This window comes from Malaclemys terrapin, chromosome 4 (genome assembly GCF_027887155.1).
Source record: "Malaclemys terrapin pileata isolate rMalTer1 chromosome 4, rMalTer1.hap1, whole genome shotgun sequence".
In the NCBI taxonomy this organism is placed as follows: Eukaryota; Metazoa; Chordata; order Testudines; family Emydidae; genus Malaclemys; species Malaclemys terrapin.
In genome coordinates this window covers 61,556,391-61,844,748 of record NC_071508.1, presented here as the reverse complement: position 1 = coordinate 61,844,748, position 288,358 = coordinate 61,556,391, and the positions used below count along the sequence as shown (strand labels likewise).

Sequence of the window (288,358 nt, the reverse complement as noted above, 5' to 3'; positions counted from 1 at the left end):
GTCTCTAGAGAATCTGGTTTGATTTAATATATGTGAGCCTCCCCAGGAGGTGATACCTCTCTGAGGTGGTTACAAACTGGCTGATTTGCCTTAATCACCACCCACTGTTTTTAGTTCCTGGATGAGCTTTGGTAGCCCTCCCACAATCATACATAAACCATTCATTTTAAACAATGGATCCCAAAGATACTGCATGATGTTACAATCTCTGTCACACTTCCCCCATAAAGAAATTACATACAATCCCGGTACACAATAATACATAAACTTAATACTACAACGTATTTTAAGGACATTGCAGGATATTGCCATATCCGTCACACAAATGGCTGGATATCAGCATTTCTAGGTTCTTTTTCCAATTCTGCCAACTGAATATGTTGGACAAATCCCTTGACTGCTCTTTAGTTGGGTAAAGTGAGGATATCTACCTTTTCATAATGCATTTTGAGATTTAATGAAAGATACTATAAATGTTAAATTATTCACTTTTTTATGGGCATAATGAAGGAGCAAAACCTTAAGAACAGTGTGAAAAGTGAGTCAGAGAAATACCCCCTGACTCATGAGGGGCTTGAGAGGGTTAGATCCAGTTCCCATTTAAGTCAATGGCAAATTTCTCATTGACTTCAAGGAGAGTAGTATTGAATGCAAAATGAAATGACTTATCAAAATTTACTAGATACTTTAAATATGCCTACAACCATGCTGCTGTCAAAATTGCTTAGGGAAGATTGCATGTTTTAATAACTAACTATGCATGTAAAATTAATGAGAGTTTATTTTAATGGGATAGCTCTTTCCTGAAACAAAAAGCCCAGCCCTAGCTAGTGCAGCATAGAAGAATTTTACCTTTGGTTAGATTAGTACCACCAGTCTTGGTGGGAAAAGAGGGAACACTTGTAAGCAAGTAATGAAACCACTATATTATTGTGATCAGTAGTTCTTTCAAAACCATGATTATCAACGTTTTTCATATTGTGACCCCATATTACAACAGAAAAGTTTTGGGGCCCCTCCATCTAGCCATAAAAAAGGGATGGGTGAGTTGTGAACCTGATGTTGAGAACCTATGCTTTAAAACAGTCTGCCTCATTTGAAGTTATTTCTGTATTCATGTCTGTAACAGATTTATCAGCTATAAAATTTTCATAGCAAGAAAATCCATTTATTAACCTTTCTTCGGAACCTGCAACATTCCCCAAATGTTCTGGCTGTTCTATCTGTAATTTTAACTGTAACTCCTGACTGCTTTGTAATATGTATAATAAATCTGTTTCCAAAACAGTGTTACTCTAGTATGTTTTTATTGCCTAATCTTACTAGAGCATTTCACTCTGCCCTCAAACCCTCTGCCATAATAGGAAACTGTACAGCATATTTGACACTGAGTGCTTGCTTTTTTCCCCCCTCATGTAATGCTGAAGATGTGCCAGTCTCCATATTAACATGAAAAGTAATCTCTCAAAGTAAATGCTTCCAAACCCAACCACAACAGAAAGGAGAAATACTTATTCACCCTGCAACAGAAACTTTAAGCACAACTGAAAATAAATACACATAAAAGTTCTAAGGGCCAAAAATTGCTGTTAATTATAAAGAGTGTTCTGGTGTGTTAACTACCTAATCTCTTCACTCAAGGGATTATTCTGTGACTGCCTAACACAACAGCTCTCGCTTGGGGGTGATCTGCAGAAAGGTAGGTCACAGGTCGCAAGTTCCATTTCCTTAGTCAAGAAGTTTATATAGCCCTGGTCTACACTGGCGGGGATGATCAATCTAAGTTACGCAACTTCACCTACTTGAATAACGTAGCTGAAGTCGACGTACTTAGATCAACTTACCGTGTTGTCTTCACCGCTGTGAGTCGACTGCTGCCGCTCCCGTCGACTCTGCCTGCGCTTCTCGCAGCGCTGGAGGACAGGAGTCGATGGGAGAGCACTTGGGGGTCGATTTATCGCGTCTAGGCTAGTCGATCCTTGCTGCCTCCAGTAGGGGTCAGTTATTGCACCAACGAAGGGAACACAGGGAACAGCAAGACAGAGGCTGCTAGCCAACACCAAGAGCTATCAGAGATGGGAGCCAGAAGCAGCAGAGAAAAGTCTACAGATGAGAACTAGGTAGCCCATTTGAGAAAAATGAACAAAGCAGTTGAGGTAACATGTAGAGGAAAAAGAAAAGGATGTCCAGGAGCAAAAGGGAGTAGAAGCTAAGACAGGACACTGCTATCATTTGGGAAGTAGGGGGTATAGCCAGGCTGAGAAACAGAGCAGACCAGGAGGAAATTTAACAAAGATGACGAGAAAAATGTTTTTCCTTCCTGACTCAAGCATACCATGAGAAAAGCTTCAACACATGAAAATATATTTTCTTTATATTAATTTCTATGTAGGTATTTGCTGTATTTGTGACTTCCCTGATATAGTTATGAATAGGATGGAAAAGTGGGAGGGAACAAGGTCCATGCTATGAAAAGCTCAGCACCACTGTCACTCAGGCCTCCTCTTAGCAATGTATTTTTCACCACTCTAAGGGGGACTAAATTAATAAAAAAAATACTATTTTCTATGCCTATTCCAGGTAACATGTTTAATTCAGCTTTGCTTCAGCTATTCATAGCCCTGCTTTCTAACCTGAGGGTTATCATTCAAACCATGCAAAATCCACTTTACATGTAATTTGTCAATTCTTTGCATTTTGGTCCCCATGCAACCTTTAATATTCAGAGTTTCAAGTTCAAACAAATCAGAAAACTCAAAGTGAAACCCTGCAGAATCTGACATATTTTGCTTGGTTTTGGGTTACAACTATAAGAAACCTTAGTGTTCTGCATGGTTTTGAACAAAACCATAAATTCCTTCCTAGAATAAACCCACTCCCTGCTCATCTTCTGAAGGACTGTGAACATGTGGGCATCAATTTGGCTTTATAACTAGAAAAGTTTAATCTGCTTTATCCCAAAGGTTTTGCCCAGCTGTTGTTTTTAAAGTCCTAGATCTGTTGGAGACATTACACAGTAATATACCGACCTGTCCTCTGCACATGATGATGAACAAAGGAATTAAAACAATAATATAATCTGTTTATGATACTCAAATTTGATACTGGCATAAACAGGTTCAAATTAATTTCAAATAAATGAAGATATCAATATATGATAAAGATTCTACAAACAAATTCTGACCTCAGAGCTATAAAACCAAGTGCAGAATTTGTGGAAAATGAGATACCATTAATGTAACTAATAGCAAAATTCGGCTTGCAGAAAGAACCCAGTTTAATTTTGAAATCTCAGGCATTGTGTTCAGGGCCAGTGTGGAAAAAAATATTAATAGTAAAGGGAGTGGATATGATTTTGAATCGCGGAGACATTAAACATGGAACCCTACAGCCCTATTTGCAGTCTATTTGACACAGAAAGTAACATAAGTAACAAAGCCTTCACTATTGTCTATGTTTAACAACAAAATCCTATCCTAGCTTGGACACTACTACAATTTAGAACACCCCCTAATCGGCATGGAGTAAAAGCCTAAAAGGAAAAGTTAGCCAGAACTCAAATTAACATCTTCCATGCAATTCATAACTTTTGTGCTAGTTCATTACAAATCCAATTTATTTTAGTTCAAACTGTAAATACATTTTTATAGCCTTCACTATCTTCAATAGAATTGGCCTGAACAATTTGACAAAAACTGAAAAGTCAACATGAAACTAACTTCCATCCTGGGAATGGCAGTTCTTATAATGTATCAACAGTAGACCCAATCCTGTTCCCATTGAAGTGAGCTGGAGTTTGACTATTAATCTCAGATAAAGTAGGCCCAAGAAATTTAGATCAAAACATAGCATAGGCATTCTGAAACATTTTTAGTGTGTGGACACTTTTATAGAGAGGATGTCTTTATGTACCACCTACCCACTCCCTCTTTTCCCTACAGTTCTGCACATGCTCTCTGTTACTTTGCTCCCTTTTCTTCCTCTCTCCTTCCTTGCTGCTTGGTCAGAATCACCTATTACACATGCTTCCCTCTTGCTAAATTTCATTATTTCCTAAACATGCAGCCCAGCCACCGGGTCTCCTCCCACTGCACCATTGGACACATCTTTTCCGATAGAGGACCCAGTGCTACTGATGACTTTGGTCCCTGAAAGCAGCTTGACCTAGAAAAGGCAGCTAAAGTAACTCTTTTTTCCTTATTTTTAGCTACTTTTATAGGCTTCCAGGCTCTTCTTTATGGGGCACCTTGATTACTGTAGAAGCAGCTGAAATAAGGAGGAGGAGCCAGCACCATGTGACCAGCCAGCTGTTTGCAGTCCACAACTTGGAAATCTCTAGAAAACAAATCCTAATTTTAGAGATAACAAAGGCTTGGTCTACACTAGTCTGTTATTTCGGAATTAGCCGACTTAATTCGAAAAAAAAAAAAAGATTCCATCCACATGACCAAACCGTTTTTTCAATTTAAAGGGCTCTTTAATCCGATTTCTGTACTCTACGTCAGCAAGTGGAGTAGCGCTTAAATCGAGATTGCAATCCCGGGTTAAAGGTATTGTGGACACAATTCGACGTTATTGGCCTCCGGGAGCTATCCCAGAATGCTCCCTTGTGACCGCTCTGCACAACACTCTCAACTCCGATGCACTAGCCAGGTGGGCAGGAAAAGCCCCGGGAACTTTTAAATTTAATTTCCTGTTTGGTTACCATCAGCACAGATGACCATCAGCACAGTCCGCCATCACAGACGACCATACAGAGTCCACCATCACAAGAGATCACGCAGTCCCGGATTCGCAGACGAGCTCCAGCATGGTCTGAATGGGAGGTACTGGATCTCATCGCATGTTGGGGAGACGAATCTGTTATGGCAGAACTACGTTCCAAAAAAAGGAATTCAAATATGTACGCTAAAGTCTCCAGGGACACAGAGCAGTGTCGTACAAAAATCAAGGAGCTCAGGCAAGTGTACCAAAAAACCAGGGAGGCGAACGGGCGCTCTGGGTCACAGCCCCATACATTCCGCTTCTACCGTGAGCTGCATGCAATTATGGGATGTGACACCACCACTACCCCACCACTGTCCGTGGACACCTGCAAGAGGGGAGTTGCACGGAGCGAGAAGGATGAATTATTGGAGGACAAAGAGGAGGAGGAGGTCAGTGTACAGGCGGCAAGTGGGGAATCCATTTTCCCCCCTAGCCAGGAACTATTCTTAATGCTGGAGCCAATAGCCTCCTCCCACTCCCAAGGCGGGCTCCCGGACCATGATCCTGGAGAAGGTACTTCTGGTTGTGAGAGCCTGATTGGAGCCATGTGGTGGAGGGTGGGGAGGAAACCCAGCTGCACTGTGCTGTTCGTATTTAGTTTAAAGGGCTCATTCCTGCTCAGAGCCTCATCGGAGCCACGCTGCGGGTGCGGGGTATGTGTGTTGTGTGAAGCGATCATCGCAGAGAGCCCACAGGCCCTCCTTTTATATGGCAAACTCACCAGGCATTGCTTGCTATGGGAAAGGGGGCCCAGCAGTTTGAAAGCATTGAAATTAATGTGGAAGAAGCAGAAACCCGCATGCCCCTAAGCTGCCTGCAAGCTGAATTCTGTTGCCCGTATGTGATGGCTTACTCACACCAAAGTGGCAGGCACTTCAGTATAAAAGGGAAAATTCTAACTTGTACAGAAAGAACATGTGCTGTGTACTATGAATTGCCTGTTTCACTGAGAAAGAGTGTTCCCTTTGTTCTCTGAAATGTATCTTTTAAAATACTACCCTCCCTTTTTCTCCTCCCGCAGGTGCAAATGTTTCAATGTGGTCCTTATCTACTCCGTCCCAGAGGCTAGTCCAGATTAGAAGGCAGAAAAAACAAACTCGGGACGACATGTTCACCGAGCTCACACAGTCCTCCCACATTGATAGGGCCCAGCTGAATATGTGGAGGCAAACAATTGCGGAGTCCCGTAAAGCATTACAGGAACACGAAGAGAGGAGGGACGTGTGCGATGAGAACAGGCAGGATGCTATGGTCAAGCTCAGGGGTCTCAAGCACACGGCCTGCGGGGCTCTTGCGTGTGGCCCGCCAAGCTCCCCGCGCCCCCCCCCCCCGCCTACCTGAGGGATTGCCCCCTGTGGCGTTGCGAGCCCCGCGCTGCTTTCTGAAGCAACTGGCAGCACGACCCTTTGGGCCGGGGGGAGGGGGAAGGAGGCAGAGGGCTCTTGCATTGCCTCCTTCCAGGCACTGCCCCCCGCAGTTCCCTGTTCCTGGCCAATGGGAGCTTCGTGGGAGGTACCTAGAGGAGCGGCAAGAGCAGCACACGCATGGCACCCTGAGCCCCTCCCCCAGGGGCTGCAGGGACACGGTTCCATCTGCTTCCTGGAGCAGAGCGGCGTGAGGCCGGGGACCAGGGAGCCTGCCCTGGCCCCTGGTGCGCGCCGCTGCTACCCCAGAACCACTCTAGGTAAGCAGCACCGGGCTGGAGCTCGCACCCTGAGCCCCTCCTGCACCCTAAGTCCCTGCCCTGAGCCCCCTGCCACATCCCACACCCCTCCTGCACCCCAACCCCTTGCCCTGAGCCCCCCGCCACAACCCACACCCCAACTCCCTGCGCTGAGCCCCTGCCACATCCCGTACCCCTCCTGCACTCCCTGCCCTGAGGCACCTGCTGCACCCTGTACCCCGACCCCCTGCCACACCCCTCAGCCTCTTGTACCCCACACACCAACTCCCTGCCCTGAGCCCCCTGCTGCACCCTGCACACCTCCTGCACCTCAACTCCCTGCCCTGAGCCCCTGCCACACCCTGCACCCTTTCTGCACCCCTTGGGGGCAATGTTAGGGTGGGGACTTCGGGGAAGGGGTTGGAATGGGGAGGGAAGGGAGGGAAGAGGTGGGGCAGGGGTGGGGCCTAGTGGAAGGGGTGGAGTGGGGGCGGGGCCAGAGGCAGCGAGTGGGGGGTGTCAGTGATGCGGCCCTCGGGTCAATGCACTAGTCCTCATGTGGCCCTCGTGGTCATTTGAGTTTGAGAGCCGTGGTCAAGCTCATGGGGGAGCAAACTGACATACTCCGCTGTATGGTGGATCTAATGCGGGAAAGGCAGCAAGACCACAGACTGCCGCTGCAGCCCCTGTATAACCACTCTCCTTCCTCCCCAAGTTTCATAGCCTCCTCACCCAGATGCCCAAGAATATGAGGGGGGAGGCTACGGGGACCCACACACTCAACCCCAGAGGATTGCCCAAGCAGCAGAAAGTTGGCATATGCGAACTTTTGATTTGGTTTCTGGGCTTGTCCTTCCCTCCTCCTCCACTCCCCTAACCCAATACCCCTCCCCCCCGGTCTACCTTCTGATTTCTCTCAATGTGTTGTGCAACAAATAATAAAGAACGATTTTTAAACAATTGTGACTTTATTTCCTCTCATATATATGTATATATAGGGTGGGTAGCTTCAAGAGAAACAAACTGTCACACCGTACCCTGGCCAGTCATGAAACTGGCTTTCAAAGCTTCCCCGGTGCGCAGCGCGCCTTGCTGCACTCTTCTAATCGTCTGTTGTCTGGTTGTGTGAAATTGGCTGCCAGGCGAGTTGCCTCAACCTCCTACCCCACCATAAACATCTCCCCCTTACTCTCACAGATACTGTGGAGCACACAACAAGCTGCAATTACAATTGGAATACTGACAGGTTGCAGAGTAGCAGCCGTGTTAGTCTGTATCTGCAAAAAGAACAGGAGTACTTGTGGCACCTTAGAGACTAACAAATTTATAGAGCATAAGCTTTTGTGGACTACACCTCACTTCTTCGGATGCATATAGAGTGGAATAAATATTGAGGAGATATATATACACACATACAGAGAGCATAAACAGGTGGGAGTTGTCTTACCAACTCTGAGAGGCCAATTAAGTAAGAGAAAAAAAACTTTTGAAGTGATAATCAAGATAGCCCAGTACAGACAGTTTGATAAGAAGTGTGAGAATACTTACAAGGGGAGATAGATTCAATGTTTGTAATGGCTCAGCCATTCCCAGTCCTTATTCAATCCTGAGTTGATTGTGTCTAGTTTGCATATCAATTCCAGCTCAGCAGTCTCTCGTTGGAGTCTGTTTTTGAAGTTTTTCTGTTGTAAGATAGCCACCCGCAGGTCTGACATTGAATGGCCAGACAGGTTAAAGTGTTCTCCCACTGGTTTTTGAGTATTATGATTCCTGATGTCAGATTTGTGTCCATTAATTCTTTTGCGTAGAGACTGTCCGGTTTGGCCAATGTACATGGCAGAGGGGCATTGCTGGCACATGATGGCATATATCACATTGGTAGATGTGCAGGTGAACGAGCCCCTGATGGTATGGCTGATGTGATTAGGTCCTACGATGATGTCACTTGAATAGATATGTGGACAGAGTTGGCATCGGGCTTTGTTACAAGGATAGGTTCCTGGGTCAGTGGCTTTGTCCAGCAACCACACATCACTGAACAAAACTTTTAAATGGAAATTTATTATTACGTATCTAGTATTTGGATATTATACAAAGTATAACAGCTGATCAGTTTTAAAAAAATATTTTCCTTGTTAAACAATGAGCTAACTGCTTTTGGAGAAATTACATATTTCAGCAACTGTGCATAACCTTTTGCTGTGAGGGCTACCATTGCTAACCTGGGAGGATTCACAAAGATCTACCTAATTTGTTTAATCAGCTAAATGTGTGTAAGTGCACATTTTACAAAATACACAGAAAGACAAAATCTGCTCCTTGGAAGAAAGACTCCAGGTGTCAGGTTCTTATTAATGGATTGCTAAGCAAAGGTAGACGCCTCTGTGCAGCCCAGATAAGGCGCTTAAATCCAAGAGGAGCAGAGTTTAGCTCATACCCCTCTCATCCACATTTCCCATTGGCTATTTTAGGAGGCACCACACCTAGAGTGCAGGCTTTTGAGGATCACGTTCTTAGGCACCCCTCTCTCCCTATTTATTCATTGTGCCAAGAGCTGAGACTTTTTGGATTGCAGTTTTGTTCCTGTGATTTTTCTAGGCACCCAAAAATTAGGTGCTGTGATGCTCAGCATTACAATACCTAAGTGTCACATTGTTTACTTGAACTGGGACCATTGGATCATTGTTGCAGCCAGGGTCCTGTGGTGTCACTGAGTCTTGTATAGAGGGGGTCAAATGTAGTGTCTAAGACAAGGTTATGGTTTGCTGGTTATGATTATGCTGTCTGTATGTGTGTGTCAGTTTTGTGGTTGAAGTTGTGAATGTTGGCTCAGTACTGTTTGTATTTCAAACTTGTGCTGTGCTTCTGGGAGACATCCCAGACGGGTTGTGTTAGAGCTGTCTGGCCTGCTTGATGGCCCATTGGGGACCATCAGCTATGCAATTGACCTATTTGGAGAGGGCAGGTGCACCTTGTAGCTCAGCGGGGTGTGCGGGAACTTGCCCATGTGACTCCAGACTCCGTTTTTCTGTGGTTTTTCACAGTGAGAGCAGGGAGGTGTTCTTGCACCTGGAGGGGACGATGAGAGGCTGATGCCTCATCTCCATCTGGTCTTCAATCCTGCTTCTTACCTCTGGAGGGACTTTGCTACAAATGGAAGCTCTACACAAAGGACTGAATGACCCATCCCAGCTGGGGAGGTACTCCAGAGTCTTGATTGGAACTTGCAGTTTATTCTATCACTGCTACAAGCCTGAACCAAGAACTTTGCCATTACTGTATGTAATTGATTCCATTTAACCAATTCTAGCTCTCATCTCTATCTTTTTCCTTTTATGAATAAACCTTTAGATTTTAGATTCTAAAGGATTGGCAACAGCATGATTTATGGGTAAGATCTGATTTGTATATTGACCTGGGTCTGGGGCTTGGTCCTTTGGGATCAAGAGAACCTTTTTTCTTTTACTGGGGTATTGGTTTTCATAACCATTTGTCCCATAACAAGTGGCACTGGTGATGATATTGGGAAACTGGAGTGTCTAAGGGAATTGCTTATGTGACTTGTGGTTAGCCAGTGGGGTGAGACCAAAGTCCTCTTTGTCTTGCTGGTTTGGTTTGCCTTAGAGGTGGGAAAACCCCAGTCTTGGGCTGTAACTGCCCTGTTTTAAGCAATTTGTCCTGAATTGGCACTCTCAGTTGGGTCCCGCCAGAACCAGCATTGTTACATAAGTCCCTTCATTAATCTCACTCTAAGCCTCTACTCTGAGAGGATATCATACTCTGGCATTTATACACTTAAAGGAAGCCTGCACAAATAGCAGCCCTCAGATAAGTGGATATCTGCCAATCACTGGGCATTAGTAAAGCTGCAATAAGTTTCTTTCACTAAACTTGGATCAGAACATTATAAGACAAACAGTCCTAGCTCAGCTTTGACCTCAGTTTTTTGGAGGTTCAACTGAACATAGGTCTGTAAATAATTTGAATATTTTTATCATCTTGAAAGTCTCTGAATTATTCCAAGGGGAGCACAAAACCTAACTGACTTCAAGACTGAGTTTGATAAGTTTATGGAGGGGATGGTATGATGAGACTGCCTATAATGGCATGTAGCCAATCTGCAACTGTTAGCAGAATCAGAATATTGTTTTCAGTATATCCCCAACATTTTCCAAGTGTTTGGTTTTGTTTCTCTACCATTATTCAGAGCTACAGTTTCAAGCTCTCTCTCTGTAGGCTCAGAAAGACAGCATTGCAGAGTTTCATATTTGTAAGGGCTAGAAACTTTGGGCTGGATAGTCACCTCCACTTTCAAAAGCAGAGGGGACCCATTTCCAGGGTATCTTCCTTATGGGGCCATGGAAGGGAAGGGAGCTTTCTTGCATGTGTGGAATGGATGAAGCATCTGTGGCACAATATCCTCAAACCTGATGGGGCATTACTGAGAAAGACAATGTTGAGCCAATAATACAACCTCAGGTAGCGTGGACCCTAGACAGTGACCCACTGTCATCAGTGTCTAGGGGCAGCATTCCTGGGCAGCCCCAGTAGAGTGCAGAAGGACAAAGGGCCTCCATATTGATGTAATTGCCTCCACTAGTACTCTCACGATCCGCAGGTTTAGAGAACTGAACCCAACTAATTCCAGGGGAAAGTAAATTCTATCTTCCCCTGCCCAATAGGACAATTCTTAGGAAAATCAGAGTCAGAACTCCATTTCCTCTCCCCACACAGGGTTTTTCCCCTGGAAAAGACATTCTGAACAGTATTTTTTTTTTTTTTTAAATAAGAAATTAAATTCTATAGAAACTAAATAGCAACCAATGAGCTACAAAAAAAGATCTCAGCAGGCCAAGCTATGGGTTAAGCCTGCTAAACCACAAGTACTATATTACAGTATTTAAATTTCAGCTATTAAATCTCTTAACTCCATCTAGTTTTCTAATGTATAAAAGAAAGATTTTGTAACTTATCTCCATAGATTCAAAAATTTCTTTGGCACATATCTCAGAAAAGTATCTTTTGTAACATTAAATACTTGGAGTTGCTTTCAGAGACAATAGCACCTGCAGCTCCTACTGTCTTCAGTTTGGGTTGCAAGTGCTCAGCATCTCTGAAAATCAGGTCCCTCTTATATAAAGCCAACTAAAGCTCAGCTCATGTAAGGAAGATAATTGCTGTATTTGAAACTAAAGTTTTACTTGTTAACACAACAAGAAGCAAAATAATCTAAATACTTTACACTAGTGTTTAAGGTTTTAACTTTATATACACTAGCTTAAATCCCAACACATACTCCTCGTCTTTATATGTACATTTCACTATATACATTTAAATAAACTTAAGTACTGAACATAAAAGAGAGATTAGGACAATCAAAGAATCATTAGAGAGATCACTGAAAGGCCTTTCAGTGAAACCCTGAGAGATAAAATATCAAGATCAGGCACTATAAAGAGCTGATTCTTTTTAAGTGGGATCCTTTCTGAGCCCATTTGTGTTCAAAGACTGAAAAAATGATATCCTTCAAATCAAACAATAATCAAGCACAAAAATGTAAAACACTAAGACAAACACACTTCAATATGGATTTCCCAGATATAGAACAGCAGCAAGCAACTCAAGTCAGTGTGCTAAAAAGCTGCAAAGGTCTCAGGGTTTGGCATTAGAGCAAGTGGATTTATACTGTGTGCATAAACTGCAAACCATTAGATAAATTGACTTTATTCTGCACTTGTGGACCTCAGCGATGCAAATTACACCCTGTTCATTCATCAATCTCAGCTGCAATTACTTCAAAGAAATGAAACAAATCAGCAGATGTCACTCAGTTTCCCTTATAAAGGATACCTGACCTACCTCAGCAATATTTTGGGAAATATTGTGTTTGTAGCAGCCTGATATTTAATTAATGTGGTACACTAGTATGTGTGGTGGACTGTTTTTCTTAACTGTAAAGTCATGTGGTCTTATTTACCATGACTTTACATGGAGAGTCACATGCCATAATATTAATATGTACATTTTCTCTTTAATACCTGTTTCTAATCAATATAGTATAAACAAAATATACAGTGGGATAGGATACTATAGTTTCTGCTGTTCATTTATTTGAGATGACCTCCATAATTCACTTGTAGCTGTCATTTATTAGTATGTTGCTGATCTATACTTATGGCAATAAAATTTGTATGGGAGCCCTGCATTAGCATAGTTTCTTGACAGCAAACACTGAAGGTTGGCAAGGCATTGTGTGTGGTATGGGTGTCTGCAATTCCTTCACCTCACCCCCCCCCCCCCACTCCCACTTTTGAAGGAAACAATGTATTGTAATTGTAATATTGTAATGGAGATTACTTGAGATCCTGCAGGGAAATCAAGACAATATGTAAATCCTTTCCTGCTGGAAATGCTGCTTTCAATAGCCTCTACTGTATATTTACTTGGGCATTAGCATAAAACTGACAGTTAGTTTTTGTCATCACATTTAATTCATATGTAAATAGCAACCTATATCTTCTCCAGTGGGTGACCCATCTCACCCACCCTCTTCTGGGTGGCTCCAGCAGTACAGGTGCTGTCATATGGAAGGACAAGGAAAACTCAAAAAGAAGAACAGGAGTACTTGTGGCACCTTAGAGACTAACAAATTTATTAGAGCATAAGCTTTCGTGGACTACAGCCCACTTCTTCGGATGCACGAAAGCTTATGCTCTAATAAATTTGTTAGTCTCTAAGGTGCCACAAGTACTCCTGTTCTTCTTTTTGCGGATACAGACTAACACGGCTGCTACTCTGAAAAAGGAAAACTCACTGTCTTTGGTCCCCTCTCTTTTCCTCTCTACCCTTGCCCCTGTGTGACTTTATGAACTCTCATGGTTTCTCATGACCTCTGTACTGATCACTCTCACATCTACCTCTCCCATTACGTCCAGGACCTCATTTCTTCCTGTCTCCTCATGGGTGACTCGCTGCTTCCTTAAACTAAACATGGCAAAAACTGAACTCCTAGCCTATGATCCTAACTCTCTAGCCTTCTCCCTTTCTTCATTAATACTGACCACTCTACTGTTTTTGTTTTGGAATTGGTCCTTCACAGACTTGGTTAATCTTTCACTCCTCCCTTCCTTTATCTGCTCATATACAGACTCTTGCCCAATCTTGTTGCTTCTGCCTTTAAAACATTTATAAAATCTGCACCTTTATGTTTCTCTCCACTATCAAAACTGGTTCAAGCCATAGTTCTATCCTGCCTGGACTATTATAAGCAAATTCTTGACTCTCCCTTAACCTCTGCCCAAAAATAAGATTATTTAATCTATTTCTGCTGTTTTGACCATTCATCTCCCTCAAATTCATTTCCTCTAAAGTTTAAATTCCTTATCTTCATTTTTAAGTCTCTACTCCTCATTTCATGGCCTGCGCTCTTCTCACCTTGTTTTTCATACTCTCCTCCTTCTCTTGCCTTTTACATGCTATTCCCTACATGTGAAACACCACTCTTATCAGTTCACCGTCCATCCTCAAACTGCACCATCAAATCTCTCCTGAGAACCCCTCTTCTTTTGCCTTACTATACACAGTTGAATCCTGCATCTCTTCTTTCACTAACACCTTTCTCTGTCTATATTCCTGTTCTAGGTTTGTAGGCCCCAATCGTGCAATGACATCCATGGGTGGATCTCTGTGGCTGAATGGACCTCCCAGTGAGGCTCTCCACTAGCTCAGATATCCTAGATTTTACAATCTTTGTAGCAGGAACCTTGTTTTTATTTAATCTCCATAAAACTCCATGCAAAGTAATGGCATTTTATGTTTATTAAGAGATAACAACATGATGTGGTGACAAAAAATACTTGTGGGTGAGGGAACAGGATAGGGGCAAAAATATATTAATTTTATCTTGAGAGGAAAGGGATCAGATATTTTAATAGAATAAATATTATGATAAAAGAACAGAGGAGAAAAATGTGAGAATCAAGAATAACTTATCTAATTGTACTTAAGTTAAATGTATTTTGATTATTATTGTAATAGGTTTAGTTAGAAGTTGTCAACACCTTTAAAGCCAATGTAGTACAAAATATGTCAAGGTGTTTGATTTTGTTTCAATGGCTCCTCTCCTTCTCTGAATATTTTATATCTATGCTGTCTACTGGTATGTGAGGAACTGGTTCTTTTTATTATTCCTGCTGTTGAAGGAACAATACAAACAACTTCCAGGAAACAGAACTGTCTGCAACAGAGCTGTTCTCAAACTGGGATAGCAGGGAGTGAGGGAAATTTTACAAAGCCTGAGTGAGATTGTCAGCAGCAATACACTCACAACAAAGCCTTTCCTCAACAATGGGAGAAAACTGTGTATAACTGCTTTTAAATTAATTCCCAAAAGATAATCTCACTACCGAGGGATGAGAATTAGGAAAAGTCTGTGGTGGTGGTAATAGCTGTGTGGGGGAAAAGGAAGTTCAGAGTCCTATCATTGCAACAAATCTTTGCTGCTTGGCACCTGCTTTTGAATGTAAACTTCGGAGTGGGACATCTCTCACCTGGTTTGAAGAATATAAGGTACAAATCAGCACATTCCCCCGGAGGGAAAATTTGTCAAGGTGTGTGTGTGTGGGGGGGAAGCATCACGTATGGAACTGTAGGCTTCACGGGGACATGCAAGTAGGGAGTTGGGGGAATCATCCCTCCTTCTCCAGGACAGCGATCACTACCCGCATATGGGGGAGAATAACAACTACCTCACCCGCGAATTTGACAAGCTGTAGGCAAACGATCCGCTGGGACTGGAGAAGGCGCCTCTCTCCCCGCCGCCGCCGCCGCCGCCCCCCAGTGCGAACGGCAAAGGAGAACATTCCTCCTCCTGTATAACATGAGTGGCCACAGCAAGCTGGCTGGAGGGCACGGGGTGGGCGTGGCAAAGCGCAGGCACTTTACCTGCCACAGTTCCGGACCGAGAAGGAAAATTATGTTTCAGCCCTTAATGAAGCTCAATCTTCCCCCAACTGGGCCCCGCCACCGAGGGACACCCACCTCCGCACACTATTCTGCCTGGGACTCGGGAATCCCCGGGATTAAGCACTCCTCTCCCTCTCCCACACAAAGGGACTCCGGATTATAGCCCCCCAAACACCCGATTAAATACCTCCCTCGCATTCATAGTCTGGATTAAAGCCCCTCTCTGGGGCTGGTTACCACTCCCCCAATCCGGATTACATCTCACCATATTTTCGACTCACCCCTATAGGTAGGCTACGGCCCCCTTTCAACCGGGATTAAAGCCGCCCCGTTTCTCCGAGGCTAGATTACAGACACGCCCTGCCCCGACCCATCCTGCGCTGCCCTGTGCTGTCTGCCCCGCCAGGCAATCCCCACCCCCCGGCCTCCCTTGCCCCCTGGCCGCGGGAGCCGAAGCCCATCAGCCCCAGTGAGCTGTGGAGGGGGAGGTGCATCCTGGGAAGGAGCAGCCCGACATGGGTCTCCGCCTGGGCGACTCGCAGCCCCTGCCACCGCCTCCTCCGTGCGCTGCTCCCCTGAGCCGCCCGCCGGCCGCCGCCCGGAGCTGAGCCGGGTGGGGGGGAGGAGGCACTCGGCGGCCTGGCCCGGAGCGGCGGGGGGACGCGGCGCTGCCCGCCCCGCATGAGGGAAGGGGGGGCCGTTCCCACCCGCTCTGCTCGGTGCCCGTTGCCGCCGCCCCGTACACAGCGCCCGAGCGCAGCCCCCGCGCCCCGCTCGCTGCCCCGATGATGGACAGGAACTACCCGCCGACTCCCAGCTTCGCCGACCCGCTGGCTCCAGCCGCCGCCGCGCAGCCAGCCGCCACCGCCGCCTGGGCCTACGAGCGAGGCGCGGGCAGCCTCAAGCCCAGGTAAGGAGGGTCCGCCGGGGGGCTGCGCCAGGAAAGGCCGGGGACTGAGACGGGGCCTTCCCCGCATGGGGGCGTGGGGGTCACCGGCGCCCTCTCTGGGGGGCTCCTCCGCGCGGTGCGAGCCAAGCGGGGCGGAGAAGAACTTCTCGCGGGTGGGGAGGGCCTGAGGGGCGTCCCCCGGGGCTGGGCCCTCCAGGGAGCCGGGGCTGCAGGAGGGAGCCGCGGGGCACGGAGCCGGGCTCTGGGGCGCAGCTGGGGCCCGGCGGTAAGGAGCAAGGCCGCGGGGCAGTAACTGGGCCACGGCGCGCTGCTGGCGGGGGCGAGCTGGCGAGAGCTGGAATCCGGGCTGGCGTCCCAGCGGCCCGGCACACGCACGTTCGCAATGGCCAGGGCAGCTTTTCTTTCTCTCCCCCAGCAGCAGTGGGCCCCCGGGGGTGGATGCAGGCTGGCAGGAGGCGCCTTTCCTCTAATCTGCGGTCCCAGGGCTGGAGTTTGTACCAGGTTCTGAACAGTCAATGAGGGAGGCTAATCTGAGCAGGGAAAGTTGCTGGTTTCCCCATTCTCCAAAGGTCTGTGTTAAATCTGCAACTAGGGTTCAAGAGTTCATGTTTTCCTCCAGCGATTCCTAGGGAAGCCCAATATAGCGAACGTGTATCTCGATCTGTACAAAAGAGTAACATTCTCCCAGTGCATTAAACTGCGAAACGGTAACATTAAAAGCGGCCCAGTGAAAGGCGTGGTCCAATTTGTTAATGGCATGGACTAATAAGAGATGCGGTGTCAAGAACAATACTGTGTCTTGTAGGTGCAGCCCCTGAATTGCGAGGCTACAAATGCTGGGACATTGAGAGCTTCTAGTGACCTCATCCTAAACCACCATGGGGAAGCTCCCGTGTTTATGATCTCACCCCAAACCTCTTCGCTATACTCCCAGCTTTGTTTCACCCTTTATTTTGGATTATAGCATCTTATTATTACTCTCCTGTTGTTCAGGGTTGCCTTTTCCTTATAAATCTCTATTTTCAGAAGTGCAGTGCTCCCTCTGTGCAGAAACTTGTCCAAGTGGATTCAGCCCCTTTTTAGAAAAGCTTGGAGAAAAAAATTAAAAGTAAAAATATTATTTACAAAAGATTTTATTGGGTCAGGTTTGCTTATATATTGTATAACTCAGGTTAATTTTGTTAACTTAAAAAAATACAAATCCTAAAATTTTCCAAGTGATCAGTCTCTGTTTTGGCTTCTTTTTATTATTATTTAATAATTATATTGTCTGTCTATCTTAGGTATATGTGCAGCTCCAAATTACTGTAGTATATAAGGCAAAATACAGTGTTAGTGTAAGCATAACATGAAAATGGAATCTCTTGTTGCTATGCTAATATTTGGTCACTTAAACTTGAAATCTTCTTTTTCCTCTCCTCTTCCCCCTGCTGTAATGGGATGGGTTTTCCTGTATTGAGGAGTTTAGGGTTCCCCTCACCCTTGTTAAGTGGTTTAAAATATAGCTTGCTCTGTCTACATCCCTTCTCCCTGCAAGAGTCTCATATTTAATGCATTCCATGTTTATATTAGCAACTGTTCAATTATTCAGATTACATACAGTGACAATGAATATTGGAACCCACCAAAATGGAGGTTTAGCACTTTGCTGTTGGCATATGCAGTAGGTTTGAAAACAACAAATAATCTATAAGGATTTTTAATCTACACATTTTTTCTCATATAAAGACTGACACCATATTGTAACAACTCAGCGTAGCTGCAGGTCACAGTCTACACTCATTGGTTTGCAAATACAATTTTGTATTATAGATTATACAAACTCTAGATAAATAATACATATGTTAAATTAAGCATAAATATAAAAATATATATTTAACCAAGTTAAATTATTGTGAAAGGTATAAACAAATGAGGTATTTGTCAGTTGTTAATTATTATTTTTGTTTTAAGTGTTGTCCATAGTGTAATGATATTTTAGAGGCCTGAAACTAAAGCCTTTTTCTTTACTGAATATTTTAAACACTTACCGTTAAGAGAAAAACACAAACAAATGATTAAATAAACTTTGTAAGCACATTACAAATAGGTCATATTGGCCAAACTTATTGACAGCACTTAAAACTAAAGTCTAACACTTATTCATGTTGCAAGTTCAACATAGGTAGAGACAGTGTAAGAATCCCCACAGTGCCTTGCTGGTGTGTGTCCACCATTTTTGAAGGCCTGCTTCTAGGGGTGAGCAAGAAGGTCAAAGATTGAAGTAGCAAGGAGACTGAACTGCTCTCTCACCCCATAGCCCTCAATTATCCACAGATCCCGATGTTTGATGGGCTTGCTAGAAATTCAAAATGAACTAAAAAGGAATCTTGATATTACATTGGATTCATCTAGCCAAAGCTTTCAATACCAATTCTCTTATGAATCAACATTTAATGTCAATTTTCAGTGGCAAACACTGAAATAAAGCTATTTAAAGGACAGGTTTAAAGTAAGCCTAAGGCTACGTCTACATTGCACACCGCTTTTGGCAGCGTGTATGGTATGTGTAGTGAAAAGCACTGGCAGTGGGAGGCAGCAGTGAAAGGTTTCAGCAACTCACTGCTGCCAGAGACTTTCATTGCCATGAGGAAAGGCTCTGGTGGAAGAAGGTAGAGGGGAAAGGCTGATCCCCACTGCTGGAGCCTTTCCCTGCAACAGAGTGGCCAGAACCTCCCCCGCTGCCAGTCTTTACCTGCAGCGGGGAAGGGATCCAGCAGCCGGGAGCCTTTGCTCACTGCTGAAGTCTTTTTCTGTGAAGTGGAAAAACTCCAGCAGCTGGGAAGTAGTGGGATACTACACAGTTAAAAACAGCAGTGTAGACAGGAAGGCATGGCTTGGGCAAGCAAAGAGCTGTGTAGGATATATACTCGGGTACATACCCACAGCCTTCAGGAGTGTTTGTACTCCACTTACTAAGCTGTTCTACACTGCTACTTAAACCCATGTGAGGGCGGCTAACAAATACCTACTCTACACGCTACTGAAAGAAAAATGCAGTGTAGATGTAAAAGGGGAGTCATATACCTTGTTGTGCCCCACCAAGTCCTGAATTGCAGGGAGAACTTCTAAATGTGAGACAGTAATTCAGGTTATGTCTATATCAGGGGTAGACAACCTATGGCACATATGCCAAAGGTGGCATGTGAGCTGATTTTCAGTGGCACTCACATTGCCCAGGTCCTGGCCACCGTTCCAGGGGCTCTGCATTTTAATTTAATTTTAAATGAAGCTTCTTAAACATTTTTAAAACCTTATTTACTTTACATACAACAATAGTTTAGTTATATATTATAGACTTATAGAAAGAGACCTTCTAAAAACATTAAAATGTATTACTGGCATGCAGAACCTTAAATTAGAGTGAATAAATGAAGGTTCGGTACACCATTTCTGAAAGGTTGCCAACCCCTGGTCTATACTGTGCACCTTCCAGCCACACAGCTGTGCTGCTATAGCAGTGCTGTTGTAAGGTTTGCAGTGTAGCTGCTCTTTCTGAGCTCTCTCCTCCCGACAAAATAAAACCACCCCCAACGAGAGCATCTCCCACTGACAAAGCGCTGTCTACACCGGTGCTTTTTGTGAGTAAAACTTTTGTTGGTCAGGGGGATGTTTTTTTTCACAGCCGTGACCGACAAAAATTTTACTGTCAAAAGTGCAATGTAGACATAGCCTCAGTCTCCATGCTAGTTCAGTCCTTGACCTCTCTTTAGAGTACCTACAAAGATGCCAGTTTTAATAGTTTTTATTTCTGGTGTGGGCCTTTGTCCATAAGAATATGAACACTTCAGATAGGCCACTGAACAGGTTCCTGAAACAAATGCTTCTAGAGGAGACAGGCTACATATCCTTTTACCAGTGCAAAAAGACATTCAATTTCTAAATGTTTTTGAGTCTTTTTTTCTTCTTCCTTCCTGCTTCTTTGAAAAATTAATCCCTTTCTGTATTACAGGCCAGAGCAGCAGCCCTTTCGTTTTCTTTGTTTGTTTTTTCTGCCTTTTTTGCCTATCCCTTGTTTGTATTGGAGCATTCTGGTGAAACTGGCAGGATGGGCTATTAGGAAGGAGGGTGGATTTAGAAAGATCACTGCTCTCATTAGGTAAAGACACCTACAACTATTGAATTTTAAATGATGTCAAAGTTTGTACAAAGAATGTACAATTTCTCATCTACGTTCCTTACTTTAGACTCTTCTCCTCTTCACATCTCCACATCTTCCATGGAATCTTCTGACTCCAGGTTTATTTGCTGTTTCAGTAGTCAGTGAGTGGAAAAGAATATCATTTCTTGTGTAACTTGTTACAGATACAATGCTGAGAAATTCAAAATAGCTGTGGGGTTTCCTTAGCTATCCTGAAAGGTTTCAAAGATCTGGGACAGGCCATGAAAATCAGGTGTGTCCTCTGAACTTCAGGATCATGTGGCACCCTTGGCCCCTTCTCAGGCATTTGAGATTGTATTGCCTAAAGTTTAATACTAGTTGTGGTTGAGAGTGTTCTTCCATTATAAACCATGTCCAGGTCTTCATGAACTTTCTAGTGGGGGGGGGGGGGGGGCAGGGAGAGATTAACTTTTATGGCTGAGTTTATGTTTGCGTGTGTGAATGTAGTGTTGACTTGACAATTCTGGAGATTGAGGGCTTCTGTTTATCTAGAGAACAGATACAGCATAGCTCACAGCAATGCAAGCTTCTCTATGCAGATTCACTAGTGTGGCTCATTCCTGATCTGAAAAGACCACTGCTAGGAATTGGAAGATAATTTGTTTTCTATATCCATCCAGTTATTGGACTCTCTGTTGAGACTGCCATGGGTACCATTTAGAAGTGGGGCTCTTTAGGTTTGTGGTCACTTGTCTACTGGCAACAGGAATAAAGATACTACCAAATTGACTTCTCATCAGGAGCAGTAGAACCATGAGGTTTTGGGGGGCAAGCACCCCCGTAAAGGAAATATTGTGGAGGCTGATCTATATTTCTGCCTCTGTGCTTGTTGTTCATTGTAAGCTGTGCGCAAGGGGCAGGGGTAGTGAGAGCAGGACTCAGAAGTGGTGGAATGGCCACCTCAGTGCTTTAGATTGGTCTCAGGAGCAGGTAGGAACCACTCCCCATCCTATCCCTGACGTCTTGACATTGCCCCACTGCCCCTGACTCTCCCTGCTCAATGCACCCCTCTTCCTCCCAGTCAAAGTGAGCTTCTCAGGCTTCCTGCTTCTCATAGGCTTTCAGATAGCCATTATTTGTCAACCACTTTTAGTCCTTACTGAAACTAGTAACCTGGAAGTTACCAATCATCTGAGCCAGCCAGTCCCCCCCAGAATGCTAGGGTTTTCCTCTGATCTTTTTTCATAAAACTCCCACTGTGATTTTTTTTAAGAGATTCAAAATTTTATACAAGTTAAGACAATTTTTTAAATTTTATTTTTGTACTCTTACAATGTTAATTGTTTTTGTTTTAGACATCAGGTTTAAGACCTATTAAATCCTAAATGAAGACTAGTGCTTCTGGCATATTTAAGGAATTTGTTTTAAATAGTAAAGTTATTTCTTTCTTAAAATGGGGTGCCATCATTTTTCTGTAGCTTTTGAGCAGTGCACAGCTTCCTGATAGAGCTATAGTGAAACAAACACAACTGATTTTATTTAAATGATTATATACCCAACTAAATGCTACATAGTCTTATATGAATGCCCTGGGATGTTTTTTCTTTTAAGGACCAGGAATTGCAAAAATCAAATGAACTCATCCTGTTAATGCCACATTAAGTTTTAGGTCTAAGGAAAATTTAAAAAAAAAAAAAAAAATTGAGGGCGAGATCCTTCAACTGGATATGTGGGAGCAGACCCTTAAGAACATAACATAAGAACGGCCGTACCGGGTCAGACTAAAGGTCCATCTAGCCCAGTATCCTGTCTACTGACAGTGGCCAATGCCAGGTGCCCCAAAGGGAGTGGACCTAACAGGTAATGATCAAGTGATCTCTCTCCTGCCATCCATCTCCACCCTCTGACAAACAGAGGCTAGGGACACCATTCCTTACCCACCCAGGCTAATAGCCATTAATGGACTTAATCTCCATGAATTTATCCAGTTCTCTTTTAAACGCTGTTATAGTCCTAGCCTTCGCAATCTCCTCAGGTAAGGAGTTCCACAAGTTGACTGTGCGCTGCGTGAAGAAGAACTTCCTTGTATTTGTTTTAAACCTGCTGCCTATTAATTTCATTTGGTGACCCCTAGTTCTTGTGCCATCCTGGGGCTTCCCATTGACTTCCACACCAGTCATTACTCAGCCCTGTTGCATGTACATATGTAGGCAATAGCAGGTTTATTATATACATTTACTATAGGGAACAAGAATCGCCTTGTGGTCAGAAATGAGGAATTTAAGTACTGGTTCTGCTCCTGGCTTTGCTCCTGATGTGTAGTAGGGTGTTGGCTGTCACTAAGGGCCAGGTTTTCAAAAAAGCTCAGCATGTTACGTTCTGAGCTCTTTTGAAAATGTAGCCACGAGTATCACAATGGAAGCTGCTGCATTAAATGTGACCCTTATTTAGGTGCCTATATAGGATCCAAGCCCTTGAAAATCTGATCCCGATTGTGGGTGCTGACCTCTTCTGAAAATCTAGCTTTTTGTGACTGTCTTGGTTTCCCCATGTAATACTTCACAGGGTGTTATGAGGGTTAAGTAACTGTTTGTAAAATGCTTTGAGATTCTGCTTTATGATTAAAGGAATTATTAAATGCAAAGTGTTGTTTATGCTCAAAGTGACTTAGTTACAGTTGATCCAGGAAACATAAATGTGAACATCCCGACTCTTCTGTGGTTAATATCTCTACTTCCAAGTTGCATTAACACAGTATTTCCATATAATTCGAATATAAAGTGTACATTAAGGAATAAAATGAAAAACTTTCCTATGGATTGGTATTTTGACATTAGTGTTCAGTTGCATCTGCTCAAGACAAGTTATGGCACCATGATACTATTTTTTTTTTTTTTTTTTTTTTTTTTTGAAGTATCTCATGCTGTCATGCTCTCTGGAGTGGCTCATGACTGAGTGCCTACCTCGGGGCAGACTGTCAGAAAACAAGGGCAGATATCCCACACTGGTGGTATGTTCTATAATTAGATTTCATCAAGCCAGTGACAAATGTGAACTTCTGAATCACTATACCAGTCTTGTCATGGAGTCACAGACAGTCGTCCCCTTAGACTCTCCAGTCTATCTTGCCACCCAGGCAAACTGAACTTTGTGATAAAAAGGTCACTTAAAAATCACACTACATCAGGTTTCACTGAGTCCCAAGAGACTAATCATTTACCAGATCAATTAGTACTTCAGATCTTTCACCAAAGACAACACTAACAGCCAATTGTATAGTAAACTAACTATAGGTTTATTAGCTAAGGGAAAAAAATGAGCGTTATTAAAAGGCTATGACAGGTAAAATACACGTACAAGTGAATCACAGTTTGTAACGCCAAATGGTGGCAGTTATGTAATAAACTGCCTGTTTCTCAAAAGTCTTTTCATGGTACCCAGATGGTCTCTGTGAAATCTCGACTTTGCATCTGGCACATGTCTCTGTAAGAGTCCAGATGCATCAGATAGAGAGAATCTTTTCTTGAATCCATATTTATAGTATTTCACTCAGTAAGCAAGCTTACAGTGTCTCTACCCACCTGGGCTTGTCCTTTGATGATGGTGTGTGAGGAATGTATTTTGACCTCCGACCATTATACATAATGGCCATTTGCTTTGAAATTAGCATTTTCTGTTAAAAGTCTTTAGATCCTTCATAAGCATTTCACAAGATTTCTTTGATGGGTTATTTAGTTACAGGGTAATGCTTGCTGTTACATTATGACAGGAACAGATAAGTGAAAACAATACAAGTATCATTCCACTAGTTTTCATAAAGTTTAAACATCTGAACGCACTTTGATCTATACTAACACACAAGCGAATTGGCCTGGGGTTGTGACCTGAGCTGGCACCTGGTTTGCCAGCGTCACAATCTCAATTGCTGAAATTCATTTTATTTTTAATAAAATGCTAATGGGATTAATCCAATTCATGAGCTAATGGTATGCTTTTAAAATATAATTTTAAATAAAATTTTACTGATATATTTCACTAATATAATTTTATGCAAGCATATGCACGCCAGCCATAGTAAAATAGGTCTCAACCATTATGCTATATTTCATAGAGCACAATTCCAAATATCGCAAAGTATACTTTTAACAATGAACATATTAGTAATAAATTTGGGGAAACTGGTCTTTTTACCCTCCCTTGTGCAGCACTTGGAGATATGAGTAAAAAGTTCTGTATAAGGGCTAAGTATTTATTAATGACATCATAGTTGTTATCCTTGGGGGGGGGGAAGAAGAGCTAATTGATGGAGAAAGGGCAGAAGATAATAAAATGACATGGTAATAAAATAGGGCTGTCAATTAATCGCAGGTAACTCATGCAATTAACTACAAAAAATTAATCGCAATTAAAAAAATTAATTGCGATTAATTGCACTTATAAAAATAGAATACCAACTGAAATTTATTAAATATTTTTGGATGTTTTTCTACATTTTCAATATTGATTTCAGTTACAACACAATACAAAGTGCACAGTGCTCACTTTATATTATTTTTGATTACAGATATATACACTGTAAAAATGATAAAAGAAATAGTATTTTTCAATTCACCTCATACAAGTACTGAAGTACAATCTCTTTATCATGAAAGTGTAACTTACAAATGCAGATTTTTTTTTTCTTTTGGTTACATAACTGCACTGAAAACCAAAACAGTGTAAAACTTTAGAGCCTACGAGTCCACTCAGTCCAACGTCTTATTCTGCCAATTGCTAAGACAAACAGGTTTGCTTACATTGACGGGAGATACTGTTGCCTGCTTCTTATTTACAATGTCACCTAAAAGTGAGAACAGGTGTTCGCATGGCACTTTTGTAACCAGTATTCAAGGTATTTACGTGCCAGATATGTAAACATTTGTATGCCCCGTACATGCTTCGGCCACCATTCCAGAGGACATGCTTCAATGCTGATGATGCTTGTTAAAAAAGTTTGTCAATTAAATTTGTGACTGTACTTCTTGAGGGGAGAATTGTATGTTTCCTGCTCTGTTTTACCCGCATTCTGCATATATTTCATGTTATAGCAGTCTCGGATGATGACCCAGCACTTGTTTGTTTTAAGAACACGTTAGCAGATTTGACAAAACGCAAAGAAAGTGCTGATGTGAGATTTCTAAAGATAGCTACAGCACTTGACCCAAGGTTTAAGAATCTGAAGTACCGTCAAAAATCTGAGAGGGCTGAGGTGTGGCGCAAGCTTTCAGAAGTCTTAAAAGAGCAACACTCCTATGTGGAAACTGCAGAACCCAAACCACCAAAAAAGAAACTGAACCTTCTGCTGGTGGCATTTGACTCAGATGATGAAAATAAACATGCATCGGTCCTCGCTGATTTGGATAGTTGTCAAGCAGAACTCCTCATCAGCATGGAAGCATGAAGGGACATATGAATCTTTAGTGCATCTGGCATGTAAATATCTTGCAACGCCAGATACAACAGTGCCATCTGGATGCCTGTTCTCACTTTGCAGGAGATAATGCTGCCTGCTTCTTGTTTACAATGTCACCTGAAATTGTAACCAACCTTGTTTGTTTGAGTGATTGGCTCACCAAGAAGTAGGACTGAGCGGACTTGTAGGGTCTAAAATTTTACATTGTTTTATTTTTGAATGCAGTTTTTTTTAACATAATTCTACATTTATAAGTTCAACTTTCTTGACAAAGAGATTGTATTACGGTACTTGTATGAGGTGAATTGAAAAATAAATTTTTTTTGTTTTTTACAGTGCAAATATTTGTAATAAAAAATAAATATAAAGTGATCACTGTACACTTTGTATTCTGTGTTGTAACTGAAATTAATATTTTAAAAAATATAGTAAATATCCAAAAATATTTTAAAATAAATGGTATTGTTTAACAGCGCGATTAATCGCGATTATTTTTTTTAAACGCTTGACAGCCCTATAATAAAATAAAAAAGTTGACCCATCATGAGGAAAGAGCCCCAGAAAATCAAAACAATACAAGAAAAGTGGGAATTCTTTATGTGGAGTAAACCACACTAATATAATTTATCCATGGCTTTCCCCAAGATTTTAGGGAAGGGCAGGAGGCCAGTCATCAAGAGAACTGTGTGAGCCCCAAACATGAAATTTGAAAATGAAATTGCTTAAATTGTTCTTTTGTGTTATTTTAATCTAAATTGAAGTTTATAAGAGCATGTATTTGGAGGAGGGATGTGTGATTTTATTACAACACATCTATATCAGAATCCAGACCCTCGTGTTAGGTGCTGCACAAACCTAGAAATGGTCCCTGCCACAAGAAACATACACTCTAATAAAATAGTAAACTATGTACTTATTAACCATCTTCCTCTGGTGGTGTACCTAATACCAATGACAATCAACTGATTTGTTTTTTTCCTATATTACGAACAGTACAAATAGTGACATCTGTGCCACTGCAGAATCGAGTGCTAGTGTTCTTGATGGTTATTAATTGTTTAGAAGTATTGCTAAATACCCTTACTTTAAGAATAATTTGGGGGAAACAGGTCAGAGCCGGTCTTTTTCCTTCTGAGAGAGTGTGTTGTCCTTGTGAATGCAGACAGTTCAGTGTGGATCTGCCTGATTTTATTTGGAAAGTAATACAGAATTTCCTTACAATTGAAGACACTTGAATCAGCCACTGAGTAAATGCAATGTAGATGAACCAAACTATTTTCCACTCAAAACAGATCCACTGATTGAAACTTTGCAGATATTATCATGGAGGCAAAACCCCTCTATTTTGACTTCTGTACAGCCACACCATTGGACTTAAAAAATCTTTGCAGTTGGTCAGTCAGATTCAAATTGCAGCTTCTGCTACTGGTGCTCAAGCTTTCTTTCCTCCTGCCTGAGTTTGCATAGTTCATTCATAAACCAGAGTGATTTGGAAAGACAGACTTTGGGAGGAAGGTGCCTTGGGGCTATTCTATGGATATTTGAGGCCAAAAAATCATCATAAACTCTTACCAAACAATGGAATGTTCTGTCACAAGGACAATATTCTTCCTCAAACTTCCCTAGAAATGCTCTGGTACCATCAACCTTAGAGGGCCTGGTCAGATGATCAAAACAAATCCCTGACCCTGACAGGAGAGGTGTGCCACAACCTTAAATTACATGAGTGAATAGCTTGATGATGACTTGGGGGAAACTTCCAAATATTAAACCTCCAATCCTATCCCAAACATAAGATCCCGAGCATGGCCAGCTGTATGACCTGAACCAACATATTGGGCTCTGGTTTCATAAATTTTCTTGGGAGATTTCTCAAGCTTAAGTGCTTCAGGAAGTGATGTCTGTGATTCATTATATGACATTTTTCTCCTTTGAGAACTAATGCCCCAATGTGGATCAGATTGAATATGCAACTTTCTAAACTAAATTAGCAGTAAACAGGAATTGCCGTGATCTCATCAATTTCACAGCCACCCAATGGGGTTTTGAACAGCAGCAATTAACTGGCTGGAGTCTTATTTCACTGTGTGGCAATACTAGAATACTAGTTTTTGGGGGAGGGGGAAGGAAGAGAGCAGTCATTCTCCCCCAACAGTAATTGTCAATGGGGCTCTCAAGGTTCCAGATGGCCGCAGAGTAAGATATGTGATACTCTGGTCAGTGTCACAACTAATATTCAGAATGGCTATTGGTAGCTGTGAAACTAGTCAGATCTTGCCATCACCTGCCACCTAGGAAAGCTGTGAATGGTAGCAGAGGTACCAATATGATCTGAGGGGGAAGTTGCAAAAATGGGAAGAGGTGAAAGGAAGTTACTTTGAAGCTTTCTGTTCTTTTTCAGCAGTGAGGATGGGAAGGGAAAGAGACTGGAAGTTCTCCCTTTGCAGTGGTTGGTGATGGTGTGGAAGAGGGAGATACACTGTAACTTAACTATTTTTTAAATAAACTGTGACCTTTAAAGGAGAACTACAAAATAAAAGCAAACTAGATTTGTGCCCTTGTTTGTTCATTAATGATGTATAAAAAGAGCCTGACAACCACCACCTTCCCAACATCCCAGCCAAATAAAATAATGCTTATTTTTTAACTTGAAAATATCAGGAGTGTAAAGTCTTCTTTTGCTTGTTTTTGTTTGTTTACCTTGAAGATTGTAACTTTGGGAGATTTTTCAGCCCTAAGTGAAGGGGACTGGGTGTTTGTTAAATAGGATTTAATGAAATCAGAATTTTAATTTTGGATAAAAATGACTACTGCTCTTTCAATTAATACATTTTCAGTGTTTCTCTGATGTTATAATCCCACCACTTTTCCAGTTGCTTCCTGGGTAGATAGTCCTGAATTTTAGAGCTGATTGAAAAACAGCTACAAAAATTGTGGAAAATGTGTCCCGTTTTTTCTATTGAAATTTGGAAAATGTTGACCGTCTTTACTGAATTTTGAATGTGTGTGTTTAACAACAACAAAAAATAATTCAGACTGTTTTTATACACCAAAAAGAAGCCAATAAGGTCAAAAGTTCAAACTCACCTTTCGCAGTCACTAATATTGAAGTTTAAAATTAGTCATATAGATATAAATTATTTTTAAATATATAGTTTAAAATGTATTTGAACTAATTTCACAAAAATGGCATTGTAATTGTCTTTGCTATTAAGAACTCTGTAGGTGGTTTTTTATCTTAAGCAGACAAGCCAGCACTTGCATTCAAGTATTAAAATACTTAGTAGCTGTAAGAATACCTTGGCCTTCAGTTACCATGCACTTTTTTTTTAAAGTCAAAGAATTCAGCCATAAGAAAAATAAAATAAAAGGAAGACTGTTTCCTTTTAGCTTTGAAAGTGTTGTTTTGCTTTTTAAAATACAAAATATTTTCACTATAAAACAAAACAAACCCACACAAATTATAGAATTTGGCTCTGTATTCAGCCAATCCATGCATACATAGATAAGCTCTAGCACTAAACCTCTTTTTATTGGAGGTTCACATCTGAGTGATTGAGAGCTAGGAAATGGTGAAGATTTCACAAAAATGTCTTAAGTAGTGTTCCATTCAGCTCACAGGCATCTCAAACATACTCTCCACAGTCGTGCAGGATAATTGAAAGTGGGGACTATTTGAGGTTATAACATTGCCTGGGCTAATAAATTCTAAAGTTGAAAGCAGAGGTGTATGAGCCTAGGAGACAATGATTATAAGTTATGCTTTAATAGATCATTGAATGCATATCTAGCCAAATATTTTAATTAATTATAACAGCAAGAAGACCAAAAAATGCCACATGGCTCAGATAGTAAAGGAGATGGTGAGACACACAAAGACATCCTTTAAAAATCAGAAGTCAGATCCTACTGAGGAAAATAGAAAGGATCATAAACTCTGGCAAGTCAAGTGCAAATGTATAATTAGGCCTAAAAAGGCTATAAAGATCAACTAGTAAGAGTCACAAAAACCAATAACAATTAAAAAAAATAAAGTAAAATTTAGAAGCAGAAAGCCTGCCAAACAATCAGTGGGGACACTAAACAATCAAACTGCTAAAGGAGCATTCAGACAAGGCCACTGTGGAGAAGCTAAATTAGTGATACTCAGAACTCAGTGGCTCAGGAGCCAAATTAGCATAGCAATCAAGGTTACCCGAAAGAACCACAGTAGTGTGAATTCATTATTTAATTTACTATACCTATCTATCTCTATATAGAAATATATATATAAATTTTGCAGTCATTTTACTGTGAGAATAATATATATAATTCTCACAACAAAATGACTGCAAAATGTTATATATATTTCTATATAGAGATAGATATAGTAAATTAAATAATGAATTCACACTACTGTGGTCATTTTGCTCACATCAGAATGACGCCCCAAGTATTCTACATTTGGTTAATAAGATAGCCAAAGCATCCTGATCGGTTAATAATTAAATCACACAGTGTTTTAATATCATGTGCTGCAAAGAGCCACAGGAGACACATTAAACAGCAACTTATGGCTCCCAAGCCTCAATCTGAGTATCACTGAGCTAAATGAATTCTTTGCAATGGTTGTCACTGCAGAGAATATGGAGGAGATCCCTACGCTCAAATCATTCTTTTTAGGTGACAAATCGAAACAACTGTCCTGGATTGCAGAATCAATAGAGGAGGTTTTGGCACATTGATAAATTAAACAGTAATAAGTCATCAGGACCAGATGGTGTTCACCCAAGTTTTCTGAAGGAACTCAAATATGAAATTGCGGAACTACCATTGGTGGTATGTAATCCATTGCTTAAATCAGCCTCTATACCAGTTAGCTGGAGGGTAGCAAATGTAATGCCGATTTTTAAAAAAGGTTCTAGAGGCAATCCTGGCAATTACAAGCTGGTAAGCCTAACTTCAGTACCAGGCAAATTGGTTGAAACTATAGTAAAGAACAAAATTATGGGACACATTGATGGACATGATATGTTGGGGAAGAGTCAACATGGCTTTTATAAAGGGAAATCATGCCTCATCAATCTATTAGACTTATTTGAGGGTGTCAGCAAGCACACAGATAAGAGTGATCCAGTGGATATAATGTACTTGGACTTTTGACAGGGTCCCTCATCAAAGGCTCTTAAGCAAAGTAAGCAGCCATGGGATAAGAGGGAAGGTCCTCTCATTGATCAGTAACTGGCTAAAAGATAGGAAACAAAGGCTAGGACTAAATGGTCAGTTTTCACAGTGGAGAGAGGTAAATAGTGGGACCGCCAAGGATCTGTACTGGGACCAGTGCTGTTCAAAATATTCATAAATGCTCTGGAAAAAGTTTGTAGAAGACACAAAATTACACAAGATAGTTGAAGTCCAAAACTGACTGTAAAGAGTTACAAAGGGAACTCAATAAAGGCAGTGACTGGCAACAAAATGGCAGATGAAATTCAGGGTTGAAAAGTGCAAAGAAATACACCTTGGAAAACATCCCAACTATACATACAAAATGATGGGGTTTAAATTAGCTGTTACCATTCAAGAAAAAGATCTTGGAATCTTTGTGAATAGTTCTCCGAAAACATCTGCTCAATGTGCAGTAGCAGTCAAAAAAACAAAACAAAACCCCAAACCCAACAGAATGTTAGGGACCATTAGCAAAGGGCTAGATAAAACAGAAAATATCATAATGCCACTATATAAATCCATGGTAAACCCACACTTGAATACTGTGTGCAGTTGTGGTCACTCCATCTTAAGGAAAAGGGGCAGAGAAGGGCAACAGAAATGATTAGGGTTATGGAACAGCTTCCATATGAGGAGAGATTAAGACGACTGGGACTGTTCAATTCAGAAGAGAGACAACTAAGTGAGGGATTTGATACAGGTCTATAGAATCTTGAATGGAGTGGAGAAAGTGAATAAGGAAGTGTTATTTATAGTTCACATAATACAAGAACCAGGAGTCACCCAATTAAATTAATAGGCAATATATTTAAAACAAGCAATAGGAAGTAAGTCTTCAATCAACACATAGTCAACCTGTGGAACTTCTTGTCGGGGGATGATGTAAAGGCCAAAAATATAACTGGGTTTAAAAAAAGAATTGTGTTCACAGAGGATGGGTCCATTGATGCCTAGTAGCCAAGATGTTCAGGGATGCAACCCCATGCTCTGAGGGTCCCTAAACCTGTGACTGCCTGAATCTGGGACTGGACTGCAGAGGATGAATCACTCGCTAATTGCCATGTTTTGTTCATTCCCTCTGGAGCATCTGGCACTGGCCACTGTTAGCAGGCAGGATTCTGAGCTAGATGGACCATTGCCTTGACCCAGATAAATTAAAATTCAGTAACACTAAAATTACAGAGTACAGCAAATGATGCTGAATTGCGTTATTGTTACAGTAAGCAGTTCAAGTTCATACTGGTTAAATAGTCATATGATCTTCCTTCTGTCCTAAGCGTCAACTATATTATGTTTGAGTAATGTCCTCAAGTAATATTCTCAGGGACACTGAATAAACACAGGTTATAGATAAGGACAGATATCATTATTAACATATTTTTCATTCTGGGCATTAAATATGAATAGTTAATACAAACAAGCTGAATTTATGTGCATAGAGATTAATATAAAGGCAGATATATTGGCTAAAGAAAAATGAGTTGTAAAGTATACCTCAATTTACAAATAACTTACTTACTTATCTGCTATAATTTAGAGAGAACAGTATTTCTAATTAGATTAGTCAGAATCAAGTTTCTCAATATTTTTCCTAGAGATTGAGAGTCTTTAGTAAATTTTGTTAGCGGTCTCGCATCTAATTGTTGCCCAGAAGAGATTCTATTCTAGAATGCCTTCGTTTTTCAGGGAAGAGGATAGAGGCTTCTAGAATACAGGGACCCCCTGGTGCCAACTGGCAAAGGGCCCAACGGTACATAAAGTTTTATAGGAATCCCCAGGTCAGATATATGCATAATATGTCACTGAAGGGTGACGTGAGATCTCAACGGAGAGCCAGTAGCCCACTAGTCGTCATAATCTTGTAAAATGTAGCTATTTTAAAAATTATGTTCTTAAGGTTTTGAAGTTTAGGCAGGTTACCAGGCGGTGATACACCTCAAAAACAGGAGGTAACAAGCACCTGTCTCCCTGTCTGGACATTTGTGTATTGTTTATTGTATGCCTAGCTGCATACTGAGCCAGGTGCAAACTAAGAAATTTTGAAATTTACAAGAAAGGAAATCTGCAGAATGAAATAAACAACACGGTGGTGTCCTGTTTATGAATAAAAACTAAGGATTGTCATGATATATCTTGGCATGCAAAGGAACACACTGAGTCCTTCACCTTGGAGGCAAGCTGACAGTGTGCTTGTGTCAGTGGTTTTCAAACTGCATGTCCAGCCAAGGGGAGCTGGGGGGTAGGGGGGAGGGGAAGTGTCTGTGCCTGCCGGCGAGAGCCACACCGAGCTGCTTGCACACCTCTGCCTAGGAGCTGGACCTGCTGCTGGCCACTTCTGGGGTGCAGCGCAGTCCGCAGTGCCGGGACAGGCAGGAAGCCTGCCTTAGCACCTGTGCTGCGCTGCTGACCGGGAGCTGCCTGAGGTAAGCCTGTGCCCCAAGCCTGCACCTCAATCCCTTGCCCCAGCCCCCCCAAACCCAGAGCCCCTTCCTGCACCCCAAACCCCTCATCCCTGGCCCCAGCCCAGAGCCCTGCCCCCTCGTACTCCAACCCCCTGCCCCAGCCCAGACCCCCCCACACACCCCAACCACTCATTCCCAGCCCCACCCCACAGCTCTCACCCCCGCACCCCAACCCTTTGCCCCATCCCTGAGCCCCTCTCACACCCCAAACCCTTCATCCCCAGCTCTGTTGGGTCATGGGCATTAACAATTTTCTTCACCTGGGTCGCCAGAAAAAAAGTTTGAAAACCACTGCTCTAAAACACATGAGAGTATCTTATTAATTAGGTCTCAACTCTAGAATGGGTGCTTTGATTTTATGTTATATGTATCCATTTGTCCCCAATACTTCTGTTTGCTACTATTTGAATCTCTGTGCTTTGTTAAATAAACTTATATTTGATTTCACAATAAACATATCTGCGTTCTGTGTTACCTGGAGCAGTGATCTGAGGTGGAACTGGTAAGCTGGGTGTACTGTTTCATTGGAAGCAGTGAATCTATGAATACTGCGAGCATTGAGTGGACCAGGGGCTGGACACTCCAGAGGAAGGCTTAGAGGACTTGGAGGTTGGAGTGTGCCAATCATTATACTGTAGAGTCACTGCGGGGTCTGGGAGGCCCAAAGGAGAGTACTTGTTTTGCCTGGGATGGATGCAGTTGGGGAGCTGACCCCTGGAGGCCCAGACAAAGCTTCCTCATGCTAAGGGCAAGTGGTAGCGAGGTGCCTCACAGCCTGGGGAAGAATCACAGCATCAGTGTACCCCTTCTATCCCCCCATTGAAATCCTTTTTTGAGAGTAATAATGATAATTTTTGCTTTCCTGCCCTCCGTGTACCACCAGTCTGGTAAAGAACAAAATACCAAGTGACTTTTTTAAGAGCACTTCCTCTGCCTGTCTAGCTGCTGATATGATTGTTTATCTCTGTTTCAGTGACTTAAAATTAATGGCTTTTGTGTGCATTTATTCATGGTACTTGAATAGCGATCTTCTTGCAATGCATCAGGCCTGTTCAATGAACTGTTCCTGCTTTCAGTAGGTCAGGAATCAGCTGCTCAAGAAATGAGGTCAAATCACCTCCTTCATCTCCCCCTGGGAGTCAAACCATTTCTTTTCTCTTTGATTTGGAGTTTGATTCTGGAGTTCAAGCTTATTAGTCAGAGAGCTTTGTTACCTTTTGTAGACATGCATGGAGCCTGAGAAAAAAATAAAATCAATTTTCTGCTTGTGTGTCTGAGTAGAGGCATCAGCATTAGAAGTTTTAGTTTTAGTGGAGTCTACAAGAGTTTCCAGTGTTGTTACCTAGGCTGATAGTATACAATTTCCCATCTCCAGCAGCTTGTGCAATATTAGGACTTAGAAAATGTCCATTGATTTTAAAGTATCTAATTTTTCCATCAACAGAAGCAAGAACTGTTGCTGCTTCAGAGCAAGGCGGCAGGTTCATTTGACCCAAAAAAGGCTCTTTTGCTTTCTAAAAGTTCTGAAAGCTTCTTTTTTAATCTTAGCTTGCCTAAAGTTTGATCTGTAGTTCAATCACTTAACTTTTTGATGAGGTTTGCTGAAGAACTGCTAAATTCCCTGGATGTTGAAAGAACAATAGGTAGCTAATCAAAACTATCCTCTTTCCATATGCTAGCTCTCTCTTTAACACCCTTTAAAGGTAATCTCTAAAAACTTGTCGAAAATAAAATATTAAAATATTTTTGCTTGTGAATTCTTTGCTGTATGAATTGTAAAAAAGTAGCATTTATTGGGAGAAAATGCTATAGTCTGAAAAGCAGTACTGAAAAAAGCTCCATGTCTAGACAGTGTTTATTGCAACAAAATCTTGTTGTTTTGTAAGTATAAAGTCCCCTGTACTTGTTCCTGAAATTAGGAGACCTACAAAATCTGCCACAAAGAGACTGCAGGGAAACTCTGGAGTGCGGCTAATGTGATTCAATTTGCTAGCTTTTACCTCTGGAGACTAACTTCATTCAAGACATAGAGATAATAGATTGATGAGTGCTAGGAGTACTTGATGAGTACTATAGAATTGCCTTTAAATAAATCAAAAACACTAGTCTTTAAAAAATTTTCTTGTAAATTAGGCTAATCCTTTCAATTTGGGATAGTTAGCATTCTTGATGCAAAAGAGGCTCAGTACCACAACAGCATGATGGGTTGTACATCAGGATTGAGGTATTTTAATAGAGGTAAAAGTAAATACATGAATTTCACTTTCATTAGTGCTGAAGAATTTTTGTTGTTAGCATTGTTATGGCAATAAAAAGTTAATAATAGTACTTGATATGAAGTCTCTGGAAAGGGACTAATTTAAAATAGTTTCTCTTTTCTTTTTTCTTTTCTTTTGATTCTGTATAGATTATTTTTTTTTAAAATCCATCAGAATTGTTACCCTACCATTCATTGTCTAGAGATGTTGCTATCCACTTTAAAAACAAACAAACAAACAAACAAACCAAAACCCTCCAGCAGCCCCTTCTAACATGGTAACCACTTCTCTGTGTGGTATTAAATTCCTTATAATAGAAATGAGAAAGTCGGCATGGCTTACTTAAGCTGAGTGTTAAATATTTTTGGAACATTAAATAGCAGTACAAATCATGAGATATTATTAGAGGTGTTTATAACCACTAATATCTAGTAAAATTAGCTAATATAGAAGCTGGCATATGAAGGATTATTCAACAAAAGTGAGAACTTTCATGAAATTGTTTAAAATAAGCGATCAAACTGAGTATACAATGGACTAGATGTCCATGGTATTATCATTCAAACTTGATGTTTATAATTTTGCTTTGTACATTAAATATATTATGCATTCATGTGCTTAAAAACCGTATTTCATAAAAAGAAGAACAGGAGTACTTGTGGCACCTTAGAGACTAACAAATTTATTAGAGCATAAGCTTTCGTGGACTACAGCATCCGAAGAAGTGGGCTGTAGTCCACGAAAGCTTATGCTCTAATAAATTTGTTAGTCTCTAAGGTGCCACAAGTACTCCTGTTCTTCTTTTTGCGGATACAGACTAACACGGCTGCTACTCTGAAACTTGTCAGTATTTCATAAAGAGACCCAAGACCATAATCTTATTTCAGATTGTTGGTGCTTGTGTTCAGGCACAGTACATGCGTTACATGATCTGCAGGGATATGTGTGGTTTTCTGAGATAAGAATCTACACTGTTAACAATTTATTGCACAATAATTGCTAGCTAATTGTTTTTATTAAATACGATATTTGTGTTGAAAGACAAATTCATTTTTGAGATTGAGGCTGCATTAACTACTGACATGGGTGGTTGAGAAAGCATAACAGAAATGTTGGGTTCTTCAAATATCTTCCATGACATACATAAATATGAAACTTTTATTATTCATTATTGTTGGAATATAGTTGACATTCCGATAATAAAGCATTTTAGATAGTGGATATACTTGAGATAATGGTATAATTTCTGTTGTGCTCTTTGTTATGAAATGTGCCATTTTGGGATAGCTCGTCATTATACCTCCTGTTCAAGTAGTTTTTGTCATTCAGAGACTTCCACCTCACCAAACTAACATAAGAGGTTGTCTTTCTGTGTTTGGATGTAATGTTACATTTCCATTATAAAAAAGGAAGGGTGGATAAGAGAAGTAGTTACTTCTTCTAAAAACAGTCTGCGCCCAGGACCAGAATAACCAAATATTGTTTAACACTTCAAAATATTCCAACAGACCACTTTGAACAGAAAGTCACCCATTATGCCAGTGTGGCTTTTTCACAGTATGGAAGGAATTGTCTGTTGTGTAGGGAAAATATTTGAGGCAGTATGCCCCACAACTTTTCCAGGTCTTGCAGCGCTTCTAATGCGCCGGGTCAAAACACATTGTGGACGCAGGACATAAAATTTGAGGTTTTTTACCCACGAAAGCTTATGCCCAAATAAATCTGTTAGTTTTTAAGGTACCACCGGACTCCTTGTTGTTTTTATAAAATTTCTAAAAAGCAAACCTTATGGGAAACCGCCTTTGATTGGCTGGCTCTTTCCTCATTTACCCGCATTTTGGGGAAAAGCAGCTAATAATGGATTCAGCAAGAACGAGGCAGAGCTCTCCTCTCTCTCCACTCCGCAATGTGACATTATTCTCCCAAGAGGCAAGGGGGAAAAAAAGCAGCAGAAAGACCCCAGCAGTTCAAGGAGGCTCCTCTACCTCCTTCCCTTTCTCTTTGAGCAACAGGTCAGTCTGCTTTCTGCTCCTCCTCCTTCCCTTCTCCCTGGCCTGAGACGAGGGCAGAGGTGAAGTTGGGGGCGGGCAGAATTGATGGGGGTTAGGTGGGGTGGAACAGTGGTTGGGACAGAATTCATGGAGGGCTGGAGGGAGCAGGATTGATTTGGGGATGGAATTAATTGCTGGCAGGGAGATGGGCAAATGTGGGGGTCGATCTTAGAAACTCCCACTTTTTTCAGACCACATTAAACATTGTGCCTGAGGCTTCTCTTAGACGGTTGTCTGCCATGCAGTGAGGGTCCTTTTGCCCCAGAGAATTTCTGCAAAATCAAGCATACTCCTGCTTCTTGTAAATGCTTATAGAAGGAAAAACAAGATATTCTGCTTTAGAAGTAATTTAGTGAGAATTTCTAGCTCGGCTTTCAAAAACAGGAAAAGAATCAATTATGTGTGTTTATGGATGTTACTGAAAATTGTACTTATTGTAACCAAAGTTGAAAATTCCTTCTTTTAGATCAGAAGATCTCACAAGGTTAGAATTTGTATCACTGAATATAATTCTTGCTAACAATACTTGTATAATTTGAATTGATGATCAGTTTAGAATTGTACTTTCCATTACAATCCAGTCTTGATATATAAATTTAAAAGTTAAACATATGTTTACACTGACTGTGTGTGTATTATAAAATTATCTATTGGGCTGGAAATATAACAGTTTTTAGAATGAGAGAACAGAAAATAACTTCACCCATAATGAAATAGTTATATCTGCCAACTATTCTTAACAAGGATACAAATCAATAAACATTTCTTGTGTCACTGCACAAGAGCCAAACTCAAGTGATTTGTTAGTATTGTCACAACTAAAGGTGGAGCTATAAAAAAAGTAGTCTCAAATATTTTTTTCAACTTTAATACTTTTTCCTTCATAATTTATAATAAGGTGCCAGGGTGGAATCCTATATATCTCCGAAAGAAATATTGCCAAAGTGGTAGGGTAGAGCACTTAATGTATGCTTCCCACTGAGCAATATGAAGAAATTTGCACAGTGCTCAGCAGTGTGAAGAACTCTCTAGACTGGTGCCAAATTGAGCATTGATGATTAGGGGAAAATAATTATCACCTGCACATAGGTGATGATGTGCTATGTAGTGAGACCAAATGATGTGCACAGTAGCCAGTTTTAGGATTTTAATTTAATCTTTTGTATGCAGTGTTGTTGTAGCTGTGTTGGTCCAAGGATATTACTGAAACAGTTTGGGCGAGGTAAAATCTGTTATTGGACCAGCTTCTGTTGGTGAGAGAGACAAACTTTTGAGCTTACACAACACAGAGCTCTTCTTCACGTCTGGGAAATGTATTTAGAGTGTCACAGCTAAATACAAGGTGAAACAGATTGTTTAGTATAAGTAATTAACACACATTTCACCTTGAATAGTTCCTTGAAATATGTGTTAACTATTTATGCTAAACAATCTGTTACACCTTGTATTTAAAGGTGACCCTCTGAATACATTTCCCAGACATGAAGAAGAGCTCTGTGTTGTGTAAGCTCAAAAGTTTGTCTCTCTCACCAACAGAAGCTGGTCAAAATAAAAGATATTACCTCACACACCGTGACTCCCTAGTTACTCTTTTTGGCAGCCTGGACTAGTGGCTACAGGAGAGTGCTTAAGCACTGCATTTGGAAGAAAAACCTGAGGACTGACACCATCACAAGGGCCAGCTATGACAGAAATGTGCCTGGAAATTCTAATAAAGCAATATCCCTCACAGGAAGGTGCTCAGTGCCTCATGTTGTGTAGTGGGCATAGTGTTCTTGCTGGCCTACCAAATCTATACACTGTTTGCTCTTGTCATCTTTAGTGAAAACAAAGGAACAAAGCTCACAGAGTTGCCAATTCTTGCAATATTTGGTGACTTTTTGAAAGTTTCCCATGATATCATGATTGCTGGCATCAAACACTCAGTTTTTCCCTTATACAAACAGGGCCGGCTCTAGCTTTTTTGCTGCCCCAAGCCAAAAAATTTTTGGCTATCCCCCCTCCCCCCCCCCGTGCTTTTTTTTGGCTTTTAGACATGTTTGCACTTTGCAGTTTTGTTTTGACTGTTTAAAATTTAAAAAAATGAAAACAGAGAATTTGTAGTTAGTGAAATAAAACAATTTCCTACTAGTGTAATTTTAACATTTAATTTTAACAAAAACACAATAACAAACAATTTGAGTTCAACTATACACTGTAATGAAAAACGTTAGTGTCTTCCAGTTTCTCATAAATTAAAAGAATTTATATGAACTGAATTTTTCTGGTTTTTATACTTGCGTAGTCTTTTAATAAGTCAGTGAAATCTAAATTTTTTGCAATAGTACTTTCAATTGAAATTAATGCCAGTCCTGACATACGATTTTGAGACATGGTGGACCTCAAATAATTTTTTAGTAATTTCAGTTTTGAGAAACTGCGCTCACCAGAAGCCACTGATACTGGTGATGTTAAAAGAATGCGTAATGCTATAGCAGTGTTTGGAGTGAAAAAATAATTTCTTGCTATAAATTCTAATACTTTTAGAGGAGAAGTTTTAGGACTTATGAGCTCAGATAAAGCTATTAATTCATCATACAATTCTACTGCATTAATGTCAGCAGTGTTATCAGTACTGAGCGCTAAATGTAGGTCTTGTATCAGGGGGTAGCCGTGTTAGTCTGTATCTACAAAAACAACAAAGAGTCTGGTGGCACCTTAAAGACTAACAGATTTATTTGGGCATAAGCTTTCGTGAGTAAAAACCTCACTTCTTCGGATGCATCATCAAATGTAGGTCTTGGCACTGCTTCATGAGGTCTTCTTTGGAAAACTGATTTTTAATATTTCCAATATCGTATAAAAATTCGAAAGTTTCACAATGACCATGCAACTGACAAAATCTTTCTTCAATGGAAGTTATAGCTACATCCAAAATACAATAGAAACATTCAACTTTAAACCTTTCGTTTGGCTCGAGAATAGGATCATCATGAGCCTCATAACAAAACTGTCTTGTTTTTTTCCGAGGACGAATGAATTTTTGAGGTGCAAACGTTGGTTCAAAATCAAGATCCTCTGCTATTGTTGCTTCTTTGACAGTTTTTTCAAATCCTTCATCTGAACGGTATTTTTTTAAATATTCCAGCGTTTTATTCAAAATCATCTTTGCCTAGGATATGTCTATGGTTATGTTCTGCATAACTTTGCTGGTCAAATTAATTTGATTTAGAATATTGTGCCAAATAACCGTGCAACATGAAAATTGAAACTGCATCATTTTCTGAGCCAATGTTTCAGCTTCATGTTGAAATGAAGGATCATACGACAAGTCCTGGCTTATTTCTAATAGTGCATCGTAAATCTCGCCTGATGAATATCGGAATGCTCTAATAGCTTCTATCCTGCTTTCCCATCTAGTTTGACTCAGAGGTTTAAGTGTGAGTTTTTGTTCAAGATGCTTCTTCAAGACTGCCCAATGGTGTGTGGAAGCACTAAAAAAGTTGTAAATTGCTTGCACTGTGGTAAAATATGAAACGGCATCTTTAGATGATTTGGCGGCATCACTGACAACCAGATTGAGTGAATGCGCATGGCAAGGAATGAAAAAACCTCGATTGTTTAAATTCAATATTCTTTGCTGTACACCTGCATGTCGTCCTCGCATGTTTGAGCCGTTATCGTACCCTTGGCCGCGCATATTTTCTAAAGGTATTCCACAGTGTTCCAATCTCTGTAGAATTACATCTGTGAGGGCTTTCCCAGTAGTTTCATTCACTGGTATAAATTCTAGAAAGTGTTCACAAATTTTCACTTCTGCATTTTCATCAATTTTCAGAAATCGTAAAACTATTGACATTTGCTCGGTTTTGCTCAGATCTTGAGTACAATCAACTATAAGTGAGTAATATTTGGCATGTTTCAAATTGGATAAAATTTCATTACGCACTCCATTAGAAATTAATTCTATTATCTCATTTTGTGTATTTTTACCCAAATAATGGGTGTGAATCTCTCCATCTTTCACTCTTCGTACATGCTCAGCCATAACATTATCAAATTTTGCCAATAACTCAACCAATTTTAAGAAATTTCCATTGTTATTCTCATATAAAATATCCGAGGCTCCACGGAATGCGAGGCTAGGAAATTAATGATTGTCAGTAAACGTTCCAACACTGCTTGCCAACGTAGAATTTCTGAATTTAGTTGACGTTGCTGTACTGCATCGATTGTTGTACCGGTACGTAATCTGTTTGACCGCTCAATCCAATTTGTCAATGAGCGTAAATGATTTTTTGATGTTTCATGTTCTTTCAAATGCTGATGCAAATTTCGCCAGTCATTAAAACCTGCAGTGGCCATAAAAATGTCCGAGTTACAGAACAGTTTGCAGCAAAAACAAAAAACTACATCTTTGTTCTGTGAATACACTAACCACGATCTATTAATTTGTTCCCCATTTTTCATTTTTTTCTTCATACTGGATGGCATAAATCGACGATTTGATTCATTAAATGGATATTCAAATGTAGGATCTAGTTTAGAAGGACCTTTTTCACAATAATAATTCGCATTGTATCAGTAAATATTGTTGGCCATGTACTTGGATCTGATCCTATGTCAGTCTCTCCACCGTCCAATAATTGTTCTTCAGTTTTAGATTTGGATAACAGTTCTTCATTTCTGGACTCTTCAGCTGAAGTAGTAAATCTTTGGATGGATTGTGATTGTTCATCTTTATCAGTTAGTGAAGATAATCTTTGGTCAGATTGTTGTTCATCTTTATCAGTTGATAAAGGTAATCTTTGGTTGGATTGGTCTTCATCAGTTGATGAATAATCACCTTCAGTGCATTGCTTAGAGCTTTCTCCTTGATTGTCGACTTTTTTAAAATACTTTTTTGAAGTACGAGATAGTTTTTCTAATTCTTTTTGCCGTTTCTCTCTTTGTTGCCGGTAAGCAGCACCAGAAAGTCGTTTTCGTTTTTGTCCCGACATTTTAGCCCTATAACCACTGGCACCGACGCGAAACAGAAATTAGCGCAAATGGCGCCGATAGGGCAGCACAGTACACACAGGTAATCGTGATTTGAGTGACCATGTCACATGACATGATATTTTTCACGTCACACTCCTATTGCACTACTGTACTTGCCATAGATAAGGCGCTAGTCATTGGGGCGAGAGAGCTCCCCACGAGCTTGGATACACACTGGACCCAGCCCTGCTGGCGTTTTCCCAGCGCTGAGGCCGCCCAGCTGGGAGTCCGAGGGGCATGCAGTGGAGAGAGCTCTGTGGCTGGAGGAGCCAAGGAAGAGGTGCTGGGCTTGCTGGACAGATGCTGCCCCTCTCTGCCAGGTTGCTCGCCCCCTGCAGGGGGGGAGGCAGAAGGAGACTCCAGGCACTGGCACCCTGAGGCCACCCTGCTGGGAGCCCGAGGAGCATGCAATGGAGAGAGCTCTGGGGCTGGAGGAACCAAGGAAGAGGTGCTGGGCTTGCTGGGCAGATGCTGCTCCTCTCTGCCAGGTCGCTCGCCCCCTGCAGGAGGGGAGGCAGAAGGAGACTCCAGGCACTGGAGTGCTGTGAGGGGCTGGGGAGGGAGGCAGCAGCCTCTGGGGCTCCAGCAGGCAGAAGCTCCCCAGGGGTCCTGGGGACCCTTCCACCTGGCCCGACTCTTACCTTGCTGCAGATCTGGCCTGAGGTGGAGTCATCTCTGGTCACCGCCGCTCCCAGGGCAAGGGGTTGGGGCTGCTGCTGGATCCTAGCCCTGTTCATCCTTGGGCTTCGCCTTGGCTCTGGCACGAGCTGGGCTCAGCCCGGGCTGCCGCTCCGCTCCCCTCTCCCCTCCCCTGGCAGGAGGTGGCGCAGGGAGGAGGAGGAGGAGGAGGCAGAGGCGGGGACAAGCCGAGGAGGAGCGGACCGCCCGGGCGCCATGTTCCCTCATCCTCTGCAGCTGGAGCAGGGCTGCGCTACCGGCTCCCGCCTGGGTGTGGGGGGTGGCTGCTGCCCGCGGGAGAGCGGCGTGAACAAGCCGAGGAGCAGTCCGTCCTCTGAAGCCAGGGCAGGGCCGTGCTACCGGCTCCCGCCGCTTTCCCGCTGTCAGCGCCCACCCCCCAGGCAGAGCTGGTAGCGCGGCCCTGCCCCGGCTGCAGAGGACGGGCCGCTCCTCGGCTTGTTCACGCTTCTCTCCCACGGGCAGTGGGAAGCGGGAAGCGGCCACCCCCCACCCCTCAGGCAGGCGCCGGTAGCACGGTCCTGCCCCGGCTTCAGAGGACGGGCCGCTCCTCGGCTTGTTCACGCCGCTCTCCTGCGGGCAGCGGCTACTTACCCCCCAGGCGGGAGCCGGTAACTCAGCATTTTGCCGCCCCATACATTTTGCCGCCCTAGGCACCAGCTTGTTTAGCTGGTGCTTAGAGCTGCCCCTGTATACAAACTGACTGCCTTCACATTGCAGGGGATAGCAGAGGGTTAGTGGAGTCCCTTTCTCAGCAGCCTCCAGGGAGGCCTGCCTTTATTTTTTTTTATTTTTTATGGGGATGGGAGGCATGAGTTTAAGATTGAATTTTATGCTTGAAATAATCAGACACACACAGGTTCAGGCAGTTGTCCCCTAAAAGCTCAAAATCTAGAAGGCAAATGAAAAAGCTATAATTTATTGGCTTAAAAATCATGATATATTTTAAAATAATCTCATGGGTTTTTTGGTTTTGACTCATGACTTTTGAATGCTTGGACCTGGTCATATTGCATCATGGTCAGAAGTCCATTGATGACTCAGTGTTCCTGTTGCTCCTGCAGAACTGAGCCTCTAGAAGATTGAAAGTAATTTCCAACCTCCACCAATTATCTGCTTTTCTAATTGGGAAACATTAGTGTTTCTAATGGAGCTTGATATTGATGTTGCTTTTCTTAGTTTACTTTATGCATTGGCATTATTGATATTGGCAAAGATCTAGACATAGTGTATTTTAACTGTTTGTATCACTTACGCACTTTTGCTAGCAGTAAAAATGATAAAACTGCTTGATAATTCAAATGACTACTTATAAAAGTTAAACATGATCTACAATTTTTATTTAATTATTTACTAGTGGAGGTCCAAAAGGATGGGGTTTTTTGGGGGCCATATTGCCACTTGCTATTGCTATCAGTTTTGTCTTTTTCTGTTTTATTCTTGTAATAAACAAAACCTTTTAAATATTCTTTTATTCTTGCTATTGTTTAGCGATTTTAACATATTTATATTCAAAATAATATTCAGCTTGCACAAATGAGTTTAAATTGAGCAAGAAATTGACGTATTATTAGGGTGTAATGACTCACATATAGGTAGTGGCCCACTAATGCAGATAGTGAAGCAGTAAATTTCAAAAAGTGTATACTCGCTCCTTGCCATCGCAAAACTAAGCAAATAGCACTTTTTTCTTAAGTTAATGCAATATAGAATTTTTGTTATTGTGAATCCAAGCTTTCATCTGGCCAGCTGGTTCATGTAGTACCAATCTTTTAATTACCCTACTCTTTTTGTCAAGTCCTTGCTCAACCAAGCCTTGGTGTTTTTCCTTTATACAACTTTTTGGCTACTTGTCAGAGTTTCATCTACTTGTTTCTTTGGTTGTGTGTGTTGTTTCCCACATTTAATTTCTTCCTTTAGCTTAAGCTATGGAGGAGGACATCCATCACACTCGGAAACGGATCTTCTTCACAGACAGACATATGCAGCTTCTCATCAGCTTCCAGGATATGCTACCACCCACCATCCTACTGGTAAATGTCTATTGTATGAAAATCAATTTAAATAACTGCTCGGTTAAATACTACATCTTTAAACTGATTAATTATATGGTCCTAAGGAGCCTGTAATGCAAGGTGTGGCAAAGGCTATTTCAAGAGTGAATTTACTATTTCAGCAGCCTTCAACCATGAGTTTGTCATGAGTGCACAATGGGGAAGGTAACTAGAAAGTTCAGTGCTTCATAATCTGGTTTACTAGTTCTATGAGCTTTAAATTAAAAACAAAAAAGTCCTGATAAGTCCAAAGAAGTTTTTCTTTCAGATATTGAGCATCAAATTTTCAATGACTGTAAGTCCAATAAGTATCTAACTGTTAACCTATTCTACACGTAAGAGTCAAATATTCAGTTGGTCTCCAAAGCCAGCTGCTGAAATTGTGCCAACAGTTTTTGTGCAAATCAGATACTTAGAAGCCTAATTCATGCAAGTTTGGACACACAATTGTTCTTACTAATTTGTGGAACCTTATGGTGTAATTTTAAAGGCTAGCTAAAAATGTAGCTTTAAAATGTGGTAATAGTGAATGACTTATAAGTTAATGATGAAACCTAATTAGTCATCACTTCATAAAAATGTGAGCCTATCTTCTACAATCTCAACTTGTGTTGCATATGAAAGAAGAAAACGTCACAAAAAGAACAGTGGAACAAACCTGGAGGAGAGGGAAATGCATATCAAACTTAAAACTGATTAACTTTGCTTCCTATTAACATAGATTGAGTTATAGTATAGGATTTTAATATATGCCTGACCACTAGTAAATTAAAATTTTGAACAAATTTATTGTAGTTTTTTAACAGCAAGTGTTAACATTTCATACCTTTTTAAGCAAGGTGAAAGGCTTTGTAGTCTTTGGGTAGCAGTGTTATCTCTGACTTTGGATTGCTCTTAAATTTGTAATAGGAATTCATTGTGATTTGTATATTTGTTTTTTTCCAAGGTCTTTCTGGAATATTTGATACCAGTATGCACAGTGCTGGAAGTAACACTAAAGAAACTTCAGTTATGAACTTTCTCTCTGCAATTGAATCTCGCACTGCTCAGGCTGCTTCTTCAGGAGCTACCCTTTTACCACAATTCAGGGCTCCGTCATGGCAGACAGGTGATATTTTCTTAATTTTCAGCACACTTGTAAATTATTATATATGTGTTTATGTATTTAAAAGAGAGTTGTGGTGATGTAATAAATAAGACTGAGATGAGAATTCTTTCTTAAACTCCTCTCTTCATTATTCTTAACTTTGTGAAAAAATTTCCTCTTGAAACAATTTTTTTCATATTGGTGTTAGCCCAGTAGTGAATATTTCTTGAGTTTAAAAAAAAAAAAAAGCTTTTCAGCCACTTTTGAATTTTGCAGTTATGAAAAAATGCACGTCTTCCACATCCATTTTATTTTGCAGTGTTATAACCCAACCCAAGCTTTTCATTCAAATTTTCAAAATTGGCAAAACAAATATGGTCAGACCAATGGTCCACCTAATCCAGTATCCTGTCTTCTGATCGTGGCCAACCCCAGATGCTTCAGAAGGAATGAACAGAACAGGGCAGATTTGAGTGATGTTGTCTATTTCCAGATTCTAGCAGTTGGAGATTGAGGGATACCCGAAGCATGGGATTGCATCTGTGACCATCTTGGCTAATAGCCATCGATGGCCCTATTCTCCTTGAATTTATCTAATTCTTTTTTAAACCCAGTTTATACTATTGGCCTTCACAACATCCCCTGGCAACAAGTTCCACAGGTTGACTGTGCATTGTGTGAAGCAGTTGTTCTTTTTGTTTGTTTGATACCTGCTGCCTATTAATTTCAGTGGGTGACCCACTAGTTCTTGTGCTGTGTTATGTGAAGGGGCAAATAACAGTTCCCAGTTCCTTATTTACTTTCTCCATACCACTCATATCCCCATCTCTTTTCTAAACTGAACTGTCCCAGCCTTTTTAATTTTTTCTCATATGGAACAGCTTCTAGACCCCTAATAATTTTTGTTGCTTTTCTCTGTACCTTTTCCAGTTCTAATATATCTCTTTTCAGGTGGGGTGCCTCAGAATTTCATGCAGTATTAAAGACATTGGCATACCGTGAATTTATATAGTGACATGAAGATGATATTTTCTGTCTTATTATCTATCCCCTTCCTAATGGTTGCTGACATTTTGTTAGCTCATTTGACTGCCGCTGCACGCTGAGTGGATGTTTTCAGAGAACTCTCCGTGATGACCCCCAGGTCTCTTTCTTGAGTGGTAACAACTAATTTAGACCCCATCATTAGACATATTTGGGATTATGTTTTCCAAGGTGCATTATTTTGCACTTTTCAACCCTGAATTTCATCTGCCATTTTGTTGCCAGTTATTGCCTTTAGTGAGTTCCCTTTGTAACTCTTTGCAGTCAGCTTTGGACTATCTTGTGTAATTTTGTATCCTCTGCAAACTTTGCCTCCTCACCATTTACCCCTTTTTCCAGATTGTTGATGAATATGTTGAACAGCAGTGATTTAGTACAGATCCTTGGGGGACCCATTATTTACCTCTCTCCACTGTGAAAACTGACCATTTCTTCCTAGCCCTTGTTTCCTATATTTTAACCAGCTACTGATCCATGAGAGGATCTTCCCTCTTATTTCATGACTGCTTATTTTGCCAAAGAGTCTTTGGTAAGGGACCTTGTTCAACTGTATTCACTGAATCACCCTTGTCCACGTGCTTGTTGACCCCCTCAAACAATTCTAATAGGTTGCTGAGGCATAATTTCCCTTTACAAAAACCACATAGATGCTTCCCCACCATATTGTGTCCACCTGTGTGTCTGATAATTCTGTTCTCTACTATAATTTCAACCAGCTTTCCTGGTACTGAAGTTAGGCTTACCGGCTTATAATTCCTAGGATCGCCTCTGGAACCTTTTTTAAAAATTGGCATTACATTAGCTATTCTCCAGTCATCTGATAAAGAGGCTGATTTAAGCAATAGGTTACATACCACAGTTAGTAGTTCTGCAATTTCATATTTGAGTTCCTTCAGAAATCTTGGTGAATACCATCTGGTCCTGGTGACTTACTATTGTTAAATTTATCAATTTGTGCCAAAAGCTCCTCTACTGACACCTCAATCTGGGACAGTTCCTCAGATTTATCACCTAAAAAGTATGGTTTGACTGTTCCTCACTAGCTCCTTCTTGTACTTAACCAACTTCTTTCCTATCCTCTTGACTACAGTATAGAGTTCCTCCTTTAATAGTTTCATCCCTTAGGGATGTCTCTGCCTGTGTGCTCCTCCGCAGCTTTTGGCTTTGCCCCAGCCCTTAGTTTAAAAAAATCCTCTCCAACCTTTTTAGTTGTACATGGTAATCCTCATTAGGGATTATGAGCAGAATAAATTTGAAAGTACTTAGCTTTGCAAAAATTTATGAACATTTGAAAATGGTTTAGTGGGAATGCTAGGATGTCCTTTTCTCTAGTGAATTAAATATACACTTCCAGTATCTATTTGGACCTACTCAAATTAACAAAAAATATAAATCAATTAGGATTAATCATACTTCCTCAACTAGACCATCCATACAAGTCATATATTCTCAACCCTCTCTCCCCATACCAATTATTTTCCATAATGTTTCTCCTTAACATTCATTGATAACCATGACTGCTTCTTCAAGTGATGGTCCCTATGTGTATTCCACATATGTGTACGCGTGCACGCCATGCGCCTGAGTCAGGAAATTCTTCAGAGCAGTGTCTGTTGGCCTGCCCATGCTCAGTAGCTCTCCTTGTGCTCCTGACTGAGGGTATAAGAGGCAGTCTGGGTCAATGCCTTGCTAGTTACTTGTTACCATTCCATGGTCACTCCTTCCCACCCAGAACTCAAGAAGCCGGGAGCTTTGCTTACTGAATCATCTGATGGAGAAGGCTATGAGGATCCTTTCCAATCTGGGACAGGGAGACTGCCCTGTACACGAGCCTTAACTTCCTGGCAGTGCCCCTGCAAGCATGTGCCTTTGAGCTGAGCCATCAATATCTAAGCCCAAGGACTCTTCTTCCAGGTCTCCACATGAGCGTTGAGGGCATTCTCATGGGTGCAAGAACAGATCCCCGTTGAGGACTGTCCATAAGAAAAACACTTCCTCCCTGAGCTGGTGTATTGTGATTGGAACCTAAGGAACCAGTTCCGATGGAAAACCCCCCAAGGTGCATAAAAAGAAAGATTCGCCAGTTTTGTCCATCACCTCGGTGCCAAAACATAAGGATAGACTCTCGCTGGTTCTGTCTACAAGTACAGGTCCAGACTCATTGTCGGTATTGCCTCATTCACCTCGTCCGGTCACTGTAGATTCACCAGATCCATCAGGCTTAACTGCAGGAACCTCTTGGATATTAGAACGTATCGAGATTTATGTAACACCAGAGATTATATTACTCCCTTATCCAGTCTCGACTTCTTTCCAGCCTGGCCCTCTGGAGGAGGAGCCTGCATTACTGTCTCAGGAGCCATCTCACCTCCAACTATACGGCAGGAGTGCCCTGGTACCAAGAGCGCCTCTGCTACTGGTGGAGCAGTTCTTGGACTTGGATGAATCTGAGGATATGGCCGCACTGGTATCTCCGAAGAGGCAGTTGAATCCTGATAGACAGTCGAGTGGTTACGCTCACCATTCCCTGGTTATGACCCCACCTCCTTTCAGGGACCGCTGGTACCAATTTCTTTGGGGTTCCCCCGCAATCCATTGATCCCTCTTTCTGGCCATATTGGGGTCTGTAGGATCCTTGTGACAAGCATCCAGGCCCCTCTCAAGAATTGTGCTGTTCCTTTCCCTCTCAACAGCCGGTTCTGTCGGTGTAAAAGCAGGAAGAGGTGTAACCAGATACACAGGTACCAACGGGTCTGACGGGTGTCTCTTCATCATCCCCAGACAAAGTGATCACTCCTTCACCTTCTCTGTTGGATGATCATTGCCAGGACCACTCTTATGGACCAGGATGTAGTCAATCTGGCCTAGTCGTCAGCACAGGAGTCAGCTCTAGAGGACAGAGCAGGCATCCAGGTTGGGGAATGAAGTCCAGGGTCAGCACTACCAGAGCCAGGGGTCAAGCCAGAGTCAGAACCAAGAATTGAAATTGAGGGTCAGAGCCAAGGTCTGATACAAAATGCGAGAGCCAACGATCAAGCCAGAATCAGGGTCATAAGACTGAGGCTGGGGTTGGAGCCAGGACTGGTAACTTATGATTGGAGGTGAGGTGAAAGAGCAGGAACTGGAGGAAAGGCAAGGATCAAGCACGGAGCACCAGCATGGTGGGAACAGGGGCGAAGGCAGGGGTGAGGCAGGAGCAGAGCAGGAATCGGGAACAGGTTTGGGTGCAGTCCTGGCTCCAACCTGGGCTCAGACTTCTGACCCTGATTCTGGCTTGATCCTTGGCTCTGGCATTTTGTATCAGACCTTGGCTCTGACCCTCAGTTTCAATTCCTGGTTCTGGCTTAAATAGTGTGGTTGGACCGATCAGTGGAACCAGATGAATCTCCAATCAGTGCTCCCATGGGTGATGCCTTGGCTGAGGCTATAGTCCTACTAGCTTTTTAGCCTACTAGGTTTCAGCAGACACCGGATGGAGGCCAGGATGCAGCAGCAGTCTGGGGACACCCAGGTCTGGATTCAAGACCTGGGACATCACATCCAGGAGCTATTACAAAGAGTGACCAGTGATCTACAAATCCCGTTAGAGGAGATCCAGGACCCTCAACACCAATTCCTGGACATCTTGCAGCCTCAGGGACTGAGTTGGCTCTATCCATCAGTGAGGCCATACTAAAACTGGCTAGAGGAGTATGGCACACTCTAGCATCCTGTGTCCCTACGTCAGAAAGGGTTAAGAGGCGGGTTTTTGTTTCTGCTAAATCCTTATTCTCCCATCCTGCCCCCAACTTGCTGGTAGTACAGGCAACTGCTGAAAGGGCTAGGTCACGCTATCAAAGGGCCATCCCGGCAGATAAAGTGTGTAAGAGACTGGACCTCCTGGGGAGGAAGGTCTTCTCCTCTGCAAGCCTGCAATTTCATGTCACTAACTACCAAGCATTGTTTGTGGAAATAAGATTTTAATTTCTGTTCCAGGCTTGTGGACTTCACAGACAGGCTTTTCACAGAAGACAGGGCCCAATTTCAGTCTCCTTTAGATAACGGGAAGTTAGTGGCAAAGACAGACCTCCGGCTGCAGTGGATACGGTGGACATGGCTTCCAGAAATTTGGCCACTGGTCTAGTCATAAGGGGGGGGATTCCTGGCTGCAATTGTCAGGGTTTCCTAGGGAGGCCCAAAACACCATCCAGGACCTTTGCATCCCAAACAACAGAAAGCTACCCTTATATTGCTCCAGACGAGACATGGGTTGTGTCTTCCAACGTGATGCTCTGCTTATGTCTTGGACAAATGGCCTCAGAAACTCCTTTCCTCCCATTCTCCTGCTTCCACAGGTCATAGGGAAGATATATCATAACAGAGCCACCATTATTCTCTTAGCACCCCACTGCAACAGACATTTCTGGTTCATGGAACTTTTAAGAGTGTCTTCCCATCAACTGATCAGGATTCGCCCTTTAGACCCATAGACTTTAAGGCCAGAAGGGACCATCATGATCATCTAGTCTGACCTCCTGCACATTGCAGGCCACAAAACCTCACCCACCCACTCCTGTAATAGACCCATAACCACTGGCCAAGTTACTGAAGTCCTCAAACGCATGATTTAAAGACTTTAAGTTACAGAGAATCCACCATTTACAGTAGTTTAAAGCCGCAAGTGACCCATGAGCTCCTAACCCTAGATTGGGGAAAGAGCAAATATCCCAATCCAGGCTCATTCCTCCACAGCCTGGTTTTTGGATGGGGTTGGAAATAGAACACTCATGTACAGCCCCTGTTCAGGTGATCCTTAACCAGAATAGAAAAGAGTCTACTTAAATCTGTTATTGGGCCAAATTGAGATGCTTTTCATCCTGGGCACAGCTGTGCCAACATTACCCAGAAACTGTAAGTATTTCAGTTGTTCTTAGACTATCTCCTATTCTTGAAGACTATTAGTTCACTACGAGTACACCTTGCAGCAATTAGTACCTTACTCCTCTGGTGGGAGGATCCTCAGTCTTTACTCACCCAGCTGCGGTATGATTCATGAAAGGCCTGATCAGGACCTTCCCACCAGTGCTTAAACCTCCCCCTCAAAAGGACCTTAACTTTGTCCTGTCCAAGTTCATTAGTTCACCTTTTGAACCTATGGTAACTTGTACCATGGCCCACTTGTCCATGAAAGTGGCATTCTTAGTAGCTATCACCTCAGCTAGGAGGGTCAGTGAGTTTGGAGCCATCATGGCAGACCCTCCTTATACAGTGCTTCTCAAAGAAAAGGTTTCTCTTCGACTACACCCCAAGTTTCTCCCCAAGATTGTTTGAGTTCCATATCAATCAAATGATACTTACCTGTATTCTTCCTAAAACGCCATGCTTCCCTTGAAGACAAGAGACTTCGCTCCCTTGATGTCTGACATGCCTGAGTGTTCTACCTGCAAAGAACCAAACCCATTAGGAAATCTCAGAGAATCTTTATTGCCATAGCAGAGAGGTCGCATGGGCAAGTCATATCCTCCCAGAGGATTTCTAAGTGGGTCTCTAGATGCATCTTAAAGTGCTACAAGTTAGCAAACATTCCTCCCACTGAGGTATCACAGCTCACTCCACACAAGGCCAGGCTTCTTCCACCACGTCTATCAGATGTTCTGCTGCAGCACATTTGTGTAGTGGCCACCTGGAGATCAGTTCACATGTTAGCGACGAACTGTGCTCTAGTTTATGCCTTGGCTGTGGATGCAGCGCTGGTATTGGCAGTATTGTAAGCATCTTTGCTACCAGCTTCCTCACAGCCGCCTCCAGTCTGAATACTGCTTGCCAATCATCCACACATGGAATTCACATAGGGATCATCACGCAAAGAGGAAGCGGAGATCACTTACTGTAACTGGAGGTTCTTTAAGATATATGAACCCTATATGCATTCCCCTACTCGCCCTCCATCTTCTCTGCTTCGGATCCTGTTGAATTTGTGGTAAGAAGAGGAACTGGAGAAGGATTGACCCAAACTGCATCTTATACCCTTGGTTGGGAGTGTGAGGAAAGCTATTGAGCATGTGCGGGTGAACAGACGCTGCTTTGAAGAATTTCCAGACTCTGGCATGGCATGTGTGCATATCCAAGCATGGAATATGGATAAGGGCCACCTATCTCGAAGAACCTCCAGTTACAGTAAGTAGCCTCCACTTCCACAACAACAAAATTGTGGGTTTGTTTTTTTTTTTTTTAAGTGTCTCCCCTAAATTTGAGTCCTAAGTCCATGTTTCGGCAACTAAGTGGTTTGATTTTCTAAAGTGCTGAGCATGTGACAGCTGTGTCTGAAGGCATTCTGACCTTTTTCTTGCTTTCAGAGGTCAAAACTGCATAGCTATTCAGGCGAGTTCACATATCATGAGTAGGGTATAGAGCCAGCCACATCAACAAAGGCAACCTGAAAAAATAAAGTTGCTGCTCCTGCCTCCTGCTTTTAAGAAACAGCAGCTATGCTGAGATGGTGCTGGTGTGGCTGGCTTAACATGTCTCCAGTGATGTAGGAAAGGCTTGAATCTATCAAAAGTAAGGAGTAAAAACAGATCCATTAGGGACCTACAATCTACATCTACAATTAAAACAGAAATAAATGAGTTCCTTTCTTAAATTCTTGTTATTGGCCATTTTTGTGCCCTTATCCTCATTTTATAGAAGGTGAGGACCAGTTTAAAAAGAAAAAAAAAAAAAGGACCAGTTTAAAAAAAAAAAAAAAAAAAAAGGCCAGCTGCAGTTAATGTTGTTTTAAATGCTAGTGTTTATGCATTAAAATCCTATTTATTTATACTACTTCGGACAGGAAGAACTCATAGTTACCGCCCTGTCTTACATGTGAAAAAATCTTGGCATATTCAAGTAATTTAGCTTCTTGAGGGCTTGCTCATGTCAATTCCAAGTTGGTGTGTGCGGTGTCCAAGTAGGTGTCGATTCCAAGTAGGTGTCATCAGAAGGCTTTTCCCCAGCAGTACCAGTCAGGTCGGCTGTGGAGCCCCCTGGAGTCGCACCTTTATGGCAGCGTATATAGGTCCCTACCGACCCACCGCTTCCTCAGTTCCTTCTTACTGCCAGTGACGGTCGTTGGAGCTGCGTGTCTCTCTTGCTTTGGCAAGCGTTTCCCCTAGTGATCAGACTTTTGATTATCCTGTAAATAGTTTATTAGTTATTGTTAGTCTTTAATAGTTAATTAATTAGATGGAAGCTGGGGGTTCCCCCATCCTCCCCCTAACCAAATTCCCTCACCTCTTGGGGTTTGGGGCCTGCCTCAATCCCAAGGGTTTAAGCCATGCTGGACTTGCCACAAGCCCATGCCAATGGGTGACCCCCACGATTCCTGCCTAAAGTGTCTGGGGGAGGCACATCAAACAGATCGCTGCAAGATCTGCAAAGGGTTCCACCCGAGAACAAAGAAAGAAAGGGACTTCAGGCTCAAACAACTCCTTATGGAGGCAGCCTTCCATCCCCAGCCAGCTCCGGGGCAGCCAAACCTAGCACCGAGCTTCTCCGTGCAGAGTGCTCCAGGCTCCGTTAGAGAAACGACAAAGGAAGGACTCTAAGCATAGAGATCCTCGACACAGTCACTCCCCAGAGCCGAAGCCCATGATGGCAATGCAGCACCGCTAACACTCACCAGTGCTGCATAAATGGCACAAGAAGACAGAGAGCACTCGCCCACAGTGAGAGCAGCCAGGTCTGCCAGCGGTGTGCGTCCCGCGCAGGGGCACCCGGCGCTGGTCTTGGAGGAACTCAAGGCGCTGCACCGTCTAGTGGCAAGCCTACAATGATGAGGCACCGCTCACCTTCCCATGGCACTGTTCTCTGGCACCATCCCGCTCGGCACTGCTGTGGTGTCCTCGCTTGGGGGTCCCTGGCACAGACCTCTTTACAGGCCTCACTTGACGCAGCAGCCTCTGCCACACGAACCATGTCCTCTGCCATAGCCATGAGGAAGAGCTTATGGCTCCAGGTGTCGGGCCTTCCCCCAGAGATCCAACAAACAATTCAAGAGTTGCCCTTCGATGGCATGAGGCTGTTTTCTGAGCAGACAGATTCCAAGCTCCATAGCCAGGGCCGGCTCTGGGTTTTTTGCCGCCCCAGGCATAAACGCCTCCCGCCGGCTCCCCCCACCCCCTGGTTCCCGCTCTTCCCGGCCGGCCGGAGCGCCAGGAGGAGGGCGGAGAGCCCGGCCGCGGCCCCGCTCTCCCCGGCCGGCTGGAGCGCCGGGAGGAGGGCCGCCCCCCTCCAGGTGCCGCCCCAAGCACATGCTTGGGGGGGCTGGTGCTTGGAGCCGGCCCTGTCCATAGCCTAAAGGATTCATGGGAAACATTGAAATTGCTGGGTCTGCATACCCCCGCCACCCAGCAGAAACACTTTAAGCCCCAACCCCCTCCGCACTTCTACCTACCCCAGCCTAGGCAGGACTTTTCCAGGAAGTGGGGCAGGCATGGTAGGCATAAGCCTCATCACCATCCACTGCCCAGTCAAGGCCAGGGCTCAGCGAGGCAGTCATAAGGCTCTAAGCAAGCCTTGTGATGGCACGCTCGGGGGTAACGCACCAGTCCACTCACTGGACCCTTCACTCTGTTTTGTGAATTGTTTGTCCCACTTCTGTCGTGCTTGAACCCAGATAACCTCAAATTGCTGGGTCCTTCGCACCATAGAAGTAGGATATTCTCTTCAATTCTGCTCCTCCCATACCCCTTCCCCGTCCCTCTTCAAGGACTCTTCTCACGAGCAGCTCCTCATGCAGGAGGTTCAAATGTTCCTCACCGCGGGAGCAGTGGAGGAGGTTCCACAGGAACTAAGGGGCAACGGATTCTACTCCCGATATTTCCTAATCCCCAAAGCCAAAGGGGGTCTCAGACCTGTCGTTGACCTGCAACGCCTCAACAGGTTCATGAATAAGTTGAGGTGCCGCATGGTCTCTTTGACTGCCATCATCCTGTCCCTGGATCCCGGATACTGGTGTGCTGTCCTCAACCTAAAGGACTCGTACTTCCACATATCAATAGTTCCAGCCCACAAATGCTTTCTCAGGTTCGTAGTGCACCATAACCATAACCATTACCAGTTTACAGTCCTCCCCTTTGTCCTGTCAGCAGCCACTCGAGTTTTTATCAAGTGTGTGGCAGTCATAGCTGCCTTCCTGAGAAGAAGGCAGGTGCAGGTCTTCCCATACCTCAACGACTGGCTGGTCAACTTGATGAGATCCACCTTCAACAAGCTGGGTCTCCTCCTGAACGTACACAAATCAACTCTATCCCCTACTCAGAGAATAGAATTCATTGGGGGCAGTGTTGGACTTGGGTCAGGCCAGAGCCTTCCTGACAGAGACTCGTTTTCGGACAATGCAAGACATCATAGAAGGCTTCAAGCAGTACCCCACCACCACAGCAAGGAATTGCTTGAAGCTCCTCGGACATATGGCAGCTTGTACATACATGGCACAATAAGCAAGGCTGAGGCTCAGACCTCTCCAGGCCTTGCTGGCGTCAACTTATCGGCCAGGGTCCAACAGCCTGGATAAGGTGGTCACACTCCCACTGCCAGTTCTCGGGTCTCTCCAGTGGTGGCTCAACCCACATGCGGTATGCACAGGGATCCCCTTTACCAAACCGCAGCCCTTTCTGTCCCTGGTCACAGACACATCAGCATTGGGGTGGGGAGCTCATCTGGAAGAACTCAGGATCCAGGGCCTTTGGTCGCAAGTCGAGCTCTTGCTTCTCGTCAACATCAGGGAGCTGAGAGTGGTCCGCCTGGCATGCCAGACCTTCCATGTCCACTTGCGAAGGCATAGTGTGGAGTTGATGATGGACAACACAACCACAGTGTTTTATATAAACAAGCATGGTGGAACTCGCTCCTTTCCCCTATATTAGGAAGCTGTTACACTGTGGGACTTCTGCATAGCCCACTCAATTCACCTGGAAACATCCTACGTCCTGGTTCTCCTAACAAGCTGGCAGACTATCTCAGCAGATCATTCCACAACCACAAGTGATCCATTCGCCCAGACATGGTGACTAGCATTTTCCAAAGGTGGGGAGTTCCCCAGATAGACCTGTTCACTACAAAAAGCAACAGGCAGTGTCTACAGTTCTGTTTCTTCCAGAATCACAACCTGGGCTCCCTCGTGGACGCTTTCCTCCTTCCTTGGACGGACCACCTGCTGTACGTGTTCCTGCCTTTCCCGCTCATCCACAAGATTCTGCTCAAGATCCGCAGGGAGAGGGCCACAGCCATACTGATAGCGCCAGCTGGGCCTTGCCAGGACTGGTATACCACGCTCCTGGAGCTGTCGGTGGATACCCCAATCTCATTGCCCTTGCTTCCGGACCTGATCCCTCAAGATCATGACCATCTCCAGTGTTCCAGCCTTGAGTCTGTCCACGTTACAGCTTGGAAGCTTCCTGGTTAAACCAAGTAGAACTAATGTGCTCCAATCCCATTAGGGAGCTTCTCCTTGGCAGTAGGAAACCCTGTACCTGGGCCACCTACTTGGCCAAGTGGAAGAGATTCTCAATCTGGTGTTTGCAGGCCTGTACCCTTCCACTGCAGACACTGATACCTCTCACCTTGGATTATCTGCTGTATTTAAAGAAGCAGGGCCTGTCAGCCTCATCAGTAAGGGTTGACCTAGCCGCCATTTCGGCATTCTACCCATGAGTGTCTGGCCAATCAGTCTTCTCCAACCTGATGGTCGGTCGGTTTTTTAAAGGTCTTGACAGATTATACCCACAAGTTAGGCAGCCGATCCCGGTTTGGGACTTCAATCTGGTTCTTTCAAGACTAATAGGGCCCCCCTTCAAGTCCCTAGTGACTTGCTCATTATTCTTTCTGTCATGGAAAGTGGCAATTCTGGTCGCAATAACATTAACTAGGAGAGTGTCCGAGCTTAAGGCCTTAACTTCTGACCCTCCTTGCACCATTTTTTATAAGGACAAGGTCAGCTTAGTCCTTACCCAGCTTTTCTCCCAAAGGTCGTCTCTGTTTCATGCCAATCAAGACATTTTTCTCCCAGTCTTTTACCCTAAGCCACACGCTGCTAACAGTTGGGAGCAAAGACTCCACTCCTTGGACATACAGCGAGCATTGGCCTTTTATATCGAGCGCCCAAAGCCGTTTCACAAGTCAATTCAGTTGTTTGTGGCAGTAGTTGATAGGATTAAGAGCCTCACAGTGTCTTCTCAAAGAATTTCATCATGGATCTCGTCCTGTATCCGGGCATGTTACGATTTGGCAAAGATACCTGCCCCAGCACTAATGGCACATTCTACAAGGGCGCAGGTGTCTTCGGTGGCATTCCTGGCCCAGGAGATCTGCAGGGCAGCGACGTGGTAATTGATCCACATTTTTACCTCTCATTACCCAGCATGCCAGGGACGATGCAGCATTCGGCAGAGTGGTGCTTCAGTCAGCAATTCCATGAACTCGGACCCCTCCTAGGAAATGCTTGGGAGTCACCTACTTGGAATCGACATGAGCAAGCACTTGAAGAAGAAAAAACAGTTACTTACCTTCTTGTAACTATTGTTTTTCGAGATGTGCTGTTCATGTCCATTCCAAGACCCACCCGCCTCCCCTCTGTCACAGAATCCGGCAAGAAGGAACTGAAGAGGCAGCGGGTCGGCAGGGACCTATATACACCGCTGTGAAGGCACCACTCCAGGGGGGCTCCACAGCTGACCCGACAGGTACCACTAGGGGAAAAACCTTCTGACAACTGTGCACGCGGAACGTGCACACCTACTTGGAATGGATGTGAGCAACACAACCCGAAGAACAACTGTTACAAGAAGGTAGGTAACCGTGTATTTTTTTTTTTTTTTATACAATAGTCCTTCTGCCTCTATGGCAATAAGTATTTTTATGCTTGGGAGAATCTGATTGGTGTTTGAATGCTACTTAAAATTTCTGTTTACTGCATCCATATAGATATATTTACAAATAGTATATAGGATATTTATTTGTACAGCATGAAATTTTAAACTGGTGCTAAAATGCTTCTCTTTTTATTATAAGGGTTTAATTTCTGTTGAACTGAAAGGCCATCCAAATGCCCTCCTGAGCTGCCTCAGCTGATGCTGTTTAAGCAATTTTGAGATTAAGCTGTAATGGTGCCCTGCTGCAACTATAAAACTTGAAACAAATGAAATATTTTAAATTATTTTAAATGGAATTTATTTGCTGAGGTAATTATTGTGTCAAAACTGAAATCCTTCTTAGTGAGGATTTTACTTATTCTCAAATAGTAGTTCAAAGCTAAAAAGCTGTCTTTTTCCCTTAGCCACTGAAATGAAAGTTGAACTATATGAATCACTGCCCTATGCCCAGTCTGGTTCCCATGAAAGTCAGTAAGAGCACTGCATTTAACTTTCAATAGCAGCAGGGTAGGGCTCCAGGGATTAATTGACTAATTGCCTGTATTTTTAAATGTAAGATTATATAAATCTATTTGAGGGCTTTCATTATTTGTTAATGGAAGGATAGTTATGTGGATATGGACTGGAAGTGAGGAATAGAACCAAGGTTCTCTAGCTTTTCCATAGATTCCTGTAAGACTTCGGGCAAATCACTTAACTATTCAATGCTTCTGTTCACCATCTCTGAATAAGAAACTATTATGATCCCTATTTTAGTGACGTTGTGAATCTTAATATCCACTGTTGGTAAAGCTCTTTGAACTCCTTAGATGGGAAGTGCTATAGAAGTGCAAGAAGTCATTAAATAATATGATTTAGGCTTAAATTTAATTATATAATTCTTGTATTATAATTCAAGTAATACAGAATTTATATTCCATTGATCAATATTTTTTTTATTGTCTAAGGATGGTGCAGCAAAGCAAGGCTGCAAGTAGTGAATGTCAGACCTTTTGATCGGATACTCATATTGTGGATGTCATGGATGCTTTTATTCCATTTTATACATACAAATGTAATATAAATGCATTTTTTTTCCACCTCTCAGAGCTAAGCCTCCTTTTATAAGTATACATGCAGCAAAATAAATACAGTTTCTCAGAAAATAAGTTGTAAAAACTATTGACAAAACTCCCATTCAATGAATGTTTTGATATAGATTTATAAAATTGCATCTTTTAGGAGTGCAATGTAAATTTTATTCACAGTAACAGGCATTTTGTTCCTTTTAGCCCAGGCATTCCTGAATGACCATCACTTAATGAGAGCTGTACATTACTGAAAGAAGTTTTTCTATAGCTTTCTTAAGCAGTTGTGTTCTGTTGTCTGATGATTATATGAGGTATGTTAGGGTGGAGAGTAAAGGAGTAAGAAAAGTGCTACTGCTTTGATTTATGTTTTTTAACTCCTATGGTGTATTTAAATGTATATTAAGAGTTGTGTAGTTTCATATAGATTAAAATCAAAACAACTAAATAGATAAAAATAAATATTAAGGTGCCTGAGATTTCAAACAGGGCTCTCTTTTTTTTTTTTTTTTTTGGCACATTTTGCACCAACAATACATAATTTCAGTTTGTGCTTATTCTTGGCAATTAACTGTAGTGTGGAGTTCATTATACCTACAAAAATGGAGACCCAATTTGAAAAATAGACCCAGAAAATGTGTCCTTGTATATTCATAGGTGTGGAAGTAAACATTTTGTGATTTATTTTTGCTTAAATCTAAGAATAACACTACTTCATTCCCTCACAGTGAAAGGGTGTTGAGTCTGAAGTTACACTTGTAAAGGACTTTGAGATTGTACAATAAAATGAGCTATGGAAATACAAAATATTATTACTTATAAAGTTTCTTTACACTTTTTTTTTTTTCCACCCCCCCAGGTATGCATTCCTCAGCAGCAACAGAACTGTTTGTTACTGGAGCATTGCCAACCTCTGGAACATTTCCACCAACATCTGCTTTATCAGCTTATCAGCATCCTAACTCTTTCAGCAGTAGAAACTTTGCTACTACTCCATCTCTCACACTTCAAGATACAACATTCAGTGCTACATCAAATGGTCTTTTAACTGCTCATGACCCTTTATTGCAAATCAAGACATCACAAGGCACAGTTCCAACTGCTCTGACATTTGAGCGCTTAGGCAGCTCTGTTTTAAGTACCAGCATACCACCTCAGTCATCAACGTACCGTTCTGCTCAAGAGTCCGCACCCCATCTCTTGCAACCTCAATTTAGTTTGTTGCCTTCAACACTTGGAGGAGCTCAGCAGGCTTCTCAGGCATATAGCACATCTGTCTTTTCTGGTTCCACTGCCTCCATTGATAGAGCACTTCAGCGAGAATGTAGTGTTATTAAACACCATCAGCGGCCTTCAAGTACACAGTCTGTTCAGGCACAACTGACTGGTTCACAGCATTCCTTACACAGTTATTTATCAAGTACAAGTGGAGTTAATTTTCAGGATACATCCAGGCAGTCAGCACTGTCCTGCAGTCCAGTTGGAGATGCTACTCAGGTGAGCAATGGAGGATCACAACAGAAGACCTCTCAAGTCTCAGTGGAACTTGCTCAGTCTTATACATCTGCAATTCCATCACCTGGTTTCCCATCTACTTCTACAGCAAAAGCAAAAAACTGTTCTACAAAGCAGCTATCAAGGTCAACAAAGACCCCCAAACCTCAAAATGTAGCCTCTCCTGTGCAGACACAAAGCTATTCCAAAACTGCACAAAACCAGAGTTCTGTAATAGCAGGCCAAGCACAAATCTATTCTACAGCACAGCTACCAAGTCTGTTATCAGTCAGCCAATCCCAAAATTATGTTTCCACACAGTCACAGAATATGCCATCAGTCAGTCATTCACAAGTTTTCTCATCTAGCAAGGTTGAGAAGCTGCCCTCATTATATAAAACACTGACTTTTTCTGGGCAATCGCAAACTATAACTTCTGATAGTCAGACAACACTAAGTTACTCTGCAGATCAACAGGTATTAACTTCAGTTCCAAATGAGAACTACTCTGGTCAAACAAGGGATCTTTCTTCAGTTAGCCAATCTCAGAGTTATTCTTCTAATCACTCTCAGGGTTTATCTCCCGTTAACCAATCACAGGTTAGTTATTCATCTCAATCACAGGTTTTGTCAGCTGTTAGTCCTTCAGAAAGTTATACTTCAGGGCAATCTTTAACATTAACTTCACCTTCTCTTCCATTTTCTTCCTCCCCTCGTGTTCAAAATTTGTCAGCCTCAAGCCCAAACCAGAACTATATTTCTTTACATTCTTCTCAGAATGCTCAGACACAAGAATCATCTTCTCCACAGTCTCAAAAGTTTTTGACAGCTGTTCAGTCTCCTACTTTTGCATCCCCAGCTCATTCACAGACACTGCAGAACAATAGATCTTCCTCAGATACAAAAACATATGTTAAAAGGAAATCTGACTCTAACTTGTATGCTTCATCAAAACAGGAAGATGAATTGTCAATGCAAGATTTACAGGCATTGCAACAGCAAGCTTCTCTTGAATCCTCTACCCAAAGGCTAACTGATAGTGAAATTAATGCTCAGGACACTGCCTATAGGGTCTCAAAGGCAGATGACAGATATTCTCAAAGTGTAATCAGAAGTAATTCTCGTCTTGAAGACCAAGTTGTTGGGCTTACTCTTCAAGGGTCAAAAAAAGATGAGAGGATGGTTGGTTCTGTGGCACAGCTTACTCAACAGATCGGCCATATCACTAATGTAATAAGCCATGATATTAAAAAGGCAGCTAATTTAATGCAGACAACACAAGTAAGTTTAAATGCGAAAGAACTAAACCAGCAGCATTCTCTTATGCATAAAGTACATGAAACTAAGGCCCAAGAACAGCAGGGCCAAGTCATTAGCACATCATCACAGATTCAAGCTCATGCCTTGAGGCATGGCAATCAGCTATGTTTGCCTAATGCACAGGTACTTCTGGAATCTGCCTGTGACTTACAAATTCTTCAGCAGTCAATACTGCAGTCAGGCTTAGGACAAGCAAAGGCATCGCCACATTTGCGACGAATACAGAGTCCTCAGCAGGTAGCACATCAGTTCCTTCAAATGGATAGTCACATTATTCAAAGTAATGGGGGTCATTCTCAGCAACAGCTTCATCCTCAAAATGCAGAAGTTATTAAAATGGACATTTCTGAGTCCTCAAAACCACTACAGCAACATATGACATCAAAAGACCATTTTACTCAACCAAATCAACATGAATCAAAGAATCAGTTTGTTTCTCTTGGTTCGATATGTTTTCCAGAGTCTATGCTTCTCAGTGATGAGAGGAATATATTGTCTAATGTGGATGACATCTTAGCAGCAACAGCAGCAGCGTGTGGGGTCACACCATCAGAATTTGCCAAATCCACATCTAATGAAGAAGAAATCCAATCTGTTGAAAATGGTGATGATTCCAAATCTCAGTTCCAGTCAATAGATGTACGTCACATATCTCCTAGTTTCAGCTCCTCACCCACTGTAGTTGGAAAACCACATAGCATAAATAATATTTCTCTAAATGGAAGCCAAGTTACTATAAACCTTACAACAGTATCTACAATACAATCAAAACATGTGATCCTTGATCAACATATGGAGACTTCTGATCAAAACGTATCAGCTAGAATGACTTCTCCAGCCCTTGGACCTAGTCAAGAGGAGCAAGAACAAGGTTCTGGCAAAGTTAAGAAACACTCTAGCATTAGTCATGAATCTGAAGAAGACAATGATGTTCCCATTGATGGTACACTGAATGCTAGAGACTCCGAATTTGCTTCAAGTGGTCGGAGTCTAAGTGAAGAGAGCATTACATCAGATAATGATTTTAATATGGGTTGTGATGATGGCATTGTAGTAGGTAACAAGATTAAAGGTCCATTGCAACCAATATCTGTGCTACAACCAGGAGATGGAAGTGGTAGCAAAACTGAAGAAGAGAACCAAGATTTAAGTCAAGGGAACTTTCAAAAGAAAAAAAGTAAAGGAAAAAGCCAAATAAAAAATTCTACAGAAGATGACAGTGCAAGCCAGAAACAACTGAAACGAAGTGGACAGTGCAAACGTCAGACTGTAAGAGGAACTGACATATGTTTACCATATTCTTCTCCTGTTTCTGAAAGTTGTTATGATATTTATCAACACCAAGAAAGAATGAGGCAAAAAATTAAAGAAGTGGAAGAAAAGCAACCAGAAGTCAAAACAGGATTCCTTGCATCTTTTTTAGACTTTCTAAAATCTGGGCCCAGGCAACAGTTTTCAGCACCTGCTGTACGAATGCCTAACAGGACTAGGCGGCCAGTTACCCAGATAGTCCGTGCCCCGGGTCCCCAGCCACCTTCAAAGCCGCAGCCAACAGCAGCTCCTTTGTCTGTTGAGGGTGGCTGTGAAAGTCCAACCAAAAAAGTTGATGATGAACTTAAGAAAAATTTGGAAACATTGCCTTCATTTTCTTCTGATGAAGATGATTCTGTAGGGGGTAACCACGATCTTCAGAAGAGCATTTCTACAGCATTATCAGCTTTGGATGATACTGCTGACAAAAAAAACAAATCAGGTAAAATAGTTTACATTCAAAGACATAATTCTGTTGTTTTTGCATATACTTTACTTTTTAGCTTTAGATATCTTTAGTTTTAGATAAACATATCTTTCAAAAGACCTTGGTTCGGTCACACTAAAATTTAGGAGTAATATTCAAATTATTGAACTGAGATTTAACTGAATTAGTGTTTTCCACAATAGTGGAAGTTATGTGGCTAAATCCTTGTACGTTGTTTTGAAAATATATCCTTAAATATTTCTTTTTCAGTATAAAAGATGATTTTGGCACAGAATGGGGAAACTTGTATTTTAGTAAACTGATATCAACTCTATTATTTTCTAACTCAAAATGGTAGATAAGGTTTTGCCTGTAAAACTCAACAGTCTAGTACCAAATGTTCCATCACATGGACAGTAAAGATTGTAAAAATGCAACAGTGTCTTTAAAGAAATTTCATCATCACGACATAATTGAGTTACTTCCAGAAAAGATTGTTTTTACCTTGGTGGAATTGAGTGTGTTCTTTCAGTGATTATTGAGTTACATAAAGCAGAGTTATTCATAAAAACATTTGTTTTTACACTGGCAAGCTAAGAATGTGTTTTATTGGTACTTTCTAAATAGGAGGAGTTCAGACTTTATACCATTAAGCACAAAGTAGATGACTTTAGAGAAATGGAATTTTTGAAAGGTAAATGTCCTACCTAGTGCAACATTGGTGGTAGTGATGGCACTATTTATATTTTATATATAGTTCCTCTGCTAAATATTAATGTGTCTATTTTATACATTGTAGAATACTTGTCAAAAACCATACATTTTAATTACTGGTGCTTCGTCTGGAAGTATTTTCAGCGAACTGTTTTCTTTTCTTATCTACATTTTAAAATATTTTGATGTTTTCGTGGTAACTGGGATTTGACAAGTGCTGGACCTGCCCTGCAGACTGTTATGCTGCTAATGTTTTGGCAAAGACAGTGACTACAGTCACTATATGCCGGTCCTTGTGACTAAATTTCTCTGACTTTCCAAGAGAAATCTAGATCTGCCCTTTTGAGGGGCCTAATTTGTTCAATGACAAGACAATGCACATCTTAGACTTTATGAGCACTTTCAGATCTCAGGGTCTCTATGCAGCATCTGGAGAGAAACACACTTTCACCTTCAAATGCCAGTCACAGGGTTTCCAGGCAACATTTGGCCAGAAGTTCACAATGAAGAACTCATCAGACTCCAAGAACCAAAAAGGGCAGATTCTACTAACAGGGTCTGCCTCAGCAGGAATGGCTTCATCAGCATTTGCCCAAATGCTTTAAAGGTTAACAACATAAAGAGTACCCAGTTACTTTAGTGGTTCTATCTCCTTTTGATTTCCTGTAAGCAATCTTTTTTGAATGCTTGTCCAGTTTGTGTTACTTCTGCCCTTTAATATTACATGCATATTAAATGAGATTTAATGCTGCCACACACTTTACATTCAGCTACAATTGTGGCTCTCCAGAGTCAAATTTGTAGAACTTTCAGACCCATCCATTAGTTTTGTGGCAACTCTCTATAGCTGGCTCACAGATCCTTGGGAAAAGGAATGCCTCAAGTAATCTTACAGCAGTATCTCTAGCCAAGTCAAGAGTAGAGGCATTTATTATTCACAGAGGAACCTTATCCAGACCTCCTTTCCCAAAAGAATGTCCAGGCCATGAATCTTTGTGGATTAGGGGAAATGGTGGCTCCATTAAGTTTGTAAATTACTGGATACTGCTTAAGAGACCTAGTTATCACTAAAATTGTATGCATCTCAGAAACAATTTTGACACCTAGAGTTCAGTGCCACTTTGTCTCTTATAACAACTTTTTATACATAAAACATGCTTAGGGCATGTTGATCATTGCTTTGTATAGGAAGGTATTGATACTTTAAGTTCACAGAATTAGAATAGGTGTTGTCCTTGAGCTCCATGCTAAATATATATCCGTAAAGATCCCTGTGTTAACAGGGATGCTTCCTAGAAGAATATGGACCAGGGTTTCCATATATATGTTAAGTTCAGTAAATTCTTTGTTGCTGTTCACATAAGCTACCTTCATATCCCAAATACACTGTATTTGGAATGTACCTCTGCCCGCATGTGGCATCTCTGAGGAATCTCTTATAGCTAGTCTTGGGAGTCATAGAATCATAGGTTAGAAGGGGCCGCAAGGGCCATGTGATCTAACCCCCTACCAACATGCAGGATTTGTTGGGCCTAGACCATCCAAGACAGATGACTAGCCAGCCTCCTTTTGAAAATCTCCAGTGAAGGAGCTTCCACAACCTCCCTAGGCAGTCTGTTCCTACTCTTCTTATAGTTAGGAAGTTTTTCCTGAGATTTAATCTAAATCTGCTATGCTGTAGTTTGAACCCATTGCATCCTTTCCTGCCCTCTGAAGCAAGAGAGAACAACTTTTCTCCATCTTTTTTATGGCAGCCTTTCAAGTATTTGAAGACCACTATCCTGTCTCCCCCCGCTTAATCTTCTCTTTTCCAAACTAAACATACCCAGTTCCTTCAGCCTTTGCTTATATGGCTTGCATTCCATCCTTTTGATCATTGTTGCTTGCCTCTGGATCCTTTTCAGTTTCTCTACATCCTTCCTATACATTGATTACTAAAATTGGACACAGTATTCCAGGTGAGGCCTAATCAGCGTCAGGTAGAGTGATACTTTCGCCTCCCTGAACTTATAGGCTATACCTCTGTTAATGCAACCTAAAATTGCATTTTTTTTTTTTTTTTGCATCAGCATTGCATTGCTGAGGCATGTTGAGGTTGTCAGCCACCACAACTCCCAGATCCTTTTCAGCAGTGCTGCTACCAAGCCAGTTATCCCCCAGTCTGTATTTGTGCATTTGTTTTTTTCCCTAAGTGTAACCTTACATTTGTCTTTGTTAAATTTCATTTTGTTGTCTATAGCCCAGTTCTCCAGTAAGATCCCTCTGAATTTCAGCTCTGTACTCCAAAGTGCCAAAGAAACTTTGAGCGGTACTTCTTTCCTTCTCCCTAGTTGTGACATATGTGTCTCTTTTGCTCTTTACTACTATGATAGGGTGTATAAATCCTGCACTGACAGCAAAGGGACTAGGGAGGCAGTGTGTGCAAAGGGAGCCTCAGCCCTGCCAATCATGCATGGTAGGGAGGAGGGCTTTAAAAGGAGGAAACTGTAGTCTGCCAGGGGAAAGCCCTGAGAAGGTAACATCTGGAGTGGTCCTGAAGCAGCAGGAGGAACCCCACATGCGAGAGACCCTGCCAGTTCTGCGAGGAGTCCAGCAAACTCCAGGGGCAAGCCTGCTACGGAGAGACTGACTCAGCTATCTGGCCGTAAGAACTCCAGTAAAGCTGCTACCTAGCCACTCCTGAAGTAAGGTGGTGCTGCTGAACTTTTCATTTTCTGTTGACCCCAGGAGGGGTTTGTTCTTTCCTGAGTTTCTTTAGAGAAATGGAATTTTTGAAAGGTAAATGTCCTACCTAGTGCAACTTTTGCTTTTCCCCACCCATCACAAAGTAAGCAGGTACCTCATACATACTTTACTGCTCTTGGGGAAACTTCTAGATATACTTGGAAAACAATTGTATACCAACTTTTATTAAATAAGTGTACTTGCAGTCATGTGACATGAAATATTTTATTCTGCATGCCCTGTAACTTCTTTTCAAATACATTATTCAAAATTTGGCAATAGTGATTTTTTTAATGACTCCTCCTATTTCCAGATATGCATGTTTGTAATATAGATGCAATAATTTAAATATCCAGTTAACTTGTTTTTTAATTATTTTATAATGATGATTTATATAGAATATTTTTTCCTGTATCTCATTGTTTGAAATTTATCATGTGAAATGATACATTTATTTTTTGTATTTTTAAAGGATACGTCCCAATCTTTGCTGCTAATTCACTAAGTGTGATATTAGCAATACATTTGTGGCTTGCATTGTTCAGTTAGATTAGCAAGACAGAGTTAAAGCAAGTATGTCTTGAGGGCAGATGGTAATACAACATCTAAAAGAAGTCTTCTTTCTTGAGGGGGAAAGGGAATAATAATCATTTGGGGAATTGGGAATTTCCACTTACTAAGTGTGGCATACAGAAGTGGAGTGCTTTTCATTCCTTCACTTTGTACCATTAATTCTCATTGCAAAGCACTACTTTGTGTTAAATTGTATTATAGGATTGTTAAGAGTGTTAAATCTAATCTGAAACCACCAGTTCATTTATTAGAAGTTGCAAAATGAGAGTGCCCCAGAAGTGCCACTAAGACAATACTTTTTCATATTTGGTTTAGGTTTTGTGTTATACATGGCAGCCACTTTCCTTTTTATTTATTTGATGAAAATGATGAAGATGTAGTTGCATATCCGCAAAGGGGAGGCCAACAAAATCCAAAATAGTAATCTGTTAGAGTCTGCCATTTGCTTTGTTCCACAGAGCAAAACAGTGTTTTCCTGTTGGTCCACTGTGTAAAAACAATGTGTTCTAAGGCACGTATCACCATAGTGTCTGTGTGCTACACCTATAACAAAATCAGTTTCCTGCAAACCTACAGACTTAATACTAATTATTTTAATTTTTTAGATATAGGTTTAATTTAGGGTTAGTTAACTTTACTATTCTAACTTATAGAATGGGTGCTTTTTGTATGTATTGTTTGGGAAAGTAAATAAAATAAACATCATTTCCTTCTTATGTTGCTGATCCTTGATAATTTATATAACCGATGCTTGTTTTTTGCTTCAGAAACTGAAAAAATGGCAGTTGCTACTACTGCCAACACCACTGCTCTTGTAAAACAGGAATCTCCAAACACTACTGCTCCTGTGGTAAATGTTCAGGAGAAAACAAGTTCAGCAGAACTCCTAAAGATAGCTGACCAGGATGGTGTGACTTCAGACCAGTTAGCAAAAATACAGGCAGCTGTTGCAATAGAAGGATGTACTGATGAGGAGAATACGGACAGTGGAGGAGAGGGCATGTACAGAGAACGTGATGAATTTGTAGTGAAGATTGAAGATATAGATATGCTAAAGGTAATCCAAATGTTTGTTCTGAGTAATTACCAACACACACCCTGAAGCAGACATCAACAATCAAACTACCAAAGGGCAGAGGCATAATAGTCTACTGCATAGCTAAACATATTTGTGATGCTGCCAAGATGGCATACAGGTGTGGTTCTAGTTTTGGGTAGCATCACTTTAATTATGTGTCAAGCATTCATACTAGTTAAATGATAAAGGTAAATAACTGTAGCAGATAACCTCAATTAGATCTCAAAATTGTCTATAGACATACATACATTAGTTGACAGGAATCTTCCAGATTTGATGCATGTCTTTTAACCTTTTCCAAAAGAGCTAAAGTTTTCAAGGATTCTTGACCTCACCAGAATACATCCTTATTGAAGACTTTGATAAGCTTTCCGGCGTATGGTGTTGAAGAAGTATGTGTCTTAGGCCATGTCTACACTACAGCGTATGTCAGCATAATTTATGTCGCTCAGGAGTGTGAATAAACCACCCTCCCCCCCCTTCCCCCTCCGAGCGACATAAGTTACAATGACATTAAGCGCTCGTGTGCACAATGTTATGTTGGTGGGAGAGCTTCTCCCACTGACATAGCTTCTGCCGCTCACAGAGGTGGTTTTATTGTGCCAACAGGAGAGCTCTCTTCCGTCAGCATAGAGTGTCTTCACCAGACGTGCTGCAGCAGCGTAGCTGCATCGGTACAGCTGCAGCACTGTTCGTGTAGATGTGCCCTTAGCTTTTTGTTTCAGGATTTTCTTTTTTTTATTTTTGTGGAGGCTTTGTTTGCTACTCTAACAAGGAGTGGCTTCCATGTGGATCCACTACAACCCTTCATAAGATCTGCAGCGTTTAAAGAAACCTTATTTGTTTTCTCCATTTCTAATTCTTCTTCTGTTTTGTCTTCCTCATGTCCACTCCTCTGCTACTGTTCTAGCTCACAGATTTGATTATTACTTTTGCATGTCACTTTAAAAATCATTCCTAAATATCTTTATTCTTTGCCTTCCTATGGACCCTTTTGAATTTAAATTTTAAAATAAAAGTTCTGTTAATAATTTGCTAGGTTTGTCAGGTAAGTTAAGGAATAACTAGTTTTAAAATATTCTCACTTTGCAATGTTGGATCCTAATCTTTTAGGGTTTTTCTCATTTTATAACCATTTGAAAATACACTTTTAAAAGTTTTTTCTATACTTAAAATATTCCCTTAAAATATGAGAATCTTTATAGATTAATATTTAAATGATGGATTTCTAGTGGCTGGGCAATGATAATTATTACAGGTATGTTTAAAATATTTTAGACACAAATGTTTTAAGAGGATCTATTTGAGCTAATTGTTGTTGAACTAAAAGTTGAACTGCAAATGTAATCTTTGTCCAGTTCACTAGTTATTATTGAATTTTTTGTTTTCACGTAACTGCAAGTATCATGCTGTAATGTCAGGTACTCTGGGAACTCTACAGTCACAGAGAGCTAGCACTAGGGAACATGGGAAGTCATGTTTCTGGTATTTGGTGGTTTTGTTTTTAAAAATTATTTTCATACTAACAAAGGCATGATGATAAAAAACTTTGAAAAAAGTGACAAATTGCTGAAATGAAATTTGTCAGGTTTTTATGGTTTGATTGCATGGTACAGTAGCTGTGGCATCACGGCATAGATGGAGCTGGCTAGGTCAGCTTCAAAGATCTTGAAGAAATAAATTTTGAGGTTTGGTCTATAGATCTGTGCTGAATATACCTCGTAGTTAATATCCTGGTACCATCAGCACATAATAGTGGTGTAGTTGGAATCTGGAGAATTTATATCCGGTTTATCTCTAAAGAAAAATATTAATACATTTTGGAAGGAAAATAAGCACAATTTTTAGCTAATAATTTTTTGGTTCTTATAGATGGCTTTACAAACAGGAAAAGAGCCTCCAGCAATCTGGAAAGTACAAAAGGCTTTGTTACAAAAGTTTGTTCCTGAAGTTCGAGATGGACAGAGAGAGTTTGCTGCTACTAATAGTGTAAGTATGAAGATTCCTTGTAAAACCGCAGTGACTTCTGGTTGGGCCCCTACTCGCCCAAAAGAAAATATCTGACCCTGGAGCATTAAAGGAACATGACATTTCTGTTTACTTTCTGCAAAGATCTCCCTAACTCTAGGGCTAGAAATGAATGATTAGTGGGTCCCTCTGATACTTTCAGCAGAACGACAATAAGAATTGCTGTCGTATATTCAGGGCCAGTTCTCATTTTCATTCTTGTTTCTTTGTGCCATGCAGGTCATGCAAAGGAACCAGATTCTGGTCTCAACTGCCCAGTTTAGCATTCCCCCAGCGAGGAGGAGTTCTCAGCTGGGATAAAGCTGGTGGAGCTGGGTCCTGTGTTCTTTCCCCATACTTGCATCCTGGCAGTGTTTATGGGACAAAGGGGTGGAGTGGAGCTCAGGTGGAGTGGAGCTCCACTCTGAAGATCAGCTAGTGTAGAACCCCTTATGGACCATACATTGACAGTATAAAGTAGGATATCCCCCCAGTTGCTCTTCCATGCAAGTGTAAGTGCAGACCAGCCAAGTAACCGCTCCCTGGTGGTGCCCCGCACCCTGTGCCTAGCATAGCTCAGATGCAGGAGAAAACCAAGCCCAGTGTCTATATTGTCTTATTTTCTCATTTATATTTTAAGGATATTTAAAATCCAGAGGCAATTCCCTCCCAAATTCCAGCAGTTTTAGAGTAGATCACTTTTGTACCCAAATAGATGGTCTTAGTGTGTAAATGATAAATTGAATAATTTCGCTTAGCAAAATAACTTTAATTGGAAAATCTGTGTATTTATATGTTTTTGTTTTGCTTTTCACAGTATCTTGGGTATTTTGGGGATGCAAAAATGAAATACAAACGGGTGTATGTGAAGTTCATTGAAAATGCAAACAAAAAGGAGTATGTCAGAGTCTGTTCAAAAAAACCACGAAGTAAACCTGTACAATCTGCAAGGTATTTATTTTCAGATCACTTTTTATTTTATTGCATTGGTTTGGCATGAGCCACACACGTGCGCTAATATTTCAGAATATCTTATTCAAAAATGACACTAATGCAGCATTAAGTGGAAACTTTGAATTACTTGCTTTGAGCAATTAGTTAAAGTTTCTACAGCAGCTAGTAACTCTTCCCCTTTGCTTCTATGGATTACAATAGTTTTCCATTACAGCTATGAAGGATTTGGAATGCCACATGACTCAAATGTCTATCTTGCCTTACTTCTTACTCAACATAAATGGAGGCCCCCAGGTGAGATAATTTCTCAACACTTAGTAATATATACATGCTGTTGGTACACAATTACATATCTATTCCCTTGTGGAGTTTGCAAGTTAAGTCTGTGTTTCCAGATAGCTTGGATGACAATGCTGTCTGGATGCCTCAGAAGTAGCATACTTTATTCTCAACTCTCGGAAGACAAAAGTTTGGCTCTTGGGTAGTAGAGATGGTTGTCAGAAAGATGCTCTTCCTTCTATTATATCACTGCTCATAGAGAGGGCTTGTTTGGCAGTAAAAAGCAAACTAAAGAATTTTGTCAACACTTTAAATCATGTTCTTACCAAGGAAAGCCATGTATCAGACTTAGTCTGAAAGTATTTCATTTGTACATTTTCACAGACTGCTCCCGTATATATCACATGCCAACCTTGCAACAGCAATACATCTCCTAATGTCCAGAAGTTCAATTATTGTATTTCTCTCTTAGTAGAGCTACACAGTGTTGCTCATTGGCTCATAACGTGTTATGAATATGACCGTATGTTTACTTACTGATTTGAGTAATCATGGTCACATTATGCCTCCTCTTTACATTATTCTTTACAATGGCTGTCTATAAAATGACCACCCTATTGTGGGTAAAGCCTTTTATCATGTAGGCCCTGGCTATGTTTTAAGGCACAACCAGGGCCGGCTCTAGGCACAAGCATTCCAAGCATGTGCTTGGGGCGGCACTTCGTTGTTTTTTGTGGTTTTTTGCTTCGGCGGTGACACTCCAGTTGGTTTTTTTTTTTGCTTGGGGCGGCAAAAAACCTGGAGCCGGCCCTGGGCACAACAGCAATCCTGATAAAATAGTAAGAGGCCGTTATGGCTCCCATCATGAATACAAAAGAAAGGCTGCAGGACAAAGTGAGTTACACATAGCAAGCGACATAAAAGGAAAGAAGAGGTTCCATAAATACATTAGGAGCAAGAGAAAGATGAAGGAAGGTATAAGTCCACTCCTTAGCAGGGAAGGAGATGATAATGGATGACAACAAGAATGCTGAATTATTTAATGCCTGTTTTGCTTCAGTATTCTCTAAAAAGTATAATTGTTGCTAGATACTTAACACACTTCGTATTAACAAAGGGGAAGGAACACAAGCCAAAATAAGGAAAGAACAGGTTAAAGAATATTTAGATAAGTTAGTTGTACTCAAGTTGGCAGGGCCTGACAAAATTCCCCTTAGGGTACCTAAGGAAACAGCAGAGGTAATCCCAGAATCATTAGTGATTATCTTCAAGATCTCAGAGAGGACGGCCGAGGTCGCAGAGGACTGGAAAAAGGCAAATGTAGTACTTTTTAAAAAAGAGGAAAAAAGAAGACCTGGGGAATTGTAGACCAGTCAGCCTAACTTTGATACCTAGAAAGATATTGGAACAAATTATGAATCAGTTTGTGAGCACCTAGGGGATAATAGGATTATAAGTAATAGCCAACATGGATTTGCCAAGAACAAATCATGCCAAACCAATCTAAGTTCCTTCTTTGATAGGGTTACTAGCCTACTGGATAGGGAGGAAGTGGTGGACATGGCATATCTTGATTTTAGTAAGACTTTTGACATGAGTCCCACATGACATTCTGATAAAAAAAAAAAAACTAGAGAAATGTGATCTAGATGAAATTACTATAAGGTGGGTGCAAAACTGGTTAAAAGGCTGTACTCGGAGAGTTATCGAAGGTTTGCTGTTTATCTAGTGGAGTCCTACAGGAGTCTGTCCTGGATCTAACACTATTCAATATTTTCATTAATGACTTAGATAATGAAGTAGAGAGTATGCTTATACAATTTGTGGATGATACCAATCTTAGAGAGATTACAAGTGCTTTGGAAGACAGAATTTGATTTCAAAGAGGCCTTGACAAATTGGAGAATTAATCTGAAATCAACAAGATGAAATTCAATAAAGACAAGTGCAAAGTACTACACTTAGGAAGGAAAAATCAAATGCACAACTATATAATGGGTAATAACTGACTCGGCTGTAGGGTGACGAGATGCCCCGATTTTATAGGGACAGTCCTGATATTCAGGGCTTTGTCTTATATAGGCTCCTATTACCCCCCAACCCCTGTCATGATTTTTCATACTTGCTATCTGGTCACCCTACTTGGCGGTAGTACCGCTGAAAAAGATCTGGGGGTTATTGAATAGGAGTCAACAATGCAATGCAGTTGTGAAAAAGGCGAATATCATTCTGGAATATATTAACAGGAGTGTCATATGTTAGACACAGGAGGTAATTGTGCCTCTCTACGCTGCACTGGTGAGGCCTCAGCTGGAATACTGTGTCCAAGTCTGCGCACCACACTTTAAGATGTGTACAAATTTGAGAGAGTCCAGAGGACAGCAACAAAAATGATAAAAGGTTTAGATAACCAGACCAATGAGGAAAAAATTAAACTGGGCTTGTTTAGTCTTGAGAAAAGAAGACTGAGGGGGGACCTGATAGCTGTCTTCAAATATGTTAAGGGCTGGTACAAAGAGGATGGTGATCAATTGTCCACGTGTACTGAAGGTAGGTAGGAAAAGAAGTAATGGGCTTTATCTGCAGCAAAAGAAATTTAGGTTAGATATTAGGAAAAACTTTCTAACTATAAGGTTAGTTAAGCTCTGGAACAGACTTCCAAGGGAGGTTGTGGAATAATCATCACTATAGGTTTTTAAGTACAGGTTGGACAGACATCTGTCGGGGATGGTCTAGCTATACTTGGTCCTGCTTCACCACAGAAGGCTGGATTAGATGACCTCCTGAGGTCCTTTTCATCCCTACATTTCTGTGATTCTATATTTGAGATCTCCTTCTTGAACTTCCTTCTGATGGAGTTTTTAACTGTGATTCATCTGCCCCTGAGGGATTACACCATTGCATTTTAGGTCATCGGATGACTGTGCCTTTGTGGAGGGTTCTAGGTCTAAAACTTTCCCTCTCCAATGTTGGAGTGTGATGACTATATTTAAATATTTTCTTCTTTGTATTCAGTTTAATTCCTCTTATTTTTGTTTTATAGTGTTTAGAAATGTGGTTTTATTTTATTTTTTTTATATTTAAATATTTTTAAATATCGCAGTGTATTGTTCTACAGAGCCACTGGGTAGTGATGAGAGGATAAATAAAATTCTCATTCATTACATTAAACCTCACCCAGTATTTATGCAGGAATATAAAATGTCACACATTCATATGTGGTTGTGAAAATTAAAGTACAGGAGAGTCTATTGATAGAGATTCTCTAGGTTTTAGTCTGGAGGAGAGGATGGAAGAGGCTAAAGTAGGGGCCAGATCAGACAAGAAACATTCACATAAAAAAGAATCTGACACATCAGAAAAGGGCAGACAAATAAACAGTGACAAGTTTTTAAAGTGCTTGTACACAAATGCTAGAAGTCTAAATAATAAGATGGGTGAACTAGAGTGTCTCGTGTTAAAGGAGGATATTGATATAATAGGCATCACAGAAACCTGGTGGAGTGAGGACAATCAATGGGACACAATCATTCGGGGGTACAAAATATATCGGAAGGACAGAACAGGTTGTGCAGGGGAGTGGCACTATATGTGAAACAAAATGTAGAATCAAATGAAGTAAAAATCTTAAGTGAATCCACATGTTCCATAGAATCTCCATGGATAGTAATTCCATGCTCTAATAAGAATATAACATTAGGGATCTATTATCGACCACCTGACCAGGACAGTAATAGTAATGATGAAATGCTAAGGAAGATTAGAGAGGCTGTCAAAATAAAGAACTCAATAATAGTGGGGGATTTCAATTATCCCCATATTGACTGGGAACATGTCACCTCAGGATGAAACGCAGAGACAAAATTTCTCAATATTTTAAATGACTGCTTCTTGGAGCAGCTGGTAGAGGAACTCACAAAGGAAGAGGCAATTCTGGATTTCGTCCGGAGCGCAGGATCTGGTCCAAGAGGTAACTATAACAGGACCCTTAGAAATAGTGACCATAATATAATAACTTTTAACATTCCTGTGGTGGGAAGAACACCTCAACAGCCCAACACTGTGGCATTTAACTTCAGAAAGAAGAACTATGCAAAAATGAGGGGGTTAGTTAAACAGAAATTAAAAGGTACAGTGACTAGAGTGAAATCCCTGCAAGCTGCATGGAAGCTTTTCAAAGACACCATAATAGAGGCCCAATTTAAATGTATACCCCAAATTAAAAAACACAATAAAAGAACTAAAAAAAGACCCACAGGCTTAACAACCACGTAAAGGAAGCAATAGGAGATAAAAAGGCATCTTTTAAAAAGTGGAAGTCAAATCCTAGTGAGGTAAATAGAAAGGAGCATAAACACTGCCAAATTAAGTGTAAAAATGTAATAAGAAAAGCCAAAAAGGAGTTTGAAGAACAGCTAGCCAAAAACTCAAAAGGTAATAACAAAATGTTTTTTAAATACCTCAGAAGCAGGAAGCCTGCTAAACAACCAGTGGGGCCCCTGGACGATCGAGATACAAAAGGAGCACTTAAAGACGATAAAGTCATTGCGGAGAAACTAAATGAATTCTTTGCTTCAGTCTTCACAGCTGAGGAAGTTGGGGAGATTCCCAACCTGAGCCGGCTTTTATAGGTGACAAATCTGAGGAATTGTCACAGATGGATGTGTCACTAGATAAGGTTTTGGAATTGATAAACTTAACAGTAACAAGTCACTGGGACCAGATGGCATTCACCCAAGAGTTCTGAAAGAACTCAAATGTGAAATTACGGAACTACTAACTATGGTTTGTAACCTGTCCTTTAAATCGGCTTTTGTACCCAATGACTGGAAGATAGCTAATGTAACGCCAATATTTAAAAAAGGCTCTAGAGGTGATCCTAGAAGTTACAGACTGGGAAGTCTAACGTCAGTACCGGGCAAATTAGTTGAAACAATCATAAAGAATAAAATTGTCAGACACATAGAAGAACATAAATTGTTGGGCAAAAGTCAACATGGTTTCTGTAAAGGGAAATGATGTCTTACTAATCTATTACAGTTCTTTGAAGGGGTCAACAAACGTGGACAACTGGGATCCAGTGGACATAGTGTACTTAGATTTCCAGAAAGCCTTTGACAAGGTCCCTCACCAAAGGGTCTTACATAAATTAAGTTGTCATGGGATGAGAGGGAATATCCTTTCATGGATTGAGAACTGGTTAAAAGACAGGGAACGAAGGGTAGGAATAAATGGTAAATTTTCAGAATGGAGAGGGGTAACTAGTGGTGTTAGTCCTAGGACCAATCCTATTCAACTTATTCATAAATTATCTGGAGAAAGGGGTAAACAGTGAGGTGGCAAAGTTTGCAGATGATACTAAACTACTCAAGATAGTTAAGACCAAAGCAGACTGTGAAGAACTTCAAAAAGATCTCACAAAACTAAGTGATTGGGCAACAAAATGGCAAATGAAATTTAATGTGGATAAATGTAAAGTAATGCACATTTGGAAAAATAACCCCAACTATACATACAATATGAAGGGGCTAATTTAGCTACAACTAATCAGGAAAGAGATCTTGGCGTCATCCTGGATAGTTCTCTGAAGATGTCCACGCAGTGTGCAGCGGCAGTCAAAAAAGCAAACAGGATGTTAGAAATCATTAAAAAGGGGATAGAGAATAAGACGGAGAATATCTTTTTGCCCTTATATAAATCCATGGTACACCCACATCTTGAATACTGCGTACAGATGTGGTCTCCTCATCTCAAAAAAGATATACTGGCATTTGAAAAGGTTCAGAGACGGGCAACTAAAATGATTAGGGGTTTGGAACAGGTCCCATCTGAGGAGAAATTAAAGAGGCTAGGACTATTCAGGGGGGATATGAGGCTAGGAGACTAAGGGGGGATATGATAGAGGTATATAAAATCATAAGTGATGTGGAGAAAGTGAATAAGGAAAAGTTATTTACTTGTTCCCATAATATAAGAACTAGGGGCCACCAAATGAAATTAATGGGCAGCAGGTTTAAAACAAATAAAAGGAAGTTCTTCTTCACACAATGCACAGGCAACCTGTGGAACTCCTTGCCTGATGAGGTTGTGAAGGCTAGGACTATAACAGGGTTTAAAAGAGAACTGGATAAATTCATGGAGGTTAAGTCCATTAATGGCTACTAGCCAGGATGGGTAAGGAATGGTGTCCCTAGCCTTTGTTTGTCAGAGCGTGGTGATGGATGGCAGGAGAGAGATCATTTGATCATTACCTGTTAGGTTCACTCCCTCTGGGGCACCTGGCATTGACCACTGTAGGTAGACAGACAGAATATGGGCTGGATGGACCTTTGGTCTGACCCAGTACGGCCATTCTTATGTTCTTATATTCATCTGTATTATATTTCAACCACAAACTCTTGATTCATAGTCTGCCAAAAGTGTTATAGAATTTCCATCAGATATTCAAGGTTAGTAAGACCACCAATATCTTAGTAAAATAGTGATTGGAATACACCTGTAGCTCCCAAATACTTCCATGACTCGCCGTAACCTTGGACAAGAGAGTTTACCATGTGCAAATTGGGAATACTGCTACTTAATCACTGGCTGTTGCGGATTAATTAATGTGTAACAGCACTTCAAAGATGTAAAACTAAGTGCTAAGTATTAATGAAAATGATCATACTAGAGTGCAATGGAATAAACTTACATGACTCACAAAAAGTACCATGATTCTTTTTATTAAAATTAGATCTTGTATGAATTTATTTAGATATAAAACTGTTCATTATAATATCGCAGGCCCACTCATTACAAACCAAGTAACAGCACCAGCAAAACTCCTGATCCTCCAGCACCAAAAACTACAACAACAAAAGTCTCTTCTGTGAAACCCAAAGCTAAACAGCCAAAGATAAAGGCTGAACCACCACCAAAGAAACGGAAAAAATGGAAAGAAGAGTTTTCATCTTCCCAGTCTGATTCTTCTCCTGAAGCCCAGAGTGATGAGGATGGTGAGTGGTGCTCTGTTGTCAGGCTTTTATATTTGTTTTTAACTGAATTTAAACTGAAATCATAAGTACATTATAACATATATAGTCTATAAATGTTGTGTGATCTGCAAAATTCCCTTAGAAGGCAGGGAATTTGTCATGAAAATTTAACACCCGCCACATAAAGTTTATTCTTCTAGCCCTTTACCATGATGATTAACATTATTAAAAATCTAATATTTTACTCTCCCTTTGGGAGTGGGCAGATTTTGCAAGGTTGCTTCAGAATGTAGTTCTGCTTTAAAGAGCAATAATGTAAGAATGACGCATCTTAATCTTACCAGATTTGTTCTTTGTGTGTATTCAGAGTCATATTTGCTTAGTTGAGTGAGAGGAATACATTTTTAATACTTAGCTGCTTTTAGTCCCACAGAGCCAGGACATCTATTGTAGAAGAAGTTGATTCTATTCTGGATCATGTCTCCTTAACAGAATTGCTTACCAATTTCCTATTATGTCCTCAACCACATCTGTGACACCCACTGTCTGCACTGACGTTGCATGGATGTAAAAGTGGGCAGAATTTGGATGCACAGAACTGGCAGTTAGGAAAAAAAAAATCTTTTGATAGAAAAATCAACCAGATTTGATCTGGAGTCATTCACACAATAATCATGGAACCTTGAGATGCTATTTTTGCAGTAATTTTCTTGGTAGACCAACTCTTTCAAAGGTTGTTTTTGCCATATTTAGATTACTTTGAGAGAGTTTCCATAGCTTTGTTCTTCTCCGTTTGTTGTTTAAACTTCACATGCATATGAAGATAAACTTGGCAGCACCCTGACCCTGTACTATTGGATTTCCAAGGCACATTGGCCACTGGAATTTAGACTACTGTACCTCTTTCAGCAGTCTGATTTGTCTTGCATACCCCCAAGTTACATCTCATTTAAACACTACTTGCTTACAAAATCAGACGTAAAAATACAAAAGTGTCACAGCACACTATTGCTAAAAAATTGCTTATGTTCTCATTTTTACCATATAGTTATAAAATAAATCAACTGGAATATAAATATTGTACTTACGTTTCAGTGTATAGTATCCAGAGCAGTATAAACAACTCGTATGAAATTTTAGTTTGTACTGACTTCGCTAGTGCTTTTTATGTAGCCTGTTGTAAAAGTAGGCAAATATCTAGATGAGTTGATGTACCCCCTGGAAGACTTCTGCATACACCCAGGGGTATACGTACCCCTGCTTGAGAACCACTGGCTTAGACTAAACATGAGTTACTGCAGATAGTCTAGAGCCCCTCTGCTGAAGGTCACAACTAAAAATAATTTTAATTTTTGATCTAACTTATCATGATACCAATCTCTCTAACACATACAGCTGTGAGTTTATTAGATTAAGGACTACTCTGGTGGTGACAGTCACCCATGGCAACTTGGAAACCTGACAGAATGGAGCAATCTCACTACCTAGTTTGTTGCAAATTCTAACATTGCATGCTGGAATCAGTAAAGTGCCTCAAGAAGCTGAGCAAACACTAAGTTTAGAAGTGTTAATGACTTCTGTATAACACATGCGTGATTGAAATGACTGACTACAAAACTTCTGAAACATCTTGGAAAGTGACAGTAGCTATACATATATCTGTTTGCTAATGTAATTGGTTATATGTATTTTCGTGAGCTCATGAAAACATGACATTGACTTTCAGTGGTACTTATGATGATAGTGGCTTTGGTGTTTTTGAACGTTTTACCCCTTGACTCAGCTGAATCAGTTGGTCTCAGAGAATGTCTAAGTTACCACTGGAAATTGGTGTTTAGTCTAGTTTGCTTGATGGGAATATTTCATCCTCCCTTTTCTCCAGCTATTTGTCTGCCTCAGAGTTTTAGAAGGCTCCTATAACCTATAACTATCTAAATGCTGATAATGCAGATAATTCTGCATCTTTCTGAGAAATATTGCCCTGCTTCTCTGATACACTATAAACCTCCCTTGTTTTGATAAATGCAAAGTTTGACGTTATTTCTGTTGAGAAATAACATGTGTTGTAGTCTCTTGGGATACCACTAGGGGTTGCTTGTGTTTAACAATGAAAGCCTTTTATTTCAAAATAGGAACATATGCTAATATACAAATATTTTCAGAATATCAGAAGAAAACATTAATTGTATTCCAATTACTTTTCAGAACTTGTCCCTCCATCTCCTTTTTTCACCCGCTTTTTGAACACAAGAGCTATGAAGGAGACCTTTAAGAGTTATATGGAGCTGCTTGTTAGCATTGCCTTAGATCCAGATACAATGCAAGCCTTGGAAAAGAGCAATGGTACAGTGTGTTTTACATTAATTTCTTTGTGCTCTGCTTTGTTTTGTCCCATGATGATTTTTTTTATTTTAAGATGCACTATGTTCATTTTTTTTTTATGAATAAAGCAAATGTGGAAACTTTTCTTATTTAACAGCTGTACCTTAACCTACATTTTTGATGCAAGTAATGTACTAGGTGTAATTTGTATTGGTTTCAGGTTGCCGCAAATTCCTATTTTCCCAGATTCAGCATACTTTGGTACCACATCAGGCAGTGTTTTGAGTTTGTACTTGCTCTGTATCTAAAAGTTCTAAACAGGGAGATGTTCAGAGCAAATAGTATTTTTGCCACAGTAGAGCAGCCAGAGTAGTAGTATTGCCACGATAGCATCTTTGACCACTTGGCTCCAAATTCCAATTTCATCACATCATGACTTTAATGAGAAGTGGACACCAATATAAATGAGTGGGTGAAATATTAATGTATCTGAATGAATTTACCATACTGCCCTAATATTACTGTATTGTTAAAATCCAGATCGGGATTTAGTGGAAGAATTTTTTAACTTTACATTTTGTTTAAAATATTACTGTATTATTCCGATTGCTTTAAACTACTCCAGAGGGATTTGTCATCTGGTTATATTGAACCCCTCTCCTGTTAGCAAAAAGAACAGGAGTACTTGTGGCACCTTAGAGACTAACAAATTTATTTGAGCATAAGCTTTCGTGGGCTACAGCCCACCATCACTAATGAACCTCACTTTTTTTTTAATCAAGATCACCATTACCAATAATAAACCTACAAATGCTAATTTTATTTAAAAACCATTTCAAATGTGTGCCTAGTTTTTAATGCAGAGACATACTCATTACTTTATGAAGTTCTGATTTCTGAGCTGTTTGGGTTTAAGATTAGTGTTTGAACACACATGTCCAGATTGTCTTCAAGAGAACTGCTGTTTGATGGGCATGTCATTTGAATTTCAACTTGTTAGAACTATGCACTATAGTGGACTGTAGCATACAAATGTCAGTTCTGTGTCTTGGAAATTTAACACAGAAAGCATTAGACTTGAGACACTGATAGAAAGCATGGGTTTCACATAGTATACAGCTGCTACGACATGGGGCTCTGTGCTGCTAATTTCAGTTTATCCATATTTCAAAAGCTATTTCCTGTTTGAGACTCTACCCTCTCTCTCTGTACACAAAGGGTGCAGTCCTGCAGCTGTTATGTCAGCAGTACCAATGAAGGCAATAGACTGCTGATGTGAGTAAAAACTGCAGGATTGAGCTGCAAATTAAAAGCTAATGAACAATCTTCTCAAGCACCAGTGGCCACCTACCTTGCTACCTAGGTTCTAACATCTCTTATGCAATTGTATAACTATATATAATGGTAAGTGTCGGGAAACCTTACTAATAGGCAGTGCTACTACCCCTACCTATAATAAATCCAAGCTAAGAGGGGATAATTTGTAATATATGACAGCCAGTTTGAAACACACACACACACACACACATACACACACTCTTCAGCTGAGAAGAACCTGTCTCTGAACTGAAAATTGTCTTGCATAACAGGGAGAGATTTAGAGAACAATTTAAAGTTGTCTGTAAGGTTCATTCTCTGCACTGCCCTGTCCATCTCCTTTCTGAACTTTCCATCACAGATCACAGAACACAATAATAATTAGATTTACATTTAGCTGTTGGCCTGGATATTATAATTTGCCAAGTTTTCGAGTCAAGTACTGAGTTCTATATCTTAACATGTAGATCTTAATAAGTAATTTCCCTTTCCTATTTAAAGCTAGGGTATATGAGCAAAATGTATTATTTTGGACTTTGATTATTTTATGCTAATAAATAGGGTAAAGTGGCCCATCTGGCATAAGGGTTTTATGTAAATAATTGCCTTACATCTGTACTTAACTATTATGTTTTTTTTCATGTCTTTCAGATGAGCTTCTTTTGCCTCATATGAGAAAAATTGATGGCATGTTGAATGACAACAGGAAAAGACTGCTTTCCAAATTACGTTTGGAGCATACGTTCAAGGTATTTCCTTTTAAAATGTCAGATTATTTAAAACAAAGTCCTAAACAAGTCACTAATTATATACAAATGTACAGTGAGATGACAAAATTTGTACCTGGAATGGAATATGAGATTTGAAAGATACTTTGGATTAAATGTTAGTATATTCCACTTAGCAAACATTTTATGGTAGAGATGTTTCTACTGTAGAGCTTAAAGTTCAGTTTTACTTCCTAAGCTTTAATGTTCATTTTAAAGCATTTTCTCTTCTAAGCTTCTCAAGTTTCTCATCAGAAAATCAAACTACTGTCCCTTTGGAGCTTTTTTTTTTTTTTTTTAAGGATGCCTCTATCTCTGCCCCATGATGCTGCCCCATGGTACATCCCAGCTCTTCAGCTGTGGTGAGGTGCAGAGAGCAGCACCAGGGCTCCCTAGAGCCAGAGGTGAGGGATCAAGGAAGATGAAACAGTCAAGCACCCTTTCATACCCACAGTCCCGAGTTAAGGGCTGGGAGCAGCATAGGTCAGACAACCACAGTGTGTCTCACCCTTTGAAACAGTGGACAATAAATTGTTGTGGGCTGGTCAGGGTCAAGAAACACCAGCACTAACACCCCACAGGCTATAGTGCCACCTACTCTGCTCCCTGTCCCAAACAGCTATGCATAACCCATCCAAAATAGACAGGAGGGATGGGGTAGATTTTAAAGGAGGGGCAAAGAGAAAAGAGGCTAATTTTACTGCTTCTGGAAACTGGCTACCCAGGCTCTGACCTCCTGGTTATTTATAAGCAGGACTGTCCCAATGCTGCTTCACTTTTCTGCCAAAACAGCTCCTTGAAACACTGTGGGTAAAGCATAGGAAGTAGGTTTGTCTCTGGACCCCCCTCTCTCTCCCTTCCCAGCTCAATCACAACAGGGGTTTAAAATGGAGCTGGTAAGACACAGTCCCACTTCCTGTCTTACACTTGGTGCTTCAGCAGAACAGAGCATCACTGAGTGAAATCTGGTGACCTGCATTATGGATTGGCTAAGACTAGATGATCATAATGATCTCTTTTGGCCTCAAAATCTATGAAGAAAGAAGCACTGTAGCAGCCATCTCTGTAGACAGCAGAGAAAGTCAGGGAGATAAAATCCTGAGCAGGCAGTTTCCAGCATCAGTGAAACTGGCTGCAGCTGTCCTGCCCTACCTTCTTGAATCTGCTCCTGCCCACAGGACTGGGGAACTTTTTTGGAGAGTTGTTTGTTCCATCCCTACCACCTGCCTATCTCTGGGGGTGAGTGCATACGTGTCTGTATGAGGAAGAGAGCAAGGGTAAACATCAGTGTTATTTCTGCCCCCTTATGCTAAAAATAATAAGGGGTAGGGCTGTTGATTAATCTCCATTTTAATCTCACTGTTAAACAATAGAATACCAATTGAAATTTAATAAATGTTTTTGGATATTTTTCTACATTTTCAAATATATTTGATTTCAGTTACAACACAGAATACAAAGTGTACAGTGCTCACTGTATATTATTTTTATTACAAATATTTGCACTGTAAAAATGATAAAAGAAATAATATTTTTCAATTCACCTCATACAAGTACTGTAGTGCAATCTCTTTATTGTGAGAAGGCAACTTACAAATATAGATTTTTGTTGTTGTTACATAACTGCACTCAAAAACAAAACAATGTAGAACTTTAGAGCCTATAAGTCCACTCAGTCCTACTTCTTGTTCAGCCAATTGCTAAGACAAACAAATATGTTTACATTTACAGGAGATAATGCTGCCGCTTTTTATTTATGTCACCTGAACGTGAGAACAGACATTCGCATGGCACTTTTGTAGCCAGTATTGCAAGATATTTACGTGCCAGATATGCTAAACATTTGTATGTCCCATCATGCTTTGGCCACCATTCTAGAGGACATGCTTCCATGCTGATGACGCTCGTTAAAAAAATAATGCATTAATTAAACTTGTGACTGAACTCCTTGGGGGAGAATTGTATGTCTCCTGCTCTGTGTTTTACCCACATTCTGCCATATACTTCATGTTATAGCAGTCTCAGATGATCACCCCACCATGTTGTTCGTTTTAAGAACACTTTCACTGCAGATTTGACAAAACGCAAAGAAGGTACCAATGTGAGATTTCTAAAGGTAGCTACAGCACTCAACCCAGGATTTTAAGACTCTGAAGTGCCTTCCAAAATCTGAGAGAGATGAGGTGTGGAGTATGCTTTCAGAAGTCTTCAAAGAGCAACACTCCCATGCGGAAACTACAGAACCCGAACCACCAAAAAAGAAAATCAACTTTCTGCTCGCGGCATCTGACTCAGATGATGAAAATGAACATGAGTTGGTCTGTACTGTTTTGGATCGTTATCTGGCAGAACTCATCATCAGCATGGAAGCACGTTCTCTGGAATTGTGGTTGAAGCATGAAGGGACATATGAATCTTTAGCACATCTGGCACGTAAATATCTTGCAATGCTAGCTACAACAGTGCCATGTGAATGCTTGTTCTCATTTTTAGGTGATGTTGTAAACAAGAAGCGGGCAGTGTTATCTCCTGCAAATGTAAACAAACGTGTTTGTCTGAGTGATTGGCTGAACAAGAAGTAGGACTGAGTGGACTTGTAGGTTCTAAAATTTTAAATTGTTTTATTTTTGAATGCCGTTTTTTTGTACATAATTTTACATTTGTAAGTTCAACTTTCATGATAAAGAGATTGCACTACAGTACTTGTATTAAGTGAATTGAAAAATACTATTTCTTTTATTTTTACAGTGCAGATATTTGTAATCAAAGATAAATATAAAGTGAGCGGTGTACACTTTGTGTTCTGTCTTGTAATTGAAATCAATATATTTGAAAATGTGGAAAACATCCAAAAATATTTATATAAATAAAATTCTATTATTAACAGCACGATTAATCGCGATTAATTTTTTTGAGCGCTTGACAGCGCTAATAAGGATGTTTATTTCCTAACTGATTCCCCTGCCTATTTTGTGGGTGTCGTCATGGCTTTCTGTTCCAGGGATGAAGGCATTGTTGACTAGGGTGGATTGATTTAAATCATCACTTTTAATCTTGTTTTGTATTTGCACTTTCCAGTCAGTTTCCTAAAGAAAGGTTTATTTGCATTGGTAGGTAGCCATTAAAACATGTTGATTTACATCTGTGTATATCTTTTTTGCTAACCAAGAGGATATCTATACACCTTTATTTAAGCTGTTATATAGCTTACCATACATTTATTTAGATTCTTAGTTTTCATTTTTTTATTACGTTAGAATGGCGCATTTCTTATTTACTAGATGATGGGGTGTTTGGGGTTTTTTTTTTACTCTTGGTTTTTGTCTAGTTTTATTTGGAGAAATTGGAATTTTTACAAATGTACAAACACAACATTTAAAATTGTTTTTTATTAGTTAAATAAAATACTTTAACGTAAATGTGCTGGCTGCATAAGAAAAAAGGTTTTGTCAAACTATCCCTATAACATGTAGAAAATTAAAATGGATTCATCAAAAATACTATTATCTGTAATTAGTGAATTGAACTAATTGTTTCTGGTCACATGTCCATCAAGACGTTAGAACTAAGAGATCTCATCCTCTCTCACCCAGTTTTATTCATCAATTGGAAGAGGAAAACAAGCTTTTCAGCCTTTTCATCTCCCAATCTGTTTCTTAAGTTTGAAAGAACAGTCATTAAACTGAACTAGTTAAATAAACTGAAAATAAGTAAATATACACACTCTGCATGTGCAGAAGAGGCTACTGCTGACAAACACTGATTTAGCAGCATGTCATCAAACTCTGGTTCCAGGTGTTTAGCCAGTGACTTCCACCTGTTCAGTGGTTTGACTTTCTTTAAAACTTTCGCAGCAAACATCTGCTGCTTAGTATAGTTTTTTAGTTTAATTTAGATTATTTTAATAGATTCTATTAAATTTAAACCTTAACATGGACTGTCATAATTTTCAGATTTAATTTAAATAGGTTTATATTTAAAAATATGAATTTATTTAATTTAAAGTTAAAAAAAAAAAGATATTTTTTAATTGATTTTTATCCACCCTGTTGTAGGCACCAGTCCTGTTTTCCTCTCTTCGTTATTCTAGGACTTTGGGGCAAGAGGGTTAATTACCTCCCCATCTCATCACTGCTGAAAAGCTGTTCCCTGCGGAAGCGGTAGTTCCTGCTCCTATCTTCCCAGTAGCCCTCTGTGGCTCCCTCATGGCAACAGCAAAGCTCCTGGAGGGTGTCTAAATCTCTCTGATACTTTTCATAATAAATACAAACGGTCTGTTTAACTGACCCTGAGCCTCCATTTTTATTGTTGTTGTTTTTACAGTGAGAGCTAGGGACATAATGACAATTTGATTCCCACTGTGCTAATACTTCTGTAGCTGATCATTACACCCAATGAGAAGAAAAGCATCTTTAGCATGCACAAGATTGTCACAGTTATATAAAATTATATCCACTTACTCACTATATCATGTTACAAATTCCAGCTGTATAAAGAAGCTTTTGCTTTCTGTTCACCCAATAAAAGAAAATAAATTATGTCTCTTAAATCAGATAATGTAGGCCCCATCCTACAGCCTGATCTGTATGGAAGTATATAGCGCTCCAGGCAAGCCCAGGGATCTGCCCATATGGATCAGATTGCAGGATCAGGGCATATGTTTGTAAAATGGCTCATTATGTTAGTATGTCTATATTTCTAGTACAGAAGCACAAACCCGTATCATGTTTGTGTTAGCAATTTTGTAGTAATGAAAGGCTAATTTCCTACCATGAACATCTCTATTGGTTTGATACCAAATAGGTTACATGCTTTTAAAATCCAGTTTAATCCATTATTTAGAATAAGAGAGCCTGTTTCTATAATAATGTTGATAAAAATGAGTAGTTCAGGTGTTAGAGATTCAGACTAGGCAACCAACAAGTAAAAGATGGAAATATGTTGGTTACTAATGAGCACCATTCATTTCAGTATTTTTTTAAATTTTTAATTAATGGAGATATACCTACCTCCTAGAACTGGAAGGGACCTTGAAAGGTCATCGAGTCCAGCCCCCTGCCTTCACTAGCAGGACCAAGTACTGATTTTGCCCCAGATCCCTAAGTGGCCCCCTCAAGGATTGAACTCACAATCCATTCATTTAGCAGGCCAATGCTCAAACCACTGAGCGATCCCTCCCCCCATGGTTATTCTGTACTGATAACCATGTATAGTAATTACATATTAATTAAAACTGAAATGGACAATATGGGATATTTCAGTGTAGAATTGCAAACCAAATCATACAGTAAAATCACCAATCAATAATCAAATCAGCAGCTTTCTCTATACACTTTTCTGCATAGTTCTAACAGCTATAACATCCCACTCTGTCCACTTATAATCTTATTTCAGTGAACAAAATTAAACTAGTCTTTCTATGTTAGTTTCATCTCTGTAAATTAACTCAGTCTTTTAGATGCAACTCACCTATGTACGTATTTGGTAATATATTAGACTTATTACAAATGTTCAGAATAGCATTGTTAGTTAAAATCAATTGTGTTTCATTTCTTGGAAGTTTCATTTTCTTTAAAGTACTCACCATTCAAAGTCGTCTGGCTCTTTCCACTGAGCAAGTCTGATTTATAGTTGTCCTCTTGACCCACCAGAACATGGAAATGACTAGTATTTTCCTCCTCCTCCTTCCAATTCAAAACTAGTCCTGTTTTGGGTCAGTGCTCCTGTTTGAAGTCTGTTCTACTCCATAGGAATAGACAATAGCATTGAGCCAGTGACAGATGAGGCAGGACTTCCTGGCATAAGACAGAAATTCAGAGAATGCAGTGAAACTCTACAGAGAATGCTAAAACAGGTAGAAAATTAAACTCACAGAGGAAAAATAATCTGCTGGAGTCATTTTTCTTAACTGGAAGGCTGCTGCTATGACTAGTCTACATTTTGGTCCCTTGAGGTGATTACTACCAAAATGCATCTGTCTCTTTTGCACATGGATTTTTAGTTTCCTCCTGAGACTGTTACTAAGGCAAAAGTAACTGATCTGTTAAAACACTAATTAAGCACATTTTGTTTTCAGGGACACAGTACCAGGTGCCTGGTAGGAGTCTGGATAGGAGAGTCCTTGAATTCAGTAACTGTTCATTAAAAAGTTCATCTTATCATCTGTAGATTATATAAGGCACCATTAGTTTTAATTTGAACATTTTAACCTCTTAATTTCTTGCAGCAGTAAGTCCAACTGTATGCTGAATTCTTTCCTGTAATTTGTTATAGTCACATTTCCCTGAACAATGTAGTAATTTATGCAAGTAAAGAAATATAATCAGTTAAATGAATATATTCTCTCTGGATGAAAGTAAGATATTACATAATACAATGGAACTTTTAAAAATTATTTGTTAAAATAATTCTACATTTTTTCAACAAGGTGTTATTCATTTAACACATCATGAAAAACTGAAGTTAGTAAAAATAAAATACAGCACCATTTAGTTAGTGTGTGTCTCGGAAATGATCTCATGGTTTGCTGGAGATCTATAGATGTATCTATTGCAGAATGATGACATCTAGTGCCATTTGTTGCAAATGTAGTGACAACACATCTTTTATGTGAAATTCTGTACATCCAAACACTTCTCTGAAGATGAACTGTAAGTACTCTTTCCCCATGAAATTAACTAAGGCTTAGCTATGCTGACAAAGCTTTGTAGAGTAGGCTATGTCAGCTAGGGGTATGAAAAAATTACATACCCTTGCTGACATAGGTATGCTGACAAAACTCCCGGTGTAGATGCAACTGTGCCAGCGGAAAAGTGCTTCTTTTGGCATAGCTAATGTCATTCAGGGAGGTAATGTAGCTATATTCCAGCTGAACTCCTTTTGTTGGTTTGTGCTGTGTCTCCACTGAGGGGTTCTGCAAGGGTCTAGCTATACCAGCAAGTGATATAGAGGAACAAGTACTGGGTTGGGAGCTGGGACCTCTAAATTCTAATCCTGGCTCTTCACTTACTGCATGTCATCGGCCAAGTTACTTAACCTGTCTTAACTTAGTTTCTCTATCTGTAAAATGAGACTATTAATACCTCTCCTTACTGACCTTAAGGCGCTCTTAAACCAAATAAGAATATACTAGGGGGTGCACCAATTTAATTATAAATCAGTTTACTATGAAAATCAGTATAATTTTCTGGTATAGATAAGGCTTAAATGTTAATTTAACATTGCAGTGATTCCATCTTCTAGATGAAGATTCCGTGTTAGGGTAGTTGTTTCAGGAATCCAAAGCATGCCGTACTCATTCCTGTCACATGCTCCAACTAAAGCAGCAGCAACATTTCGGGGAGGGAGTTTGCATTTTTGGAGCCAGCTGCAGTGTCGCCAGCAGTCATGATTTCATCACAAGTCTTGCAACATTTGATGCTTTTCTTAAAGCTCTAGCTCCTGAATTGATGTGATTACATGAGAATCTCAGCTTTCACTTTAAAAAAAATGTTTCTAACCCTTGTGTTTGCAGAGAAAAGTTTGAAAACATGAATCCTAAAATACATCAGAAGGCAACTAAGAATAAATTAAAACGATATTATTTTTTTTAAATTGTGTGGAATTTAATGCCAATTGCATATATTTTGTTGGGCCTCACTCATGGTTTTTGAACATGTGGTATTGGCAGTACTACAAAAACAGGGACCTGAAGGATACTTTCAAAAGCTTTCTTAATTAACGAGAACACATGCAGTTAAGGAGAGTTACTATGCTTCACTTTAGGTTTTGTTCTAGAGCTACTACTATCTAAACTTAAAGGACAGTTGAGTGTCTCTACTCATACAACCCTTTGCATTCGGCTATCAAGGGAATTAATTAATTGTAGGAATTTTGTTTGTTTTAGGAATTGGATGACAGAAACCACCTAAAGCATGTTACAAAAAGGGGAATTGAAAGGCCGATGAGAAAACTGCTACATATAATTGCCATTCACCTCCAAGTCAGTAGTTTGACTAACTCAGATCAAGAGTGCCCAAAAGTCACTACTGTTTTACAGCTTTTTGGTGACCCTGTATAAAATGGGATGGACAGATCCTCATTTTAAAAAGGGAATCAAAATAAAACAGCATGCCACAGCAATACATTATTTCTATACCCTGTAGAGAGTTCAGGGGTTTTTTTATGGTGGATGTAGCTCACTACTTCACCTGGAAATCAAATTTTATGATTAATAAAATCTGTCTGAAGAAAATATGGGAACATATGGAATTAGTTGGGTGTCAGCAATTAGGGCTGCTTCAGATACTGCTAATAGACTTGGGAAGGAGGGGAAAGACGAAGGCACCTCTAAATCTTAATTAGGATTTTCAGGGATTTTTTGTTTTCATTTAAAGAAGTTTAGGTCAAGGAAGGGATGGGGGAGGGGGGCCTGACACTTTAGAGGAAATCTCAGACCCCTTTGGCTATCTAGCTACTACCATTTCCTTCTTTAATCTTAAAATTTTTAAGGCTTGCTCTTTACTGACCTCCCCCTCCCCCCATTCCAATTTTCTAGTAACAGATAGTGCTTTGTGTTTGTCTCCCTCTGTGACTTATTTTTCATTCATGTGCACCCTCTGACTAACCAATGTATTCATTTAAAACTTTCTTAATTGTAAGTTCTCAAAATTGTATTAAATTTTTGAACTGATGTCAAAGTTCAGATTTCTGTGTGCAGATTCGGAGGGGAGTTAAACAAAGACAGCCCTTGATGAGGTTTTCAATTTAAAATAAATAGGGTTCCCACATCTTAAAACATTTGCAGTATTCAAACTGTTCTTTCAGTGAGATTAACTCCTATCAAAAGACTACCTCGAAATGGAGAATTTAACTCTGTTAATTCAAAGTACCTATATTACAAAGCAGTAACTTTAATTACAATGCAAATTTATCCTCTTGTAATGGTGTACGCTGTTGTCTAAAACGGAAAAGTTTATTTTTGAAATATTCCCGACTATTGTTGGATAACAAATTTGTTAATGAGATTGGGTGTGTTTTCCTTTCTGAGCAGTGTAGAGAAAATAGTGAGTAGTCTGATAGCTAAAGTACAGGACTAACAGTCAGAAGTCTGGGTTTTATTCTGGGCTCTTATAGACTGGCTGTGTGACCGAGGTGCGTTGCTGTAAAACTTCTCTGTGACTCAATTTCCCCTTCTGTAAAATTAACATGATAATGCTTCCTTACTTCATAGGTGTATTGAGGCCTAATTATTGATATTTTTAAAGTGCTTACAGATTCTTGGATGGAAGGAGCGATAGAATGCAAAGTAAAATATAGAATTGTAAGCAATCAAAATTGCCCGCTGGATTCCTTGCTAGTTTGTTTTTTTCATGAAGGAACACAAAGATGACAGCTGTGATATGTGAAAGGGCCTGATTCCCTTGAGACATTACTTTTAAAGCCAGTCAAAAAAAGTCTGTATGTGTTTTTATATTGCTATCTTATAGCTGATTCATTAAGTGAGGCTTTTAGACTTGTATGTAAAATATTTTATGATTGGTTGCTTTCAATATTTTAACTTCTCTGAAAATAATGGTCAGTTTTCCAGCGGTCTGATTGATTGAGAAGTTCTCTTTTGGTGGAATTTTTGCATAATTCAAAATCCTTTTTGCTTTTATGCTCTGTTTAAGAGTGCTTTGGAAAACTTTCCTGAACTGACAGTAATCACTCGTGATTCTAAAACAAAAAGTGGAGGAGCTGCTCTTTCTAAAATCAGAATGAATGGTAAAGCTTACAACAAGAAAACACTGAGGACTTCTAAATCAACCACTAAGTTAGCACACGTAAGTGTTTAGAAGATTCATCACTGCTGCCATCTTATTTCTAACATGATAGATGAAAAAAAAATACCTTAAAGGATTGCATTTTGTTGGTAATTAGGTTTTTTGCAAATATATAAAAAAGATAAAATTGTAAACCTATAATTAAGTAATTTTGAAAATAATGATTTGTTTGAAATCTACAGCATATTAAATCACTTGTCTTGGTGGCCTGTTTCCTTTTATTATTAAACCATTACAGATACAGGGTTGCCGGGTGTCCAGTTTTCAACCGGAACAGCTGGTCAAAAAGGGACCCTGGCGGCTCCGGTCAGCACTGCTGACAGGGCCATTAAAGGTCCAGTTGGCATGGGGCTGACAAGCTCCCTACCTGGCTGCGGGTGGCTCCCAGCAAGCGGACAGCATGTCCCTCCAGCTCCTAGGCGTAGGGGCGGCCACAGGGGTTCCGCACACTGCCCCCGCCCCAAGCAATGGCTCCGCAGCTTCCATTGGCTGCGGTTCCTAGCCAATGGTGCCTGCGGGTGGGAGTAGTGTGGAGCCCCCAGGCCGCACCTCCACCTAGGAGTCAGAGGGACGACACCGCTTCCCGGTAGTCGCCTGAGGTAAGCACCGGAGCCTGCACCCCAACCCCCTCCCGCAGCCCTGCCCCAGCCCTGAGCCCCCTCCTGCACTCTGAATCCCTCAGACGCAGCCTGGGCCCCCCTCCTGCACCCCAAATGCTTCACCCCAGAGCCACATCCCCAGCCGGAGCCCTCACCCCCCCCCCTGCACCCAACCCCCCCTGGTGCCCCCACACGCACCCTGAATCCCTCATTTCTGGTTCCACCCTGGAGCCCACAACCTCAGCCCAGAGCCTGTACTCCCTCCCACAGCCCAACCCCCTGCCTCAGCCTGAAGCCCAAACCCCTCATCCCCAGCCTCACCCCAGAGCCAGCACCCCCAGCGGAACCATCACCTCCTCCTGCTCCCCAACCCTCTGCTCCAGCTCAGTGAAAATGAGCGAGTGAGTGAGGGTTGGGGAGAGCGAGTGACGCAGGGAGGGGGGATGCAGGGAGAGGGGGCGGGACCTAGGAGAAGGGGTGGGGCCTCAAAGCAGGGGGCAGGGCAAGGGTGTTCAGTTTTCTGCAATTAGAAACTTGGCAACTCTACATAGTTTATTCCAAATAGGTAAGCAAAATGCATGTATTAAAATAATATTCCACACAATAATTAAAATAATAAATTAATGGAGATATCCTATCTCCTAGAACTGGAAGGGACCTTGAAAGGTCATTGAGTCCAGCCCCCTGCCTTCACTAGCAGGACCAAGTACTGATTTTGCCCTAGATCCCTAAGTGGCCGCCTCACAACGCTGGGTTTAGCAGGCCAATGCTCAAACCACTGAGCTATTCCTTCCCCCCCCCTTGAATGGAATCATGTGTATATGTAAATAATGTATTTAGGGCCACATTGGGTACATTTACACAGGGATAAAAAACCCACAGTTGGCCCAGGTCAGCTGAAACAGGGCTCGGCTTTGGGCCTCAAAAGTTGGCTATGTAGATGTTCCGGGCTTGGGCTGGAGCCCAAGCTCTGGGAGCTTGCAATTTTTAGCCCCACAGCTTGAATCCCGCAAGCCCGAGTCAGCTGACCTGGGCCAGCTACAGCTGTGTCACTGATCTTTTATTCCTGTGCAGACATACCCATCACGGCCTGTCCTGTATGCCAAAGCAAGGAATTAAGGAGGTATAAGGCAATCTCTTACTCCCCTGTGCAATCTGCTCACATCCCAGGTAGCAGGAGGAAACAGTCTCCTTGGAGCTGCTGCTGCTGCTCCCCCTCTTGCACAGGCAGGAGGAGGGAATGGACTCAGCCTTAGGTGGTGGCCCTTCCATCTCCATAGTGTAACAGGCAGCACAGCTGTGCTAGCCGGCAAATGTTGGACCAGGTCTAGGTCTGGTTCAGGGTACGTTGCCCCCTTCCCCCCACATCCCTCTCCCACCAGAGCCAGGGGGGAATATGGGGCAGCTTCTGGCAGAGCACAACAACATGTTGCCCTTACATGCGGCTTGTGGCAGTTTAGCCTTTAATATTAACATTTAATTACATTTCCTACTGTAAACTGTACAACAGCTGCTAGACAGTACATGGAAAAATTAATGTTTCCATTGGAGAAACTTTAATTTGATCGTAAGGCACATCATAGGCCAGGCATATAAATAAATTAATTCTTTGTTGTAGCTTCTCATTTATCTCTAGTGACAGAAGTTGTTTCATATCTTATTGTTAAAAAAAATATTGAAAAGAAATATTAGAGAAATACATATAACTCCTATTTGTGGCTTTTTCAGGACAATCTTAACTAGATTTTACAGGATACTGGAAGACATACCTAAAGTAAGTTTAGCTAACATCAGTAGATGCAGGAGATGCCACCAACCAGTGAATATATTCCACATATTTTTGAAATTTTTGGAAAGAAAAAACTATCGCAGCAATATATGCAAGCTCTTTCCACAGTTCCTAAGACAAAGATTTGCTCTTCTCCAAAAATCTATACAGAATTTGATAGATTAAGTGAACGCCAAGAAATAGCTACATCTTTTGCTATTTTTAGAGATGTCAGTAATACTTGAAAAATGGCAAGCTAACACACCTTCCATATGTTCAGAGTGGTTGAAAGAACTATTAAACCCAGCTTTAAAGAAGACATTAAATTTACATGAGAAACAAAGTGGGTAAAGGTATACTCATTTTGATGTCACATATCTCTTGATGCAGTTTCAGACATGATGATAGTCACCTTTTATTTCTGAATTGCTAAAATTGACATGATCCATTTGGTAATAAGAAGCCTATCTTGGAACAAATATCATTAATTTGCCTAAAAATAACTCTCTTTCTCTGCAGGAGTTTACTGTAGATCCAGAAAAAATACAGTTGTACACTTTGTATCACTCACTCCATCATTACAAATACCACATATATCTGACATGTAAAGAGGAGGTGAGTATTTGTTCTGCTTCTTATATGTGGCATTATTTTTAGATGAATTAAGAAGTAGTGCAGAAAGTTAAATGATCTGTATAGAACAGCATTATCAAAACATCAGTATGAGGCAGCTAAATGTGTTTCTGATTTTTAACCCAACCAAAGTAATGATTCTATTGGAACTGTTGGAAACTTTTTCCAGCCAATACAAGGTAATCAACAGCTGACATTTGAGCCTGTGTTGTCATTAGCATATAACTTGATTAAAATGTTCTCTTTTGTATTTTAGTAATTGAAATTAAACTGTACATTTGGGACAGTAACTCTTCCTAGGACAACTGGATTTTCTATTTTTAGTAGACTATTAACTTTAATAGAAGAAACATTTAAAAACACCAATTTTTAAAAAATATTCTGTTCTTCTCCCAGTTCTTCAGTCCCTCTGACTAAACAGTCACAGTCCCAACAGACTCCAAATTTCTCTCTCTGTCTTGCCAACATACACACTTTGCATCCTCATATACACACATTCTGATAACATTTTGGACGTAAGGCTTTTTTTTTTTTTAATTAAACACATATGCTTATTAACCTAATTGAGTTTCATCAAGATTAACTGACAAAACTGCTCAGACCAGCAGCTGTTTCTGTTTTATGACATGTCTCACCACCTGTGCTTTGCACAAATCCTTGGTGAGGCATGCTAGGTAGCCAGAGGCATGAGGATTGTGCTCTGTGGATGAGAGGCACCTTCAGAGACCCATGAGGTTTGAGTAGGGATGCTGGAGGATAGACTGAATGGGACTTTGGGAGACACAGGGTGTTTTAGCAGACGTGGGGGATCTGGAGGGAAGAGGCTTTGAGGCGGGGGAAGGAGAGCCTGAGATTGGGGTGTTTGTGGCTGTGCAGAGAGTCAGGGATAAGAGGTAGCCCATTGCCTCTGCATAAGGCATTGGCATATGAAGGTTTCCCTATGATATTTCTTCCTCGGTGAACAGAGGCCACAACTACCAATAGAGCCCTTTGGTGCCAGTGCCTGGATGCAAATGCACTAAGTTGCTTACACACATGCATACACTCTCTCACACACTCAGGCCATGTACAGCCTTGGTTCCACCTCCAAACACACTAATAAATCACCACTCAGTTCTGCAGGCCCACTATTCACAGAACAGTGGGCACCTCTGAGAGTAGCAGAAATACTATGAGCATTAGGCTATCTTGTAACAAGGTAAAAGGGAGAGAGGGAGGGAAAAAGCATAGTGTGAAGGGAGCATGGAAGGAAGTCGGGTTTGCCCTAGATTGGGTCTGCAGCAAGAGAAGTGGAGTTCAATTCTGATGGTTCATGAAACCCTGGACAATAAGGTTGCAAGAGTTGGTGAGGACTTAACTATTGATATCCTGCCTCTTTTATAGATGTGTTGTTAACACTAGAGCATTTTTAACTGTTTTTTAACAAAAAAATTTGGGGGGAATATATAATAGTTTAAACTTAATATAAAAAAAATCGTATTTGTGTATTCATAATAATTCATTTGCTTTTAAGTTCATTCTTCCTAATTTTGCTAAAGAAGGCACAACTGTTTTTTATTTTTATATTTCCTCATGCTGTGTTTATGGTTTTTGAATAATATACTTTATTTCTTTCAGACTAAGATCTTTAATTATTTGTATACTTCCTCTTTAAGTATCCTAAAGCCAATTTTGAAAATCAGTTGACAAGTTCTGTCTTTATCCCTGCTGGCATTGCATTGTTACAGTTCTATTGTAAACTATAGACCAGTTATCAAACTCTAGCAAATAAGACAGTATTGCCTTTTAATTGTGCATGGTTTTTAAATATATTTTTAAAATATCTTAGCATTTATTTATATTATTGGATCTTATATTTTAAGAGTGTTAAGTCGACATGGCATTGTTCACATGTATGGCATTTCTTATGACCATTCCTACACATTTCTTAAGATACCAGGAATTGAAGGTGTTTAGCACATTGGAAAATCAGACCCTAGATTGGTATTTTTTTAACTATATCACTTCAGTAATGAATAATAGACCTGGACTTTAGCTAGCCGTGTCTGCAGAAAAGATGGCTCTGGACAAATAAAGCTTGGCTACGAATTTCTACCACTTTGCAGACATTAGCATATGGATCAAGGAAGTTTTTAAGAGCTGCATGCTACATTTTAAATGAGTAACAGAGGCAGGCTAATATGTTTTTTTTCTCTCTTTCTCTCTTTTAAATAGATTTCTTCTGTTCAGAAAAAGAGTGCAGATCTAGGACAGGAGGAGATTGTTCAGCTGTGCATGAAAAATATAAAATGGGTGGAGGATCTTTTTGAAAAGTTTGGTGAACTTTTGAATCATGTACAGCAGAAGTGTTCATAACAAACTTTCTTCAGAATCTCACATTTTTCTACAGCACTAACCTGATGGAAAAGAAAGCTCAGAGAACGGCTCTGATTCTCTTACAATACCAGACTACGTTCTTATTCATAGGCATTTTATTTCTCTTATGGAACTTTGTACTTTGGCTCCTGCTAAGGAAAAGTGATGCTGCCAAGGAAATGAGTCTTCTAGAGATGGAAGTAAACATAAACATCACCACATTTTAACCTGAATAATGATTTTTCTATTTTGTAAACTATTGGGTAACTTAGTTTTATTTTCAGAAATGTTTTTGACAAATGATAAAGCATGCACTAAGTATAATTTTTTCTTTATTGCTACAGAAATAACACTTAAAATACTATGGCTTTTTCTGACTCTGGTGAACACCAAAAAGAGTCAGGGCTGGGGTAAACTAATATTTGCATTTCTGTCTGGCCATGAAATTTAGAGTATTATGCATTTTGTAAACAGAGCTGGTGTGACATCAAATTCTGTATACAAATATTGCCATCATAAAATCCAGAAATGTAATTATGCTTTATGGACTCCTTTTACTATTATCATGTTCAGGAGACTGAACATGGAGTTGGTGCAATCCGATGACTGCTTTTTGTGTCAAATTATATTGTAATGAAAGACAATGACCTTAACTATTTTCCCTGTTTTGAAGAAAAATATTTTCCTTTATACTGTGTTTTTTGTTTTTTTCTTTTGGAAAAAAAATTCAATTGTACATTTTATCTCACTAATAGTTGTATTTTTCACAGAGAAAATATTGTGGTTAAAGTTGTTTCATGTATCTTTGTAATACACTTTACATTGTTTTCAGTAAATCTTATTCATTTATATGTTGATTTCATATTGTAAACTATATATCTTGAGGTAGCCCTTTTTGTTTATACAGGTTTTCTTCAGTGTTAACCAGAATAATGCATAATAGACTAGTTTTGCTTTAAGTGTAGTTGTGTTAGACACTGCAGTTATTTTCTCATACGTGAAAATAAATTTCTTACTAAACTGGCCCCTGATTAACTGAGAGTTTAAATGAAAAGCTACTATACTTTATCTTCTGGTCAACAGAGATTTATGATTGTGAATAGACTATATGCAGTGTTAAACACAGCTTACATAGTTGTTTTTAGAACTGGCAGTGGCAGAGCTATTCTCTTTTTGGTGCCTTTTAGATCTTCAGACATACTTTTGTAGCATCCCTCTCATCCAGTTTCTTAACAGTTAATAGTGCCACTAGTCCCACTCAGACAACGAATGTAATAGGCTCAAAACAGTAGAACATTGTCTTTAAGTTTGCCAACAGAATGCCTTACTTTCAGTCATTCAAACTGTATACATGCTGGGGCCCAAAAGAAAGAGACGTCATTCTTTCATCAGATAACGGTTTTTGGGTTTGGTTTTGTTTTTTTAATTCTTTTATCCTTTAACTGCCACTTAGTGCCTTAATTTCAACCAGGAAAGCAGGGTGCACCATTGATTGGCCAAATAGGACATGCTTGTATACAATGTGGTTTGTTTTCTGTTTTGATCCTATTTAGCTGCTAATATATTCATTAGACCTTAGAATTGTAAAGAATATAATGAAGAGATGTGAAAATGAAATGATACCATCTTGAGTAATCACATTTTGATTTTCGAAACCCTAATTTATGTCATTTTAACTGATAGAGTTAGATCCTTGTTAAGTTGGATGTTTGCCATGTTTCCAAGGGTTTTCACCTTGTTAAAAGCAATAATTCTCCTTTAAAGTTTGTACGCACATTACTATGAACAGACTGACTGAACAATGGAAGTTAGTAAATGTCCCTTGTTTACTTTAAAGCTTCTTCATACTGTACCTGCTTTAAAAAGGCAGTTTATTACCATGATAGGAGGTGCGTTGTGTTACTGCTATGCGTACCATAATCAAGGGGAGCAGTATGGATTTTGACTTAGGAAGTGTAGAATGTTAAGAAGCATCATGCAGGTAATTTGCTCTTTCAGTGAAAAGGAGGGAGTTGAGGTGTGACGGGGTAGGAGATCTGCTATATTTCTCTCATGCAGTACTGAATCTGGAATGAACTGCTTCAACACCCCCCACCCCCCGGTTTTGTAATTAAACTAATGAGGTGGTACCAATTAGCAATGTTACAAACATTAATAGTATTCATTTAAAATCTGTTAATTTAAATATGAACACTAAAGTATATAGACATTTATCTAGAATATACATTAATCTATCATTTAAAAATAAAAGCATGATGACATAGATTGAGCAAACAATATGGTTGGCTCTTTGGTTATACAGCAAAGTACTAGTCAGAACTTGTTAGCCACAGGTGCCTTCCTAATACACCCATGAAAAGAAACAAATGGAAGACGTTTTTACATTTTTAATTTTATATGTTTCCACTTTATGCTTCCAGTAGGAGCCTGAATGGAAGTTTTAAGAAACCAGTCATTTCGCCCCAAGCCCCAGACTAAGCCTTCAGACTATTGGAAACTAAGCAGTGGCTTATGGAGAAGCTGGTCTTTTCATAAAAGCAGGTACATTGAAAAGAAAAAGGGATGGCCATTCATTCGCAGTGCTCTGCACTGCCATGGAGGGAGACCTGGCTTCAATTCCAGCTCTGTTTCATTCCCAAGGCCAGTAGACCGAGCACTCTGCCTATAGAAGATAGGAAGCACCCTGCATTGCTCAAAAGTGACCACTCCAGACTATTAAAGAGCAATATAAAGGAACTCCATGTCATCCTGCCCTTGGCTAGAAAGATGGTGGTTGGGTTACTTAGGCCATCAAACTAGGATGACTTAAAAATATGGGAATCTTAGGAAAGTGAAGGACCATTCAGGCAGAATAAAACTTAGTCAATGGAAAGTTAGAAGTAAGGTCAATGTACAAATTACTTTTTTTGCACAAATATTTTGCTTTGTTTTGTTGTGTTGCAGTTTCAGATATCTGGTGGGTAAGAGTGAATTCTGTACCCACACCCCAATGTCCTTTCCTCCTTGATCCTGCAGTAGGGTCCAAGTCCTTTAACCTCTGTTGCCAATGAAAATTCAAGCATTTACTTGACTGCAGGAACAAATTGGAAGAGAAGATGCACTAGGAAAGAACAAACCCCAGTATAGACATTTCATTAGCAAGTAGAGAAACAAATTAAATCAAATCCATGGTAAATTATTCAGGTTTTAATTGTTCCCATTCCACCCCCAACCAGTATGGCATCCCCTTCTCTCTTGTTTTTGTTTTAATTAAAGCATAGTATTTCAGTAAAGGCAGGGTGCTCTCCAAGCTGCTAATTCCAAAGTTTTGCTAGTAAAAATCAGTGAAACCACTGGGTTGAAAAATTGTCTCTGAAAACCTCTAATGGCTTTAGGGCCTCTAGAGTCTTATCACCTGTGTCATATTTAATATATTGTTTAAATGATATACTTTTAGAAAAGGAAAATCTTCCAGTCTGTCTTCCAGTAAATGCTTTCTGTAGGGAAAATATATTTTAAATATTAAATATTTAAAGCAAATTTAAAACAAAAATATCTAAAAATATCATCCCAAGATGTCAGTGTGCAATCACTTCTGATTTTTGTTGGTAGCACTTGACACTTGGTTTCACACAGTATCACACACCTGTGCATTATTATACAATGCACACCTTAACATATGTTATTGTTTAAGTTAATGTTAACATATCATTGTTAACAAATGCATGTTTCTATATATCTCCTCTACATATAGCAAAAATTAGGTTAGGACTAAAACACCTTATGCATTTTTAGTCCAGATTTTCAGGTGGTCCATAATACAATGTATGGAAATGTGAATAAGGACACAATTTTGTACCATTCATTTGATGTTATTAACTAAATCCATTAAAATGAAAACACTTTTTAAACAAAAAGTCATAATGTTCAGTGATTTATTATTAAAACATAAACACTTGAAAAGCTAGACTGCCAAGAAAATTGGCATGTTTGAGACATAATGCTTTCTGATCTCTCACTTAATATGAAGAAGTCTCTATAACTGATCTAGTGTGTTTCATCATACTCTTTTAGTTCAGACACATGCTATCATGTTTAATTCTGTAATTTTGTTTAACTTGTGTCTGGTTTCCAAATGTTTTAAATCTACTTCCACTGTAGAACTACCTCCAGAACAGATGTAAAATAAGGAGATAAAAGATTTTGGACATTGGTAAAATGGGGAGAATATATCCTCTTTGTACAGAGTGGATAACTGTATAAAGTTTTACAAATACGTCATGCCTACAGAAAGATATTGCTAGGGATGTGCTTGTCTAGTTATGGTAAAACATCATGTTTTAAACCCAAATCATCTCCCATGCATATTATTTCCATACAGGGGACTGGAAGGCCCACAAGTTTTGAGTCTTTGGTCAGGAACATGATCTGCCCTTCTCCCAACTCCCTGTGAGCAGAAATGGGTGGCTCTTGAGAGATCTATCTACTGGAGGCCTGGGACATCTTTGTGAAGGCCATATGCATCTGCACTGCTTCCCAACCCCTCTGCAGCACAAGTACTGCAAGACCCACGCTTCCATGGAGGCCTCAACAGCTGTTGTCCTCCAAACCCCTTGGGGAGCCAGTGGGTGAGGAGGGCTTCATGTTGCAAAGGAGGGATGCAAATATTTTAATTCTGCATTCAAATATAATGAAGCTATATTTTACAAAGGAACTTTTAAGAAAGAAGGTGTACTGAGCCAAATGTGTACAACCCTCTTAAGGGAAAAGAACAACAGGGTTGCAGCTCTCACTATCAATAGTTGTGAAGAATAGGTGAATAATTCAAACTTTCAAAGAACTTATTTTCCACTGGGAATTCCCCCTCACTTGGGTATCATAGCAGATCTTTTATTCCTTTCCGGAGAACAAAAGAGCAGAACAAAATTTCTTAAGGCTTCCTATATAGTTTGATTTCTTGGAACAGCAAAATGGTGAATACAGAGAGCAAGCAACTAAGGCCTGGTCTACACTTGGGGGCGGGCGGGGGGGATCGATCTAAGATATGCAACTTCAGCTACGAGAATAGCGTAGCTGAAGTTGACGTATTTTAGATCGACTTAGAATCACTTACTTCGCATCCTCACGGCGCGGAATCTACGGCCGCTGCTCCTCCGTCGACTCCGCTTCCGCCTCTCGCCGTGGTGGAGTTCCGGAGTCGATGGCAGAGTGATCAGGGATCAATTTATTGCGTCTACACTAGACGCAATAAATAGATCCCCGATAGATCGATCACTACCCGCCAATCCGGCGGGTAGTGTAGACGTACCCTAAGAGAGAAGAAAAATAAAAGGTGAGTCAGGAAGAACAACAAACACAGACTTCTCATAGCCATCAAAAATCTTAAGGAAAAATCTAAACCATAAAACTTTTTAAAAAACAACAAATGATGAGAAGCAGGATTTTTTTATTTTATTTTTTAATATGGATGTTAGGATGTATTGGATCATTACTTTGAATGATGAGGGTGCTTTTCATACTTGTCAACTGAAGATTTATTGGTTTTGAAGTGTGAGTTGCAAAAATTACAGGAGAATGCAATGGATCAGTCTAAGAAAATACAGAATTTAAAAAACAAATTTGTAATAAATTTCAACACATTTGAAAAATACAAAAATTAACTCTTGCATATCAGTCTCATTTTAGAGATTAGTGTGAAATGGAGATTGTATCAATATTCCCCGATCTTCTCCTAGGGTAAGTGTTTGTACTAATTTAATTAGGTATATCAGCAATTTATGACCATAAGGTAGCGTTGACTTACCTGCATGATCTGGTAGTTAATGGACATTCACAATTAAGGACCTTCTCCTCTTTCCCTCCACCCCCCGATTTTATTCCCTCAGTGTTCCGCGAGAGTGCAATGAGGATCAGGATAACATGGAAGAATATTTATTAGATTTACCTTTGTTTGATGTGTTTTGATTTTTTGGATTTGTCTCTTTTCAATCCTGAAAATAACTTGGTTGCCAACATTTCTTCAGAGAGAAGCAAAGGTTTTTCAGTGCTACCCATTGTAGGTAGTTTAAATATGTATATATCATGTTATGTGCTAGAGATTCTGGTCCCTGCTCTGGCTGCCTTGTGGTGTTCCAGGGAGTGCAAAGCCATCAGAAAGCCTGCTTGTCTATTTACCTGGGAATTCCCCTTGCATAAATTGAATCCCTGTCTGTGCATTTTCTACATGGGCGGTGCACTCTGGCTTACATCTATACTACTGCAAGCACTAGAGTAAGATCATTAAAGGCCTTCTGGCTAAGTCTAAAGGCCTGCTTTCCAATCTTTTCCTCAGCCTTTCTCTCACTTGCAATATACTTGATCACATACTGAATGGTCTCTCCTCCTTTTGGCTTCCAGGTATCCATATTCTCCTGGTTTTGCTCTTCACTGATCACTTCTTTACTATCTATCTCTCATCCTTAAAGTCCAACCGCATGCCCAAGCTCAGCTTGCCAAAAACGGGATTTCTCCTTTTCCCACTAAACTCTTCCCTGTTCCTGTCCTTTCCAGGCCTTAAGCTCACGATGACTGTGTCAATCAACTGCTCTACCCTTAATCTCTTACATCTAGGTTTCACTGAATCCCGTCAGTTCTTCTTATTATATATCTCCAAAATCTATCCCTTTCTGTTTCGCCACCTCTTCCCATTCCTTTGTCCATGCCTTCTTCATCTATTGCCTTATGATTGATTGATAGGAGTAAATATTTGGGGTCGTCCCATATTGCTGGGCTTTGTACAGTCATAGATAAGAGGGAATTCCTGTTCCAGAGGCTTATAGTCTAAAAATCTTGATTCCAGCCTCCCTATCTTTCACCTCACTTCCCCCTCCCCAAGTCTAGTTACTGCGTTACTGTGAATCTCCTCTTCCTTTCCTGCTTATATAACCATATCATTACTTTCTAGAGTCTCTCCCCTTTCCTTCTTCCCATCTTCTTGTGCATCCAAGACAAACTTGACCTCACCTTTTCCAGGAAGTTTCTGTAAAACAAGCTCACCTTTTGCACATTTAGACTTTGACCAGCCCAAAAATCAGTGGGGCTCAACATGGATGTCTTAAAATTTCTCAGACTGGTATCTCCTTAGTTAATTAAAAAAAAAAAAATCTGTCCTTTCTAATAATTTCTGTGGACATTTAGATTTTTATCAGTTCAGCATTTACATTTCACCCCAGATTTCTACTTAAAGGGACAGTAAAAACTCACTACATCAGGGGAATGTGTTATAACATAATTTGATTTTTATCTGTGTAGCAAGGACCAAATAGTGTTGTTATTATCCCATGTTACAGAACCATGCTACTGCCCTGTGAAAACTAGGACTATGATACAATTAAGGCAATTTAATTCACAGATGCCCAAGTCATTTTATAAATAATGTTTTAACAATGTACCCAAGTCCATTATGGATGTGAGTATATCTGGCAAACCATGCATTGAAATTGCTATTTTAAAAATTACATTCAGTTAAATGCACATTTCTTAGAATTAGCAGTCCTATAGGAATGTGTGAATACTGCTGGTAATGTTAGATTTCAAATCCATAGATTTGGCAAATTTCCAGCTATTCATGCAATTAAAATCTCCACCATAACATAGTGAAATTAACTGCAAAAAATAAAAACTGGTTTTGTTTTTTAAATAAAAATTCTTGGGGCAGATTCTCTGCTGCTGCTAATTGTCATAGCTCCACTGAAGTCAACAGAGTAAATTGTATTTTCCAAAGCAAAGTGCTTGTTGGGGTTGCATGAGTATAAACGAGGGCAGAATTTGGCCATTTCTCTTTCTTTAGTGCTCTCAAAGTACAAGTATTATGTTTATTAATATTATCTGCTTTTACTCTCATCCAGGCAACAATGAACCCCTTTAATATTAAATTTAATGCCTTACTAGAAAAGAGCTCTTTGTTTTTTGCACCACAAGTTGCCATTGTTCTATACAAAGCATTCCCACTGAAGTCAATGAGAGTTCCGCATGTGTAACGTTGGCAGGCTAAATGAAGAGTCTGGTTTGTTAGTTCATAGCTTAATGGTCTAAGCACCGAGTTTGAAATATCCAGACTCCCTGAAACCATGTGATCATATCCAAGCAGACTAGACTCAGCTCTTCAGCTTTGGAAGCTGAATATGTGTACTAGACCCAGTCCAGTGCCCATTGTAGTCAGTGGGGATCTTTCAATTGTTTTCAGTGGGTGCAAGGTTAGCCTCATTGTATGCAGGTTTTTGGGTGAGACTTTACAAATGGAGACCCAGATTGCTCTGCATGAACATTAAAGATCCCATGGCACTTTTTCATGAGACAAAATATGCCTGTTTGTGCTCGACCAACATTTCTCCTCCTTTGCGTTCTCTATACCACTTGGTTGCAACCCTCCACCCCAGGAATGGCTGCATGTCAGAGATGCTGCAGTTATTTAGGCCCCAATCCTGCAAACTGATCTGCCCATTTAGACCTTAACACCCAGTCCAAAAGTCAGTGGGGCTCTGCAGGGACGCAAAGGTCTGTCTGTATGGATCCAATTGCAGGATTGGGACCATGCTTTGTAAAGTATGTTGAGAGCTTCCACGATGAAAGGTGGTGTATAAATGTAAATTTAGTTTTCATTACGTTTTATTTTGACTTATAATTTGAGTGGCTCTCTGCAGCTCTAGGCACCTTCAGAAATTGCAGAGTACACCAAATTCTGGGGCAGGATTTCCCCTTCCAGTGGTGGCTGCCTACCATTATAAGGTAACAAAGATGTTCATGTGGTAGAAATAAAAAATACTGACCCTATCCTCCATGTAATATATTATTATAGAATGAGAATTTGCCTGGTGTGTTTTATGTATTTAATCAATTTTTCTTGTTTTCTGAACCTGGTAACTGATCAGTGCTTTAATTTTTTTGTGTTCTATTTGTTGATTTAATGACACTTTTGCCCAAGCTGCGCAAAGCTTGTGGAGAGAATACAAAGACTGCTTTCAGAGAACAGTGTACCATATGGATAGTTCTAGAAGGCTTTTCCTGTGTAATCAGTGAAGGGATGGGGACGTTTCATGTGGTGACAATGCAGTGCCCACCAAGGGCTTTACAGTTGTCATTATCCTGCTCATAGGACACTTGAAATTTCACTGTAACAGCAGGCATAAAACCCCAGTCCTTTTGCTCCAAAAACATAGGTTCCTGTCAGCAGCATAGCGCCTGTGAGACACAGGTCTGATTCTACCCAGTACAGAGCAGTAGTCCACATACATACTCCATAGTTCTCTGCAATACCACGTAGAGAGGGCTGGCTCTGAACTGGGAGACTTGCAAAATCCCTGCAGGATATACAGTAATTGAGAGCATGCTTTTAGACAACTCACATGTCACTATTTCACATTCTACCTGACACGATGGGTGTGTCTTCACAAAACAGTTAGCTTGAGTTATAACTCAGGTGTTACCCCCTAACTTGACTCCAGTCCACACACAAAAATCTCTAGATTGAGTTAAGTGGTGCTTTAAACTCAAGATATCTGGCCCATAGTTGCAGGGGAAGAAGAGCAGGGACTGAGGCTGGAGAGCTGTTGATGCTCAAGCTAGCAATTTAGTGGAGATACAGCAACTCTTTGTTGCTGATAAATTTTTGTAACTATCCAGTCACTCTGTGCTGCTAATCCAATCACTCTTACTGCCATGTTGTTTTGAAGTGTGGTTGCTCTCTCTCAAGCTAGAGTGCAGTATGAGGAAGTTATCTACCTTATAGTAACTAGAGGTTCTCAGAGATGTGTGGTTCCTATCTGTATTCCACTGTAGCTGTGCACACGCACTCATATGTGCCCAGAGTCGGAGAATTCTTGCAATTCTGTTAGTCCACACGTGAGGCTTGCCTTCCTTGTGCTGTCAAATGACGGCATAAAGGGCGGAGGGGACCAATCGCCTCTTCAGAGTAGAGAAGAAACTGGATCCAGTAGTGGAATGCAGATTGGGACCACACATCTCGAAGAACCTCCAGTTACTCTAAGCTAAGTAACTATCTCTTTCTTCTTTGAGTGCTAATCCTAATAAGAATTCCATTGTGGATGTTTGGCAAGCAGTACGCAAGTAGGAGGAGGATTCAAGGATGCAGATTGTGCCCTGTAAATAAACCAAGGGGATAAATACTAGGGAGGGAGAGGAATTATTTAAATTAAGCACCAGTGTTGGTACAAGAACAAATGGATATAAACTGGTCATTAGCAGGTTTAGGCGTGAAATTAGATGAAGGTTTCTAACCATCAGAGGAATGATTTTCTGGAACCGCCTTCAAGGGAAGCAGTGGGGGCAAAAAACCTAACTGGTTTCAAGACTGAGCTTGAGGGGTTTATGGAGGGTATGGTATGATGAGATCGCCTACAATGGCATGTGGTTCATCTGTGACTGCTAGTAGCAAATATTCCCCAAAACAGATGAGAGACTAGATGGGGAGGGCTCTAAGGGTACGTCTACACTGGCAGAGTTACAGCGCCGGCAATTACAGCGCTGCTCAGAGAGCGCTGAAAGGAAACCGCTGTTGTGTGTTCACACTGTCAGCTGCCTGCGCAATAGCATGTTCACACCTGTGGCACTTGCAGGAGTATTCAGAGCAGTGCGCTCTGGGCAGCTATCCCACAGAGCATCTCTTCCTCTTCTGCCGCTAAGAGTTGTGGGCAGGCAGAGGGGGTCGCGGGGCATCCTGGGTCCTGTCCCAATGCCCCATGATGCATTGCTTCGCATCCCAAAAATCCCTGTGCTTCTGTCCGCTTTTGGCGCCATCTTTCAATGGTTTATATACTGCACGCTCTGCCTCTTCGGTCTGCAGGAATGGATCCTGAACTGTTGACCAGTATGCTGCTCACTCTGACTAACACGTCATGAGTGGCAATGGAGTTATTCCTTAAACTACAAAGGCAAGAGGAGTGCAACATTGATCTCGCCATGCATACTAGCTATGACACGAGATTGCTTGTGGCATTCGTGGAGGTCCTGATCACAGCGGAATGCCACTTTTGGGCACGGGAAACAAGCACTGAGTGGTGGGATCAAATTGTCATGCACGTCTGGGATGACAAGCAGTGGCTGCAGCACTTTCACATGAGGAAAGCCACATTCATGGGACACTGTGATGAACTCACCCCAGCCTGCGGTGCAAGGACATGTGACAATATAGTTTGAGGGGGATGAGGAAAGGGAAGGTCCCAGGAGGAGATGGGGTCCCGAGACAGTTAAAGATTTGTGTATGTCCAGGGATCATATCCAACCTTCTCTGGAGTACAGTGCAGCGGGTACTGTACTTCAGCAGGGCTAAACTGCAGAGGGATGAGTGCTGAGTGCAGTGAGTACTGGGAGTCTGTAGCGCTGGACTGTGATGGGGGAGGAGCGGAATGCCATAGGTACAGACTGGAGCCAGGAGGTTGATAAGAGTGTGTTGATGGTGTGTGTGGGGCGCATGGGAAAGAGTTTTGCGACAGAGGCTGCAGGGGAGGGCGGGCTGCTTAGTTTGCAGTGCTAGTATCGCCTGGAGCATGTCCACTTGGCATTCCGTAACGTTTAAGAGCAACTCTATGGCTTCATTCTGGTATAATATATGGAGATATACCTATCTCATAGAACTGGAAGGGACCTCGAGTCCAGCTCCCTGCCTTCACTAGCAGGACCAAGTACTGATTTTTGCCCCAGATCCCTAAGTGGCCCCCTCAAAGATTGAACTCACAACCCTGGGTTTAGCAGGCCAATGCTCAAACCACTGAGCTATCCCTCCCCCCAATGTGTTCTCTTTTCGGTCCCTCTTCTCATTGTCCCGCCACTCCTTTGTTTCATGTTTTTTGGCCGCAGAGTGCATCATAACATCACGCAGAAAGTCCTCCTTAGTTCTTCGTGGCTGCTTTCTAATTCTGCTCAGCCGTTCAGCCGGCGATAACGAAGAGGGAGGCTGGGCTCCCAAGGTCATCTCTGTGAAGCCAAAACACAACATTTTTCAGAAGCAGTATTGTTTGCAACACACAGAACACTGATTCAGTGATTTAAAACACAGCCACTATTCACATACCTGTCGCTAACTGGCGGACCCCAGGCAAACACACATGAGCCACAAGACCCCCAAAATGGTGAATAGCCGCAGGGCAGGGTAAATCAAGTGTTCCCACTTGTGCTCTGGGCACATGGCTCTTAGGTTGAGTCAGCACTGTTGGGGGGAGGGGGGTTTGCCTCTGGGTTCCCCTCCACATCCTCATCCAGGATTTCCTCCTTCTGGCTTGGTCCACTCTCGTCTGGCACGTGAGCCACCGAAGTATCCACAGTGGCCTTCATAGTGGAGGTGGGGTTGCCACCGAGTATCACGTCTAGCTCTTCATAGAACCAGCAGCACTGGAGTGGTGGTTTGCCTCCCATGCCTTGTGGCTGGCATTCCGCAGCTCCTTCACTTTGACCCTGTACTGTAGTGTGTGCCAGTCATGGCCTCTTCTGTCATGCATCGTGAAATCTGTCCGTAGCTATCATATTTCCTACGGCTGGAGCGCAGCTGGGACTCTCCCCAAATGCAGATGAGGTCCAGCATTGCTCCAAGGGAGGATTGCTGATGCGTGGAGCAGGCATAGCCAACAGAAAGATGCGCTGATACCACTGCACACGTCACTGAGCAAATAGAAAGGGGACTTTCAAAATTCCAAAGGAATTTATAGGGTACGGATGACGGTCACCAGAGAGCAGGGCAGTAGAGTTCAAACTGATGACCAGAGAGGCAAGAACAGGCATTGTGGGACACTTCCTGAAGGCCAACCAGAGAGCTGTAATCAACCAGGGTGTCTACACTGGCATCGCGGCGCTGTAGCCCCGGCGCAGAAAGCTGTACGCCTCTTGTTGGGCGGGTTTTTTTACAGTGCTGCAACTGCGCAGTTCCTGCGCAGTAAGTGGCTTGGAAATATGTACATCTCAGGAGTTACAACGCAGAAAGCTGCTTTACTGCACAGAAACTTGCCAGTGTAGACAAAGCCTGAGTTACTACAGTGTGTTCTTTCTCACATATCTGGCTGGTGGCTCTTGCTGACATGCTCAGGGTCCAACTGACTGCCATATTTGAGATCGGGAAGGAATTTTCCTCCGGGTCAGATTGGCAGAGCCCCTAGGATTTTTTTCACCTTCCTCTGCACCCTGAGGCATGGATCACTTGCTGGTTTAAATCAGAGTAAATGGTGGATTCTCTGAAACTTGAAGTCTTTTTAAATCATGATTTGAGGACTTTAGTAACTCAGCCAGAGGTTATGGGCCTATTACAGGAAAGGGTGGGTGAGGTTCTGTGGCCTGCAATGTGCAGGAAGTCCAGAATAGATGATCACAATGGTCCCTTCTAGTCTTAGTCTATGAGTCAGTGAGATGGCAGAGTCTTTTTGAGAATCGCTGTCCGAAAAGATGTATCGGCAAGGGAGTTCTGCACTAGAGCATAATGTCTAGAGAATGTGTGGATGGAATTCCACATAGCTACTCTGTAAATGTCAAGTAAGGATATTTCTTGAAGCGATGCCACTGAAGTTGCTTGTGCTTTTGGAGAATGAGTTCTCACCCTATAAGGGAGAGAAAGATGCAGTCATTGGTGACAGAGTAGGATACAACTCAAAATCCAGTTAGAAATCCTCTGGGACGATAGTTTGACCTTGGGCTCATTCTACTATAGAAAGAAACAGTCTAGGTGATTTTCTGATTAGGGTGACCAGATAGCAAGGATGAAAAATCGGGACGGGGTGGGAGGAATAGACATCTATATAAGAAAAAGCCCCAAATATCGGGACTGTCCCTATAAAATCAGGACATCTGGTCACCCTATTTCTGATTGGGTTTGTCCTTTGCAGAGCACATCATACATCAAGGGAGTGACGTCTCCTCTCTTCTTCATATGCATGGGGTTTCAGGAAAAACACAGGTAAGTGAATTGACTGATTTATGTGAAACTCCAAAACTACTTTGGGGGTGAATTTCAGAGATAGTCGTAAGGAGACTTTGTCCTTACACAATATAGGGTATGGAGAATCTGCCATCAGGGCTGCCAGATCACCCACCCTTCTGGCTGAGGTGATGGCCACAAGGAATGCAACTTTCGTTGATCAGTGAGGCATGTAACATGTAGCTAATGGTTCAGAGGGAGGCTTAGTGTCAAAAGTACAAGGTTTAAATCCCAGTGAACATAAGAATGGCCATACCAGGTCAGACCAATGGTCCATCTAGCCCAGTAAACTGTCTTCCGACAGTGGCCAATGCCAGGTGTTTCAGAGTGAATGAACAGAACAAGTTATCAAGTGATCCATCCCCTGTTGCCCGTTCCCAGGCTCTGACAAACAGAGGCTAGGGACACCATCCCTGCCCATCCTGGCTAATAGCTTATCCTCCATGAACTTATCTAGTTCTTTTTTTAACCCTGTTATAGTCTTGGCCTTCACAACATCTTCTGGCAAAGAGTTCCACAGGTTTGCTGTGCTTTGTGTGAAGAAATATTTCCTTTTGTTGTTTTAAACCTGCTGCATATTAATTTCATTTGGTGCCCCCTAGTTTTTGTATTATGAGGAGTAAATAACATTCCCTTATTTACTTTCTCCTCACTAGTAGTGATTTTATAGACCTCTATCATATCCCCCTTAGTCATCTCTTTTCCAAGCTGAAAAGTCCCAGTTTTATTAATCTCTCCTCATACGGAAGCTGTTCCATACTCCTAATCATTTTCATTGTCTTCTCTGTGCCTTTTCCAATTCCAATATATCTTTTTTGAGATGGGGTAATTAGATCTGCACACCATATTCAAGATGTGGGCATACTATGGATTTATATAGAGGCAATATGATATTTTCTGTAATATTATCTATCCTTTTCCTAATGATCCCAACATTGTTAGCTTTTTTGACTGCTGTTGCACATTGAGCAGATGTTTTCATAGAACTATCTACAATGACTCCAAGATCTCTCCTTGAGTGGTAACAGCTAATTTAGACCCCATCATTTTGTATGTATAGTATGTATGAGGAATAACCAATGGTCCTGAGGTAAATGTTGAGGTGGAGATTGGTATCAGAAGGCTCTGGATCGCCAGTCTGGACTAATATTTTTTGGAGGAGGAAGTGATGGCTCCTCTGGATGTTCAGATTCTCCTGAGGAAGAGAAGTAAGGGTCCAGATCCAACAGCGGTACTGACGGCTCTAACGGAGGAAAGGCATAGATGAAATAGGGGACAGGTTTCTGTCAACACCATTCCCGATGGAGTCACAATCTCCCTAGTGAGAGAGGGTCCCAATGAGAGGGTAAACTGAGGCTCAGGAAGAGCAAAGATGTTCTTCGGTGTAGTATAAGTCTCACCTTCCTGGAATGTAAGAGGTCCAATTTATTTGTGCTGATGGAATTGGAGGAAGGAGGCTTCATGTGGCTGGACTGTGGGACAGTGATGGTACCATCAGTTGTAGAAGCTCGGATCATGCCAGAACTGATGGATCCTGACTTTGTGACTTGGATGGTACCAGTGAAGTGGGTGTCACTGATACAGGGTCCGGTACAGGCAGAGCCCTGGGTTTATGGGCTTTATCATCCTGGCCCTGGGACTTAAGACTTACGAAGGGTATGTCTATACTACCCACCAGATCAGCAGGCAGCGATCGATTCTGCAGGGGTCCATTTATCGCATCTAGTCTAGACGCAATAAATCGCCCCCTGAACACTCTCCTGTCGACTCCTGTACTTCGCCGCCACGAGAGGCGCAGGCAGAGTCGACGGGGGAGCAGCAGCAGTCGACTCACTGCGGTGAAGACACCACGGTGAGTAGATCTAAGTACGTCGACTTCAGCTATTCACGTAGCTGAAGTTGCGTAACTTAGATCGATCCCCGCAGTGTAGACCAGGCCTAAGTCTTCAGGGGTTGAACGTGCAGATTTGCTCAATTTATGCAGAGTTGTGTTGAACATCTTCAAAGCAGCCTTAGAGAAAGACCTGCACATGCTTGTGTGAGCATTCTCTGCCTTCCTGACAAGACACCGATGGGGGGGGTCTATAGTTATGGATTTCCCTGAAACAGAGTTGGACTTTGTGTCAATTCAGGCTGATGCATGGGGAAGTCCATCGGCTGGATCCAGCTACAGTCTCATGTCTGCTCCATGAGATGTTTTCTAAACTGGAGTTCCCTTGCCTCATGGCAACAGCTAGGGAAAGAACAGCAGATATTACACCTAGCTGCAGTATGTGTCTCTCTGAGACAGTACAAACAGTGCTGGAGGTTGTCACTGACCAAGTGGGAATGGAGGCAGGATGCACAGTTTTTGAAGTCCAGAGTTCTGGGCATAGTCCAATACCCATAATGGAGTACGGGGACCAGGGAGTCTCTGAGGTGGGGAATCTATCGAACTAGAAAATTCGGCTAAAAGCTATATAACTACTAAAAACTTAGTAACTACAAAGAACTGTATACAAAGGACACTGAGCAAAGTTGGAAATATTTACAGATTGAAGAAATGGAAGGAAAGCTCCAGACACTGGTGGTTCCAACCCAGGCCATGAGGTGGTAAGAAGGAACTGGAGAGGCAGTTGGTCGGCTCTGCCCTTTATGCCTTTGGTTGAAAGTATGATGAAAGCAATCGCACATGTGCAGATCAACGGACACTGCTTGCAAGAATTCTCCAACTCTGGGCACATGGAGTACTTGCACATACCCACAGTGGAATACACCTAGGGACCAGCACTTGAGGAAGAACTTGTTTTGTACTAACTTGAGCTAGTTGTTGCTGTAAAGAAAAGCCCAGAGAATTTGCAATTGTGTTTGAGCCAGAATGTGAATCATATTTGAATCTGATTTTTCTCTAGCACTCTTATTATGTGTACATATTTGATGTTCCTGTATTCAATCCTTATCCTTCCTGCTTATGAGCTCAATTCTGAAGTTTCAGACCAGAAAACTATTAGGTTAATGGATTTTGCCAAGTGAAAGGTAAATCCTTCTATAGTGTAGAATTAGAAGGTATTAAGTGCCATTTTCAACACTAGTCCCTTAATGTGTTTAAAATACAGTTGAGTCTCATGTACGCTGCAAGACTCAAGTATGTTTTAGTTGGGTCAGGGGACTTGCGTATTGTCTGACATATTACATATTGTCATTGATACAGTATTATGTACAGTGTAGATGAGCTCTTAACACTTTTCTACAGTATGCTGTACTTTTGTGACTGCTATGCAGATATTTTGCTAGTGTAGAGCTGTGAGCCTGCATGAGAGTTTTGGGCAAATTGGCAACTAGACGGGAACAAATCCCTATTCAGCTGAGCCAAAATTTGCTGTTTTGGGGTATATCTACGCTGCAATAAAAGACCCATGGTGCTGAGTCTCAGAGCCCAAGTTCCAGCCTAGGGTGACTATATTTTACTCATGTTATCTAAATCTCAGAATGTAAGTAAGTGTGTCACTATCTGATGCTATATGATTTGAATTATTTATAAAAGAGTCTAGGTAGTTGAGGTAATATCTTTGAGGACAAGGACTCAGGTCAAGTACAGATTGACTGTTTTGTGAAAAGTGTTAATTTGAGAGCTTAGTGATTGTCTGGTTTCTCCCACGTAGTTGTTGTTGGGGCATTTTTTGGGCTACGTCATCCAGTGCATCAAATGCCCCAACAACAACTACGTGGGAGAAACCAGACAATCACTATGCTCTTGAAACCTGCATAACAGCTTCCAAAGACAAGCCTGCGAGCTTAAATTCATAACTTTCCTAGATGCTAAAAATCATGGTCTTAATAAAGATGTTGGATTTATGATTTATTACAACAATCTGTAACTCACTAATCCCCACCCCTGTTTGTCCCATGATTTCAGAGGTATTAACAGACCACTTCACCTTGAATAGTCTGTTACAATATGTGTTAACTACTTAAGCTAAACAATCTGTTCGCCCTAGTATTTAGCTGGAACACTGAGTACTTCTCCCAGACCTGAAGAAGAGCTCTGTTCAGCTTGAAATCTTCTCTCTTCCATCAACAGAAATTGGTTCAATAAAAGATATTACCTTACCCACCTTCCCTTTCTCTACAGTTAATTTTAAACAGGTTTTTAAAGACACGCTCTATCTATGCTAATATCTTACAACATAAGGGAATAGTAATTAGTATTAATGTTTAGCATTTGCACGAGCTTTGTCTCTGCCTCCAAAGTGGCATTCAGATGTTAATTAACTAATTTCTTTATGGTTTTAAGACAAAAATTATTGCTTTCCTGTAATCTCTTGTGTGTACATGCACCCGCGTAAGAATGTTAGTTGTGTGTCTCTCCGTCATCCTATGTGATATCCTGAAGATTGATGGTAGAAACTACCCTTGGCACATCTGCCTCAGACTAATCCTCTTCACTTGAAAAATATAAATAAAAGTTCTAAAGCCATTACTTTTTCACAGTGTTTCCTGTTCAAATCATTTTCTGCCCTTGATAGGAACCCCCTTTCTAGTGATGCTTTTAATATTCCATTTAATTTGTTTGCCTTGATGATATTTTAAACACTGTTGAATGAGGTATGCATGCAGTACTCTAAACACCTCAGAAGGTTGTGAGGGGAGGCTTTATAAATAATTTTATTTTATTTTTTATGCTTGGCATCATCCTTTCTTTTCTAAGGTTGGTGTAATTCTGGCATGACTTACCCCTGCACTATTGCTATAGTATGTCTTTACAATGGCAACAAAAAGTAAATGATATAATGAATGAAATCATTTTTTAATGGCAGTGTCTGTATTGTAGACAAGACTAGAAAGGCCAAGTGACTTGCCCAAAGCTGTTTGTTGGCAGAGTCAGGATAAGGAATTATGTATTGCCGGTTCCTTTTCACATGATTTTTCATGCTATCCACTTTCCACTGGTCGCTAGCAATTGCATTTGAATCTACTGTTAACGATGAATAAACCCCCTGTGAGTCTAACTTAAGCAAGGAATCTCAAGTATTGCAATTCTGTAGTTTGACTTTAAACACACATTCTCCAGTGCACATGCTCACTGAAGGTTGCCACCTGCCACCCATCCTCAACTCTGCAGCATCTCAGCAGTTTTACTGAGGTGATCCCACTTTCTATAAGCAGTGCTTCTAAGATCATTTTACCATTCTGAAATATTAGTCAGACCAAACATCATGTGATTATTTGTTTTAATGACATCATCTCATTGCATTGCACAGTGATGTACAAAGGGATAACCCTCATATACATTTAGCAAACAAGACTCTTTATATACAGCAGGACCGATTCTCTGCCCTGTAACAGTAGCTTTACACCAATGTAACTGATGGAATAACAAATTACACTGGTGTATAGCTGGTGTGTCAAAGAGAAGAATCTGGCCAAGTGGGTCAGTTACACCAGGATAATACAGGCATATTTTGTGAGCTTTTTACGCTTTTATCAGCAATAAATGTTAAAGTTTTAATCTGAAGAACTGTTTTGGACCTTTTAAATAAGCCTCCATAGAAATGTAAATGCAGTGGATTTTATTCTCTTCTAGCTCCCCTGAGCCGCTCTCATTTTCTGTTTTTTGAGTATGTTTTTGTAACAATCACTAGCATTAAAGTTGCCTGTGTCTCTGCATGTGAATGCCACTTGCATCCACTAGGTGGCAGGGGCAGCTACAACCCTTCCATCCTATAACAGCATTGTTTGTCGCTGTGTTTCTAAAACTTGTGGCTATGAGAAAAAAATCACATGTAAAATGGGTCTTAATGGAAGTTACTTGCATCAAGTAAAGTTTAGGATGGAATAGTTAATAAGGAATAATAGAGAGCTTGCAGTTTGGAGAAGGAAGGTCTTATTCAACCAATGCGGGCAGTAATTGCTCTGAATGTTTGTCAAGCACTTTGTAATGTATCTTGTGGTAAGAAAGATAATAAGGTTTAATATCCAATTGACCCAGAGATGATTGTGTCCTGATTTGGTGTGGAATTCTTGCCTACTTGGCAGCCAGGGTGAAATTGCTAAAGCTCTTGCTTATGTTGTGGCAAGTTTGAGCTGGAGTTCTCACTAGTGGCATGCTGAAAGTAAGTATAGCCTCAATGAGTAATATGCCTTTTTAGAAATGTGATGTGACCATACTGAGCACCTGCATAGAGTTAGGGATTAGGAGTCTGCAGAGATTAGATATTAAAGGAAAAACTCATCTAAATAATCTTGAGCTACCCTCAAAAGAGTTTGTATATTATATAGTAATCCTCCCTCTACTCATTGACCAGCATCTGCCTTTGGAATAACACAGCCCGTCTTCTCAAACGGGGCCGTAATTCTGAAACCAAAAACATGAGCAAGAAATTGAGTACCTATATGATGAAAACAGTGACCTTTCTCAAATTAAAATGTCTCTAAGACGACGTACCCCAAAAAAGAGAACTAGGTAAAATGAGAATCACATTGCATGTTCCACCTTATGAAACATATTAACCAGCATTGACTATTAAAAACAGTCAGCAGAGAAATAACCTTTAACCACATAGACTGGCAAATAACATAGTTTGCAAAACTCAATATATTCAACAATATACAAAAAATATGCTTAAAGAACATAAATGCGTGGGCTTCACCCAAGCTTAGGAGAAATATCAGGTCTTAGATTTACATCTCCCTTTTCACCAAATATTACAACTATTTATAGAAGGTATCTTCAATCAAAACACAGAAATCAGCTTCTCTTTGAAGATACAATGGTTAATTTATGGGCCAAACCTCATTTTGAGGCAACTGCTTTAGTTGCTGCGAAGGTTCTTCTACACTAATTTCCTTACAAACAAATGATGATGAACTTAATCTTACCATGTTGGGTGAAAATTAGGCTAAGATCCAAGATATGAAAGGTGCATCTTCATCACCTACTTTCTGCTTATTTCTAAAACAATATCTCAAATTCTGTTGAACTCCAGCAAGAATCTGCAAATGCTGAAGAGATCAACACTCCAATGTCTCTAGTCTATTGCACAGACTATGGTACTGTGGCAAAATTACTCCCCTGCCACTAAGTTTGCAAGCTTGCTTCTACATTCTATCCTCCCTCTTCACATCATTAGGCTGGTTCAGTGTGACCTTTTATCTGTCTGGCTTGTATAGTGCCAGACACCATATAATATCTATGGGTGTGATCCACAGAGGGACTGAGGTGCCTAAACACCAGACTTAGGCACCTAAGTCCCAGTTTTGGCTCTATGTGCCTAAACTTACTCAGCACCTAAGTTTTTCAGAGTAAAAGTTCCTTAGGGCCTATGTTTCTGCCTTTGGGGCATGCACACTGCTGCCTTCTAGGTGTCCACACTCCTATATCCTGTTTAGCTTTGCTCAATCCCAAGACTTTCAATGGAAAAACCTCCAGAGACAACTGCAAACAATCAAATCCTCTTGAAGGTAAAAAAGGAACATTACAACTAAACAGGGGTTTGCCCATTTATGAATAGAAATAAAAGTGTTTGTGTGTGACACAGAGGAGGAAGAGGACCTCTGAATCCTTTCTCTGAAGAGACGAGGAGTGAGGTGTTGTCATGAACAATTGCATCCTGGTTCCCGTGAAGCCAAAACAGACTGAACATTGTATGTGTGGTGGGGAGGGAGGAGGGCACCTACTTTATTAGATAGGAAAGGTAACTATTAATACATGTAGACCCAGCTTCATATTGGGGGGAGGGATAGTTCAGTGGTTTGAGCATTGGCCTACTAAACCTAGGGTTGTGAGTTCAATCCTTGAGGGGGCCACTTAGGGATCTGGGGCAAAATCAGTACTTGGTCCTGCTAGTGAAGGTAGGGGGCTGGACTCAAAGACCTTTAAAGGTCCTTTCCAGTTCTAGGAGATAGGATATCTCTATTTATTTATTTATTTATTTATTGTAACCATTTGCTTTCATCACTTTCTCTTGTGTCTAGTTAAATCTTTATTGTTTCTTAAATGAATCAACTTTTGTTTGACTATAAGTGCTCACAAGCGTTGTGTGGTTTACAGAAGTGGTGGTTTAAGGTAAAACTAGTAAACTGGGGCATGCTGCTGCTTTTGGGGCAGAGGATCTGGGATGTGGGAGTAGCCAGTGTCAGGCTGGATATCATAGGGGAATAATTCAAAGGGGACTGGGGTGCACCTATTGTTAACCTGCAAGGCAAAGAGACTGCTGGCATTGCCCAGAGGAGAGTGCTTGAGTGGCTGGTGGTGGCAGGGAACTGATTCCCAGCCAGGAACAAGCAAGACCCTTCACTCTGGAGACAGGGGGTAACAAGGTGACTCTCAGCCCTGGGTACCCTGAGAAGCATCACACCCACCACAAATAACTAGAGTCAAGAGTGTGGTTTGCATTATCATGTCTGCTGAGATAATATCAGTGCCTTTGGCTTGGTGCATCACATTCTTTTCCTTCCAGCATGTTAAGTGAGATTTTGCACCTGTAGTCAATTTCTTAAAGTGAAGGGGTTGGGGGGAAGTGAGAGACATGAAGATGAGGAGAGAAGAGGTTTTTCTTCAAGTGGTTGCTCATGTCATTCCACAGTAAGTGTGTGTGCTCGCCATGTGCACCGGTGCTGGAAGTTTTTCTCCTAGCAGTACCCGTAGGGGAGCGCCCTAGCGACCCCTGGAGTGGCGCCTCCATGGCACGGTATAAGGGGCACTGCACGCTTCCCCCCTCCCCTCCAGTTCCTTCTTGCCGCCAATGAAGGTGCTTCGGAACTGCTCTGCTCCAGCTTTGTTTTAGCTCGTCCCCAAAACTGCTTGTTCGTTCAGTGTATGGTACCTGTAGTTAGTTGTTTAGTTTAGTTTAGCTAGAGCGCCCGGGCCGGGGCATGCCCCTTGCCCTGGGTTTTAAGTCATGCGACACTTGTAGGCAATCGATGCCACTGAGTGATCCGCACACGGACTGTCTGCGCTGTTTGGGGGAAACCCATCTCAGCGATCACTGCAAGATTTGCAAGTCGTTTAAGCCTTGGACGAAGAGAGAAAGGGACATTAGGCTCCGGGCTATTCCGATGGAGTCGGCGCTGACCCCGGCTCCAGCGCCCCACACCAAGTCGGCACTGGGCACCGCGGTTTCAGTGCGCGGCGACCCTTCAGCGCCATTGACTAGTCGGCACCGCTCCCTGTCCACGGGGCACGCCAAGAAGGCTAAAAAGAGGCCTTTTTCACTGCGGCACCGGAGTAAACCCGGGACAGAGGCTAGACCCATGTCAGGCAGTCCTCGATCCCCACCGGCCTCTAGGCCTCTGACTCAAGTCGAGCAGAGTAGTCCGGCCCATTCGGAGCAGGCCTCCCCAGATGTCCGGATGCCCTCCACACTGGAGGCCCTGCAGGCGGCCTGGGATGTTATGTCCATGCTGGTACCAGGAGCACCACCGATGTCAGCCCCGTGCTCCAGAGGCAAGCCGACATTGGGATCTCTGCAGTCACCTGCAGCTCGGTACTGGTCTTGGTCGAGGGAACGTTCCCGACGCTGTTCACCACCCAGCGACCGTTCAGGGCAAAATCCACATGGATTGCCCTCGACGCCCACCAGACTGTCTGGTTGGGTTCTGTCTGACCAAGACTCTCGGCACCGCTCCACCTTGAGGCGCAAACACTGACAGGACCCAGGCAGACGATGCCAAAGGTCCTCATCTCGGAGGGGCTATCGCAGCCGGTCATGGCATGAATGTCAATGTCGTTCCTGTTTGGCGTCCTGCTCCAGGACCACGCCACAGCACCGCCTCCACAGCCCTGAGCATCAATTGCCAGCATCTCGCCATTGCGGGTCCGCCTGCCGGAGCTGATCTTAGAGCAGCTGTTACCGACGGTACCAGTCCTCCACGTCGGGATCACAGTCCCGTGGTCAGCATTGCTCCCAGCACTGCCGCTCCTCCCGGTCCAGGGACAGTGGCAGGTCATATGTCAGCCTGGCCTCCCTTCATAGTCGTCCATCGATGGGCCAGGCCAAACAGCCAGCTCCGCTGGTGCCACAGCAGGTGCAGTGGCACCAGGCCCCCAACACAGCCCCCAGTGGGGGCTCACTTGGTGTCTGGCGCCTCAGAAGGACCATCGGCCTCCCTCTCCAGACCTCCAAGGAAGGAGTCGGTGGGACGTACATCCTCGGTACCGTGCCTGGAGATTGACCAGGTGGTGGACCGTCCGGTGCTGGTGGACACACAAAGTACCGCGCTGGCCTCCTCACCCTCCCCGGATGAGGCGATTATGTGCGGGCGGATCGCTTGAGCAGGGACTTCTCCTCTCAGCACGAGTGGTCTCTCCATCCAGAGGTGGTGCACAGACTTTTCCAAGCGTGGGGAACGCCCCAGGTGGATCTGTTCACGACTCGGCAGAACCGTCGCTGTCCCCGGTTCTACTCCGGGAGGGGGGGAGACTGGGACAGGGCGCTATCTCTGATGCCTTCCTCTTGTCCTGGTCAAGCCAATTTCTCTGTGCCTTTCCCCTGTTCCCACTGATTGGCAAGGTCCTGGAAAAGATAGTCGGCCAAGGCCCGGGTCCTTCTGATTGCCCTGGTATGGCCCAGACAGCATTGGTGGCTCTCCACGTGCTCAACCTACTTGACAAAGTGGTCTCGGTTCTCCAATGGGCAGATGAGTGGGGCGTTTCCCCAGTGGCCACCCCGATCCAGCTTATTCTGGACTACCTCCTTCACCTTAGAGCTCAGGGCCTGGCGCCCTCGTCAGTCAAGCTGCACCTGGCGGCCATATCAGCCTTCCATCCGCCGGTGCAGGGCCACATGGTATTCTCCCATGCTATGACTGGCTGATTCCTTAAGAGGTTGGATTGTCTCTTCCTGTATGTTAGGCTCCCTGTCCTGCAGTGGGACCTAAACCTGGTGTTGGCCCGTCTCATGGGGCCACTATTTGAGCCGCTAGCCACGTGCTCCTGGTCACACTTCTCGTGGAAGGTGGTCTTCCTGGTTGCGATCGCGTCGGCTAGGTGGGTCTCGGAACTTAGGGCCTTGACCTCCGAGCCCCCTGGATAAGGTCCAGCTCCACCCACACCCTTCGTTCCTCCCAGAGGTGGTCTCTGCCTATCACATGGGTCAGGACATTTTTCTGCTGGTCCTCTGCCCCAAGCCCCATGTGTCCAGTGTGGAGCGCCATCTCCATATGCTGGATGTGAGGCAGGCTCTGGCTTTCTACCTGAAGCGGACTAAACCATTCAGAAAGTCCTTGCAACTGTTCATCGTCTCAGCCAAGCGCATGAAAGGTCGGCCGATCTCCATTTTGCGGCTCTCCAACTGGATCACCTCGTGCATCTGTACCTGTTATGGCCTCCCTCCGCCATATGCTATCCCTCCGCCACCAATTGTGAAGGCACACTCGAGTCAGGCACAGGCCTTGTTGGCTGTCTTTTTGGCCCACGTCCCCATCCAGGACATTTGTAGGGCTGCTACGTGGTCTTCAGTTCACACTTTTACCTCACATTATGCGATCGTCTCCCAATCCAGGGAGGATGCCGGGTTTGGCAGGACTGTGCTCCATCCCAAGAATTTGTGATCTCCTACCCACCTCCAACAGATATAGCTTGGAATCACCTATTGTGGCAATCACTCGAAGAAGAAAAGACAGTTACCTTTTCCGTAACTGGTGTTCTTCGAGATGTGTTGCTCATGTCTATTCCATATCCTGCCCTGCTTTCCCTCTGTCGGAGTTGTGTGGCAAGAAGAAACTAAGGGTGAGGGGAGCGCACAGCACCCCTTATACCACGCCATGGAGGCACCACTCCAGGGGTTGCTGGGGTGCTCCCCTACAGGTACTGCTAGGGGAAAAATTTACGGCACTGGTGCACATGGTGAGCACGCACACCTACTGTGAAATAGACATGAGCAACACATCTCGAAGAACACCAGTTACGGAAAAGGTAACTGTCTTTTTTTCACGATGTGATGGGGCATTTTCAGTATACTGGGAGACCATATGGATTGGATTTCATAATGCCATGCAATGAAATAGTGGGGATTTGATAGTTTTATTATCTTTGAAGTTTAAGGGGAATATAATAGTACATTCCTCCAGCTCAAGTTGCTATTTTCCACATATCTTTATGTGAACATATGAACTATATGTTGAAATGTCATTTGTCTCATGTCTGAATATAAATGGTATAAAATCATACAAGAAACTGTTTAAAATGTATTCCTTTCATCTGCTTCAGTACTGCAATGAATGGACACATTGTTGATATTGTTAATTAGGTTAAAGAGAAAAGAATGGCTGTTCTAAATAACTGGAATATTTCTGCATTTTTATGGTAAATATGATTTTCTGTAGTTCTTCAACAGCAACAGAGACATGGATTTGGGCCCAATAGGTCCTTCTGATCATATCAGTGAAACTTACACCAGTATTCAGTGAAATTAAAGCTTTATTTGTGGGCATACACTTTATTTTTAAATAGATTCCCTGTGCTTTAGCAATGTCTAAGCACTGAAGTTAACCCATCAGTGAGGTGAAGTCATGGGTACAGTTGGTGAAATTTTTTGTTTTGTGTGTGTGTGTGTGTGTGTGTGTGTGTGTGTGTGTGTGTGGTTTTTTTGTTTGTTTTGTTTTTATAAAAATAGCTTTTGTGTCAAAATGGAAATCTCTGTTGGAAATGTCTGTTTCTGACTGTTTTTCAGGTTTTCAGGCAAAACCATAGCCCAATTTTTTTTCACTCTTTGGTAATCAAAGCCTGAAAATATTGTGGATTTTGGCCAAAATTTTCTGATTTTAGGCCAAGAAATTTTCAGTTTCTGAATGTTCCATTTTCTAAGAATATCCCAAAAACTGTGAATGAAAACTTAAAAACATATTTAATTTTGCGGGAACAAAAAACATTTCCCTGCAATTTCATTACAGTAACTCCTCACTTCAAGTCATCCCGGTTAACATTGTTTCGTTGTTACATTGCTGATCAATTAGGGACGATGCTCATTTAAAGTTGTGCAATGCTCCCTTCTAAAGTTATTTGGCAGCCGCCTGCTTTGTCCACTGCTTGCAGGAAGAGCAGCCGGTTGCAGCTAGCTGGTGGGGGCTTGTAACCAGGATGGACCGGCAGTCCCCCTCTCAGCGCCCCGCTCCCTTAAGTTCCCTGTGCTGCAGCTACCCAGCAGGCTATCAATCAGCAGTTCAGCTGTCCCTCCCCCCACTGCTATGTACTGCTCCTGCCCTCTGCCTTGGAGCTGCTCCCAGAGACTCCTGCTTGCTGTGCAGGTGGGGGGGGGGGCTAATGTCAAGGTGTCCCCTTCTCCACTGCTCCTGCACCCCGCTAACCCCTTCTCCATATAGAGCAGGAAAGGGACATGGACGGAGAGAGACAGAGAGAGCTTGGGGCAGCAGCTGCTGTCTCAACTTCCTGATCCACTAAAAAGACAATGCACTTAAGAGTGGGTCAGCTTACTTAAAGGGGCAGTGTGCATCTGTCTCGCCCACACACAAGGTGTGTGTCTGTCTCTGTCTGCTATGCTGTCTCCCCTCCCTCGTGTTCATGCTGCCTTGATGAGAGGCTACATTAACAACAATGTGTTAACCCTTGAGAGCTCAGCCAAGTGCTAGTTCATCATTTAGCAGCAAGGCATTCCCTGGGAAATATCCCTCCCTCTTCCACCCTCTAACTTCACCACCTCAACCAAGCTTCACAATCATCATAGCTGTGAACAGTATTAAATTGTTTGTTTAAAACATATACTGTGTGTATATCTATATAATATATAGTTTTTTGTCTGGTGAAAAAAAATTCCCTGGAACCTAACTCCCCCTATTTACATTAATTCTTATGGAGAAATTGGATTCGCTTAACATCATTTCACTTAAAGTCGCATTTTTCAGGAACATAACTACAATGTTAAGTGAGGAGTTACTGTACCTGTTTTGGGTAAGGACAGGCATCTTCACTGTTTCTAATAATACACTTTCATCTGGTTAGGCAGCACTTACGGGAACAAAGTCCTTGGCTACTCTAAAGCTTATCAACTCCTGTATCCATAGGCCTTTCAACATTGCCATCTGTCTGCCAACATGGTATTGAAATATGGTGTCAATCCACATTATCCTGTACCATATATCTCCATCTCCTCCAGTCAATGGCTTTCTTCCCTGGCAGTTAATTCCCACGTCAGGCAACAGAAACATGTCTGTAATTCTAAAAGAATTAAATAGTCTGCTCTTTCTACTCAAACTAAAATTGTACTCTTGTGACTGAGTCGTCCTGAGGTCCTTATTCAGTCTTCACTCAATCCAAATTCTCAGGAACTTCAATGGGAGTTTGAATGAATAAGGTCCTCAGAATTTAGGGTCTGCTGTTGGTCCCATTGAAGGCAATGGCAGTGGCAGTCACTGATTTCAATGGGAGCAGGATCTTGGTCCTTAAACCCTTGGTTTGATTTATTTTTAGGTTTTCTTCACAGAACTTACTTCAGAGTCACATATGGAATTTATCAATCCAAAGATGAGCTATATACAAAACCTTTAACAGTTTAAAAAAAAAAATCAGCTGTAACAACATTCATACAAATTAGGTTTCACTTACATAACTTGTTAAAACTATATTTTACTCATGGTATCTATATCCCAAAATGTAAGTAAGTGTGTTGCTATCTGACCCTATATGATTTGGATGAGTGATTCCAATTATCTATAAAAGAGACTAGGTAGTTGAGATATCTTTTATTGGACCAACTTCTGCTGGTGGAAGAGAAAAGCTTTCAAGTTTCACAGAGCTCTTCCAATGGTCTGAAGAAAGTAAGCAAAGTGTCCAAGCTAAATACAAAGTGGGACAGATTGTTAAGCATAAGGGATCACACATGCTGTAGATCACTTAATTTTAAGTGAACAATTAAGGGTTAGAAGGCAGTAGGATGTGTTACAAATTGTTATAATGAGCCATAAAACCAGTGTCTCTTTTAAGTCCATGGTTTTTAGTGTCCAGTAGACTTATGAATTTAAATTTCCCAGTTCATCTTTTGAAGGTGTTGTGCAGGTTTCCTTTGAAGAGAAGGACTGAGAGGTGTCGATTATGGAGTGATCACTTTGTGTAAAGTGTTCGCTGAGTGGTGGTAGGTTTTTGTCCTTTATCACTTTTCTGTGTGAGTTCTTCTGACAGCAGAGTAGTTGTTTGCTTTCACCCACAAAGTTATTGGGGCATTTGATGCACTGGCTGACGTACCCCACATGTTGCTATAGACATCCTCTGTAGGACCCATGGATCTTGAAAGGTGTGTTGTGGGGAGTATTAATCATCCCTATCAGTGGAGCTATGTCTGCAGGTTTTGCATCTGTTGTTCTGGAAGGGTTTGGTACCTCTCTGAGTTGTTGTGTCTTGGTCTGTCGGGAGCTTTCTTATGATGTTGGGGTTTGAAGGTCAGAAGAGGGGCCTTTGTAACTGGCATTTTCTTATGAGTCTAGATAGGAAGTAATAATAGAGCCTCCAAACTTATATTGACAGGTTCACATTTATGAAGGTTCAGTTGAAAAAAAAACCTGGAACATTAAAGAAATTATGATTTCCACATTCATCTTGGTATAATTCTACTGGGGTCAATGGAGTTACACAAGCAATTAAATCCCAGAGTAATATCAATGGATACTACTATCCTTTAAATTAGGTCTATTAAAATATTCAGTGTAATTTTGGCTCCTCTCCCACATACATACACAACTTTTTAATCTGCATTTTTAATTACATAGTCATTTCTACACTGAAAACAATCTGCCTCATAGCCTTTTCTCAGAGGCAGATTAAGATTTATTGAGACCCTGGGAACAAAGAACATTTTCCCCCTCCACCTCCACACCCCTCGCCACCTCCCCTTCCTCACAAGGCCCTGGCCAGGCCAAAAGCTGGAGCCAGGCTGCTGTGGGGAGACCTGGACCCTCCACCTGCCCTGGGCAGGGGGGGCAGGGATGCAGGCCAGGGGCTACTCTCGGTCACTCTGGCCCCCTGCTCAAGGCAGGTGGAGGATCCGGGGCTCCCCCCACTCAGCCCAAGCTCCCTGGGCAGCTCTTAGCGCAGCCTAGGGTGCCCATATGTCCCATTTTGGCCGAGACAGGCCCCTTTTTAAGCTCTGCTCTGGATGTTCCAACTATTTTGGCAAAACTGGGCATTTGTCCTGTTTGTTCTTGCCAACTGCTTGGTTGACAAGAGCAAATGAGACAAATGCCCAGTTTTGCCAAAAAGGGGGTGGGCATGGTGAGTGGCTTGGGCCACCTCCACACTGGGAAGAGGGAGGGGAATATGGTCACCCTATCACAGCCCGGCTCCAGCTTCCAGCCTGGCCAGGGGATGGGGCTTCTGGGGGAATATGAGGAGCAGGGGGCGGGACCCTGTGAGGGAGAGGAAGAGCAAGGGGTGGGGCCACAGTTCCAGTGGGGACCCCCCACTTCTATATGGATTCTGGCGCTCCTGCAGGGGCCCCCAAATTGGCCACGGCCCCTGGGCCAATGTGTTAATCTGCCACTGTTTTTTTATGTCATTTGGCCAGTGGAAAAGGAAGGAAAATGTCCCTCTTTTCTGTTACCGTTGCTATAGTGAGTATAGAGATACAGTATCTATAGTGAGATAAGAGGTGGCTTATCTATAAATTTTGATGACTTTTTGTCAGACGGTCATCTGGTGAACAGGAAATGTAATGCATTCATAGAAAGCAAAGCAAAATAAATTACTTAAAGCAATCTGAGTGAAATACTACCTTGAAATGAACTTAGCCTCTTCTGCTTTCTTCTTTTACTTGGCAAAATAATAATAATAATAAAAAGCTCACAATCTTCTCAGAGAGACAGTTCACTGTGTGCTAGCACTAGTTCATTATCTTCTGACACAGAGTTTTTACAACTTGTTCTCTGATAAAAGTTGTACTGTACTTTTACTAGGGTGCTATATCTAGTTCCTGAAAATATTTTTGTAGGTCTTAACTCTCTCAAGCTTAAAAGTGAGGGTCCTGAAGATACCGGGCCATTGCAGTATCACCTTATTTCAGCAATGTACTGAAAATAAAGTTACAAAAAGTTCAGTAGGAATTTGGACTATGGCTGCTTTGCAATTAATTTTGGGACTAAACTTCTTGATGATCTTTAGGTCCGATTCCAGATCTTTAAGGGATAGCAGTAACCAAATCTGCTATTATGTTAGTCATAACGCACACTCATTTAAAGTGAGGCTCTTGATCCAAACCATTCATTGCTATGTTATTGTAACCTTTACTGCTGATGACGCCGTCAACTCTGATGCAGAACTATTTTTAGTCTAGAGTAGGGGTGGCCAACCTGAGGCCTGGTCTACACTAGTGGGGGGGATTGATCTAAGATACGCAACTTCAGCTATGAGAATAGCGTAGCTGAAGTCAACGTATCTTAGATCGACTTAGAATCACTTACTTTGCGTCCTCGCGGTGCGGGATCGATGGCCGCCGCTCCCCCGTCTACTTTGCTTCCGCCTCCCGCCGAGCTGGAGTTCAGCAGTCAACGGGAGAGTCAACCCGCCGATCCAGTGGGTAGTGTAGATGTACCCTGAGCCTGAGAAGGAGCCAGAATTTACCAATGTACATTGCCAAAGAGCCATAGTAATACGTCAACAGCCCCCCCACCCCTGCAATCAGCTCCCCGGCTCCCAGTGCCTCCTGCCCACTGGCAACTTCGCCGATCAGTGCCTTCCCCTCCCTCTCCACACCTCCTGATCAGCTGTTTCGTGGCATGCAGGAGGCTCTTGGGGGGGGGGGGGGAGAAGTGAGGGCATAACAGGCTCAGGGGAGGGAGTGAAAGGGGGTGGAGTTGGGGGCAGGGCCTGTGGCAGAGCCAGGGGTTGAGCAGTGAGCATCCCCCAGCACATTGGAAAGTTGGTGCCTGTAGCTCCAGCCCTGGAGTCTGTGCTTATACAAGGAGCCGTATATTAACTTCTGAAGAGCCACCCCTGGTCTAGCTACCAACATCCTCGTATAGGCCTGTCAAGAGTGAGAGGCCTAACCTTTTATCTAATTTAAAAAAAAAATTAATATACTTATTTTTCCCCTTCAAAATTAGAATTGTCACAAAGGAGAATAATTAACAAATTTCCACCTACATTTTATTTTGAAGATAAATGTGGGGCTTTGGTTTGGGTGAGCCCTTCTGTTTTTTATATATGTATTTGAAAGGACATTATCAAGTAATTTAGGCCTCAAAAGTAACTTACATTGTTAAATAGCATCATAAAGATCTTCAAAATGGAATGTGGTTTTTTTTAAATCTATGCACTGTCAATGAGAAATTAATACATAGGTTGCGGTTTTCAAAAAAGCCTAAGGCACCCAACTGCAATTGAAATTTAAAGGGAGTTGGATGTCTAATTTCCTTAGGCCCCTTTGAAATTCCCAGCTTTAAACTATAGCCATTGTTTATACAGGACCTAAACAAATCCATTCTGCTGGCTGTACATCTGCCCTTCACTGACACCCGAGTGTAAATTAAAGGTAGCTGGAGCCTGTATGTGCTAACATCTTGAGGTTTGCCCAAAATCTTCAATGCTCTACAGGGCAGATGAAAATCTCCACTCAAGTGCTGCCAGTCTTGAGCAAATTCCAGGATCCAGATTAAGTAAAGTTTTGCACATGTGTAAACTTATGCAGGATTGGGCCCAATATTTTTAATAATCTAGAATCTGAAGTTTAATAGCTTTTGTTTTTCACTTTTAATCTCTATGTAATTTAGTTTATTTATTTCTAAAATAAACTGATAGATGTAATTAAAAATGCAACTTAAGGCTCTGCAGCTGCTTCTACTTCAAGGGCAGAAGTTCTGTTGAATGCCATACTGACAAAAGATTCAACAACCTCACTAGCCCTACCGTAAGCAAAGCTCAACTCTTCCCACCCACACCCAGGCAAAAGCCTGTGAAAGTAGGCAGCCCTTTCCTTGCAGCCCTGAAGGTCAATAAACTAGGCTTCTTTCACACCAAACAAAAAGACTTTGTAAGATGCACTGAAAATATCAGTGAAATGTGATTGACATACAGTTTTGGATGGATTGGTAAATACCTGGTGTCCCTTAAACAAAAAAAAATGTTCATCTAAAATCACTTGCAAGATTTACTATCAGTTTGCTTTCATGTTGTGGTTGACCAGTTTGGAATTATGTGAGACCTTGGATCTTTGTTTGTCGAGTCTGTGTCCTTTTATTATTTTGTTAATCTAAAACATTCTTACAAAGGTAAATAGAACAACCTGATTATGCTTGTGTTTTGACAGGGTTATATATTCTCCTGTTAGGCGTATAAGGTGAAGATTTTATTGCTGTTGAGATATTATTGCGTTTGAAATATTACAGCTCTCTACTGGTGTTTTATAACGGGTTGTAATTTTTTTCCAGCTAAAAATATAATTAAGTAAACAGCATTTTGTTAAAATAATGAAAACATATAAATAAAGAGCATTTTTTAAATCACGAAAAATAGTTAAGAAGCAGAAATGCTATCCTTTTCATGGACAAAAATAGGCAGTATTTCCCTTTCTTGCTGATGATCCCAGTGCTACTTACAAAAACTGAAACACATACAAGGGCCAATAGTTAAGCATTATATATATTTAAAATACTGACAGAGGCGGGCCCATTGACTTTGGATTTATGCGAACTGCCTTGCCTTGCCATGCAGTAACATGTCCGCACTTTCCCCCCCAAATCCACCATTCCAACCTGAAGAAAAGTCTGTCTCCGGCTTAGGTGCTAAAAGTCCTTACATGGGCAGGGAACCGTTTCCCTGGGTGCCTGCTTTTGATTTTATTATAACTGGCTGTCCCGTTTTAAATTATGTTTCCCCTTATCCTTTTGCTGGGCCCATGGGAACAAGGGAGACTGTAAGTCTGGCATTGGGGACAGAGCAGGGGGACCGGAGGGGGGGGCTCACTCCCCCAGGCACTGGGGTGCAGACAAGGTCCCTGCCCCGCCCCCGCTGCCTGTACCCCGCGTGCGAGCCGGGTCTGGAATGCGGGGCGGACACATTGAGGACGGAGCTAGGTCTAGATGAGCCAATAGGGTGGGCGCTGCTCAGGAAGGCTCCGCCCACTTCCTCGGCTAGATCCCAGCCGGGCCCGGGGTGGCGGGCGCACTCCGCTTGCGGCGCTCGGAGCAGCCAGCCATGGCCGGCGTGCGGGAGAAGGCGGCAGCTTTGAATCTCTGCGCTGTGTACAGCCCGGCTAACAAGCCCCCGGGTACGGGGATGGGCGGGAGGGAGGAAGCGGGAAACACCGCGGGGGAAGCAGGGGAGTGCGGGCTGCCTACCTGCCTGGCCGGGACTGTCCCGGGCGCTGCCCTCGCTCAGTCCTGCCGGTCCCGTCTCCGCACGCACCCGCGTGAAAAGCCGCTCAGAGCGGGGCTGTGTCTGCGCAGAGGGAGCAGGAGAGCAGCGGGGGTGGGGGGACGTGTCCTTGAACCCTTGCAGTTAGGTCTGAGGGCGCTTTCCTTGAGGGGCCCTGCAAGGGTGGGGCTCACGCAGGTGTGTGTCTTTAGTGACCCAAACCCATTCCTTATGGTGGTGTCTCTGCCCTTTGGGGGGGCAAATCTCCCAGTCAGCTCCATTCTGGGGGCAGCAACGGTGTTGTGTACTCGGACCCTGGCACAACATACTGTGGTGTCACTGTTTTTTATCCTGGTATCTGAGATGTTCATGACCCTAGCAGCATTGCTCCTTAGCCGGGTGGGATATGCACCTGGCTGATTATTTGTCCTATCGACACTATTTCAGAGCTTGCCTGGAGTTTCCTGAGTCCCAAACTCATGGAGCAAAGTGTTTCGGCATAGGAGGCAAAGCATCTCTGGGTTATATGCCAACCTTCCAAAGCTGCATATTGAGACTCTCTAGTTTTGTCTCTATTAACTGGTAGAGATTCAGAGGTACTTACAGACTGTAATCAAGTCATCCCTTAACCTGCTCTTTGTTAAGCTAAATTGGTTCAGCTGCTCAAGTCTGTCACTGTAAGACAGGTTTGCTAATCCTTTAATTGTTCGCGGCTCTTCTCTGAACCCTTTCCAATTTATCAACACCCTTCTTGAATTGTGGGCACCAGAACTGGACACAGTATTCCAGCAGCAGTGCCAAATACTCTCTCCTCCTATTCTAGATTCCCCAGTTTACATGTCTAAGAATTGCATTAGCTCTTTTTGGCCATAGCATCACCTTGAGAGTTCCTGTTCAGCGATTATCTACCACAGCCCCTAAATCTTTATCAGTCACTGCTTCTTAGGATAGAATCCTCCATCCCCTGTAAAGGTGGCCTATGTTCTTTGGTCCTAGATGGTTGTTTTCATTTAGCCATATTAAAACACACATTGTTTGCTTGTGCCAGTTTACCAAGCAATTCGTATCCATCCATGTCAGTGACCTGTCTTTATTATTTACTACTCCCCCAATTTTTGTGTCATCTGCAAACATTATCAGTGCTGATTTGTGTTTTCTTGCAGATCATTGATTAAAAATGTTAAATAGCATAGGGCCAAGAACCAGTCTCTGCAGCACCCTATTAGAAACACATCCACTCAGTGATTCCCTGCTCACAATTATGTTTTGAGTCAGCCAGCTTTTAGTCTGTTTAATGTGTGCCATGTTAATTTTATATCGCTCTACTTTTTTTAATTAAAATGTTGTGTGGTACCAAGTCAAACACCTTTACAGAAGTCTAAGTATATTACATCAACACTATTATCTTTATCAACCAAACTTGTAATCTCATTTAAAAAAATCAAGTTAGTTTGATGGGCTCTATTTTCCATAAGCCCATGTTATTGGTATTAATTATAATACTCTTTTAATTCTTTATTAACTGAGTCCTGTATCAGCTGTTCTGTTATCTTGCCCAGGATCAATGTCAGCCTGACAGGCCTATGATCACCAAGATCATCCTGTTTATCCTTTTTTAAATGTTGGCACAGCATTAGAATCCCCTCCCACCCCGGTCTTCTGGAACTTCCCCAGTGTTCCAAGACTTCTTGAAATCCACATTAACATTAACCTAATTTGGTTACAAGGATTATGAATGTGATGCCTCTCTCTGCCCCTATCTCCATGGTATCTGAGTGCCCCAGAACACAAACTGACACCAGCAGGTTTCTACTGAGCAGAGTTTATTTTTTTCTAATGTCAGCTTTATTAGTATTAAACTCCACGTTCAGCTCAAAGTTATCAGTCAATGAATATTGCTGCTACAAGGGTATGTGCTGCTGGATAGCCGTGACTGACCCAGTGGACGTTGACAATACTTTCTTAACTCCTGAATTTTGCTTCCATAAGTGAAACAGGGCCATGTATTTAATAAAAGGGGAGATGTTGTAACTCTGCTATATGATCCGTTTGGCTGCTTGTGGAAGTTAGTATGTGTAAATGCTACAGAGGTTTGGGGGGCATGTGTATACTAGAGAGGATGTGCTTCTTACCTGTATTGGTGGGATTTCTATCAGAAATGTGTATGAAAATTAACAAGGCGCACGTATCTTCTCCTCCTCCCGCCACACTCACTGGGTAGTGTGTAGTAATAGGGAGTTAGCTAATGGTAGCACAACTCCTTTCTAAAAAACAGACTAAAGAAATTGTCCTAGCATTGTTTCACAGCGGGATAATTCTGTGCCATCCCCCTCCCGAGATGAAAACCTGTAAACCGTTTCACTTGATAGGCCTTTTGTGCGAAATGTTACAGCATCTAGATTTAATGAAGTTTACAGCTCAGGTAACTTCGTTTTAAAGAAAAAGAAAGGGAAGGGGGAGCGCACACGTGCTATTTCACTCCTCTTCCCACCGAAATTGGGAGTCAGAGAATTAATTGAAAATAACTTCTCCACTGTAGTCTCTTCTTTAAAAAAGTTTTTTGCACCCAAAAAACCCCCAAAAACCCAACCATGACTAATACAATGAGAAAAGAGTAAGTGAATAGAAACATCTGAAAACAATTATTTGTCATAAGTAGGCCTGTCAGTTACTAGTGTGTAACTTGCAGCAACTTCAAAAGTGGCAAGCTAGTAATATTCTGCAGCTTTTCTTGGGGACTGACTGGCTAAGTCAATTAGTAATAGGAATATGAAGCTTTTGCTTCTAGATTATTGGTCTGAATCCAAGCCAGAGTTGTAATGACTGAAATCTGTTCCAGCTGATAGGTGTTCAGTAGCATTTATGAGATAAATTGATGATCTTGGACCAGTGCTTAGTGGACAAGTGTCCAGAAAACACCTATCCCCCTTTATTTAAATAAAAAAAAAAAAGGCAGGGGGAGGGAGTGGGGGTTTGGCATCCTGTTGGCAGCCATAGCAGAGAAGCCAGGGAGTTCCAAACATGCAACTGCTGGGATTATAGGGTCCATAGTTTTTAACTTGCTGGTGGTTTTAAATTCTGGAGAAGGTAAATGTCAGTGTAAGTGGTCCCCTATATATAACCCATGTTGGTTGTCAGTGGTGTCTTGAACAATGTACTTTGAGTGGAAAATCACAGGACGCTTCCAGTTAAGTGGCAGGAGAACTTTAGCTGTGAATAAGTAACCAGCTGAGGTGCTGGGGGATAGGGCATGCAAATATACACTGGTTTCATGCAGAGACCTTTTTTTTTTCTTGGCTGAGTGGTAGTCTACCCTGAAGAGAGTATATAATTCTGAAAAACTGCACAGCAAGTTATCAGCCTGTCAAAGTAAATGCCATTACTAATGCTTTCCCTGTCCTTCCACCATTAGGTTTCAGCTTAGCACAAAAGCCATTTGGAGCAACATATGTATGGAGCAGCATCATCAATGCACTTCAGACTCAAGTGGAAGTGAAAAAGCGGCGACAGAACCTGAAATGCTATAACAACTGTTTTATTGGCTCTGATGCAGTGGATGTCATCTTTGCTCACCTCCTCCAGAACAGATATTTTGGGGATGTAGATATTTCCCGTGCTAAAGTAGTGCGAGTGTGTCAAGCACTGATGGATTACAAAGTGTTTGAGGCAGTTTCAACTAAAGTCTTTGGAAAAGACAAACGGTCTGTGTTTGAAGATAGTAGCTGCAGCTTCTATAGATTGACAAATGTACCTAGCCCAGAAGACAGTCCATTTGAAAAAGAATACGGGCTTTGTACCCATCAAAGGTTAGTACTCAATGGTATGAGAAGATAAGATGCTTTGCAGTGGGGAAATAATGCTATTTTTTGTGGGTTGTGTATTTAGGTTTTCTTGAAAGGCATCCAGCTGATTCCTTCCATCCACAAAATCAGTAGCGCGTGGGTGGCTGTTACCTGTCGGAACCACATCTTCAAATGGGAAAGTTCAGTCTCCATGTCAGTTCAGTCCTTGCCTTCTCTGTCCAAGCAGTCACAAGGACTGAAATCAAGGAGCTAGTTGTGGGGAGGAGGAGATGGGATGCTTATCCACTAAGAAGTGGATTGAGACCATCAGTCTCATCTAATGGAGGTATCTGATCACTAATCACATGGAATAACATTCAGTCACTGCAATTCTGGTATGGATTTAGGCTAGTAATCCAGAGGTTGTCTCGTTACCAATTGACTGAGCCATGCAGTCCCCAAGAAAAACTGCAAAATTATTATTGTCTTGCCACTTTTGGAAGTCCCTAGCTGTTAAAAGGACTTGTGTAAAATTAGGTCCTAATTCACACATTTTTTTCAAACCCTTAAAACAACTACTTTACGTATATAGAGGTCTGTCTTCTGAGTAGCTGCAGTTGTAGCCCACACTTGTGAAAAGTGTGCACATACAACCAGAAAGCGAGACAAATACGGGTAGTCTTGCTGTCCCTAGTTAGATAAATGCAAAAAAAAATTTACCATCTTAAAACATTATACATATTCCTATGTTGATGAATGTTTGAAAAAAAATTGATATATAAATGTTACTGGGCCAAATTCGTCCCTGGCATATTGCACTGACTTTATTTTTGGGATGAATTTGGCCCATTACCTTTATGCTTCTATCAAGCAGTCCTTTTACTTCCTATTCCTAACTGCTTAAAGTAGAAATGATTGGCCAGTGGGAGTTGCTATGGTATTTCTCCCAGCATATGGTGGATAGCTGAAAAGAAGGAAAGACATTCAGATCCAGGAGGCTATGACTGGAATCAAGTAAAATATGGAAGTGGGTGGAGAGGGAGCAGGGACAGAAGGGCTAACAGCCTACAAGCATTTGTGTTCATGTTAAGTTTGTCTCACAGGCTGTCTCTGTACGGCCTTAACAATGATGTGTTGCCAGTGAGTGGCTACCACCTCTTATTGCTTCACAAACTACATCCTAATTCCAACAAATCCTTCACTGGGGGTGTGTGCTATGTCTGGAACATCCCATTCTCCTGTCTTTCTCCCATTTTTCAGAGGTCTTTTTGGAAGAGAACTCCCTGCTGCTTCAGGGGGACCTGCCAATTCCAGGCCTGAACCGGGGGGCAGGGGGGAACCAGTACACGCACTCATGGCTCTTAGCTGGGTCCTGATAAGTGGCTGCGTCTATATGTGTTGCCTGTGGCTACAGGGAAGGCAGAAAAGCTTTCCAAGCAGTGCACTGCTTTCATGCTCCCTGATATCTGTGTAGTGTAGGATGGAGAGTAGTAGCAGTGAGCTAGGGATATTGGTGACTTGCTTTCTTCCCTCCTCTCTAGCACTCTGTGCAGCTTTGTCACTTGGTGCTGTTCTGTTTTGACTCCATGAACAAGTAGTAAGGAAGTGAAATGAATCTGTTTCCCTTGTATTGTTCAAACTGGAGCAGAGCAATGAGAGCAAAGGGAATTTTAACAAGAAGCTCACCGAGGCATTTTTACTCTACTTTCGTCAGTCTTCAGGAGTTTTGTGCGCTCTCTCTCTCTCCCTGCCCTCCTCTCCCCCTCCCCCACTCCTGTTGTTCTGCAGTGGCATTCATAAGATTTTTAAAAATAAAGCTCTTTATTAATTGGCACCAAGGATAGTCACTGTTTCATGTGTATAGATTTGATTTTTAGTAAGTAAATGGTCCCTTATTTCTGAAGTCCTTATGTTGGATCACCCTTTCTCTTTGTCTCAGACTTGAGAAAATGGCATTTAATCCTCCTCCAGTCAAATCAGAAAGCTTAGAAGATCTCTGGGAAAACTTGAGTCTAAAACCTGCTAACGCTCCCGAAGTAAACCTCTCTGCAAGTTTGTCTCGTCAAGGTAAGCCAAATAAGATGTCACAACTACTTGTGGGGCGAGGAGGAAGGTAATAATACTGGTACTGCAGGCATACACCTTTCCAGTCTTAAACTGGAGGATAGATGTTAAACTAGACTCTCTTCAGTGTGTTTATGAAACTCAAAGTTCAAAACACAAGAAGAACATTGTGCAGTGAAGTTTTGTTTTAACTTAGATTCTAACAGATCCGTTATCTCCAGTTTAAACAATACATCAGTGTAGAAACTTCTGAGGGAGAACACGCCACTGTCATGGGCTGGTATAGATTCAAACTGGAGTCAGAAATCCTCCCTGTTTGTCATTTAACATCTTAAGCTACAGTCACACCTGACTTCAACATGGACATAACTCATTGTTGGCTCAAACCCTCTTCCTAGCCCCCAAAATGTGCATATGCTCTACCCAGTCTCCAACCTTTCCCCTTACTTGCTTTAAATGAGAGGGCTTAAAATGGTGGCTGACAGTTCGTTTTCTCACTCAATTTAAACTGCATGTAAAATTTAGATTATTGCTAGATATTTCCTTCTTTGGCTTGATTAAAATATACTTCCTGGAAACTACAGTAGACTGGTCTTTTTAGTTTTCAGTTATGGAAGCCTAAAATGTGGTAGGGATTTACAGCTAAGAGTTATTGTTTGAGCTTCAGAATCATCAACAAACCTTTCTTTCTTCAGAAGCCCCTGTGAGTATGAATTACCTGACTTGATTCCTTATCTATGACACAGATTGCTTGCATGTTAGAATACAAAGAATGTAAAGCATTTCAGACTTATCCAAAGGTAATTCTCCTACTCTAACAGCTAACAAAACAAATTCTTTTATCTTGCTGTGATAAAGTGCACTTAAAGTTGATAAGGAATCCACTCCTTGTTACTGGAATCCCCTGCTAAGAGAACACTGAAATCTCTTAGAGGAAAGAAAAATATTGTAACTTGTATAATCTTTCTTGACTCTTCACTTCACTAGCAGGATCTCACTGCATGTCTTTATACACTCCAGTTATTAATGAAGTATGGCAAGAACAAACAATTGCTCGTCTGCTGCAGCTTGTGGACCTTCCACTTCTTGACTCTTTACTTGAACATCAAGGGGTTAGGTCCAAGCTTCCCCAACCCAAGAAGGAGGCGGGATACATCATCACAAGCAACTACATAGACAGAGAAATTCTCAAGGCTTTCAGTGACTCTCAGTAAGTAGAAACTTATTTAACTATGAGGGCAGGAAGCATTTTTGGATCATTCTCTTCTTAAGTCACACAAGTCTAGCACAATGGGCCTGTTTTTGATTCATCCATAGGCACGACAGTAAAAAAGTAATAAAATCAGCCTCTCTTATTGCATGAAAGACAACAGGCATGGTATCTATCTATCAGAATTGACTGGGTTGAATAGTGATATAGTTTGCTAAGCTAACATCAGATTCAACAGAGACCATTACTGCTGAACCCTGGAAGGCCTGTGAAAGCACTGATAGTTAAGTAAGGAACAGAAGTGCCCAAATGTCTTAAAATTAACTTTTAAAAATGGCAGCAAAATACTACTGGTTTTTCATTTGACTTAGCAAAGTGGTGAATTCTCCAGTAAGCGCCATCTTATTACATGGAGATGCCAACACTCAAAATAGGGTTTAACTTTCCAACACTTGTGTTGCGTGTTGTTCACAATCTACAAGTCAAGAAGCTATTGGACAGAACTGGAGACCAGACCTGGGACTGTGTTCAATGATTTCTCCAGCACAGAGATAAGCTTGTCCATCAGCCACCTTCAATTATGGTCTTTTTATTCTAAGTAAAGGGGTTTCTACACACGGTGAATTGACTTTCTTTTAGCCAATCATCCTTTTAGTGCGAGGTGGTAGGAACTCTGGTTTGATAGGAAACTTTTGAGTTGAGTCTATAGCAGAGGTCCCCAAACTGTGGGGCGTGCCCCACAAGGAGGGCATGGATGAATGTTCAGGGAGTGCCTGGCGGGTCCTGGGCCAGCCCCCCAAGGAAGCCCAAGATCCCCTGCTGAACCAACTGTGCAGTAATGGAGGGGAATGTGTGTGTGTGTGGACAGATTCCATTACTGGTAAAGGGGGATGCAACAGGAAAAGATTGGGCACCATTGATCTATGGGGAATTAGAATTATAACTCATCCTCTTCTGCTGGAATAAGTATTCCAGATATGTCATTGGAATTACAGCATATAATGGAAAATCATCTGGAAAAGAATTAAGCGCACTCTCCCTTTTTAATTTTAAAGTATTAACAGTGTAATCTTGTAATGTAGTTTATTTTTAACTAAGGGCTTGGTCATAATTGTATTACTGCTGTGTCAACTCCCTGAGGTTCTAAGAGGTTAGCATTGTTCAGCATGGAATTAAACTAGTCTTACAACTGAAGTATGCAAATACAAAAAGCATGCTGAGGTATGCAGTAAGCCAACATCTTCTGCCTTAAAATTATTAAATGTCGTTTTTAAGGGTTCGCACTTCTGATCTGAATAGGTGCTGGTAAGGTCTTTCAGAGTGGGGAGAAATTAATTAGACAAAGAAAAGCTCCTGATTAGAGGAGGTGACAGTAGACAGTGAGGATAGGTAACAACAAAACATTTTACTTAACCATACTGCACAACAACAAGAAAACCCCTAAAACTAAGTATGGCTGTATAATTCCTTCTTTTGGATTCTGGAAACTCTTAATCAACCATGAGTGAACAGACTAAAAATCTCTTCAGTATACTTAAGATATTTCAAATACTTAATCATTAGTTTAAAAAAAGCTTAGCCTGAAATTGCATAGTCTGCTATTAAAAATACAGATTGAAACCCTGTCCTTATCTGTTAAGGTCAGATCAAAGTTCAGGAATCTCTGATTGGGTATGGTAATTACACCACATACACCTAATACATAGAATGCCACTTTGACTTGGCTTGAAATACTTATAATCTCATTTAGCTGGACAAACAGAATCCTAAACTCCAGTTTTGAAAAGCAAATAATGGAGGAACAGACTGTTAAACCCTTAACTTGATCCTAAACTCTCAGTCTAGGTTCTTAGGCTTTGCCCATTACTATGATATCTGAGCACTGAACATATTTTCATTTGCTGGTTTGAACATTTACATGGATGTATTTGCAGAGTCTTTTGCCCTCTGGAGACAAAATTCAGCTGGCTGACTGTTTCATGTCTGTATCTTCATAGAATTATTTCTTGGTCTTTGGATAATGGTCTTTCTTTCTAGGACTGATGAATGGCTCTCTGCAGCAATCGATTGCTTGGAATATCTTCCAGATCAAATGGTGGTGGATATAAGCAGAAATTTGCCTAGTCAACCTGATAAAGCAGACACATGGAAACTACTGCTGTTTGATACCATTGGTAGATACTACAGCCAAAAGAAGGAGCCACTGTTAAGCCATGCGTCTGACATCCACGCAGGAATTGCAGAGCTGTTGGGTAAGTGAAAAGAAATGAAGCTGAGATCCCAGGTTCGTCTGGTGAGTGACAGCAGGACTGGGTACTTAACTGTCAGGCTTCAGGTTTGACTGCCGTGCTACAAAGGTATAAACTTTAGTCCTAAAAACTAAGGCTGTGTCTATACTACAGCCAATCTTGGCAAAACTTAGTCGCTCAGGGGTGTGAATATTCCACTCCCCCCCCCCCCCCCCGCGACATAAGTTACACACTGACATAAGCGTCCATGTGCACAGTGCTGTGTCAGTGGGAGAGCTTCTCCTGCTGTCATAGCTTATGCTGCTTGCGGGGGTGGATATTTTTTTTTTTTTTATGCCAATGGGAGAGCATCGAGCATTTTCTCCACATGCACTGTTGTGGCGCAGCTGTACTTAAATAGCGGTGCAGCTGTGGCCTAAATTTTGAGTAAGAGAACTCTAATTTAGGAGCCTCAGGGCCAGATTGTCTACAGCTTTACACCTGTGCAAAGTGAGTGTGAAACTCTAACATTCGGATGTGACTGTATTTTATACCTACTTTACACTTTATGCAAGATGTAAAGCAGTAGAGAATCGGGCCTAACGTTACCATATCTACTTCCATACAACTTCATTTTGGCGTATCTGTATTGGTCTGTTAGAATTTACTGGGTGTTCTTTTAAGCCTAGTTTGGTTTTCTTTAGGTAGATATGTGTATAGCTTGCTAGTGGCTCCTCCCACACTGTGGAGAATATCTTTCATTTAAAAATACTTCAGAGGTGAATAGCCTAATATGATTCACTTTAAATATGGCTATTTGCCAGGATGGGCAGGGATGGTGTCCCTATCCTCTGTTTGCCAGAAACTGGGAATAAGCGACAGGGATTGGGTCACTTGATCCGTTCTGTTCATTCCCTCTGGGGCACCTGGCGTTGGCAGACAGGATACTGGGCTAGATGGACCTTTGGTCTAACCCAGTATGGCCATTCTTATGATTATCTCTGCCATCTCCTCCTCCAGCTGCTTCCACTATCACTGCCTCAGTCTCTTCTAGGTTTAGCTGTAGCCAGCTCACTCTCATCCATGCCCCAGACTTGCCTAGACTTTACCTGAAGTGCATCATCTGAATCAGACAAGATAGAGGCATACAGCGGGGAGTCATCAGCACACGGAAAACACAGAGCCCCATCTCTCCTTACTAATCCTCTTCTGAAGTGTGCTCGCTATTCAGAGAGTTACTGGAGGAGATTACCTTTAGTCCTGTGTAAATTAACTTTTAAATATTCAGTTCAATTGGTGCCAGTCAGAATTTTAGAAGTAATTCCCTTTGAAGACTCTACAAACTGCATTACATTGTGTATGTCTGGCACAACTGGAGGTCACGCCGATATCTTCGCTATTTTTGTAAAGTTGCCAAAGTTGGTTGAGTTGTAAAGTCAACCTTACAATCTTATTTTGTGGAATGTAAATTGCTAATTGAAGTTGACAAAGTGAGAGCTCTTAAATATGAGCGTAAAGAGTCTGCGTGTAGAGTGTTCTAAAATGGCAAGCCAAACAGTCCCGTCACCAGACTTGTCAAAACTGATGATCGTGGTACAGGTGGAAAACACCTGGAATCTGAGTATCCAGGTGAGGAAGAAGGGGGGGGGGGGGATTGCTAAAGGTTGTTTGAGCATAAATGCAGCCTGATAGTGGCAATGATTATGTGTCATTTAAGAATACTGAAGAACTTAAAGCAAACTGGCCTCTGAAATCATTCAGTGCATAGAATTCTATAGAAACTGCCTGAAGTAATACAAACGCAAAAATGAAATTATTTCAGTTAGGTGGTATGTTTAGTTTTGTGTTTATCTCTGTTAGTATGCGTCCTGTTGCCTTACAGGTTCAAAGCTGGTATATAATTTAAATATTTTTAAATCAACTGATAAATATTTTCCATTATAAACCTCAAATCTGTATAATTCTATGTACGACTGCATAATCAAATGGGGAAAAAATAGTTTGCTTGCATAGAGACAAATTACTCCTAAATTTTAATACAAGCATCAATTACCTTTCTAAAACAGCAGCAGAGTGAAAGAGAAACTTGCTGTTTGCCCTGTGGATATGCTTAGGCCTGGTCTATGCTACAGAGTAAGGTCGACGTATGGCAGCTTACATAGATGTAACTCTAAGTGTCTACACTGAACTGTAGCTCCTGCTGATGTAACTCATCCACTATGCTGACTTAAGTCCACCTCTGTGAGAGGCGTAGCGCTATGGTCAATGTAGTTAAGTCAACGTAGTGTCCGTGTAGACAGTGTGTTGCTTACATCAACTGTTGCTTTTCAGAAGCCATCGCACAATGCTCCACGCTGACAGTTAAATCGGTGCAAGCGCTCCTGGCGGGGACGCACACTGCTGACGCAAGGAGTGTAGTGTGGACATACAAAAGTGATTTAATTACTGCAGTGGCTGTGTCAGTGTAACTTTAGTCAACTTAATTTGGTAGTGTAGTCTCTGCTTAGATATGTCTAGCTTAATGGATAACTTTATCTGTTTGTTTTTTTTGTTTGTGTTTTTTTTTTTTTGGTTGGTTTACTAAAAATTAATGTTTCTGGACTTTGATCTTTCAAAAAAGAAATATAATAGGAGCATGAACCTATTCAACTTTGTATTTTGTCCCAGTGAATGGAAAGACAGAACAGGCTTTAGAAGCAATTCAGCTCTACTTGAAGCTTTTGGATAGTCAAACTAGAGAGGAGTTTAGGAGGCTGTTGTACTTCATGGCTATTGCAGCACATCATTCTGAGTTCAAGTTGCAGAAAGAGGTAAATTTAACATCCAAGATTTCTAGCACTCTTATAACTTCCAGCAGATTTGTAATATCTGGGGGGCATTTACCTGTGTCGTCTTATAATTCAATGTTGAAAGACTGTATACTAAAAAAGTATGCTAAAATGAACAAGGTGATGTTTTTTTGTTAACCATATTTAGTAAATAAGAAAACTATAGCGCTACCCTCTGACTATTCTCTGTCACTATTTTGTAGAGTGACAACAGGATGGTTGTAAAAAGAACATTCTCTAAAGCTATTGTCAACAATAAAACTTTATCCAAAGGAAAAACTGACCTCCTAATTTTGTTCTTGGTGGACCAGCAAAAAGACGTTTTAAAGGTAAGACTGAGAAAGCAGCCACCTTAGACATTTGAACTAAACTACATCTCAGATCTACCTAAAACATTAACCATAGAAAATATTTGTATTTTCTACTCTCTTTTTCAAGATCCCAGCAACATTACATAAAATGGTTAGTGATAAGCTGATGGCTGTACAACAAGGACAAGATCCTAGTAAGGATACAGGTAAGTGTTTTAAAATTGCCTTTTAGACTATAGATAATGTTTTAAGTCATTCTCTTTGTAATCTGGACAAATATGTAATTTCACTAAAAATGGAGTCTGAGACTGCATCAAAGGATCCTTTTTAAAACTGGGTGTGTCATGAAAGGTACAGAACCATCTTAAAGGCAAACATACCTGTAAAATCTACAGCAGGGGTGGGCAACCTTTCAGAAGTGGTGTGCCAAGTGTTCATTTATTCACTCTAATTTAAGGTTTTGCGTGTCAATAATACATTTTAATGTTTTTAGAAGGTCTCTGTCTATAAGTCTATAATATATAACTAAACTATTATATGTAAAGTAAATAAGGTTTTAAAAATGTTTAAGATGCTTCATTTAAAATTAAATTTTAAAATGCAGAGCCCCCTAACTGGTGGCCAGGACCTAGGCAGTGTGAGTGCCACTGAAAATCAGCTTGCCATAGGTTGCCAACCCCTGGTCTACAGGGTGGCTAACTCTGTCCTATTGCTTGTAAATTATCTGACTGTCTTTCACATGTCTTTAGGCTACACCTTCTGCCAGAAACTTGATCAAAGTGAATATCACTACAGTGTACAGAAGACCACAAAAGCTGAGCTGTTATCTTTGCTAAAAACTATTGATGAAGATACAAAAATCTCTGCCAAGGAGAGAAAGAAACTGCTAGGTCAATTTCATAGTAGCAATCCAACTATTTTCATGCAATATTTTGGTGATAGAGTTACTAATATGTGTGTGTAATTTAAAATTAAAGAAATGTAATCTGTACAATAGTTTATATTAATGTCTTTTTAAAAGATTTTGTATTCATCCACATAATAAAATTATTTTGAAGATTAATGGAATTTACAAGTAATTAATCAAACTAAAAAGTATAATCTTGGGTTTCAGTTGCTTTTATAAAGCAACATGTATTTATGGAACAGTTTGAGTGCTCATTTTAAAATTGTTGCCTGTCTGATGGCAGAGAAATCTGAAACCAAGAATCCCAACTTCTGTTTTATTTTTAATATTACTTTCTTCAAACATGGAAGTACAGTCCTGTGACAATGGAAAGCGAGTCACTTAGCAAAAGTATTTGCTTCAGGCTGTCTGGGACTGGTTTTGGGGGTTTTTTGTTTTATTTCTCCTTCTCCAGCAATTTTGAGAATCTTGAATCTTAGTCTAATCTAACTGCCCTTGTAAGACATAGTTCAAGGTAACATATCTTTTTTCCTTTTTTTAATCAATGCAGTACCACAGTAGTCTAGAAAACTATGTAAATGCTTGTTCCACAACCTGTATCAAACTGCTAATTGAACTGTTGTCATGTTAAGATGACTCATTGTGCCAATTTAAGTTTAATGGGGGAAATGACTTGATCATTAAGGGCCTGATCCTGCTGTGTGTACCCTCAACTCCCACTGACTTTAATGGCTTTAGAGTTGCTGTAGAAAAGATTATATTTAGTTGTACCTGGATATCAACTGGCTTAACAGAAAAGCAAGCCTATGAGTGTTTTAATGAATCTTGATTACTGCAAAATAATGGTCAGTGGTGGGGTGCTCTTAGTATGAACAGTCTAGCTACAGTTAGTGATTTGGAACAAACACAAGGATTTTGAGTTCTACAATGTGGGCATGTGATTTGTCCACATAAATCCACAGTGAAACCCTGGAGGCTGCTATGTATCTTCCTATTGTGCTCTTAAAGATTAGAGAGGGAGCGTAGTCATCAGTCTCCTCAATTATTTGGAGCCAATTTTTGCCTTTAGTTGGAGTTGAGAGGGTTTCACCAAGCTATTGGGGCTTGCCAGTAAAAACCACTTCCCTTCATTATGTATGTCCCTTGCTGTACAGTAACTCTAAATTGCTGTCCGCCTTCATTGGTGTGGAACAATGTAACTGAGAAACCATCTATTTAATTTGGCAGAGTAAGGATGGTTAATTAGTGTGCCATAATGCAAATAGCCATTGGTTGCTGAACTACAGAGGCAAAAAAGCTAGATGGCTGCTCCTGCAGCTCCCAATAACTCTCTACTCCTTGGCTCCTAAACATGAATTGTCCTGAAGAAAGATCAATAATAGTTGATGCTACTTAATGGGTCTGAAGTCGGTTAACTTTCGGACACAGTGTTGATTCAGTGTAGCTAAAGCAAGATAGGCTATTGCTATATTTTTCTTATTAGGTTACTTTCAACTACATTAGAGACTGAACTGTGCCTAACAGCTGTGAATCTGAGAATTCATGACATGCCATGTTTAAAATATGGCAGATCATTGAAATGGTCTTTGTACTGACTCAAGATCAGAGTGAGTATTGTGAAATGGATCATTCAGCTGCCTAAATCCAAGCCTGGTTCTGAAGGTGTCCATAAAGTGCCTCATCTTGAAGAGAGGAGTATATATACACTTATTACAAAATGCACATTGCTGTTCTTACTGGTGTACTAGGTAATGATCACATACAACACCTCTATGCAAATATTACATAATTTTTCAATAATATGACCACTCCTCTCCCTTCCATGAAGCCATAGAATTTCATATACCACAGAAGTCAAGATAAGTATTGTGCATAGGCAGTGATCCCCATTAATTCAATATATAAATTTCTGTGCAAGAAATGGCTGTTCAGGCTATGCTTATCTGTATTTTTTCTTCCATTTTGGTGGATTTTTTTTTTTAAGTGAATTGATTGAGTACTGAAACCACCTTATTGCATGCTGGGAAAAACAAACTAGTTTAACGGTTTCTAGGGGCAGAAGAGGCCTTGTTCCTCTCCTGTAGTGACACTCTGGTGAAGCCAAGAGAGACATGGAGCAAGCTCTGGTGATGAGCCCTGATTTCGGACCTAGACTTCTGGGAAGCATTCTCATTGGAATAGGAGAAAACTTAAGAGGGATGAAAAGTCAAGACCTAGGAGGACAGAAGTTAGTGTCAGTTTATATTTTTCAGTTGGGATTTGTTGGAGGATGCTAGGGAGGAGCCTGGCTAGGCCCTGCCAGGAAAGAAGGGTGAGTGTTGAGAGGCTGTGGCACCTCAGAAGAATACAGGTACACAGTGGGCCTAGGAAGGGACTGTAGGAACCCTGCTACCAGCGTGACATAGCAAAAAGTCCAGGGAGGTAGCTGGGGGTAGGTCTGAATTGACAGCCCTTGCCTGCTCACTACAGGGTCCCTGGGTTAGAACCCAGAGGAGGAGGGCTTCTCTGGGTTCCCTTAACAGCCATAAGGGAATGTGGTTTGAAGCCCCCTGATATAAGGGGATAGGGACTCTTGAAAGCTGTAAGAGGGGGCTGTAAGGACCACAGAGCCCAGAGTCAGGGGATGAAGACCCAATTTAAAGATGTCTGATTCTTGTTTGGACTCTGTTATCCCAGATTGGGGGGGAGGAGGACATATGATGAACTGACTGCAGGGCCTTTTCAGGAGACAAGGCAGACCACCTCAGGGCCAGAGCTGGTGGTAATGCTAGATGAGGAGAGCCTGCTATGCCACGCAGCCACAAGGAGATAGTAATAGTTACTCTGCATTCACCCTCCAACAGCTTTATAACTTGAATGCTGTAATAAGTCTAACTTTGTCACTGTTAAAATTCTTTTCTATCCTGATCCTATGGTTGGGGTCAAGTATCAGGGGGTAGCCCTGTTAGTCTGTATCCACAAAAACAAGTCCGGTGGCACCTTAAAGACTAACAGATTTATTTGGGCATAAGCTTTCGTGGGTAAAAAACCTCACTGGGTTTTTTATCCATGAAAGCTTATGCCCAAATAAATGTTAGTCTTTAAGGTGTCACCTGACACTTCATGTAAGTTAAAAAAAGATTGTTATATGGTAGGTTATCTACCCTAAGGGCTTTTAGTCTTCCATTATAAGACCTTTACTGAATCAAATAACTGTAGCTTAGTTGGAAGGAAAATTATGCACTTTAAAGAATTAAGGGATCAATTTTTTTTAACAGAGGAAATACATTTCCTTTTCTATATAAAGTCTTTATTCATAGCATGTTGGACATGTGGGATTTTCTTTCTTTTGTAAAGAAAACTCCCCCTCACCCTCCTCTTCTGTGGCTCTGGTTAGAAAGGTGGAGGAGAAGAGGGTGTCTTGGAAAGGGTTCATGCCAATTTGATGCTGTGAATGGGTTTCACCCTTTTAAAATGAGAGAGGTGTTTTTTACGCTTACAGAAGACACAAGCGTACGAGGAGTACTAGAGCCGCCCCAGTGTGTATCCCAGCGCCACACCCTGTGCGGTAAAGCTGGCTAGGCCCGGCTACTTCGGAGGGGAAATATAGGGAAGTTTTCCCTACTTCTGACCAGAAAGTCAGCACGCGATGTAGCAGCTGAAGACGCCGGGTGGAGCGATCCCCTACTACACTCTGACTGTTTAAGCCAAGCAGCATCTTCTCAAAGGCTGACGGCGAAGCACGGGGCGCAGGGGCCTGGCCGTGGCACAGCGGCTCCCTCTCACCCCAGCCGATTGGCTGAAGCTGTGTGGTACAGGAGCGGGGCCGCCCCCCGCACGCCAGCAGGTGGGGCTACGGGCCGGGCTAGCCACGGACCTGCGCTCCCCTCCTTAGCTGGCTCGCTCCTGCCCGCAGCCCCCTCCAGCGGCTGGTGCAGCCAGCGCCGCCCCCGGGCCCTGGCTGACTGCAGCTCCGCAGCATCCTCCGGCTGTTCCCCGAGAGACTCCGCGCTGCGGATGCTGCGGCTGTGCCGCCGGTTTCCCGGCTCAGAGCCATGACGCCGCCCTGCGCGGGGCTGGCCGCTCCCGGCCTTTTGCAAAGCCTCCGCGCACCGTAGCCCGGGCCCGGCTTGCGGGGGGAGAGCCGCGGGCGCTCGCCCACTCCCTCGGCCTCGCTGCCGGTGCCTGGAGTCACTGGGGCTGCTGGCGGGAGGGGTTCCCCAGCCCGCCGCCCAGGTAAGCGAGGGGCGCCGAGCCTGGCCGATGGGCTGGTAGCTGCGCCAGCATCCGCGTCCCTGTGTCCGCCCCGAGCCGCTCCCTGTCCCCCGCCCCATGGTGGCTGGAGAGACACCCGCCCTCCCCTCCCGGTTAGGGGCTGGGGCCGCCCGCTTGCTGCCGGGGGGAACAGGAGGCCGGCTCCGTCCCGCATCCCTGCTGGGGGAGCAGCCCGTGCGTTGGCGTGTGGCTGGCAGGCTCGGCTCCCTGTCTGCGGAAAGGCCCCCGTGTCCCTGCTGCAGTGCTGAGTCAGGCCCCGCTTTCTGTCTGGTCCCTGTTGTTTTGCTTGGGGTTGAAGTTCTGGCTCTACATGTGGGGTGGGCAGCATGGTGTGTGGGGGTTGATAACTAAGGTACGCAGCAGGCTTGTGGGTAAAGCCTGTTATTCCTGCCATCCTACTGTGCGTGTTTGGCTTGACTCCGTCATGCTTAATATTCTGCACCCCAAAAGGGGTGATAAGGAACCATTAGCAAAATCATGCAGTACTGTAGACAAAACAAATAACTCCAGTACTTGCCTTAATTCAATAGGTCAGCTCCAGCAGAATAGCGTCCCAGGGCATCATTTGTGGGACTGGGTGGAAGGATTAATAAAACAAGAGAAATGTTATCTGTTTCTGCATGCGTATTTTGCCTTGGCAGTCTAGAGCCCATGATTCCCTGGCTTGTTTACTAAGGAGGACAGCAATAGTGCTCACTACTACTATTATGTTGTGAAGTTGTAAATGGGGTTCTCACTAGGTGGATAGGGCCTGATGTAAAGGCCATGGAAATCAATAGACTCCCATTGAAATCAGTGGGTTTTGGACGAGAGACTTATTAAAGGGTGAGGAGTGTCTGTCGAGATGCTCAGCGAGGGCGGTGACTTGATTTGTGATTTTGATACTGATGTCGCAATGAGCTACGCATGAACAAATCTCAGAGCTCATTCCAACATTGGGACCTAAACATCTCTGCGGTTGAGTATCCCCACCTGTAAAGCTGGGAATAATATCTCACAGGGGCCTTGCAACATTTATTTAACATTAATATTTGCAGGACAGTTTGAGATCCTTGGATGAAATGAGCCATGTCCATGAAAATTATTATTTTTAAGTTTAAAAAAAATATTTTAAATTAAAAGTCCAATGAAACAGACTCCTTTCATTTAATTGAATGGACGCCAAACTCTTTACAAAAGATGCAGCTAGCTGATTCAGAAGAGGCATTGTTAAGCTTATTTGACCAGTGCAAATGGGAGTTGTTCTAGATACATTCTAATAGACAATAGTAACAATCTAGTGAAAATAGACCATTGCAAATTAGACACTAACCTAACAAGTACTGCCTCAAATGCATAAAAGGTTTTTGATCAGGTGGCATCTGATTTCAAAGCGACACTGCACAGATGAAATGTGGAGAATAATTTTTATTTTATATGTGAAACTGTGTAGCCTGGAGAGTATAGCTGTTAGTCTTTTTTATTTTGTGGAGACCGCCTAATTAGAGTGCAGCCTGTAGCATAAGAAGGATGTTCTAGTAGGTTGGGAGATAGCCCATGTCTGCCAAATTCTAGTCTGTGTTCCTGGCTCTGCCAGTGATCTGCTGTATAAACTTGAGTAAACCACTTAATCCACTCCACGCCTCAATTTCTCCATCTGTAACATAAGGATAATACTTCCCTACTTCTCAGGGTTGTTGTGAGGTTTAAATCCATTAATGATTGTGACGCACTCAGATGTGGTGGTGGTGTATAAGGAGAGAGAGAGAGATTTTAATACAGCCATGCTTGCACTTCAGATTCAGAATTTCTGGAACCCATTTTTCAAAGGAAGCAGCAGTTTGGGACTGCAGTGGAAACCACATTATGTGGATGGATAGTTAGTAACAATCCAATCTGTTTTATATATTTGGGGAAATTTTGTGTTGGCACTATTTTCCAAGAAAAAGTGAATAGAAATTGTTTTCAATTTTTTCCCTTCCATTTGTTTAACAAGACCTACCTTATACATCTTAGGTTTTTCTACAGCATCCAGCACTGTACTCATCTTCTAGATGCTTTTTTGTCATCAGACCTCTTAATTGCTGCATTGTTCACTGTAGCTGTGACCCTTCATTCTCCAGGCCTGAGATCCTTTGCTCTACCCTTTCTGCCCATTGAACATCCTGGTGTCTCCATCCTTACCTTTCTCATGTGCTGGGGACGGGGTGGCTCTGGAACTTGGTTGGAGCTGCTGCTGTACTATCGGAAAAAGCTCAGGTTATCCCTTGCATGCCATGGGGCAAGGAGGTTGGCTGGCTGATCCATGTGGGCTACAGAACCATGTTCCATGGATGGAGCCTATTTCTTGTCTCAGTTGAGTATTAGATTGACTCCAGGACATCAGGATTGGTGCTCTGCTCATTGGTGCGTTTGCACTAGATGGAGTCCTGTACGTGGAGGTTGGATGGCTCAAGTGATTAGAAATGTGACATAGAGATGGTCAGTGATTCTGGTGCTGGTTCAGAGCTGTAGAGAGAAATGAGTGGCATAGCTTTTCCTCTCTAGGGTGCAATTTACAGATTGGGGCATGGCTGGTCTTGTGGCTAAAACGCTGGACTGGAACACAAGTGATCTGGGTTCAGTTACTGGTTTTGCCATAGGTTTCCTGTGTGACCTTACACAAGTTAACCTCTCTGTGTCTCACTTTCCCATTTGTAAAATGGGAAAAATACTTCCTGCCTCGTACCCTTTATCTGTCTTGGCAATTTAGATTGTAAGTTCTTTGGGGCAGAGTACTGTCTCTTCCTGCATGAATGTGTATAGCACCTCCCACAATCAGGCCCTTTAGGCACTACTGTAATACAAAATAATTCATGATGAGTTTTCCTGTTATCTCCTCTAAGATGAGGGAGGTAGGATGCACCAGGTCCAGTCTTTTAATTATTGTATTAAAAACTGAGAGCAGCTTCTTGTATTTCCTCTGTATTACTTACTGCTACATTATCATCCGTATAGGCCTGTGCTCCAGTTTACCTTTAATAGCCTTGATGTGCTCCTGGGACGGTTTCTCTTGCTGACTGCCTGATTTTCTCATCTTTTGCAGCCTGTGGTCCACGGATATTATTAAGTGAAAAAGTAAGTTTTTGTTTGTTTGTTTTGTTTTTTTCTTTATTTTCATGCAGAGGATATTCTATGAAATGGGAGGTTGGGGAGATGCTGGATATTTGATTTCAGAGCAATGATATATTTTTTCATGTTTTTAGCTTTCCATTTAAGAGCTAGGTATTATTATTATTTATTACTTGAAGCCACAACCAGTGAACGGTAACTTAATGTATAGTAGATAGTCTTTGCAAATTACTTCAACTATTTCGCATTCACTTTTTTCTCTGAAGGATGTAAAGTTATTGAATTGAGCAAAATATTTTACAAATGCCACTTTTGCAGTGTACCAAGGGATTATTCTAAAGTGCATGTGATGTGATATTATGCTATAAAATCCAACATTGTAATCTCCACAACTACTGGTTGTTTATTAAATCAGTGTTTTTTAATAAATCATCCTAACTTCCCTGTGTGGATAAATCATGCTTCTTGTATGGAATTAAAATTTAAGAGCCAGATTCTGCATTGATTTACCTCACTATCTTCAGATGGATCCCATTGTTTTCAGGTGGATTACACTGAGTTCTGATAATAAGTCAGTGCCGAATTTGGCTACAGTTCTGGAACATATGAGCAAAACACTTTATTACACTCCTTAGTAGGTATAATGTCTAAAATGGTAGGTTAAAAATGTAATCTACTTTTCTTCTTCTATCTGATTTCAAAATCCAAGTAATGTATGTGCATAAAATTGCTTCAAGGGTCTCTCTTCTTTTAATATATATTTAAAAAGTCAAGCACTTGTTAGCAATCCTAAAAAAACAAACGAGACAAAATATCTGTATCTTGTACATTATGGGAAGGAAACAGTTTCAGATTTTTGAGGGCTTGTGAACAAAAATATTGAGTAAATGATAACTGCATTGAAAGGATATCCTTATTTTGAACCTTTAAAAAAATCAAGAAGGAGGATCTCTGATTTATCTAAAACTATACAGAGAATTTTGCTGGCTTTTGTTTGTTTGGTTTTTTTTGCAAGGGCAGGAAGAGTGTATATTAATTCAGTTCCATTCTGTTTTTTTCACCTCTTCCCTAAAAAAAAGAAACATTGAAAATGTCTCAGGATCCTGATATTCCACATACAAGTGAAGAAAAATCAAGTGATTCAGAGGATATCCAAGAGGACAGCTTGAACAACCCAGATCAATCTATGAGAGAAAGGATACGACAAAGTACCTCAAGTCCACACAGATGCAACAGAGCTCAATGTAAGCAAATCTGTTAAAATAAAGTACAAAAATGTATTTTTCTTGTTGTGAAGATAAATATTTAGATTCTTTTAAAAGGCTCACTGGGTGCTGCGCAATTAACTATTGTGTAATTAATTAAATATTGTATCGATCATTAATAATTAAAAAGGAGAAGGAAACATTTTTTTCCTTTAATGTCATTGGCTTTTCTGTCCTGTGAAGCAACCCATAGGGAGGCTGGGTAAGACTGCCATAAGTTAATTGACCCCTCAAGCACTCCTGATCAGGCCACAGTACCAGAATAAAAACCAACAAATGTGTTTCTTCTTCCAAAGTAAGCTTGAAATTCATTCCAGTTAGTTATAGGAAGGAAGTGAAAGCTGTCACTAGAAGTAGTCCTGGAATTCCATTGTCATCAACTCATAATTTTACTCTCCTTGGTTATTTAGGGTCTGATCCTAAAAGGTGCACAATGCCTTCTATCCTTATTAAAGTTAACGTGGGTGGAAGGTGCTCAGCAACATTGTGGGCTTGCCACCCCATCTGGCTATCCTTCCATTGTAAAATCACCACCCACATCCTTCTAGAGAAGAGTTGTTCCTTCAGTTCACTTTTTGCAATTACTGGGCCAAATCCTTATGTTATCAAAACTCTTATTTAAATAAATGGAAAATTTTCCATGAATAAGGGCTTCAGAATTTGGCCATTTGTCATTTTCGAAATAATTGTTTTCTGTGCTTTTTGTATCTGATTGATTTTTGAAAAGTACAGGGAGCCAAATTTAGGTCCCAAACTAGCAGGGTCTCAGAGGCACACTATATATAGCCAGCCTCTGTGTGGTGGGGGAAAGAGCTCTGTGTGTCCTCCTCTAGCAGTTCCCATTGCCCACAAGGAGCAGCATTCAGGTTTCTTGCAATCATTCTCCGGGTGCTGTGTTTTGTTGGGGGAGAATACAAGTGCTATTGTAGAAAAACCTGTGGTCATATGGAGGCTCCCATGAACATTTGAAATAGTGTCTTTTACACCCTCCACTACTATGTGAAATTTACATCTACTTTAAACCCTACTGTTGCTGAAAGCCCACAGGCAAATAATAGAGGTCCTATGGTCACAAGGTCCGCTTATGCCTAGAGCTACCCATAAGGGAGGAGGGAAGGAAAGCGCAGGATCAGGGCCGGCTTCAGGCACCAGCCCAGCAAGCAGGTGCTTGGGGCGGCCAAGGGGAAGGGGCGGCATGTCAGGCTCTTCGGCTGCAATTGGGCGGCAGGTCCCTCTTGGAGGGAAGCACCTGCCGCCGAACTCCCGCTGAAGAAGAAAGCAGTGCAGTGGAGCTGCCGCCGGAGTGCCACCGATCGCAATTGCGATCGCGGCTCTTTTTTTTTTTTTTTTCCTGCTGCTTGGGGCGGCAAAAACCCTGGAGCCGGTCCTGCACAGGATATTAATAAACTTCAGCCCTTTGCACCTAACATTACTGTGAACCAGAATCAGTAGAGTGGTGTATTCTACACATGTATCATGTGCATGCCTGTGTCTGTGATCCTAACCAAGGGCCTGCACCTGCAAATACTTATGCATCTGAGTAACTCAGTGCTTCTCAAACTTTTGTATTGGTGACCCCTTTCACATCGTAAGCCTCTGAGTGTGACCCCTTCATGAATTAAAACCACATTTTAAAAAATATTTAACACTATTATAAAAGCTGGAGGCAAAGCGGGGCTTGAGGGTGGTGGCTGACAGCTTATGACCCCATATAATAAGAGATCACGACCCTCAATTTGAGAACCCCTGTGAGTCATCTGACTTCAGTGGGAATATTTGAGTGTCTAAGTATTTACAGGATCTGGCCCAATATAGTATGCTCATTTTCTTGTTACATCATCCAATCCATCCGCTTAGCTTTCTGGAGGGTTGTATCCTTTGGTTTATAGTTTAATAGTTTTCTTAACCTTCAAAGGGACCTTACCCCCCAAAAGAGGTCAAATCGAAGGGTATGTCAGCTTTTGGTTCTGTCAGTCAGTGTAGTATACCTTAAGTCTGAAAATTAATGAGCTTTAATGGGGCTGGAAACATTTTCAGTCCTAATGCTACAAGGCAGTGACAAACATTCTTGCCAGATCATCACGTTGTGTTAAGGTTTATTGCCAGAGTATGGTCTTTCTTGTTTGGTGTATTTGTGTTTAATATAGGAGCTGGTTATGATATTACTATTGACTCTGAAAAGTCTGGTATGACTAGCAAGTCCCTATAGGTAAAACAAATGAAAAAGCAAATGGGAATTTCCCTGGGTATGATTTCTGCTTATGGCTAAAGAAACAGAATTACCCCAGATATTATTTGCAAAAGCCTGGCAACAATTATGTCTTGAGCCATTGAATACAATGCATTTTATTATTTGTGTTTTTGTTTTTAAAAACAGTGCTAATTATTTGTTGAGCATGATGGTGTTTGGAGCTGTATCAAACACAAGAGACATTCCCTTTGGGATTTATGCTCTAAGCCCTGATATTGCAAGATGCCCTTCAGAGAGTCCAGCGTGCTGCCATACATGTGTGAGCAAAAGCAAAAGTCAAGTGGTAGGCATAGTCCTCTGCACTGAGAGGTAGCTAGTCATGAGTGCTGGGTAAAGAAGGGGCTGTGGTCAAGAGATGTGTGTGTCTGAAGAGATGTGCTTAAGTGCATTTTTCAGCATACAAATTAGGTGCTTAGCTATAGTTTCCCTTCTTAGTCTTTACTTCTGCTGTTAGGCAGGAATAATTTAGCAATCAGGCAAGAGCACTTTGATTTAAATGCAGGCTGAGTGCACTGCCTGTCTGCTCATCTCTTCAGACTTCGCAATACTCCCCACAGGCATTGTGCAGGATCAAACCCTAGGCAGTAATATGCAAGCGTATAAAGTGCCGGGTGAATTGAAGAGCTGTTTATGACAAAGTGGCACAAGTAATTCTTAAATAAATGACACTTTGTATAGCAGACAATTGGGGAAAGGCTTCTCAATGAAGGGCCTGTTTCATGTAGAAGGTTGCTACCTGCATAATCCCAATTATATAAACCTGTTAATTGATCTAAAAAAATGTATTCCAAATTAACCTAATGTGTGATTAGTATGGATCAAAGGGTTTTATTTCAGTATGGGGGGTGGGGTGTCTGTAATTATATGTAATGTTTTTGCCAAGATTGGAATTGAAGTGACAGAATTATCACAATCACAGGGTGACAGAGCAACCAATCCTTGCTTTCTGTTCTTTATATTCCTCTTTCTCACTTTTCCTTCTGTGCAGCTGGGGAGAAGTCTGGCCAGCCCTCTATTCATCTGATGGCACTAATGATATGGTCTCTTCTCACAGATGATTGGACCAGAGAAGAGCTCTCTTCCCTTTTCTTCTCAGTTTTTGGAAGGCACATGCTTTATTACTCAGAATAGCTTGTTGCAGGCCTGGTCTGTCTCTGTGCTTAGCACTGAGGTCAGCACTGCTACAAGCACAACTTGGGGGGAGACCTTCTCCTAAGAAGGTCAACGGCAAAGCTCCAGTTGATTTCAGTGGGTGCAGCATTACTCCCTTAATCAGCATCTATTATATCATCACCACCTTTACCACATTTATTTCTACATGCTGCTAATGCATTCTGTATCACAGTAACATCAGCCCTGGGATGTTATATAACCTAAGTCAGGAGAAATTGGAGCACTAGTTCCCACTATGTTCAGACAGCTGGTACCGTTTTCAAGGCTTGGTTTTACCACCCAGTGACCTTCCACCTCCCATTTTTCTATAGCTAGTTACTCCTTCCTTTACTACCTAATGAACGCTGGACCTGGTGTGTGTGGTGTCCTGCTGCCTCCCATTCCTGTGTGCAATTTCTAATTCTCATGCCACTCCAAACCCCAGTCTCAGGCTTCTTGCCGTGCTCTAGGATATGGAGCAACCCGTGTCCCATTGAGCATACAGAGATGAATGGAAGGAGAAGAGCTGTTGCATCAGAGCACAGGTTAGGCCTTGAAATCATTAGCAAGTTAAGAATGGCAAGACCCTGGTTTCAGGAAACGGGGCAAGTAGGTTGCTGGTTCCACCGGAAGTAGAGAAGGGAAAACTAGCTGTTTTCTTGGATAGTGCTGGTGGTGGTGGTGTAAGTGCTTTACAGATACTTTGGAAGACGAGATCCCTCCCTGCCTTGAAAAATGTACAATCCAAATGGCAATGTGCACATAATAAATGCAGCAGAAATCTCCAGGACTGAATGGTGAAGTTGCATATGAAGCTTTTTGGCCCCACAATATTGTCTGCATATTTTGTAGAAATGGTTTGCCCCCTTCACCTGGGAAGGACTTGATTCTATAGCCCTAAAAGAAGATGTGTTTTATGGAGGGAGGCATTTTGGGGCCTAGTTAATGGCTGATTGGAGCACAACAGTGCTGTAGAGGAAGCAGCCTCATCAGATCTATGACATCGAGGGAATCCTCAGCTGGGCTTGTCTACTGGCTCTACATCCCCTTTGTAGTGGCCGACTGGTGGAAAGAGGCCCAGAAAGGTGGAGGAGGATCTTACCTCCAGCTTCTGAATGAATAATTAAATGTCATATATTTGTTAATGTTACAGCTAGTCCCCCTCGGCTTGTGTCGATGAAAGAGCTGATGGAAACAGCAAAAGGAGTTTCCAATATGGCGTTAGCACATGAAATTGTAGTCAATGGAGGCTTCCAGATTAAACCAGCTGAATTACCAGAAGGCAGGTAAGATGGTTACTGATAGAAAGAAAGAAATAGCAGTTTATATCACTCCTTTGGATGTAAAGAGTGGAATATGCAGATACTTTTGGGGAAAAATTCCATGAAAAGAATTGTAATGTGTTTTTTAGCTTTTCACCACTTTTTCATTCTAGCACCACTATTTTACTCTTCTATATTCTTTAACATCCTCTTCCTTTGTAGTAACTATCTAAAGTTGACTCTTGGGCCTGGTCTACACTAGAAAATTTGGTCGGATTAACTATGTCGGTTGGGTGTGTGAAATATCCTCATCCCTGAGCCAACGTAAGTCCCCATTTAGATAGCGGTAGGTTGACGGAAGAATTCCTACCGACTCTCGGGGAGGCGAATTGCCGTTACGCCAATGGGAGAACCCCTCCTGTCGGCATAGGTAATGTCTGGACTGAAGCGCTGCAGCTGTAGCGTTAGACATACCCTTAAGTTGCTCTTGGAACTGTGAGGAAAATTTAGCAGGGTACACTTTAGTCAAGGCCCTGAGTTTGGTCAAGCTTACTTGCAGGCCTTACACGAAGATCCTGCTTGTTTCTGTGTGTCAAGAGGTAGGAGGAGTCACGGTGGAAAAGTCCCCAAGAAATACAATTTGTAATTTTCCAGGCTTATGAAATATATAACTGCAACAGTTGTGTTAGAAAGGTCGCTGACCGCAAAAGAACAGACAGTGAGTAACAGGAGGGGCCTAGAGGGGGAGATGATTGTTTTTGCTTTTGGCCTGTATTGATTTTGCAATGTATTCCAAATAAGGTAATTAAAACGGAAGTATGTGTAATTTGTCTGTGGTTTTAACCTTTAAAAGCTGGTTAAAGATTAAGGAGGGCAGAGCAGCTTGCCACTTTGCATGGGGCTATGCTGACTCTCCTTGCATATATGCTCGCATAAAATTAAAGGAGCCTCAGGCATTTTCTGATTCAAACACAACGAGTGGTTAATTTTCCACAACAGAACAAATGGTTACTGCTTTCAGGATTTGCCTGAACTTCCGTGGTTAATGGAGTAAGAATTCCAAGGTAGCTCCAGGCATCTTCAGAAAAGGATCAAGGCCGCATTCAGATCTGGTGTGAACATTTGCAGCTTCAGTAGAGTTGCACAATTAAATCAAAACATTGAAACTTGTAACTTGTTGTTGAAGTAATGGGATTATTTACACTAACTCTGAATTTGATCGTCCAATTTAGTAAAAATATCTTAATGCCCATGTATTTTGACAAGCGGTGAGTTGTGCTCAGTCATGAAGGAAATACCTCACTGCTATTACATTCTGGTTTCACTTTTCAAATTTTACCCAAAGGACTTGCACCGCTTCTAGGAAATTAATTGGGTTATGTATTGCTAAGAAACACTGATGTTGTTCACGTGAAGATGAAATAAATTGATTTTGTGATTTGTCTTCTCTTTATAGATTACTTTTAGAAGTAGCGTTTTCTGGATGCTTTTAAGGGTCTTGTTTTTGTTTTGTTTTTCACCTGCTCTGTATCTTTTTAGCTGTGATGTCAGCCATTCCAAATCATTCCAGTTTTTATACTCTTGTGCCTGATTAAAATGGCAGTTTTCTCCTCTAAACCTCTCTAATTCATTACATGTAAGATACTAACTTTGATATTGTTGTGTTTACTAACAGCCTGGAGAAAACTGTAAAGGAGATTGTACATAAAGCTTTTTGGGACTGTCTGGAAGCCCAGTTAAGCGAAGATCCACCAACATATGATCAGTCAATTAAACTTGTGGGGGAGATTAAAGAGGTAAGAAGGTGTGACATCAGAAGTAATTTACAGAGATTACATGGCACAGATACGCAAACTGTATACACACAGTTGTTATACAGCGATGGCAAAATGCTCTGTAGAAGTCTAGATGATAGCTTTATCTATAGGCTGTATGGACACATGGGGGAAAAATAATCAAATGCGAAAGCAAGAAATGCCGAGTCATGTTAGATGAAGGGAAGGTTGCAGGTAATGTTACTTTAATAATTCTGAGGTTGCAGTAGCAAAATGTGACATTAATTATTTTTGCTACAGTAGCACTTAGAGGCACCAATCTAGATTTAGCGAAAAAACCCACCACCGAAAAAACCGTCCCTGTCCCAAAGAGCTTGCAATCTGAATAACACCAATGCAGTATAGAATGCAGAAAAACTATGATTAAAAAATATACTGTGTAATTTTTGTGGCCCTATGTTTTGAAAAACTATTAAGACGGCATCTGCCATAGAAATCCAGCATGAAGTTGGTTGTTAATTCAGACCATTATTCAGTTCCTTTGTAAGATGGTGAAACAATAATGTTGTTTGTTGTGAAAAACTAACAAAATGAAAATTTGCTTTCTTTCAGACTCTTCTATCTTTCTTATTGCCTGGTCATACTAGATTAAGAAATCAGATTACTGAAGTTCTGGATCTGGAGTTGATAAAGCAGGAGGCAGTGAACGGGGCCCTGGATATTTCTAAGCTGGCAGAATTCATCATCGGAATGATGGGGACCCTTTGTGCTCCAGTTAGAGATGAGGAAATTAAGAAACTGAAAGACATTCATGAAATAGTCCCACTATTCAGGTACTGGAATGACGATAAGGAATTGCAAGGAATCAGACTGTGGGTCACTTAATTAATTTCAGATTTGCTTGTAGATCCTTGTTAAAGATCCAAATTTTACTTGTGCATGCTGGTGACATATACAGTCCGCTAGCAAAAAATTCTTTCTAGAAAAATATAAAGCAAGCAGAGGGGGAAAACTATAAAGAAGAAAATTCCAGCAGCTATTAGCAAGGACCCTTTTGGTTCTGGTGGACTGAAGGTATTTCTCTGTAGCTTTGTGTAATTGGAAACAATCATTTTCTGAAATGGCATATTTAGGTAAGAGAATCTTTCCCTGGATATTGGGAGACCATCTTAAGAAAAAGCATGAATTCCTTGTTCACTTTTCCTTTCTGCTGATATACATTAAATAATTTAGAAAATAATAAAGTTCACTCAGCTTTAGGGTGGTCTTCTACCAATTCTTCCCTCATTTCTCCCCCTCCACCTCCTTTCTCATACGTAATAAAAGAATATATTACAGGTGTTTAAAAGTGGAAAGCATATAGGGCCTGGATATGTCTGATGCTATTTTCCGTTTTGTTACTATCTCATTTAAATAAATTGTGCAAGTTCTCAACAGTTCTAGGGAATTTTGTTAACTGTCATCAGTTGTGTATTGAGCCATTTGGTTGACACAGGTCAGAGTATACACATGTATAGTGATAAGCCTCATGTTAGACTTTCCTAAATTCAGCATGTGATGACGTGTCCCAAGAGAACTGATCTGTGAAAAGGACTCTAGTACATTCTCAGAAGTTTCTTTACAGGGGAACAAGCCTCATTACCCTGGCGCTCTTTCCCAAGACTTCAAGCTCCATATAAATACTTACCATGCTTTTTTAATGTTCTTAATAGCTCATTTCCTTGGACAGTCTATGCTAAGTAAGTCTTGCAAACTACATTTTAAACATGTGCAGCCCTGCTTGAAAAAATAACCTCTTTTTTTCTTTTCTTTTCTTTCTTTCTCCAGAGCAATTTTCTATGTATTAGACTTAATGAAAATGGACATGGCTAACTTTGCTGTCAGTAGCATTAGGCCGCATTTAATGCAACAATCTGTTGAATACGAAAGAGAGAAGTTTCAGAAGATTTTTGAGAAACAGCCAAGTATGACTTTTTTTTCCTCTTCTAAATGATGTGCCTTTGCATGTTGGCGTCACAAACACAAAACAACCCACCAAATTCAGTATTTTGTTACATTGGTCCATAATTCAAATAGAGATACTCTGGTCCCTAAGCTTCAATTCAAGAAATTTACCGGTACAACAATTCTGCATTTCAAAACAAAAAACAAACCCAGACCCAGGATATCAGTATAATATATGACACTATAAATCAGCATCAACATGCTTGTCTGTAGTACTGCCAGATTAATTTGTGGTTTCCATCCAAGAGGTTCTCTGTGTTCAATCTGTTTTGGTATCTTGCAGAAGTTCTGAATCATAAAGTAAATAAAATGCATCTCAGTAACTAGCACCATGGGTAGTAGGAAAGACTAGTAGTGGTATTATTTGAAAACTATTCATGGGGGGGAAAAAGATAACTCCTGAAAATAAGATTTTTACCAAAATGCTTTCTTTCAGATTCTCTAGACTTTGTCACCGACTGGCTGCAAGAAGCATCAGATGATCTTGCCAATTTGAAGTGTAAAAATCCACCTTCCCCTGGTGTTGGTGCTGCTGCTAGTGGAGTTCCTGTATTGTGTCCTGCTGCTGTGCAGAATTGGGCATATCTAAAGCTGCTTAAGTGGGATCATGTGCACAGGCCTTTCCCAGAAGTAGGTATTTAAGAGAAGACGTAGCTTCTTCTATTTAATTTTCTACACTGTTTTTGGTGATATAGCAGAAATCATTTGGATCCATAACCTTGTCCTTGACATAAAATACTAAAAGATTTAGGATTTAACTGGAGCTCTTGCAGTTCTTTTAATAGGATGACTCCATTCTGAAATCTTTTTTTTTTTTTTTCTTTTTCAAAACTGAAGTTTAACTGAAGGTGAGGTAGCGTAATCTACTGTATAGATCACTGGACTGGGAATCAGGAGATTTGGGTTCTGTTCCTGGCTCTGTGGCACTGCACAAGTCATTTCCTTTTCTGTGCCTCTGTCTTCCCTCCCACCATTTTTCTGTCTTGTCTATTTAGATTGTAAGCTCTTCAGGACCGCGATAGTCTAATACTTTGCACAGTGCCCCGCACAGGAGTGTTCCAATCTCAGTGGGACCCCTGGATGCTACTGTAATACAAATCATAATGTATTCTTTTTATCAGGTTACTTCTTTAACAGGTGTTCCTTTAGGGAGTTCCACTATGAACTTTCTGTATATGATTTTTGTAATTTTCTGTGGGTTATATATGTATATATGTCTCAAACACTGTCACATGGGCTCTCACTACAGCGGTTCATAAACTGCATTATGTTATGTGAGTTGCAGCTATTGTAAAGAAAAAAGATGCTTCAGAGTTCTTTCTGCATGGCTGAGCAGATGTTTTGGTTACTAATGTCTGGTTTTATGCATGCAAAATGTCTGTTTAATAGCTGTTTGTGTATGAGGCTCACAGCATAAATCTCGGGGTTTAGGATTTTGCAGGAGAAGAATTGTCTGTCTTTCTGTCTTGAATCAACTGTCTCTTACCTTCTTATCTTTAAGAGCTGGACGGCTAGTTCATTGCTGGGAAGATTCTGAACCCAAACCTCTGAATTTAAACTAGATTTACAACCTTCAGCTTATTGCAGAAGCAGTGCAGTTAGATTCTGTTGTACCACTATAAACCTAGAGTTATTCCATTGACTTTGACTATTGTATTCAGTTTGATGGAGGAGAAGCATAAGGGATATGATATGTCCAGTACTGACATTGAGTTAAGTAATCAAACAGCTGTTTGCCCACCCAGGATGAACACTCTACAAAATCTTTCCCCTTTATGGTAGTTGTAACTTGTATCTTATGAACCATCTAATGTATTTCCCTGTAACTCTGTTTTGAGAGGAAGGCACGTGTGAGAGAGTTCAGAAAACTAACATTCACAACTGAGCTACAAAAGTTTACATTGTTCACTATAAATTATGATTGGTGTAATGTGATCCATTAATTGATAACTCTCCTGCTTTATTTTGAATGTAGTAACCCAATACGTTTTAACTTTTTATCTCAAAAGGAGAATATTTTTATTCGTTTGTCTTGAAACAAATCCATCTGTAATAGAAGCTGAGTAATTCAAAGATGAAACATAAGCATTTTTTTAAAAACATTCTTTTGTGAATTGAATTAATGCTCATTAAAGCGAGGGACTGAAAACATTAGATAAAGCCAGGCATTGTGCAAGTTTACCAACACAGCTCTGTTAAATCACCTTGGTTCTCACCTGCTAATCCCTGATACTCCACTCCTGGATCTTTCTGGAGCTCAAACTGCCTATCATGCTGAGTTTTAATAAATGTAAATAGTGGTATTTGAGATGGAAACAAAGGTCCTCTAAGCACTAAGATGAAACGTTTAGTGACACTTAACCTTGGGTCTACCTTAGGATAAAAAATGTATAATGGATACAAACATCTTCAGTGCATAAACCAGTCACTAACTAACCTGTGTAGAAAGATTTCTCCCATAGGAAGGTTATTCTATAATTGTTCATTGTGGATTTCTTGCACTGTCCACTGTTATAGGGAAAACATCAGATTAGATGGACCATATTTGACTAGACTGATTGTGTAATTAGGTGTTGGAAATAAAAGACTGGTGCACTATCCCACTGCAACACCAATCCCTTGAAGGGTCCTAGAGAGAGAGAAAAAGACGGTTACTCACCGTTGTAACTGTTGTTCTTCGAGATGTGTTGCTCATATCCATTCCAATCAGGTGTGCGCGTGCCCCGTGCACGATCGTCGGAGAATTTTCTACCCTAGCAACACCCGGCGGGTCGGCTGTGGAGCCCCCTAGAGTGGTGCCTTCATGGCGCTGGATATATACCCCAGCCAACCCGGCGCCCCCTCAGTTCCTTCTTGCCGGCTACTCTGACAGTGGGGAAGGGGGGCGGGTTTGGAATGGATATGAGCAACACATCTCTAAGAACAACAGTTACAACGGTGAGTAACCGTCTTTTCTTCTTCGAGTGCTTGCTCATATCGATTCCAATCAGGTGACTCCCAAGCCTTACCTAGGTGGAGGGGTCGGAGTGAGACATTGCTGTGTGCAAAACTGCTGATCCGAATGCAGCATCGTCCCTGGACTGCTGTACCAGTGTGTAGTGAGCTGCAAATGTGTGGACTGATGACCAAACTGCAGCTCTACAAATGTCCTAGATCGGAACCTGAGCCAGGAAGGCAGTCGAGGAAGCTTGGGCCCTCGTGGAGTGAGCAGTGAGGTGCGGTGTTGAGACACCTGCCAGGTCATAGCAAGTCCGGATGCAAGACGTGATCCAGGAGGATAGGCGTTGTGAGGAGACCGGTAAGCCTTTCATCCGGTCGGCCACTGCAACGAAGAGTTGCGTCGTCTTTCTAAAGTGCTTTGTGCGGTCAATATAGAAAGCCAGGGCCCTGCGTACGTCCAAAGAATGCAAACGCTGGTCTTGGCGAGTAGCATGTGGTTTAGGATGGAAGACTGGGAGAAATATATCTTGATTCAAGTGAAACGGAGAGACCACCTTAGGAAGAAAGGCAGGATGTGGACAAAGCTGCACTTTATCCTTATGGAAAACCGTGTAAGGGGGCTCGGATGTAAGCGCCCTGATTTCAGAAACGCGGCTTGCTGAGGTGATGGCTACGAGGAAGGCTGTCTTCCAGGATAGATACAGAAGTGAACAGGTGGCTAGTGGCTCGAATGGAGGCCCTGTGAGCTTAGAGAGAACCAGGTTGAGATCCCACGTCGGAACGGGCTGACGTTGTTGTGGGTACATCCGGTCTAAGCCCTTGAGGAATCTAACGACCATCGGGTTAGAGAATACCGAGGACGCGAGTTCCCCTGGGTGAAAGGCCGATATAGCGGCCAGGTGAACTCTAATTGAAGATATCGCCAAACCCTGCTGTTTTAGGGAGAGGAGATATTCCAATATGAGAGGAATAGGTGCCTGTAACGGGGACATGGCTCGTTGTTCACACCAACAGGAGAACCGCTTCCACTTGGCCAAGTACGTGGTCCGTGTTGAAGGCTTCCTATTGCTCAGCAGAATCTGTTGGACAGAGTGCAAGCATTGCCGCTCTGCCTGGGTGAACCATGGAGCAGCCATGCCGTGAGGTGGAGTGATTGTAGGTCGGGGTGACGTAGTCGGCCGTGGTCCTGAGAGATGAGATCTGGACACAACAGAAGCGGGATCGGTGTCTGAACCGAGAGCTCCAACAGTGTGGTGTACCAGTGTTGTCTCGGCCACGCTGGAGCGACTAGAATTACTCGAGCCTGGTCTCTGCGTAGTTTGAGCAGTACCTTGTGGACCAGTGGAAATGGAGGGAAGGCGTAAAACAGGTGGTCTTTCCAAGGAAGGAGAAACGCGTCCGATAGAGAGCCCGGAGCTCGCCCTTGTAGGGAGCAGAACACGTGGCACTTCCTGTTGGCTCGAGATGCAAACAGGTCTACCTGGGGAAATCCCCACCTCTGGAAAATGGAATAGATGATGTCCGGACGAATAGACCACTCGTGCGTCTGAAAGGACCTGCTGAGTTGGTCCGCTAAAGTGTTCCGGACTCCAGGGAGGAACGATGCCGTGAGATGGATTGAGTGGGCGATGCAGAAGTCCCACAGGCGAATGGCCTCTTGGCATAGAATCGACGAACGTGCTCCTCCTTGCTTGTTGATGTAAAACATGGCCGTGGTGTTGTCGATGAGAACTAACACACAGCGGCCACGTAGGAGATTGAGGAATGCCTGGCACGCCAGGCGCACCGCCATCAGTTCCCGAACATTGATGTGCAGGGCTAGCTGGGGTGCAGTCCACAGGCCCTGGGTATGGTGTTCGTTGAGATGGGCACCCCAACCCAGAGAAGAAGCGTCTGTGACCAGGTGCAGAGAGGGTTGTGGGGCGTGAAACGGCATCCCCTCGCAAACCACACTGCGATCTAGCCACCAGGTGAGGGAGGTCAAGACCGAGTTCGGAACCGTGATCACCATGTTCAGGCTGTCCCGATATGGGCGGTATACCGATGACACCCAGGTCTGGAGTGGGCGAAGCCGAAGTCTGGCATGCCTGGTTACGTACGTGCAAGAAGCCATGTGACCCAGCAGGGTGAGGCACGACCTCACCGTGGTAATTGGGAAGGCCCTGAGTCCTCGAATGAGGCTTGTGATGGTATGAAAACGATTGTCTGGTAGAATAGCTTGTGCACGTCCGGAGTCTAGGACTGCCCCAATAAATTCTATCCTCTGGGTAGGCTCTAGAGTGGATTTCTCTTCGTTGAGTAGGATGCTCAACTCGTGGAATGTGTGTACTATTATGTGGACGTGAGCTCGAACTTGCTCTCTGGTGCGACCGCGTACCAGCCAGTCGTCTAAGTACGGAAACACCTGTATCCCTTGTCGACGAAGGTATGCTGCCACGACAGCCATACATTTTGTGAACACTCTGGGGGCAGAGGACAAGCCGAAGGGAAGGACTGCAAATTGGTAATGCACCTTGTTTACCACAAATCGCAGGAAGCGCCTGTGAGGCGGGTAGATTGCTATATGGAAGTATGCGTCCTTCATGTCGAGGGCGGCGAACCAGTCTCCAGGATCCAGGGAAGGGATAATGGTCCCCAATGAGACCATGCGGAACTTCAACTTTACTACGAATTTGTTGAGTCCGCGTAAGTCTAAGATGGGTCGCAGACCCCCTTTGGACTTGGGGATCAGGAAGTAGCGGGAATAAAATCCCCTGCCCCTTAACTCTAATGGAACCTCCTCTATGGCCCCCATAGATAGGAGCGTAGAAACCTCCTGTATAAGAAGTTGCTCGTGAGAAGGGTCCCTGAAGAAGGACGGGGAGGGGGGGGATGAAGAAAACTGGAGAGCGTATCCCCTCTCCACCGTGCGAAGGACCCAACGGTCCGAGGTTATAAGGGACCAAGCACGGTGGAAATGGGAGAGGCGATCCCGAAAGGAGGGGGCTGGATCCTGGGAGATGACTGGGGTGCCGTCCTCGACCGCACCTTCAAAAGTTCTGCCTGGGGCCTGAAGGTGGCCGAGGTGGCCCCTGGTTCTGACCGGGTTGAGGGCCGGTCAACCTTCTCCTACCACCTCGCCCCCGCCTTCTGGCAGAGTCCTGTCTCGGACGAGGTGGGGGGGGATAGAACCGCTGAGGTTGGGGCCGAAATGGCCTGCGCTGGGGTCCTGGAACATGCATCCCCAGGGAGCACATGATTGTTCTCGAGTCCTTGAGGCTCTGCAGACGAGAGTCCGTCTTGTCCGAGAACAATCCGTGTCCCTCAAATGGTAAATCCTGCAGGGTTTGCTGCAGTTCCGGAGGCAAGCCCGAGACCTGGAGCCAGGAGATTCTCCGCATGGCGATACCTGAAGCCAGGGTTCTCGCAGCCGAGTCTGCTATGTCCAAGGAGGTCTGTGCCACCTTCTTACCCTCCTCCACTAAGGCCCCAAACTCTTCCCTGGAGTCTTGGGGGACCAATTCCTTGAACTTCCCCATAGAGTTCCAGGAATTAAAGTTATAGTGGCTCAGGAGCGCCTGCTGGTTAGCCGCTCTAAGTTGTAGCCCCCCTGGCTGAATAAACCTTACGCCCAAACAAATCGAAGCGCTTAGCGTCCTTCGATTTGGGCGCTGCAGCCTGTTGACCGTGGCGCTCCCTTGCATTCACTGATGACACCACCAGTGAACACGGCTGGGGATGAGTATACAAGTACTCATAGTCCTTTGAGGGGACAAAGTACTTTCTTTACACCCCTCTGGCTGTGGGTGGAATAGAGGCAGGAGTTTGCCATATCTTAGTGGCGTTAGCCTGGATCGTGTGGATCAGGGGCAACGCCACTCTGGATGGGGCATCCGCAGAGAGGATATTCACAATGGGGGTCCTGCACCTCCACTATCTCCTCTGCTTGTAGGTCCATATTACGTGCCACCCTACGTAATAGGTCCTGGTGTGCCCGGAGATCTATCAGGGGTGGACCTGTGTTCGTTGTGCCCGCCACTGCCTCATCTGGGGAAGATGAAGAAGATGCCTCAGGTGGCAAGGGATCCAAGGGCGGGTCCTGGTCCAATGAGCCCTGGAGCGGAGCATCACCTGCCCCTGGGTCCAGGACGTCAGGTGGTGCGGGCACGGAAGCCTCCATGCCCCCTGGAGGAGGGCGAGAGATGGTGGACTCTGGGGCCCTTCGCTCAGAGTGCACCGAGCGAGAGGCTGATGGTGGTGGAGCCCCTTGTGCTTGGTGGTATGCCCACGGGGTCCAGAACGACCAGTGCGAAGGTCCCTGAGCGGGATCCTCCGCTACCTCCTGCCAGTGGCCCATGTCCGGTTCATCGGCCTGCCCCTGAGGGGGGTATGCCGATCTCAATGCCCCATCGGAGGAGCGAGACACTGATCTCGATGGCCATGGCGGTGCCGACCGCGCCGAGATGAGCTCCGGAAGATACGGTGCCGTTCGGTGCCGGTCTGGAGATGATCGGTCCCTATGCGGTGCCGGTGAGCGGTGCCGAGATCGGGATCGGTGCCGATGACCGCGTCGGTGCCGAGAGTCCGACCTGGACCTGGACGGCGATCTCGAGTAGGCCCGGTGCCGGGAGCGGCCCCTCGACGTCGAGCGTCGCTCGTATCGGTGCCGGGAACTACGTCTCGAGGTCGAACGGTACCGACTATCATAACGGTGTCAGGACGTAGAACGGTGCCACGACGATGATCTTAGCTGCGAGTACGACCGGTGCCGAGGTGATATTCAGCGCCGGGACTGCGAGCGGCGTCGGGACCTGCTTCGGGACCTGGATCGGTGCCGTGGTTCCAGTCCTTGAGACGGTGGGCGCATCATGGCAGGTTCCCCCCTGGATTGCACCGGACGAGGGGCCAACGGTGCGGGTGGTTGGGGCGGTGCCGGCTCCGTGAGAGCAATCAAGCCGTCGCAAAGGTCTCTGGGGTCGACGGGAGGCACGGTTCCACCACTGACCGCGGTGGTGATCCCGTCCGCACCGGACTCAACGGCCTCGGAGCCGGAGTCGACGGTGCCAGAGGCACCTGCTTTTGGTGCTCCACCGGTGGACGCGGCTCTACCCCCGGCACCGGGGGGGCCGGCGTCTTCAGGACGGCAGTCTCCTGCGCCTTACGGGATTTCTTATGTCCCGGTGATAACGATCGGCGCCGAGGCACTTGCGGCGGGTGCGGTGCCGAAGGGGTCCGGTGCCGCGGAGGCTTGTCCGACTCCACCCGCGGTGCTGGGGCAGTCGGTGCCGCAGGGGCACTGCGCACCGAGGCGCTTGGCGCTGGGGCTTGACGCGCCAATGGAGTGTCCGGGCTAAGTGCCGCCTCCATGAGGAGTTGCCGAAGCCGAAAGTCCCGCTCCTTTTTGGTTCTCGGTCTGAAGGCCTTACAGATCTTACACTTATCTGTTTGATGGAACTCTCCCAGGCACTTCAGACACGAGTCGTGCGGGTCACTTGTGGGCATAGGCTTAGCGCAGGACGCGCACTGCTTAAAGCCGGGAGCCTTGGGCATGAGCCCGGCTATGCGCCGGGGGAAAAAGGGGGAAGAACAACCCCCTTAATCCCCTTTAACTATATAACAACTATTAATAGAGTAAACTGAACAACTATCTAACTATATAACAACTACAACTATAACTACAACTATCTACAAAACGGAACAAGCTAGGGAGAGTGGAGAACAGCTATGCCGCGCTCCACAGTTCCAACGACCGTCAGGGGCGGTAAGAAGGAACTGAGGGGGCGCCGGGTCGGCTGGGGTATATATCCAGCGCCATGAAGGCGCCACTCTAGGGGGCTCCACAGCCGACCCGCCGGGTGTTGCTAGGGTAGAAAATTCTCCGACGATCGTGCACGCGGCGCGCACACACCTGATTGGAATCGATATGAGCAAGCACTCGAAGAAGAATCTCTAGTAATTATCTAACTTTAACCATAGTAAAAGCTTTTAATTGGAAGAGGAGTGTTTTCTGAGTATTGCATCTTTTTGATATATACTAACAGTGACATTGAATTCTACTGCTATCTGGGAAATCGGGTTTTACGAGTGAATTTGGAAATCTTGTAGGAGGAGCAAATGGAGATAAAAAGCCCTCTCTGGGCTTCCAAACATGCTGCTTACAGAGCACCCCTTATTGGATTTTACTCAGAGTGGCATTGGTATCACTGGCCCATCCTTCAAATGAATGGAATACTGATACAATTTTGAAGTCTGTGTACTAAAGGAATTCAGTTTTCAGAATAATCTTCATTATGTTACATGGCCTCACAATTTCATTTTCACTATACTTTGTTAGCCCAGCATTTTGATTTTACTCTGTCTTTGCAGACATTGTTAATGGACCACACCCGCTTTCAGGAAATGCAGCTGGAGCTGGAACAGCTCACCTTGACTGGTGCTATCCTCCTGGTCATGTTCAATGTAGTAGGTGCAGCGCTTTCCAATCTGCCAGGGTTTGCTGACAAAATCAAAACCATTATAAAGGTGTTGTTGACAGGAATGCACCTTCCGTGAGTATCTGAATGACTCCTACAGAGCATTTCTCAACTATGTTATGTTCAATTGTGGAAGTGGTGTTCAGTGGCTTAATTTTGTTGTGATCCTAGTGAGTATTGATTGCATGGGCTTCTCTTACTCTCTTGACTTCAAGAAACTTAGGGAAGGATAGAAGGGACGAGTGATTAGAATGGAGGGCTTTCACTCACGCAAGCATACAAGGCCAGCCGTTTTTTCTAAGGAAATTAACCACCTTATTCCTTTCCTCATCATCCGACATGCCTGTGCCAAACAATTCATTTGCTGTCATTACTTATTTCATGTGAAGTCTTCTACCAAGTCCACAGCCTTTTGTTGGCAGTTAATCATGCTTCATAGCTTGGACCAGTCTCCCTCCATCCTTCACAAAATCGTTTGTTCTATACATGTGTGCAGACACCTGTTGGTTTAGGATGACTGCCATAGACAGTGGTGGTGAGAGGAACCAGTGTTTTGTTAATATATAGGCTGCTCAAATCAATATAATTGGACTGATTGTAAAGAGTCAAAATAAATGACTAAGCAACAATCCTTAAGGAATGGTTTACTCCTTCATGTTCTCTCTAGATCCTTTAACCTGAGTGAATCTTTGGCTACTGTTGGTGAGAAGGTCTGTGCTGAAGTTAATAGCTGTCTTTCCCAGCATGGATTCACGCCATTCACAACTGAGAAAGAGATTGCGCTTAAAGGACAGATCCAGACATTGGGAAACTCTGACAACACCATATGCAAGTTGATAGGTAATCTTGGAGTGTATATGCAGTGTTCTCAAACATGCTTTTTTCTTTTGCTACTAGTAAACTCATTGAATAACCTGTTTCGTATGATTTAATATTGATTATTTAATAACACTTGCTTCTGATGTATGGTGAGCCGTTAGACAAAGTTGAGTGCCTTACCTTGACCTCTTGAGCAGCTCAGCAACTCTGAAAATCAGGTCAGAATTTAAGTGTAGTTTCCCAAGTTTCAACTGTAGAAGTGATCTTTGAATTCCTAAACTTGGATCTTCACTGAACTGTCCAGCCACCTGCATCACCTGAAGTTGTAATTATTTAAAGTGATGATCTTTTGAGACAGTAGAACATAATGTTGGGATCTGTGCTCGGAGGAGTCTCTGGACTGAAATACCTAACACAGGGTACTTTTTTTTTTTTTTTTTTTTTTGGTAATGCACCATGGAGGAAGATCACATGCATTGTTCTTGTTTTGTATTTAAAAACACCTTGGTCCTTTTTCCCCCCCTAGATTCTCGAATCCAGACATTTTTGGAGAGCTATCTGACTTCTGGTCATCAGAAATCGTTTCCTGCTATTCCTGGGGGATTAGGCCCTATTCAAAGAGAGATGGAAGAAATTGCTGTCAAGTATGTTCGCCTTGTCAACTATAACAAGATGGTGTTCAGCCCGTACTATGATGTGATCCTCAGCAAACTACTGAATAAGGAAGAATCCCAATTGTTAGGGTAGTCAGAAGAATCATCATACCAGTTTGTATGCTATCTAGATAGTGTTAATTTTGTCTGCTAAAAAAAATTGCAATTAACTTGGCTTTGGAAAATGGCATTCCATTTAAACATAGTTTTATTACTGTAACTCAATAGCACTGATTCTGAAGGGGAAAATTATGTACAAGTTGGGATAGGCGCTTTGAATTAAATGGTAAATAGATGCAATTTTAGCATAACAAATTATGTTTGTTAATTTTATGGCTGTAGTTTTTGCTACTGAGCAGATGTTAGATAAGACTAAACAATTGTACAACCAGACTGCATTTTTAAATTGCGGATTTTGTGGGAGGCTTTTTGTAGCATTCTAACTCTCCAATTTACCATGAAGTTAGTGTATGCATTCATCTAGCGAAGATTAGCAAAGGTCTCTTCCATACTGAGTGATTTGGCCTTCTGAAATCCTATTTTAACAACTGAAGAAATAATTTAAAATTTGAGATGTAAGAAACTTGAATAATGGTGGTTAAGAGCAGGCCCAAACATAGCACTTTATTGTAATAGAATAAGGCTCCTAGTCTTTCTGCTAATCACATTTTTCTATAGCAATTTTTGCTCTCTATCTGCAAATAAGTTACCAAAAACATGATATAATTATATTTTGTAGTGAACTTTCTGGTTATCAAATAACTGTCTTCTACTATGTACAGTGTTACAAGGGTGACCGTCTATAAGATTGCAGCTGTATTTATCTCTTTGTAAAACTTTCAGGTGGGCCAAGAGAAAAATGTTTTGATAAGAGTGGTATTTCTTGCCTTTCTTTTGCTGGTAGTTGACTCCTTTTTATGTGAAATACTAATTTAAAAAAGTAAACATTTTAACATTTTCAGAAGATGGATAAAGACTTATGCATTGAATTTCAGGCTTGAGGAAATTTCCTTTTTTTTTTTCTAAAACTGTGTGACTTATCAGACAATTGTATATGCTCATAGTTTCAGAAATATCACTGAAATTGAAACATACCAATAATTTCTTAATATTTTAAACAGTGACTTTAAAAGGTATAGTAGGAAATGAACTATTTAAAGTTCATTTGAAGTCATGGGAAAATATTATTTAGTGTTTTAGATGCTTTTTCACTTTTTACAGATGTTCTTGAACTCAAAGTATTTTAGATTCTTGAGAAGATAACTAGCAAGATGTTCTCTAAATGCACTCTGAAGGATTTCTGATCTTAATTCATAAAATATGGAAATTTAAACTTTTCTTGGAAGTAAATATAAGGTTTAGGACAGTTAAAAGCAAAATTGAAACTTTCTTCAACTGATAGAGCCTATCAGGTTTTGAGTAAGAAATGGTTGCCAAAGTTCTTAGCATCTCAGGTAATATAAGGTGAAGTGAGCTCATGTTAATAAATGATAGGCTGGTACCTTGTCCGAAGAGTTCTGGGGCGGGGGGATGCTATGACAAAAATAGAATATTTATTGTATTCTAAAATGAAGAATTTAAAAGAGGGCCTCTATTTTGACACTATTGATTAATAAAATAATAGACTAGTTGACTAGTCAGTCACATTCAACAGAACAGGGGTAAGAAGGGAGGTACCCTGGAGTACTTATTCTAATACTTACACTTCCCTTTGCATTTTGAAATTTCATTAGTTCCTAGGGCTAGAACTGAGATCGGATGTACGGCTCTAACAGTTTTCTGCTCTATGGGGAAGATGGAATAAAATAACAATAGCTTTACTTGCTTGATGTATCACCACATTAGCGAATTAAATTAATCTCAAACTTTGGTTGCACAATGTGAAACAAAGCTTACCTCATTTTTATGATTACAAAACTAACGACAATATTAGGAAACCATTTTCTTTGTTGGATGGTTCTTTTGGCTGAACTGCTGAAAATATATATTTGAACATTCTTTAGTAAATTGAAAATAAGTAGCTTAAGCTCAAAAGTTTATCTAGCACTATTTTTTTTGTACTGTCCATGTTCTATTCTACTCTTGGTCTCACTGGTGCACCTCAATCCCTTTGTTCTCTGCCTGTGGCACATAATAGTCTAGTCTTCTATGGGTTGTAATACTTTGGCCTAATTTCAGTTGTTGGGTTTAGTGTGCAGGTGCTGGGTGGTACTGGTGGCCTGTGATACACAAGAGTTCAGACTAGATGACTCTGACCTTTAAACGCTATACTTTTCATAGATAGAAGTTACTGAGGGCTATTGGAGAAATACATTTCTTGCTCTTGTCCTCAAGCATTGGTGGTACATTTCTCCATACCTTTGTGTAGCGTCAGTGTGATCTTAACTCTCTTGTGTATTTGCAGTGGATGCTTCAAACCTATTACAACAGATGGTGCTCTTGAATTGCAATGGCCCAAATGCTGCTGCAGCTCCAAAGCTATGTTTTGGTTTTCACCTCAACAATTCCTGAGAGAGATGAAGGTTAGAAAACAGAAAACAAACTACTCTGCTTGTGATATTCTTGTTTATGAGATCTAAGTGTACCGGTTCTAAATTGCTGGGGAAAAGGACATAATGCGCAAAGTGATCAGTACATCTTTCTAGTACCACTACATCCATTTTTGTTATGATGCGAGGGCAGTGGTATGGGATAGAGACACAGCTGAACTGGGTTTTTTTTGTTTTTTTTAATGGAATTTATCATTTTCACACTCCTCTGTACATTCTGGTTCTCAGGCCATTGGCACAGTTCCTAGTGTAATTTCTAGCCCAGTTTTGTAGATTCAAGTTGTTAAGTGAAAGCTCCCAAACTTCTGACTATTGTACCTTGAAACCTTTTGAGTGATTATTTCAAGGTAGAAACAAGACCAAGACTGATGCCAAAATGAGAAGTAGGAGTCATGAGCTGATAGCCTTAATCCTCAATTTCACATCCTAACATTTTCAAACCTGGGTCGTGTGCTCAGCCCTCCTGAAAATAAAGCTACTTAAATCAGATGTTTAAATATGGAGTTAACCACCCAGGTCTGAAAATCTTTGGAGTAGGTGTCTAAGTGAGGAATAAGCACACCAGTAGCAGATGAGTGGTGACTGACACAACTCGCTCTCAGCCCGATATGGCTTTTGTGGGTGAGCTTTCTTATTTATGTTGTGCTATAGAAGTGTTTGGGAAATCCTGCACAGAGTTCCAGGCTTAGACTTTAGTACCTCCAGTGGTTCCCCTATCAGCTTTGTTTAAAAATACACTGAATCTGTTTTGGTTTTCTTACTACATTTATCACTGATCGCTTACAAACCAACCTACAAGCTTAATGCTAAACTGAGCATACTGAAACAGCAGCGACTGCATATGCTTAGCATCCATTGAGTAAATGCTGTGATAAGTACAGTGTCAGGATGGGTGATTCACTGTATGGATAAGCAATGGTCAAATACTGAATTGTCAGATAAATGTATACTTGCTTAATGTAGGAGATCATTAGACAAAGCTGCAAAGTCCAGATGTCCATGAGTGCCAGCTCCTGCTTACTGTTCTCAACACACACCTGTGCATGTTGCTCATGTGGTCAGTACAGCAAGTCCTGTCTTTCTTAATATTGTGTTTTGTTCCTAAAGCTTTATTAACTTTACATTTAAAAAAAAATCTGGGTAGCAGGCACATTGGTCGAGTGTGGGGTGCTGTACTAACTGAGAACCAACGACTCCATGTTTGGACTTTGTCAGTCTTGCAGATAGTGTAAGTTGCTGCTGTGTTGTAATGTTTACTCTCAGGCCAGCAACTGGAACCTGATTCAACTTCTGTGTGTTGCTTCACGCAGCCACATTTGCTCCTTAGTCTAGAGTTCTGTGCCAAACAGATGAGGGCCTACCTCTGTAAATATCCCCCTCTACCTTGTTTCCCATCAAATGAAAGTATGGTCCTGCAGGTTACTAAGCAATTCCTATTGCAAATCCAATTTACACAACGTGAAGAATATACTTTACTGGCTGAATATGTCCACCTCTTCAAATCTCACTAGCACCACTAAACTACAGCTCTCCACATGAGTGGTCTGAATTTGTTTGTCTTATGTAGTAAGAGCCTGTATAATCTGGAGAAAAAATAATGCTCTAATTATTAAAGTGCAATCTAAGAGATGTACAATTACACAGAAGCTGCTTCTAGAAGTACCATTAACTTATTTGAAAATGACTGCAGTGGTTTAAAAAAAAATCTTAATATATTTAATAGCTTGTTTTTGCCTGTAAACTAAAGACAGTAATGATGGATAAAATTAATGCAGGACTAACAGTACTTCTGGAAATTTCAATATACAAAGTGTGCATCTGATAACTTATCTTGCTGTGTTGTCAGTTCTTTTCATTTTAAATTGCTTTGGAATGAGGAAATGCATTATCTTCCAATATTTTGGGGAGGGGACAGGGGTAGAACTCTGAAACCATCATGAGGAATTACCTCCCAACAAATTTATCTCTTTTGAGGCTGCTTTGTTTGGTTGATGTAAGAGTGTATACATAAAATCTGAATGAGACATGAAGTTTTTGATATCTTTTTATTTTAATGGAATGTTTTTTCCATTTTAAAACTACAAAACAGATTCCATACATTCTGCCATAAATAAAAACAAACAATAAGGCAGGACACTACATGAGCAAACTGAGAACAACTGTTTTCCAGGAACTGTGAATTAAAAATGCTTCACAATTATAAGCCATCCAGTTTTTAAAATAAAACTGTTGAAAGCCCCACAAGACTTCAAGTGGTAGATGTAAACACACTTGAAGAGGAACAAAATGCAATTCAGACATTTTGTGCTATTGTTTTTGAAAAAACCTAATTTTGTTTAGAGCACTTTCTAAGACTCTGCTGATCAAGAACCATACAGTATAAAGAGGCACCACAGTAACAAAACCTCATTGCTGAGATGTTTGTTAAAAACGGTTGTCCCTTTTTAAACATTTGACATAAGAGGCAAAAAAATCTCTTAATACAAGTCTTTCACAGTCTGATTTGGAACTTGTTTCATCGGATTCTCTTTTGCTGTCGTGCTCTGTAGATGTCATGTACAGGAGGAACCACGGATCCCTTCTCCTCTTCATCATCAGAATCTTCATTTGGTCTCTTGACAGCTTTATTGAACATGGTATTATTTTCCACAGGTCCATTGCCTTCCACAGTTAATTCAGGCAGGCCTCCGGTAATTATTCTTACAGCTTCATCAACAGCTTTGGAACAAGAAAGATAAATTGGCTTCAGAAACAAACTGGTTTTTCCTTGATGAGGAAAACAAGTCAGCAAATTATTAAGCTGCTCTGGACACTCTGCAGGTGTACTGAGACACACTGCTGAAAACAAAAGAGAAATGAGTTGCCCTTTGACACCAGGTGAGAGTCAGGATTTCCTACTACTGCTTTTGACAAAGGCTATGCTGCTATAGAAGAGTTAAATCAAAGTGTGCTGCCAAGGGGGGAGTAGACCTCACATTGAGGATTGTAGCTTAGTTGCTAAAGCAGGATGTTTTGGCTGTGAAATGTTACATTTCAGAAACTTCGTAACAAGTCATTCCTGCCACATTTCTCAGTTTCACTTAAGAATAAAGTTAACAGTTCTGTAATACAATGCTTGATTAGAATTTAACAAGGATATAAAAAAAGATGGTTCATTTAAGCTACTGATTAGATCCACTGCATTTTGGACAATGAAGAATTTTGCCATTTTACTCCTTACAAATGTTTGAGAGTGTGTTTTCAGGATACTATAACTTAAAAAATTAAGGCACCTTCTCCATTTAGGGAATTCTCAAAATCTAAGTCATCTCACTAGATGTCAATTTTGCAAGAAAAATGAGTGGGCTGAAAACTATACTCTACTGCATGGGAAAACATCTTCAGGAAAAAGTCAAGTGAAATTTACTGCTCTGACTTTTGAGTCAGGTCAGCTGCATTCAACTTTCAGAAAGAACTGATGTCTAAAGTACTCTACTCCATAAAAGGAAAATGCTATCTTTAATGTCCCTGCCTATGGTGACTTTCTCCTTTAACAAGAGAGACTTAAGTTTCAGGTCTGGTCACTTTCTCAGCATCTTCACCCTATATGGGATCTCTCTGCAGCCCTATTGTGTCATGTTCTACTCTGAGCTAGGAGTTTTATAGGAGACCAGACTCATAAGGTAAAGAAAGACACTTGATCAATTTCGATCACTTTTTGAGTATACAGCCCCATTCTGAACTGTTACTGCATACTCTAAAATGGCCAATGCTTTTTAAGTTTGTGAAATGTGTATGCCCAGGTCCAGCCCTGGGGTTTTTATTAGCTGAGTTAGTGCACTAATTTCCTTTGGTGAATGGTTCATAACAGAAACAATAATGAATCAGAGAATTACAGAAATATACTGACCCAATAATTCTCATTTCTTTATTATAGGGAAATCTCAGATAATCAAATGACAGCAAGCAGCAGCCTAATTTCAGTACAGACTTCCTCCGTAAGAGGCTATATAGCTATCCCCATACTCACCTTGCACTGCCATGTTGCTACTTCAATGACAGGGGGGAAAAAAAAAAAAAAACTTACTTTCTGGCATTTTGCATCTTCGAAAAATCTCCATGAGTTCATCCACTTGCACAAAAGGCCCCTGTTATTGGAGAAGAATTTAGATGACTGACTAGGAAATATCTACACATTACTGGAAGCATTAAGTAGCACAGTATATATAATTCATTCAGTAAAGCACGCTACTGAAGTGTCTGTACCAGTTGTGAAGCCTGTGGAATATATTAAATTATTGAAACAAACCTGAAAACACACAGGAGGTGGGAGGAGCTTCATTAAAACTACAGCAGCTGGTGGGACTGGAAATACACCGCCTGGCACAGGATGCAAACCTGGAGCTATTGAGAAAAAGAACAGTATAAATCAAATGTGAATGGCAAAGTAATTTAAGCTTTCAAGCTCTTGTATATGACAGAAATGAATAACAGGCAGACATAATCTAAAAGTACATTTTGTCATCATCTTCAGCTATCTGAATCCTAAAGTATAAAACAGTAGTTCTCAAACTTTTGTACTGGCGACCCCTTTCACATAGAAAGCCTCTGAGTGCGACCCCCCTTTTAAATTAAAAACACTTTTTATATATTTAACATTATTAAAAATGCTGGCGGGACTTAGGGTGGAGACTGACAGCTCATGACCTCCCCCCGTGTAATACCCTCACGACCCTGAGAGGTCCCGACCCCCAGTCTGAGAACCCCTGGAATAAAACAACCTACATAGTCTTATTACAGCTAGCAGAAGCCTCGGGGCCAGATTCTGCAACCCTTTATCATGCTTACCTTAGTCTGGCCTCTGTTCAGCAAAGACTTAAGTCTATCCCAATCCAGCAAAGCACCTAAGAACCAACTTAACTTTAGATGTGCATAAATTCTTTTGAAGTCCCAGTGGGATTTAAGCAGATGCCTAAAGTTGATGTTTTTCAGAACAGGGGCCTTCATGAGTAGCTCAATTAAATTCAATGGGATGGCTTAATTTGAGTTAGGGGGTGGTAACAGGCCCCTGAACGAAATCTTTTTAACCTGAACATGACTAAACTCTTGACTTACGTGCTAAATGTCTTGGCTGAAATGGAATCATCTGCTGTGTGTCTGGTTTTGGGTATTCAGGTTTTCTGTCCACTTCATCTTTTAGAACAGGCACTATAGAAGGAGCCACCACGGGGTCTGGAATTATGGCTGCTAACTTGGCACGTGAGACATCCTGAAAACACAAATTAGAGAGCACTGAACCAGGGAATTTAGTAATTTCATGTTTTAAATTACACAAAGCAATATCATAGTAGGAATTAAAGATAGATTGACCATCTCAGCTACGTTTTTTCTAATGCTTTCTGAAGACATTGGTTCAATCTATTCAAATGACAGTTCTGCTTTGAGGCCCCAGCTGAGATCAGACTCCATTGTTCTAGGCACAGAACAATGATTTAGGGCTTGTCTAAATACAAGGTGTACCAGCTTAACTTAAATGGGTTTAAAAACAGTTAAACTGATGCAAATCACTGTGTGGACACACTTTTTTGTGTGTGTTTAAACCTGACTTATAATGGTTCATCTTGCATCTGCAAAACATTTTCTCTCATCTCATTTGTGGAAACAGCTGAACCATTTTAACTGAAACGTCACCAAAAAAAGAAAAAACAATGTCAGTATGAGGCCTGCACCCAGCATTGGAAATTTTAGCTCAGCAGAAATTTAGCAAAATAATAAGATACTGTTTTCAGTATCTTAAAATGGAAAATTTTAGGCAACCTTAATTAAAGGCATTGCTACTTGCACCATCTGAAACACGTGGTTGTGTCTGTATATTGTGTGTATTTATAAACATTTTACGTTAAAAAAAAAAACCTACACCACACACACACATATTGTTAAGTATGAGTCCACGAACAAAAAGCCTGAACACCAGCTCTGCTTCCAACAAGGATTGTTTGTAAACAATGTTTAGGCCCAGTCCTCCATACATGAGCAGTTCAATTGAAGCCAATAAGCCAGTTCTCATAAGGAGTACTCACATGAAGCAGGCTCGCGTGATCAGGTTCTTTATGAACAATTTTGGAACACAACAAGTGACTCTGAAGCACCCTTTCTGAGAGATGTGATTCCAGTGTCCTTCCTCTTAGCAGAAGTGGGAAACAAAACAATCCTTCCAGCAAACAAGCTCTTATTGCTCTCACACTTGTTTACCTATTTCACATTGCACACAAAAACCATCTAGTCTTATCCCTCAATTACTATTTCCCCAAAACTTTACATATTGCAAAAAATTAAAACATCAGAAAAAAATACACTCAGGAAAAACTAAACTGTGGTCAAAACATTCTTGGAGCTTAACAGACTTAGAATTGCCGGTACCACAGATCAGATACAAGCACTTGGCACATTCTATTAAATAGTGACTGACATGCCTGAGGCTCTCAGCACTAACAGAAGTATGGTGGTTATTAAAGGCAGTGTCAAATCCACCTAGGACAGGACAGGCAGATTTTCCCAGTCCTCCTGCTTAATATCATGTTCAATCTTGGTCCAATCCTGCCATCAAAGTCAATGGGAGTTCTGCTATTGACTGAACAGCAATTGGGCTCATTGCTCTAATATTTGTCTTTTTGATGTTTGTTTTAGCAGAGGAATGTCTGATCTAAAGCCCATTGACTTCATTACTCAAGCAAAATTCCTGCTGATCTCAGAATTAAGCCTGCACTGAGGAATTGGGGACTGCAGGGCAAAGGCATTACTGCACCAACCTTTTGTTGATGGAGACAAAAACTGAAATATTAATTTAGGCAAAGTAGTATGTGTTAGTCATGTTCTCTCCCCCCCAATAGTTAATGCCTGGCACTCAAAGAACCAGCAGCCTGGGACTGCTTGAAGTTTTCATTTTACCACCCAATACCATTCCAAGTGAAGGACTGAACAGAAAGGCTGTGAGAACTACATTAATTCCTGGTTTAACTTGGAGTTAAATCAGGGATGAATTAGACCGATGCTTTTAACTCCATTCTAGATCAGATCTGGGTCCAGCTAAAACAACTAAAAATTAAAAGGAGCCTATGTTAATAACAGCCCAATCTTGCTTTATTTGAAACTCAGTGGCAAAAATCAATGGCAAAACTTCCACGGGAGCAGGATCAGGCTCAAAAAATGAAAGAATAAACCCTAATAAAAAATGCACCCCATTTTTATTTTTTCTTGTCTGTCAAGGAAAACTTTAAGGCAAGTGCAAGACAAGGTGAGACAGTGTTACAGGATTGCACCAGATCTCAAAAGAACTATCACAAAATTAAATTTTCTCAGCTACCTACCTTGTAACCAAGAGCTTTAAGTTCACTTGCAGAACAAGGGTACAAATCCATGAACTTGTACCTATCTACCAGCAGAGCTGTCTCTTTACCCTCGTATTCTTCTTTGAAGGCTGTAAACCTCCGTTTTTCCACTTTAAGTATACTAGCTAGATCACCAATGTTACTTTCAAAAGCTAAAAACCGGGCCCAGATTTCTCTGCGAAAGAAAACAGGTAAAGGGAATGAATGATTGTTTGGGGGAAAGCTATGCTGAATCCCTCCTACTTGTAAAGATACACAAGATGACAAACTCCAATAAAAGGGATTAGGAAGTATGGACATTACCATTTAATAAATAACTTCAAGTATCTATTTTATGTGCATGCATAATAGGTAACACTAATACTATGCTCCTAATAATCTCTCTCATTTTTATAACACCTTTCCTTCCAATAGACTGTATAGCATTTTACAAACTATATACAACAAGCACCACTGCAGTGGTGTGGAAGGCAGCAAGAGAGAGAGAGAGACCAACCAATGCACCGTGTTCTGCACAATGGTAAATCCCAACTTCTTTGCAGAAAATCCCAGACAGCTTGGTAAGAAGGGATCTGAGCACATATACCTGGGCTTAATTCAACTTTCATTTTAGCTTCCCCGCCCACCTTTGAGGAGAATTTGGCTTCTCAATTCTATTCCTCAGTTCCCCTTTCTTTGAAATGTGGATAAAAATTCTTCTTTCTCAGAGGATCAGAAGCAACAAACGGGGGCATGAATGAGCAGAGCAGTGGAACATTTGACTATGATGCATAGGTCTTGTAACATAAGGCTTGTGGATGTTTCCCTGGGGGGAGCACCTGGGTTTGTAGTCTTGTTGGAAGAACTGCCTTTAATAGAGGAGAGGGTGGAAGCATGGCTGACAGGGTTAAGGACCAGATAGGAAAGGGCTGCAAACTCATCTATGATCCTTTTGGATTGTGGTTATTGCTCTGTTTTTTGTAAAGTCCCTCTCCCATCAGTTCCCATCTCACCTTCTCTCAGGTGCCTGCATTATTCCCCACAATCTTTCCCTTCCTTTCCCAAAATGGCAGGGAACAATATTATCATCAGTACCACTGGCTAAAAAAAGAGGTGTATATTCACAGTGCAGGAGGTTTTTGTGCTACGTTGTCACCAATGCGGTGCTGAGCAGCTTCTGGAGTCCAAAGGGTGAATTCTGTGCCCTTTCCTTTAGGTGGGATTACGAGGGAGAGTACACCTGCAGCAATTCTTCTAGTTAATTTGTGATGTTTAAGCTTTAAAGGAGGGTTTTCAAGGATAGAAAAACAAAATAATTTGACAAACTTACCCAGATTTCTCAGGTGGGAGGCTTCCTGAGGTTAAAACACGTTCAAACAAAACTCTTGTATTATTGTCCTCTAAAAAAATAAAAATATATAACAATTAAAAAGTATAAACATTAAATCCAGTTCCAAATCTGTTTCTATTAAGAGAAATTTATCATTCAAGTGAAAAATAAGATTGTTCCAACGATACGATGCTCTGACTTTATTTTATTTTCGATAAATAGGATTCAATAAACCTTAATACGCAGCTACAGCTGTATCAATATGCAAGTCAATCCTACTGTGGTGGTATCAGGAAATGCAAAAGCCTCCTGCATGGACCTCTCAATTTTATAGATACTCACTGTGGTGGAAATGGAGTTGTTGTGTAACATATGAATACTGTATTGTGATCTGGTTATTGGGTTTTTCACGGTATGAGTATGTTGGTTTAGTTTAACACCAGGCTATTGGAAAAACAAGCAGGAAACAGGGACAATAACTTGAGATAATCATCCATCTGCCAGCAAGGTACAATGCAGGAGCCCTTTGCTTTGATGGTCTCTCTCTGACTGACTGCAGAGTTCCCCAAACTGGTTGTGGGCAGCAGGGTCCAAGTCTGAACTCAGCAGAACAAAAACCTAAACTAGTTTTAAAACAACGCCCCATCAAACGGGAAAAACACAGTTAAGGGGAAACAGACTGACACCCAGACCAAGAGGTTCAGGCCTGGCTAGAGTCTCTATAGAGATGGTACTCCTCTAGATAAGAAAGAGATGCATATAGACCTACTGTTTTAAAATCCTTTTTCTCTTATGCTATGCTTTATTTCTGCTGTTAAAATCAAACAATACTTTGTTTTGAAAAAGGCTGTCTGATCACTGTTTGACCACTGGCCACAAACTCCTGAAGGGAAGAAACTGCAGATACTAAACCCACTTGGTCTTGCTGGATAAGCACGACTCATTCCAGGGGACAGTAGTCCAGTCCCTGGTCCAAGAGTGGGATTCCACCCCAAAAGCGGTAAAGACTCAAGGCCTGACAGTTGAAGGGGTGCACTTAGAGACCAGTGAGGGGTCAGGGGTGCAGATAGCCCAGTAACTGTGAGACCCACCACCACTATTGCTGTGATGCTATCCTGTCCTGCTGGTGAAGTTCCAGCTGACACTGCGTGTAATGGTACATAGTAAATTCTTATCTATTCATCTGATTTCCCCAAAATCCCCCTATGCCTGCCAGATAGTTACAACAACAAGGGGGCGCTATTTTCAAAAATATTTAGTGTGAAGCTCTTTACCTTTGTTCAGAAAAATCTCTAAAGTGAGCAGGTGGACAGTTCACTGGTATGTGATGTCACAAAATCTTTGTTTTTTTCCATGTCTACATCTGCTCTTATGAGAATTTACACAAATATCCATTTTCTCAGAGGGATGTTAGGAGGAACTGGATTTTTGTACAAACATCCCCTTGATTCAAGTCTGCCCCCTCTTCAAAATCTCTCTTAAACAGAGAAAATAAATGAAGCGTGTTAATTGAGCTATTAGATAATAACTAAGGGTTACACTGTTATCATTTAAATGCCAGTGTAGAGAAAGGAAAGTGGTGCAAGGATAGGCCCAAATGGGCCAGTATGCGTGGATGGATAAGCAACATCACTCACAGCTGTGGAAGACCCTCCATGTGAGCTCAGCAGTTTGGGGATCTGATGAATCTTTAGAAAGCAAGGTTGGGCAGGGAAGGAGACTAGAAAGTTAGGACAAGCCACTCTACCGACTCTTCTCTGAATCTGTGAAACACCACAGCAGCTACACACACAGCCTTCACTGCAACCCCATACCTTTGCTTCAGACAGCTCCAGTTTCTTCTATGTTCCATTAACACCCACACTAACGAGTCCTGCAGTGGCAGAGTGTGACGAAGTGGGACTGTTCTTAATGTTTCCTCTGAATACTGTGTGGGTGCCTCAGTTTCCCTATGCATTTCTTAAGTCTCTAGGTGGTGGGATAAAGGCCAGTGTGCATAAATCACTGACACTCTGTCTCCCTGGCAACAACTGGCCAGGGCCCTTCCCCCTTGCAAGGAAATAGCTAAAAAGATCAGGTAACCTCCTGGCCCGGGAAAGAGACAAAGCCCAAAGAAGGAGGGGCTGGGGGGGGGGGGGAGGGTGGAGGGTCAGTTTTGGAGCTGGCTGGGGACTAGAAGTAAGGGCAAACGGGGGTGTCTGGCTTGCTTGGCCCCAAAATGGACCCAGTGGAGGGGTCCCGTTCGCTAAACCAACAAGCTCTGTTTTAAACCGTGTTCCTGTCATCTAATAAACCTCTGTTTTACTGGCTGGCTTAAAGCCACATCTAACTGCGAAGTGTGGGTGCGTGCAAAACCTCTGGCTTCCCCAAGACCCCGCCTGGGCGGACTCGCTGTAAAAAGCGCACGAAGGGGCATATGCGAAATGCTCCCAAAAAAAACCCCCAAAAGGTAAAGCCGTGTAAGCTTCTTGCCCTAAAACCAGTCTGCTCCGTGGAAGAAAAGGCTCCCCAAAGTCCTGACTGGCTTTGTGGGGAGCAGTTCCAAAGCATCGCCCGGGGACTCCGTGACACACAGCCCTGCTGCTAGCCGCACAACCGGTACACTGACACTGCATACCTCCCTCTCCCCTTGCACATGGATGGCTTTGTATCCTTGGAGCACTGTATGCCCCTCTTATCAATGGCCTTTGCCCAGGACACGCCAACACTAAGTTGTCAGTTAATTCACAATACTACTTTGAATTTTGCTTTTCCCATCCACTGTTGGAGAATGAGTTTTATTTGTACTTGTGAAGGTCAGAAAACTGGACCCAGAATTCTGCAGTCACTACAGGAAAGGATCAATCCAGCACTGCTGTTGAGTACTTCTGCAGACAGACTTTTTAAGCCCCTATGAATCTTTGTGCCCAAGGAGTTAGATTTCCTAACACGTTTTCCACTGTCAGCTACAGATGGAGTGAAACTGCCATAGTGGAAAGTACTTAATGACTTGGAAAGCCCACTCTGTATAGTGATGAGACAATATGGGATCTCAATGTCAATTCACTTCTGGATCGTCACTGTGCAGAAAATGGCACTTTTTTCAAATCAATCACACAGGTTTTGTGAAGAAGATTATTGCCCTGTAGGAAGGAATTCAAACTTGGACTGAAGCCAAACTCTCAGAGAGTGAAGGTTAATGTTTCATTAGTAGCCCTCCTAGTTCCCAAAGCTTACCATTAAGGTGAGACAGATAGTCAATGTATGCCAGTACATATTCTGGAATGTCTCCATATTTCTTCAGCCCCAACTCAAAAATCTTGAAGGCCACTGACTTGTCCTGCAAATGTTAAAATAGCATTATTAGCTTCAAAAAGCAGCACAACTATTAACACTTCATTAATCCCAAAGAATATGTCTGAGTTTACCTTACTACAGTAATACTCCATCAAAGCTGCCGTAACATAGACATGATGGCGGGTCCGGGCATCCTCTCTTGCTTTCTTAAATATCATTCTTCCAGATTTGATGCCTTCTGCCCGCCTTGCAAATTTCATATACTGTATATATACCTAAAATATACATGATGATTTGTTCAGCACACAAGATGATATCCAAAATATAAAAGTATTAAGATATGAAAGAGATCCTTTGGGCATATCTAAAATCCACTCCAGCCACAAAATATAATAATTCATAATATAAACAACACATTCAGATAAGGTAGCAGCTATGAGGCAGCATCATGGAATATAGACTGCGCCACAGCTTTAACCTACCTATTTATTTTTGGCACGAGGCCTGTATAAAATTATAACGATAATCAATATTAAAATTCTTGAGGCAGAAGAGGTGGTTAGGTGGGTATTGAATTTACATAGGCTATTGCCTTCACAGAATTACAATTATACATAAGTCATTTGCGGTTTCTAAAAATGGCAAGTATCTTATAGGGATAACAGAGCACATACAGGAGGCCATAAGACCCATAACGAACATGTATGCTAGAAGTCTGTTCCAATGTTTACTAGTAGGTAACGGGATCTGAAATACCACTCATTCTGTCCTATTGGACTGATATTTTTGATGTATGGTCATGCAAATAGCAAACATACGGTAATTAATTCATCCAGTGGCTGATCTGTGGTGTGTATTTGAGTATCCTTTCACTTATTCTGGATTAAATTAGGAGTAACAACATTGATTCAACTGTAAAACTGGTGAGAGAGAGAATCAGGCTCTGGGAGTTTCCCAGAGATGCACTTGAACTTGAAGCTGCATTGTGATCTAGTAAACAGAGACCTGGACTGGAGTTAGGAGACCAGATTTCTGGCTCTGCCACTGCCCTGCTGTATGACCTTGGACTTGTCATTTTACCTCTCCGCACCTCTGTTCCCTTCCCACTCTGTCTTGTCTATTCATAATGTAAGCTCTTCAGGACAGGAACTCTCTCTCACTATGTGTTTGTACAGTGCTAGTACAATGGGCACTATTGTAATACAAATAGTAATAATACAATTTTCTTTTTTTTCCTCCTTAAAGTAGAGGTGTAGTACTAATCTTTGGTATTTATGCAGTGTACTTCATCCCAAAGTGCTTCATAAACTTTAAACATAAAGCACCACTGCATTGCATCATCCACTGGGGCAGAGAGTGGCAATCGATGGGTGCAAAGCACACAGTTTAGGGAAGAGGAAGTGAAATTTTGGTCAACAAAGCAAATGCCTACTCTTATGAAGCATGTCATGGGATCTTCAACGTCCATTCAAATGGATATGGCTTGCTGTAGGTTTTTAAGGACACAGAAATTAAAGTGCATGGTACCTAATTTATCTACATTGGAAGACTAAAGGGCAGAGTCACTGACCCTGCTGGAATTTGATACTGTGGTTTCCAAGAGTCTACATATTCTCAACCTAATCTTAGTCCACTAGTCATCCACTCAAGCTATTAACTGATGAGAACGCTACCCATTCTTTGGGTGTACTGAGATCAATATTACTGGAAATGTGGAAAAATGGAATAGTATAGAATCATCTTACCAATGTGGGATCAATATCTTCAATAGCCAAGAGGCGGTTATATATGCTGTGCACCTTCTCATACTTCATTCGACTCTGAGGAAATAAAATATATATAAAAAAAAAATCACTAACATGCTTCATAATACTAGACACACTGAAGTTCCTGGAAGTCTCTCTCTGCCACTTTCTGCCTCTACCTACTTGTTTGGAAGAAGAAAAAAAAAATTAAAGAATGAAGTAAAAAGCTGAATATTTCTAACATATTTTTGAAATTAATAATATAGAAATATTTTTCCATTATATTACTTTAGCCTAGAAAATGTCAATGTAGGCGGAGAAGTTTGGCAGAATTAATATTCTGTTTATATAGTACTTTTCAAGCAGATGAGATTTTGGAGAAAAGACATCTTGTCCCACTGGAGTTTGAGTCAGTACTGAAATCTTTATGCTCACCTCTTCATAGTCTGCATATGCAAAGTACAGAAGCATGTTCTTCTTTAGTAAAGTGCTGATCGCCCTTTCATAAATATTAGCAGCCTCATCACTGAACAGTTTAGCATTGTTCATGTCCTATGATAAACAAATATTGTAACAAAATTATTTAATACTCATGACACTGAAGACAAAATTAAGATCTGATCCGGCTGGCACTTGTGTACATGATTTTATTTATGCGAGTAGTCTCACTGAATTCAAATGTAGTATTCACATGCTCATGTACATAAGTATTTGAACGGTCAGCATTTACAATGCTACTATATGTATCAACCATAAAAGTCTAAGATTTAAACTACTTAAAATATTTAAATGCCAACATTATAATTGCATTTCATAACTCAAAAATCTCTTAAGTGCAATTAATTTTAATATTATGGAATACTGTTCAGAATTCTAAAATCTACACACAGTTCGAAATGCTAAAAATGTGTTTTCTCCTTTGGCCATATCCATTCCCTTACCCCTTTCTCAGCTAGCAGCTTACTGGATTGCTCAAGATACTGTGCAGCCTCGTACCAGATATCTGGATGATGTCCGAGGACCAACAAGCACTGCTCATAAGCAAACATAACTAGGGAAAAAAAGTCAAAGTGATAAATATTCCTAGCAAAAGCATTTGTATGACTGTATATTAATAACTTACATTTGTAACTTAATTAACCGGTGTATCAAACACAGAAGTATCAGATAATACAGTAGATCCTACTAATACCCAACGTGGCTTGAGGCCAGCCTGCCTCTCTTCAGGTCACTACCCCAGTTGTAGTCAGTGGAGATACCGATGCAAGATCCCCTCAGTATAACAGAGAGGTGGTGATTGGAAAAGTCTTCTGCATATGGGCCTGACACCTCCCAACATGGTCTGAAATAGCCTATATTTGCAGATTTTCCAAGCCTGCGGTAGGTCATTTGCAGCCTGGCCTCTGAAGAGAATTAAGTCAGGCTGAAGTACTGGCATAAGTGTTGCAGTGTTACTTGTATGTAGAGCCGGAATGGGGATTAATGAAGAAAAAACACGATTTGACCAACTTCGGGCATAGCACAATCATTGTCAATGTTAAGAACACTTCATTTCTTCAGCTGAAGGTCACTCACGATTCTCAGCAATAATTCAAAACATGCTGCAGAGTATCTATGACTGATTCTGATATCTAATCATGTTACCTCTTTTTGTTATGAGAGTTTGGTCTTCTGTGCGCAGTGGATTACTCTTTTCCCACTGGATATATTTCTTCCACATGTCGACCTGCTGAGCCTCTTGGGGAGTATTCTGTGGGGGGACGGAGGGAGCATTGCGATCCAGACCTTTCATAACAGTCTCATATTCCTGAAAAAGAGGTAAATAATATTTTAAGTTGTAGAGAGAAATAGGCATAATGAAAGTGACTGCTTACAGGTATGCTTAGCATTTTTGTCCTATGAAAATATCAATTCTATCAGCCTACCAAACAAGTAGCTGTACTTGAAAATCTTAACTAGGCTTAATGCTTTCTGGCTTTTATGGAATTAAACATTGTAAAAATGAAGTGAACAGGAGTCTGTACCTTGGCCACCCGTCTAGCATTCATATAATCTCTACTCCGATCTTCAATCATTTTTTTAGCTAAGTGAATATTGATTCCCTGCGGAAAAAAATAAACAGCAATTGAAAATACACTATTTTACAAAAAAATACAAACTACTGAATTTTATTTCAGAGAGAGGAAGGGCCCTGAAAGGGGATGTAAAACTATTTAAGAACGTTCAACAGAAGTCTTTTAAAAGGTATGGACATCAGAAAACAACAAATATCTTCAAATAAACGTATGGTAAATGGCCAAGTTAGGGAACAAATACAATGATGTAAATAATCTGTGTTTGGCAATTCAGTTGTGGGAGCAAAAAGTTTTAGTCATTTATATCACAGAATATTTTTGATTTTTTACTTCTAACACACAGATGCCCTAAGCGATGTTTGCCTGTGCATGAAGGATTCAGATTTAAGCTTCTAAAACATAAGAATAAACTTTATATACACATTATGGGACATGAGACTGAAATTTTGTCTTGCCCTAAATAATGATCAGTCCACAGTCAGTCACAATTCCTTCCCTCATTGCCCCTTGTCCTTTATCAAGTGAAGCTCAGCTCTGTTGGCCAGCACATCCCAGAGGTCAGAGCCAAGGCCCTGGCTACTCCCATCCCCTCTCCGCTCACCTATAAGGGGTTAAGAGTAACAGCTCCACATATCTGCTCTGTCCCATTAATTCAGATTGGCAATCTGGGTACTCAAGTAGGTGAGTAGGCTTTGTACACACTTATTCCCCTAGGTGGGCACATAGGACAAGTTATAATCTTGCCCCTTAAATAGATATATTAATTTTAAATTTCTGAGAAAGAATCCTATTCTTTAAACTCATCATGCTGTTCATTTAAATGGAATGAAACTCCCTCTGTATTTGCTACTTAAAATGCCTTACACACCTGATTATTAATTAAGGACATAAACTGGACTAGATCCCGCAAATTTTACTGTCTCCTTCAATTTGTTGAACACCATAAACTCCTACTGAATTCAGGCCATAAGGGAACTCTGTGGGGATATGGCACCTACAGAGTACAGATCAAATAAGCCCCTAAACACCAGCACACTTAGATGTTCAAAAGGCTCACGTTTTTCTTGACCCTTCACAATGGATATCAATATTAAAAAAAAAAAAAAAAGTGACAAACTCTCCAATACAGCAGACAGGAAACACATGACACTATGTAACTTAAAACATCACAACAAACTATATGAAAAGGGAAAAATTCTCTAAGTTTATCCAGAACAAACAGTCTGTAAGTGAAGAAATACAAAAAAACAAATTATCACACATAGGTACCTATTTTGTGCCTGTAAAATTTTTGCATGGATGCACAAAGAGCTCACCATTGTACATACAAAACACACATTGCACTACCTTTTATCTATTTGCACACAAGTATTGGGTGGACACAATTCTGGGACTAACTTTTAGTAATTTTTAAGACAGGATTTTCTAAACAAACCTGAAATCACAAACAATTTTATTTTCTCAGTTACCTCTTCATATTTGTTATAATCTCTCCAGAGTTGTTCAATGTTAATCATTGGGTTCACGCAACCTCGCTGGTAAACCCTACGAACAGCTGTTATCCTCTGGTTTTCTGCATAAGATCCAACTGCCTCTCTAAATAGTGAAGTGAGACACTAACATGTCAGTAATTAAAACACTGTAATTTATATAAACATTAAAATTACATGAATTAACTTTTAAAAAAATACTTAAAAGTACTTACACGCCTTTCAAAAAATTGATGTAATCTACCCAGATCTATGTAAAAAAAAAAAAAAAAAAAACAGAAAAAAAATCACATCAACAAGAACTTAGTACAGTAATCAGAAATAATTAGTTAGATAACAAAACATACCTGGTATGACATGATTTCCATGCCGATTTTATCCAGAGCAAAGTCATATGCCTGAGCCATTTTTTCTCTGAAAAAATGCCACAAATATTGAAAACATTCAGAGCTGGGACTAAGTTTTATCAATTTTAATAAATAGTATTAATTTAAAAAAATCTTTTAGCAACAAATTCTAAATATATATTTAAGTAAAAAAAGCCTAGTGCCATAAAACAGGTGTTTGGTTTCCTTAAATTCCTGGCATTCTGTATTCAGACAATTACCACAAGCAAGGAAGTTAAAAGGAAAACTAGCTGGCTTAGTGCACTGTTGGCAGTACATAATGCTCTCGGGTGCCTGGGCCTCTCTTCTTAGATGACTGGAGCTCACATATGCCATGTGCACTAGGAAGAGAAAAGATATGGCCAGTTGCTCTATAAATCTTCCTTGCTAACTGATTTACTTACTGGCAATACCTGAAAGAGATTAGGAATCCCCGAGAAAAGCAAAAAAAAGCAGTTAAGGGCTAAAAGGAGTGGTTTGCAACCTGGTTTTACTTTGAAACGCCTTTCTTCCCGTCCCTCCATAAAAATGGCTTCTTTTTAATAATCAAAAGATTCCATGGGAAATTTTTTTTTAAATCTTTCAACCCCTTGTCTTCCCCTTCCCTCCCTGCCAAAAATTGTAATTTTGTTTTCACTCTCCCTTTTTCCATCTTCTCACCTCCCCTTTTACCCCCTTCCCCACAATTTTGCCACTGAAAAAAAGGGTTAGGGAATTATAAGACAAAGGAAGGGTATGAACAAATACCAAAACAAAAAAAGTGATTTCTCTTTTTTAATTGATATTTTTAAATTAAAAATTCTGATTTTTTTCATGAAATTTATTTACCATTTTTAACAGCACTAGTAATGAGTATGTATAGCTAGGTTAAGTGATGACTATGTGGAGAGAACATGACAACAACCAACAGCTACTTAAAGTGTAAACATTAGGGCTATGTCTACACTACAAGCGCTACAGCAGCACAGCTATGGCACTGAAGCTATGCTGCTTTAGTGCCATGGGGTAAACGCTTCCTGCGGCAACAGAAGGAGTTTTTCCATTGGTATCACTAATCCACCTCTCCAAGCAGCAGTAGCTGGGTCGACGGAAGTATTCTGCAGTAACCTAGCCACATCTACATCAGGGATTAAGTCAGCTTAATTTTGATGCTTGGGGGCGTGAATTTTTCACACCTCCAAGTGCTACAGCTATGTCAACCTAACTTGTAAATTTAAGCCAGGCTTTAGGATGGAGAGGAATTATTTAGTGCAGTTCACAGGAGTATTAGGAGAAATGGGATGAAATTAAGGAAAGAAAAGTTTAAGATGAATATCCAAAAATTCTTCCTGACACCAAGATGTATTAAGTTCCAGGCCATGTCAAAACTAGAGTTCTTCAATTGTTCCCACCTTAAATATTGTATCTTGATTAAAGCTAACACTTGAGCTGTATTACTTGACCATCAATCCTGGTCTACAGAAGGCTTTTATTATTTGCCCCCATTGACCAGGAAGTTTAAAATTAGATTAGACCAGGCAAAAGATAATGTATGATAGGGAACAATCCCTCATTAGCAGGCAAATGGACTGGACAATTTACTTCTCTAACTTCTCTGGTTGTCTCAAGTAAGCAACTTTATCTGCTATTTTATATGGAGCATGAGCAAGGCAACTGCCTACCAGAAAGAATCAAGGGATGTATTAGAGAAAATGTTTTTGGAACAGAGACCAGGTGATATCTTATTGACCAGCGGTCGGTAACCTTTCAGAAGTGGTGTGCCGAGTCTTCATTTATTCACTTTGATTTAAGGTTTCACGTGCCAGTAATACATTTAACGTTTTTAGAAGTCTATAATATATAACTAAACTATCGTTGTATGTAAAGTAAATAAGGTTTTTTAAATGTTTAAGAAGCTTCATTTAAAATTAATTTAAAATGCAGAGCTCCCCTGACCGGTGGCCAGGACCTGGGCAGTGTGAGTGCCACTGAAAAATCAGCTCACATGCTGAAGGCAGCATGCGTGCCATAGGTTGCCTACCCCTGTTATAGACCCATTATGATCAGCTCTCCAGGCTCAGAGCCAGGTTTGTCAAGACAAAACCCCTGTTCAATGCCTTGTAAAGGAAAAGAGAATCACCATCAAAACTAAAGAATTTGGAAAAAAACATTTTTACTTACTTGTAACTGGGTAGCTTTCCCTTGGTTTCACGTACATACGAAAGGTAACACTTCCATAAATCAATGTGTAACACTTTCATGAGGCATCTCTGAAACAACTGTTAATATGTGGAGAAAATGTGATCAGGAATCCAAGAACAGAAATTAGGTTTTTATATTATTTCTTAGAGCACCTGAATTAAAACCTTCTCTGTTATTCTGAGCTGAAATTTATTGGAAAGAATAACCTAAATTACCAACTGATTTGGTAAGGTTATCTTCATGTTAGGTAGTCAGAACTGGAGAGGTATAAAATGCAGGACAATTGTTCTGGTGACCCCACTATTTACAGTGTGTTGACAGCAATAAAACCCACTTTCGTGATCATACTTCTAAGGTATCCTTGGATAAACTGGATAAAAAAAAGAATGACTCAGATAAAATATTCAATCCAAGCTGCAGTTCTTTCCAATCTACTACCCCAGCTTAATGAGACGATACCTGGTCTCCTTATAAATATATATTTCATATGTAAGGTCCTTAGAATTTTTTGTTTAAAAAACAAAATCTTAAAAAGTACATAAAGTATAGAATTTATTATTGGACTCACCTTTTCTACTTTGTCGTAATTTTTTGCTTTAATCTGTAGGGAAGCAGAAAAGAATAAATAAGTTGGAAAAATCCTATTTTTAAAGGTAAAAGTAAATTTTATATTTGCGGTGGTGAAATGGTTTAATTTGTCTTTGTTTAGAGTAATAATGAGTCCTACTCCACTGCTCTAGCCACTAGGCCACATTGCCTCCCAATATTTCAACACAACGTAACTGCATAATTATTATTCATTGTACAAGAAGCCTCTATTTTTTTTTTTTTTTTGGCTATTTCTGTTTTTAGGGCCAAGTCCTAGTTCTATTGCAGTCAAATAAGGTTTACTTCATTGACTTCCAAGAGGACCAGAATTTTGGCCTTAATGAGCATCCTTACTTATATTCAGTATTGGAAGTCAAATTTTCTAAGTTGGACACTTACTTTAAGGTGCTAAATTGTGGACTTAAGTGCACAAAACAGATACTAGTTACCTCTGTGCCCATCTAATCATCCAGATCAGGTTCTGGGTACCCCACCTTAACCACTCTAGTTTGAATATTGAGCTAAATGGGTCATTTCATTTATCAATCCACTATAACATTTGAATGATGTTCTGTAACATATTGCTGGCAAACATTAATACATTATGCTGAAAAGTGTATGTGTTAAAATAAATCTCTTGAAATGTTCAGACAAGAGTTGGCTGAATAACAAGTATTCTTGAGTAAACCAGTAAATTCAGCTCTCTCTCATTTGTGGAGTCATATTATTTATCACTTGCAAGTATGTTTGCAAATTCTACAAATTTCAGCAAGAGCAATTATTCATTCCAACTCCATACCAGAAGAGTGTTATTTTCCTCTTAAAAGTTTCAGTCATGAAATTAGAAAGCAGAAATATCCAGGGATTTATGTGACCAATCATTCACTAACTGAACCTGATTTCTGAGTAGTCATAGCTAAGGATACTTTTTAGTCATGGGTATTTTTAGTAAAATGGACAGGTCACGGGCAGTAAACAAAAATTCACAGTCTGTGACCCGTCCACAAATTTTACTATATACCCCTAACTAAAACCTGGGCCAGTGTTTCTCTGTGGGGGTGATCTAGGGGCGCCACGGGTGCTGGAGAAGATGGCCCAGGTCCCCCACTGGTGCTGGGGTGGAGAGGCAGATGGCGGTGCGTGGCCTGGGACCCCCGCTGGTGCTAGTGAGGGAAGGTTGATGGCAGCGTGCGGCCCAGGACCCCCGCTGGGGCTGGGGGCGGTTGGGGGGAGCTCAGCACGGTTCCCCACCCAGCTCCAATCAGCATGTCCCTGCAGCTCCTAGGGGGCTCCGCGTGCTGCTCCCACCACAAGTGCCAGCTCTGCAGCTCCCATTGGCTGGCAACTGTAGTCAATGGGAGCTGGGGGGTAGGGCCAGCGCCTGTGGGCGTGGACAGCGCGCAGAACCCCCTGGCTGCTCTGCCTAGAAGCTGCAGGGACATGCAGGTGGGAACTGGGAACCACCCCCCCCAAAATGTAAGTGCTGCCCCGCACCCCAACCCCCTGCCCTGAGCCCCCTCCCACACACCCAAACTCCTGCAGGCAGCCCCTGAGCCAGCTGCACCGTCTGCTGCAGATGTCTCGGAGGTCACAGAAAGTCATGGAAGCTTAGTCATAGTAAATAGTTTCCAAACAACCAAAAGGCTCAAACTTGTTTGGTTGGTTACATTATTCAGCAAATATTTACAAATAATAAATATATTAGAAAAATTAAGGATCAGTTTGTGAATGTTCAGAAACAGGAAAACGGCAAAATTTGCCAACTAGTTTTATGTGAAATAAGAAATTTACTCTATAGTTTAGAACAAAATCCTGCTTTCCTATCAGTTACGGAACCAGTCTTACACTACGAGGAAATGACTGTAAACTGCCAAAACTGTAAGCCCAAACCAGTAGAGTTCCACTTTCAACCCATAAATATTTATATTTTCACAGAGCACAGCAATAATAGTGATCTCTATGTGAGGCTGCCAATGACCAGCTGGGTTAACAGCCTTTGGTGTCACCTTGGACCATCTATTCCACTGGCCAGGAAACAAACGTTCCAGGTCAATATTTACGAACTAAACCACAACAGAGTAAACTGCAATTCCCAAAGGCCCCAATCAGGATCAGGGCCCTATTGTCCTAACATATAAAGACCATGTTCCCTGATCCAAAAAAAAGAGAGAGAGAAAAATAATTCTACCAAGAAGTCATAGAAACACCAGTTGCTTTTCACTAGTAACATGGAGACCATCTGTAACCTCTAGTGGGATTTTAAAAAGTTGATGTCTGTATTATAAATAACTGACAGCCCTGGAATAAATACATAGTTGAAGTCTCATAGACCTGCTTAGAGCTTCACTGAACTGCAGCATTACAGTCTGTGACAAACAGATCCTCTCAAGTTTATTATAGCCCTATATTTATGCTGTACACAATTAGTCCATAATTACTACAAATATAAAATCAAAAGACAAAGGTCTCATCTAATTTTTAGCCCATTCGTTCCCATATAGTTCTGTGGTTGGAAGTTCATAAGGCTAATGAACAAACTAAGTTATGTTTATAAGTCATCCCAATATCGTCATATATAAAAGTTCAGCTTCATGCTAAGATTCCTTCCTATTACAGAAGCCATCCCAAGAACTGCAGCCTCTGGTTAGCTTTAGAGTCTTATCAAACTAACTGGGATAATGTATGAATCTGTGATTTAGGTTTCTTTTAAATGGTTAAATATCTAGTTGTCATTTCTGCCTTCCAGCTTTACTTGCAGAAACACAATGAATGCATTTCTGAATGTTCAGTTTATGTCCTTAAGTATCTAGCTTGAATGGATACTTTGTCTTCTCAGGAGGCTGAGGGCCTCTAGTCCATATTTTTACCACTTCCAGAACTGATTATTATACTACCCTTCCTCCTGGCTTACCAGAAAATTTATACAAAAGGCAGCTGCTAGCTTTTTTCTGAATCATGGATGGTTTTCTAAGCCAATCAGCCAAGTTTGTGCCATTTCTCTGACATTCAAAGACAAAGCTCACAAATACCAGGAGGAACACAGAACTAGGAGAGGGATGAGAGAGCCCTTTCCCTTTAATTTATACAAACATCCCCACACGCAGAATGGAACACTAAAAACATTAACAAGCATCTTTGACTTATTTATGAATCTCGTAAAAAAGGGCAGCTGTACCATAAAATCCAAGGGACAGAATCACAATTCCACAAAGCTGACTGCTAATGAACAGTAACTGACAAATAGTATTATAATATCTTACATAAGGAAATGGAAGCCTGCCCTTAGCCGTGGACCTAAGTCTGATTAGACATGCAGATAAACTCTGTAATTAAACTGAGGGGAACACATACAGTAAATAATAAGTAATAGCATCATCTTTCTAGGGTTAAAGCTATGAAGGAACCTTCCCCATAAAAGAAAGGAGAAGGGACATTAGCCACTTCCAGAATTCATCCTGTGGGGCCCAATATATTTCCATGCATATTTAAACATTTACTAGAAACACATAGGACTGATCTATTGACAGCCAAGTAAACATTTTACTAAAGCTACCTCCAAAAGCTTGCCCATATCCCATAAACAAAACAAACTATTTTAACTGAGCGTTACCAACTCCAGCAAACTTCCTGTGAATCATGCGCACCTTGTCAAAGACACAAAAAACCAATCAGTTGTTTCAATATTAACAAACACATTGCAACAGTAATATTTCTTTACCAATTTTACCTTAAAGTGTGAACTGCTTTCTTAACTTTTAAAGGCTATAAACAAACATGAGATATTAAGGAGATCAATAAATCCTATATCTTACTCCTGATTTTGACACAGGTCAATGACATCACATCACCTTTGCAGTCTCAATATGGCACCTGCTCCCTGCTTAATACTGGATCCAACTTAAGGTCTTGATTGTTCAGGATTTCAGTGTGCAGAAACCCATCTATCGTAGGACTGCCTCTCCTTCCTTGACCTGATCCTACTAGCATCAGGGATGCTGGAACTGACTCTACTGAAACTGGGATTTGCAAGTGCAGGAGACCTGCCTTCCTCAGTTTCTGCCCCATAGCTCTGGATTGTCATTTCTACAAGATACCCGTTGATCATGGATCTCATGACCTTACATTTCACTCTTAATACTGCTCTCATAACACTTTATTTCATCCAATAACCGCCTGACAGTGAAACACACACCCAAGTAGAAGGCTCACAGTGTTACACAAATAAAGGACAGCAAATATAGTTTAACTGACAGCTTTAAGTAAATTTGTTGCCTCTCATGACACCGATGAGCATATGGTAGATAAAACAACGAGGAGTCTTCGTGACACCTTAGAGTAACAAATGTATTTGGGCATTGACTTTATTAGTCTCTAATGCCACAAGGATTCCTCGTTGTTTTTGCTGATACAGACTGACATGGCTACCGCTCTGAAACCTGCCACTATGTGGTAGATAGATAAAATTGATTTTAAGGTGCATTTTACAGGGCAGGTTGAGCTATGTTCAGGTCCACAGATTAGAAGACCTAGCCACCAGGTAAATATGGGCTAAATTTGCATAAATATGCTAAGCTATTAGCAGTCACTCCTTATAGAAGGGAGAAAGTCTGCAAATGTAAGTTCCATCTGTGCTAGAAAAAATATGCTTGCAGTAAAAAAAAAAAAAAAAAAAGGATCCTTAAACCAAAAGGAATGGAAATTATGTAGCTTTAACAGCTATAAGAGTAAAGTACTCTGCTCCTGAATTTCAGGGTTAGTCAGAGCCAGCAGAGTCAGATTCTCTTTGACGTTTTAAGGCCACTGCCTATCTAAGTTTATGAAATGTATATATCATTATATCCTCATTTAATTAACGCTGTCATGTAGCAGTGCATATTTTAGACCTTTTTCTCTCATTTGATTTGTAATATATTCTTCATGGCTCTTGTTTAGTTATAGCCATTAAACATTATGGAAGGAGTTCATACTTTAATGGAAAATTTGCAAAGATGCTATTTGAATTCTTTTATTTTGTAACTGGAGAGAAAAGTGCTGGAATATTTAAAAACAAACAAAAAAAGAAAGTTTGCACTGTAAATCCTATTGCTCTTGTTTTTTCAGTGCTTTCAAAATTTTTACCGTTTAGCTATAGAGCCACAGGATAAAAGCTCCTGGCCTTTTCTCATTCTCCATGAGGAGGTAGAAATCCATTAGGACACAGTGAGCAAGGTCTGTTTTAATGTAGATGTACTTTCCTTATTATTTTAAAACACTAGGAAGATAGATAGGTTTTAAAAGAGCTTGCAGAAGGCCTCAAATAAACATTCCTATTTATACACTCTGCTAGCTATCATTCATTTAGCTTCCACAGGCAGGGAAACGGGGATTTTGGATCAAGCATTGAAGGAATTATTTTGGGTTCTAAACTTTTAACAGCTGCATCAGCAGTTCCATTTACCCTTGCAGCCTCTTGCAATTCATCTGAATCACTCCCTCCTGCTGAATCTTCCTCTGAGGAGAACCCTAGCTTCCATTTATTCTCCCTAGACTTGGAAAAGTTCTATTCATATTTTTATTCGTATTTAGTGGCCAGTAGCACTTCAGGGACAGCCTTTACCCAGAAGGTAACTTTTCCTTTGTTTTCTCACTCATTTGCAGGGAATAATTTCTTTTACAAGTGGGACAAGGGGCGGAAGTTGGACTAAAATACTTCCTACTCCATGTTGGTATAGGGACCCTAACACAGATACTGTTTCGCAACATTCCTGTTCCTTTGATGGCTTCCCACATTCCCAAGCAACCTGATTCTCAGCCCCTTCATTCCTGAATATTTGGAAATAAATTCAGGAACAAAGAGAGTAATTTAAACTCTGAGAATTCAAAACATGAAAGAAATATTACAGAGGAAATCTAAGAAATTAAAGACTGTGGACCTGATTCTGCACTGCCTTGAACCCTATAGAGTCATTTATACCTGTGCAGTGAGTGTAAACATTAGAACAGGAGTATTTACAATCACTTTGCACAGGCATAAATGACTCCACAAAGTCCCCTACCATTCCACAAGAGTATGTTTTTACACACAGAATGCACAACATATACAGTACATCTCCCTTTCTATACCTCTATAGAGGATTGTGCATTATGATGCATCCAATAACTATGTAATAAAAAAGCAGCTGGCCTCAGAAGAAGGCATTCCCTGCTATAACAGGCAAATTAATATTTAACAAAAGAAAATTTAAAAGTAGAGTGACCCTGCTGCCACGGGACACCTATAACCTCTGTGATAAGAGGCATCAGCTTTGCATATTTCCAAGTATGGAGTAACTATTACTTCCACTTCTCACTGCTTCTTAATATAATTGAACATTACGATGTTTGCATAACTTCTCTTAAAAATGCTTATCGTGACACCTTACAATTATTTTAACAAAAGTCTCTCATGGGATGCAAACTTTCATGAAGGGTTTGATTCCACCCTATTTTTTTAATTGCAGATGAATGGGCATAACTGTCAATAGCTTTAAAATTCTCAATTGTTTGTAAGGTCTTGGAAGCCTGAAAAGGACATCTTTATGATTTGGGTCTAATCTTACAAAGTGTTGCGCATCTCTAGAAAGTGAAGAGTGCCCTCAACTCCCATTAAAGACAATTGGAGGCGAGAGCTCTCAGCATCTCCAAGGCGGTCTTACAGGCTCATGTCCCTTGTCCTCTTCCATTGGGCTAATAGCGATTTTTGACTCTTGTTTCTAATGCAGGAGAAGCTCATGGGCCTTGGTTCTATTTACTTCTACTTATTATTGTAGAATCTTCATTAAGATCAGCAGAAATAAGACACCATTCTTAGAGCTGAGCATACAAATTAACTTTTGCCCCTGTTCCCCACCCAACAGGGGGCACAAAGCGTTTTTTTTCTAAATCCCACAAGGGATCTAAAAATTGAAATGTATATTAAAATAAATAAATAACTCCTAACGTAGTCCACCCTTTGGTCACTGACTAATCAGAAATAAACACTAGTGCAGGACTAACCCAATTTTCTGTATGCCCAAAACAATATAGGGAGCAAGGGGAATTCAAGAAAGATGCTGGTCAGCTGGATTCTGCCACCTGTGGAGAGCTAGGGAAACACTGTTTTGCAGGTCATCTGTGACTTATATCGTCAACCAGAATAACCAGGCATAGTTGAAGGAACAATGGGGGCAGTCTGCATATGTACCTGCCATGACCAAGGCAAGAGCCCCAACCTGCAGCTCCCTGGACACATACATTCAGTGTTGAGGGGCAGGGGGGGGCTAGGGCCAATCTCAGCAACTCTGCTTTGCTAGCTTATTAATGCTACAGCAACAGGTTATGGGGCATTACGCCTATTGCTCGGTAACAGCCAAAAGCTGACCAATAAAACCCCAAGGCACAGTATTAGCCATCACATTATAAGCACTTTTAGTACCCAAAGTACTTGAACACCCCTTAAGAATATTTTTGAAAAGATAAAAGCAATACAAAGTTAGATTGTGCAAATGTGTTCTGTTATGCATGTGTTACTGCTGTAGGAAGGACCAAGGGAGCTCTCCACTGAGTTACAGCTGGTCACAGGAAGGCTGCCCCTCTGATTAACATTCAGAGTCCAGTGCAATGTGAATACATCAGCAGAGCTGACAATTTTAGAAGAAAGCTACTCCTTTGTATTTCAGACATATGCGGATTATATAGAAAAGTTACTAGGTATTGTATCTGTCAAAAAAACCTTTACTCTGTTTTTAGTAAGTATTTGAGATGCTGCAACTGAATTCTTTCCTTAGCAAAAAATACCTGCCCCCATTACACTGGTCATCAGTTTATTAACCATTAATAGTAGATTGCTGTAACTGATTATAAAAAGCATAACAGGCACCAACAGATACTGCCCCCTTCTGCCTCAATCAGCTTGCTTTGTGCCACTGGAAAGGTGGAGAGGGGGAATGGCTACATCATCAGTGCTGGAGCTTCCCTAATGTAGTGCAGTCACCACAGGTACTAGAGATGGCATAGCCTGTTCCACACCCACATCCCACTTACAGTTCTTGGCTTCAGGGCCATGTCAAGATTGGGGGACAGGACATAGCCAGAGCTCACCTCACTCTGGCTATGCCAAGCAGGCAGAGTTTCGAGCAGGACCTAGGCTGCTCTAATAGTTGTCAGGTTAGGGATGGCATAAAACTGGGGTGTCCAGACAGCAAGTGTGAAAAATCGGGATGGGGTGGGGGGTTATAGGAGCCTACATAAGAAAAAGAGCCCAAAATCAGGACTGTCCCTATAAAATCAGGACATCTGGTCACCCTACATAAAACCAACCTCAAGATCAGGGAGTCAAAACCAACTCTCTGATCGCTTCCCACAGGCTGTACTTAGAGGAGACTGGGTGCAGGAGAGAATCCAGGTCTAATTTACTGTGTGAAAAAATTAACATGTTCATGAAGTCTAAAAACATACAACAAAGGTAAGAGAAGTGTGTCACATTTCGGACCAGACAATACACATCTCAAACCATTTCTTTCAAATGCTTTCTACTTCTATAAATATTTTTAAGATAGAGGTAGCCCATTTTGCTTCAAGCAGCAATGGTTTACAAGTTTACATCATGAGAATACAACTGCTCCAATATTTATTTGTATTGCAAGATTTATTTATTTTTTAATCTGGGTGCTACTGAGAATGACAAACATGAGTAAAAGTGTGATAAAATCCATTCAGAAGAAAAAGTATTTTCAGAGTATACAAAAAAATTATGATTTTTCCTCAGTAGGAATATTAAATAAAAAAAATTAACTAGACTTTTAGTACCTGATTCTCACCTCATATCTACCTTACACCAGTGTAACTACACTGAATTTCATCAGAGTTACTTCTGATTTACAAAGCTGAGAGCTCAAAAGCAGGCCCTTTGGATGTATTAACTATTAGTGGGTTCTGGGTCTAGTTTTCTCTCCAGGCTAACATATGAAACCTTTTAAAAATAAAAAAATTAAGCTACTGACAACTATTTCTGAGACAGTTGCATCTAGCCACCATCTTGCTGAACAAGGATCAATGTGCAAGGACACCTAATATTTATTTATAATTCTCAGAGATAGATTTAGGAGGTGATGTGTAGGCAAACTCTCTGAGATCCACTTACACCCACAGCTACCACATAAAGGACTCTGAGTTGGTGTGTAATTTATATGCTGAAGAGCCTAAAGAATTAAAGTAAGGAGAATGGTCTACTTTCACTTCCACCTTCTTACATCCTGTTTCATGCTTTTCTTAATACCCGTTCTGCTTTCTTACTCCTCAGGACAAGTCAGATTATTTTGAATTCTCAGATTCTTCAGTGGACCAAAATACAAAGTGATGGGTAAGAAGGGGTCTGATTCTAATAGGAGACTAATCCCGGCTATGTTATCATGCGTGTGCATAATTTTTATCCTTGTCCTCCCTACCTCTGTTACCTTCAATTTTTGTGCCTTGTCTTAGTCCAAATCATAAGCTCTTCAGGACAGGGAATGTCACTTTGTATTTCTACAGTTCTCAGAACTACAGCACCCCAGTCTGACTGGTGCACCTGAGTGCCTCTGTAATAATAAATAATAGAAAGAGGAGTTCCTGGATCTTAGTTCTGTGATCAGACCATCCATTATAATAGAAGATTCATTTCAGCTCTGTATTTCATACATCCAATCATAAGTAATTCTTATTGTCCAGTTCAATTGTTACAAAATAAACGTATTATACTACAAGAACAAGAAGCTCATACTCATCATTTTACAACAGGGACAAATTTTGCCCTAAGGTGTGTTTGCACAACTCCTACTACAAAATCAATGGCAAAATTTAGCCCATCTATTATGATGCTGTAGTGCATGGATTTTAATTGGTTTGTAAAGGGGTTATTTTTAGTATGCACAGGATAAGTTCTTACACTATGTTACCTATAGAATTAAATCTCAAGATTTATCAACAGTCAACAATTCTGAACAGAAGCATGAAGGATTTTGGTTGTTTTTAAGACAGGTTTTCAGCGTTCCATCTTCACACAATAGGACAGTAAGGCTTGTCTACACTGGAAACTGAACAACAAAACTTTTGTCGTTCAGGGAGTGTGAAAAAAACACCCCCCCCCCCCAAATGACAAGAATTTTGCCAACGAAAAGCACTGGTCTGAATGGCGCTTTGTTTGCAGGGGCGCTCTCCTGCCGACAAAGCTACCGCTGCTTGTTGGGGATGGAAGTTTTTTCTCGGTGGAAGAGCTCTCTCCTGTCGACAAACATAGGCTACACTGCGCGCCTGTTAGGTGCATGGCTGTAGCAGCACAGCTGTGGCGCTAAAAGGTGCATTATGTACACAAAGCCTAAGAGTATAGTATCTGACCCCTCAGGAAAAAACTTCAACCCCTTCACCTCTTCCCTACTCAGGACTCTGCCTCCTTACTGCCTCTCCACTAGGAGACCTCTCCTATTTCTCTAGCCCCCTGTTCCTTCCATGATTGCTGTATAAGTTAGACTTTTTGCTTGGGAAATTTGGGGCTAATTCTCCCAACTCCACTTTCTCTAGCTCATCTCCCTGCATGTGGTTGTTCTGACATCCATGCCAAAAATTTTTGCCCCCTTTCCCCCCCCCCACCTCAGCCTTTGCCGCTGTTGGGTGTATCCTGCTCCATGAGGATTTATGGGATGAAATGGCAGAGTGGATATGGAAAAGGAGGGATGGCAGTAGTCCCAAACAGACCTTGTCTTCCAGTGGCCACAAACCATCTCATCACTCCAAAGAGTAACCGCAACTAACATAGGAGTGAAGGGAGAATCTTGGAAGATATAGGGACTAGCTGGTTTCCTAATGGCTAATTTAAATATACCTCTACCCCGATATAACTCTGTCCTCGGGAGCCAAAAAAATCTTACTGCGTTACAGGTGAAACCGCGTTATATCGAACTTGCTTTGATCTGCCAGAGTGCGCAATCCTCCACCCCCTGGAGCACTGCTTTACCGCATTATAGCCGAATTTGTGTTATATCGGGTCGCGTTATATCAGGGTAGAGGTGTATTGTATAGTACCACAGAAGCAATACCATCTTGAAGTCAAATTTGCTATCGACTAAGTTCACAGTGACAAATGTCTACCATGTCTGAAGAAATGTTGTTCCTGCACAATGAAGTTACTGCAAAACATACTGCATGTAAGATACCTTCCACCTTTTTTTTTTTTTTTAAATATACCACATACCAACACATTTCAGGATGTGATTTTATGTGGTACACACAAGAATATTTAAACTATGTATTTATTTGAATGAGCAGTAATTGCAGGTCTCACTTTTTCTTTATTCAAAAACAATTAGAGTTCCATGTTAAAACTCAACCTTCATGCAATTTATAGGTGAGAATTTAAATACACAAAAATCAGGTTTTAGCCCATGAAAGCTTATCCCAAATAAATTTGTTAGTCTCTAAGGTGCCACAAGTACTCCTGTTCTTTTTGCTGATATAGACTAACACGGCTACCACTCAAAAGATTTAAAATTACCATTCCCAAAAGAAAATAACCTGGCTACACTGAACTCATCCACACATTCAACACATTTTTCTGTCTCATCTACTTGTGCATTTTTCACTGAGAAAAAACTAAGCTCTTTGGGGCAGGCATTGTCTTTTTACTGCCTAGCTGTATATTGCCTAGCACAGGGGTAGGCAACCTGCGGCACGTGTGCCGAAAGCGGCACGCGAGCTGATTTTCAGTGGCACTCACACTGCCCGGGTCCTGCCCACGGGTTTGGGGGGCTCTGCATTTTAATTTAATTTTAAATGAAGCTTCTTAAACATTTTTAAAACCTTATTTAATTTACATACAATAGTTTAGTTATATATTATAGACTTATAGAAAGAGACCTTCTAAAAATGTTAAAATGTATTACTGGCACACGAAACCTTCAATTAAAGTGAGTAAATGAAGACTCGACACACCACTTCTGAAAGGTTGCCGACCCCTGGCCTAGCACAACGTTTCTCAAACTGGGGTCCGTGGACCTATGGAGATCTGCGAAGGTACTCCAGGGTGTCTGCCAGTCCCACTGATCAACTCCTCCCCCTCCCATCCAGTGCCTCCTGCAGGCTGGGGAACAGCTGTGGGGAAGGTGGCATGCTCAGGGGAGGAAAGAAGAGGGGCAGGGTTGGAGCAAGGGCGGGAAGAAGTGAGGCAGTGTGGGGCTTTGGGGGAAGGGGTGGAGTGGGGGAAGGGCCTGAGCAGGGGGTTGGGGGTTCATGAAAAACTTGAAATCAAAATGGGGGTTGTTGGGTTCCTAACGTTTGAGATCCGCTGACCTAGCACAATGGGGTCCCATTTCCTAACTGGGATGTCTAAGTCCTATTACAGTACAAATAATAATAGTAGTAATAGCATATGTACTAATATTTGGCTTTGTTGAATGTTATGTTTGTAAAAATGCTGGATTTGCTCTAGAGAATTGATGTTCTCATTTTACCCACAAACAGGTACAGCCATTTCCTATGCTGTACCTGTCTTGTGGGTAAAATGAGATAATCAGTTCTCTAGAGCCAATCCAGCATTTCTGAATTGCCAAGCTTCCCTACACTGACCAACGGTAAGCTTCATTAGGGTTACCATACTTTGAGTGTCCAAAAGGAGGACAGTCCACGAGGCCCCGCCCCCGCCCCAACTCCACCCCTTCCCCAAAGTCCCCGCCCCAACTCCGCCCCCTCCCCTGCTTCCCGCGAACATTTGATTCGCGGGAAGCCTGAAGCAGGTAAGGGAAGGGGTGGGGGCAGGAGGCGCGGCCCAGTCTGGCCCCCCCCGGCGTCTCCAGCCTGGGTCGGGTCGGGCCCTGGGGTGCCGGGCCCGACCCCCGGCCTGCCCAGCACTGCCGGTCCCCAGCCCGGCCCCCCGGCCGAGCACCCCCGGCCCGCCCAGCACCGCCGGCCCCCGGCTCGGCACCGCATGTCCTGATTTTCCCCGGACATGTCCGGCTTTTTGGGATTTCCCCCCGGACGGGGATTTGGAGCCCAAAAAGCCGGACATGTCCGGGAAAATCCGGACGTATGGTAACCCTAGCTTCATCCCTGACCTGGGGGACTATTTGTAAAGTAACAGGTTAGTTTGTTCTTTACGCACATTCAGTCTTTTTCCTGTCTGCTCAGACTGCCAACATGCCACTTAGTACTAATTCTGGTATCTCATTGGGTAAGCACCTGAGATGACCAAACTCATTTCACATGGGCCAGACAGCCACCAGCCATTAACAACTTTGTTGTTACCAACCTAGGGTCTGTTCAAATAAGTGATGTAGAGATGAAAGGCTCTACAGTGGCAACAGAACATAAATGTCTCACACGGTATCAAAAATATCTATATACAAGAGGGCTGATTTGATGGCTCTAATAACTATTTCTCGATTTTTGAATGCTTACCATCTCAACCAATTTGTTGCATTAACAAGAAGTTTTATAGATTCCAAATGTGTCAGATTTTTCAGGGACTAAATGATTTAAATGCAGGTTCCTTAATTTCTATGTAGTACCAGGAAAAAAACTACAGCCTTAGAAGCCAAAGGCATGCAGTGCTCCTTTACTAGGACTTGTGTAATATACTCATGGAAGACTGAAATGACAGATTCAAATTCTGCAACAGTTCTACATGCAAATCAAACCCTAAATCACTGCAAAATATTAGCTGTAGTTTTATTCCCCCGTTACCTAAATTTCACAATAAGACATACTGAAGGATAATTAGAGCTAAAACTTAAGAAATGATAGGTGGAAAAAAAAAAACAGATAAAGAAAAGAGTAAAGATAGACAGGAAGAAAAACCCCTTTTACATGGACCAAAGAAATACATTTTCCTTAAAATTACAATAAAAATTTTCTTTACAAGTCTCATCATGTTAGTGTACATTTTCCCTTCTTTATTTCCATTGTTTTGTTTTGAAGTGAAGTCTTGCTCAAAGTGACTCTAAAATGGCTTTGTTGGGTTTTAAAGTTCTTGTCCCTTTCTGATTCCAGATCAAATTAGTTCATCTTACATGTAAAAAGGAGTTTCTTCTGTTAGTGCTGGAAGTTCAATTTAGGATTATTTCTACTATTACATGTACTTAGTTCTAAAGCATCAATCACTGTAGCATCACATCAGCACCTGAAAGCCAAGCAGTGTTCTTTTTGCCTGTTACCAGAACAACACATAATCAGTCCCCTTGCTCAGTAGCTGTATTGGCTCTGCAGTGATAAGAAAACAATTTGTTTTTTTGTCATGCAAGACAGCAGCAGCTGGGACTCTGCATCTACATATAAAGCTGAGCTGTTGAGAGTAAGAAACTGCCATTATATAGTCACTCTTCTCATAATTATCCTTTACATTTTATAGTTTATTTTCCTGAAGGAAGTGTACGATGGAGATGTTTGAAAAGAATGGAAGACCTTGGTTTGCCACATTTAGAAGATTTTTCTCAATCTAATGGGAATAGTCACTTTGTACATGTTCACAATAAAGACTATTTATAAGAGAAATTAAATATGAACACATTTTCTTTGAACGTTCGCCAAAGAATTGAGAATGTCGTTTCAAATGAACTATAAAAGGATCATATTTCTGTATCGTCAATTTACCCAATTACTATTCACATAAATATAGCAATAAAGAATTTGAAGAGTATTTAGCAAAATTAGGAACTTTTTACTTCCAAACTATGCACCTTGTGTTATCTTCTGTTTTGTGTTATGAAAAGGAGAAAATGGCACTTAGTACTCCCACCCGAGCCTGCCTGGTGACAAAGGGAAATCTATTTGTCTTCAGAGACCACAAAGAACTCAGTGGAAATTCGCTCATTAGTTACTGCTTCTTGGAATAGCAGAAAGCACCCCTCCATAAGGAATGAGAGTGACATGAATGGCAGCATTTCTCTTTAGGGAGCCAACCTGCCAAGGGAAGGTGGGAAAATAATAAGAGTATAGAGGGGCAAGGAATGGCCTGGTATATACAAGGATGTCTTCTGCTTTTCTCATGGATTCTTGGAAACCTGCAGCCCTCTACAGCCTCAGCACTCCCCACCCCCTAAGGGGACAATCAAACCAGACGGCAGCATGTAGTAGCCCTTTCTGTCAGAAATCTTTGTTTCCACAATCCAGATTAATGAACTTTATACATCTTTTTTCCTTAAAGCCAAAACAGCAGACTAAAGAAAGAAAGGCTTTCATATTGGTGTTTCCACCATCCAACACTAATCATCAGAACCCTTAGTTGGAAACTCTGAAGAAAATATATTATGCTTCACTGGAAGCTAGGTTAAATCCTTCTAAGAAAAGCCTATGTAAGATTTGAATAAATGAAAACCAATTTGCAGATGACAAGTTTCTCTTTCTGCTCACAGAATCTACTGATTTGATCCAATATACTACTTTAACTAAATCTCCAGTGTAAGATGGGAGGAATGAATTCAAGGTCACATTAAAATGCAAATTCCCCGAAGTATATAAATCAAGGCTGCATTCAAATATGACAGAGAAACACCAACACTCAGAATCTGGGTATATCCTAATCATCAAGCTTTAGGTGAAACATGGGCCGCTAACCTTCCTAATTACATCCCCTAAAGGAGAAAAAAATAAAAGGGCATAACAACCTTCACTGAAACAGAAATTTCCCTCCTCTAGCAGCTAAGAATATGCTTTTGAATACTAAGGGCTTTTCTGCACATTGGGTTATTCCCAAATAGCTCTTCAGGAGCAAAAGTGCATTGTTCCCATTTATCTTAATCCACTTTGAATGTGGATTATTTAAACAGAAATAAACATTCCAAAATAAGGATGTCCATAACTGCTATTCAGGAATATTATTCGGGAGTTATTCAGGAACAGTTACTGCTCTTTAAATTCACAGCCTACCTTAATCCAAATTAATTTTAAAGTCCAGGAAAGCCTTAAGGACCGATTCATTTTTGAGCTTTCTTGGAAGAATTTAACAACCCACACTATGGTGTAATCTTGGTCACCACCTTAGCATTCCACATTCTACTACAGACAACACATTTGTAGTTTGGTGCTTAAAACTGCAAGCTGCTGAATGCCTTCAATTTCTATGGAAGTTGAACGAAAATTAAGGGTGCTCAGCACTTTACAGAAAGAGGCCGACTCTTTATAGTGATAGTCTTAGAAGCTATCATACATTTCAATAACCTCAGTCTACAAGAGACAAGCTAAGTCTTTAATTAGATTTTCTCCATAAACAAACAAAAGAACAAAAACAAAGTGATTTTCTATTCTGGACTTTAGAAAACAAAATAACCAACAGGAAATGGCACTGGGTTGCTATTACTAATTAACTCACCCTTAAAAAGTTATTTCTCTTTGAAAACTCTCCCCTCCTACCCACTATTTATGTTGGCTTTATTTATTTCAACTTGAATAATGAAAATAGACAAGTCAGTTTCTTAGATTCATTCTTCTCCCTTTCTAGTCTATACTGGATTCCTCATTCACTCCTTTTTTGAAGAATCCTATATATCTACTTCCCCCTCCAATTATCAACATGAGTTGTTGCTTGTTCTTTTTATTTCACCAGCATGGCCAGTTTCTTTTTTCCTCCTCCCACCTCTGAGTACATATTTTGAAGAGAAATGTATTTCTGATCTCAGGTAAGTACACATACCAAGTTAAAGGCAGCCCACACTCGTAGGCCAGTGCACATCTCTACTTCTCTCAGTACCCAAAAACAAAATATTCCCTGTATATTTCTTGTGGCATTAGATTCTGCTTGACATGAGTAAGAATGGCAGATGCAGGCTCACATACAAGAGTTTATTAGAAAAATGACAAACACCTTTCTGTTTTCTCACCTTTTTAAAGTTACTCTTTTTCAAACAGAACACTAGTTGTCCTCTTACCCCAAAATAAAATAGTCAAATATAAAATGGAGTTGGAGTCTCTGTCCTCCTCTTTCACTTCTCTTAATAATGCCTCATAGTTTATTGCAATTAAGTTTGTTTCTTTTACTACATGGGTAAAATTGGTATCTAGAAATCCAGAAGTTGTTAGCCCTCTCTCAAAAAACCCAAACCCATTAGTTAAGTCTTAAGTTCTAGTAGCCCTAATATAATTAAGTCACGTTCTTCTTTGCATTCACCATGCTTAGAGGCAACAGGCCCCATCAGAATTCTTTTCTTAACAACTTTTGTTGCATCTACTCTACATTTTTCTTTATTTTCAGCCATCTTTGTCAGCAGAACCAAATCTTTTTTTTATAACTAATATTTGTAGGTGATTATCTGTCCACCATGCTTCTTGCATTAGTCCAGTTACTTTTCTTTCCTTTGAAGATTATCTTCTGTTATCTTTTGTCCATTTCTTTACATTTAGTCTGTTCATATAGTCTTTTTAGGAAAATGTGTCTTCTCCACTCTTTTTTTGCTACTTTCTTCATGATGTGAGCTGTACCTACTACTTCACTTTCCACATTTTAAAAGAAGTCTTGAGTCTAGGAGGCTGATTCCCCATGCACACAGTGAAGAACTTCTATTTGTAACAGCTCCTTCTCTCAATACAAGGAATTTCTATTTCATTAAACCAAACTTCTTTCCAAGCAACAGCCTTTAATCCAACAATCTGTCTGTCTCTAGTTCTCTAGGCCTTGCCACTCTTCAGTATGGTTGACCTAATCATCTGTTTCGCACCCCAAGTCATTAAACTTTTGTATGACATTTCTGCCCTGCTTACTGCTTGTGTCAATATTAATGTGGGCAACACTCTGCAACCATTCTTCCAAACTCTTGAAGCAATATACTGCTCTGTTCTCCTTATCCCTATTTTATGTTATCCAATCCCTCTTTTTTCCATACAAATACCCTGATCATGGTGATCTTCCACTCACTGATCCACAACTTTCTTCAAGACTTTCTCAAATCAGTGCAGTTACCAGACATTTCAACTTGGACCACTTGTCCATTTGTCCATTTGTCCATTGTCCATTGGTTTGCTCCATTTGTCCATTGTCAGATATAATGCAAGATAATACACTCTCTCTGGATGTATTCAGATGGAACAATCCATTTTATGAACACAATCTTTTCTTCTACCTTCCACTTCTCTCTACTCCGATTCAGTCCTCTCGTGTTTGAAATCTTCCTTAATTTCAGCTGTAAGCATCTCTTGCATAAAATGGTAGAAAAGTCTTCAACATCCCAGATGATCATGTTACACATCCAGCCTCAACTTCTATTTCACCTTTCTGAACAGCTTATATTGCTTACCCATGTGCCACCTCCTCCAGGTCAACAGCAAAAAATATAAACATTACACAATTCCCTGTAGCAAACTGCCTTGCTCCCCTTTGCAAGAGTTTTTTTTTTTTTCCCCTCCATTCCTCTGCTCACTTTTCTTAGTTCTATTCACTGTAGTTCCCATTTCACTCCCTATTTCTCAGGCTTTGTAATCTATTACAATGACAGCGAAAAAGTATTGAACACACATGGGAGTTGTTACAAGTTATGAAAGTATTCATAGATATTAAGCATAATTCAATTAACAAACCGACCTACTGGTATTCTTTGCCGCTCTTAGTAGGCATATCATCTCTCTCACACATTCACAATGCCTTTACAACCAGAACTAACACTGTAGTGCAGGGGTTGGCAACCTTTCAGAAGTGGTGTGCCAAGTCTTCATTTATTCACTCTAATTTAAGGTTTCGCATGCCAGTAATTCATTTCAACGTTTTTAGAAGGTCTCTTTCTATAAGTCTATAATATATAACTAAACTGTTGTTGTATGTAAAGTAAATAAGGTTTTTAAAATGTGTAAGAAGTTTAATTTAAAATTAAATTAAAAATGCAGAGCCCCCCAGACCGGTGGCCAGGACCCGGGCAGTGTGAGTGCCACTGAAAATCAGCTTGCGCGCCACCTTTGGCGCATGTTGCCTACCCCTGCTGTAGTGGCTCACTTATCAATAGAAGAATGTGATTGAAGTTACACTACCATTGGAAAAAAAAAATCAATATAGCACATATGGAATGCAAAATCATTCCCTCAGCATTCCAAGGTGCAATGGGATGAATTGAAGATTGAAGATCTTTTACCACTAAATATTATTTCAAGTTAATTTTAAGGTTGTGACACAAAAGCAAAGAAATTAAAAAATAAGATGGATACACTGTAGTGATTTCATTGGGCCTAAGTAATGCAGGGCCAGATTAGTGCAACAGGTAAAGCACTATAAAGTGTACACACCTTATGCAGCAATATCTGGAAGAAAGGTGAAGTGCCAATTACTCTAATTCAGTATCATTATATAGATTTGTTTCCCATCATGGTATTTTAAGTTGGTTTTGCATATATATTCCTTAATTTGACTGAACACTGAAAAATCCTCTAGTTTGCTTTTGAATTAAAAAATGCAAAGGGGAATAATTGTTTGTTTATAATACCAATTCTTCGCAGATCTAGTTAAGATTAAGCTGATCGCTTTGTTTTGTAATTAATAATGTTACTGGAGTGCCTCTTTTCAGATCCAATTACTTGTACCCATACAGTATATCAAGAACACAAAATAGAGAAGTATAGCCTATACAAACCTACTACAAGGTGGATGTACAACTGGTTGAAATAGCATACTCAGGCTACGCCCTCACTACGAGGGGGGGAGGGTCAATTTAAGATACGCAAATTCAGCTACGCGAATAGCGTTGCTGAATTCGACGCATCGGAGCCGATTTACCCCGCTGTGAGGATGGCGGCAAATCGACCTCCGCGGCTCCCCCGTCGACGGCGCTTACTCCTACCTCCGCTGGTGGAGTACAAGCGTCAATTCGGGGATCGAATGTCACGAGACACGATAATTCGATCCCCAAAAGATCAATTTCTACCCGCCGATTTAGGCGGGTAGTGTAGATGTAGCCGCAGAGTAGTTATCAATGGTTTACAATCAAGCTGGAAAGGCATATGGAGTGGGGTCCCGCAGGAATCTGTCCTTGGTCTGGTTCTAGTCAGTATCTTCTTAAGTTATTTGGATGATAGAGTACACTTACAAAGTTTGTGAATGATATCAAGCTGTGAAGGACTGCAAGTGCTTTGGAGGACAGAATTAGTATTTATACGTTCTTGACAAATTGGAGAAATAGTCAGAAATAAGCAGGATAAAATTGAATGAAGAGAAATGCAAAGTATTACACTTACGAAGGAATCATCAATTGCAAAGATACAATATGGGAAATGCCTGCCTAGGAAGGAGTATTGCAGAAAAGGATTTGGGAGTTAAACAGGATCAAAAAATGAGTAAGAATCAATGTAATACTGTAGCAAAAAGAACCTCATTCTGGGCTGTATTAAGCTGGAATGTTGTAAGGAAGACACAAAAAGTAATTCTTCCACTCTACTCAGCACTGATAAGGCCTCAACTGGAGTACTGTATCCAGTTCTGGACATCATACTTCGGGAAAGATGTGGGCAAACTGGAGAAAGTCCAGAAATTGATTAAAGGTCTAGGAGAGACCTTTGAAATTTGAAAAAAAAAATTGTGTTTAGTCTGGAGAAGAGAAGACAAATGATAACAGTGGTCATGCATGTAAACAGTTGTTAAAGAGGAGGGTGACAGGACAAGTAGTAATGGTCTTAGGCTACATCTACACTACAGGGGGGAGTCGATTTAAGATACGCAAATTCAGCTACGTGAATAGCGTAGCTGAATTCGACGTATCACAGCCGACCTACCCTGCTGTGAGGACGGCGGCAAAATCGACCTCTGCGGCTTCCCATCGACGGCGCTTACTCCCACCTCCGCTGGTGGAGTAAGGGCATCGATTCGGGGATTGATTGTCGCGTCCCGATGGGACGCGATAAATCAATCCCCGAGAGGTCCATTTCTACCCGCCGATTCAGGCGGGTAGTGTAGACCCAGTCTTAGACTGCAGTAAGGGAGATTTATGTTAGACATTAGGAGAAACTTCCTGATAGGGTAGTTAAGCTCTGGAACAAAGTTACGTAGGGACATGTAGAATTACTGGAGGCTTTTAAGAATAGGTAACGCAACCACCTGTCAGGGATGGTCTAGACGGTATTCAGTCTTGCCTCAGAGCAGGGGACAGGACAAGATGACCTACCGAAGTCCTTTCCAGTAAATTTCCATTATATTACATGCAAGTAAATCATACTCCTATTTAGTTTTCTTAAGTCTTATGATTTTTCCACTCTAATTTCCTTCTGACTACATATAGTCCCATATAGTATCCCTTTCAAATGATAGTATCAATAGAAAAGCCCAAATAAGCAGACTATGTGCCTTGAGAAATATGGATTGCATGGTATTTTACAAATCTAATCAAGTACTAGACAAATATTTGTTGAATGAGGTTACCAAATGTTGCAAAAGTTTGAAGATACAGTTGAATGATTGTTCTGTGTTTATTTAAAGAATCACCAAGATGATTATATGAAAAGGCAAGATTAGAGACCAGCTGGCATCTGACCAAATAAAGATTTTACTTCTTTTAAAGTGACATTTGACTCTATAAACACATTTAAGAGCAGGAAACAACCTAGAAAAGCACTAATTACTTCCATCAACAATGAGCTTAACATCTCCTGGCTGACCTTAGCTAATCAGGAAGGAGAATGGTTCATACACATGAATGGTAGGATGGAACTATTAAGTACTCTCGTATCTCAAAGAGACAGTGTCAATTTTATCCGAAGATTGTGCATTCATCCCCTCATATGCTGACATACTGCAACAGGGCTCTCTTCTCACTACAAAAAGAAAAGCCACCACAGTGAGCAATGGCTTAACCGGTGAAGGGCCACAAGCAGATCAGACTGAGGAAACCACCACAACCCAAGATGTAGTTCTGCCAGATAATTCTTCACCCTCACTATAGAGGAAACAAAGAAGCCTCCTTGGCTTCTCACAGTATGCAAGTGCTTGACTGGACTCTGACTGTTGTCTTTTGCTAATATACCAGGGTTCGTTCCTTAAAGATTAAATTTACTGCATATAAAACCAATGTGAAACAAGAAATGGTGCAAAAAGAAAGGAAGGCTTAGGAGACATTTGGATGATGGGATTGTACAGCAAATAACTCTACCACCTCACTAATTTATTGCAGGAATAGTCCAAAGACAAGACAAATAACAGCTCCTAACACTGTGATGGAACTCAACTAAAAAGATCAGTCTCCTAAAATTGACCATCAAAATTGGTCAACTACACTAATACTTGAAGCAACAAGCTAGACATCAGATCAAAGGAAAAGAGGAATCAATCTGGAATTCCAAGACCAATTCAAAGAGCTCTCTACTTATCATTTTATCTTATTAGAGAATGGGGCTTCAATACAGATGGTGCCTTAACTCATTACACACAATATAATGTTGCACTCATAAGTTCATGTATGACAAAAGAAGTACTGCACTCCATGGAAAGTACAGTGACTAAAGCAGAACTCAAGAATACTGAGCTGTATTATAGGAAGGATGGCCTTGTGGTTAAAGTACTGGAATGCAGATCTGGCTTCGGTTCCCAGCTCAGCCATGGGCTTCCTGTGGAACTCCGAGCAATCACTTAATCTCTTTGTCTCAGTTGGCCATTTATGAACTAGGGGCAGTAATCCACCTCACACAGTGCTGTGACAACAAGTTGATGATTGTGACATGTTCAGATACTACAGTGATGGGGCAATGTAAATACAGAAAGCCTCAGCTGATATGAAGTGATTTTTTTTTCTGCACATATATCCTCTGGAGTCCTAAAGCCAACTCCATCAAGGGCCAATCAGAAAACCAGGAACTTCTCCAGTGATTTCCACCACACTAACCAGAAAGCTTCCCCAATATTAGTGATTGGAAGGTCATGTTTAATCTCAAGAATTTGAAAATTACACAAGAAAACCTAAAAACCATAGCAAAACAGTTAATTATGAAATACAAAACTAGCATCCAATGGAGAGAATTAATGGTTTCAGATGAATTTTCACCATTTCTGAATTTTGCTGAGTGTCTACTCAATAATCAGTCGCCTCACGTACTGCAGGTTGGATACTCAGGGCCTGATCCAAAGCCATGAAAGACAACAGAGGTCTTTCCATTGACTTCATTGGACTTTGGATTAAGCTCCTCATAAGGCTGAATTCATGACTTTCTGAAGTTGTGTCCTGGAATTTACTGGAATAGTATTTACTCTGCAATTGTAAATAGTGCAGCTACTCAGGGTGGATTTAAAATATGAAAAAACCTTCACAATTCAATTACAGGATATTCAAGTCCTGAACTCCAGGACTGCTTCCCTCCACTGAAAGCAGGAAGAAAAAAAAAAAAAGGAAGACAAGATGTTTACAACCGTTTATTTTCTACCTCCACCTGATGTGTAGGGAGGTTAAACTGAACCTTAAAAGACAGCCCATGTTGGGAATTAGAACCAGTCATATTAGTATCAATTAAGCAGAAGAAAACGTAGAAAGACATGGTCAGAAGCAATAAGGCTATTATGGTAAATGTAATCTAATTATTTTTAATTAAGGTTGTTTTCTTTTCAAGTTAGAAAACGTGTTTGCATGGTTTGACAACATAGCAGCACTGTGTCAAACCACTAATTGTTATCTTATGTCATAATTTATAGCTGGAGAATAGAACCCATACGTTACTTTCAAACTAATAACTTGAGCACAACAATACTTAACACCATTAGGAAGAGGGAGTAACAGTTTATTAGGCTCAATTTGACAAAGACATGAAAAAGGAAAATGAAGGGGCACTGTAAAAATAGTTTAGTCCAAAATTTAGGTTGAGGGATTATTTTTATTTTTGTAAACACAAAACCTAAAAAAACAGATGTTTCATAAAATTAAAAATTATTCAATCACTGATCCATGTACTTATTTGTATAAGTATCAGAAAATTAAAATATTAAAGTAAGGAAATGCAGCTTTTATCTTTACAAACATCCACAAACACAGTCCATTTAATATATGGAAAAATTACATAATCAGTATTTTAAAAAGTTGTCAACATCACTTATGTTTTGACAAAGCTTACCGTACTTTTTAAAAAGGGCATATAAATATTTTTCTGGAAGGTTCCAATCCTGGAAACATGTAAAAGTTTACTCAGGTAAAGAGTCCCATTGGCTTTAATAAGGCTACTTATGTCAGTAAAATAACTTTCATGCATAAAAGGTTGGAGAACCAGATCACAAGACAGATGTTTCCTATTTCCCAAGATTTTATTCCCATTAGATTAATTTTTAAAACAAATTATCCCAAAGAGCTACTGTAAAAAAGGAGGTTTTTTAAATAAAAAATATAAATATTTAATTTAAATACATAATTTTAATAGACCGTTTTTGCAGAACTATCCATTCTCAGTGCCCAAGAGCCTAAATTTTGGGCCTAAACTAGCTAAACTACTTAAAGATTCAATTAATGATGACATCTTGATCCCAAAGTATCTACAATAAGAATATGTACAATAAAAAGTCTTCAAAATCATCAATTCAATTACAATTGTATTAAAACTAGTATTTAAGCAGACTTTAATGTGTGGGAATACATAATATTAGGATTAATGCAATTAATGTGAATACATGCTGGTAGCACAACAAAACCTGATCTGGATCCAGGAAGCAGTATCCTCCTTTTGTTTTTTAATGAAACATCAGTCCCCTAGTAGGACTTTCAGCTCTCAAGCAGGTTACTTGTCCCAGGACACAGGCCAAAGGCACCATTCTCATTCTATGTTATATATAAATGAGAAAGGGTGGATAGAAGTTACAGGAGAAATTGGCATCCCACAATAATAGTTTACCAACCTTGCTGGGTTATACACCCTTGTTTCAGAACCAACATTAACCTAATGTTTTAATGGAGAAACACCTGTGAAACTATAAGCTTACTGGCATAAAGTCTGTATTCAGTGGATTACTTGTCTATGATGTGTTCCAGTTATCTAATATATATTGAAACTGATCAGTTTAAGAGGAGGAAGGAGAGAGAAAATTCCTAAGTTTTCAACAAGTTTGGGTTAGAATGGTTTTCCAAGATGCATGACAACCAGGTTTATTTAGCATTTACATTTTGGTCTATTCATTGAAAGTGGTGGGATAAGTTAAGTGCAACCAGTTTTCCATCCACTGTTTTTACTATACACCATAACTGAAATTAGCCATCCCTACATGACAAGAAGTCACTTCTCAAAATAGGACTGCACATATTGGAAGCATTCTTCATGGAAGTTATGATCTCTTACAATTTTTTGTAGAGAAAACATAGTAAAGAGAACATTTTCCCTAAAATTACTCCTTAAAGTTTTTTTCTCCCATCAAAAGTATATTTTATAAAGAGGCAAGGAAAACAAGAATGCAAAGAATAAGCTGAAGTACTTGGGTTAATTACCTTTTGTATTATATATTTTATTGCTGTTTCTGGACTATAAAACTATTAAACTAAAAAGAACCCAAGCTTCATGATCATGTACCTTATTTTATGAAGTTTTTGAAGTTGTTTTCACATTCAAATCTATTTTCTCAGTTGCTGATTTATGTTGGTATTTGTTTAGGTATTATGTGTAACAAACGAGAAATTTTATTTATTTATAATTATATATCCGCTGTTCTGTTATAAATCATGCCTTAGAGCTTTATTAAGAAAGCTACTTGAATGACATTTCCACGGAGGCGCTTTTCTAACTTGACAATGAAATCTTTTAAGGGATAATAGACTGCAAAGTTACTCTCTATTCTAAACAAACTACAGAATACAGAACTGAAGACTAAAAACACAGCATGTCTACACTCAATCAAGGTGGCAAAAGTTTTATTATAGTAACAATGAAGAAAATCCGTATTTTTTACGATATTTGAAAAAAAAATCAAGACAACTGAACAGTATTAAGTTTAAACAGTGATGAGAAAGCACAGACTCCAAATAAATTCTACTGAACCAGTGTCAACAGAAATGACAGACATGCCTACACAGCTCCACAGTTCCGACTACGGGGGTATAAACAGCAGAGTTAATGCAAACTAGATACATTTTAGTACACACTCGCAGGCTCCACATAAGGCAGTTACAGCGCAGCCTGCTTGTGTGCACTGCAATTCACATTACGGTTGTGAATTGCGGGGCCACGTACATAATACTAAAGAATTAGACCCTGAGTTTTAGTCTTCTCAAGGTAAGACCCAAAATACCCTCTAAAGTCATATCCACGTGAGAAAGTTGTACCTGTTAAAGTTACGGTGTGAATTTAAACCCATTTAAACTGGCACAAATGCCTGAGTGGACACTTAAGCTAAACAGATATACGACATTTAAACTGAAGTCTAAAATAGTATTTCAGTTTAACTGACAAGTGTCCTCTCAGGGGTTTGTACCAATTTAAATTGGTTTTAATTCACACTTTAAACAGGTACAACCTTCTCACATAGACAAGCCCTAACACTGAGCCATTAAAAAAAATATTCCTGGAGTGGGCATAGGCTGTGGGAAACATTTTGGCAGGATGTTTGACTGTGTAGGTATAATTCTGTCACCTTTGGTAGGAGCGTGTATCGTTTATTTAGCACTTTTGTGCTTGACGTATACTTTTATCCTTACACAATGATAAAGGAGCATATGGTCATTGACAAGGGGACTACCTAAAATACTCAGCAAATTGGGGAACCCAGAAACGGAGACAACAGATAAAAAGCCCAATTAAATACTCACTTCTTGTAGGCCCTGAGTTGCCTCATCATATTCTTTCTGAAAGAGCCTAAGGGTATGTCTTCACTACCCGCCGAATCGGCGGGTAGCAATCAATTTATCCGGGATCGACATATTGCATCTCATTAAGACGTGATATATCGATCCCCGAACGCGCTCACTGTCGATTCCAGAACTCCACCAGAGAGAGCGGCGGTAGCGCAGTCAACGGGGGAGCCGCGGCCATCGATCCCTCGCCGTCTGGACCCCAGGTAATTCGATCCAAGATACTTCGACTTCAGCTACGCGAACTTGCATATCTTGGATCGATCCCCCCCACAGTGTAGACCAGCCTTAAGTATGTAACAAACTTGGACATCTTTCCCTCTCTGAGCTGAAGCCCTGGGAATAAAATCTTCCATGTATAGAAACTTCAGCTCACAATTATCAAGTGTCTCAAAAGAAGAGCTTAATAAAAGACACTGCTAATCTTGTGTAACAGTGGGAACTTTTTAAGCATCTGAGGTGTTTCTAGAAAATATCTGTCACTATACCTAACAATGCATTTCAAATGCAACAAAAACCTCATGAACTTAATGACAAAAGAAATTTTTACCTTCAGCAGCTCATGAGAAACAAAGTTTAGTCACAATAGCTCTATGGAGCAAGTGAAGTATGTAATTAAACAGCTTATTCAGAACAAGTAATGAGATTCACACTGGCCCTCTTCTCACTGGACAAGGTCTTTCCCAGCAACAAGAACACAGAAACCTGTTTAGACACACCAAGACTCTGTCAAGAGCCCTCTTTTCAGAAAGAAAACTGACAGGGGAGAGATTCCAGGTTGAGCTGTAGACAGGTGTCCTGTATATGAGCAAGAACGTGTGACAAGATCCTTTGATGGGAATGGTTATGTGCAATAGCAGTGAAATCAGATCTGCCTTGGCTACTAAGGCAGCAATCAGGATCACAAAACCATTGTTTTTCAGAGGTTAGTGAGGATGTTTACTGTGAGAACAGTGGAGAAATAGATATCCATGAAGTTTCTATCACAGGAAAGAAAAGATTACTGCTCCTACCACATAGGACAGTGAACATTGTGTACACACAAAACCGGTAGTTGTTCAGAAAAGATGCAAAAAGCAGAGTTTAGTCTTGGGAATTCTGCCCCAGCAAAGATATGCATCCGCTACTGTCTGATATATGGTCTCCGTGTGAAGGCCTAATTACACACAAGTTCAGCCAGTTGGTTAATGTGTTTCCTTTCCATGCTAGGTAAATGGACTCTAGGAGTTATATGGATAAAGCCCAGTTCCATATCTACAACAGCTTCCCAACACAGGGGACATGTTGTCTCTTCCTGATGATTAACCTGGAACGTGGTGGTATGATTTTTTTTTAAACCAGAACCATCTTTTATTAAGTTGCAATACCACAGCACCTAAATAATCTAGGTCTCTGAAAGTTTGAAGAGTACACAGGACCATCTTCATTTCCAGTAACTTGGTGGAGATATGGGGGTCTGCAGAAACTAAGTTCCTTGAGTGTGAAACATCCCTCCTTTTCCATATCTAACAGTGGATCAATCCATGATTACAAGAATTTAAATGGCATAAATTTGGAAGTATTCTCCATACTACAAGTTGCTCCTAGAGGTCTACCAAATGTTTCACGAAGAGGGCACTGAATACATGCGCAGCCTGTGACCCACATAAACCTCCATCTACTGAGATTGCCTCATGAAGATGAGCTATGGGTACAATGACTAGCTGTGGCTATTAGTCCCAATATCTATAGCTTGTTTATTGAAACTTGTTTAATTTGGCGAATTCTTCTTACAAGGTTTACAATTTCTTTGACTTGTGAGGAATGGAGAGAAGGCACTGAGATAAGACATGTTCATATGGTCTCTCATATTCCAATAGTCTCAGTGGGAGAGAAACTGAGTCAGTTAATTATATAAAAGAGCTCCAGTGATTCCAGCACCCATTGGTGACATGGGTAAATCCTCAGATTCCTTCAAGAAATGCTATTCTTAACCTATTATCTTGAAAATGGAAAACAAATTCCCATTTTCAGTCAGTATACTGCTCTAACTGCTAATCACACCACCAGTCCAAAAGGCAAAACTGAATTGGCAATACTGTTCAGTTATCAGAGACATTTGGTAATAGGAGTTTGATGTAGGGTTTTATTTTAAAATTATATTTACTAGAATGCCTCTTTGCTGCATTCCTGCAGGAGTGAAGCTGTGGACTTAATTTGTTGGGATTTGTTTTTCCAAAAATGAGTATTGTGACTTTGCTTGACAATCCTGAGGACCCATGTATATGCAATTATGAATCAGAAGGAAGAAAGCCCATATCTTCCTCTGACAGGGAGATCATACAGGGCAGGCAGAAATAGGTTAATTTGATCCAGAAATTTAAGAGAAAAAACAAACAAACACGTTTTGCTGCTTTGAAGTTAAAGGCATATTGCTGAGATCACGTAGCACCCGAAGGGTGGTAGATGTTTTCCAAATACAAAGACTCAGTCCCTGCCAAAATCAGTACGTTGTTTGGGAATACTTCTTGCATTGGTTATAGCCTAAAGCCTCTCGCTGTCCGCTGTCTTTTTTCCTCAGAAGAGAAAAATAAGATTGACTGAAGGAAACAAAATTGTACCATGACTTTCTCCATGTTCTTGAGACTGGCCTCCACATTATCTCCAAAGGAAATAATGGTGTCACAGAAGGTCCTCCAGCAGCTACTATTGCTGTACCTCTTGGTTGAAAAGACAAATTTAATGCCATGTGTCATATCATATAATACCAATACCTTCTGGATATTTCTAAAACTAAATCTATGAATGTTTTGGAAGTCCACATATTTATTCTTTGAGGCACAAATGGGTGAACCACCTTCTGAAGCTTAAACTATTTGCCCATGTGGGATTTGTAGCACTCCTGAGCACCTAGATTCAAAGACACAGATATCTTCCCACGGCAATTACTGCAGTGCTTGTAATTGTGCTCTAGGACCCCTAAACTGTGCAAACTGTTACAAAAGCCATACGCAAACTGTGAGTAGGATGGAAGAAGCCATAAGCATCTCTTGATGTGCAAAGCACTTTACACCACCCATTTTGGAGACTGCAATTGTATTATACAGATTTTTAGAAGGCAGTTGAAGACTAGGTGGAGTGACACTACTATCCACGTAAAGGAACATCACAAGGTTCTAAATAATCTCAATACTGAAATTCTGCTGGCATCTAATGCACAGGATCTAAAGAACATTTAAGCTCCTCAATCTGAGGGGTCAAGGGTGCCATTTGCCTACAGATGTAGGGTGTGTCAGAGGCTCAGGCTCCTCTAGGTAACACTGGTGTAGTCATCCCTACTGTCCCATTTAGTAGGTTCCGGTTCCTAAGGTAAGACAGATGGTAGGTTTATCACAGCAGGTGTTATATCAATGCACTGATCACAGGATATCCAAGCCCTTTAATCTCCAAAGAAGTTCTTGCATTAGCTCAATAGCTCACTTTGCCAGAAGATGTGGTACATCTATCAGGGCACAACAAACATTTTGATGAAACAAAACAAAAACTGCAGCTAGAACATGAGTCTGGTCTATCAGTGCCCAAAGTATTCAAACTCAAAATCCAAGTCAACAGCAAGGGCGGAGTAGCTGAAAGGATACAGCAAATTAATCTCCCCTCTCTTAGAACTTAGCTTGTCCTTTGAGAGAAATGGTGCCTCCAAGCTTTAAGCAGCATTAAGCACCATCGCAGGCATTCACAAATGTTCTCAACACAACTTTGATAGGACCTGCACTGAAGTGGATAGCACGGACACAGAGGCTTAACCACCACAGAAAATTGTGTCTTGACAAGCTTTTATTTCTAGCATCTCCAACCATCTGGGAGAAGATGGAAGTATAGATGACAATTATGAAAAAAAAAAATTTTATGGCTCAAATAAGATTCTTACCCAGTGAATCAATACAAACAGGCTTTTCCAAGAGCAATGAGAAAGTGTTACAGTAAAGCGCTACAGCAGTCAGAGACCTAACAGTGAACACCAGTAGGTAGATTGACCTTCTACTCAACCATTAACTGTATAAGAGAACAGCAATTGGTAGATTCATGACCACTGTTTAATTGATCAGAGCAATACCCATCAACAGGAAGAGATGACTCAACTCATCTACATAAGAGCAAATGAAGACAAATTCATTTCTAAGTGGGAAATGTAGGAAAGTCTAAAATTGCTCCAAACATACATGAAACACTATCGTTTTCAAGTGCAGAAGTCAAAGAACATCAGTAAAAAACCCTGAATTAGTATGTAGTACATGACCAGATCAAAAAGCTATTTTCAAACAATGAGATCTCTCTTACATGCACTGTAATCTTCTGTGCTTTCCTCAGCACAGGAAAGAAAGAGCAGAGGGATTGGGTTGTTATGGAAGATTCACTTACCTGGATTTACCAATACTACAGCAAAAATATTTGTGCAGAATAAAAATTTTATGCACTTCATTTAGAATTGTAAAGACTTTCATCTTTAAGCAGCAAGTGAGCTATATCAGACTTGAAAAAAAGTGGCATATTGCCATAACATATTAATTCTAATTTATGTCCTTCTACAGTAAAATTCTGTGTTCAGATTCAAAGACATTTTATGGAAGAAAACATTAATGAAGTTTTACATTCTAATGCAAGTAGCACATTCTATTTAGTTGTATCCCTATATTAACTTAATGACTGTTTTCCATTGATAACTGCTCATCTTGCAGACATTCAGGAATATTTTCAGTTCTTTTCAGTCTACCCACTCCATCAATCCACTTATATAGTCCAGATTTAATATTATCAGGCTGAATTCTGAAGCTGACTCAGAAATATGATATTGCCCCTTTCAGCATATTAGTTTTTTTCCTTCTTAAAATAGTTTTCTGACATCGCCCAATGTTCAGCAAGACTAAGGATTAATTTTCAAAGGTATTAGGCATTTAAAGATCCGGGTAGGTACTCAGTGAGGTTTTTCAAAAGCCCCTAACCTGCTTAGGTGCCTAACATGGGAGTTGAGCATCTAACCTGCTTAGGCACTTTTCTAAATCCCTCTAGGCACTTTTTGTACCTATAGATGCCTAAATAACTGAACACCTGACTCTAGATTCCCATCAGTTAAAGGCCAGCTCACATGACCTTTTCTGTTTTTGACTAGCATATTAATTTATGTTTTTTAAAGCAGTCTCCCAATAATGGTCATAATACCCCGATAAATATTTTTAGCCCTATTTTACAACTGGGAAGATAGAGGTTAAGTGATGTTAGAACTCTGGAATTCCCACTCCTGGCCTAAGACCATGTCTCAATCTAAAATCTGTCCGTCTGTTATGGACTTGTTTTCCTTTTTGAATATGTAACACAGTCAATATTCTCAAAGTATACAGACTTGTGAAAGTATTTTGCCCATTTTCAAACAAAGATGTTACCGAATCGCCTATGAAAAATTCAAGAAAAACAAACAACATACATCCAGGAGCAGGAAAGTTGTATGCAGAACTCCCACTTATAAAATGCATCAATACAGTAATTGTCTCTCTATATATTCATTCATGGTAGCGCTCAGTTTTAACGCAAATTAATAAGCTATTAGGAGTGCACAGCACTTTCAATTGGATAGAAATCCATTTATTTTTATTTTAATTACCCTAGCACCTAGGAGCTCTAGTCATGGACCAGAACCCCATTGTGCTAGTCACTGTACAAACAGAACAAAAAGACAGTTACCTGGTTTCTTCAGAAGAGTCAATGAAACCATTGGACTTCTTATATCCCAAGATTCCCATGCCATAGTAAAGAGAACTGCCAATTTATCATTTCAGAATTACAGATGCTTCTTTCAGACAGTATGAAAGGTAACTGGTGACTGTACAGTAGAACTAACTTCAGATTGTAAAGGCAAATTTAATTCGAAAACTCTAAAATTTCAAAATGTGCTATGGAGCAGTTAATGGGCCACATTGCACATTATTAGACTGCTGTTTATACTGCTAAATATGCATCTTCCTATATATGTAGTAGGCCTACTTCTGCCCTCATTAATACCACTACAATCTCACCAGCATCTATGAAGTTGCATCGATATAAATGAGCAGTATGTTAAATAGAACTGTGTTAACACTGGTGTAAGAACATTAACATTTGAATCTTGGGGTTGGGGCAGAGAGCTATTGCATTTCAATTCAAGCCTCGGCACTGCATTATTAACTAAAAAACAAACAGGGAAATTCAGAGAAAAAAAATGAAGTTAAGAAATGCAGCCTCTACTGCTAGATGCCTTTTTCGTTGGTGCTCAGAGAACACAGGGCTACAGACATAAGAAATATCAAGGATACTCTGCCCAAAAGCAGAACTGGTAAGAGATGCTGCCTTCCAACACCATTTAACTGCAAAATCTCCACTTATCAAATCAATCTGGGAGAAACATGAACTCCAGAGTTAGATCAGTTGCATTCATGCTTATTGAAGACACTTATTACAAATTTCTCCAATTCTGCTTTTTCCACAAAATATCATCTGCCAACAGCCAGTGATCCTGTAATAGGTGTTTGCACAAGATTTAAAACCTGCAGGCATCACCTTTTTACAAATGCACAGTTACAGAAATGGGAAAAGTTTTTCCTTTTCTACTCAATTCCAAGCAGCACATTTATGCTGTTATATGACTAGAACACATGGAAAGTTGTATACTATACCCATACAAAAATGCAATTTTAAACCTCTAATTTTAAAATTACTAACATCTTCCTTCTACAATCTGGCTAGTTTCTATGCTATTTTAGTGAAAAAATTAGTAGGAACAAGTTTTTGTATGTTTGCCTAAATCAAACAGCCATCTGTATTTTGGTGTGGGCCACTTAAATAATCTTCTCTGTAGAAGTGGATCCCAGGTGCCTATGCATAGCTGCAAATGTTTACAAGACTTTTACAAGGAACTGGACAAGTCACCCCCTCACTAAACGTTGTGTATCCATTCCAGTTAATTTTAGTATTTTATACTAATTTACTAGCATTAACTATTCTGTCATATCTCTATAACGTAGCCCCATTTTACAGACAGAAGTTAAGATGGAAAGGTTAAGTAACTTGATAGAGGCCACAAAGGAAACTAAACTCAGAACCAGGATCACAACACAGGAGTTCTGTTGTCTTAGTCCCATATTTGGTCTTCTATACCAGGTTGCTTTATGCTATTTACTTACACCTTCTTGTGGCCAAAGATCACACTGATCAGCAGAGGACACAGATCCAAAAGGCACCCAGCAAGGAGGTAACTTGCAATAATTGTAGTAACAGTGGTAGCCACTAGACAGTATCCCTTCTACTCCCTACAAAAACCTTGAATTGACCTGTGGGTCTGACAAACCCGTAAGCGAAGGCCACGCTAGAGCAACTGTAAGATGGTGAAAGGAAAACACTGAATAACCCATGATCTTTACAGGGGTGGAAAACAGAAAAAAAAAATCAGCAGATAAACTTTCAGTGCTGGCTACACGTCAGATTTGAAGATCTCTTCCTAAAGGAAAGGGCAAGGAACTATTTTTTAAATGAAAATGAAATTAGTCCTGATATTTCTAAGCCCCCCAAAATCCTAATATATGGCATGCATCTCAGGTGTCAACACTGGCTCTAAACTCACAATCCTGTGGTACAGTCCAGGGACCATACCAGGAATCCTGGCACCTTCCCCTTTCTCAGCAGCTTATGGTAGGGGCTAGGCAACGGGAGGATGTTGCTCTTCAGGTACACTACGGCCTGTCCCTCCAAACCAACAAAAGTTGTTCACAGGTTGCTTGTAATGTTTTTCAAACTGCCCGTGATCATGTAAAATATAAAAATGCACATTTTACAAGAATGCAGTCAAGACGGGATGACAAAGGAGGACAATCTAGTTCAGTCATTTCTTGCTTTGTATTCAGCAGTTTCCCTACGTGCGCTTGAGTTGTATATAATGTTAATAGATTATTAATTTTAACCACTGGGGTGTATAAAAGAAAATGGAATGTAAAATGTGTCAACTTTTTTTACAAGCTTATTGCTTGTAAAACCGCCTAGATGGCATAGTGCATATACAAGCTTTACCCCAGAGAGAGAGAGAGACCATGATTAGATGCATTTGGTCTAGCCACTACTCCAAAAACCATACACAATTGGAACTAATCTGTTGAACTATTTAAGGTTACAGGTTTGGTTGAAAGTTCTCATAAAAACCTATACAAAAGGTTGAGACTAAGAAACCGATCATGGTATGTTTTCACACTTTTGTTTCAAATCATTTATAAGATCCAACTAAGGGTAACAAAAATCTAGATGAGTTATCAGAATAATCAGGATTAAACTTTTATTTTGTCCATTTAAATCCATATATGAACCACACTATGTCTCCATATCCAGTAAATGGATTTACCTACATAGAAATCCAAAAAGATTCCTTAAGACTCCACAGCGGTCGCTCTTCTTTTTGCGGGATAGGGGCCAATGGAAGTTTTTTTTTTTTTTAAACATACATACCCGCAGCATATGCACACAAGCACACAAAACTTAATAATCAGAAAGTGAACTAAATTTTGGGCAAGTACAAAAAGTGGGAAAAAATAGTTCAACTCCTCTTGGCTTCTTTATGTATAAAAACAACCTTAATCCCCATCCCCACCCCCACACAGGGAGGACTGTGTTTACCTTAGAAGTACACCTCTACCCCGATACGCTGTCCTCAGGAGCCAAAAAAAATCTTACTGCGTTACAAGTGAAACCACGTTATATCGAACTTGCTTTGATCCACTGTAGTGAGCAGCCACCCTCCCCCCCCAGCACTGCTTTACCGCGTTATATCCGAATTCGTTATATTGGGTTGTGTTATATTGGGGTAGAGGTGTATTAGAAATGTCAATTCTTCACTGTGTTTCTGCTCAGCTATGTCTTAAATAGCTATCTCAGCCCTTAATTGAAAGGATAGGGATGCTGAAGCTTTAACAGCAAAGAACTATTCTAAAAGCAATTTGAGTTAAATAGATGTTTACAAAATAAAAGTTTAGATGCCTGAATAAAAGCCACTTCCTCTTGCAGATTTTACTTGCACAATTTCTCTGACAAATTCATGCTCTCTGGGCACCCATTGTGCGTTCCAAAATGAACAGTGTAGGTAAGATCTAATTTTTCTATTCAAAGATTAAGCAAAATTGTTTTTGAAAAATAAAATCAAAGGCATAACCCTACTTTTTCCAAATCATCTTCAAATTTAGTTCTCTCAAAAATTCCATGACCATGTTCCTAGTGTAGAAGAAAGTAAATCACGTTTTTCACTGCTCCTCTAGAGTCAGTTAACTGTATAGGAGAAGCCTAACTCTCACAACTGAGGATAATTCATTCCCTGCACCCCACTGACTGTGGCAGATTACTACCCATGTAATGCTTATACACAACAAGTCTGTTGGTTTGGGAGGAAGGTAAGGGGAAGATGTGCAAGGAGATGGGAGAAACAGAAAGGAAGCTGTGTTTGTGCCTTGCCTTTGGTAAAACAGGGAAAAGCTAGTTTCCTCCAAACCAAAGAGTATTAAAGAAAAATCTAAGTTTTATTTTGAGAGTCACTAAAAGCATCCCTTTCAAGCAAGTAAGGGCCCAATTTGTAGGATATCACAGTATCCTACAAATACTTAAGCACATGCTTAACTTTATGCATATAAGTAGTCCTATTGCTCAATGAGATTACTCATCTGCATAAAGGTAAGCACACATTTATGTACTGGCAGGAATACATCCTCCAACAATTTTTAGGAACCATTAATGACCCAGTCTCATTTTACATAACTGTTGATTTTCTACAGTAATAAGAGAAGAATGTGACAGAACTTTATGAGTTTGAAATCCTGTACTTCTAGAAGAGAGATCTGAGTAAATTGTCCAAAACATAAATGTGATTAACCAAGCAACAGAGGAACTACAAAACCAGTTAGCAACATGAAGCCTCTCACTTAAACCTAACAAATTAACCCTGCACACTAAAGTCGTGTATCTTAAATTTCTCTCTCTCTCTCTCTCTATATATATATATTTTTTTACAACAGATAAACTGGTGCCAAAGTCTCAGACTGTCTTTTACTATGAATTTTGTACAAGGGTTTAAGTGAGAGCCTTATTTAACAGCATTTTGTAACTGAAGTTACTCCCCACCCCAATGAATGGAATTTTCTTTAAGTGAAGTAAAATGTGTTCTGTAATAAACTAGATTTCCACATTAAAATTCCTGTTTTTCATCTCATGAACTAATAGGAGATATGAGGGAACTGATGAGAGACTGAATTGCACCGAATTAGGAAGTTCATTGTGTGAACAGTTATTGCTTATTTAAGCTACTTGGAATCTATGTCAAATGGGAAGCAAAAAAAAATGCAGCTCTTCAACAAGTCACGACACTGAACACTTAAGATGTGTAATTTATTCAGAGGATCAGTTTTGGATTATTCACAATAAAACTGTCAGCCTAATGCACATGCTCCAATATAAGTTTGTTGACAATACACTTGACCAAACAAATTTCTGATGGCACAAGCAGCCGTACTGCACTCAAAGTGTGTCCATACTTACAAAAGTTATGGAATTTGATCAGAGACAGACAAAAGCAAGATAAGGCCCCAATCCAATTACCATAATGTAAATATTTACGAATAGATTGAGATCATTGTATTTTGCAAGAAATTTATAAAATATAATCAGCTCTTACATAAACACAAACTATGTTGATACATATAAAGATGTTTGCTTGCTTTTTGTATATAAACATGTACACGTTCACTGCACACATACATTGCTGTTTCTTCCTATGTAGGAGTTGCCTATATATACACATACACACATCTACCCCGATATAATGCTGTCCTCAGGAGCCAAAAAAATCTTACTGTGTTATAGGTGAAACCGCGTTATAGCGAACTTGCCTTGATCCGCCCGAGCACGCAGCCCCCCCCACCCCCGAGCACTGCTTTACCACGTTATATCCGAATTTGTGTTATATCAGGGTAGAGGGGGGGTGTGTGTGTGTGTGCGCGTGTGTGTGTGTGTATTTATTTTAGAAGAAGTCTGTCAAACATTACGTTTTTATCTCATAATAGTATAACAAAATGATTTTTATCAACTACCTGATACTTCACTGCAAATTTTTTACAAGCTGGCTGTCACTGGACATGGGACATCGGACATCATGTGGCACAAAGATTGGCAAAGCCTACTGTAGCTAGGGAAAAGATTCTGATGTCCAATTTTAAACAAACACGTATTCATATCCTACAATGAATGCCATAACCGAATACAGTATATCACATGACTGGTCATAAGTTATTGGCAGAGAGGCCACTGTGTTCCCTTCAACAGCTTATTCACAGTCTGCAAAAGGATTTGAGATACAAGAAAACATGCACTATTCTAGTGTGCAATGGGGCTATTACCTACATATTTTAGCACGACAGGGGTGCAAAGAAATAGTAATGATATACAGTAAGTTTTTGAAGTAGTCCAAGGAGTATGAATAGGTATTTGACCACCTGATAACTGGAGCGAGGTACAAAAATGAGGGTGAAGACAAGGTAAGAAGAAAACTGGCTATATTGGCCCCTTTGGTCCATGTTCAAGTGACCCACCCATAAACACTGCAGGGCAGAGAAAGCTCTATACTATATTGAAAGCCTGTGGCCAATGGGAGCAGAAAGAGGCTTAACTTATGCCTAACTACAGGAAAGAAAAGTCAGAAGTAGTATTAGCACATTGATGTATCAAAAAAAAATAGTATAATGGCTTAAGTTTTCACTGTCTACATAAATTCTGTAAGTGGGTCTTAGAAGCTTTTGACAATTGTACCCAGTGAGGGAAGCTAAATGCGTGTGTTTTTCCTATTAAAATCAGAATAAAAAGATGAAGCTAATGGAGGCCTAAGGTTTCTACTGTAGTATGTTTGGTGCTCTCTAATTGATCTAGAATGTAGATATCTTTAGGAACAATGTTTAGCTAGCCAACCCTTATGAAGTGAATGTTTCCATTGCCACACCAAGTGGAAAGAATACTGTTAAGGCAGAACAGAAAACAACCCATTTCTTCATGCGAAAATGACTACATACTACAAAAGAAAGCCACAGTGATATTCCTTGATCATATCTTGTCCTTTCACCACTAATATTAGAAATATTGTCTATCCCCTTTTTCAGGATTAAAATTAGCTTAATGAACAGTTATGTATTAATTGATATATACAGAAGGCAGATAAATATACAGTCTTCCACTTCAATATTGTATATCTATTTTAAGTCAGAAACATTATCAGTTGTGGTTGTGTGGAAAAGTATTTCTGATACTACACAACTAAAAACATGTTCTGTTCACTTTGTAAATTGCACACCCTTATATTTACATAATGGGCAGAAGGGACAGGAGACGGACAAATTGCATTTGATTTCTAGTACAAGTCTACAATAATCACACAGACATAGAACATTTATTAACAAGAAAGGAACAAGTCCGTAAGAATAAGAAAAGATCATAAGTAGTACAGTTGTAAAGATTAAAAGCTTAGGACAAAAAGAACAGGAGTATTTGTGGCACCTTAGAGACTAACAAATTTATTAGAGCATAAGCTTTCGTGGACTACAGCCCACTTCTTCGGATGCTTAGGACAGAAGTTTCCAATGTTTAGGATGTGCAGAAACTCTGTACAACATACTCTCTCAGCAACAAAAGTTGACCAAGAAAAATGCTCATGTAACTGAAGCAGCAAGTTTTATACGGGTATATTTTTCAATTACTATAAGAATGTTTACATAAATTTAGCAAACAGTTATTTCTAATTCAGTTAAGGTGTTGCCAATAAAGGAATATCAGCAGTGGAGAAGTCTATTTTGACTTTAGGTCCCATCAGCTTCATCCTGACAGAAATGAGTTCAATTTTCCAAACAGAACACTAATTTTGAAAGTATGTATTCACAATTTCCCTCTCCAGCCCCAAATCAAAGTATTAGGAGTAAGAAAATACTGTCAAGCAGAAAAAACATTTTAAACAAAACCAATCATTTTTCTAAATGATTTTATTAAAGTTACATTTTTTAAATGTACAAATATATTGAAATGATACATTCTGGCTAGTGTTCACACCAATTTGAATTACATGAGTTAAAGATACTCATGTATATGTTTATGTTGAAATGCAAAAGCCATCAATCCTAGCCTTTGGTTATATAGTTCAAGCCCTCTTCCTTCTCCCATTGTCCCATAAAAAATTCTTGTACCACATCTCTTGCTCTTAAACTATGTTCGTATTAAAATTACAAATATTTCTATTCTATTTATAAAATTGTTTTTTCTTTAGTGCAAGCAATTACACACAATTCAAACTTGAGAAATTTATAACAGTGAAAATACATATGAACAGCTCAAATACTTTACAAGCACATGGACTAGCTTTGCATTTATTAGTTGTTGTTTTTTTACGTGTTTGTCAGAACTGTATTGTGGTTGTGATTTTTAAATATTTTGTTATAGCAAACTTTTTGAACTCTCCCAACAGCAGAAAGAATGAACAAGGAGATACTGAAATAAGCCCATGAAAGAATGAAGTTAGCATGGTGTAAGCTTGCCCAGAGCATCCAAGGACTACAGCATGGGATCCTAAAAGTTTTCAAAGATACCATTTCAAATGTCAAGATTGGAATGAGAGTAATACTACTGCTCAAGAATATTGTAAGTATAGATTATTTTTAACAAATTGATTAAAAGGATTTTCTGCAGATCCATTTTTCCACGGGAAACTAGAAAGCAGGGAAATTCCTGAAAATTAAAAAGTTAACAAGTTTCATACAAGTGTTCACTGCAGTACTGTTCAAACATTTATGATATTGCCAACCATGTAAATTCTTCAAGTGCATCAAAAAGATAATTAAACTTAATTCTAAAAATAAATATCTAAAAATAAGTGGGTTATCTAGCAGTCTCAATCAAAATCAGATCATGGATATATATTATGCATCTGGTTTCACGGGCTCACATGGTGTACTTCATCAGAATATACATATTTTGTACTTCTATAGCGTCTCGTTCTATAAACAAGCCCCACAACAACCCTGTGAGGTAGGTAAGTACTATCCCCATTTTACTGGCAGGAAAGTTTAAATAACTTACCCAAGATGACACACCAAGTCAGCTGGGCAGAAATAGAATCCAGATCACTGAACTATTAATTTAGCATGTATAGCATATGTGGATGTTTGAGACTTGTAACGTGCTCCGTTAAAACTGTAAACAGAGGCATTTTTGTGGATTTATGCAAGCAGGTTGGTGGGAGTGGCCTTTTTGTTGAAAAAAGGCATCAAGGGAATAGCCAACTATTTTAATGTTAAGCAACTGGAAAAAGACTACAGTGACTATTATATAGTAATAGTATAAATAATTTTCATAAAAGATGGAGTATATATTAGCAAGTGACTTGTTTCTCAACTTGCTACAAAACAGGTTGTAGAGGATAGCCTACATAAAACCCCTAAAGAAAACCATATGCTCACAGATTGCAAAAGGTTCAACACCGCAGCATGATAAAGTGTTTTTGCAGATGGAGTTATTTCTTCTATTGCTAATAACTGCCCCTCCCTTTAGTCCCTCCCGCAACTGTTTCTTGAAGTCACTGTAGAAATAGGAACCAAGGTGAAAAGCAGGCTGTTTTCACTGCTACAGGTTTATATTTTTGTGTAGTAGTAGTTTTGTCTCCCATCAGTGAAGGGAGTCAGAGAGGAAGTGTACTCAACTCAGATTAAGTCCAAATCTATGTTCAGATTCATTCACACACTACAAAGTCAGTAGTTTTCATAAAAAACCTTGAGTACCCACAGCATCATTCAACATACCAAAAAAATGGTATTGTAAAGTATCCAATTTACTGTATACTTATTTTCAAATTTGATGACAATAAATGTTATCATAGGTAAGTGATGAAAACTGCTTTATATAATATGCTACTATAATCCACCAGGGAACACACTCGAACAGCAAAAAGACAAGACAGCGCTGCAAAAATATGTAATTCTGAAGTTAATAAAGGTAAATATTTTAGTAGGGTTTATAGCTCTCTCCAAAAATTATAACAGAGAAAAATGAAGTAGGGGAGAAAAGGATCTGTCTATATCACAGGCTAAAATATCAATGCTGAAGACTAATTTGAATTGCTTTCTACTCAAAGGTATAAAGTGTGACTCAAAAAAAGGCCAATTCCTGAAATCAGCTAAAGGGAGATTTAAAAATGCTTAATATTTAAAACACTTGAATTTTCATAAAAGAAAATAGCTGAATACAGCTATTCCACATTAACACTAATAGATCCCAAAGGGTATAATCTTCAAACTAACTTATTTCCCTATGCAATACACAACACTTAAATATTTTGTTCCTAAGTTTCTTCCTATGTCATTCTGTCAAACTCTTAAGAGAAAGACTTTCACTACTGCTAAAGGTGAAAAAGCAAGAGAAACAATTATTTGTTACCCTCTTTGCTTCTCTGTGATGTATAAAAGTAACTAGGAAAACTGTGTTTTTCTTTGAGAGGAAAAAATCTGTTTGTTGTCACATTAGAAATTCAGGTCTGGTCTTCCAGAAAAAGTGTAGACTATGGATGACTGAACAACTAGTAGGTTTAGGATTTAAAATACATGGGAATGAAGCTCATTAAGAACTCCTCTTGATGAAGTTTCAACACGCCCACCCACTTCTGTTCAGGGCTGTGAAATTCCCTATTCACATTTCTGGATCATCCAAGAAAAGCCTCGACCAAGGTAAGAAGACTAAATTCGATATTTCTGATATGTTTAAAGTAATAAACAAGCAGAAAGGTTTTTCTTTGTACAATATAAAGCAACAATAAAAGAATCCACAAACCAATTTGTCTAGCCCCTATCTCAGGTCACCTTTAAAATTTGTATCAGTATTAATTTAGGTTCAACTACATTGTTAGAAACATGTATAATCCTGGAGTTACTTTGAAGCCGTCTGTTCAAAGCATACATGAGGCATTTTAAAGCAACATCTAGGCAGTATTGCCAAGTAATCCAATTTGTGTGTTCATTCTTGTCAATGAAGTCAGAAGGGAAAAAAAGAAGCAGCAAATTAACTTCTTACACTGAAGTCTACACGTTACCAGATAGAATTGTTAAGGTAGAAATGAACAATGCAGGTTTTCCATTTATACCATTAACTGTATAGGTTACTGCAGGGAAAGTTACTAGAAGGAAGTAGGTTCAAATTTAAAATCAAAATTTTGGTTTAAAAAAAATTAAGAGATTTAAGAGAAATCAAGCTTAAAATGTAACATGCTCAAGACACCTCTGTCAAAATACTAAGCCACAATTGTTTTTCCTTCATCTTTTTGAAAGATTTAATTGTATCCTCCATTTATCCTACAGGTCAAGAGTAATTAAACCCACTATATTCATGCCTATAGTTAACTCAATGCAGACTCATTCTCTCCCAAGTTATTATGTAGTATATTACTGAAATATCACCTGAGGGGTAGCTGTATCCTAAACTGTTTATGCTTCAATAGTATTTGTGCTTATATATACACACGCTACAAACTTGTTCATTAGTTAAAAGGTATGGCATTAAATAAATGACAAAGAAGAGTACTTCTGTCAGGCCTTCTTCAAAAGATCCAATATAGAAGTGGCTTGAGACTTCTTGCTTTAATACAAGAATGGCTCCTGGTGACCCCAAAAAGCAGCATAGGTCAGCTCTCATTCACCTCTTAAGTTAGGGGCATCTCCAGTGAATGATAACAGTTCTAAATAAGCACTAATGATCCCAGAGAGAGTTTTGATGATGAAGTCCTGAGGCTAGGGTCTTGATCCTGCAACTTAGATCTGCATGGTTGCAGGAGGCAGAGGATTGACTTAGTTGCAAGATCTAACTTTAAGAGTGGATAGGAGATACCCACACATGAATGTATTAAGAGTACACACACCCACACATGTCCTGTCAGCTGATACCTCACTAACTTCTACATATGATGGGAAACGAAACAGTGCCAATTATAGGATATGTAAGCAGAGTGAATATTTGAATTTATGTTGCATATTTTACACCTAAGTATAAACAGTAATTCAAGTACAGTATGCAAGATTTTCAGTTACAACGGACTCCCTAGTTCTTTGCATTACCTTTAAAACTTTTTAGTGTCAGAACTAATTTGGACACAACTTATATGATATAGTAAGGATTAAGCAATGTGGTTTGCCACTCAGATTCCTACTCACCAATCTGCAGACATTTATTTATTCTGAGGTTAAACTAGGTCATTTATCATCTAAGGAACGGAAATCCCCTGCATTTGAGGAGTTTAACTAATAAAAGACTTGTCTATATTTATCAAAATTTATAGCTTAAGAATGCCAGTGAAAAGCATGTGTACCAGGATAAACTATCAATTACCTACAGAAAGTTAAAAAAATATAATCAAAATACCCATACAAATAATTTCATGGCATGGCATGGCATGAAATAAAGACTGTTTGGATTCGTCTTTGGGCATAGCCAACTGGAACAAAATACAGCTACTATTTATATATATAAAAATAGTTCTGTAAGTTAGTTGGACTTTTGATGGTTTAGTCAATATTTATGCGTAAACTATGCATTTTCAAGACACTTCACATCAGAAATCTTCCTTCCCACACCCTCCCTGGAAAAGACTATTTCAGAGACACTCAAAATATCCTAGGAAGCAAAAATATTAACGATTCAAACATTCATAGAAAGTAATTCAAATTAGTTTGTACATATGAGCAAAAAATGAGCTCTAAATAAATGACACAGGAGGCAATAAATTGACACGACAAGTAAATAAAAGGCTAAAGCACTCCAATACCATTGAAACGGTTTTAATGTTGTTGCAATTCCATAATGCAACAATCATCAGCTCATAAAAAGACCCAAATACTTGAGAATTCATTTTAATTACTCTTTTGCACCTATTTTACAAAATAAAGGCAAGATATGTTTAAAATCCTCCTTTACCTGGATTTGTTTATGTGCCTAACTTCAGTTATGTTTATCATAGAATGTAAATGTAAATTCCTATTAAGTGTTATATAAGAAAGAATGTTAAAATATTAACCTCTGCTTCAATGTACAGTTTCCAGAATCTGCCAGAACTGGGGAACTGGGCAACAAGGCGTTCATAGGTCTTCCGTGCTTTGTCTATAGGTTGATTCTAAAAAATTGAAAACCAACAAACAGCATTTACAATATTATGATTTATGTAAATGTTTATATTGACTTCCAGAACCAAATAGTGTGAGTGGACCCATAGATAAGGAAATGTAATCCTATGTCACTAAACCTGTGCCTCTCGAATGAGAATGCTCCAAGCGTCAAGGTCATATGGATTCTCTTCTAATTTCTTTTCAGCCTTCTTCACTTTTTCTGGAACATATTCAGCAGCCTAGAAAAAACAAAGTAGAAGCATAAGTGCCTATAAGCAGAGTCTGAGTCATCCAATACTACTTATACTATAAGTTTAATGTCTTTTGAAAATATAGCATTTCACATCTAAAGTAAAATGATTATTTTAATGTAAAGCAAGTTTTCCTTTAGAAACATTAAAATGTATTTCCCAACAGAAAACATTAAAAATTTGGTGGCTCATTGCCCAAACTAGAAGAAATAAGTTAAATAAATATGATAGTGTAAGGCTATGTCTATACTGCGCACCTTACAACGGCACAGCTGTGCTGCTGCAGCTGTACCATTGTAAGGTGTGCTGTGTAACCACTCTATCACTGAGAGGTACCACCTCCAACGAGGGGCAGTAGCTTCACCGCTGGGAACATAGCTCTGCTTTTCATTGTTAAAACTTCTGTCATTCAGAGGGGTGTTTTTTCACACTCCTGAGTGACAAAAGTGGCAATGTAGACACAGCTTAAGTCCGTAAGAAACATCTTGGCATGTAAGCTTGCTAACAAGTGTTCTGTATTTGTAATTCTATTTAACTGATTTATTATGGTTCTTAAAATGCACAAGAACATGAATTTGAAGTTTAATTATTTTTACAACACAACTTAAATACCAAAAAATACAATTAAGTTAACACTTGGAAAAAATACATGGCCATACTGCACATACTGAACTTGCTAAGAGGGAAAATTGCAGTAACAAACTTTCAAACTGTCATACCTATTTTAAGTCAAAACCATTAAACAAACCAACTTCTGTGAGGACCACTGTTATGTTAAACTACAAATTCAGCTGATTTTGAGGCTGCTTTGTTCAAACAAGTGTATTTAGAAGTTATTTCTTTTAACAGTGGGTAAGGTTCTCACCAGCACCACTCTTCAGTAACTCAAAATAGATGAAGTGGTTTGCTCACATTTTCCAAAAACAGTTCAATTTCAGTCAGAAACAAAATATGGAAACTTTCAGCCTAAGCACTGGATGTTTCAGTAAGCTATGTCTGTGAAAAAAAGGGGTTATGATCAACTGTTTTTCAAGCATAACTATTACTAAAAACTTGGTGTTCTGTTATGTTATTTCTTTTTGAAGTTTAAGTCTAACTACATATTTTACAGCCTCAAGTACACGATACTAGTATATTTAAGTACTTGACAACCGTTAGCATGCTTAGAGTTGTAGCACTAGACAATAGCGCTAGAAAAACTTTAAAGAACAAATGGGGATTTCCATTCTGAAGTTTACTTGGCACTAGATGGTTTAAAAAAAAAAAACAAAAAAAAAACAGACCTGCACAACCTCGGATTACAATGAAAGGAAGACAGGCAGCAGACAAAACACTTGGTTATGGAAGAACAGCAGCTATCAGCACTTCATACCATCATTCACACTTACTAAAGCAGGAGATGATAAAGCAACTAAGAAGCACAACAAATACTGACAATACATTGAACACTAAATGTTGTTTTAGTGTAAGTCAGCCAATAACCATCCTGGTCACAGAGCTTGTCTACATCATGGGAAATGTTTTCTATGGGAGTGTGATTTCTAAAGCACACTACACTCTACCACACTGATTGGTCTCTGTAGACCCTGCTGGTGTGCACCAAAGGTTTATTACGGTAGTGCATTTTAATGTTAGAATTGTTTCAAACAGCACTATCATAAAGCACACCAGCAGGGTCTGCATGAACTAATTAATGCACAACATATTAGTGTGCTTTAGAAATCACACCCCCTTAAGAGTGCATTACCCCACCAAAGTCTCATTATTCCAAGAATATAAATCCAGTGAAATAATGGACCCCCTTGGAAGACCATATTCTCAGGCCTGGAACGGAACAAGAACTACTGTTAGGAGAATTTGCATGAGATTTTAAAAGCCTCAATGAGATACAAAATCCAAAAAAAATTGTTTTATTTAAAAATCCAAACCCAAAACATACTTTATATATGCAACAAGGCTGAGTTAATGCCAGTGCAGGAACCTTAGCTTTTTCATTTTCATTATTTTTTTTTTTACTATGGATTTCATACATATACTAAGGTTCCCAAGACCACCTGATAGCTTCAAAAAGATTTATTTTAAAAAGTTTCTATTCATTCAGTGCTACCAAGTTTCAAAATGCCACTTATATACTAACAATATATAATGTCTGAAATTCTTTAACTATATGAGCAAAATCTGATTTTCATTAACCTTTATGACATACTTATGGAGTACCAAAAATAAACAAACAAAATGTCAGGGAAGACATACTGACACCAGGAAGGGGGGGGGGGGGGGGGGGGAGAAAGAGAGCAAGGGGGAGAAGAAGGGACATTGGAGAAGAGAGAAGTCCGTGGTAGGTAGTGCTGCCAGCTCTACATACATATCTTTAATGTGAGTCTTCCCCAACATTAACTCCCACTACTACCCCCCAATTCACAGCAATTCATTCTGGGACACAAACACCATGAGAGCCCAAAACAGAATCAAAACATACCTAAAACCGTTAGTGTCATGAAGCTATACCCATTTTAGTAGATAGTTTTTAAAAATTATTTGACTACATGTGATGGAAAACAGCACGTGTTTATAAATCTAATTTGTCACATCCCTACTCTTTCAAAGTTCTGACTTACAGTGCTGCGTATTTACTGGGAATCACAAAGTTTCTATGAAAAGTCACCACTTAATTAGCTTGCTTTTTGCTTTAAATTTAAAAGTTTAGTTTTACAGCACTTCCAAATGGACTCCTTTTGGGAAAATATATAAAAAGTTTGTTTCTTGTATTTGGAATTTACAGTGAAGTCACAAACTTCACCAAAGTTTAGTTCACAGAGACCTGTTTTTGCCTTAGTGAAGTTATGAAACAACATGATGGGAATACAATTTTGCTCCTGGCAAGTACTGTTTGCTTAGATGACACTACTGTTAACTTAAAAAAAAGTAAAACTTGTTAGTCTGACTATGCTATACAAGCTCAAAACCAACGTGCTACTTTATGAGGATTTAGTCTCTATAAACCTGTCTGTAGAGAAACAGGGTCCTTTTTAGGTTGGAGGATGGGCTGTATCACAGTAATACATCCTAACAATGACCCAGTAGACTTATGTAACTCAAACAGCATGGTGCAGGATCACTGTGCAATTTGGGTGTAAGAAGAAAAATGACAAGCTTCATTGTTCTCCTGATGTTTTAACCCTTTAAAAAAAATTAAGTCAATTTGACCTCTCAAAATGGCAAACATTCACTCAGAGGAGTAGCTGCTACACTGTAGTTCCCTAGTTAGCTACAGAAGGCAACAAAGGAGGGAAATTGGTAATTGGTCTCTACTAACTGCAAATATTTAAGACCCTGCCCATTTTACAATTTTTAAATTAAGTTACATTTTAAAGGTAAAAATTCTTCTATTTCCTATTCAGAACTGAAACTAATTCTCAACTTTGTCAGTAACATTTCTAAATATATTTTGACTGAAGGAGCGCTTTTAAATTGAAATCTATTTCCTATTTAATACTGTGGCAAAGTGGAAAGTGGAAGCACTAGTGGTACAAAAAAAAATAAAAAATCCTTCCCTCAAGCAGAGAAGCTTTCCCCATTATCAGTGCATGGATTCTGCCAGAGCTCAGTTTGATGCTGTTTGATCTAAAAGTTGGAAGTAAGACATCACCACCTACCCTGAGAGGCAAGCTGAGTAAGCAGTTCGCGGGAAAGGCATTCTTGGGTAAGAGCAGCCCACTTCAGTGAGTAAGGTTAGAGGCAAATTAAAGCCCATACACTAATCCTGCTAAACTGAAGTCCATGAATTGATTTGTTCCTCTTTATTATACCAGCTCCAATGCAAGTAAAGAGGTCCAAATGGTCACAGATCTATTGTATATTTATATCATTAAGTAAAGGTGATTAAAGAAACTTCAATTTAAAGATCACTAGATGCCTGAAAAATATTTTTAGTTTAACTTCATGTGTTTGGCAGCACTTGTGTAGTGTCATTTTCTCCTGTATAGCCAATGAAGCCCCTACATCACAAACAGTTACACATGTTTAACTTCACACACAAGTAATTCCACTTAAACAATGGAATTACTGAAGTGTGAAAAGTTAACCATAAACGTAACTGCTTCTCCTTTTGTGTGAAAGTGATTTTTTTTTTAAATAGGAAAATCCTGCAAAGCCAAACACACTGATAGAAACAGTTGTACCTAAAACTAATTTTAGTTTTCAGATGACTCAATTTGAAGTTCACAAGGACCCTTTCAAAAGATGATCTAACATGTTAAGTCAATGAGTTCACCCCAAACCAAGGGTCAAATGCTCCACTAAGTCTTGTTTTGCCCCACATAAACCAGACATATTTCAGGACTAAACTTTACTTTGAATTTTCTTTGGCAAGTCATTTCAAGGAAAAATTCATTCATATCCATTTCTACATTGCCATCAAGAGCACACTCAATGGTTTGACTCTCAATTCCCTGATCCCACGGCATAGCAGACTCCAAAGTGCGTAACAATATCAAAACTCAAACAACTCATTCATATTTGAGCTCAATTTGCATTTACTGAAAGGTGTTTGGCAGGCAGTTTAAAACCTCCTCCTGTTCATGTGGTTTAAATATGGTTAAACTGGTTCACATGGACAGGACATCAGTTTAAACAGTCATTCACAAGAGCTGATTTGAGCTTTTTTGAAAACCACTTGAGTAACTACTGTGAATAAGGCTAGGTCTACATTCAAAAGTTGTCAGCTCAGCTATGTCGCGCAGAGATGTGAAAAATCCACATATATAAGCAATGCAGTTAAGCTGACCATCTACTCCAACCTTTAACTGTACAAGTATGTTTGGACTCTACTTTATTGAAAGCTTGAAGAAACTTAATTGTAAAGAAGCAAATGAGGCTTACACCTCATTCTCCCCTCCCCGTTTTGAGGCTATTCCACAGATCATTTTTTTCTCCTTAATTTCTTCCCAGTACACGTAGGGCTTATTGATAAATGTAACCAAACCAGGGAATTGATTACAGTTACATAGGGACTGGAAATAACTGTCTTCATAACCAGACCAAAAACTTCAATAATCCATGGTTTTAGCCATACTGTAACCAAGACACCCACTTATAAAGTGTTAACAAGCCCTTTGTGCCATCCTAAATATTTTCCCCTTTGGTGTTTACCTTCCAAATACCTCTACACTTCTACCTGCTCTGCCTTCTGATCACTCTTAACACTGCAGAGTTAAATTTCACTTTCCATGCTACATCACTCAAGACTAGACAGCTTTCAGTAATTTAACTGCTACCACACCTACACCTCTACCTCGATATAACGCTGTCCTCGGGAGCCAAAAAATCTTACTGCATTATAGGTGAAACCGCGTTATATCGAACTTGCTTCAATCCACCGGAGTGTGCAGCCCCACCCCACCCCAGAGCACTGCTTTACCGCATTATATCGGGTCGCGTTATATCAGGGTAGAGGTGTGTTTTTAAAGTTGCACTTAAGCGAAATAAGATTTTATTTAACACTGCATATAGAACCTGGAAATGGAAGAGACGATATAAAGAAGTAGATTAACCCCTGCTGTAGTACATTTACTAGGGCTCTGTCCACTGACTTTTGTATCCAAAATAGATCAGCTAAAGTATAGCCCTGACTGTATATTTGAAAGGGATCTAATTCTTTAACAAAAAATGGCAGAAAAATCTCTCTGCATTTCAGTGGAGCTGAAAGGTCACAATCATGATTTCTTAAGCTTTTCTATGGTTCTAAATGCCATTGCATCTGAGCATCTCACATTCATTCTCAAAATGGGGAAGTAACCATGAAGCAAACAAATTACTTGCCCAGGCTCACACAGTTAGTTTGTGGCTGAGCTGGGAACAGAACCCAGTTCCTCAAGTCAATCAGTGTCTTAACCCTAAAGCCATTCTTCCTCTTTGGGCTCCAATGGGCTAGGGTGTACAAATACACAGGGAGGAAAGACCCTCCCCAAAGAGTTCACAAAAGCAATAAAAGTGTGAAACAAAAGGATGAAGGGGGTAGCAGTAGGAGTGTAACAGTAGTAAGAATCACACAACAGGAATCAGTTATGTAGGCTAACTACTGTACAACTTGGTAATGTTTAAATTAAAAAAAAAATTCCATAATATCAGATATGCCCAACTGCCCATGAATTTAGCCATCATTAGTAAGCCAATTACTCATAGGTGTCACAACAGAAGAGGGTTTCAAGGAGGCAAATGAATGAAGTGAAGGCAGAACAGGGTGGATAAAAATCATTTTTTATTTAAGTTAAATAGGTTTATTTTAAAAAAGAAATGTATTTGAAATTATGACAACAAAAATGAGGAAGTTAGTTAACAGAAATTAAAAAGGTACAGGGCCAAAAGTGAAAATCCCTGCAAGATGCATGGAAACTTTTTAAAGAAATCATAATAGTGGCTCAACTTAAATGTATACCCCAAATTAAAAAACTTAGTAAGAGAACAAAAAAAGTGCCCCTGTGGCTAAACAAAGTAAAAGAAGAAGTGACACACAAAAAGGCATCCTTTAAAAAGTGGAAGTTAAATCCTAATGAGGAAAACAGTAAGAAGCATAAACTCTGTCAAGTGAAAAATATAATTAGGAAGGCCAAAAAAGAATTTGAAGAACAAACTAGCCAAAGACTCAAAAAGTAATAGCAAAAATTTTTTTTAAGTACATCAGAAGCAGGAAGCCTGCTAAACAATTAGTGGGGCCACTAGACGATCTAGATGCTCAAGGAGCACTCAAGGACGATAAGAAACAAAATGAATTCTTTGCATCGGTCTTCACGGCTGAGGATCTGAGTGAGATTCCCAAACCTGAGTCATTCTTTTTAGGTGACAAATCTGAGGAACTGTCCCAGACTGAGGTGGTGTTAGAAGAGATTTTGGAACACACTGATAAACTAAACAGTAATAAGTCACCAGGACCAGATGGTATTCACACAAGAGTTCCGAAGGAACTCAAATGTAAAACTGGAGAACTACTAACTGTAGTTTGTAGCCTATCATTTAAATCAGCTTCTGTACCAAATGACTGGAGAATAGCTAATGTGACGCCAATTTTAAAAAGGGGCTCTAGAAGTGATCCCGACAATTACAGGCCAGTAAGCCTGACTTCAGTACAGTACAGACCCGTTTACGCGCAGAAGTTGGGAGTCAATCCGTCACGACCGCGGGTTAACGGACCGGAGGTTAAGAGGGCCATGCTGAAAAAAGTGCCTATGATTCACTTAGAAAAAACGCTGTTATTTTCTGTTCTTTCATACTCGCATTTTTTTTTCTCTTATGAAGGCTGTCATTCGCCGCAGATGAATTATTTTGATATTTTCCGCATTTTGCTCCTCTGTAAATCTTACAACAGTTTCTACAGCACTAAGGGCTTCCGTGGGCGAAATTTTGACCTTTTCAATGACATCCTCGTCATTGTCATTTAGGCCTACGTTATTAGAATTCTCGCCATCACTTTCGCGGTCCGACGTAGCCTCGCATCCCGTTAATATTTCTTCCTCAGACTGAAATTCTGAAGTCGGGCAGTCTTCCATCTCCAGCCACTCAGTAATGATTTCTGGCGACGTATCCAAACTAAAATCTTTTATCATTTGAAAGAGAAGTTTACCTTTATCCTCTTATCTGCATGCGTTTGTAGGACATCTTTTTCTGAAAATCCTTCAAAGTCTGGCTCTGAATCAGTGCCACTGTTGAGTTTTCCCGAGTATGAGCCGTCTTTGAAAGAAAAGGCATCACCGAGAGCCTTCATCCGGCAGTTTTCAATGGACTTTTGGTTTACTCTGTCCCAAGCTTTTTTTAACTAAATAAATAATTTCCTTCATGTTCAACTGTTTCAGGAATTCGGAAATGCCTGAAGACATGCATGACACGATCACAGAAATCAGCTCCCATTGATAACTGTTTTTATAATTCTGAATAATGCACTGGTCTAAAGGTTGAATTTTTGATGTTGTGTTGAATGATAGGTACAGCACTCGAATTTTTACATCGTTCGATACCAGTGATTCGGCTGGAGGATGGGCTGGACAATAGTCAAGTAGCAAAAGTGCTTTGGCTTCGAGTTTCTTTGATTGCAGATGCTAACAAACAGCTGGAACAAAGCTGTTGTGGAACCAGTCGTCGAAAATGTGTCTGGTCATTCAAGCATTTTTGCTGTTAGCATATATTACTGGCAGTTTGGCTCTATTGATGTGATTAAAGCAGCGAGGGTTATGAAAGCGGCCAACGAGAAGAGGGCTAAGCTTATGGCTGCCCGTCTTATTACTACAAAAAAAAAAGTCACAATCTTTTCTCTTTTTAAATCCAGCTGTTTTCTCTGTCTCATAATTAAAGGCTAAAGTCTTATCAGGTAGCAGTTTTGCAAATAAAGCTGTTTCATCACAATTATAAAGTTGTTCTTCGTGGTAGTCTTCATTTTGTAAAATAGATTTTAACTCGGCGGGAAACGCATTCGCGGCCGATTCATCGATGGCTTTCTCCAGAAATAGATACCTGCGCTATGCCATGACGCTTTTTTAAACGACTTATAAACCCCTTGCTGGCTTGGAATGATTCATCCCCCATTAAATTTCCAAATTTTATCGCTTGGGCTTGAAGAATTGGCCCACTTAGAAGCATTCCTTTCAGCCTTTCCTGAGCAAACCACGTGCACATGGATTTGTCTATTGTGGGTTTTGCTGAATAGCGCACACGTTTTCACTTAAGCCCCGTGGTAGAATTAATATTTTGTACAAAGCCATTCAGTTTAGATTCGTTTTTTAGCCATCCTCGGTGAGTAGATTCGGCAATCCCAATATCTTTTAATTTTCTCATGTAGTATATATATTACTATATAACTACAGTACTACTGTATATATTATATCTCTCTCTAGCATGACAATGACTAAATGTGCGTGATACGTCTTTATCAATATCGGTAAAGATGTACAACACATTTCTGCTCTGCACTTCCTGTCAATTTCAGTCAGTGAGTTAGTGAGCAAATTTGTAGCACTACATAGCAAGTTCCTGTACCGCATGTTAACGAGTCTCGCATGTTAAATAGGTAGCACTGGGAGGCATGGCGCTACCGCATGTTAAGCGGATTCACGTGTAAACAGGTCACACACAAAAGGATCTGTACTGTACCAGGCAAACTGGTTTAAACTATAATAAAGAACAAAATTGTCAGACACACAGAAGAACATAATTTGTTGGGGGAAAAGTCAACATGGTTTTTGTAAAGGGAAATCATGCCTCACCAATCTACTAGGATTCTTGGGTGGGGGGGGGGGAGAGAGGGAAGGCAGCAAGCATGTGGACAAGGAGGATGCAGTGGATATAGTGTATTTAGATTTTCAGAAAGCCTTTGACAAGGTCCCTCACCAAAGGTTCTTAAGCAAAGTAAGCTGTCATGGGATAAGAGGGAAAGTCCTCTCATGGGCTGATAACTGGCTAAAAGATAGGAAACAATAGGTAGGAATAAATGGTCAGTTTTCAGAATGGAGAGAGGCAAATTGTGGTATCCCCCAGGAGTCTGTAACGGGACCAGTCCTATTCAACATATTCATAACTGGAAAAAGGGGTAAAACAGTGAGGTGGCAAAATTTGCAGATGATACAAAACTTCTCAAGATAGTTAAGTCCCAAGCAGATTGCGAAGAACTATAAAAGGATCTCACAAAACTTGATGACTGGGCAACAAAATGGCAGATGAAATTCAATATTGATAAATGCAAAGTAATACACATTGAAAACCATAATTTCAACTATACATATAAAATGATGGGGTCTAAATTATCTATTACCACTCAAGAGATTTTGGAGTCATTGTGGATAGTTTTCTGAAAACATCTACTCAATGTGCAGCAGTCAAAAAAGCGAACAGAACGTTGTGAATCATTGAGAAAGGGATAGATAAGATGACAGAAAATATATTGTCTCTATATAAATCCATTGTATGCCCATACCTTGAATACTTCATGCAGATGTGGTCACCACATCTCAAAAAAGATATATTGGAATTGGAAAATGATTGGAAAAATCTCCATATGAGGAGAGATTAATAAGATTGGGACTTTTCATCTTGGGAAAGAGATGACAAAGGGGGGATCTGATAGAGGTCTATAAAATCATGACTGATGTGGAGAAAGTAAATAAGGAAGTATTTACTCCTTTTCATAACACACAAACTAGGAGTCACCAAATGAAATGAATAGGCAGCACATTTAAAACAAACAAAAGGAAGTATTTTTTCACACAACAGAGTCAACCTGTGGAACTCCTTGCTAGAGGATGTTGTGAAGGCGAACACTATAACAGCATTAAAAACAAAGAAGAACTATATACGTTTATGGAGGCTCGGTCCATCAATGGCTACTAGCCGGGATGGGCAGGGCTAATGTCCCTAGCCTCTGTTTGCCAGAAGCTGGGAATGGGCAATGGGATGGATCACTTGCTGATTACCTGTTCTGTTCATTCCCTCTGGGGCACCTGGCATTGGCCACTGTCAGAAGACAGGATACTGGGTTAGAAGGACCTTTGGTCTGACACGGTATGGCTGTTCTTATGTTCTAGCCTAAGGCCTAAACTTACAATAATCTACTAAAATCATTTAAATTCAATAAATATTCAAGCCATACATATTTGCTGCCAAAGTTTTAAGTAAAGTCAAACCACTGAACCAGAGGAAGTGAGTGGCTAAGCACCTGGAACCAGAGTTTGTTGAAGTGCTAAATCAGTTTTTGACAGCAGTTGCCTCTTATGCTGATGAAGAGGGCATATTTTCTTCATTTCAGTTTATTCATCTAGTTCAGTTAAAAATAAAGAAACAGATTGGGAGTTAAAAACAGAAATACTTGTTTTCCTCTTCATACCTATGACTAAAGAGGATGCAATCTACTACTTCTAAAATCTTGGTAACCAGAAACAATCAATCCATTTCACTAACTACTAATGATACTTCCTGTTTAAGTAATCAGTTAGTTTTAAATGCAACACATTTTGATACACTTTCTTCTTACGCATCTCTAGCACTTTAAGGACAAGTTAACTAAAAAAAATTTAAAATGCTTTTTTTTGTGCATTTTTAAATTGAATTCCAATTTCCATCCAAATACAGTTTGACACATCACAGGCAAAATAAAATAAAAATCAATGTGGTAGTCACCATTTTCTAAAAACAAAAAGAGGAAACAAATTAAGCATCAGAATAAATATATTTATGCTACATAACTGCTTACATGTGTACAGACACAGTATATGCTAACCCAGGGGATAAAGCACCAAGTATATGTAAAGGCCATAGTTTGTCGCAAAACATGTTTTGATGGTTACCAACCAATGAGAATCAACACCTCTCTTTAGGAAAAGAACTAAAAAGTACAAATACAGAACACAACTAAAATCAAGTACACCTCTACCTTGATGTAACGCTGTCCTTGGGAGCCAAAAAATCTTACCACCTTATAGGTGAAACCGCGTTATATCGAACTTGCTTTGATCCGCCGGAGTGCGCAGGGCCCCCGCCCCGGAGCACTGCTTTACCACGTTATATCTGAATTAGTGTTATATCGGGTCGCGTTATATCGGGGTAGAGGTGTATTTAAATCAATGTTTCCAGCTTGGTGATTTAAATCATTATCAAAATAATCCACCCTTGGGTAGTGGCTTTACAGATTAGATTAGCAATTAGATTAGTGCTGTTTATGTAAAGGCAGTGTGGAAGGAAGAGATATTTGTGAGAAAGGTGAATAAATGGATGTTCCGAGGCTAGCACTATTGATAAAGTAGATAAGAGGCAGGGATAGAAGCAAAAGATGACAAGCACAGAAAGGCAGATATGCTGTGGTTTGACGGTCACAAAAAGTGAGGGGGAAATGGGGAGTTAATGCAAAGATCAAGGAGAGAATAATACAGATAAATGATCAGGTTTTCAGGTAAATATGACCTTGAATACAATGTATTTCGTATGAAATTGAGACAATAATATGTCAGGCAGATTAGAGTTGCAGTAATCAAAACAGGAGACATTGAGTACCTGGATGAGAGTTTCTGATGTCTGGATAAAGAGGAAGGGTCAGATAGGAGAGATGTGGAGAAAAAAGCAACAGGATTTAGACAGAGGCTGGATGTGTGGGGCAAGGTGTAGGAAAAATTTAGAGATGACCTCAAACTGAGTAGCCTGAGTGACACAGAGGTTGACAAAAGAATGGACAGATTAGGGTGAGCTTTGTGGGGTAAAAATAAGGAGCTCTCTAGTAGACAATGCTGTATTCAGTCCTTGTACCCATTACAGACCCTCCCAGCTATATAGGGACTTGGACGGATAGATGGGGATTCCAGTGGTGTAGCCAGCTGTACCATCTCCTGCGCAGCCATCTGTATAGGGGAACAAGTAGAGGCAGACCTGCATGCACTCCAGAAATCCCTAGCTGGTAGTTGGCCTTCAGAGGCATCTAAAGCTAGGGCATAGCTTAAAGCAGTACTTAAACTGCTCTACACTATCTTGAAGTGGCAACCTGGCACCTAGATATCCCCCTAACCAGAGAGTTGTCACACCTCCTTTGTTGTGCTCAGTGGAGACTGGGTGCAGCAGAGGATATCGAGTCCACTAAGTTTAAGTTGGCAGTGAGACATCCAGGACCGAGAAAAGAGGGATCATCCTGACAACAGTCACTGTAGAAATAAAAAACGTGGAAAAACAAGGCAAGGACAGTATCACTGAAGCCAAGGGAGTTCAAAAAGGATGTGTAACTGTATCAGCAGAACCAAAGAGGTCAAGGAGAATGAGAATGAAATAAAAAGACCTTGAGATTTGGCCAGAAAGAGGTTGTGAAATACCTTGGTAAAAGTACTTTCAGTGTAGTGGAGAAGGGGAGTGAGTTGGAGGATTTATTTAATCATGTTATTCTCTGTGATTTCATTTTTACCTTGAAAACCTTTTAATATTAAAGTGTATTATGTTATTGAAATGGGAATCTCAGACATTTTACATTGATCAAGGGAACAAACCTGAATCCAATTACACTTGCATCCTGGTAAAATACTTTAACTGCTCAGTCCCATATTTTTAGAAACTGAAAATACTAGTACACAGATAGTGTACTATCCTTAACAGGCATTTCTAAATTTCATTCTGTTACAGATACTTTAGTTGTAGTTAAAATGTTCAAAAGCACTAAAGAGATCTGGACACCTAAGTCACTTAGATTACTGGAAACTTTACCCAGTACGTTGAAGAAGCTGTGTCCTGATCCTCGGATTAGACCCACACAGTCAAAACCCTGTGTCTGCACAGAGCTCCATTGAAGTAAACTGGGTGGGAGATTCACCAGCATGGATACAGTTAAAGGATCATGGGATTAGTAAGAAATTGAGTTAGGGCAGGGAGGAAAATATTAGCAACCTTTAATATAAACCATACAAGCTTCAAAACCTTGTGAAATTACATGCTTTAGACAGGCTATAAAGAAATCTCAAACTGCATATGCTTAAGGGCCTGATCTCTGAAGTGCTCAACACCCTCAACTATCATTGGAAAACAGCATAGCCTTGTCTACACTAGGTAATTAAAAAAGTAATTAAATGGTAATACCAGTGATAGAACTGGTGGGAGATCTAATGCTGACAACAGTCCAGTGGGATCTAGCATTTTTACCATCACACAAATTAATCTTATTAACAGCAGCTGTACCAATGGAAGGTAGTTCATGGACATTTTCCCCTACATTTCCGTACTGCAGACAGTAATGGAGTTGATGATGCCCTTCAGGACTTGGCCCTCAGGTGCTAAACTTAAGTATTTTTCCCTTTATACAAAATTTACTCACATGTCAACATTACTAAAATTGATAATCTCACCACCACCTTCCATTCTCATGCTGCACATCCATGAACAAGGAGTCCTGAAAGTCCTTTGACTACGGAAATCCTCAAATGCATGGCTACACAAGAATAATTATACCAGGAAGCTTACTTTTAGAATGGTTTTACGCTTACTGTGGATGGAAAAAATTATTTTTCATTTTTCATAAATGACTTTCTAATAGTCTTTGCAGTGATGAAAAAGGTATACAATTAAGTCACTGCCCAGTAATTTTGTCTTGTTGAAATTTCCATGAAACTACACTAAAAGTTATTTCCAAGAGGTAACTCTTCATTAAACAACTTTAAATTGGCCAAAGGATTATCGGTACAATTTCATTCAATTTTTAAAGAGAAACACTAAGATTTTCCTATGTAATGTTGCATATTATAAAATATTTAGAACATAAGAACAGTCAGACCAAAGATTCATCTAGCTCAGTATCCTGTCTTCCTACAGTGGCCAATGCCAGGTGCCCCAGAGGGAATGAACAGAACAGGTAATCAGCAAGTGATCCATCCTGTTGCCCATTCCCAGCTTCTGGCAAATAGAGGCTAGGGACACCATCCTTGCCCATCCTGGCTAATAGCCATTGATGGACCTATCCTCCATAAACTTATCTAGTTCCTTTATTAAAAAAAAAAAAAAAAAAAAAAAAAAACCACACACGCTGTTATAGTCTTGGCCTTCACAACATCCTCTGGCAAAAAGTTCCACAGGTTGGCTATGCGTTGTGTGAAGAAATACTTCCTTTTGTTTGCTTTAAACCTGTTGCCTATTACTTTCATTTGGTGACCCCTAGTTATTGTGTTATGAGGAGTAAATAATGTGTCCTTATTTACCTTCTCCACACCAGTCATGATTTTATAGACCTCTATTATATCCCCCCTTAGTTGTCTCTTTTGCAAGCTGAAAAGTTCCAATCTTCTTAATCTTGCCTCATAAACTGTTCCATATCTCAAACCATTTTTTTTTTTGTCCTTTTCTGAACCTTTTCCAATTCCAATATATCTTTTTTGAGATGGGGTGATCACATCTTCACACAGTATTCAAGATGTGAGCTACCACAGATTTAGATAGAGGCAATATGATATTTTCTGTCTTAGTATCTACTCCTTTCTTAATGATTCCCAACATTGTTAGCTTTTTTGATTGCCACAATTTTACATCAAAATTAGATAAGTATGGGAGCATCATAATTCCAGTTGCAGTGAACTTTACAAGGAAGATGGCTGCCAAGAAGTAAACAGAGTAACTGTGATTAAGAAACTTTCCGTATTGGTTTCAATGGGAAAAGCACTGAATTTTGAATATTTATTATCTCAATTTTGCTATATACTTTTGTGAAGTCTATTTTCATTTAGCTTGTTTTAATTTCTTTTACTTTACAGGCAGACAAGATTTGAGAGCTTTATGTTAAAATAGATAATGAGGTCCCCATTTCCCCCCCAAGAACCGGTGTTCCTTTGAAGTGTCTCCCCATAACCTAGACAGTCACTTCCCCCACTACTAAAGCCTGGAGCGAGAAGTATGGGTGATAGTGCTGACTTACAGGGAAACTTCTCTTAACTCACACCTCCATTAAAAAAATAAGTTCACTAAGAAGGGAAGAGCAGAACCATCAACTTGTATAAGTACTGTATATATGTGGTCTCCATCTCCTCTGAGCTTGTTTCCATCACTCCTCCCTGCTTCAGAAACTTTGGGTTTTCCCCGCAAAGTGAGTATGGACTTAAAATATAGCTCTGACTGGCAGAGCAGTCTCTTCAATACCCAAAAGTAGAAAGAAAGAAAGTGTGCTGGTAAGTGAAGAAAGCATTTCATAGTAACACCAGTTCTAAGGGGGATGATGTACAACACCAGATTGTATCTGCCTATAAAATAAACAAAAACAAGTTAATGAAAAGTTATTTACCCATTAACAGCATAATTAAACACACAATGAAGTTGATGTAAAAGTAATTACAATGAGGTATTTGCCTGCACAAAAAGTAACCGGGAAGAGATTCCCTCCATTACAAATCTGTTCAGGGGAAAAACCACCACCTCTGTTGAACAAGTACATTTTAATATTTTCATTGTTAAATGTGTTGATTAAAAACATTTCTGAAATTTAGAAAAGTCACTAGAGTTTTGTTTAAAGGGTCACAATCTCTTAGTATAAGCCCAAAGCTTAAATTTATTTTACAAAGGCAAATAAAATATTTGTATATAAACAGCTGAATTGGGTTTCAACTATCTTCTGGAGCCTGAAACCGAGATATTACTAGTATGCATGGCATCCAGAAACTGAAACCGACTGCACTTCCTATTGTCCAAGTTGACTCGAAAGAAAACGTGCTTGCCAACATGGATGGGGAACGCGAATTTTTAAAAATTTCTTCGGTTTAACTAGTCTAACAGTCCAGCACCCGCCGTGAACGCATACAAGGCGTTTCCCAACTGTAGTTGGTTAAATATGGAAGTCGGAGGTTTCGTACAATGTGCGTTGGGGGAAGGCGAGAACGGGCCCCTGCTTTGATTGTGCCACCACGCTACAGAAAGGCCCTGCAGTTGGTCGCGGGAGCCTTAAGTCTAAAGGGCAAAAAAACCCACCCTGTGTTCCTCGCCTGTGCTCCGCGCCTCCCACCCACCTCCCCGCTGCTCCCGTGTACGCACCCAGCGGAGCCCTGCGGCTCGACCGCCCCCTCCCCCAGCCACAGAGGAGGCTCGGCCAAGCCGCTCACCAAGGCCTACGCGGGCGCGGGGACCCCCGTCGCCACTGCCGCGCTGCCCCTCCCCCGCAGGCCGCTGCCCCTAGGGGACCGGCCTCGTAGCTCCCGCTCACCTGGTCGCCAGCGGCTCCCTCTCCGGACATGGCGGGTTAAAACACGGCCGAGCAGCGGCCCCTTGAGACAGATTAAAACCCTTTAAAAAGCGGCCCGCGCTGCGGCGGCTCCCCTGGTCCCGCCAGCCACACGGCCGCCGCCGCCGATTCCAGCAACCCAGGGTCTAGAGAACAAAATGGCCGCCCCTCCGCCCCCGATCGGCTTTCACAGGGGTGGGGGGGAGGAGCGGCACCGCGCGGGGGCTGCTGGGTGGCCGAGGGAGCAGAGCGTACGCGCGAGGACTACAGAGAGCGACGAAACTGTAGGGGCGCCGCGCTGCGCTGAGACTAGCGGAAAAGGAGGAGACGGAGAGAACAGTGTGTCACGCGCACCCTCGGACCTCAGCACGCCACAGCGAGGCGGAAGTGATTGATGTGTGTACTATAGGTGGGATTGGTCTACGGAACGGAGCAAAAGGAGGCTCCCTTGGGCGGACCGAAGGGAGCCCCTCGCACTCTCCCGACCTAGCTAGTAGTGGTGCCCCGGTGCATTGTGATGTCAGCCTCAGCTTCCCCGCGCATATTGTTGGTGAAGAGCAGCCCCTTCGGAGCGCATTGTGCCAAACTAATGGCATGACTTTGGTGCGGGTCAGAGGAACCAGGACCACATCTAGAAGAAGTGGCTCCAGCCCCTTAGCCAGAGGGAGATGGGAAAAAGCCTCCTTGGGGCCCCGCTGCCATCTGATTGTTTCATACTAACTGGAGAGCCAACAGCACTCCTGGCTGAAGTGAGGACCCCTGACAAGTGGTAGAAACACCATCAGTCATCTTCCACCTCTCCCACCCTCGACTGGTTGAGTTCCCCAACTCACCAACATCACCTACATTTTATATAGAGTGAGCTTCAGCCACTTGCATAGGGTTACCATATTTTGTGCCTCCAAAAGGAGGACACTCCGCGGGGCCCCGCCCCAACTCCGCCCCTTCCCCAAAGTCTCCGCCCCCTCCCCTGCTTCCCACGAACATTTGATTCGCGGAAAGCCTGAAGCAAGTAAGGGGGGTGTGGGGGGAGGAGGCGCAGCCCAGGCTGCCCGGCGTTTCCAGCCTGGGTCGGCTCGGGCCCTGGGGTGACAGCCTGGCCCAGCCCCCCCCTCATGAGGCCCGGCTGCTGGCTCGGACCAGCTGTCCAAGGCCGGGGAAACGTGGGGCAGGAACTAGCTAGTGGCTGCTCAAGACAATCCCCTGCCCTTGCCCAGGTCACGGGACATGTTCATAAGTGGTGGGTTATTTGAAAAACTGGATACAAAATAAAGGGGCAGGAATTTATCACTCCTTGATTGATCTGTTCGCTCAGGAGCGGTTCTTTGAGGTCTGCTGGGAGGAGATGGGGGCTGCAGCAGGGGAGAAATACCCAGTAGAAGCAGCTGCCGAAGCAATTCACTAGTACCTCCAAGTGCTCCCCTTCCTAGAGTGCGGGGCCCACAGGGAAGGGGAAGCACCTGCAGTAAAAGGGGATCCTCGGTTTGTTCCTGGGGAAAAGGAGGGGGCAGAGGGGACTAAACACACAGAGGGCCCAAGGAAGTGTTACTTATGTGACAAAGTGATGCCCTATGTCTGGGGGGATCCAAATACCCTCCCTGAGCTGTCCAGATGAAAACAGCTCCCTTCCAATCAAAGACTTCAGTGGTGGCAGCCAGAGTTCTAGTTAATTTTGGCAGGTCTGACCTCATGGACCCAGACCAAGAGTTTATAAAAAAGGCCAAGGTAAATGGTAGCGTGTGCCAGGGCTGGCGAGACACTGGGGCACATAATAGGAAACACTATTTCACTAGGAGGGTGGTGAAGCACTGAAATGGGTTACCTACAGTTGGACTAGATCAGTGGTCTCCAAACTTTTTTGATCGTGCACCCCTATTAGTAAAAAAATTTTGAGCACGCACCCCCTGCCGCGCCTAAGCAAAAAAAAAAAAAAAAAACCGCTCGGACTCCCGCCTAAACTGCCAAAGCAAAAAAAGAAAAAAGCACTCCTCCTGCCTCGCACCCCCAAGGATCCTCTTGTGCACCCCACTTTGGAGACCACTGGACTAGATGGCCTCCTGAGGTCTCTTCCAGCCCTAATCTTCTGTGATTCTATGTGCAGGGTAAAGCAATTGAAATCTGCCCCATACCATCCAGAGATCAACAGTTTAGTTGAGAGGTTCATCAGGACTCTAAAATCCATGTTCAACAGGAACAAATGCAAACAAGAGGGTGAGTGACTGGGATGTAATGTTCCCCTGTCTATTTGCTTACCCTGGAGTGCCCCATTTCATTTCCTGGGTGGGAGAAAAGTCAGAGGGCCCCTGGATCTCACTGGAGAGTCCCTGGAGGGTGGCTCTGAGGCAGAGGAGGAGTTTATGACTGAACTTGTGCAAAAGTTTGGGGCAGGGCCGGCTTTAGGCCTATTGCCCCGAATCAGGCCCCGCGCCCTAAAGAAGAGCGCCTAACGTAGGCGCCTTTTTAATTTTTACTCACTCGGCGGTGCTCCGGGTCTTCGGCGGCACGTCCTTCACTCGCTCCGGGTCTTCGGCGGCACTTTGGCAGCGGGTCCTTCAGTGCCACCGAAGACCCGTAGCAAGTGAAGGACCCGCTGCCGAAGTGCCACCGAAGACCCGGAGCGCCGCCGGGTGAGGCATCCCTGCCGGGGCCCCGTCTAAACTATCTGAATCGGACTCCGCACTTCCTAAAGCCGGCCCTGGTTTGGGGAAGCTTTAAAGACTATGATGGGAATAGTTCAGGAAATTCTCACAAAGAGCCAAGCTGCTCAGATAGCCTGGTGTGTGAACGATCACTTGATGCGGGCAGGGGACTGGACTCGATGACCTCTCGAGGTCCCTTCCAGTCCTAGAATCTATGAATCTATGCAGGCGGCTTGGAGCTGTTGTTACTCCCTGTCAGGGCCGGCTCCAGGGTTTTAGTGGGGGGGGGGGGGGAAGCTGCAATCGCGCTCAGCGGCACTTCGGTGGCAGCTCCACTGCGCCGCTTCATTCTTCGGTAGCAATTCGGCGGCAGGTCCTTCCCTCCAAGAGGGACTGAGGGACTCGCCGCCGAATAGCTGAATGTGCAGCCCCTCTTCATCGGCCGCACCAGGCCCCTGCTTGCTGTGCTGGTGCCTGGAGCAGGCCCTGCTCCCTGTAGAAAGGTACAAAATGCAGAACCCATGCAGGACGATTGTGGAAGGGGTTACCCGATCTTAGAATGCACAAAGGTCCCGCATCAAGGTTGCTCCACAGACTGCTGATAAGCAGGTTAAAAGCAGATGACAATGGAGAAGCCATTATAAACATGCCAGGCCGTGCAGAGGAGGATTCTCAGACTGCCCCTCTCACTGATTTGATGGCTGAATGCCGTAGCAACACTTCTCTCGCCGAGAGTGCTGTGAGGAGTATGTGAAGCGTTAACCCCAGCGGAAAAGGCAGAGGTTATGAGCATGCGGCAGCTGCCCCCACTGAAATCCTTGATTGGAGGGGAGCTGCTTTCACCTTAGGGTGACCAGATGTCCCGATTTTATAGGGACAGTCCCAATATTTGGGGCTTTGTCTTATATAGGCTCCTATTACCCCCCACAATGTGTCCCGATATTTCACACTTGCTGTCTGGTCACCCTATTTCACCTGGACTGCTCAGGGAGGGTATTTGGATCCCCCCAGACATAGGGCATCACTTTGTCACATAAGTAACACTTCCTTGGGCCCTCTGTGTGTTTAGTCCCCTCTGCCCCCTCCTTTTCCCCAGGAACAAACCGAGGATCCCCTTTTACTGCAGGTGCTTCCCCTTCCCTGTGGGCCCCGCACTCTAGGAAGGGGAGCACTTGGAGGTACTAGTGAATTGCTTCGGCAGCTGCTTCTACTGGGTATTTCTCCCCTGCTGCAGCCCCCATCTCCTCCCAGCAGACCTCAAAGAACCGCTCCTGAGCGAACAGATCTAGTTTTTCAAATAATCCACGGCTTAGGAACATGTCCCGTGACCTGGGCCAGGGCAGGGGATTGTCTCGAGCAGCCTCTGGCCAGTCCCTGCCCCACGTTCCCTCGCCCCGCGGCAGATGGTCCCAGCCAGCAGCCAGGCCTCACTGGGGCAGCTGGGACCCCCGGCTGCTGGTGCTGGCGGTGCAGGGGCAGCGCCCAGCGAGCGGGGCGGGGCCTTCCCGGGCCAGCCCGGCGGGAAGACCCAGGGGCGGGAAGTCGCTGCCCGGAGGAAGCGGCCGGGGCCAGAGCCGGAGCCGAGCCCGGCGATGGCTGCAGCGGGGCCGGCGCAGGTAGGACGCGGGGCGGGGACTCCCCGGCTGGGCACTGGTCCCTCCCGCGGTAGTGACCCCGGGGCTGGGGGCTGCAGCATCTCCCGGCGGTAGCGCTGACCCCTATCCGCTCCCTCCCACTTCCTGCCCCCCCAACTCCCGCCCCATCCAACCCCCCCCCCTTTACCATGCTGCTCAGAGCAGCAGGACTGGCAGCCCCCCGGGTCCGAGCTAGCCACTCCGCTGCGCTGCCCAGCAGGAGCACACAGCCCCCCTGCCCACGGCGCTGGCGGCAGGGCGAGCCGAGGCTGCGGGGGACGGGGGCTCAAGGGCCGTAGTTTGCCCACCTCTGTTCTAGAGAGTCAGCTGAGGTTTTTTTGTTTTTTCAGAAAGATAGTGAGCATTGTTGGCACATGATGGCATATATCACAGTGGTAGATGTGCAGGTGAACGAGCCCGGGATGGTGTGGCTGATGTGGTTAGGTCCTATGATGGATTCATTCCAAAACCAGTAGGAGAACACGTCATTCTCTCTGGTCACTCACTAACAGACCTCAAAGTGGCAATTCTACAACAACAAAACTTCAAAAACAGATTCCAACCTGAAGCTGCAGAACTGGAATTAATTTGCAAACTAGATACCATCAGATTAGACCTGAATAAAGACTGGGAGTGGTTGGGTCATTACAAAACCTAAACTTAAATTCACTAATACTAATTTCTCCCTACTGTTACTCACACCGTCTTGTCAACTGTCTGTAATGGACCACTCTCTTACCACTTCAAAAGTTATTTTTCCTCCCTTGGTATCCTGCTGTTAATTGATTTATCTCCTTAGACTGACCTAACACTCGATAAAGCAGCCACCATCCTTTCATGTATTTCTACCTGCTCCTGTATTTTTTGCTTCATTCATCTGATGAAGTGGGTTCTAGCCCAGGAAAGCTTATGCCCAAATACATTTGTTAGTCTCTAAGGTGTCACAAGGACTCCTCGTTTTTTTATAAACTGAGTTGTGTCACCAGCATTCTTATAAGCCTCATTCAGTTCTTCTAAAATTGGCTTTGACAGGGACAGGTTTATAAGGCTTTCTGCATGTTGATGCAGTCCAGAGGCATGGCGTTTTGCAGCCTTTTCATATAGGTTGTCAGTATTGGCTTGGCCTTAGTTGATCAGTCTGGCAAACCAAGCTCCTCCACTTTTATTATATAAATCCATGGTATGCCCACATCTTGAATACTGCGTGCAGTTCTGGTCATTCCCTCTGAAACACCTGGAATAGTCACGGTCATAAGACAGGATACTGGGATAGATGGACCGTTGGTCTGACCCAATAATGCCATTCTTACATAAAAATAATTATAATAATAAAGTTTAGTACAGAAACTCCCCAAGATAATGACCTCTTGAGATCGTGATGATGTGAGATAATGACCTTGGCAAATAATGCATTTTAAAAATCTTGGCCTACTACGAAACATATATTTATATAAGTTTCCCAGTCACAAATCTAGCATTCTGTAGCGAAGTCACTAAAACATAGTCTAATGCTCTGGCTGCTGTTGTTTGTCATGCCACCGTTCACTCTGCCGCTCCGTCCCCAATGGCCCTGCTCTGTCACCTTCTGCTGCCACTGACCTCTGCGAGTCGGTCTCTTGCGGTTCCACCCAGCTCTCAGTGATTTGATCTCTCTGGGGGGGAACCTCACTGCTAGTGCAGGCTGGGCCGTCTCTTCCACAGAAATACTGTCCCACAACAGGTCTAAGCACTTAGACCTGATTATCAGTGTTTTCAGCTCTAGTGGTCACGTATGAAGCCCAATCAGCTCTCTCTCTAAACAGCAGAGGGGGCAAGTCAAAGAGTGCCTGTGACTCTTAGAGCCTACACCACCAAGCAAAACACCTGTGCCCCACCCTCTCTCTCTTCACTAGGATCTGGCATCCAAACCTCCTGCTTAGGGAGTGCAGCTCAGTTGAAGATGACCAGTGCTTAATTTGTAATGAAAGAAGTGCTGGGGCTCAAGCAAGTTTGTTATTTTCATAAGTGATGTGGCAAGCCCAGAGGTCCCAGGGCTATGAACTGCCCAGGGGCCTCAGTCCTGGCAAGCCCTAGCACAAATGAAGCACTGAGGGAGACCCCCTCATTCAGGCAGGCTAAGCACAGTTCTGCTGCCCTTTACTCATACGATAAGGATAACAACATTTCATGACCCCCACAGTTAATACTTAAGTGATTTGTAACCAACACCAGCCAAAATTGATCACTTGGGCAGCACAGCTCTTTCTGCCGGATACCTAGGCAGAGTAAAGGTGAGTTCATGTAAATACAGTCTGGTCCTGAAGCCTTCGCCCCACCCCTGTGCGACGAACTGGGACTCTTTGAATGCTGAGTGGGGAGTGTTGGTTGGGAAGGCAGGGGAGTGTAGCTAAGATGGTCTGCATGGGGGGATGGTTTCAGAGTAGCAGCCGTGTTAGTCTGTATCTGCAAAAAGAAGAACAGGAGTACTTGTGGCACCTTAGAGACTAACAAATTTATTAGAGCATAAGCTTTCGTGGACTACAGCCACTGCATCCGAAGAAGTGGGCTGTAGTCCACGAAAGCTTATGCTCTAATAAATTTGTTAGTCTCTAAAGTGCCACAAGTACTCCTGTTCTTCTTTTTATGGGGGGATGGGAGACTGGCCTTAAGGGAGAATACCTGAGCATGTAACATGAGAACCCAGGAAGGGGTTAGAGGCCAGGTGACACCTTTGCCTGGGAAACTGAACAAAGGCTTGGGAGGAGGACGCTGGGGGAGAGAGAGTTTTCAGGTGCTGGCTGGTAATGGAGGGAGCCCGGACGGGGCTCTGCCCTCACCCCAATGGGCCTGTGGTGCCCCTGGGACTCCAAGATGGACCTAACTGAGGGGGGTCCTGTTGTCTGTACCTGCAAGACCTGTCTTGGACGGTGTTCCTGTCATCTAAATCAACCTTCTGCTTTACTGGCTGGCTGAGAGTCATGGTGAATCGCAGGAAGCCGGGGGTGCAGGGCCTTGTGTCCCTGCACACTCCGTGACACCCTGGCTCATCACTAGCTGTTGGGGAGAGCTCATTCAGACCTTGCTTACAAATCATCATTTGAAATTATGAGGTAGGCCAATATAGCCGAAACAAATGCGCTGACATTGTCCTAAATAACAACTGTGTGAGGAAGCTAGTCTTGGTTCATACTTTTCAAGCCCATTATGCTTTCTCAGGTACAAGTATTTTCTCATACACTGTGTATGCTTTTAAAGTGTGTATTAATGTTTCAATTTCAATTCAAATTTCCAACCAACGACTAAATTGGCAACACTGCATGTAACTGGGGGGGGTGTTGGGGAAATTCAGGGGAAAATCCCTGCCCTGAGGTCCGTGGGGGAGCTGGGTGGGGTGGTAGAGTCTCCCTGGGTCACAGCTGCTGGGCTGGGGGTTCCCTAGGAGTCGCTCCCCTAGAAACCACGTCCCCTGCTGAGACTCCGGGCTGGGGGCTGGAGCGGAAGGTGCTGAGTGTGTAACGCTTGTGCCAGCAGCTCCAGGTGGCGTTTGAGGACGTCGCTCTGTATTTCACCCGGGAGGAGTGGGAGCTCTTAACCCGGCCAGAGAAGCAGCTGTACCAGGACCAGATGCTGAGGAATTACCAGGCCCTCGTTTTCCTGGGTAAGGACCTATTTATCTTTACTCACAGCTGTGAAATATCTGGGTTCCCTTGACGCCTCAGCTGCCATGTGCCACCCAGCAGCCAAGTGCTGGCAAATGTCAGCAGCTTTCAGAGCCTCGGGCTAATGTTAATGTAACCTGTTGACTTGCGTTATGTATCTCAGTCCTGGCACAGAGGTGGTTGCAAACAGCACATGAGCAACAACCGCTTCCAGGAATCCCAGCCCAGACACCAATGGCAGCAACTCTGCCTCAGGAACTGACTCTAGTTAGACAAATAAGGCAGGGAGAAAATCCTCCTGCAGCACCCGCCCCCCCCAAAAAAGAATGAACATCATACGTTTAACAGCCGCACAGTTGAACAAATCTTGCACCCTATGCAAAAGAACTTATAGGCCTGTGTAACTGTGATGCCTGCCATGACTCAACCCCCACAGCAAATTGAGAAGGGTCATAGACGTTGCTGCTTCAGAATACGAACTGAACTTGCCTGGTGGGAGACGGGACAAAATCTCCTCTAGGAAAGTTCAAATTCATTATTCTCCTGCTTGGGATCTCTTGTGTTTCCTCTCAAGCAGTGTCGGAGATTGGGGCCTCGTCGTGCCAGTTGCTGCGCAGACAAACACTGTCCGAGGTCGGGGCCCTGTTGTGCTGGGCTGCACCAATATATAAATGAGTCCCTGCCTCCAAAACTTTAGTAATAAAACAGATTCTTTCTCCCCAAACAGGCTGTTCAGGTTCCACACCGGACTTAATCCACCGGATCGAGCTAGGGGAGGCAGAGCTCTGGATCTGGGATGCCGAGAACTCCAGGGAAAGCTCAGGGTCTGAAAGCCTGTCCTCGGATGAGTCATAATAATCCAATCCCTTCTGATTTACACACTTGCTAGTGGAGGGCTCCTTAATGTAAAAGGCAAAGGCAGAGTGAGATCCACTGGCTGGGAACACAAGCAAGACAAACTGACACTGGGATTTAGGGGCCAGTGTTTATCTGGGAGAGGAATGATCCATGGAGAGAGCTCCCCTCGGAAGAGGGTGGATTCTCCATTACTGTGAGTCTGTCAATGGAGACGGGGCGTCTCTTTCTCCAAGCCCTGCTCTAAGGCCTGGTCTACACTACGACTTTAATTCAGATTTAGCAGCGTTAATTCGAATTAACCCTGCACCCGTACACACAACGACGCCATTTAATTCGAAATAAAGGGCTCTTTAAATCGATTTCTGTACTCCACCCCGACGAGCGGAGTAGCGCCAAAATCGATTTTAGCATTTCGAATTAGGGTTAGTGTGGCCGCAATTCGATGGTATTGGCCTCCGGGAGCTATCCCACAGTGCACCATTGTGACCGCTCTGGACAGCAATCTAAACTCGGATGCACTGGCCAGGTAGACAGGAAAAGCCCAGCAAATATTTGAATTTTATTTCCTGTTTGCCCAGCGTGGAGAGCACAGGTGACCACAGAGAGCTCATCAGCACAGGTAACCATGCAGTCCGAGAATCAAAAAAGAGCACCAGCATGGACCGTATGGGAGGTACTGGATCTGATCGCTATATGGGGAGAGGATTCAGTGCTAGCAGAACTTCGTTCGAAAAGACGAAATGCCAAAACTTTTGAAAAAATCTCCAAGGGCATGATGGAGAGAGGTCACAATAGGGACTCAGATCAGTGCCGCGTGAAAGTCAAGGAGCTCAGACAAGCCTATCAAAAAACAAAGGAGGCAAACGGTCACTCCGGGTCAGAGCCGCGGACATGCCGCTTCTACGCTGAGCTGCATGCAATTCTAGGGGGGGCCGCCACCACTACCCTACCTGTGACCGTGGATTCCAGGTCGGGGATAGTCTCATCAGCTACACCTGAGGATTCTGCGGATGGGGAAGAGGAGGAGGAGGACGAGCTTGCAGAGAGCACCCAGCACTCCGTTCTCCCCAACAGCCAGGATCTTTTTCTCAGCCTGACTGAAGTACCCTCCCAAGCCAGTATCCAAGACCATGACCCCATGGAAGGGACCTCAGGTGAGTTTACCTTTTAAAATATAAACATTGTTTTAAAAGCAAGCGTTTTTTAATGATTACTTTGCCCTGAGGACTTGGGATGCATTCGCGGCCAGTACAGCTACTGGAAAAGTCTGTTAACGTGTATGGGGATGGAGCGGAAATCCTCCAGGGACATCTCCATGAAGCTCTCCTGGAGGTACCCCAAAAGCCTTGCCACAAGGTTTCTGGGCAGTGTAGCCTTATTCCGTCCTCCATGGTAGGACACTTGACCACGCCATGCCTGCAGCAAGTAATCTGGTATCATTGCCTGACAAAGCCTGGCAGCGTATAGTCCTGGTGTTTGCTGGCATTCAAGCAACATCCGTTCTTTATCTTGCTGTGTAATCCTCAGGAGAGTGATATCACTCATGGTAACCTGGTTGAAATACGGGAACTTAATTAAGGGGACAGAGGTGGCCGTTCCTACTGGGCTGTTTGCCTGTGGCGGAAAAGAAATCCTTCCCTGCAGTTAGCCAAGCGCAGGGGGGGAAATTGGCCCTGAGCTTTTCACGTTTGACTAGCAGGGATCTTCCCTGTTACCAGCCATGCGGTGGGGGGAGGGGTACAGCGATCATCCCAGAGAATTCATAGCGGGAGGAGGGGAGGCGGGGGGGTTAGTTTGGTTCCTGCAGGGATCTTCCATGATACCAGCCACGCGGTGGGGGGAGGGATAAAGCGATCATCCAGAGAATTGGATGGGGAGGGTTAGTTTGTTTTCTGCTGCTGCTGAAAGTTAACAGGAAAACCGCAGTACTCAACAGGCTTTGCTTGGTATGTGGGAAAGGAGGGCGCAGAAGCCGAAAGACAGTGGCTTACCATGGCCGCATGCAAGCCGAATTCTGTTGCCCGGACCTGTGATCTCTGGCAGCAAAGCCACAGGCACTCAATATTAAGAGGCAAGATGCAACCTTGCACAGAAATCACATGTGCTATATAATGTGAATAGTGTTGGTCACCGTGAAAGAGTATAAGCATTGTTCTGCAAAATGTATCTTTTTAAAAAATTCTCTCTTTTTTTCCCTCCCTACAGCAGCTGCAAATTCTTCAAGCCTCCCTCCTCCGCCCCGAAGGCTATCACAGATAAGGCGTCGGAAAAAGAAGACGCGAGACGAGATGTTTGCAGAAATCATGGAATCCACCCGCAGTGACAGAGCTCATCTGAATGAGTGGAAGGACACGGTTTCAAAGTATAGGAAAGAAGCCAGTGAATGTGAGGAGAGGAGGGACCAACGTGAGGAGAGGAGGGACGCTCGAGATGAGAGGTGGCGGCAGGAAGATCAGAGGAGGAAGGATGCAATGCTGGGGCTGCTGCGTGAGCAAACAGACCTGCTCCGGCGTCTGGTGGAGCTTCAGGAATGGCTGCAGGAAAACAGAGTGCCGCTACAGCCCCTGTATAACCCCCCTCCCCCCTCCCCATGTTCCATATCCTCCTCACCCAGACGTGTAAGAACGCCGGTGGGGAGGCTCCGTACACCTTCCCATTCCACCCCAGTGGACAGCCCAAGCAAAAGGCTGTCATTTTTTAAATTTTTTTTAGTGTCCTTTTCCTTCCCACCGATCCTCCTCCCAAACCCCACCCGGGTTCCCTCCCTCTTTTTATAATCTATTAATAAAGAATAAATGATTTTTAAACGATAGTGACTTTATTTGGTTTGAAAGCAAGCTGGGGGAAGGGGGAGGGTGGGTTCCTTACAGAGAATGAGTCAATAAAGGGGGCGGGTTTTCATGAAGGAGAAACAAACAGATTTTTCACACTGTAGCCTGGCCAGTCATGAAACTGTTTTTCAAAGCTTCTCTGATGCACAGCGCTTCCTGGTGTGCTCTTCTAATTGCCCTGGTGTCTGGCTGCGCGTAATCAGCAGCCAGGCGATTTGCCTCAGCCTCCCACCCCGCCATAAAGGTCTCCCCCTTACTTTCACAGAGATTGTGGAGCACGCAGCAAGCAGAAATAACAATGGGGTGATTGGTTTGGCTGAGGTCTGAGCGAGTCAATAACGATCGCCAGCGACCTTTTAAACGGCCAAATGCACATTCTACCACCATTCTGCACTTGCTCAGCCTGTAGTTGAACAGCTCCTGACTCCTGTCCAGGCTGCCTGTGTATGGCTTCATGAGCCATGGCATTAAGGGGTAGGCTGGGTCCCCAAGAATAACTATTGGCATTTCAACATCCCCAACGGTTATTTTCTGGTCCGGAAAGTAAGTCCCTTGCTGCAGCCCTTTAAACAGAGCAGTGTTCCTGAAGACGCGAGCGTCATGAACCCTTCCCGCCCAGCCCGCGTTGATGTTGGTGAAACGTCCCTTGTGATCCACAAGTGCTTGCAGCACCATTGAAAAGTACCCCTTGCGGTTTATGTACTCAGTGGCTTGGTGCTCCGGTGCCAAGATAGGGATATGGGTTCCATCTATCACCCCACCACAGTTAGGGAATCCCATTGCAGCAAAGCCATCCACTATGACCTGCACATTTCCCAGAGTCACTACCTTTCGTAGCAGCACATGAGTGATTGCTTTGGCTACTTGCATCACAGCAACCCCCACAGTAGATTTGCCCACTCCAAATTGATTCCTGACTGACCGGTAGCTGTCTGGCATTGCAAGCTTCCACAGAGCTATCGCCACGCGCTTCTCAACTGTGAGGGCTGCTCTCATCTTGGTATTCTGGCGTTTCAGGGCAGGGGACAGCAAGTCACAAAGTTCCATGAAAGTGTCCTTATGCATGCGAAAGTTTCGCAGCCACTGGGAATCGTCCCACACCTGCAACACTATGCAGTCCCACCAGTCTGTGCTTGTTTCCCTTGCCCAGAATCGGCATTCCATGGATAGAACCTGCCCCATTAACAACATGATCTCCAAAGCACCGGGGCCCGCGGTTTGACAGAATTCTGTGTCCGTGTCCAAGTCCTCATCACGCTTGTCGCTTTGCTGCCGCCGCCGCTGCCTCCTCACCTCGTTTTTCTGGTCCTGGCTCAGCATAAACTCCACGAGAACGCGCGAGGTGTTTACAATGTTCATGAGTGCTGTCTTGAGCTGAGCTCCATTCTTGCCGTGGTATGGAGTCTGCAGTGTTCACCCAGGAAAAAAGGCGCGAAATGGTTGTCTGCCGTCCGTTGCTTTCATGCAGGGAGGGAGGGGTGAGGCTGTACCCAGAATCACCTGCGACAATGTTTTTTGTCTCATCAGGCATTGGGATCTCAACCCAGAATTCCAATGGGCGCGGGAGACTGCGGGAACTATGGGATAGCTACCCGCAGTGCAACGCTCCAGAAATCGACGCTAGTCCCGGTACTTGGACGCACACCGCCAAATTAATGTGCTTAGTGTGGCCGCATACATTCGACTTTATACAATCTGTTTCCCAGATTCGAATTATATAAATTCGTATTAATCCCGTAGTGTAGACATACCCTAACTCAGCCAGCAGTTACTGGGCTGGAAGCAGGAGTGGCTGGGGTAGATTATCTGGCTGGGATAGGCAGGAAGCCAGGCTGGATGCACTCAATGAGCCTGTCTGGCCTTGATATCAATGACTCCTAGAAATCATAGAAATGTAGGACTAGACGGGACCTTGGTAGATCATCTAGTCCAGTCCCCTGCACTGAGGCAGGACTAAGTATTATGTAGTCCATCCCTGACAGGTGTCTGTCTAAACTGTTCTTAGAAACCTCTAATGACAGAGATTCCACAACCTCCCCAGGTAATTTTTTCCAGTGCTTAACTACTCTTACAGTTCGGAAGTTTTTCCTAATATCTAACCTAAATCTCCCTTGCTGCAATTTAATCCCATTGCTTCTTGTCCTGGCCTCAGTGGATAAGGAGAACAATTTATCACCTGCCTCTTTCTAACAACCTTTTAGGTACTTCAAGACTGTTATCAGGTCCCCCCTGAGTCTTTTCTTCTCCAGACTAAACAAATGCAATTTTTTCAATCTTTCCTCATGGGTCATGTTTTCTAGCCCTTTAATCATTCTTGTTGCTCTCATCTGACCCTCTCCAATTTGTCCACATCCTTTCTGAAGTGTGGGGCCCAGAACTGGACACACTATTCCAGTTGAGGCCTTACCAGTGCTGAGTAGAGTAGAAGAATTACTTCTCACATCTTGCTTGTAACACTCCTGCTAATACATCCCTGAATGATATTTTTTTCAACAGTATTCCATTGTTGACTCATATTTAGTTTGTGATCCACTATAACCCCATATGGTTTTCTGCTGTATTCCTTCCTAGGCAGTCATTTCCCATTCTGTATTTGTGTGATTTATTATTCTGACTTAAGTGTAGTACTTTGCATATGGTCTTATGTAATTTCATCCTATTTAATTCCAACCATTTCTCCAGTTTGTCAAGGTCCTTTTGAATTCTAATCCTGTCCTCTAAAGCACTTGCAACCCCTCCCAGCTTGGAATCGTCCATAAACTTTGAGTGTATTCTCTGTGCCACTGTCCAAATCATTTATGAAGATTTGGAATAGGACAGATCCCTGTGGAATCCCACTCGATATGCCTTTCAGCTCATTTTTGAACCATAATAACTACTCTGAGTGTGGTTTTCCAACCAGTTCTGCACCCACCTTATTTGCCTAGGCTGTATTTCTCTAATTTGTTCATGAGAAGGTCATGTAAGACAGTATCAGAAGTCTCACTAAGGTTGAGCTGTGACATGTAATGCTTCTTCCCTATCCACAAGGCTTATTACCTGTCAAAGAAGGATATTAGGTTGGTTTGACATAATTTATTCCTGACAAATCCATGTTGACTGTTACCTAGATGAAATAAACTAATAAGTGCTTGCAAATAGAATGTTTGCTTATCCATTATCTTTCCAGGTACTGAAGTTAAGATCAGGGCCGGCTTTAGGTTTTTTGCCGCCCCAAGCAAAAAAAAAATTGGCTGCTCCCCACCCCAGCCCTGGGCTACCCCCCGCTGCCGCCCCAGCCCTGGGCTCTCCCTCCCCCCACCCGCAGCCCCTTGCTGCCCCAGCCCTGGGCTCTTCCCCCCACGCACACCCTCCTGCTGCCCCAGCCCTGGGCTCCCCACCCCCAACCTGCATCTGTTGTACTTAAAGTACTGCACAGGATCTTTTCAGGGGGAATAAGGCAGAACACCACATTTATTAGTAATACATGTATTTGTTAATACTGTATCATATGCATATGAGATATATACATATACACTAATGCACTCACATACACGCACACAAGCATGCTCCGTCTTGTTGTTGTTACCAATTAGTTGCTCCCCTTAACTGCACTGGCCAGGTGAGTTAGATGGGGGAGGGGGTGGAGCCGGGCTTCTGCTGATCCAGAGCGATGCTCCCATGTGACAAGATGAGACCCGGGGTTCTCTGCAAGACACCTCACTTTTATAGCAGCTTTCCTCTTATGCAAATCTATACCAGATTCAAAATCTGTGTCTGTGTCCATTGGGCCTTTGTGCTGCTTCCTTCTGGGTGTTGTCCCAATGCTACAAAGAGGGTGTTTCCAAAAGAAGGTGCTTGCTTCTAACCCCCGAGGCTGTCAGTATGTCTGATCTTCTTTAGTGAGCCCACTTGACACGTTTTATTGTCCTTGGGTCTGGCTCCCAGCCCCTCTCCAACTGTTGCAGCTGTTTGGAGGTGCTGCCTTCCATGCCTTCCTCATTCACACCTCATTCATTCAACAGGGCAATTGATTAAGGGCATGGGGGGGAAGATCTTATTCTACTCCAAGCAAAAATGCATCCGAAGAAGTGGGCTGTAGTCCACGAAAGCTTATGCTCTAATAAATTTGTTAGTCTCTAAGGTGCCACAAGTACTCCTGTTCTTCTTTTTCCAAGCAAAAAGACATTTTCCTTTACTTTAACTATCCTTAGGGGCTATAACATTATACCAAGGCTTAACACAAAGTTTCTACATGAGGCTTCGATACAAAGTTTCCATATACCAAGGCTTATCAGTACAAGGTTTCTATATTAGGCCTTGATACAAAGTTTCATGAAAACAGAGGTCACATGTGGGTAGACTGTTGTACTTAAAGTACTGCACAGGATCTTTTCAGGGGGAATAAGACAAAACGCCACATTTATTAGTAATACATGTATTTATTAACACTGTATTATATGCATATAATATATTACACTTACACAATGTAATATAATATATTTACATTGTCCCCCTTTTGACCTCTCAAGAACAATTCTTGAGTGGTCACCATATAAATCTTTTGTATTTGTTGCAAACAAACCAAACAATTATAACCAGGTGAATATAACTAAAACCATTACAATTGACTAAACACCAGATATAACATAAACACAAATGCAAACAATTATAATTATAATAATTGGAAATACAACAAAACCATTACCATTACAATAATTGGGTACATTGACAAACAAAATGAAGCCCAAGTTTGATGCTGCAATAGCCATCAAACAATAAAAGTCACTGAGGTCAGGACCTTCTTAAGCACACACAACAAATAAGATTTTGTAGGAGTACCACAGTTGTTATGCAAGGTTAAGCTGATTTGGACTTAAACTAACATTCAGTTGCTAAAATGTTGTAGAATTCCCTATTTTTAACAGTTGTTCTCAGAGGTTTCTGGGGACCTGAAAGATGGAGCCATACAATTATGGGCCAAGGTCTTACAGGTTATGGGGGCCCAAGAACTACCCTTCAGGGCTTGGGGAAATAGAATCAGAGTGCATAGAGGAAAGTGTGGAATTAATAATAATACAAGCAAATGTAACTAACAATACAAATGTATCAAGAACAAAAATTAACAACAAAATGATTATTAGAGAACCTGGTGGAAGTGCGGACATTCTCAATGCTCCTTCCAAGCATATGGACCGGTTAGGGAGGTGTGGGCTCCCATATACCGAATCCTGCCGGGTCCATGGGGAAAATGCATGTGAGATTGAGTAATTCACCAAGACATCTGAGAAATTAGACTAACGCCGATGCCCTGGTGGACTTGGCAACCGCACAAAGAAAACTAAAGCAGATGGTTCTCCAGAACCACTTGGCTCTAGATATTTTACTGGCCTCTCAGAGAGGAACATGTGCATTAATTGGACAAGAATGCTGTGTGTATGTCCCAGACGTTTATAATGCCACTTAGGAAAAAGCAAACCACCTTATAGAAGTAGCAAAGAACCACGGAAAGAAGCGAATTGAATCCTAGTAAAGTAACCTGTTCAATTGGATTCCAAATATAGGTGGTTGGCTCCATAATGTACTCCGAAGCGCTGTTGTAATTATATGCAGCTTGCTGGCCTTGTATGTTATAATAAAAGTTGGATAGGCGCCAAGGTGTGTTCTGTCCAAAAGTAACAAACTCCCAAGTTTACCACTCACAGTAGTTAGTTGTCCCAGGAGTCCCTTCAAAGTACTCCAGGGACAAAGGGGGGACTGTTAGGTCCAAGGAAAATGGAGTATAGAACAGGTTGTTTGGCCAGCTTAGCCAAAGTTAGGCTAACTGTAGTTGCTGGGCCATTCCTGTCTCTCTGTGAAACATGAGGACATGCTTGCTTGGGCTTCAAAGAATGAGATAAAGGGGGGGACCATATTCTTGTACCAAATGTACTAGGAACGGTTTGTTTGGACATATGGAGACTTGCAGTCTCCACTCCGTTTCTGTTCTTAACTCCCTACTTTCTCCTAGTTTCTAGTGCATGACGAAAAAGCTGATAAGAAGCTGCTGAGGAATCATGAACTGTTTGTACTGTCAAAGAACATAGATATGCATGAATATTAGAAGCTTTTAACTAGTAAAGGAGGGAATTGAGTTGCTTTAACTATGACGCGACGGAACTGTCTATATAATCTCACTAGTTATTGTAATCGTGGCTGGTTCTCTCTGGAGACGGGCCGCTCTCTATTGTTGTGTGCACTCTTCAATAAAGAGCTTGTATTGGACCTTGCTGGTGTTGCCTGTCTCTCACTCTGCGGTCAGACAACGAACCTTGCCGTCTGGGTTAAAAAGTCCCTGACACTGACAAAACAAAACAAAATAACCTTGATGCACTGGGGACCAAAGTTTTTTGGACACAAGTGGTGATTGATAAATTAGATGGACATGGGGGAAGTAGAGAGAGGAAAAGACATTTGCCCTGTCTAGTGTAGTATCCCCTCTTTTTCTGGACCCAATGCTAACACAGGACACCACTAGAGACAGACACAGAACATGCAACACAGAACACTGAACACAGACTTTGTCATGACACTATAACCATGGTATTTTATAACTCTTCAGCTGGTACCAGCTCTCCTGATGGTCTGGTTCAGAGCCTGAAAGATAGAAGCTTGGAAACAAATTAGCACAGTGCTTTTACCATGGCAGAACCTGCTTGGTCTCTGCCACAGTGTTTTTGGTACTTGGGGCTGCACAAATGCTAATTAAATGGTGCATTTCTTGTGAGTGTAAATCCTCCCTTTCTCTCAGTAAAAGGGCGTTAACACTCCATCTAGAAAAAAAAATTCTGTTTTAAAATCTCCAGCCATTTTGCCATGGCCTGGAGATCTGAGGCAGAAGCAGGCACTGTTGTTAACTGTTTCAATGGCATTTTGGCCCTGGGAGGAGGAATTTACCCAAATATCCCAAATATCCCCCTTCCCAATCTCCAGAGGGGTCCCAAAGGTCTGCCCCCTTCTGGGGTCTTAAATGTTTCTTCTCCTGATGTTACTGCTGCTGTAAGATTTGAGAGTGCTGTTTTAACTCTCTGTACCCAACCTGTTTTTCAGTTTCTTTATCTGTTGCTTGCCTGGGCCCGATCCTGCTTTTTCCAATAAACAGTTTTTTTTTCCATGGGCACAAGCCTTGTTCCACTACCAATTTAGCAAGGAGGGTGGGCTTTTCAACTAGCCCCCACCCTTCCTGGTTCCATTCCTTAAACATTTTCTTCAAAATTGTGAAATTACCACAATATTACTTACAAAAACAAAACAAACAAACAAACAAACAAACCACACTACACTGCCCAAACTCCTATATCCTTCAGAGTTTGGTTTAACAGAACAAGATCTGTATCTTATGTTTTAAACCCACTCTGGGCCAGAGGAAGAGACGCTAAGCCTCCCTCTGTATTGCTCGGCCTGCTACCACCGAGGGTTCATACACCAATTATACAAATCCTTCACCGGATCAGAGTGAGAAACACTAAGTTTTCCTCTTTAGCTCAGTCTTGCTACGACTGAGGGTGTATGTACCTCTATAACACAATTTAAACCTAAACTCTTATATTGTCAGAGTTCGGTTAATCCTTCCCCGGATTAGAGTGAGAAACACTAAGTTCTCCTCTTTAGCTCAGTCATGCTACAGCTGAGGGTGTATGTACCTGTATAACACAATTTAAACCTAAATTCCTATATTCTTCAGAGTTTGGTTAATTAACTGAAAGTTTACACTCTTTTTTCTATAGTGCCAGGCTTGCTAAAGCTGGCGGTGTGCACACCAGTTTTATAATAAGCAACAGAGGGTCCTGTGGCACCTTTGAGACTAAGTTTTATAATAACTGTGGATTCTATGCTTGCTCCCCCTTTCGCATTCTCCACCAAAATGTTGTACTTAAAGTACTGCACAGGATCTTTTCAGGGGGAATAAGACAAAACGCCACATTTATTAGTAATACATGTATTTATTAACACTGTATTATATGCATATAATATATTACACTTACACTCTCACACACACACAAACACACTCTGTCTTGTTGTTACCAATTAGTTGCTTTCCTTAACTTCACTGGCCAGGTGAGTTAGATGGGGGAGGGGGTGGAGCCGGGCTTCTGCCGATCCGGATCGATGCTCCCATGTTGACAAGACAAGACCCGGGGTCCTCTGCAAGACACCTTACTTTTATAGCAGCTTTTTTTTTATGCAAATTTATACCAGATTTAAACTTTGTGTCTGTGTCTATTGGTCCTTTGTGCTGCTTTCTTTTGAGTGTTGTCCCAATGCTGCAAAGAAGGTGTTTTCAAAGAAGGTGCTTGCTTTTAACCCCCGAGGCCGTGGGTATGTCTGCTTGTCTTTAATGAGCCCACTTGACACGTTTTATTGTTCTTGGGTCTGGCTCCCAGCCCTTCTTCAACAGTTGAGGCTGTCTGGAGGTGCTGCCTTACATGCCTTCCTTATTCACACCTCATTCATTCAACAGGGCAATTGATTAAGAGTGGCGGGGGAGAGCTCTTGTTCTACTGCTAGCAAAAAGAAATTTTTCTTTTATCTTATTCTATCCTTAGGGGCTATAATATTATACCAAGGGCAATGCAAAGTTTTTAAATGAGGCTTTGATACAAAGTCCCATGAAAACAGAGGTCACACGTGGGTAGACCCACCACAAGGTTATATGAAGAGGCACAATGTAAAGTCATATGAAAATTATCAGAGATTTATTTACAAGACCCACTACAAGATTATATGAAGAGGCACAATGTAAAGTCATATGAAAATTATCAGAGATTTATCTACACACCCTCCTGCCGCCCCAGCCTTGGGTCACTGGTAACTCGCTCCCAGGGTGGGTCATTCAGCAGGAATTTTGGATGTGCACAGAACACAGACAGGATTGGTTCCCATATGGTTACAGAACTGCAGTGAAGTGGAACAATTTTCAGTTTGTGTGATTGGAGGATATCTGGATGCATATTATAAGACTGTCCTACATAAATGAGGAAAAGTTGAGGTGCCTTTATTATTCTTTTTTTCCACTCTTTGTTTCTATGGGGAATTTGCCAATGCAATATCACTGTCTTCCTTTTAAACAAATAAAACTAAAAAAAAATGCAATGGCTGTTGAAAATAGCAATTCCAGTCCTAAAAACCACTGGGAAGCATTTCTTGCTCAATTTTATCCTACTTTTTCTATAGCAAGTTACAGTGGATCAGTATATTTGATTTGGGAGAAATGAAGTAACAGCTGCCCAAATTGAGCTTGAGCACTCCTGAATTTTGAGGGTGTTCAAATCTGGAGGGCAGGTGCTCGATTCCCTTTCTGAATATTAGCTAAATCTGGAAAAGGAAAAGTCAATTTCTGCTTCCATGGCTCAGAAGTGGAAATCCTCCTATGTGCCTAGTAGTGTACCTAAAGCTGCCCAGGTCCTCTAGTAGAGCCTCCCCTCCCGTACTTTACATTTTAAATTCTAGTGGGATCTACATACCTCCCTTGCTAGGCTTCAGATAGAGAGGGGCACTGTCCATTTAGTCCACCCAATTCTTTCTTTGGGGGCTGCAAGGTGAGGTCACACCAGTATCCCTAATCCAGACTGGGGATGTCTTCTGAAGGGGATATCTGGACCAAAGCTGCCTACTCCTTGGGCATACTTGTTCCCCGTTCTAGGGTTACCTAACATACGTCTGTATTTTCATGGACATGTCCAGCTTTTGGGGTTTTAAATAGCCATCCGGGAGGAATTTGTAAAACTCTCAAAAGGTCCAGGATTGGGGGTTCTGTGGGGGGTGGGAAGGGAGGGGGTGGATGGGGCGGGGTTACCCCCATGGAGTGTCCTCTTTTTTTTAATGTTAAAATATGGTATTCCTACCATTCACAGTGCCACCCCGTTCTAGCAGTGAGCTCTCCATTCACAGCAAGCTGCAGCATTAGGTTTCAGCTACCTCACTCCCTCCCACTCCGTTTCCTGTTGACAGCTGCCAAGGGAATGCTGGGAAATGTAGTTCTTTCCCTGCTCCAGGGCTGGCTCTATAGGCAGGGAGCTAACCAAGGAACTACACCTCCCAGGGCCCCCTGTTGGTTCTCAGCACCCAGGCTGGATCCCTGCTGCCCCTGCAAATGTGCTGCCCCAAGCACCTGCTTGCTTTGCTCGTGCCTAGAGCCGACCCTGGTTAAGATGACTGGTCTATAATTCCCTGAGTTGTCCTTATTCCCCTTTCTATAGCTAGGTACTATATTTGCCCTTTTCCAGTCCTCGGGTCTCTTTACCATCCTCAGTGGTTATCTCTAAGAACATGTGAATGGCTCAGAGATCATTTCAGCCAGTTCCTTAAGTATTCCAGGATGTATTTCATCAGGCCCTGCCGACTTGAAGACCTCTAACTTGTCTAAGTAATTAGTATCTATTTCTTTCCCTATTTTAGGCTCAGATCCTACCCCATTGACACTGATCTTCACTATGTTAGTCGACCGATCGCAGCTCACTTTTTTGGTGAAAATTGAAACAAAAGAGGCATTTGTTCGGCCATTGCTGCATTTTCTCTTATTGTCTTTCCCTCCTCATTTAGTAATGGGCCCAGCCTGTCCTTGGTCTTCCCTTTCCTTCCCATGTATTTGTAAAATGCTTTCTTTTTACCCTTTATATCCCTAGTTAGTTTAGTTTTGTTTTGTTTTTCTAATGTTGTCACTACATGCTTGTGGGGTTTTTTTAATATTCATCCTTTGTAATTTGCCCTAGTTTCCCCTTCTTGTATGACTCTTTTTTGGGTTTCACGTCACTGAAGATCTCCTGGTTAAGGCAGGGAGTCCTCTTATCATACTTCCTATCTTTCCTACTCATTGGATATCTCTGACCAAGGATTGGACCTAAACATTATGGGGCCTCAAAGCTGTGAAAGAGAAATGGATTGGAGATGGGGAGGTGATGAATTTGGAAGAGGGGTGGGATAGTGATATGGGATGTGGGGAGGGGGAAGATTTCAGGGGATGCTGAGGGAAAGAGAGAGGTCTCCATGGTGGGGCGGGAGAGAGCATATGGGGGCTGCATTTACCCAGTGGGTAGGACAGTGCAGTAGGATTCAAAAGATCTTGGTTCAGTTCTAGAAGCGAATCACTACAGCTCCACCATGCCTCAGGTTCCCCAGCTGTGTAATGGAGAGGGCACTGGGACTGTGAGGATAAAATCCATCTGTGTGTGTCAGTGGGTCTGGCACTGAGGGTCAGACGAACATCTGGCTGGAAAGACACGCCTGCCAGTCCATAAACCACATCACCTTCTTCTAGGCTTCCCACGCCTCAGAAAATCATACCAAGCCAGGGGTGCCCTTGAAATTTTTCAGATGGGTTTCATGCCTCTGCCCCTCCTGACTCAAGTTGTGCTGGTGTCCTGTGGCCCTGGGCACCTGGATCCAGACATAGCTCAGAGAGGGGCAAAAACCTGCTTGCAGCCTGGGAGAGCATCCCCGAGTCACTGGCCCTTGGCAGAGAAAGCGCTGTCCTCTCAACGTTCCCATCCCACCCTGTCTCTGCCACTTCACTTCGCACGTGACCTCTCAGACTGGAGCAACCTGTCCCTGGCGAACAAGGAGAAAGCTGGGAATGACTCAGGGCAGGGCAGATCAGTCACGTATGAAGAACGCAGGTCACGCCATGCAGAGGTCGCCATTTTGTAGAGCAGGTCTCAGGCACTTGCAGCGTTTCACTTTAATGCTCTCAACCTACCCCGCGTTCCAGGCAGTTGTGGCTGGGGGTGAGGACAGGTTTTGGGGCCAGACGAAATCGTACTGCGGAGCACGACTTGGAGTACCTTGGTGTATGGGTTGGGTGTGAGGGAGAGGGGGTGGAATGGCCTTTGTCACATCCCCTCTCCTCCTGCTCTCTCAGTGGCACAAAATCTTTGTCACTTACATTGCTTCAGTGTCAATGCTTAGCACAGCCCTCAGCATTAACGCGTCTGTGACTGTCTGTAGATCAAAGGCCCGCTGGGTGGCAACCATTATCCCCTTCCAGTTTAGCAGTGTCACTGATTGGGTTGTAAAACAAAACAAACATGTTTTTCAGGTTACATCACACAAACCCTGAGTGACTTGTCATCCCCTCAACCCCCTTCCCACCCACCCCTCAAACCTCCACCCTCTTCAGGATTCTAATTTAGTTTTAGCTTTGCACAAAAAGTGAAACATCAGGCCGAGGGTGAGTGACTTCTTTAGAAGGAATTCCTTGAAAAGGACTCACTCCCCCGCAGGAATAAGCTGTGTTGTTCTAAGCAGCTTTCTACCGGTCTCACTGGGTCCCCATGAGAGGATTGTAGCCCCTCAGCTGGTTTCAAACCAATATCGTTTAACCAGCGCAAACACGGGGGAACAGGCCTTGTGCTATAAAACAGAAGCCAGTGCAGAACCACCGACGTGTAAATAAAAACCTGTGATTGAAATAAAACCAAAATCAGTGTGAAAACAAACCCCGGACCCGGTTGGTTAGCACTTTGAGGCCCTAGTTCTGGATGAGGGCCCCGTTGTGCCAAGCACTGGGTGTATCCTGGGCAAGCTACATTTTAAGCATAAAATGAGACCCAAGAGGTGCATGGCACACATGGGAGCAGGCGGTGGCCGTTGCACAAACACCATAGGGTAGAATCACCCTGAGTCAGGCTGCAGATTTGTGTCGGCATTTCGTATCAGTAATTACAGAGCAGTTACAGTAAATGTAGTAAAAGTCACAGATTGCTAAATTTACTGTGACGGCTCCGTGATTTTTAACAAAACCTGCCCTCCTCCTCGCCCTGCCCAGGGGACACTACCCACCCAAAGAAGCACCTTCCCCCCAGCGCTGCAGCCCTAACCCCAGTCTGGGGCAGAGTGGATATGGGTGGCAATGCCATTCACTGAAGCTGGGCCCGCTTCCCCCACGGTTATCACTGGGGGCGGGGGTAAATCTGAGTGGCGCTGTAACCCCGCAGGCCAGGTCTCAATGCCCAGAGTGAGTTGTTGGGTCCAACCCTGTGGGCCAGGAGCCGCTATTGCAGGGTGAAATCGCTTCATCCGTGACATTTTCCTGTCCTTGACAAACCTGTAGCCTTTACTGTGTGCTAACATCGGGGTTGCCTCTGCTCTTTCCAGCAGGGCTCCAGATCCCTGGAGGAACGAGGGCACAGGTTGAATGTGGGGAGAGCACGGCAGGAAAGACAGATCCCACATCCCACAGAGGGATCCATGAACAGGACGCAGTCCATCTCCGGGGTAAACTCAGCCAGAGACCGGATCTGGCTACACACCAGAGACTCCCCATTGGCCGGCGTCCCCATCACTGCATCGACTGCGGCAAGAGATTCAGCAACCCCTCCGCGCTGACCCAGCACCGGCGCATGCATATTGGGGAGAGGCCGTACCACTGTGCTGCCTGTGGGAGGAGCTTCAGACAGTCCTCAGTCCTGAGAATTCACCAGCTTACGCACACCAGGGAGCGGCCGCACCACCGTGTAGACTGCGGCAAGGGCTTTGCACAGAGCTCAAGCCTCAGTAGACATCAGCGCACACACACTGGGGAGCGGCCGCACTGCTGTGCTGACTGTGGCAAGGGCTTTTCACAGATTTCACACATGAGAATCCATCAGCGCACACATACAAGGGTGCGGCCGCATCGCTGTGCTGACTGTGGCAAGGGCTTTGCACACAGCTCAAGCCTCAGCAAACACCAGCACACGCACACCGGGGAGCGGCCGCATCACTGCTCTGACTGTGGCAAGGGCTTTGTACAGATTGCACACCTGAGAGTCCATCAGCGCACACACACCGGGGAGCGGCCACATCGCTGTGCTGACTGCGGCAAGGGCTTTGTACAGATTTCACACCTGAGAGTCCATCAGCGCACACACACCGTGGAGGGGCCTCACCACTGTGCTGACTGTGGCAAGCACTTTGCTAGGTTGGCCAACCTCATCCAGCACCAAATCACGCACAGCAGTGCCCCTCTGCCAAGGCCAGGGCCTAAGGAGCTTCTGGCAGCCAGTGGGCCTGGCACAGCACCAGCACGTGTGGACCAGGGAGTGGTCCTGTGCCCATGATGCCTGCAGAGAGACTGTGTGGGGCAGGGAAGGGGACTTGGCTGAGTAATGTGCGGAAGAGCAAACAGCTGGGGGAATTTAGAGCAGATGGTCACAGCCTACTCCATTTGGGAGCACCCCCACTGCCACCTCCACCCCCTGTAGGTGGGATCCAGCCAGGCCTTTTGCTTTCTATCCCACACTCACGCATCTGGCTGGGCTGCAGCCGAGACACCCTCACACCCCTCTAGATGGGACCCAGCCAGGAACCACCTCACACACCTACCTCAGTTCCAGCCAACGGGTGACTCTTGGGTGACATCTAGAGGTGGGATTTGCAGTCCTGTCTCAGCATGGATTGGGCTGAGGGCGGGACAGCCTGGTACATGTGATTGAAAGACAACGCAGGAACTGCTCATGCCATCTTTTTAAATAGAAATGTGATGAAGAAAAACTAGGTTCTTAATGTGTTACAAAGGTCTGTCTAACCAGGGTGGATTTGATTTAAATCAAATTGATTTAAATCACTAGTCGGGAAGAATCGATTTATGTAGAAATCCATGATTAAAAGTGCATTCTTGTTGGTTGTTATAACCTTAATACATATTCTTCACAACTAAGAGATAGATGTAGATTTCATTTTTAGAAGGTTACACACTATACATTAAGTGATTTATTTTGAAATCTTTTCAGATTAGTTTTATAGCCATATCAGAAAATGAATGATTGGTTATTTCATTTACCAAAGGTAATTGAAGCAGATATTTATGAAGTCATTGGGAGGTGAACTATCTCCAATTCAACAGGTTAATCATTAATATTTGGAGGATTTTCTTGCCACGCTGTATGAGGAGGAGAACATCACCAGACAGACATTTAAATTGTTTTATTTAACTAAAGCAACAACGTTATGTATTCTGCATTTTTTTTCTTCAACAGCAAACATACAATATTTTTACAAAACAAGCATATGAATTTTTGAATTGAGTTAAACATTCAAGTTTTTTAAAATCAGGTTTGTTTTTGTTAAAATTGTTTTTAACTAAAATAGTTAAATGAAATATTTTTAAAAAATATTTCATCAATTATATCAGCCAGGTCAACATGAGAAACTTAAAATATTGGCTTCTGCGGCTAACTTAGTCGTCTTCACCTTCATTTTCTTGTTTGTTCATAATCTGGAAAAGAAAAACAAGCTTTCCTGCTTTTTCAGGTCCCAAACGATTTCTCAATTTGGAATTAATTATTCTAAAGGAAGAAAATATTCTTTCTACTCTGGCAGAAGAAGCTACTGCTGTTAAAAGTGAGATTATCACTTCAACAGTCTCTGAATCCAAGTGTTTAAGTGACTTCCACTAATTCCACCAATGTGACATTCTTTAAAATGTCATCAGCAAACATATATTTTTTGTATGGTTCTTATTCCCAAACTGGGTCTCTTATGACATAATATATAATAATTAATGGAGATATCCCATCTCCTAGAACTGGAAGGGACTTTGAAAGGTCATCCAGTCCAGCCCCCTGCCTTCACTAGCAGGACCAAGTACTGATTTTGCCCCAGATCCCCAAGTGGCCCCCTCAAGGATTGAACTCACAACCCTGGGTTTAGTAGGCCAATGCTCAAACCACTGAGCTACCCGCCCCCCAACCTGCTGCCATTATAGGTTTTCCCTTCTAGTGAGAGAATGGTATGGTAGAGCTTAAATTAATGAAGGCTACACTCAGAAAGACCTCAAGACTTCTGGAATATGCTGCTCAAACAGTTTCACTTTTCTTTCTGCTGCCTGTCCCTCCTGTGACGGGTTCGGTCACAGAGACCCTCTTGGGACTGTCACCTGATGTTCTGAAACTACCTCTGAGCCCGTTTTCCCTGATGGCTTGGGACTCCAGAACCCTGTCTTGTTGAGCCGGACACGCAAGCCTGCTGCAACACAGACCCAGGGTCTGAACCACACCCTCAAAGCTGCAGGCTTTAACTTAAAACCACTCAGCAGGTAACCAGTTTCCACCATCCAGACACCAAGCTTCCAATAGGCTCCAAACCCCAAATAAATCTGTTTTACTGTGTATAAAGCGTATACAGGGTAAACTCGTAAATTGTCCGCCCTCTATGACACTGATAGAGAGAGATGCACAGCTGTTTTCTCCCCCAGGTATTAATCACTTACTCTGGGTTAATTAATAAACAAAAGTGATTGTATTAAGTATAAAAAGTAGGATTTAAGTGGTTCCAAGTAATAATAGACAGAACAAAATAAGTTACCAA

General features: G+C 41.5%; 4 protein-coding genes across 7 annotated transcripts; 3 read left to right on the top strand and 1 right to left on the bottom strand.

Moving 5' to 3' along the window:
- Positions 1–15,888: 15,888 nt before the first annotated feature.
- On the top strand, positions 15,889–101,174 carry QSER1 (glutamine and serine rich 1). Of its 3 annotated transcripts, XM_054025258.1 has the most exons (13): positions 15,891–16,304; positions 45,509–45,621; positions 46,589–46,750; positions 61,591–65,298; positions 70,062–70,351; positions 72,245–72,361; positions 73,197–73,330; positions 80,396–80,607; positions 82,792–82,929; positions 84,877–84,974; positions 94,643–94,795; positions 97,682–97,777; positions 100,010–101,174. In XM_054025258.1, exons 1-13 carry the CDS (start codon positions 16,180–16,182, stop codon positions 100,148–100,150), a joined length of 5,487 nt encoding a protein of 1,828 aa, XP_053881233.1. In that variant the 5' UTR covers positions 15,891–16,179; the 3' UTR covers positions 100,151–101,174. The 3 variants fall into 3 exon arrangements, with proteins under 3 accessions (XP_053881235.1, XP_053881234.1, XP_053881233.1); XM_054025260.1 differs by lacking the exons at positions 94,643–94,795; positions 97,682–97,777; positions 100,010–101,174 and adding an exon at positions 89,083–89,278 and having other exon boundaries at positions 15,889–16,304; XM_054025259.1 differs by lacking the exons at positions 94,643–94,795; positions 97,682–97,777; positions 100,010–101,174 and adding an exon at positions 89,048–89,278 and having other exon boundaries at positions 15,889–16,304.
- Positions 101,175–134,170: 32,996 nt separating this feature from the next.
- Positions 134,171–147,826, top strand: DEPDC7 (DEP domain containing 7). Its single transcript, XM_054026902.1, has 9 exons — positions 134,171–134,269; positions 137,768–138,161; positions 140,077–140,204; positions 141,222–141,411; positions 143,449–143,663; positions 146,307–146,449; positions 146,671–146,796; positions 146,906–146,984; positions 147,528–147,826. The coding sequence occupies exons 1-9, from the start codon at positions 134,197–134,199 to the stop codon at positions 147,740–147,742; spliced, it is 1,563 nt and encodes a 520-aa protein (XP_053882877.1). The 5' UTR covers positions 134,171–134,196; the 3' UTR covers positions 147,743–147,826.
- Positions 147,827–151,544: 3,718 nt separating this feature from the next.
- Positions 151,545–180,181, top strand: TCP11L1 (t-complex 11 like 1). Of its 2 annotated transcripts, none has more exons than XM_054028535.1 (11): positions 151,545–151,900; positions 155,004–155,035; positions 156,109–156,273; positions 160,851–160,983; positions 162,635–162,755; positions 163,347–163,567; positions 164,562–164,698; positions 165,175–165,368; positions 174,024–174,205; positions 174,798–174,970; positions 175,476–180,181. In XM_054028535.1, the coding sequence occupies exons 3-11, from the start codon at positions 156,120–156,122 to the stop codon at positions 175,694–175,696; spliced, it is 1,536 nt and encodes a 511-aa protein (XP_053884510.1). In that variant the 5' UTR covers positions 151,545–151,900; positions 155,004–155,035; positions 156,109–156,119; the 3' UTR covers positions 175,697–180,181. The 2 variants fall into 2 exon arrangements, with proteins under 2 accessions (XP_053884510.1, XP_053884511.1); XM_054028536.1 differs by having other exon boundaries at positions 154,916–155,035.
- CSTF3 (cleavage stimulation factor subunit 3) lies at positions 180,182–260,702 on the bottom strand. Its single transcript, XM_054028534.1, has 21 exons — positions 260,439–260,702; positions 243,644–243,745; positions 243,419–243,514; positions 198,549–198,581; positions 197,960–198,057; positions 195,761–195,827; positions 195,629–195,663; positions 195,393–195,519; positions 193,873–193,950; positions 193,493–193,655; positions 192,790–192,899; positions 192,284–192,400; positions 191,849–191,923; positions 190,235–190,378; positions 190,044–190,146; positions 186,828–186,897; positions 185,498–185,693; positions 183,246–183,399; positions 182,440–182,534; positions 182,218–182,278; positions 180,182–180,869 (listed from the first exon to the last, which is right to left on the bottom strand). The coding sequence occupies exons 1-21, from the start codon at positions 260,466–260,468 to the stop codon at positions 180,667–180,669; spliced, it is 2,157 nt and encodes a 718-aa protein (XP_053884509.1). The 5' UTR covers positions 260,469–260,702; the 3' UTR covers positions 180,182–180,666.
- Positions 260,703–288,358: the final 27,656 nt, after the last annotated feature.

Coding starts and splice junctions, on each gene's coding strand:
- QSER1 (XM_054025258.1), top strand. CDS start 16,180: ATGATGGACAGGAACTACCCGCCGACTCCCAGCTTCGCCGACCCGCTG. Junction 45,622..46,588: donor TACCACCCACCATCCTACTG/GTAAATGTCTAT, acceptor TTTTTTTCCAAG/GTCTTTCTGGAATATTTGAT. Junction 80,608..82,791: donor AGCCCAGAGTGATGAGGATG/GTGAGTGGTGCT, acceptor ATTACTTTTCAG/AACTTGTCCCTCCATCTCCT.
- DEPDC7 (XM_054026902.1), top strand. CDS start 134,197: ATGGCCGGCGTGCGGGAGAAGGCGGCAGCTTTGAATCTCTGCGCTGTG. Junction 134,270..137,767: donor CCCGGCTAACAAGCCCCCGG/GTACGGGGATGG, acceptor TTCCACCATTAG/GTTTCAGCTTAGCACAAAAG. Junction 140,205..141,221: donor TGCAAGTTTGTCTCGTCAAG/GTAAGCCAAATA, acceptor TATACACTCCAG/TTATTAATGAAGTATGGCAA.
- TCP11L1 (XM_054028535.1), top strand. CDS start 156,120: ATGTCTCAGGATCCTGATATTCCACATACAAGTGAAGAAAAATCAAGT. Junction 164,699..165,174: donor GATTTTTGAGAAACAGCCAA/GTATGACTTTTT, acceptor GCTTTCTTTCAG/ATTCTCTAGACTTTGTCACC. Junction 174,971..175,475: donor CACCATATGCAAGTTGATAG/GTAATCTTGGAG, acceptor TTCCCCCCCTAG/ATTCTCGAATCCAGACATTT.
- CSTF3 (XM_054028534.1), bottom strand. CDS start 260,468: ATGTCCGGAGAGGGAGCCGCTGGCGACCAG. Junction 198,058..198,548: donor ATTACGACAAAGTAGAAAAG/GTGAGTCCAATA, acceptor ACATATTAACAG/TTGTTTCAGAGATGCCTCAT. Junction 186,898..190,043: donor CTATCTGTCTCACCTTAATG/GTAAGCTTTGGG, acceptor TTATTTTTTTAG/AGGACAATAATACAAGAGTT.